The sequence below is a fragment of the Spea bombifrons genome, chromosome 5 (genome assembly GCF_027358695.1).
Source record: "Spea bombifrons isolate aSpeBom1 chromosome 5, aSpeBom1.2.pri, whole genome shotgun sequence".
Classification (NCBI taxonomy): Eukaryota; Metazoa; Chordata; class Amphibia; order Anura; family Pelobatidae; genus Spea; species Spea bombifrons.
Window position 1 is genome coordinate 102,233,729 of NC_071091.1, and position 212,373 is coordinate 102,446,101.

General features: G+C 43.0%; 6 protein-coding genes across 9 annotated transcripts; 2 read left to right on the plus strand and 4 right to left on the minus strand.

Moving 5' to 3' along the window:
- Positions 1–3,835: 3,835 nt before the first annotated feature.
- Positions 3,836–31,966, minus strand: TMEM65 (transmembrane protein 65). 2 transcript variants are annotated; one of them, XM_053466448.1, is made up of 8 exons: positions 31,252–31,966; positions 14,701–14,775; positions 8,887–8,931; positions 7,281–7,348; positions 5,579–5,633; positions 4,988–5,030; positions 4,677–4,782; positions 3,836–4,138 (listed from the first exon to the last, which is right to left on the minus strand). In XM_053466448.1, the coding sequence occupies exons 1-8, from the start codon at positions 31,520–31,522 to the stop codon at positions 4,034–4,036; spliced, it is 768 nt and encodes a 255-aa protein (XP_053322423.1). In that variant the 5' UTR covers positions 31,523–31,966; the 3' UTR covers positions 3,836–4,033. The 2 variants fall into 2 exon arrangements, with proteins under 2 accessions (XP_053322423.1, XP_053322424.1); XM_053466449.1 differs by lacking the exon at positions 14,701–14,775 and having other exon boundaries at positions 31,252–31,962.
- A 12,014-nt stretch (positions 31,967–43,980) lies between these two features.
- RNF139 (ring finger protein 139) lies at positions 43,981–48,114 on the plus strand. Its single transcript, XM_053466442.1, has 2 exons — positions 43,981–44,197; positions 46,057–48,114. The coding sequence occupies exons 1-2, from the start codon at positions 44,035–44,037 to the stop codon at positions 47,880–47,882; spliced, it is 1,989 nt and encodes a 662-aa protein (XP_053322417.1). The 5' UTR covers positions 43,981–44,034; the 3' UTR covers positions 47,883–48,114.
- Positions 48,115–49,760: 1,646 nt separating this feature from the next.
- On the minus strand, positions 49,761–63,347 carry TATDN1 (TatD DNase domain containing 1). Its single transcript, XM_053466447.1, has 12 exons — positions 63,223–63,347; positions 62,284–62,349; positions 60,351–60,400; positions 59,833–59,896; positions 58,872–59,015; positions 58,430–58,472; positions 58,002–58,087; positions 57,658–57,698; positions 51,209–51,285; positions 50,745–50,815; positions 50,455–50,581; positions 49,761–50,009 (listed from the first exon to the last, which is right to left on the minus strand). Exons 1-12 carry the CDS (start codon positions 63,242–63,244, stop codon positions 49,907–49,909), a joined length of 894 nt encoding a protein of 297 aa, XP_053322422.1. The 5' UTR covers positions 63,245–63,347; the 3' UTR covers positions 49,761–49,906.
- Positions 63,348–63,647: 300 nt separating this feature from the next.
- Positions 63,648–67,053, plus strand: NDUFB9 (NADH:ubiquinone oxidoreductase subunit B9). The gene is made up of 4 exons (XM_053466451.1): positions 63,648–63,802; positions 65,456–65,648; positions 66,024–66,137; positions 66,828–67,053. The coding sequence occupies exons 1-4, from the start codon at positions 63,714–63,716 to the stop codon at positions 66,957–66,959; spliced, it is 528 nt and encodes a 175-aa protein (XP_053322426.1). The 5' UTR covers positions 63,648–63,713; the 3' UTR covers positions 66,960–67,053.
- A 4,467-nt stretch (positions 67,054–71,520) lies between these two features.
- On the minus strand, positions 71,521–139,162 carry MTSS1 (MTSS I-BAR domain containing 1). Of its 3 annotated transcripts, none has more exons than XM_053466440.1 (15): positions 138,655–139,162; positions 126,562–126,623; positions 124,686–124,759; positions 84,270–84,354; positions 81,947–82,038; positions 81,476–81,550; positions 81,033–81,190; positions 80,770–80,877; positions 80,513–80,610; positions 78,246–78,456; positions 77,956–78,075; positions 75,920–76,105; positions 74,491–74,649; positions 73,559–73,718; positions 71,521–73,178 (listed from the first exon to the last, which is right to left on the minus strand). In XM_053466440.1, the coding sequence occupies exons 1-15, from the start codon at positions 138,724–138,726 to the stop codon at positions 72,499–72,501; spliced, it is 2,340 nt and encodes a 779-aa protein (XP_053322415.1). In that variant the 5' UTR covers positions 138,727–139,162; the 3' UTR covers positions 71,521–72,498. The 3 variants fall into 3 exon arrangements, with proteins under 3 accessions (XP_053322415.1, XP_053322414.1, XP_053322416.1); XM_053466439.1 differs by having other exon boundaries at positions 73,559–73,721; XM_053466441.1 differs by lacking the exons at positions 74,491–74,649; positions 75,920–76,105 and having other exon boundaries at positions 73,559–73,721; positions 138,655–139,160.
- A 20,136-nt stretch (positions 139,163–159,298) lies between these two features.
- On the minus strand, positions 159,299–189,986 carry LOC128496698 (transient receptor potential cation channel subfamily A member 1-like). The gene is made up of 21 exons (XM_053466453.1): positions 189,888–189,986; positions 189,099–189,253; positions 186,845–186,931; positions 186,554–186,704; positions 186,092–186,250; positions 185,743–185,852; positions 184,933–185,023; positions 184,553–184,581; positions 183,339–183,430; positions 183,127–183,241; positions 182,717–182,887; positions 182,070–182,140; positions 175,673–175,843; positions 173,742–173,860; positions 173,029–173,227; positions 171,861–172,062; positions 168,275–168,405; positions 167,745–167,884; positions 165,752–165,812; positions 160,175–160,290; positions 159,299–159,444 (listed from the first exon to the last, which is right to left on the minus strand). Exons 1-21 carry the CDS (start codon positions 189,979–189,981, stop codon positions 159,440–159,442), a joined length of 2,469 nt encoding a protein of 822 aa, XP_053322428.1. The 5' UTR covers positions 189,982–189,986; the 3' UTR covers positions 159,299–159,439.
- Between the last annotated feature and the right edge of the window lie 22,387 nt (positions 189,987–212,373).

Here is a 212,373-nt window from a genome sequence, read left to right on the forward strand (position 1 = left end):
AGTTTCAGGTAACTGAAAAAGGGATTTCTAACCATCAATTAGTCTTTTAGACTTAAACTCGGATCAGCGAACACAACGTGCCATATGAACACAGGAGTGATGGGAGTGATAAAGGGCAATTGGAACACAGGAGTGATGGGAGTGATAAAGGGCCTCTGTACGCCTATGAAGAGATTCCATAAAAAATCAGCCGTTTACAGCTATAACAGTCATTTAGAACATTAACCCCATCTGCGCTGGATTTCTCATTCATTTCATCCAGTTATTTTAATGGACAAAATTTGAGTTTCTTTTAAAAACAAGGAAGTGACCCCTAACCCCTAAGTGACTCCAAACCTTTGAATGAAAAAGGTCAGGCTTCAAAGAAGAGCACATTCTAACTGACCGTAGGATACTGTACTTATTTCCATTCATGAAACCAGTTACACAGTGTGGCTGGCCGTCCACAAACATTTGCACTTTCACCTCTATATCCTTCTAGATTGTGAGCTCTTCTGAGCACCTCATCATCATTTGGTTCTGTAAATCCAAAATGTTGTGTGATGCGCTACTTGTTTATGTCCTGTATACCCATCGTACAGCGCTGAAGAATATGATGGAGCTACATAAATCATTAAATAATAATAACACAAGCGCATTACCTATGGAATCACCGATTCAATCATAATGAAATAAGTTAACATCAGACCGAGGAGCTGGTAGTCCATAGTAAGCTGTCAATAACGTCTCTGATGGAGTTAGAAAAAGTTAAGTTATGTTAAAATATTAAAGGCCCCGAATATAGTGTTTTTTTTTCTGATCTACTGTTACAAAAGAGGTCTCAAGAGAATTGATTGATCTACAAAAACAATTCAGACACCTTCTGTCTTCGAAGCAAAAGCAGCGCAATGAAAGTGATATTTATAATGGATCCGTCACTTTCATACAGCTTCATTCAAGAAGGCTTCATAGGATGAGATTTATAGAACTCTTTGTAGAACACTATGATACATTCTTATCCGGGTCTCAGAAAAGAAGAACACCAGAGGAGGAAAGAGGGACTGTCCCTCTTTAACCAGGACACCGGGTGTGAGTGAGGATTACATCATGTTCTGGATTGGAGAAGTTTTAACTTCTGAGCTTTCTTGTATCTCGGAACTCTCTGAGAGTCGCCCGGAGACTCCGGGAGAAGCGCCATTTCTTTTTTGGTTCTCCGGGTCGACAATCGTATCCTCTCAGTCGTCAGCCGTTTTTATATTATTTTTTTTAAGGGAATCCTTAATTGTCATGTGATGCAAGAGCAATTGTTACCATAGAAACAAAACAGCTTCCTAAACGTTTTATCTTTATATAATTCAATAATAATATTTTTTCAATAATGGGGAAGAACGCAAGGTACAGTGGTTAGTTTTGGGGAGGAATAATCATGGAGATCCTGAGAACAAGAAGGTAACCCCCCCCCCCCCCCATGCTGTATACACAAAGTGGGATTTTATGTGCATATATTGGATTTTAATCTATAAACATTATTACATGTGTTTATTTAATGTTTAGATCAGTAAGACATATAGCTTCAGGTCTCGATGGCGGCTCCCCGCTAGGTGTTCTGCAGCCGCGTATGCCAGCAGAGGTATCAATTTTAGCTTCTTGAGAGATTGTCTCCTGGGGACGGCAGCTAAGCAGCGGGTAGAGTTGGCCGAGACGGTTCTGCTCCACGTGGAATTTTCCAACAGATGGCGAAGACGCGTTTGATACAAAATACTTCATCAGAAAATTCTTCTGTCGGTTTCTCCTGCCTGCGCCAGGCCGCTGGTCTGTGTTGTAGCGGAAAGAAGATCCAGGAGGGAATGTATGAAGTAGAACAATCCAAATAGAGTTATATTATTATTATTATCTTTTATTAATATACAGCGCCAACAATTCCCGCAGCGCTTCTTACAGTCCCTACATTCAAAGGGTCTCACAGAACCAGGACCGACAGACTAAGACCACCCGATACATTAGGGAAAGCGGGCCAGGCTCGCAATCTTACATGTTGGTAATTCTCATCCTTGCCGTGAGCATGGAGTAACTTATAAAACCTTAATGCCCTACGTGATGCAAGCAATGATCTCAGACACGCTAGGCTAGGTTATTCGTGAACAACAGTGTTGAGGGCGTTTGGAAATTATTAGACTGCAGAATCTATTTTTTTTGTTGTAGTTTTTTTTAAATCCTGATAAACGAGGATTTTTCAGACCCAGACCTCATTGTGGACTTATTGTAGGTGAGAAGGATCTGGTGGATTTCGTCACTTTTAAAGTTCTGATATCCTAAATTTACAATCTACCAATCCCCTATCTCCAATGCCAGATGTTATGGAGATTTAGATGTGTTTTGGGGCAAAAAAAAACAAAAAAAAAAACGATGTTCCTCCACATTCCCACCAACTTACCCTCAAACCCAGCTCCAGATACTTGGCTAATACGATGGGTGGCCTATTGGGAGCCAAAAAAGATGAACATCTTATGGAAGCGGGGCCGGACTAGGATAAGAAGAAGGCCCTTTAGGCTGGCGGCCGCCCTATGGCATAAGCACAGCCGACAGCTGGACATGACAGGCCACACGTTACGTTTTTATGGCATTATACACCTGATCTGCCTCTGGAGGGCAGCTCCCCACCGGGCATTCACCCGATGTGCCAGGGGGCCAGACACAGATAAAAGTTATTTCAGCCAAATGAATGAAATAGGGTTTTGTATTGTATATGTTCTGCATTATAGCCCATGACAAGCGCGGGTGGTAATTTAACCCATTAAGTTTATCTATATTCAAATTTTAAAAACATAAATAAAGAAAAAGAGCTACTCAGGTGAAAGATAAATTAGAAGCCACAATAGCTGATGTATCCATTTTTAATAAAAATGAATGAACTAACAAAGCTGTCAATATAACATTTTTTGTTATTATGCCAAAAAAAAAAAAAGTTTGTGTCTTGGTACCAGGATGAACTATAATGCTTTTGTCCTTTTCAGGAAGTAATTAATGGAGCTTCGGAGTTTAATCGGGAGATTATATATTATATATATATATGGATAGATATATATAAATAAAAAATGTTAATCTGTTAGTAGAGGCTGAAGTTCTAAACACATTAACGGGGTTCCACAAATTCAGGGATGAAGGCGAGTCAAATATATATATAAAGCCAAGTAACTAAAAGAGACGCCGTTCATTAACCCTCGGCACCCATGTTGAATACCAATTCTCTGAAACTTAATTTGTTTACTTTTGTTGCATTATAAAATTATCGAAACAGGATCCATAAGCTTGTTTACAGATAATACACTAGTCACTGGCATCATGTAGACCTATAGGTGTTGCAACTCCCATGATCTTCAGCCATGCCAGCATCCAGTCCTTCACTACCCCACTGTAATATTTAGCTAAATGTTTTTTTGCATGTATGTAAATGTCTAGTTCCTTAACTGGAAAATGTATATACAGATTTTATATTTTGAAGTATCAACGTGGTTATAGACTTTTTTGTTGTTTTTTTTAAAGAAAATAAAGCACTGGCATCTACAATCGGGCGCAGGTAACCAGTAGCCCTCCACCGAGCCATCTTCAGCTCATCGATTATCACAATGCAAGTGCTGGCTGTGGGCAATAGGGGTTATATTAAAAGCCTAGCTGGACGCAACAAGGTCAGAAATGCTGATCTCTCTAATATAAGACAAGCAGAGGCGACGCGAAGACGAAAAAAAAAGTGAAAACCCAATGGGCAGCGATCAGAATTTTCAGAAACAAATCTGAAGATAACGGCGTCGGAAAATATATCCCCTACGGGGTAAAAAAATAACAAATCACTCAACTGGCCAGTGTAGAAAAAGGTTTACTCTTCATTCATACATACAAAGTAAAACTGAAGCCGGGGTAATGGTCACACGTTGAGATGAAGAGTCCCCTGCATGCTGGATATGCTTTTGTTCCCGTGTGGAAGTCCTCGGTTGCTTATTGTTGATAAGATGTCTGCATACGGAGCTGAGGTATGATTTCTTTAGGGTACAAAATGTCAGTTTTTATTCTCCGCCTTCGCCTTCTCCTCCTCGTCGCTCGGGAAGAAGAGCAGAGGGAACATTCCTAAAATACACCCGATGGCCACTCCTATCGCCTTACCCTAAAAAATAAAAGGGGCAAAAACATGAATGAAACAAATGAAAAATGTCCTTCAAGACTTAGCCAGAATTCCAAAGAGGCTTACATAGCTTTTAGCTTTAATGGCTTAAAAGATTCATTTATTAAAACTTTTAACCATCGGCTTAGTAATTGCCCGGGACTCAAACTAATACAATTTATTAAATAAAGTAAATCTAAGACGGTCTGTGGATCCCGGAATAGAGAACTACTTTTTTTTTTTTAAGGTCTGGAATCAAGCGTTACTCACTTTAAGGGTTTTAGTAAATAAATGTGGCTATGCAAAAGATGTAATGGCAATAGATCCCCTTTATAACGGGTATGACCAGCACAGAGTGTAAAAAAAAAAAAAAAAAAAAAATATCATCGTTTGGCCTTTCCGCAGTACTTTACCCCAAACACCGGCAGGTGCCATCCAGTAGAGATCTGTTGGCACAGTACGGTGTGACAGCGACACCACAAACTCGCAAAATACAATAAGCGGAGCCACTGATATCCAACATTGAACAAACTCCACGTACCATGTGTGCGCTGACGCGCGTTTGCCACATATCCGCCTGCTTGGGCGTCAGGTCTGGAATCGGTAAACCTAATCTTGAGGATAAAGCTTCGACGTAACCTGCGAGGCTAGAACACAAAGTCACGCGCACGTTAGGAAACATCCATCGCATCTCCTCGATTCCTTTCCCGTTAACTAACAGTCGACATTAAGCGTTCTTTTAATCGTCATTAAACATTAAGTTTCTGGGTAATGGAAAAGTACTTGGAAGCAGAACTCGGAGTGTCGGAGATCATATGAACCGTATGCGAGTTTCCATAGACGGCGACTTACCCGAGTCCAGCCAAATCCGACACTAGATTTCCTAAGGCGGCAGCTGCAAAGACACAGATAACATTTTAGGAGCCGATATAAATCCGCACTCCTACGCGGCGCTTTTACGGCACGCACTTATCCCAAGACTTAATAAATAACTCATCAGCGCGGCAGAAATATTCTCCTGGCAGACTCTGAAAAGTGAGGAACCCCGCAATAAGAAAAAGGGATCCCAGATTTAAGAGGATGTTTACCGGCGTTCCCTGCCAAGTATATTATGTCGGAATTAGTGCAGCTATTTATCAATCCCAATCCGCTGGAATTAAGGTTTCATGCAAACAGTTTTATTCTCCTACTGAACAAAGTCTCAATCTTACCCAAACTCTAGATTAACAAAAGATGAAGTTTAGAGCGTTGAAACCTTTCGATCACTTGTGATCCTTGTGATCACTTCATAAAAAGGCCCACATTTCATCTGGTTTCATTGCGGTTACCAGGAGAACGCGCTGCGCAGGTTCCGGTGTAGAAATTCATCTTTAGTCCCGGGACTGACCTCTGTGTAAAACATCTCAAAAAGAAAAGCCACAGCACGTGTGTAGCTACACTTACCCGCCATGGTAGAGATTCCTAGAACGACACCAATAGACAATTCTATTTGCGTTCCCTGGAAGTAAAGAACAGACAATCGTTAGAACGAGCCGCTGACGGCTTCCATGTATTCAGTAAAATTCCGGTAAAGTCCGTTCCATAGACTTTCATTAGTCAGAGTGTCCTGCTGAGACTAAGACTTTCTAATGTCGTATCAGGAGTCAGGGTCTTTGTCTAGTAGATCGGGCCAAGATAACGGAACCGGATTATATTATGCATTATTTTTGAAAATTAATAGTACTTTTAATCTAATACCAACAATAAAAAACGGTGGTATTTGGCTTTTACAAAGTTTCAAAATTCCCAAATCCAGTAAGCTTGTCAGTGGTAACCCGTTTACTGGAGATGCTAGTTAGGCGAGACAAAAAAACAGGCACTGACAGGCTGCAGGCCATTATTGCCATAGCAGCAGACTTTTTCTACACTATTACCTTTGCTGCTGAAGTAAGTCAGTTAACGCTCCCCCTGGAGGGATGCTCGGTTTAGGGGATAAAGAAAATACCTAAAATATTATTACAAATATTCAAAGGGGTTTGGATATTACAGAAAGAGAGCCCTGCGCTCTCGCAAGTATGTTTATTTTCCCTTCAAACATTTGCAGGCGACCCAACCACACTCAATGAGTCAGAAGCGCTCCTGGTGATAGAGGGATGATGGGAATTGAAGTGTAATATCTGGTGACAGACGTTAGATTATCGGAATTAGTATATATATAGCAGGGAAGCCAAGCGGATGAGTGCTGGCAGCAGTAATCCCGACACGCCATCATTTACTGGGCAGGGAACGCGGGTAGAGCCAGTTGCTGTTTGCTGCCGGAGGGCTATTAAGCATTTCCATACCTGGGGTTTGACCCCCGACTCTCAGGGTAAGGGGCAGATTCTTAGGGTCACACAGCCTGGAGCTGACTCTGTCCTATCCTACACGGCTGTGATCATATATAAGACTCTAAGCGGGTGCTTTCACTCCCAGTATGTCATGGTTGACACCTCTGCTTGAATGCAGGTTACTTAATCAATGGTATCTTTAAGTGAGGACGAGTCAATGTTTCCGTGAGGACCGCATCAGAGCTGTTTGATTTACACAGTTGGCAAACCTCTACATATACTTTTCCTAACAGGCTATTAAAGGGTTAATATTTCAACAGTCTCGGGGTCCCGGGTATGGGCATGCTTTAACGATCACTAAAATGCTTATTATAGTGTTTTTGAAGCGCGCTTACTTAAGGGGAGGAATAATCACGTAGAGCTCAAGAACAGAAAGTTAATATGGCAGCCCCCGGGGGATAAACACGAGGTTTTTATTTATTTTATTCTGCAGTTCCTGTTATATTAGTTTATTTAGTTTATGCAAATGAAAAATACAGGATTTGGGGGAGGGGGGATAACAGATCCTCTATAAGGCGCGAAGGTCGTTTCACAACTAAAAGCTGTCATTTAGGACGTCTTTGCGAAATGACATAAAGTCACCCGACGATCACCCGACACACAGCAGAAGGGCTCGCGTTAATCATACATGTCACCCCCCCCCCCCGATTCTCCTTCCTTCTGCCCTGACCTTGCGGAGAAAGTCAATCGTGTTACTAAAAAAAGGACATGAGATCAAGACGCAGGCGTGACAGAAGCCACCAGTTATGTTTGAAAGGACGGGTAGAAGTTCATCTTACCGCAGCGATCATGATGGCGTTGTCCAGGAAGCCGAAGCCAACGAATGGTAGTGCATTGTGGATGAAAACTGAAGAAAGAAACAAAACTAAATGAACGAGCTGCACGCTTCACTCACACATTACCACGTTACCATGTAGAAGAAGAGAACAAAAAATACACCGGGGAAAAAAAACCCCAGGTCATTACTGATAACCACGAATAAGCCGGTAAGAAGAACCCAGTGAATGGCGTAAGGCCAGGCGGCACATTTCTAAGAGCAGGCCAAGTTCTGAAATGTAGAACAGCGGCACGCTGCGAATCCTCCAACATTCTGGTCATTTTATTATTATTCTCCACAGGAATTAATCGTTGGCTCTAAAGGAATAAGAGAGGCCGGCACATTTATCTGCCCTGTTGAAGGTGGCGTTTATACAGCGGGGCAGGCTAAAGATCAGACAGGAGACTGAATAAGGACGCCGTGCCCCGGCCAGGCTGTGCCGCTTCCCGCCGCGCGGCCGACATAATAACTATAATTCCATCCGTCACATCACAGATATCAGCGATTCCGGAACAGCAGGTTAAATGCCGCTCTGCGCCATCATATACTGGGGGGAAGCGCTGGGATTTAAACAATACATACGAGACCCCAAATAAAAGCGAGACTCAACCCAGTGTTTTAATGTCTGATAAAAATGACAAATGGCAGGAATGTAAAAAATGTTTAATTCCGTGACATTTCACGTAATGGGGACCTTTAAAGAAAGGGTTTTTTTATTTTATCTATTATTGTAATTCTGCCCGGGAGGTATTAAAGTATACTGTCGGCGTCTCACGCTTGTCACCCAATAATTAACCAGCTGCTTTCATTGCTGTGCAGATCACTGGAAAGAGGACTTCTGGGTGTGATTTAGAGGTGCTGTTCCACTCAGAAAGCACGTTCATAGCACTCAGCGGCACGCCGAGCAAATAAGCCTTAACAGATCTGTCATTTTATTGTTTGTTGGAAATGTTAATAGCTTTTCTTTTAGTTTTTATGGGAAGGCCTTTTAGTTACTGCTTTTGTGTCACCCGACAGAAAAAAAATGAGGTGGCAAAACAGTTAAAGAATTATTTAGGGTTTGGGCATCAACAGCACTAGGAATGCTGTTTTTAATGGCTGCATTTAGGTACAAATGGTTGGAATACAGCAAAGCAGGTGGAACAGCAGCTTTAAAGGGACAGAAGACCCCTCCTGGCAGCCCCACTCAATGCGAATGCCTATTAAATACTTTAACATCACTTACCTGATGCAAAACCTTACCCTGCTCCTCCATGGTCCAAAGATTCTGGACACTGTGGCAATAAAGTGCTGCCATTCATATCAGTACAATATTTTCCATTCATGCGCATTCTCCAGAATCTACCCCCATTTGATGCATTTTAAAGGGACCACGCAGCTAGCGCAGCTATTGAAATGCACACGATGGCTGAAGAGTCCTTTTAAAAGTACAAATCATTGTTTTTATTCTACTAAATGTATGTCAGTTCTGAGAAATACACTCTGTCGCTTTCTGCGCATCATTCTAACACCTATACAGATAGGATCTCTCAACAAAGCGTATGATGTAAAAGGAAATGCAGGCTCACCGTGCTTTAGCTGTACTGATGATGGTGGGGCAGCTTCCAGCTTTTCTGAAACAGAAGGAGAAGATGGTTAATAGAACTCGAAGCTTGTCCCATTATATTAGATGACTGCTGTACCATTCACAAAAGGCAACTCTCTCCGGTGAAGAATTACTTCCCCCCCCCCGTTTACAGGAGGGAAGGTATTACAGACAGAACCGAATGCAGGAAGGTCCAACGCGCTGCTGAACAACAGATAGTGATCAGTCAATTTACCTTCTGGAGAATGGGATCTGTGTGAAAAGGTAGCAAATCATTTTCATTCCTTCGCCTTGAGTTACCTTCACCTCCCCTCCCCCATCTCTGTCACCAAAGGGGACAGTAAGTTTAACAATAACTTAATGGGGAGGAATAATCGTGCAGAACCTGGGGACAGGAAGACTACCACTCCCTGTGGTTTACACAGTGGGTTACTAACATGCATACACTATTTTATACCCTGGAAACCCCATTAGATAAAGCTATATGTTGCACTAAACGGGGAAATATAATTCGGGAGAAGAGAACGATATTCTTCGTCATATGGACATCGCCGTGTGGACATCACATGCGCATGGGCGTTCGGACAGGCAAAAATATGCTTTTCTAGTCCCAAACCTTCACCCTAACTTCTTCAAGTGTAAGCAAAATGGTAACTGGACGAACTCAATGGAACACCAAGCTGTTCTCCGGCCACTCTGGGCTAAATTTGTTTTGGGGTACCACATACTGTGTCAGAGTACATACCCTCCAACATTGCTGGGACCCCTACGTTGGAGGGTTGTGGCGGTCTCAAAAGTAGGAGGGGCTGGAGGCACGGTCAGCAACTTCATTGCCTAACCCAAATAACCAGGAGGCAAAGCGGGGGCAGCGACGGGGGTCTCTGCTCCAACAGCAAAGGCTTCCATTGATTTTATGTCTCGGGGAGATCAGTGGATTTACACAACAAGCTGACCGTGCTTCCCGCTGCAGCATATCTCGCTTTCATACTTTATTGATAAAAGTCCCCATTGATTTTTTGTCAGTCCTGGATTACAGGAACCCATAAAGAAATGTAGATACAAACAGCAAAAAGACTTTATCTCTGCTATACAAAAACCTACGAGGGGTCCTTACTTCAAACCCAGAGATCTTAAAAGAGCTCACTGAAGTCGCTCGGTACAGAGAGAGACGATCCACCCGATTCCCGGAAATAACGGTCAATAAGAATAAACCAGCAAGAAGAAAATCAGATCATTGCCGTGCCGCGAGAAGATTCTTTCATTCAATCAATACGGATAGAAGAATTCCTGCCTAATCAGAGACCCTGGGCAAGCCTCTCTTAAGGGGTCCCCCGACCCGCTGTCAGCATCTCGTGGCCCCCACTGTAATAACCAGTTCTATAATACTCCTCTCTATGCAATATGATTTCGTTCTGAGACTTCTCAAAAGTAATATTCCCAAACCCGGTGTAACAAAAGAATAATAGATACAGGAAAAGAGGCAGCGGTATCATCTACATGTATATTTAAACACATATTTACATTCAATCAGAGCTCCGCGTGATCTCCTGTTTTAACACAGCTCTGCCTATGGAGTCGCATTACGGAGGAGGAATAAGAAAAGTTTAAAACGTGTGAAACAAAACTGCTTGTTTTGGGGAAAGTTCCCTGTTCCTTCTCTTGCACACAGCGTGCTGACATTGCGCATGCGTACACCGGGGCCCAAGGCATTGCTGTGGCCCCCTTGGTTAAGCACAAGTGGAAGCTGTGTCCTTTGCTCCGCATTTAAGACGCCGGTATGCTCAATGTGCCGAGAAGAACACTGAGAGCCATCAGACCAATCATATTCCACATAGAATAATGCAAAAAAAAAAAAAATGTAGAAATTGTAACATCTGTAACAGCCGACAGGCAAAGTGATTGACGGCACATCTGGACACCGAGCCAAGCGTACAGCCTATAAAACGACTTCTGAAACACCAGCCATGTAAACGCCCGATATAAATGGGTTTTACTTCTCAAAACCAACTCCGCCAGACGGAATTCTCCGCGAGTGAGAACATCTGACTGTCCTCCGGGAACGCCGGCATCGCTCTAGCTCCGGACCCAATATAAATCAGCAATATAAAAAACCAGACACAGCGTGCGACTCCCTGGGCTCTGGCGGGGCATTCGTTTAGGAACGGGAATAGGACCAGTGTAGTTTCTAGCAGTTGGCATGCGCAGAAATCGTTTGTTGTGCAAATTTGTTGCTGTCACAGAAGTTTGTGCGCGCTGAATGCTTGCGCAAATGCAAAGTTCAAGATAACCGTGGCCCGGCCTCTCTCTCGGCTAATAAAACTGCATTCGCGCGTTTAATATAATACACTATAAGTGCACTCTGAAGTTACGCATTAAGATTTTAATCTATACTTCTAACTACCTTGTTCAGTCTGTTGATCCGTTAAATAAAGCATCAAGTTCCCCCAATTTCCATCAATTTGTGTATATATGTATGTGTAAGGGGTTAGTGTGTGTATGGGTAAGCGTATGGTATCAGAGTGTGTGTGTATCTACCCATGTATGTATGGACAAGTGTATGAAGTAATCTTAATTTATTCACAGCCCCCCCAACAATCATTATCCTCCAACCACCAAATCGGCCTATATTGCATCACAATCATCCCCTCCATCTTCATGCTGTCCAACATAACTTATCATCATCTCCATACCCACCCATCATCTTAATAACCCTTTCCTTAGCGTACCCCCTTCATAGCCATACAAACATATTTCTCTCCATCCAGGCGTCTGGCAGTCTGCGGTGCGGTCTTCCTCTGAGTGTGTGCTGGTCAGAGGAAGTGACATCATGATGTGACATCATATATGGCGCAGAGCTGACTGGCAGAAGCGCAGTGAGAGAAGATCTGTGCCTCGATTGGCACAAATCCCTTTTGCAGGGGGAAATGCCCTGCCAATCCGGCCCCGTTAACCTTTAGTGCTCAGATTAAATATGACATAGGCAAATTTAGAGGGACACTCCAGCCACCATAGTCACCCTAATGCATAGGAAAGACGAGGTCCCTTTAAATTCATCTGATGTCCCATTTGCAAATGCACGGGGGGGGGGGGTTCTGCAGAATCTGCCCATAAGCCTTTGCCCCTTTCCCATCCCCCATCTATTTGCCAGGCAGGAGCTGTGCTCAGCATTTGTACTTTAATATGCAGTAGGGGGGCTTTCTGGGACACTGAAGTACCCTTTTAATGCTCAGCTGAATAAAATGTGTTCTTACCTATAAATACACTGTATAAAACGGTAATTATGTACAAAAAGTGGTCTTAACGCCATAGCAACAAATGCAGTGTTGTTGCTGGTCGAGTCATTCTATTGGTTGCTATGGTGATAAGGTCACTTAAAACTTTGCACAACAATCACTCTTAATTCGGCAACCTGACCTTTGCTTAATCTCCGTATCCGGGATATGAGTACCGAGGACAAAATTGGCCCTTTGCAAACAATTTATATAATATATATTTTTATTATTATTTTTAAACAGGTTGTGTTAAGCAAAAAAACTCACTATATGGAAACAAATTCACAGAAATTTGTATCGGCACTTTTTAAAATGATTATTACTGTATTTTTTAAAATTCCTGCAGGAAGCAATGAGATTAACACAATTACCGTAGTAATTCAGAATGGAGTCTGAACGCGGACTTATTATACGGCTACTAAAAGCTCCTGAGATGCCAAAGTCAGCCGTGGCTCATCCGCCGTCACTACGGGAGTTTAGATTGTTAATCTCAAAAATGAAAATCGATTCTTGCTCTGAGCGAGCGCAGCAGGAGGTGCCAAATAACGCATTTTTATCCAAAAGGAATGGAGAATTGTTACAACGTATCTGTTCTGCACATTGTTTCCATCGTGAAATCAATCCTTGGTCTCGTGGCCAATTACCATCTCTGAACGTTCCGCTAAAGACTGAATGTCAGAAATCATGGGCAAAAAAGAAAGATATACCGTATTTGCTCGACGACCCCCCAAAATCTGAATATTAATTTAGGAAAAAAAGAAAAAGCCTGAATATAAGACGACCCTATAGGAAAAAAGTTTTACCAGTAAATGTTAATTCATGTAAGCTATTAAATTTTTTAATAAAAGCTATGATTGAGAAAAATATTTTTTTGTTTTTATTTCCTTGTATTTTCCAACCTGCCCCCCAGTTACGCACATCTGCCCCCAGGCTTTCCACTCCAATATGGCACTGTGGCCCATGATATGCCTTTTAACCCTCTATATGCCACTGTGCCCCATGATATGCCTTTTAACCCCCTATGTGCCACTCTGCCTCCAGAAATGCCTTATACCCCTATATCCCATTCTGGCATTTAGGGGGTTAAAAGGCATATTATGGGGCAGAGTGGCATATAGGGAGGTATAAGGCATTTCAGGAGGCAGAGTGGCGTATAGAGGGTTAAAAGGCATTTCTGGAGGCAGAGTGGCATTTAGGGGGTTAAAAGGCATTGTATAGAGCACTCTGCCTCCAGAAATGCCTTATACCTCTATATGCCACTCTGGCATTTAGGGGGTTAAAAGGCATATTATAGGGCAGAGTGGCATATAGGGAGGTATGAGGTATTTCTGGAGGCAGAGTGCCATTAAGTGGGTTAAAAGGCATTTCACAGAGCACTCTGCCTCCAGAAATGCCCTATGCCCCTATTTAACACCCCCCCTACCGGTGCTTCCAATTTCCTGTTGAATTGCCGGGGCAGCGGGTTGACGTCTACGCGATTCGCTGCAGCCGGAAGGGGGTGGAGTTGGCAGCGGGGGTTTGCCTGCGTCCATCGCGCAAACCTTCCCCGGCTGTCAGAGATCAGAGTTCCCCGCACCAGTGTGGCACCGGCACGGGGAACTCTGATCTCTGATAGTCGGGGAAGGTCTGCCCGATGGACGCAGGCAAACCCCCGCTGCCAACTCCACCCCCTTCCGGCTGCAGCGTAGACGTCAACCCGCTGCCCCGGCAATACAGCAGGAAATTGGAAGCACCGGTAAGTGTGTGTGTGGGGGGTGCTAAATGGGGGGGGGGGCAGAAGGATCCAGGTCCCCTGCAGCACTGCGGGGGATCTGGATCTTAGTCTCATAGTCAGACCTCTATTTGAGGTCTGATTATAAGACGACCCCGATTAGAAGACGAGGGGTATTTTTCAGAGCATTTGCTCTGAAAAAACCTCCTCTTATAATCGAGCAAATACGGTATGTCAAAAGTCCTTATTTTTGGAGTAGGGTTACCCCTAATACCAGTTCAGCAGGCTAGATTGCCACCGGTGCGGACGGGTGCTGGCAGAGTCCAATCCAAACGCACATGCGCAGAACAACCACCACCGGTGTTTCCAGTTAGGCTTGTTGTAGTTGTGAGAGAATTAAACAATCTACGTGAATAAATCATGGCACAGAATATGTGGCAGCGCTGACCTTTAATCATAATCCACATTTAACGCTTCACTACTGCATACGTTTCAAACAGGCATCGGCCACGGGCTACCAATAGTTTGTGAATAAATAATTCATATCTCCGGGCCCTCATGGGGACCTGACTACAGCGAGCAAATAATACCGGATTCTAAGGCCACTGGCCAAGCCTCAGATTGATGAGAGTTTGATTCCAGAAAGCTGCCCAAACCAAGACATTCCGTATCGGAAATCATGCAGTTAAATAAAACAACGCGTTCCCCACGGCAAACCAGTTTCAACACAACATGCCACACGTGAAGCAAAGAGCCACCTGACACCATGTAAGCCAGCCGCCAAGCCACTGAGCTCACACTCAAAGAGCAATACCAGCGTCCTCCGGAGCGGCCGCCGGAACCAGAGACGTCTTGACCGCAAACGATTGGGTCTTAGGATATCGGGAAGCTAGAATTGATTTGAAGAAGACATTTTATACAAACACAAATTATATATATTTACATAAACACACACACACATACATACACACACACACACACACACACGCTACCGTTTAAAAGTTTGGGGTCACTTAGAAATGTCCTTGTTTTTGACAGAAAAGCACATTTTGTCAATTAAAATAACATGAAATGGATGAGAAATCCAGCGCAGACAGGGTTAATGTTGTAAATGACTATTGGAGCTGATTTTTAATGGAATCTCAACATAGGAATACAGAGGCCCTTTATCACTCCCATCACTCCTGTGTTCCAATGGCACTTTATCACTCCTATCACTCCTGTGTTCCAATGGCCCTTTATCACTCCCATCACTCCTGTGTTCCAATGGCCCTTTATCACTCCCATCACACCTGTGTTCCAATGGTCCTTTATCACTCCCATCACTCCTGGGTTCCAATGGCACTTTGCGTTCGCTGATCCAAGTTTAAGATTAAACACAGCCAAGATCTATCCCTCCAGCTTGGTCAGGGACAGTTTCTAATTATAAGTCGTCGTTTATCATTTCAAAATAACTAATTAAAGTGCGCGTTCTACTCTTGTGCATTCAGTGATATCACAGGAGGAGGAGGACACAGAAGTAATAACAGGTCTCTGTTGCCAGAGAAACTCCGAGCGATGTATGAAACCATTTTATTTTTATCAAATGTAATTATACTTAAAGCGAGAAAGAACAGAATTTACTTCAGCAAGATCTCGCTCTCTCATAGGGAGATCTCGCTCTCTCATAGGGAGATCTCGCTCTCTCATAGGGAGATCTCGCTCTCTCATAGGGAGATCTCGCTCTCTCATAGGGAGATCTCGCTCTCTTATAGGGAGATCTCGCTCTCTCATAGGGAGATCTCGCTCTCTTATAGGGAGATCTCGCTCTCTTATAGGGAGAATTGCATAGAAAGCCAATCTAGCCAAAAGGAAGCAGCTCCAGACTAATGCAAGCATCCCTTGTAGGGCGGCACCGTACTATAGAGGGTAGTAGATACATGGTACAGCCTTCCTTCAGAAGCAGAAGGGGCCAATACAGTAAGAGAACTTAAACATGCATGAGGCATACGGCTCCTGAATCTAAGACGAGACCCGCGACTGATTAAGGTCTGAGTTCTGGATGAATGGGCAGACTGGGTCTTATCTGACAATCAAGTAATAAAGTAACCTGAAGTCTACGAACTGAAACAACAATCCCAACGACCCTCCTATTAGTGAACAGACCCAAAAGAAAACAAATTAAAGCCGTCGGCGGACATACGTCGGTTACAGGGCTGCAGCGTCTCGGACAAGGCAGGTCATTTTGTTATTATTACCTACTTGTAATCATATATGCCGACATGCACCAGACTTTCATACCTTCACCTGGCTTATATTACGAGAAAATCAGCCCAGCACCCAGAGCCTCAAATACCCCAACGAGTTTAACGGCACAGAGGCTATAACTACGTCCCCGCGATGATGCAATATATATACGCCTCAAACAATAAATGGAAATATTTTTTCAGATATCAATTGTATTTAATTTGTTTCTGTAAATAATGAATAAAAATAAAATAACCGGCGTGTGACATAAGCATCGTCCCCAACAGCAGATTCACTTGTGTAGTTACATGAGCCCCGATCTGAATGGCTGTTTAATAAATGTTTAATAAAGGACGGGCATCTCTCATATTATATATTTTTACTTCTTTTTTCCCCAAGACAGAATTTCTGCTATTTTTCATAAAGTGCTGAACTCCCAGCAACGATTTGCAGAATTATTTATCATTTAATAGCGTACATCGTGTCCGATTTTAAATTCAGACAATAGAATTGTGAAACACTTTGTTACCATTAGCTGGACAAATGTAAAGTACAACGCGATATGCTTTTTTTAATTGAAAACGGATTCCATAAAGACAACTTAAAGCTACCTCCACATTTATGTAGCGGGGGAGGGGAGGGTGCATTTGAATTACTTTTAATTTAATTGCATGCATTCCATCCTTTCCAAATAATAATCATTCTGACAATCAATTTGAGAAACACTTTGTTACCATCGGCTTCATCAAAAGTAAAGCAACAGCGGATATCTCGCCAAAGCACATAATGTGAATGAATTGAGCAGATAGATCATTACATAAAAAAGGTCTTTATCTTAACCCATTTTAAATAAAAAAATGGATTCCATAAAGCTCATCTCATTCAAGTAACGATATTCTAGATCAGGGGTTCTCAAACTGCGGCCCTCCAGCTGCTGCAGGACTACATCTCCCATACTCCTCAGCCAGCCCCTTAGCTGAAGGTGCATTATGGGAGATGTAGTCCTGCAGCAGCTGGAGGGCCGCAGTTTGAGAACCCCTGTTCTAGATTGTAAGCTCTTGAGCAGGGCTCCCCTTACCTCTAAGTGGAATTGTTATGTTTAGCCATTGTACAGCGCTGCGGGATATGATGGTGCTATATAAAACAATAAATAAGTCACTAAGAGCATGTGCAGCAGCAGGCGGGATGGACGAGCCGTGTTTGGGAGCTGTACGTATCGTATAAAGTGCTTCACTCAGGGAGAGACCGTCAGACGCGGGTAATCACTTCCAGGATTCTATTTATTTTATTCATTCGGCTGCCGGTATTTGGCCATCATGACGTTATGTTCTTTCCATATATAAATTCTTCATTAGAATAATCTTCAACGGCAGCACTGAAATCGGGACGCTGAGGATTGTTACTACTTAGAAACAAAGTTTGTTTAAAGGGACGCTGTAGCCACTGTAGGGTGCCTTTAAATTTCCATGGTGCCCACCTCGAAAATGCATGGGGGGATTCTGCAGAATCGCCCAATATACATTTGCCCTTTTGCCCACTCCCTATTTGGGACCCTTGAACCAGTCTGGTCTGGCATTGGCTCAGAGAACATCGCGGTAGTCTAGCTAGCACCCAATCAGTGGCGACTAAGGGAGGAGTTGGGTTGCTGCAGCTTCTACCTAAGGTCAATGCTTTATTTATATATATATATTCATTTTTTAAAGAATGCATATTAAAGTCCTCAAGAGTTTAAAGTCCATCCATTTAAACAAAGTGGGAAGTGTGTTTTAATTCACTTCTAACTTATCCATCTATCCATGACTTTAGCTCCGGGAATTACTTCTACGTAAATAAGGTTCAAATATTATTGGTTTTAAGTAACGAGACTTCTGTTCCAGAACTATATGATGAATAGATGGAAACGTTAGACCTTCCAGAGCCTGTAGAGCTTTTTCCATGTGAACATATTGATTAAACGCCTGTGATTATTACTATTTATTGTTTTATATAGTGCCATCATATTCCATAGCGCTGTACAATGGGTGATAGGGTGCGTTTGGCCGGTAGCCCTCACACAAGGGTAAGCGTTTATTTTTTTGGGATGGATCACATGAGGCATCTTAACATAGATTAACATAGATACGATCTGACGTAATATCGCCACAGAGATTTCTAAGCGAGGCGGCTTCTGACAACACCGGGCTTAAAACGCACGCAGCGTAACCGTTTAACATCACGAGGGCTCTGTATACTGAAACGACTTGGATGAAAGATCTGGAAAAGCAGAGCCAAGAAAAGGTCATGGAATTGGGAGCAGCAGAATGGACTTCAACGATACAGCGCCATTTATACAGAGCTCGTGGGTTTGATTTAGGGCTGCAACAACTAATCGATAAAATCGATAATAATCGATAATGAAATTCGTTGGCAACGAATTTCATTATCGATTAGTTGAATCGATTATTATCGATTATAAAATGAGGGTTTTTTCAGAGCGTTTGCTCCCTCATTCCCCTCATTATATAATCCGTTTAGTCTGACTCACCGTCTCACAGCAGCAGCTCCTACTTACTCCCCCTCCCTGTAATCACTGTGACAACTGGCCCCGCCCCTTCCTTCTCCAGGCCAGAACCACATGGCTGTGACACTCATCTAACTGTAAGTATATATATATATATATATATATATATATATATATATATATATATATATGTATGTGTGTGTGTGTGTGTATATATATATATATATATATATATATATATATATGTGTGTATATATATATATATATATATATATTTGAGCTACTGAAAGTTAGGGGAGGTGGGGGTTAATTTAGGGGCAGTTATGGTTAGTGGGGTGTTTAGGGTTAATTTAGGGGCAGTTATGGTTAATTGGGTGTTTAGGGTTAATTTAGGGGCAGTTATGTTAATAGGGTGTTTAGGGTTAATTTAGGAGCAGCTGTGGTTAATGGGGTGTTTGGGGTTAATTTGAGGCAGTTGTGGTTAATGGTGTGTTTAGGGTTAATTTAGGGGATGCTGTGGTTGATGGCGTCTTTAGGGGATGCTGTGGTTAAGGGGGTGTTAAGGGTTAATTTAGGGGCAGTTATGGTTAATGGGGAGTTTAGGGTTAATTTAGGGGAATCTAAATCCTGGGGGCAGTGAAGTGACATATCTGGGGGTATAAGGCATATACAGTATATAAGGCATATGTGGGGAGGGCAGTGTGGCATGTCTGGGGAGGACGGAGTGGTGTATCAGGGTGTATAAGGCATATCTGGGGGTAGAGAAGTGGCATGTCTGGGAGGCAGGGTGGCATGTCTGGGGAGGATGGAGTGGGGTATCAGGGGATATAAGGCGTATCAGGCACAGTGGCAGATGTGGGAGGCAGCGTGGAGTGGCAGATGTGGGAGGCAGCGTGGCATATGTGGGAGGCATTGTGGAGTGGCAGATGTGGGAGGCAGCATGGCGTGGCATATGTGGGGAGGGCAGGGTGGCATGTCTGGGGAGGATGGAGTGGTGTTTCAGGGGGTATAAGGCGTATCAGGCACAGTGGCATGTGGGGGGTAGAGTGGAGTGGCAGATGTGGGAGGCAGCGTGGCGTGGCAGATGTGGGAGGCAGCGTGGAGTGGCATATGTGGGAGGCAGCGTGGAGTGGCATATGTGGGAGGCAGCGTGGAGTGGCAGATGTGGGGGGTAGAGTGGAGTGGCAGATGTGGGAGGCAGCGTGGAGTGGCAGATGTGGGAGGCAGCGTGGCGTGGCAGATGTGGGAGGCAGCGTGGAGTGGCATATGTGGGAGGCAGCGTGGAGTGGCAGATGTGGGGGGTAGAGTGGAGTGGCAGATGTGGGAGGCAGCGTGGAGTGGCAGATGTGGGAGGCAGCGTGGAGTGGCAGATGTGGGAGGCAGCGTGGAGTGGTATATGTGGGAGGCAGTGTGGAGTGCTGTGGTAGGCAGCGTGGCATATGTGGGGGGGGCAGCATGGCATGTCTGGGAGGCAGCGTAGCAAGCCTGGGCTCAAATGTGCATATATTGGGGGGCTGGTTGGGAAATAAAGACAAGAAATGTATTATCAAAGTTTTTTTATTCTGCTGTTTGTATTTAACATCATTTGTTTAGTAAATTATTTTAAATAAATGAAAAATTTACATTCATTTTTTTTATCCGATTAATCGAAAAAATAATCGGCCAACTAATCGATTATTAAAATAATCGTTAGTTGCAGCCCTAGTTTGATTCCTTCTGTTAGCCTACAAATAATGCAACTGTATTAAAAAAAAAAATATATATATATATATATATATACACACACACACACACACACACATACACACACAGACCATCACATAGAAAATATGTATGGTGCAAGATATATATTTAGTACATCTGAATATATGAAGTTGTGTATATGTTTGGTAGATAAAGCAAATGGGTAACTCTAGTGCGTAGGAATGGGATTCTCTGGTCTGTATCACTAGAAATATCTCTGTATATATATTGCTATAAAGCATAACCATTAACAATGAGCTAGAGAATTGTATCGGAATTCAGGACGGCAGTCCCGCACGCCAACGATGCCATCAACGTTAGAGGCAGAATTCCATGAAACATATTCCCTACAACATACATAATTGGTTATAATGCAATGCAAACTTAGGCGGTTGATTAGAGAGATACAACGTGGCAAGAAATCTGTCAATTAGAAACCAGGGTAATGCATATTCGCAACATTTAGGGACCATGCAGCTAAACGATGCATTGAACACTAGGTACACTTCCAACACCACAGCGATAGCAACGCAAAATGATATGGGAATCCCGCTTTAAATGCACACCCTTTTCTAAATTTAGTTATTTTGAGTTTTTATATATATATATATATATTTATATTATAATTTTTTTTATTATTATTATTTTTAGAATGGTGAATCCTAGAATGTATTTTTTAAAGTCTGGTTAAACATCATCTAGCGTAGTTTTTAAAAACCGTTTTGTAAAGCGTTGGCTAAAAGTACGAGAGATAAAGGAGGCTGCTGAATAAAGCCCTGCAGTCAGCACTGTATAAAAACTGCTGGCACAGGCGTCGCGGAACACAATGACGGGACAATCAGGAACGATGATGGATAGCAACAATAAAACAGCCATCATTCATCAAAAGCTGGATCGCCTAAAAAAAAAAAAAAAGCTGAAAAGGAACCAAACCTGCTCTGATTTGAGAAATGCCGATGTTACCCAGTAATCTGCTAGAATAACCCGGATTACGCACAGACTAGATACAGGGCAGTGGATTTGAGATGAGCTTCTTCTGTAGCCGGGCAAGCTTGTATTTACTCAAGTCCCCTGCCTAACTCGGTCTGGTGACAAAAGAGTGGGGTGCGATCCACCGAAAGATGTCAGATGTTCCTCAACAAGCGGCGATGGTAAAGGAAACGCAATGATTATCTCGTTATGAGCAGACAAAAATAGCTCAACCGCTAAACGCTAATGAGTTTCTGCGTGTGAGAGGGTATAATGTATTCAAGCCGCTAACATACAGCCCATCTGCTCATTACATGACGCGCGGCAATTTGTGGTCAAACATAACGTATTTAGACCTTCAAAGAATAAAAAATAAATAAAAAGGCACCCACAGTGATAAGAGCTACGTCGTTGAGCACTAATGGCCTCCTTCATACATGGCTGCCTGCGCACAACGAGAGCCCCCCCCAATGCATCTGGCTGAGCCGCCACTGAACCCATCATCCTCTGGATACAGGTCATGGGATGAGGGCGACATTATTCCCTAGGGGCAGTAAAATCATCTTTTATAGTTTTATTACATTTAAGGGACATCCTTACACATTACTTAAGGAAACGTTCCCCCCTACGGATGCCTAGTCCAGCACAAAATGTGCATCGCGTCACGCGGTTAAACATACGTCTTCGTTATTTCCCAGTATGTGCCAAACCAGATAAATTACCAAAACAAAATATTCTTCTTAAAAATCTCAGAGTGTCCTTAGAAAACGTAAAACGTATTCCAAAAGTAGTCGTAAACGTAGATAGCACACAAAGCCTTTTTAGGTGACAGCAGACATATGTATGTACATACAGTTATAGAAATGTATATTTGTGCGAGTTCTTTATTTTTGTTATTGACCTGTAATGTCGCTTATATCCATGTCCTGCTTGTAGGTGGCGATCGAACAACTTTTCATGGATGGTGCCGACTGATCAAACAGCAAATAAGCTGCCAGCACACGGGCGCCTTTCTTCAATTCTGGCAGCCTTACTAGGTTGCGGGCACCGTACACCCAGGGCCGGCCCGACAATGAAGCCGATTGCGGCAACAGTTGCAGGCGGCACTTTTGAAGGGGCGCCCCCAGCCCTTTTTTTTTTTTAAGCGAAAGAAAGAAAGGGGCGACGAGTGGTTTTCGCTTACCAAGCTGTCAGTACCCGCTCGGCGCCCCTCTCTCTCCTCTGTGGTGAGTCTCCCTGTTCAGTCTCGGTGCCGGCTTGTAATATGAGTGCCGGAAGATTACCTCATTTCCGGCGCTCAGCATTACAAGCCGGCACCGAGACCGAGCAGGGAGACTCGCCGCAGGACTGCTGAAAGGCAAGTACAAGGGGGGGGGGGGGGTAAGGGAAGATAATAATAGGGAGGGAGGGAGAGGAAGGGTAGATAATGGGGGGTGGCGGCAGGGACGGAGGGAGAGGAAGGGTAGATATGGGGGGGGCGGCAGGGACGGAGTGAGAGGAAGGGTAGATAAGGGGGTGGGCGGCATTTTAAAATTCGTCCCAGGCGGCATTTTGCCTTGGGCCGGCCCTGCGTACACCGATCCCTGCCTCCATTCAAAACAACATTCAGCTAGATGCAACTCATCGGTAACCCTACGGAACATGGAAAATATATATATATTTACCATTACTCAAAGCCACAGTATGTGTGTCGGTGCCACGAGACAGAGAGAAAGACATTTCATGGCCAACCGCAAATGAGACTAAAAAGCCATCGGGAATCAGAATGACTCCAATTCCGAGTGGCCCAATACACATTTCGATAACTCACTGCATTAAATCCCTTTTGCGTTTTAGTACAAAAGCTCTGACTTCCAGCCACGTAGCGGGGGAACACATTCTAGAAGTTTATGGCCGCTGCTCTCGCCAGCATGCACTTCCATATTTATTGTCCCCCACGGCCAATCCCTCACATGAAGGCCGTTCCAAGTTGCTTCCAATAACTCTCCGTAACAAGAAATCCAATGTTGCCATCGGTCCCCTTAATCCTGCTGCAAACGCGGATAATTAAAGCGGGGATATCAGCGTTTTGCTGTGTATCACACACCAGCTAATAAGACAGATTACTGCCGGAGCGGCTCCGCCGGCAGCGGAAGGATTATCGCACAGACGGATATAAATAGCTCAGAGACTTGGCGTTTTGTGTACAATAAATGAAACGAACAGGCATTCACTAACCGGGAAACGCAAACCTTCTTTATTTCGTCTTGTAATTAAAACAGCATGAAGGAGCGGCACCAAAACCCAACACAGACTATCCTAAAACCACTGCGCGGATTTATTAGTCACTCCAGAAAGCTTGCTGCTATCGAGAACACCAAATAATAACCTGGCTCTCGGCCTGACCCAAGCCGCCTTTCCCCACAACCATCGCCATCGCTGCAGAGCGCTGGGATATGATGTCATATGCCGGCGCTCCGTGACATAAACATGCGCAACCTCTTTGGAAGCATCTTTTAAAACAGGGCTCCATCGCAGACATTGTGCCACATACCCACCCATCGGTTTGGCACATTGGTTACATTACACCATCTCATGCACTCAAAGCATTAAGAAGGTTAACACCACACATGAAAGCTGCACATCAGGGGTTAATGACAAAAGATTGATAGGGTAGAGGGCATCTGTGCTGGGAGGGTTAGTTACAACGTATTGGCTACATTGTATCCAGTCTGCCTGCCTGCTCCTTTGGGCTGAGACCAGCGGCATTAATTGGTGATGGTTGGTGTAATCATGCATTAAGATTACACGCGAAGGGTTAAGATCATACATTTTTTATGCAGGGAATTAGGTTCCAGCATTTTTCCTCCTGCAGACGCAGACCGTGTTCTGTCTCATCTGCCAAAGCAGCTGAGAAACGAGTTCAAATAAACGACCGCATTCTGTAAACTAAAAATGTGGCCGCAGGCTTCGTTAATCACTAGAAGCTGGTGCTAAATTCCACAGATCCTACTATCCAACCAAGTGAGGAAAAAATAAAGATCCAAAGTACTTTTTCTGCACAAATTATGCGCAATTCAATTATAGTAAAAGATAATGGAGAGTTGCTCTAAATATCCCCGAGTGCAGTTGGTACAGTTGAGGTTAATTTGAATTAAAACATTCTACATTAGAAAGCCAGAATAAGGATAGCTTCTGATTATTCAAATCGGTAAGACACTGTTGGGGCATTTACCAGCAGACACTCTCCAAGGGGTCACAAGTTACTGCTCATGTACTCCCTGGTGTGCTCCTCATGGGTGGGTCATGTCTGCCAACATCAGAGAGAGGGAGGGGCTAGACTCTGCATACCTCTATAATATCGACCTGGATGTGATTGAAAACCATTAAGAGTTTTGCCATCTATGTACATGGTCCTTAAAACAGCATTTCAGATAATTCGGTGACATAATTACTTGAAATATACCTCTTTAGCGATTTGTAGGACTCACACAATCAGTTCATTTTGAGGGCCCTTTAACACATCCCCAGCAAAATCAGAGGCATCAACATTTGAGTATTTACCGTAACAACCTTTCTTCTAATAAACCTCCAGATTCTGCACGAATGATGTTCCCAATGCCTTAATTACCCCATCTAGATATAAAATGTTGCTTAAAGGCCTTGTGCCCTCCCCCGAAGCCTCACAGCCTCCCAGAATCATACCCCGGTTTGGGTTCATTATGTTGCGAGGGGTACCTGACAAAGTTATACCAATTCCGACATCAGAAATGTTTGGGGGGGAAGCAGCGGCACCCAGTATTTCAACACCGCCTGAGGTTCCTGGGTGAGCAAAGGGGAAGGCTCAGCAGCAGCCCCCCCCCCCCCGAGCATTTCACCTAGAAATCCTCTGCATGACCCGGGACGGCCAGACAGAATTCTAATATAAAAAATAATATAATATAGAAGAAAATAAACGACTTCCAGGAAATACATAACATTTGTTTTGCTTAACAAATTTCGAGCAAACTTTCGAGTAACCCTCTCTCCCTCGTAAAAGTAAAATAATGACTTCTTACAACACAGAGCGGTTTAATTATCTGCAGTGTCCAATAAAAGGCTGAGCCAAAGTATGATTTATTGATAAAGCGGCCAATTATCCTCCATCGCGGGATGCCTGACACCGGCCTATATATAATTTTACGTTCTTAAAATGTTCTCTCTGGAGTTTAAACTACCAGACACCCCCTATAGCCCGGCGTTCTCCTATGTGCACCCCCCCCCCATCACTGATCGTACTCCCGGAGCTCATGCAATCACGGGAGGAGGACGCTGGCATGGGGTTGAGGAGCAGTGACGCAGCCCCCAATGCCACACATAGGAGAACCCCGACAGCAACTGCTCGGCCAGCCACCTGCCGCCTCATCCTGCATTCAAGGTAGCAGCGAAAGCTTCAGTGAATTAACGGCTGACAATCACATCCGCTTCTCTCGCCAGTTACTTCCAGCTCCCGGAAAAGAACCGATTGGCCATGCCTTCCATTACTTTAACAATTAACAGCCCTCTTAAATGCCCCCTTATCCCACAGGACCCTGCCTGCCAGCCTTCAACCTGACTGATGAGGATGAAACAGAACAACTCCCCTATTGTGCAAAACACACTACCATTCAAAAGTTTGGGGTCACTTAGAAACGTCATTGTTTCTACCTTCCGTCCCTTAGGATGTACCGGTTGACAGTGAACACCGGTACACCGTCATTGAAGGAATAGTGGATTACCCTATCTGGCATTCCCTTCCGGTGGGTGTCGCAGCTGACATCAACTGAAAGTTAACCTGAAGATAGGAAAGCCTCTGCCAGTATCTTTCTAGACCCTGCTGGGTTCTGCCATTGCTCCCCATGCTGGCTGATCACACATATTGCAATCCTCAAGGCTATGGAGCCCTGCTTGCTGATCACAGTGTAATCATCCCCAAAGGGATATCGAGCCATACTGCACTATGGCAAAAAATAAAATGGAAAATAAAAAAATAAAAAAAATCCTAAAAAAAAAAAAATGCCCTGTTAGTGTTATAAGTGAAAAATATACTTTTTTAATAAATCACAGCCTCAAAGCTCTTACGTCAATAGCAATAGTATAGTATTTTCTAACACAAAGTCGGCCACAATTTTTCAGAATAAACCTCTCCACTACAAATGGATAACAGTGTCGTATGGATTTCATTTTTAAGGTCCACAAAGAACACACACATATATATATATATATATATACATACATACACACACACACACACACATACATACACACACATATAAAATCCACTACAGTTATACGTATATGGCGAGACGAGGTATCCTGACCCTGCGCAGCGACACCAGATTCCATGCTGCCCAAACTACATAAACTATGAGGGTGATGACTGTCTTTCAGTATAATTGGACTTATTTCTTGGCATTCCATATTCTTCTCTACAGAAGACATATAATCAGATCCTGAATATGATGAGTTAATACTCCAAACCCCATTATTGGGGGGGCACACTTTTTGTTGCAAGTAATCACTTCATTTTCTGCAATTAAGTTTACCAAGAATCTCTTATCTTGTAAAATATAAGCGTTATGAAGCGGATTATCCGGCCCAAGGCTCACACTTATCTTGTTACTTATCTGCAAATTGCTCTCGTCCAGCGCCTTGTACACAACGCTGAGATTAATAAAGTAGTAGCAGTATCCCTCTGCATGGATCGTATATCATTTCATCTATACAGGCAGCATTCAGAAAGAAGAACCATTTGTGTCTGAGTTTGATGTCCTTGTTTGAATCCGCATGAATGTAAAGCCGCAAGCATATGATTATTTGCTATTAACGGAATACTAAAGAAAACGGCAGGTATGTCCTACGTGCACACGGGATGCGTGTAACTGTGGAATTTCATGGTGATGTATGAATCCATAAATATTGAGCCGCACCACAATATCACATCCGATACATTATATGTAGTTATATAGTAATATCCACAATTCTTTTTAGAAAGCTTCTTTCGCCCTCCCCATTGAGGCAACAGCTGACAACTATAATGCCTACCATCCTCCTTACTGCCGCAGAATACGCGTCACGCGCTGCGAAAGAAGCCTCAAAGAAAAGCATTGCGGAGATTGTATGTAATGAAAAGAGCAAAAGCAAATAAATTATAGCTTTTATGGTGTGAGAGAAAAGGTTTGGGAGATAACTCGGGGAAGTATATTGTTATACGGAGATTACGCAGGATGGCAAGCCGTGCCGTCTCATTTCCAAATCACAGGGGAAACATAGAAGTGAAGCCGACTCCGTGTCACTGCTTTCCGTAAGCATGACGCACGATGTCACATCTTGGAGCATCAAAGAGAGGTTATTGGCACGCTTGACGTGGAGGACATGTGTAGGACATGTGTAGGACATGTGTAGGACACGTGGAGGACACAGTACAGGGGCAGCACACACTAAGCTCCTCCGTGCCGGAGGGTGTTCAGCCGTAGATTTAAGACTAAACTGTTCATTTTTGATACACAGAGGTCTGAAGTGTTGAGGTTCTGTGAGAAGTGGAAGTGCAGACGGGATATCACCGATTCCAAGCGTCTCCTTCCCGCGTGATCTTAAATGAAGAACCAGAGCCTATGCTAAACTATACAGAACTAAGTTTGTTTTGGTGTCTATTCACTAAGCTTCACGATACATTACGAGGGGCCAACCCCAGTGAGCGTCTGCTGCAGGGAGACCTTGGCTGACCCCGCGTAATGTATAGGTAAATCCGTGGCATTTCTCCAAAGTCTCCACGTCCGTTGAAGTTTACATTATACAGGGCCAGCTCAGCCCATCACACCGGAGAGAAAAAAGTGAAGCGAGGGAGTTGGAACACAACCTGGTAGCTCTCTCTTTAGTGAATAATCCACAAGGTTAATCCTGCTAGATGTAAAGATATCACAATAGCTCTCCATAAATCACCTATATTACCAGGTAAGACAACATACTACAAAGTTCTTTGCTAAGCACGCTGTGACATCATACAGGGGTTGTCCAACCTGCGGCCCTCCAGCTGATGCAGGACTACATCTCCCATAATGCTCTTTCAGCTAAGGGGCTGGCTGAGGAGTATGGGAGATGTAGTCCTGCAGCAGCTGGAGGGCCGCAGGTTGGACATCCCTGTTTGTGAACCCGGGAATAAAATAGCTTTCAGATTTTCCCTTAAGGTTAGGAAAGCATTTGCTGCCACGTATTAGTCACTCTGACTCTCGACCAGTACGCTGTAATCACGGTCACGCGGGTTCAGACCTATGATTCAGTCCACAGAGTTCTGTATTTCCACCCCGATCACATGCCGTCCCCTCCCTTACTGCTAGAGACGCTGGAAAGAATGAATAGCCGCCCTTCCACGCGCTCACACAATCAGGGCTCGCAATTCTGTTTCCACTTATAGAACAATGAATGTCTGTACGTAAAGAACGAATAAACACTGGATGCGTGGAGCAGAAGGAGATACAGCAAGAAGAAGAGAAATCCGCCAAACACCTTCTGGAGATTAATATTTTTAGTCCTTGTGATGCAGACCCTTTAATTTAATGCTTTCACAACAAAACTATAAACCATCCAGCGGCCAAACCCAGCTCCCAAAAATAATTCTTTAATTTAAAATCTGGTCTCATTTATAAGGTTTTTTAGGGAATGATTAACTGTCATGTGACACAAAAGCAGCCACTGACAGGTTGTTGCCATAGAAGCATTTGTCCAATAAGTATACATAAAACTATTCCCGCTTTGTCAGCCCCTTGTTTGCTGCAGTAAGCCCCCCATCCGTGCTTTATGGTCCACCAGAGCTCATTAACCCATAAAGTTCATGCTGATACTTAAATGTTCCTTCCATGATGCTCTTCCATGATACGGGAGCCGGTTTAGATGGATATGGAGACATGGGAGAGGGTAATAAACGTCACATTATAAAGAGAGGGATAATATATGGGTTATCGGTCCCTGCGCTGGGCTCAGACTATCCCAAAGTCGGCACAAAGGCGTCACTAGGCTTCGAGAAAAGGACTGCGAAGAAGCGTCAGGGGTCCAGCAGCTCAGTCACATTTTTGATGTTTACCAATTTGGTTTCCAAAAATATACATTCTCTCAACCCAAAGCAATATGCACAACACGCTATACAGCAACACCATAATGCATCTCTCAACAACATCTCACTACATCTCAGGATCAGGAACCGGCTGGATTCAGCTCCTCGAGCAGAAGCTAACAGGAACGCAAGGCCGGTTCTTCTGACCTCGCAGGCGGGGAGATATCTGCCGGTACTGAGAGGTGTCAAGAAATCACAGCAAAAAAGCTGCTGATCATATGGAGAAGCGGGATAAAGGCTTATTAAAAAAAAGACAGACCATGGAGCGCAAACCAATGACATCTTTCTTATCTCTTGGATCCAGACGCTAATTAATTTCATTATATAAAACTGCCAAACACCAAAAGGTAATTAAATAAGCCCCTCTACTGGGGAGGAACAACACTAATAATATTCAAATTTGGTTTTCTTAAACAACAGAACATCCTTACATACAGATATACGTCAGGATTGATTAGCCAGAGGAATCTATGGGATTAACCCATTCAGGGCAGATGTGTGCTCACAGGTTTACAATACAATGCACAGCACACATCTCTGACCCCGTTGCCAGTATGTGAAAAATGCCTCTGGATGTCTGAATTCCCTATTGGCCCAAATATAGGTCACTTTAGTTATAAACCGTACCTTAAGGCTTCGATGTATTCGGAAACCAACCCTCACTTATTTACGATAAGTCTATAGCATTGTAATTAATTGCCACATATTTGTTTTGAAATAATATGGAAGAGAAAAAAAGATGTTTCGGGCATTACGGTAATTTCTTGCACCTTCCCTACATAGAGGAACCCAATACAAATGCATACATCACCGATATACGGGAAGCTGAGGAGCAGGCGTATCAATGCTCTGTTACCCCCATCATATTGGTAGCAGATAGGGCATAGATCCACTAAATCCTACTTCCAAAATGTACTCCTACACCCATTTCTATATGAGCTGTAAAGCTATACAAACATAACCAAGGCAGCCCAGAATTATTTGTCACAGAGATTAAAAAAATACATTTAAATTAGTATATTCTCATAGCCCAAGCTAGAAGTGAGGGATTTGCCATTCTTTGACACGTCTTCAAACACGGGGTTAGTAAAATGTTCTGTTCTCTTTAAGCTTAACTCGAAGGTTATGCTGCTTCCCAAATGAATCAGGGTGTCGATCAGAGTGAATGCAGAAGGCTTTCAGTACAGGGAAAAGGAATTTGGTTGTATTTATATTTGCCTGCATTTTAATATTTACATTTACAGCAACAAGTTACCATCAAGCGTTATTCTTTGCCTGCGGAATTCAGGTGGATTAAACTAAAAAGTTGCAAAATTACTACATCATGGAACTGCTCAATTAAGAAAGATAATTTTGAATGGTTACTCTCGGACGAGCATGTAGGACCTTTACAGCGGCAAGTCTCAGACACAATACAGGACTCATCACTGGCCTCCCACCTCGGAGATCCCACCAAGGACAATACAAAAAAGTAATCCATGGCTTTACCTTCTCCTCCACCATGTTCAATGTGATGGCCTCTGAATGCCATCTACACACGGCAGGCTTTTTAAGCCTTCACCGGTTTCCCCAATGCTAGATCTTGATGAGATCTTAAATTCTGAGTCAGATGAATGCTGAGATTAGCCAATTAATGCTATTTGTCGAATACAAAGTCAAATGTGTTGAATAACTAGATTAGTATCACTAGTGATACAAGGTTTACGGAATACAAAAATATTATTATTAACTATTACCCCATACAGGAAGACAAAGACAGGGACTGCCCTTGGAAATCCAGGACAGGTGGATGGTTTCCACAACGAGCATGACGTTCTCACCTTGTGCTATAGCTATGGATTCAAATCTGTGCAGCTCTCGCAGCAAGCAACTCCTCTCTGTGGCATGAAGGCTGTAGATAAAGTCTCTGGCACCTTGTGCTGTGTTAAGGGGCTCCATGGGCTCCTTCCTTGGGTGCGTGCCCAGCAGCCTGCAGCCTGGCACTGCCACGTCCTTGCCGCACCTCAAGCGGCCCTTTCCAAGCCAGCTCCATGGCTTCACGGACACAGCTGGGCGCAGAGCAGTCCGACTCAACAAGGGTAGCATGGACATTATACTATGGGCAGTAGGAACCAGCAGCTAATACAATGTGTTCAGGTGTGTGTGTGTGTTCCAATGTATCCGCTGTCAGTGCTCCCTATATCTATATATTATCAGTGAATCGCGGCTTGCATACACTTACACAATATGTCAGCATTTAGAAATATGCATAGGTTTCTTTAAATAAACTATACTTCTAACGGCTAGAGAATAAGGCTTTTGCCAGTTTATAGCTTAATATGTAAGCCTTTTCCAAACACAGCCTATTACTGCTGATGGAAGCACAAAGTTTCATTAACAGGTAAACAAACTACCATAAATGTAATATTATGTATATATTTAAGTTACAAATACCACTGCAAATACACCTAGAGTAATTAAATCTGCCAGTGACGTCATGAACAGCAGCAGATACAATGTTTCAGCAGCAACAAAAACAAACTCTATGCATGCCAAAGGCAGAAGTGATTTTAAGCAAATGGGACCCAAATATTAGTGAAGTAGCTGCCAGATCCCATATGCTGTATACAGAGAACTGCTTTCCTACTACTGAGATCTTCCATATACTGTATACAGAGAGCTAAGCATATACATACCAGCAGGTGGAAGGTATATATATATAGGAAGGTCCTAGCTGAAGCCACTGATGAGATAAGTCACGGAGCTTTAGTGTTCTCTGAGTGCACTAGTGCTAAATGTGTGTAAGATATGTAAGCGAGGGGTGAGACTGAGCATATATTTACCATTTATATACTATATGTATGTATATATACATTTATATATTAATGCAAGCATAGATGTATAGACGCTACAGTGTGCGCATGGTAAATGAATTATAGAAGCTATAGTGTGCACATGGGTCATGTACCGATAGTGTGATATGTGTTGTATAGAAGCTATAGTGTGCCCATGGGTGAGGTGCAGCAGACACTATAGAGCGTGCATGGAGGTTACTGGGCTCTATGGCTGGCAGAGGTGTGCCAGGTGGGTCTGCCTGGTCCGTGGTGCGCGCAGGGTTGTTTTGCTTGTAGTCCCTGGGTTCCCCGGTGGTGAGGGTCGGGATACTGCCCTCCTGGAAGCCGGTGCTTCTGCTTGCTGGCCCCGGGACCGAGCGGCGAGAGCGGTGACGGCTGCGCTGTGCCCGGGTGAGAGGCGGGGAGTCCGCACCCCTGTCCCAGCGCCGTCAGATACTGCGCATGCGCACACGCTGGGAGCCGCTAGAGGAGCGCAGGCACTGAGCGCGTTCACGGTGACGCGCGCAGGCGCAGTACGCGCTGTTTATTTAGGGGTCAATGAGGTTCTTCAGAACTTGAAGAGTTAAACATTGGAGGGGGTTGTAGAGGAATCACGTGCTAGTAGTTTTTATTCAAACCACAACGTTTTGTGTAATATTTCATATATATAATATATATTCATTATTTCTTTATTATATATAATATTGTGGTTTACATGCTTCACAAACTTTGCCACCCTGAGGTGATGTCAGGGGCCCTGACTGGTCTTAGGGGCCCCCTCTTGGCATTTGCTTGAGAAGAGACACCAATTTCCTTTACATTTAGAGCTCTATTATGTATCTTTATTATTAACAGACTTGTGCTCCTGAGTAGGTTTCCGAGTGCATATATAATATAATGTATAATTATATATATATATATATAATCAACCACTTTCATTAGTTGTAGTTATGATGGGACCCCTAAGTCTTTCCGCTCACTGATTATGTGTCATGCCTTCCAGCAGTCCTAGGTTTTGCAAGGCAGTCACAATTTTTAGCCAGTGTCTGGCTGCCTTGATGGAGTATGGGCCAGCTGGGAAGATCCTCTGATCGGGGGAAGTGAAAAGGCAATGGTCCGGCACAGAGCATCTTTGCGGCTGTCACATGGCCCCTCTGGACACTAGTGCCGCAAGGTGGCTGTTTGGGTAACGCGGATAGTTGTTTACGGGCTGGTCTTGGCCCTAAAACTCTCCCCAAAATAAGTGTCCTGATTTGGACACCTAAAATATTGGTGAACTATCCGGCATCATCTTGAGAAGCTCAGGGGTTGGATCTTCATGAGGCAGAGTTAAATTGGTTCATTGAGAGTTTAGTGAATAAACCCATATTTAAAGTTCTCAAAACCAGACTCTATTTATTGCCTTAGACTGACCAGCGCCAAATGTGCCATGAAGCAGACCAACCCCTTGAACCCTTGTTTAGAGAGCAGCTTTTTAGGGTTGTACAAATTTCTAATTCTAAAATGTCTAAAAACAGATGATTGGATATAATCTAAGGAAGTTTTACTTTACTGAGAGGGTGGTAGGTTACTGGAGCAGCCTCCCAGCAGAAGTGGTAGAGGGTAATACAGTGAGGGGATAGACATATGGCTCCTGAATCTAAGACGAGACCAACGACTGATTAAGGTCTGAGTCTTTACAGCAGGAGAAACGGGCGACTAGACGGGTCACTTGGTGGGCAGATAATAATAATACTCTCATATGAAGATTATAGACCCCCAAACAGGGGTATTTAATAAGATTTAAATAATAAATATGCCATTACAGGGGTAATCCACCTATTGTGTAGATACAATAGGCCAAGAAGATTGCAACAAGTAATTGCCCCTTCTTGATTGGAGAATGTACCCCTTCCTGGCAATAGGACCCACCACAGCCATTACACAAAAAGAATATTAGCTTTTTTAACCTTCTTTTCTTAGAACCCGTCAAAGATTTCTCCAGATGCCAAATCATATTCCGAACCCGGTGTGTGAGAAATGCGGAGTGAAGGTTGCCAGATTACTCAGCGAGGTGGTCTCGGTAGACACCAAAAACAAAAGACCCCGCTGAAGCTGTCACGTTCTGGCCGGAGGTATCTGTGACCTGCGGAGATCCTGTAACGCTGTATCCTCTGAGGAATACTCGGTGGAGGTTGACACGGAGCTCAGTGGTATTTATGGAAGAAGCCAGCTTGGGACTGGATGTTCTGGTTTGCCGGTGCAGAGAGCCAGCGTTGGGGTTCTGAAACCGGTTTTAGGCAAGGCTCTGTGGGAAAGCACCATGCCCTTCCCGCTCCGGTGCTCCTTAATTATCATTATTTTTTAATTACCGCTCTCTTTCCTGGGTATTTACTTCTTCATCTTTAAGGTAGCTCCGTGCTCTCCTCTGCTTAATTTTTAGATTCTAGACTATGCACAATAAATAACTCGCTAAGCTCCCAATCGCTATTTTACTCTTTGCTGTAATTGACACCGCCGGCTACAAATGCGTACTCTGTGAGTAACCCTAACCTAACCTTCGAAAAGGAATCAAATAAAGCACTTACCTGAGAGAGAAGCTGCAACTTTGCAGCTACAGCTGCCCTCCTCCTCCGTGGTCCGAGGAGTCTTACCCCTGATTGGCTGCTGAAGCAGCCAATCAGTGGCAGGCAAGCGCTTCCATTGAAATCAGTCACTTTCTGCGCATGAGGGGTCTAAACCAGCGGGACTGCACTGCCCTTTAACACACTGAGACTCTTAAGGGGGGACGCCACAAGAGCCACTTTAAATTGCATGATGAGTCTTAGTGTGTTAAAGGGCAGTGCAGTCCCGCTGGTTCAGCTCCTCGTTAAGCAGTATAGCCGTGTACATGGGGTATTTGATGGGTTAAGCAATATATGACCACATAGTGTGCCAGGATCCCGTATATTTATGGCTCAGATTGGGGCTTTTAAATAATATTTGCTGGGTGCGCGCTGATCTCTTGCCTTTTAACATTACTGTGATGAGGCAGTGCATCTGTCTATTGCCCCCACAGCTTTTTACACATCATTGATTCCGGGAAGCTCACCAAGTTGTTTTTTTCATCACCTGTTCAGTAGTTATTAATGACCTTTTTTTTTTTGACTGTTTGTGGAAAAACCTGTAATTGGGAAACGAGCAGGAAACGTGTAGATCTTTACTTCTTCTTGTTCCATTTCATTCTTCTTGCCCCAGTCACAACGTCAAGCAGTGATATGAGGTTCCACATAATAAAGCGGCATCGTACGCGCGCTCGCTTACTTATATTTATTTGGCAACGACACAGTGGTATTATATGAGAGTATGGATCAACACACCCTACAGTCCTGTTTTAACCCCTTAAGGACAATGGGTTGTCCTTAAACCCTTTAAAAACAATGCATTGTGAGCCCGTACATGTACAGGCTTTGTCATGAAGGGGTTAATATTATAACATCTTAAATCAGGATCTGTTGTACTTTTTATGGCCAATAGCCAAGAGTATAATAAAAACCGTGCAGCTAAAAGACGTGGGGCTCGGCCAAGCCAGAGACTCAACAGAGCGGTAAATATACAGCAAAAAGATTAAGCAATGGATTTAACCCCTTCATGACAAAGCCTGTACATGTACGGGCTCACAATGCATTGTTTTTATTGGGTTTAAGGACAACTTATTGTCCTTGAGGGGTTAAATATACAAGTCATGTGATACGCATGTTCATAATGATTTTAAATACATCATATTGCGATGTGATGTCATAGCGGAATGGCTCTGTCTTGTTATTTATCTTCTGATGGGCTCTCCAAGCTGCTTATATGATAGCGCCACCTATAGGCAGGGCTCGCACATTACAAAATATCAGGTGTTGGCGGCACTTAAAATCAGAAGTGTAAATTGGGTGATAATATGGCCCTCATCCACTGGCGCATGCACCTTATTAAACATAATCGCAAAGTACGGTACATCTCAACTCATTTTAGATTAACTGTATCAGCTGTGAAAAACTGTTATTGTTCGGCTCATCGATACAATGTAAGGGGAGACATCGAAATATGTTATGTATTTGTTGAAACTGTTCAAGTTTTGAATACTTTGGTCTAATGCAGCATTTTCATTTGTTTATTAAAATGGAAACTTATGATTCGGAGGGAATTTTATGGTGTTGGTGCTAATAATAAATTAGTGGCATGCTTTGTTCAGGTGTAATTTCCACTCAACGGGTCTGTGATGCTGGTAGCCATGGAGCAGATGTACGTGCCTGCACTTACCCCCTCAATATCCCTGCTTCTCCCCCAGTGTCGATACCCATCTGCCCCCTCTCTCCCCATGGTCCATACATATTTGCTACCTATTGTCCATCTCCTTCTGCCAAATCCACCCTATGTCCATACCTGGGAACTTTATAAATGAGCTCTTGAAATACTAAGCCTTTAATAGCCCATCATCAGTTGTGTTAACCAAATGGCTCTACCATGAAAACCTGTAGTTGTTCTTATTTAAAGATAAATTTACTTGAGTCACCTGCATTCAAGCAGAGACATCAACCATGACATACTGGTAGCAAAAACACCAGCTGGTAGACTTGTTTACGAGCACAGCAGTGTAGATTATGGAGGAGTCAGTTTAAAACTGTGTGACCCTAAGAATCTGCCCCTTCACCCTGAGATTCTCAAACCCTAAGTTCTCAAACCCTAAGTTCCCAGGTATGCCTATGCCAATCCCTCCTGTGCCAACACCTCCCTGCCCCCATCATCCTTCTCCATACCCCTCTGTGGTTACCATTCATGCTTGCCGCGGGTCATGCGTGTAGAGCAGGGTCCAGCAGCAGGAAGAGCAAGGTAATGGATGTATCTTCTCAGTGGGTACCTTGGGCTTCCTGCTGCCAGCACGGCTCTACAGTACACACCGCTTGTGCGACAAGCAAGAAAGGTAGGAAGCTCCATGAGGGCCCCGGGCCCCTTAGAGTTGAAGTGGCTGCATACCCCCCCTGGTCAGCAACCTCGTGTTCCAGGAGTTGAGCCTTCATTTCATGAGGCCATAGTATTTTTGGAGCAGATACCCCTGAAGGTAAAGCAGGATCCAGGTGTCTAGGCAAAGGGAACCAAGGACCAGCCGGCAAAAATACCCCACTGATGAGCAACTGAAAATCAGGCTTGGGAGACCACAGACCAAGAATAATGACACCATGTACACCAAGCCCCCCAATAATATGTGAGGGGCAGGGAACCCATACATGTGCCGAGTCCACTGGCTGCTTAAAGCTGTATACACTGTTATATTCACTTCTTTATTTGGCCTAAAGGGGGTTGTTTCACCCGGGGCTTTTGATGGCTAATCCAGCAGGATCCTTTATGGGTTTTCAACGCAGTCCTGTTTGACAAGTGCTGGATTGTTTTGTAAATGACGGCCCAATTTGTACTGGAGGCATCGATCACGCTGTTTACGTAGGAAGTCTGGTGACAGCAGCGGGCTAATTGTTCCCTCCAATGCTCCAATTTGAAGATTCAGGGCCACAGACTGGATCCTTTTTGTGCGTTAACTACTACTTCATACAACTCCACCAGGGTGTCTAAAGTAACAAGGGCAGCAATTACACAATGGTTGGATTCTTTCATTTTATAGGCTTTCAGTGCAGTCCCTTTCACCTTGCGAATGGGGGCGACTGCCCCACTTGGCCCATGGAAGTTACAGCCCCTCATTCTTTTATCTTCTTTATATCTATCTATCTATCTATCTATCTATCTATCTATATACATTTTTTCCACTTTTCAGTACGATTTGCTTTTATTTTCCAGCTCTCTGAGTGTATTTTCATTCTTCAGTTATCTCTTTCCTTCTTCTTCTCACAACACGGGTTTTTAAAGCAGACCTGGACCTGCAATATTAAAATATTAAAAGCCTCTCTTTATTTTTAGGTTTTCCTATTTTAGCAGAAAGGTCGGCTATCTCCCTGAAGCACGAAGCGTATTGATATTATTCAACGTCTCTCTGTCCTTCTCTTTCCATCCCTCAAGAAATCCTGACGCCTTTCGCGCCGTCTGTCTCTGCTCATTTAACAAGGAGATTACATTTCTCTACAACCTTCATTCACCCCAAGCCTCCAAACTCTAAATGATGTACCTGGTATAGCATCACAGTACAGATCCCAAATATATATATAGAGAGAAAGGGAGATATTATCAATATATATAGAGAGAGAGAGACAGAGAGAGAGAGATAATATGTATATATATATATATATATATATATATATACAGAGAGAGAGAGAGAGAGAGAGAGAGAGAAACAGAGAGAGATATAATATGTATATATATATATATATATATAGAGAGAGAGAGAGAGAGAGAGAGAGTATATATGTAGAGAGAGAGAATATGTACTGTATATAGATATTATATATAGATATATAGATATATAGAGAGAGAGTATATATACTGTATATATAAAGAGAGATATTATATATAGATATATATATATATATATATATATATATATATACAGTTATACATATAGAGAGAGAGTATATATATAGAGAGAGAAAGAGAGAGAGATAGGGGGAGATATTATATACGGTATGTATATATAGATATATATGTCATTTTGTAAATGATTTAATTATTATACCGGGTATTTTTGTTCACCTCCCGCTGTGTTTTTTGTCATGGTTTCTATATAAATTTTAATAGGACTCGGCAGCTTCTGATTATAATGGAGACCGGCAACACATCAATCGCGTGTCAACAAGACGAGCGCCTTACAGAGAACAATGCATGTGATGCTGGGTATAAGAGCATGTGGATGTGCCCTTATAAGTACCATACAATCTTCACAATTAAGGCTTTTCTGAAACTCCGTTTAGGGCAATAAAAGACCTACTCTGTCTTTTCACTATGTATGCGGCCCCGATGAAGGTCGCGTCTTTTTGCCTGGTGATACTGTTCAGTTCTCTGAAAAGAAATATAGATAGTCGGCCCGTCTGGTCGCCCGTTTTTCCTGCTGTAAAGGCTCAAACCTTGATCAGTCGTTGCTCTCGTCTTATATTCAGGAGCCGTATGTCTATCCCATGCGTATTTAACTTCCCTCATTGTATTAGCCTCTACCACTGCTGCTGGGAGGCTATTCCCCATATCTACCAACATCTCAGTAAACAAAATATTTCTTATAGGTACATCTAAACCTCTGAGCCTTCAGAGTTAAAAAGGTTGAAGCTTTAGCTTTTTGCCGCATTTACCTCCAGGAATTGTGCTGCAACCGATACAAGCGATGGAAAGAGATGGAAAAACTGGCTTGTCTACCCCACTCATGCATTGTTAATAAATTATTCCTGATGGTAACTGGGTGCAGCCATGTTAGTGGATCTGTATAATTTATATACAAGCCTACCATGATCTATACACATAAAGCTATAATTGGCATGTATTAGATACCACTCCAGAATCCCCCCATCCATTTGGGAGGAGGACACCCAGAAAATCTAAAGGGGGTATGCAGCTATCATATGCACTAAAGACAATAGCAGCTTTAACCTCCATCATCTCCGCTGGAAGGCCCTTCCACTGATCTACAACTCTGCATTTTCTTAATAAATCCAGGACTGTAAACCATGGCTTCTTGCTCTGGCATTCCTCCTCTTTTGAAAGATGCCTTGAAAGACTTCTCTTTATGTGAATGTTTATCGAGATCTTTGGACTTGGGCTCCGGCAGAAAATTCATGTTAGTTTTCATGTTCGTCTTGCGGGGGAAGATGTTTTTCGTATTAGACGAAATTCGTCCGGCATTTTTATTTTTCAGAAAACCCATTAGTTTGTCCGGTTACCATGGAAACAAGAAATAAAAGCATAGAAGATGTTCAATAAGGAATTTGAGACCAATGGATGGAAGAAAGAGGGTCAAAATAAGCTTAGAGTTATAGGGTTAAGGATAGGAGCGGACTGGTTAAATTGTCTTAATTAAATTAATTAATCATCTTAATTAAATCAAAACTTTAGAGAGGCTTAGACACTGTGAGAAATGGCAGGCTGAGGCTCACCAAGTCTCACACAGAAGAATCTCGCTCTGTAAAATGCTCAGACTCAGCACAGCCGTGTCACATAAAGCAGTCAGAGTGAAATGAACGGATCCCCGGCCTGCTCTGCTCTTATATAGCCTTTTCATTACTGAAAGATGCAGCACAGCCATTGGACAAGCCCTCAGTGCGATATGACAGAAGTGAGCTGATTGGACAAATGAAGATCAGCTCAATGAATGTCCCTCCTCTTTATGCAGGCAGAATGGCGAGAATCTCCTCCTCTTAGTGTAGTTAAAACGGCGACCGCGGCGTCGGAGCGAATGAATGATTTTCGTATTGCGCACATTCATTTTACGTTTCTTTCATCCACTGTTTTTGTTTGTCCAATCATTTGTTTGTTCGTTATTCGGGCGAAACGGTTTTGCATTTGGCAGGTAAAGGCATTTGTCCAAAAACAAATACACAAGTCTACTTCCTATAGCAACATAAGTATATTTTTTTGCTCCCTCTACTGTAGCAATATATGTAAGTCTTACAAAATTTGAACTACAATCATAAAAAGTGCCACATTCCAGAACGGCGGTATTGCGTACTCTCAGTCTTGTGTTGAATTTTCTCTTGGAGAGTGTTTTAATACATTATAAATGCTCATTATTTATTAACTTACTGCTTTATGTGATTTTACGCATCAAGGCTGCCAAATGTGATAATTTGGAAAGTGACACAAGATTTCGCTGGCATTCTGCCCCATTCTGTTGTCATTGTAGGGTGGAAAAAAAAAGATTTAAGATGTAATGTACAGTCAATGCAATATTTCTTATAATATTAAAGTTTCTGTTAATAATAAGAAATAAAACATTCTCATCTTGATAGCATTATTTATCTGAGATAAAAAAAATGCACGGAAGAAATGCATCAATAAAGCCTGAATTCGAAACACTAAACGTTAGTCTATGTTTTTCCTGCAATCAGTATGTAAAACCAATTGAATTTTTATTCTTGTGTATAATTTTTACTGAAAAAACTTAAAAATTAATATAAACTGATGTCTTAATTTACGGTAAACTTGTGGATTCTTGTGGATGGATAGCGCCATCTAGTGGTAAAATTATAGCATAACATACAGTTTCAAAAACATTTCAGCAATTAAAGGAAAAAACGTTTATTTTTATTATTTTTTTCCCCATTTATTTAAGCAAATATGTTGGGGCTTTTGTTCTAATTAGGACCCATATGAATCTTAGAAGAAAACATAAATGAATGCCATCATTTCATCAAATTCTCTTATTTAGCCACTTTTGTACCCTGCTTTTTTTTTTAAATTAGATTTTTAAATCGATGACCAGAACAACAAAAAATATTTGGTTACAATACAAAGTCATTGTACATCGCATTGGCTAGCGGTGATCAACAATAAGGGAAAGAAGTGAAAGTAGAGGAAGATGAATGAAAGAGTTTTTTACCCCATTCTTTCTATTTGTTCTTAAAATCCATTTTGTTTTGATCTTTATGATCACTGGTCCAAAATGAGCTGACCTGAAGAACTTGTTTCAAGACTTCCATTCCTTTTTTCCTGCAACTTACATCCGACAGTTAACGGGGAACTGTCACCATCATAGCCTATAGCACAGCTAAATTCATTTAATGGAACTGCTGGGAGCGGAGCAATTTGTTTGGCAGTGGGATTGTTCGGGATATATACCGTAATATGCACCAACCTCATGTGATATGTGATAGGACTAGCAGTATCTGATAAATATGTACAAAAGATTCAAAGAAAGCTCCAGGTTGTGTATAATTGAAAGAGACAGGGTGGCAATATATACTCATTCATTACTGAATAAATACATATTTTAAATATACATATTTATTTATTTTTAATACATTCAGCATTAAAAAAAATCAAAGATGGAAACAATGACGCTCAGCATCCTGGCCCAGGCCAACTAAGGTGGCAGGTCCAGTTGTGCGGCAGTCCCACTGATGCAAAACCGAGGGGTAGATCGCCCCCCTAGTGTGCTGCTCCTAAATGGGCCGGTTACATCGGAGATGCCAGATCTCACCAACCAGCCCATTTACACCGTGGAGAGCCAGCACAGCCTCCATAGACTGGACTAAGAGGCATTGCATGCCTTCAAGACACAGAGTGCCGGGATATGATGTCATAGCCTAGGGCACCAGCAAAGGTAAATCCACCACCGCTCACACTCTATCAGGAGGCTCAGAATATGTGCTAAGCCTCGTTCATTCCAGACGCAGAGGACATCATTCCTAGGTCCTTTCTTGGCTTTTTCTGAGAGTTCCATAGCCAGTACTGTGCAAAAGTTCTTAGGCAGGTGTGACAAAATGCTGTAAGCATTCTTTCAAAAATAGACATGTTAATATTTTGGATCAAAGTGAACCCTGCACAGAATTGTAATGGTTAGTTATAGACATGGGTGGCAATAAATAATAGTAAAGAAAGAGAGCACACCAAGCATTTTTAGTCAAAAACTGTATTAAATACATATAGATATAATCAAATTAATAACCAAAGATGAAGCGATACACGTAAAGAAAACATCAATAGTTCATCCATGATCCAGAAATGGATAAAATGTGAGACCAGCAGCTCAATGGAGTCCGATTTACTAATCCAGAAAACCTCCCTGTGAAACATCTTGGAGATTATCTCACCCGAATCCAAATACATGAAAACTTTTTGCTCCAAGCGTTCCGGTTTTGCCGTCTCCAGGCTGAATTATTTTTAAAGAATCTGATCAGTTTGTGTTGCCGTTATATATAGAAGAGATTACAAACAACGTGACTTTGTCTTTGAATGCCACCACATATATCTATACCTGGTACTTCTGGGCTCCACTGACGCCGGGGGCATTCCGGCTGACATCGCACTAAACAGCCCCATTTGTATCTATACCTGGGGACTCGTTGGGTTTTTGCCCGGAGGCTCCGAGTGAGGCGAGGCTTCTCTGGGTCTCCAGGTCACTTTGGAGAAACTCCGGGTCGTGGGAGAGGCCACTCCTCGCCCACTTCCCCTCCAACGAATGCATGCGACCTCCTACCCGCGTCTCGCAAGGAAAGTGACATCATATACTGACTCTCCGCCGGCACGCCCACTCCGCTGGCACGCCCCACTCCGCCGGCACACCCCACTCGCCACCCACTTCCACATTAAAAAGTGTGTTGCCCACCCGCATCGGGGGTGTTAACGGCCCACTGATCAGTGGTGCTACAGGGAACCTGGTCGCCCAAGAGGGAGAGGGGCTGTCACTCTAGGCCACAGTACACCGCTGCATATATCTACACGGTTACTGTAAGCTGTCAGGAGCAGGGCCTTCTCTCTTAATGTTTGTTATTGCAATTTCGATAATCTCAGCTTTATTGTTCACCTTAACTCGCACCTATTGTGACAACGCTACGGAATCTGCTGGCGCTCTGTGATTAACACATCAAGCAATACTCAGCTCATATTTTCGTTTTTGTATATTCCCATTTTGTCTTTGGTTTCACTCATTAATAAAGTTTGGTTTAAAAAAACACAAAACGTCAAATGCTTCGGGCATGCGCACTCTTGCGTGCTAGGCCGTCGCTAACATGACGGGTACGTCGCCGCACGCAACCGCCGCATTGTGACGCAGAAGCTCTCTACTTGGCAACCGCGCAGCAGGTGCTGGCAGCATGGACTTAGTGAAGGGGCTACAGGACAGCGGCGGCAAGTAGTCCCCGTGGGAGGGACTCCGCGGCCTCCTGGAACTGGGAGGAGGCTGCGGCCCGAGAGCCCATGGCGGCCCCTCGGGTGCCAGTCGGCCAGCGAGTGCGGGCCGTGCTGGATGTGTCACTGCGGGTCCCCTCTGTCTTTATCATTGACGCCATCCTTAACTCGACTCAGGATGATTCGTCCGGCTGCTTCACCTTCCTCCTCCATCTCGCCCTCAAGCTACTGGGTAAGGAAGCCATGTTCCGGGGCAGTTGGTGCCGCCCCTACCCCCGGCTAACGTACTTTACTATGGGCGTTGGAATTCGCAGAGAGGGCTGTAGCTGCTCACTGTTAGTGAATAGACGTGGCTGGGATAGGCAGGAGAGACCCCAGCTCGGTGTTGGTGAATAGACATGGCTGGGATAGGCAGGAGAGACCCCAGCTCGGTGTTGGTGAATAGACATGGCTGGGATAGGCAGGAGAGACCCCCAGCTCGGTGTTAGTGAATAGACGTGGCTGGGAAAGGCAAGAGAGACCCCCAGCTCGGTGTTAGTGGCCGTAGGATTTTGGGTTGAAAGAGGGGCTGTCGAGGAAACTGCTAAGCAAACATATTAAAGATGGGGTTTTGTGCAAATATTCCTGTGTAGCTCTGTTTCTCCATTATAAAGAGTTTCTCCAGCGTAAAGGGCTGAGCAACGGGCAAGGAAACTGAAAAATGCTGATTTAAAACTATGCATTGTACAGGGCTGGCCAAGTTCTTCCTGGTGCAGAAGCTCGCTGGATTGGCCCTTTATATCGTATAGTGTAGCCGAGGGGCTAATGTGCAGCCCTCCTACAGAATAGCTACAAAATAACCCAAACCATTACAAGTGACGGGGCCACTTAAAATGTGGAAATCAAGCCGAGAAATAACATTTAAAATATTTTTTTTAGAATAAAAGCCACTTATTGCCTTTTGTTGGATAAAAGATCCCCTTTATTCAGTCGTAAAGCCGTAGGGGTGCTGTGGATGTGTTGTGCGGTCGGGGTAGCCCATGGCTCGTATATTCTTCACGCCCTCTGGCACGTACCTCATATCCCGCTGCCAGCCGTCAGTCTTATTGAGCAATAAACTCGTAACTGCTGATGAACGTCGTCCAGGTGCCGTCTGTCACCCGACAGGAATTCAGTCTGAAGAGCGCTCCGATTCCTGATACTTCCGGATTGTTTGGCTGCGTGGTGACCTTGCTGTGGGAAGGAGATGATAGTCGCGTAGAAGAATTACCGAGCCCAAACCAGAAGTACTGCTAACAATGCGGTAGCCCAGCTCCCTTAAACAAGAGCCTAACTAAAGCCAGCCCTGGGGGTCGCTCTCTGGGGGGTGGGGGGGGTCGCTCTTGTATGTACGTTTTCCAAACCCTGCTTTGAGCCGTCACGGCTTTTAGCATAAGTAGATTCTATTATTTCAGGGTTATACAAATTTTGTTTTGGATCTTGTAGACGAAATTAGGAGCCAATTGTTTTCTTCCCCATGTTTTTATTTTCATATATGACCCGCTGGTCTGTAATTAAAGGATGGTTCTTGGGGCAATACAACATAAAATACTCAGTGCTGCACCAGTTTGTATGGTTACCGCGGTTAACCTCTTCATGACAAGGGGTGTTTTACACCATAACGACTTAAGCTTATGTGTTTACCTATTATTCACAATGCATATAAAACACATACACTGATAAAGTAAACATACCGTGACACTGTACACTTACACACCCTCACAGACTGACCGGCACTACAGTATACACTCATATACACACACGCACACTATCCCCACCACGCTCGGCTTGTAGAGACCTGCCACCCTACACGTTCCTGCGGGGGCGCCCAGCGGGGTCACGGAATGCAGGTTCCTCAGCCTCTTCACCGCACCCGCCGCAGGAAAGGGCAGGCTGTCAACCAGCGTAATTATTTTAGATTAAAACCCCATGCGTGCATGCGCTGAGGGTGCCGTGTACTGAGGTACATGTGTGTGTAAACGTAGCCGATTATAATAATTCTTCCTGCTTTGACCGTAATGTTATGTAATTCTGGAGAATGTTTCTAACACCTTTTTTTTTAATCTTTTATAGGTGTTTTGGCCTCTGCCATCGTGTTGGTATTATCTCGAAGAGCTCTCTTCAAGTTTTATATGATCGGCGTGGCCCTCGTGCTGGCAGCATCTTCAGTGTTGGTGAATTATTATGCCACTTTGCACATGAACTTCAAAAGTGCCTATCACTCGGCGGCGTTTGGCATGGAGCTCCTTCCCTCCAGCGGGCCGTCGGTGTGGATGACGCTTATCGTTTTGCAACTTACTTTCGGGATTGGATTTGTTACGTTGTTTGAGGTCCAGTCTCTCTACTCTCAGCTAATAGTACTGGATCTATTAATCCCCGTCGCTGGTTTCATCATCGAGCTTCCGTTCCACGTGCAGCAGATCTTGGTTTTTATATCGGGCTTTCTTCTTGCACTCTACATTACAGTATGCCTCTCCCTCCGTTTCAAATGGTTCTACTACTCCACCCGATACACCGTCCTCCTTTTAAAGCAAATGTATAGAATTTATGGGCTGCAGCTCATGATCGAAGATGCGTGGAAAAAGATCCACTTCCCTGATGTCCTCAGAGTCTTCTGGCTGACCAGGCTTGCCTTCCAGGCCGTGTTTTTAGTGTATATGGTGAAGGCATCGGACGGCGATACGGCAGAGACCTCTTCCTTCATACCCTGGCATGACTTGTGGGACCTTTTCTGCAGCCTCATTATCAGCGGCTGCGATTCAACGCTAACCGTTCTGGGGATGAGCGCGGTGATCTCCTCCATAGCGCACTACTTGGGACTGGGAATCCTCTCCTTCATAGGCTCTACAGAAGAAGAGGACAAACGTCTTGGGTTTGTAGCGCCCGTTCTCTTTTTCATCTTGGCTCTACAAACAGGTCTGAGCGGCTTGAAGCCAGAGGAAAGACTTGTGCGGCTTTGTCGGAACATGTGCCTTTTGCTCACTGCAATTTTACATTTCATCCATGGAATGACCGATCCGGTGTTGATGTCACTCAGTGCCTCTCACGTGTCGTCTTTTCGCAGACATTTCCCAGTATTGTTTGTGTCTTTCTGTCTCTTCGGCCTTTCGGTTTTCCTCACGTGTGTCCTGTGGAGTTACTATGCACTAAACACGTGGCTATTTGCCGTGACGGCCTTCTGCGTAGAGCTTTGTTTGAAAGTCATTGTCTCCCTCACGGTGTACGCGCTGTTTATGATCGACGGCTACTACAGCGTGTTGTGGGAGAAACTGGATGATTACGTCTACCACGTCCGATCGACCGGCAACGTCATCGAGTTTACCTTTGGGGTAATTATGTTTGGGAACGGGGCCTATACGATGATGTTTGAGTCGGGGAGCAAAATCCGGGCTTGTATGATGTGTTTACACGCTTATTTCAACATTTACCTGCAAGCAAAGAACGGGTGGAAGACTTTCATCAACCGGAGGACAGCTGTGAAAAAAATCAATTCTCTCCCAGAAGTAAAAGTATCCGAATCGGGTGAAATAGATGATGTTTGTGCCATCTGCTATCAAGAGTTCCAAACTGCTGCCCGCGTCACGCCATGTCGGCATTACTTCCACGCCCTTTGCCTTCGGAAATGGCTTTACATCCAAGACACGTGTCCCATGTGCCATCAAAAAGTATACATTGAAGATGACCAGAAGGAGAACGCTTCCTTCTCCAACAATAACGGGTTTGTGGCACCGGACGAGGAGCCCGCGCCGATCAATGGAGGTGCGGAACGTGAGCCGGAGGATGACCTCGCGGCAGATGATAGCTCGGACTGTGACGAAGAGGAATGGACGGGGTGCCGGCACAGCTCCACCGCCGAAGAGGAAGACTCCGTCAACGATACAGACTCTACGGGCGATTAAAGATGATTATTTATTTTTTTTGTTTTGCTCTCGTGTGTTTAAATCATCGGGGTGTTTAACATGGGCCCGAGATCAGACGATGCTCTTCCCCGTGTTACTATGAAAGCACAACTTTCGTTGAATCTTTAAGCAAGGTTGAAATGAATCGTTTCTGTTAAGTGCTCCTGTAAATATCTCTCGGTCTCTTTTGTGACCTGATTAAATGTGTACATTCTTGTACATGGAATAAAAAGTTGATTTTGCATCAATTGTTCTTAAGAACCGATGTAGTTGTGCACAATGCTTTGTCTCCTGGGCCGGGGGTAATGCAGATGAGCTCTGAAGACCTGCGCAGGGTGGCTCTGTACTGGCTGTGCCAGAATTAAGGCTTTCACGCTTGATTTTAATGTAAAACATTGACGCTTTACGCTCTTCAGAAGCTCCTGATCCGCCTGTGTGTTCAGTGCGGGACCGTCCATAACCATCACATCAGTGTTATATTTAAATTATACTATGTTTTAGGAAGCGAATTTTAATGCAGCTTTACCGTAACAATATAAATATCCTTCGTCTCTTTTTACCTCAAAGGCCATCTGTCTGACGTAAGTATGTTTATAAAAACTCAGGACCTTATTGACTTCTCACTTATTTCCCGACTCATGGTGAGCAAAGTTAAGCCCCGCGTTTCTGTCACCTATTATAAATAATAATAAAAATTGTTTATTTAGGCTTTCAATCCATGGAACTCTGGCATTTACAGTAAAGGTTGAGTAAGAATAAGACAACTGAGAAGTACCGGGTTCCCCTCCACGCTCCCATACGCTGCCACTATACACCAGAGGGAGTAGAAGCTTCATGGGGATGAAAAGTATTACATTTTAGTGTGTGTGTGTGTATAATATATATATCCAGAATGTTGCTAGAAACATGGCTGTTCTGTCATTTACGATATTAAGGTGATTGAGAGGGAATGATGCATGTGCTCGCTACTTGGGGAATAAGATATATGTATATTTTTAATTAAAGTATGACTACCCAAATGTGAGTCTGATTTAGGAAAGAACCGCTTGTAGTTGTAGCCCGTGACGTCAGAGCGGCAGCGATGCGGTGCGTTTGGTACAGGTGCTGGTTATATACAGGCCCACGCCTGCCACACGCGTGTAAATCTTTTCGGTGCTCCTTTTAGTCTCAGAGAAGCAGGGATAAAATTATCCCTAAACCCTTTGCTTACCTTTTATGTGATAACTGCCCATTCCAGATCCTGCTGCGGACAGGCCCAAAGCTTCTAAAATCATGCGCGCAAACAGTAAAGCTGCTGTTCCACCGAAACACAATTCCCACTACTGTTGCATAACAAACCCCTGCCAGAAACGACACTTTAATCATGTCACACTTTGCACCATTAATAATTTTTGCCAGGAACATTTAAATGTCATGTGACACAAAGGTAGGCACCGATATGCCAAACTAGAAATGCCACACCAGGGAAAGCTGGGGGACGTCAGCGCCTTACTGCGTGGGATACGTTACATCTTTACTAAACATTGGGCTGTGCTTTATGGCCTTGAGGCTACATCAGGTGCTTCACCTATCGTGAGTACTGAGGATTACAGAACACTTAACCCACCTATTCAAGTTACTTGTTTAGTATAGCGCCATCATATTATACGCTGTACAAATGCCATAACAAGCGTAGTGTAAACGCTACAGTTTAGAGTGAGAAATACATGATCGAAGTTAGTGATTTATAAAGAGGCTGCTGGAGAACAGACGGAATGGCTAATAATAAGGCTTTTCCGTCTAATACAGCTTTCAAAACATGATGTAACAAAAGCTGGTTTTGGTCAAAGTGCTAAAATATGGTTATTGGTTACTATGGTGATTGCATCACTTATACTGTTGCTCTTTATACACTCTTTATGTGAAATGGATTGGCTTTTTCATGGGATTTAGCAGTTATTGTTACAGCCCAAGACACGGTATCCAGAGACATAATAAACTTGTTCTTTTAATAATATTACTATTGATTCCATAAGTACGCGTTTCTAATCGTCTGGGAAGAACACTTTCAGCGTGTTGTTGTAGAGGGTGCGTGACAGCTCCGCCGGGTCCTCTTCTCTGACCGCGGCCATGATCTCCAGCACTTGTCTGTAACACGAAAGACAACAACAGGCTTTGTCTGTATGCAGAAACGAGGCGGTGAGAGATCGGCTGATCGTTATTGAACTGATAACTGACGACGATGACAACCGCTAGGTTTCTTTATAATGCCACAAACGGTATTTCCAATCTAAAGCTGCTTATATTTGATCCACTGTAGAAAAGTTTGTGGCCCTCAGGGGCCAAGCTGGATGCACCGAAAATAAATGTAAAAAGGAAGAATCGCACAGCCTTACGATAGTTAACACCCTAAGAACTTTAATAATAAGTAATACAACAAATCAAAATGTCAAAACCTACACAGGGACACCTTGACAACTTAGTGGGGAGGAATAACCATTCAGATACTCAGAGATAACAGGGAACGATACACATAAAATGGGTGGGGGGTGTCAAGCTAATGCAAACCAGTCATATATTTCTCAATACTTACATTATATGGCAGGGCTCGTTCCTGTCCTTCAGACAATGGCCGGATTCCCATTTCTTTTTTGTGGGGAAAGTAGTTTTGACGTATTTTGAACCCGCGTGGGTATTCTTCACCCCGCACCAGGGGGCATCTGCACATAGAAAGGGTCAGATACTTGTAATCATTGGGCACAGCGGAAGAGAATACCAATAGCTAGCATACGCTGTGCAATCATATTACGTTCCAACACATTAAACCGGCCTGAAGGTTTCTTTGGGATTCACGCAGAGTGGGCCCTTGTTTCGTTTGATTACCTGTTTCAATCATCAGCCTCTCCGCAGGAATAGATTTCAGAACCTCTAGGTTGGAGTCTGTCTTCAATGAACTAAAAACATGAAAAATAAAATACATGAGACGGAAACCCGAGGGGCAGATATTGGGAGCAGCAGGTCTCCTGATCCTCATTCTTACACAGAAACATAGGACGTGGACAGCACATCAGAACCATTCGGTCCTTCTAGGTCGCCAATTTTTCCTGCTGTAAAGATCTTAATCAATCCTCAGATCAGGAGTCATATACCAATTCCTTTACTGTGTTAACTTCTATCACTTCTCCTGGGAAGCTGCTCCACTTATCTACTTTAACTGGCTACGTTCCATTTATAAACACTATTGTCAGGCCCCTTGGCGTTATTCTGCACCCGTGACGGTCACTGGACCCCCGTACAAAGGTTTGGAAAAAGATAATCTGAATCATTAAAGGGGCAAATAAACTTACCAGCCATTAATGCCAATGTAAAGATCCAGATCTATTATAGCCTTCGCATCTTCCTTCGTGCCGTCGAAAGAATGAACCTAAACGAGTAATGCAAAACGTCATATTATATATATATATATATATATATACAGCCAAAGCTAAGCAAGAAAATCGCATCCATGTAACTGCATCAAACGCTAAAAAGAACGGATATTCTGAAGCCCTTCAGCAGCGATTTTCTGTGAGAATATCCAATAACGCAGCCCCCAACAAATCAGGACCTCTGTATTGGGGAAGGGATTTTTGCCACCCTAAGCAAAACATAATTTTGCTGCCCCGTGGCTCCAGCCCCACAAGCCCCTCCCCTTTTCCACACCCACTTACACCCCACCCACTTACTGAATGACCGCGGCCGGCGGTTCGCAGCTGCAGACAGGGCCGGAAACATTTGGAGAGCAGCCCCGTATAGTTTATCTCACGGTCGAGCTCTTGTACCCACACGCACCCCTTATATATACCCGAGTCACACTATTTGCCGTACAAATAACTATAAAACATTATTTTTATCACATTATTTTATTAAAATGCCAAAAAGCAAAAGTGTTAAAAGGCCCTAATAAATGAAATACATTACACAGAATGGGATCAAAACATTTACTACTGCGAACATTTTAGATGAAAGAGTTCCATTTTATTCAGCGAAACAAAACAGCGATCACATTATTCTTCACGATATTCTTGTAAGAAACTTTTATTTCTTCATTAATTCATGCAAACTATATTTTCATATTTAATAAAAGCTATGATTGAGACATTTTAGTTTTTTTGTTTTTATTTCCTTTTATTTGCCAACCTGCCCCCCCAGTTATGCCACTCTGCCTCCATGATATGCCTTATACCCCCTATATGCCACTCTGCCCCATGATATGCCTTTTAACCCCCTTATGGAATGAAAAGCCTTATGCCCCCATATAACACTCCCCCCCAGGCCCGGACTGGGACAAAAAATAGGCCCGGGCATTTAAGCCTGAGCAGCCCATATTTATTTATTTATTTATTGTTAAAGCCCACCCGTACCATCTTTGCATTAAATCATTCACACAAATCATTAACACATTCATTAATGCAGTCTCACAAATCATTCAAGCAATTCATCCTCACATGAATTCATTGTCATACGCATTCACACAATTCATCCACACATTTATTCATTCATTCTCATACGCATTCACACTAGCCCCTCTCTTCATCTTATCTGCCCCTTCTCACTATGTTCCCCCTTTTCACTATGTAACCCCCTTCCCCACTTCTCAATATGTACCGCCTCTATCTATCCCCTCTCCCCCTTTCTCACTATCTAACCCCCCTCTGCCCCTTCTCACTGCACCCCCCTCCCTCACCCTACTTACCCTACTTACCTTGTTGCCGGAGCAAGCAGCAACAGCGACCGCGCCTGCCAGGGCAGGATTGACTTAGGGGCTGATGGAGCTGCAGCTCCAGGCCCCCACCTTAAAATAGGTCCAGTCAGGACTGGACTGACTGGTCCTATATGGCCGCATTAACGCAGAGCCCCTTAAGCCCGCCGCAACTACCCCCTCCTAACTATCTACCCTCTCCCTCTTTGAAGTTCACTTACCTTTCAGGAGTCCTGTGGTGGGGGTGCAAGGCCTCTGCCTCCCAGCTCTGCCACTGTATGGAACAGTATAGAGTGATGGGAGTTATGATGTACTTTTAGAGCATAATTAGATCATGAAAAAGACATTGGAAATGGTACAGCATAACACCCATCACTCTCACACACTTACCAATCCACACGCATACCAATCCACACGCATACCAATCCACACGCAAACCAATCGACATCTATACCAATCCACACATATACCAACCCACACGCATACCAATCCACACACATATACCAATCCACACACATATACCAATCCACACATATATACCAATCCACACATATATACTAATCCACACATATATACTAATCCACACATATATACCAATCCACACATATATACTAATCCACACATATATACTAATCCACACATATATACTAATCCACACATATATACTAATCCACACATATATACCAATCCACACATATATACCAAACCACACATATATACACCAATCCACACATATATACCAATCCTCACATATATACACCAATCCACGCATATATACACCAATCCACACATATATACACCAATCCACACATATATACACCAATCCACTCTCACTGAATGTTTTCCTACCTTTCCTCTTTTCTCCTTACAGCTCCTTTTCCTCCTCTTCGCTCCTCTTCTTCAGTTCTTCTGTCTTCTCTGTCTTCTTCCGGGTCACCGGGTCGGTGGGCGCGGCTTCAGTGTTGTGCGTCGGGATCTGACAGCAAACCCCGGCGCACAACAGCTGTTGTCGCGCAGATCACAAGGGACCGGTATCGGAGGTCTTTAACAGACCTCCGGCTCCCTTGAGTGATTTTAAGCCGGGTTGAACCCGGCTTAAAATCACTCAAGGGAACCGGAGGTCTGTTAAAGACCTCCGATACCGCTCCCTTGCGAGCCTGCTCCTCCAGCGGCGGACATTACTGTCCGTCTCTGGAGGAGTGCCGGGTGCCGCAAGTTGGCAGCCCCTGATGAGCGGCACCCGGTGTGGACCGCCCCCCGTCGCGGACCGCCCCCCGTCGCGCCCCCTGGAGTGTGGCGCCCTGCTCTAAGAGGCCGGGAAGCCCCCACTAGGGCCGGCCTTAGGGGTCTGTGGCCGCACAGGGTTTAAATTAAAACATCGGGGTTTTTTTTTTCAACTTTATTTAACATCCTCCATGGAGGATGTTAAATAAAGTTAAAAAAACCCCCGATGTTTTAATCTAAACCCTGTGCGGCCGCAGACCCGTAAGGCCGGCCTTGGTGGGGACTTCCCGGCCCCTTAAAGTGGCGGACCCGGTCGCAGTTGCGGCGGGCTTAAGGGGCAGGTGCCCCTTATGCCCTGCGTTACTGCGGCCGTAGGTAGGTTAGGGGCCTGGAGCTGCAGCTCCATCAGCCCCTAAAGTCAATGCGGCCCTGCCGTGGCCCGGCCCACCGGGCAAATGCCCGGTGTGCCCGATGGCCAGTCCGAGCCTGCTCCCCCCCGACTAACCACTGCTTCTGACTGCCTGGTGTCTGGTGGGGACAGCGGGTGGAGGCCGTTCATGAAAATAAAGGGGATGTGTGCATGCACCGCGCCGCCCAACGGCTGTGCCTCGTCCAACCCCTTTTAAGACGTGGGACGAAGTGCTGAGGAACGGCCATTGCGCATTTGTTCTGAAAAAACCCCTCATTTTATAATCGATAAAAATCGACTCAACTAATCGATAATGAAATTCGTTGGCAACGGTTTTCATTATCGATGCAGCCCTAGCCTTTACAGCAGAATTATTAGGCAGACAGCCGTACCTATCTGCCGTCAAATTCTACGTCTCGTCTTAGATTCAGGAGCCATGTGCTCAACCAAAGCATGTGTAAATTCACTCAGTGTATTAACCCTTTATCATTACCGAGTATCTGAAAAAGACCTAAAAGCTTCTGGAAACACTTTGTAGCGAATAACAAAAAAAGATAATTCTGTAAACAATTCAGTAGTAGAAGGGGGTCAATGCTTTGTGTTTAAACCTTTAAAGAGCTCTCCATTCACTGCAGCTGCTGACACAAGAGAAGGAGAATATTATTATTATTATTTATTGTTTTATATAGCACCATCATATTCAGTAGCGCTGTACAATGGGTGGAATAAAAAAGGAATTAAGTTTGTGTAATGAAAGAGGTGTAATTGTTCTTTGAACCTACATGATCACCAATCATATTCAATAAAAATAAATAGGAAGCATTTAGATAAGCAATTCAGAGTTTTCACAAGTCGTGGGACATAGAATGGTTACTCTATGACCTCACAAGCAAGACAACACTTGCCAATAACAAAATCTGATTGGTCACATTGTAAGCCGTGTGACATAGACCGTTTGCTCTATGACATCACAAACATTAGAACACTCGCAGCAGGCATAAAAGGGCTGCGCGCACACATTTTCTTTGACAGTGTGAAGTGACTCTGAACAGCAGCCATGCCGATTCAGGGAAGCTGTAGTATCTGTCTGGATTTTTTCGACAATTCGAGCCACGTGACAGCGACTCACTGCGGGCACACATTCCACCATAGGTGCATAACGCAGTGGTTTGGCGCTGCCAGGACAAAACCATGTCCAACATGCCGGACCCAAGTGGTCTACGGTCGACAGCTAATTCAAAGGCTGTATTTTGACACCAGAGGAGAGAATGCCATCCCTGATGCTAGACAGCTGATGGAGCAGGTGAACGGCCTGAGTGCCCAACTTCGCTCAACCAGGATGGAGAAGGAAGAATGGATGGAGCTGGCGCTGGAGCTGAGCAACACGGACATGAGGAAGGACCAAGAAATATTAGCATTACAAAGGCAGCTCAGGGATATGGACACAAAATGCTCAGGCCTCCAGGAACAACTGCGCAGCTGTGAGCAGCAGCAAGTGAAGACCGAAGCTGCCATGGAGAAACAACGGACTGAATTCCACAATCAGCAGTTGGATGCCAACGTTTCCATGGCAAAGCTACAGGCTGAATTTTGCAAGCAGCAGTTGGAAGCCAAAGTCAGCATTGAAGAAGAACGGAGTGCATTTCGCACGCACCAAATGCTGGCCAAAGCTGCTATGGACGAGCAAATTAGTGCATTTCGCAAGCAGCAGTCGGAGGCCAAAGCTGCTCTGGACAAACAAGAAAGTGCATTTCGCATGCAGCAAATGCTGGCCAAAGCTGCTATGGACGAACTTCGTGCATTAGGCAAGCAGCAGTCAGAGGCCAAAGCTGCCAAGGATGAAGCAGAGGTGTTAAGAAAGAAGATGACAGCCATGGAGAGCGTAGAGAAGGGGCTGATGCAGAAGGTGGATGAGTTGCAAAAGGAATTACGCTTGTGCAAGGACAAGGCTCAGAAGGCTGACGCTGAATTTCGCAAGGAGTTCAGTGCCACCCAGACGGCTCTCAGTGACATCCTCAATGAGCTTAATACCAGCCATGAGGAGTTACAAAGGGCCGATCAAGTCATCATGAGCCTGAAGAACAAAGTGGAGGTCTTGCAAAAACCCCACCTCTCACCACCACCAGCCGACCGGAACATCAGTCGAGGGACGGGTAATACTCCAACTTCCCCTAGACTTAAGCCTTCAGAGCTCAGGTTCTTAGAAACCTTACTTAAACGTCTGACTTCCCCCAAAACATCTGAGGAAGCCACAAATGCACCAGGACTTGACACGCCTGCTCGCACCGGACCTCAGGGAACGGCGTTAAACCTAACATCACCTTCAACACCTGAACACAACTGAACATCATCTAGGTTGTAGTTCGTGAGAAGAATAATTCTGGTTAGGAAAAACGTTACATCATCTTCAACACCTCACAACATCTGAACCTCCTCTTGGTTGTAGGTTGAGACAAACATCATAGTTATGAATAAATCATTTAATGTCTCCCATTCCTTTGTGTGATTGGTTCCTTTTAGATTTCTCGGGCTCAAATCAAACGAAAACTGGTGCAGGCGTTCCCAACGAACGTTATGTCTGTTATGTCTTTTTGCAGATGATACAAAGATCTGCAACCAGGTAGACATTCCTGGTGGAACAAGCCAAATGGCTAATTGCCCCTAAATTAACCCTAAACACCCCATCAACCATAACTGCCCCTAAATTAACCCTAAACACCCCATTAACCATAACTGCCCCTAAATTAACCCTAAAGACCCCAATAACCAAAACTCCTCCTAATTTAACCCTAAAGACTCTATTGACCATAACTGCCCCTAAATTAACCCCCACCTCCCCTAACTTTCCGCTGCCCAAATATTAATTTTATACTCGCAGTTAGATGAGTTGCTGAGCAGTGGGGATGCTATAAGGAAATGGGCGGGGCCAATCAGAGCGACTGCAGGGAGGGACTGTAAGTAGCAACTGCTGTGAGTCACACTGAATGAAACGGATTATAAAACGAGGGGTATTTTTCAGAGCATTTGCTCTGAAGAAACCCTCGTGTTATAATCAATAAAAAAAAATAAAAAAATAAAATAAAAATAAAAAATAAAAAATAAAAAATCGATTCAACTAGTCCATAATGAAATTCGTTAGCAACGATTTTCATTGTCAATTTTATCGATTAGTTGTTGCAGCCCTATTTTACAGCTCCCGGGGCCAGTCAATGGAGATCCGAGCCCATAATACCCACAACCCAGTGGGGCAGTGACTTAAATCTGGGCGTGTGCCCTTTAAAAGGGGCATAAATAATAAATTAAAAAAATGCTGTTCCCCCCCAAAAAATACAACTGGGAACGCTATCAAACAGAAAATGATTATATATTATATATCTATCATAGAAACGGTATAAATAAACATAGGTATTAATTGTACTCACCACTCCCCCAACACACCGGTGTCTATTCCGTTGCATTATTTCTGGAAAAAAAATGGCTAAATTAAGCCAAAGTTGGGAACGCATTGTATTGCCTTATAACACTCTATAGAGATGTTTTAAATGTTAAAATGATTTAAAACCTATAAGTCCAAGAGTTCTATCACCTGATATGGTATGAACTGGACCCCTATATGATATTGCCGAAAATGTCATCAAATTACATGTTGGAAGATCTCAATGGTTTTGTCTTTTTTCCCCCCAATTAGAATGCTTGATACCGGATATTCTCACTTTATTAATAGCGTTTGTGACAATTTCTTGTCCAGTAGTTACAACCAACGTACCTAAAAACTCCTTGTGCGAGTTCCTGCAGTGCAGAAACATCGGCAACCTAGTCTGTTCCGCCAGATCAAATTGCTTCTCGAAATACCTTTATTAAAACGGGAGAAAAAACACAATATATTGATCCATACCCAAGATAACTTTCCCTCCATGGGCTCATTGATGGCCAAGGAATTCCAATGGCGCTGGACTCCACGGCATTCGCATGCAATGAAGGTGGAAAGACCCCCGGTACGGAGGACCCCCCCTCCCCAGAGCTCAGCATTTTCGTATTAATATATCACTTGTCCATAGTTGGTCTGTTAGGCCCCATAATCTTAGCCGGCTGAACGTAACGGGTCATTTTTCTAATATTTTTTAAACGGGCAGGCGGATCTGTATCTATACTCCGTGTATATATGGGGGAAAAAAATATCGCAAAGTTCCTTACTTCAGCTGAGTTTCTTTTTGACAGAATTCCAGTCTGTCAAAATCTGTAGATAAAGAGAAAAAGAATACAAAATTTGCGTGAAAATGAATAACTATAACTGGACCGTAGCCTGCTAAATCTTACGCGGTGGCAGTTGTTAAATAATGTTATATTTAGAAAAATAACTACAATATCCCGTGTTCAGCCCTCACACATATATTGTAGAGCCGCCTTTAGGTGGGAGAGGTTAAAGATTTGTAATGAGCGCGGTGATATGTTGTGTAAATGGGGTGCGATCACATGGGTGTAGCGTGTGAAATGGCACATCCACGTCATCACAGACCTCCGCAGAGGAGGGAATGGCCAGGGAATGCAGGGCGGATGGGTGCACGTGACGGCTGCTGTGCTTTGTACGACCTAGGGGTGTCCGCATGCTGAATACAATAGCCCAGAGACCACGTACCTAATCCACATTCCCCAACAGCTATGGCTTTTCCTTTGTTATTCTTTAGCAGACTCTGCAGCTCTGATAAGTACCGGTCCGGGTCTCCCTTGTCGAACTCCCCGCATCTGGTCGGATGGCAGCCCACGGTGCAATAAAAGCGATCTGTGAACACGACACGGTTAGAAGTCACTCACCTTCTTGGGAAATAAAAACAAAAAGTTGGATCGTATTTGTGGAAACGCATAATCTACACAATTTTTCCATTTTTAACCACTCCAACCCCAAGCAACCCCCCACCCAACCCCCTTCATTAATATGTTTGTCCATCGTAACTGCGGCTTGCCAGTTACCCACAGCTCAACGGGATCACACCGTGCCCTGAGCAAGAGGTCTATATCAGTGCTGACTGGAGGACTGAATACGTTAAATTATGATGCAATACGAGAAAGAATGCGGTCCCCCACCATACGGGAAAGAATACGGTCCCCCACCATACGGGAAAGAATGCGGTCCCCCACCATACGGGAAAGAATATGGTCCCCCACCATACGGGAAACAATATGGTCCCCCACCATACGGGAAACAATATGGTCCCCCACCATACGGGACAGAATACGGTCCCCCACCATACGGGAAAGAATATGGTCCCCCACCATACGGGACAGAATACGGTCCCCCACCATGCGGGAAAGAATATGGTCCCCCACCATACGGGACAGAATACGGTCCCCCACCATACGGGAAAGAATACGGTCCCCCACCATACGGGAAAGAATATGGTCCCCCACCATACGGGAAAGAATATGGTCCCCCACCATACGGGAAAGAATACGGTCCCCCACCATGTCTTCTTCTGGTTTTTACAAAATACCTCCTTGCGAACAGGAACACAATGTGAAATTTGGACAGTACCCAGCACCGCGCATGATCACCACATCCGGCTATTGTTTGTTTTAGAATAAAGTGGATTCATTCACACCGTTTGACTGTGCCAACCGCAGGGCTTCCTCGCTCTCCTGCAGATTACCCCCGGTGATCATAAACTAAAAAGGGGAAACATATCGTTATCATATTAATATGTTCTGTTCACGTGTATGTTACGCAAATTAATGTCAAATCTTGCTGATCTGGCATTTTCATTCTTTCTTCAACGTTTTAATAAGGCGACAAACTTTTAAGAAACCGTTTTACATGCCTGATTTTACGTTACGTGACAAGTGTTCTCGACAAAAGTTACATATGAAGCAAAAGTTTACTTGATTAAAGAGTCAGAGTTTTGACATGAAAACGTGCCGAATTGAAACCTCCCCACGGGAACGATCCGTAACGCCTAACTCACCACTTTCTTGTTTGAGAAACTCGCCCCCCCATAATGCATACTGGAGTTAGAGAGCATCGCCCACCTGCACACCCTAGGCTAGCGAATACACGGTAGAAGAGAGTGACTGTCTGTATAAATTGCCACGAAGGGAAGACGTAATGATAAATTCTTCTTACCTTCTGCACTCCGGTCTTGATGGCACGTTCGATGATATCTAAAAAGTCGTCTGTGAAATTAAGACATCCCGTTACCTGTTGCCACTTATATAGGGACGCACCAATATACCGGTGACTGAAACATACTGGCCGAAAAAGGCATTATCGACAAAATGCTGAAATAAAAAAAACGGCAAAAGCCCGCAGCAACCCTGTCCGCAGGGGCCCTGCTGCGTACCTTCTCTTGTTCCACTTAGGGGAAGCAGGAACCCAGCGGAGTCACGTGAATTTGCTCCGTTCCTGCTTCCCCTGGGTGACGCAAGAAAAGCAGTGAGTCAGAGCAACGCAGAGTGAAGCGGCGGAACCTGTGGAAGTCTGAGAGTGAGAGATCTGCAGTTCAGGTTTGGGGCTGGGGGAGGGTGTATGAACAAGTATCCGTGAATGAGTGAACTGAATATCCGTGAATGAGGGAATGAATGATTGAATGAATGTTTGTGAATGAGAAAATGAATGAATATATGTGTGATAGCATGGATGTGGAATGGGAGGGAGCATGGCACAGGGACGCTGTAAGTGATGTGATGACCCCATCCTGCAGGGAAGCATTTTGTGCTGGCAGAATCAATACACAAGGGGGCCAGGTAGCTGGGGCCATTACATAAATTAATACAAAAGCGAGGGGCAGGCTGGGGCATAAATACACATAGTGCTGGCTGGGGCCAATACACAAGGGGCAAAAACAAAGCAGCATGGCAAATACTGTTTTGTTTTTTTAAAGTTGGGGGATTTCGGCCATGTGCATCCTGAATTTTCGGTTTCGGTCCAGAATTTTCATTTCGGTGCATCCCTATAAATAAAATGAATATGCAAGTTGCAGCGCTCTAGATTTACACTATATTCACACATTTAGGGTGTTGGTTGTACCTACCTGACTCACTTTCAATGGTATAGTATGAATTAGTAAATAAAGGTAACTCTCACCATTTCGCTAACATTTTTTTTTTTATTACAAGTTAGCCGATATCCCCAGAAAAATCTTGCACAAAAACATACGGGATGTCTATAAGGGATTCATGGGAGTATCAGGGATGACGCCTCCCTCTCACCAGCCTCAGTATTTAAACCTCATGTTCTGGTCCCCGTGTTCCGTCTCCTTGACTCTGGATAACTGTCCTCGGCTTGTTTCCTGGAATCTGCTTGCATTGCCTGTGACCCTGACCCTTAGTCCATCCCCTGGACTCTGCGATTTGTTTGCTGCCTTTTGGCATTGAAGCCGTCGTACTACTTTGTTGCCCGTAGTGTTTTCCTACCCTTTGGTTCTGGGACTGCACCCGAAACACGGTCTCTACCAAGGGTTGTTCTGACGTTAAGGACAGACGATTAATTTTGCTTGCACCAAATATACGCACTGAAACAACATTTTACACACGCAAAAAAACATCTCTTACTGGGACCAGTTACTATTTATTGGTTTATTTACTGAATAATAATAATTAAATAAATAATATTTTTCACAGGCAAAAAAAAAAAACTTACTGGGTCCAGTTACTATTTATTGTTTTATTTACTAAATAATAAAATAAATAATATCTAACACAGGCCCAAAAATACTTAGTGGGACCAGTTGCTATTTATTGTTTCATTTAGTAAATAATAATTAAAAAAAATAATAATATAAAAATATTAAAAAAAAAAAATAATGGAAAAAATCACTAATAATCCATTTTATGTATGTAAATGATTGCACTGTCAATAACTCTTTCATTTCAGGTTTTTTTGCTATGACGGAAATGATTCCGGTCATTGCTTTGATGTGATTAAGTGGTATAAACAAGCCATAAACTTTTCTTTGTTGGATCTATTTAAATATAAAATAATAATAATAATTATTATAATATAATAGCCTATAGATAACTGACCCTATACAACGTATACCCCCGTTAACCCCACTCACCTTGGTGTTTTTTGGTGCCCCTGTATACGCCTCTAAACATCGCATCCGTAAGGTTGATGCCAACGTCTGCAAATGGAAAAAACACGGAAAGCATAAGATTCTAACGGGAAGAATTTCCAAGCGCGCTTTAAACAAAATGTGTGCATTTGGCGCTGACATACTCGGCAGCGCTGTACAGACGCAGCGTGCAGTAAACCGACGGCATAGTCAGGCTGGACAGGAGGACGGCGAGGGCGCAGCTAGCAGGAGTGATCGGCTCGAGGTGCTGTTCCACTTAGACAAATCCTGATCTGCCCTGTCCGACACGCTAAGCAAATAACTGCAGATCTGTAATTCATTCTGTCGCGGGAAGGTTTCATCAATCGCAAGCTTTTCAGTTTAAAAATAACACTTTCATCTGTTCCTATGGCAACAGCCTAGCGGTGCCTGTTTTTGTGCCACAACACTTAATTGCTCCTGGCCAAAATCATGAATTAGACTAATTTTTATTTTAGAATTACGGGCGATTTAACACATAGGATGGCATGACCGGTGCCTATAAATAATCGTCGTTGCCCCCCCTTGAAAATGCATGCATCCATTGATTTCAGCGGGAACACTTTCCTGCAACAGGGTATCACTGGTGCAAAAACAGGGGATCTGAAGCTGCAGCTTCTCTTAAAGGTCAGCTCTTTTTTTTTTACTTTTTAACCGGTTGGAGAATAGATATTAACTAACAAAGTACTTTAATATGCATTATTCGTTGGGGAGGCTGAGTGGGCCAGGATACCGCTGCACTAATTATATATAAATAAAATATTATATATGCTGATGTGAGGAGAACTGCCCATTCTGGACATGGATATCAGCAGCCAGCTGTGTCCTGTCAGAGCTACAATCAGCATAACCGTTATCCCGACGTGTTTCGAAGCACATGCCAGGGCCGCTTGCTATTCTCACCTATGAATTTGAAGGCTGACATGTTAAATTCGCCGTATTACCGCCCTGCACTCCTGCAGCAGATCTTCAATATCCCAGAACCCACCGCGCACGCTGTCAGTGGCGCGCGCCATCCTGGTACACCCGCCACGGAAGGCCGCTATATTGGTACAACTGTCATTCCCCGCTGCGCTAGTACACGCCACAGAGCGCAAAGCCGCCATATTGCTACACCCAGCAGGCACAAAATATGACATTAAAAGAATCCGTGACAGCTGTTGGGATAAAATGAACCCTCCAACTATCTATTACTAAATCGCGTAACCGGAATATTGGTTAAAGTCATCATATTAGAATAAAGTGCCTGAAGCCCCACAGATATTACATTATCCGCACGTCATGATATTTCGTTAGTAACTGAATTTGTTCTTTAAATGTATCAGCCTCTGACGTCACATCGCCTGTGTACGTGCGCGCCCCCGCGGCTGTTGCAGTGACGGAGGGGAGGCAAGATGGCGGCCGCCTATCTCACCCACCAGCAGAAGGTGCTGCGGCTTTACAAGAAGTCCCTGCGGCACCTGGAGTCGTGGTGTGTCTTCAGGTAGGTACCGGAACCGACCGGCCGGAGCCTTGGGTCCTCAGGGACCCGCAACCCCCCGGCACTGAGCGTCTGATGCGTGCCCCCGGCGGAAAGGACACTCAATGACAGTCCGGCCGGCTGAGGACGGGCATCTGACGGGCAAGTGGGAGGCATAATACCGGTGCTTGGGGTGATCTGTGACAGCCGTGGGGCGCCGCGGTCCGGACTGCACGCCGTCTATGCTGTCCGCCTGACATATAGCAGTATATACGGACTATGACATAGCAGACACAGGTAAATAACATACCTCCCAGGTGTCTCTCTTCAGCAGTGGCAGTCCCTCTTTCCTAGTAGCTTAGAATGTTTGCTGGATGTGAGGCTATCACAGGGTTCTACAGCCCTGTCTTTATTATTATTGTTTAATATAGCGCCATCATATACCGTAGCACTGTGCAATGGGACGTCACAATAATCTGTATAGAAGCAGCAAAGAAGATATTTATATTCTAGTCACGCAAATTCATTTATAAATAAACCAGTATGAGCGGGTCACACGCAGGCCTGGGAATCCCTGGCCCCCCCAAGTACCGCTTTGGCTCATCCCTGCTTTCATGTAATGTGTGAAGCGTCACACGGGTTATAAGGGGTTAATAACTACATGGAAGCTCCAGGGAGGGGGCAGATCACCTTGTTGGAATGCAGCCCCCCAGTGTCGATGGGCCGGTTACAGGGGAGATCTTCGTGCCGCACAGACACGGAGCACACGGGTATGATGTCATCCAGGTGCTTTGTGACCTAAAGGCACAGCGCACTCCTTAATGCAACACAGACTCTGTTGAGGGGGTGGATGGGGCGCTCAGCGCTGCGCAGACCTTCATCATGTTATAATTCATCCAAGTAACAGCCGTCTGGCACCCTATTATACCCGCTGTAAAGACTCGGACCTTAATCAGTCGTTTGTCTTAGATTCATATGCATGTTTAAATACCCTCACTGTATTGCTCTCTACCACTTCTGCTGGGAGGCTGTTCATTTATCTACCACCCTTTATGTAAAGTAAAACTTCCTAGTTTATATTTAAAAATAAAAGGAAGAGCTGTTAATGAGAGCGTCGCTCGTGTTCGTGATTTTCTCCTGACGCCAGAGGAATAGACGGTCGGTTTTGGGGTAGTAAGAAGTAGAGGGAGCTGCGGCGGTATTCCTTTTCATCTGTTATTTAGGGGTATTCTGTGTACATAAGGCCTACAAAGGGAAGCGTCCAATCAGCAGGTGCGCTCCTTTAAATGACAGGAATGAGGTAACTGTGTAGCGTCTGTGTAGCCATGGAAACGCAATAAATGGTTGGATTGTTGAAGAAAATGTGTGTATTGGTGATAGATGTGTTATAGGAGTGGCGGCAGAAGGCTGCGCGGGGGCCGCAGAGAGGCCAGTCTGTGAGGAACTGGTTGGGTGTGTAGCCGCAGCTCAGCGAGGCCGTATGGGTGCCGGGATCCCCGATATTAATGTCTCCGGGGGCCGGGTGTGCACTGAGCTCTCGCTGTGTCATGTACGTGTTGGTCGTTTCAGCAGCGCCCTGGAATCTGAATGTGTATGTTTTTAGGGTGTGTTCCTGTGTTTATGGTATAATGGAAGATATATATATAATGTATATAAGATACCGTTGTGTCTGCGCAGGGAGAAGTACCGCTATCACGCCTGTCTCCTGAGGGCGCGCTTTGATGACAGTAAGGAGGAGCGAGACATGGCCAAAGCCACCAAGCTGCTGAAGGCCGGCGAGGAGGAGTTCTGGGCCCTTCAGCACACCCAGCCCTACATCTTCCCCGACTCCCCCGGAGGAACGTCCTACGAGAGATACGACTGCTACAAGGTTAGCCGCCGGCCCGTCGGCACCGTGCCGGCTCTGCGGCTGCCGTTTCTATGCCTTGTTTTGTCTCATCTTCTGTTCTGCTGACAGCGTAACCCGGCACCTGATTCAGACTCGGGCCTCTCCTATAGATATTTGTGATGATAGGAATACTAGAGGTAAAAAAAACTCCAGTCCCCGAGGGCCACAATCAGCCCAGGAATTGTGTTTACATGGGGAGCCTGTGCTCAGTCAGCAACATCCAAAAAGTGTGGCCCGTTTGTAACCTTTACTGTAAGCTGTCCGGTGACGGATATCTTAAGCGTCACTCGCCGTCCGTCTCGGCGGTTTTATGTGGAACGTTCATGCCGTTTATTTTCCCGTCTCGTGGCTCTGTAGGTCCCGGAGTGGTCTCTGGATCAATGGCATCCGTCTGAGAAGGCCGTGTACCCGGACTACTTCGCCAAGAGAGAGCAGTGGAAGAAGCTTCGAGAGGAGAGCTGGGAGCGAGAGGTCAGTGTCTGCGGGAATCCGTCCGTCGCAATACACTCATCTTATTTATATATATATATATATATATATATATATATATATATATATATATATATATATATATATATATATATATATATATATATATATATATATATATATATATATATATATATATATATATATATATATATATATATATATATATATATATATATATATATATATATATAGCGTGACTTAACCCACGCACTGCCGTGTGAATACACTCCAGCCACCAGATTCTGCACTCCTTACCTGCGAGATAAAATCACGTTAATTAACTCTTTCTGGGAATTGGATCTGTGGAGTGTGTTGTAGGCTCTGTTCCTAATCTACAGTCATTTTTTATCATTAGCATCAGAATACCATATTGCTTTCTATATGTGTTTTGGCCCCATCTACACCCTGCCTTACGGCAAGTAATAGAATGGCCTTGTCTTAATCACCTAGATGGACCGTCTGACTAATGCGGCTTGGGGAGACTGTTTAAATCGAAGGGAACGTATAAATTACGAGCGCTTAATGATGGCACACAATAGTATTTGTTGGTATTTACCATGATGTGAACTGAGCGTCCTGCTGCCAGCGCTGGGTTTCTGGTCTCGCCGGTATGTTTCTGGCTGCTTTAATAAAGTGTGTGTGCGGCTGACGCGATTTCTTGTCGTTCAGGTGAAACAGCTGCTCAGCGAAACCCCCGCTCAGGGTCCTAAAGATGAAGCCCTGCCGCCGGCTCGTAAGCCGGGCGACCTGCCCCCTCTGTGGTGGCAATACGTGACGAGGCCACGCGAGCGCCCGACATAGATCCACATCAGACCTGCCGATCAGACCTCGTAGCATGTGCACGTGTCTGGTGAATAAAGTATAATGCTATTAAATATTGAATTTCCGTAACAAATCTGTTTTCTTGTTGTGTTATTTAGTTAGCGGTGACCTCATTCACTATTGTAAAGGCCACAAACCGGACCCCGTCAGACGCGCGGAATGAAGGTGGCTGCAGCGCGTGTATGTAGCAGATATTCCGGCGCTGGGGTAGCTTTAGCTTCATCGCTTCACTTTAATGGGTCTGCACCGTTTCAGTTCCGTGCGCTTTAGCTTTCTGCCGAAATAGAAGCTGTACTTAGACCGACTTCTTTGTGCGATAAAAAAAATTCCTGGAGTCATCTCAAAAAGAGATAAATAAAGTCTTTCATTCGCATGAAGCTCGAGATCTCGTACGGTTCGTCTGCCCTCGAAAATATACTATATCCGTTATATAGAATGTGTGACTGGGGGGCCTTTTCTCTTGTCTGGGGCCGTAGTCTCAAAGTCTCTATAAAGTGTCAGGAAAACATTAAAAATAAAAATCACTTTTTTTACTGCACCCCATGTTCTGAGAAGGCAGCTGTGGGGGTTACGGGGTGCCGGAGGTGAGAACGTGATCCGTCACCCGGTAATGGCCGCGATCTGATCGCCTAAGGATTCTCCTGTCATCAGCGATGGGAGTTTTACTTCGATCAGCGGAGCCAAATCATCTCAAAACAGCAATCCTTAAAAACCGGGACAGAGGATCGCTCCGGCAGCACCTGCTCCCAGCTGATTGGCCGAGGCGCACGCTGACTTCAGCGAATCTGCAGCCTGGGAGCCGTCAGAATGACAACGGGAAACACAAAGCGGCTGTCGGGTTCCGGGGGTGATTTAACCGATCGGGGGCTCTTCATCTTATCTCCTATTCTGTGGATAACGCTGGATCCCTGTGAAACCCACCATGGTTGTTAGAGACCCGGTCAGGAATCTCCTAGGAGCAGGAAAAGGGAGGAGCTTCTGCCCCTTTACAGGTCATGCCTCAGCTAGAGTAGTGGGTACAGTGCTGGAGGCCCCAGCTGCAGAAGGATATTGATATTCTGGAGAGAGGGCAGAGGCGGGCGGCTGAAATGGTGAGTGGTTTACAGGAGAAACATAATTAGAAAAAAAACTAAAGGATCTCAATATGTACGGCCTGGGGCAGAGCGGGGATAAATACTTAAGAGATGTAACAGCACAGGACAAGTTTATTTCAGACGAGGAGAGATGTTAGAGGCTTAGATGTTAGTCATGTTAAGGAGGCTTTACTGAGAGGCGGTAGTTTATAAGCAGAACAGTCTCCCAACAGAAGTGGTAGAGGGTAATACCGTGAGGGGATTTAAACATGCATGGGATAGATATACGACCAACGACTGGTTAAAGTCTGAGTCTTTGCAGCAGGTAGAACGGGCGACTACATCAGCCAGCAAATTCTGTTTGTATAAGAACTTTTGTCATTTGTTTTATATATATAGCCGAGGAACGACCCGTCCTGTGTGTGCGTAAGACCCTAAAAGTCCGCTAATCGGCCTTTATTTCTTGACGTCTCTGCGCGCATCTCGCTGTAATCGGCCCACTTTACTCAGCGGGGTGTATTTGCTAAAAGGAGTTGGCAGGCGAGATGTCGTTTTTCAGCTCCTTGAGTACAAAGAGCCGACCCCAGCGAGCGCCCTGACCCTGTCTAATGTACCATTAACTCTGAGCCCTTCAGAGTCTCCTTACGCGTTGAATCATACATTATACGGGGCCGGCTCTTGGTAGGCGGTGTTCATAATGAACAGCGAAGGTGTTGAAACCACGGCTCTCCCGAGACACGATAACTGCTTCGACCGACTCGGTAATAGCGATGAGTGTCGCGGTTATGAAAAACTCAACCGCACGCTATTGTAGCGCCGATTAACCCCTTCCTGCACATCTAAAAAAAACCACAAAACAGAAGCCAAAGCAATGCCTTTCTCCAGTATTTCTTTATTTCTTTTTTTTATGTAGGCTGAAGCAATCATGACTACAACGTAGAGGGAGATACAAACACAGCAAAAAAAAGTTCTTTAAACGATTTAAAACAAGCCTCACGGGGAGAGGTCAACTCTCGTTACAAACTAGCAACTAAACACAACTTACCAGGAGAAACATTAGAAGGTATCCGGGACACCGCTTTACACCACGCAAAAATAACACAAAGTAATTAAACGGGGGCGTTTCTCTACCGGTAAAGTCAGGGGATTTATATATTAACCCCATGATGACAATGCGTTGGTTTTAATGGGTTTAAGGACGACCCATTGTTGTTACCAGGGGTTAAATAACAGCGAAAATGCGGGACCTTTGGGCAAAGAGGCCAAAACTTATCCTGCATCCTATAAGCGCTGCGGAAATTGTTGGCGCTATATAAATAAAATAATAATAATAATAATAATTTATCCACTGGCCAGTATCCACGGCAAAAAAAGGTTATATTGAGTATTTATGCATGCTGTGCGGACAGCATTACCTGCAAACGGAAGCAAAAAATTATGGTGGAACCAGCCTTCGCTAAACACCTGTAACTGGGGCAGGATGTATCGTCTCAGGGGCCCCTAGGCTCGTATACTAAAGGGAACCCATAGAATAAATAACGCTAGAGAAGTCATAAAAGGTAGGGTTGGGTATGGGTAGAACATTGAGCCACCCCAACCGTTGACATAAGCCATCTAAACAATGGAGAAGGGTCGGTACGTGTCTGATGAGCCCTACGGACAACCCGTCCTTCCTTGTCCTGCGCGGTTGGTCTGGCGCCGAGCTATAAGTAGTTTTAATTGGGTGTAATATTGTTTAAATCATGCCCCTAATGTATAGTCATACCTAACAGAACCATAGCCGTCTACACCTTTATATAGAAACACAGTAACTTCACACGGTACGTTACGTTATCAACAACAGCCAACAAGAAATGTGCAGAGTCCCACCGGCGAGGCTAGCACCTGTGTGTTTTATTTTTGGCATAAATATATATATATATATGTGTGAAGTGGACCCCGACGTAACCAGCAATGTTACCCGGCGAGGAAACCTGTGGGGATAACGGAGGATCGGTGGAAAACATGTTTCCATGGAAATGTCACGCCTAACAAAATGAAGGAGCGACGCTTCACTATTCACACAACTTTATCGCCTAACGTCTAAGAAGAACATTGGGAGAAACTGGGGGCAAAATACAATATTTCTTGGTAAAATACAATATTTTTTGGTAAAATAATTGAAATAAGCTATTATTTGAAGTGAGGTTAAAATGATTGTGGATCATGGACCGTGGATAGAAATTGGAGTGGCCGACCTGCATCAAACCATTTTCAATGCCCTCATTTTTTTTCAATCACACCTATATTTGGACTGTTTTTTTTTCTGTTAGCAGATTTATAAATTCTTGCCTCCAAAGACCAATATTTTTCCAGAGTTTATAGGCACCAACAAACTCGGTAGTGATTTTCGGCAGTGTCCTGGGTAAGGGGTAATATCTCTTATTTTCTATTGACCGCGCTCCCCTTCTGCCACAATAGATGGGGGCAGAACATCCTATTGGCAGACGGGAGAGTCAAGGTGGGTCAACTGCAGGTGCACCCCCACAATGCTATCTCCTCTAGCAGCATGATTCAGGATTGACCCCTCCTGGTTGACGGGCCGCCAAACTAACAGCAGCAGAGCCTACAGAAAACATACCGGACCCTCGTACTGGACCCCACATCTATTCTGCGTATTTCTTGTGACCTAGGAAAAGTGGACTGCACCCCAGGAATTACTTCTATGAACTCCTTGTTAACAATTACATTTTTACAAAAGGGGAAAAACAATCTATAATACTATTATTTTCCATCAATAAACATCCAAAAATACATAGAAAATGTAAGAAGAAAAAAAAAATACAAGTATTAGAGTCTAAACCTTACAGGATAATGTCTTCAGAGCAATATTGATTCAGTGGTAGAATCATCTTAGCAACCAGACTAATACATAAACCCCATATTCTTTATATATATATATATATATATATATATATATATAATGTGTATATATATATATAATGTGTATATATATATATATATATATATATATATATAATGTATATATATTCTAAGTCCTATGCCAATTTTAAGTCATGCTTCTTTGAAATTACAAAAGGAAAAATAGATTGCCACTTTTCAGGGGGTAAATTAAATATATACATTTAATTGTAAATCACCCACTTCCCACAATAATGAACACTGATTTTATTTTTTAATATATATATATATATATATATATATATATATATATATATATATATATATATATATATATATATATATATATATATATATATATATATATTTAACACATAAAGTTTGGGCTTTATAAAGGTACCCAGCCAGCTGGGTGCGAATAAGAATTTCTTAGACACATGAGCTCCCTGCTACCGTTTTTTAATTTTTCTTTATAATTGCTATAGCCTTTTTTTTTTTCTTAATTATTCTAATGATCGTCTTATAACTATTTCTTTACTTTATTAGTACTTGGTGAAGTAATGTGAGCACACGAGGTTATAAAGAGTGAACTTTTGCAGAGATACAAAAATACAGACCTTATATAATGCAGACGGCGGCCCGGCTATCAGTTTTTAACGCAGGACCTAAATCCTATTGCACTAAGAGTTAACACGACAGGTGACATGCGGGAGGGGAAAAAAAACATTAATAAAAACTTTAATAATCCGATACTACGAAACTATATTCGGAGAGAAAAAAAAAAAAAGATCAAAAACACAACAAGATGGGAACACTGCAATCCAGTATGGCTTATTGTGGCGGATTTAATATGGTGCTACTATCAAATGATCGCTAAATTACAAGTGTCAGTATAACAATATGTGTTATGATGGCATTCCCCACCCCCACAACCCCTTGTCACATGCTCTACGGATCCAAAAGTTTATAATATTGCTCTCAATCGTGAATAATTTATAACGTCTGCTTCGATAACAAATTAAAAAACAAAAAAAAAAGAGATCAAAGTTTTTGTAAAAGAGAACAGATAGTCGAGAAGTCGGTTTCTGCGGATATACGTGCGCTACGCGAGCGAAGATACTGAGATCGCACCCGCTCCTTTCCCACGAAGGCTTTTTCGCTCTTCTCTGGCCTTTTTTTTTTTTTTGTTTCTTTCTCCACGCTTTTAAAATTTACAAAGACTTATATAAAATTTAATTGTGAATTTTGGCACCTGATGGGAATAAATTCCAAAAAAAAAAAAGAAACTTAAAAAGGGGATTATGTGCAGAAATAAAATCTATTTACAGAATTGGTACACCGACATATATTAACCTTGCTTTTCCACACTTATGGAATATTTGTTTTCTTCTTCTTCTTCTTTTTATTACTTTTTAAAGTACTTTTGTCAACCCTGTATATGTTCCTGCAACATCCTCTGATCACAGACTGGAATGGATAAAAAGACAATTAAGTATCAGGGTAGAGTTCTTGCTCCTCAGTCACCGGTGGAATTCTCGCCCCTTCTAAGTGAGTCGAGGAGCCGAGCGATCGTTTGTGGTTGTCTTCTTCAGCTTGACTCCGCGTCGGATTGCATTCAGCATGTCCTCACCTTGAACAGAAGCATCACCTGCAGGCTCGGCCACTTCAGGCTCAGCTTGGACTGTGGGCTCAGCGATGAACGCGTGATCCTGCTCATCTTCCTCATCTTCATTCTCAGGCCTTCCTTCGGCAACCATACCGTGAAGCCCAGGGACTGGAGGATTGACAGAAGCCTGGCCACTCCACAGAGAGGACGGCATGTCGCTGTTAACCGCTCCGACTTCTGTGGCAGAAGGGGAATCAGGACTTTGATCGCCATAATCTTCGCTTGCGCTGCTGGTCAGCCCGCTTGGCATATCGGGCACTGTTGGCGTTTTAACCGGGATTACCGGCGTCTTTATTGGAATGGGACCTCCTCCAATGGTGCCACGTCTCACTGATGGTTTGGTGGATGGGGTCCTTCGGATGGTGGCCACGCCGGGAGTAACCATCACAGGTCCAAAGGTGGCCGGTAACCCAGCAGTGGAGGCCGGGCGTTTAGCTTGAAACATCCTTCTGTATGACTGGCTGATGTCACTGTTTCTCGGGATGGTAGAAGACTTATCGAAATCCTGCTGATCTCCCTCTTGGTCACCGCTTACTGAGAAGTAATCATAATCTGAAACTAAATAAACAAAAGTCAATCGTGTTAAACAATGGATAGGACATTTTTTTTTTAAAAGCACCAAAACCCAGAAATTCTACACTTGTATTTATTGAAAGGTGAGAGAGAACTGCATTCTAAAAGGTCTCAAACGACCAGGATGTAGGAAAAGGGTTTAACTTAAATTGTTGGGTCATAAAACCCTTCTCGAATCCAGGTGACTGAACAAATATGTTTTCTACGTTCAGATTTTAGAATAATTCCACTACTAGTCCACTACTGTTTGAAAAGAGTATAGAATTGGTACATGTGGAATGTTAGAAACATTTCCATGTGCACTCTGACATTGGTGATCCCCCGCTATCTCTATCACCTCTAGAACCATGAGACGGGTCTAGTACCTTGTGATGGGATGGTGTCCTCGGAGCAGCATGGGGTTGTAGTCTGGGTGCTGTAGCCGCTGGAGCATTGCAGCGAGTCCCTGCTGCTTCTCTGCGTGTCCAGCTGAAGGCCCCGGCTGAGAGCTAAAGCCAGATCATCGCAGGTCTCTGCTTCTTCTCCCTGCTGCAACAAGCACACAAATACGCGTTCTAATTAAAACACAGAGCACAGGGCTGCACCGAGGACATGATACGCTGTGACCGGCATGGTTCATCCTACAGAAGGATCAGTCTCATATAATTTTATAGAGGCTGGTGAGATTTCTCAAACAGTCCTGGCAGAGGTCAAACAAACAGTCCTGGCAGAGGTCAAACAAACAGTCCTGGCAGAGGTCAAACAAACAGTCCTGGCAGAGGTCAAACAAACAGTCCTGGCAGACGTCAAACAAACAGTCCTGGCAGACGTCAAACAAACAGTCCTGGCAGACGTCAAACAAACAGTCCTGGCAGAGGTCAAACAAACAGTCCTGGCAGAGGTCAAACAAACAGCCCTGGCAGAGGTCAAACAAACAGCCCTGGCAGAGGTCAAACAGCCCTGGCAAAGGTCAAACAGCCCTGGCAAAGGTCAAACAGCCCTGGCAAAGGTAAACTGTGTCACGTCAGCACGAGAAATGTGAGAAAAGGTAGCATCTGCACACACATAGTTTAGAGACAGTATACGTATATTATGCAGACAAACTCCCCTTGTTGTCTCAGAACCACCCAAGACCCCAGCGTTGTTACAGGCAGCCCCCAAAAGAATGTTAGTAGACGAAAAGGTTCCACAGCAGACATAACATTTGCAACGCCTACATCTATACATGTAAGCACATTGTATTGTGGCCCTACATCGTGTTAATAGCTGCAAAGAAAGGGTTAAACGAGGACTTTTTGCAGACACGCCAACTCTTTACCATAGATGCTGCCGGCACACTTGTGTTCCTGGAAGCTGGAGCCCCGTCGTTCTGTCCCGGAGCGGCGTTTTGGGCTCCTCCAGTGGGGTCGGCCTCCCGTTTACGCCGCTGAAGGGTGTTCACCAACGGCTGGTCATATGGACCTGGCTTAGCCCAGTCCTGAATGAAAGGTTATAGGATGTATGCGTATGGAAAACACATCTCACTGCCCCTGCTAGGAGTTCTCGCCCACAAAAGAAATGAATAGCTAGCTATGTTTGTCGAGTTCTACAAGATGCCTTCTACATTCCAGGAGAATACAAATCTCTTTAATAGAAACGTGTTACTTATGTCGTGTTTGAGATGGGCTTTTACGACTTAAACTATGATCCATACATTGTGGTACCCCATCCACAAGCTGATGCACGGACCAAGAGAAGAATGAAGAAGTCTGCAGCCCATGAACGGTTTCTATGGATTCGGGTATTTAGAAGACATCAAAGTATCAAATCCCAACCAAGTAGAACTCATTCTCCTCTCTACTAAGTTCTGGATCAAGTTCTAGACATGTTACAGAGCAGGAGGCTGGTTAGGAAGATGCAAAAGTAAGGAAAGTGCAAGCCCTGAAGGTAATAAAATCTGAAATTAACAGCCCAAAAATCCAGAGCGCTCCAGAACGTCAGCCAAAGACATTCTTAATGATTAATAATTAAAGTCAAACCCAGGGGCTGAGGGAAAATCATCAATGGCTTTCTGCTGATGTCGCAACACTTCACACGATTGGCCATTCCTTGTGTCACGTGACTATAGGACGCACTTATACCATCCCTAAGGAAATCTGAAAGGAGGGCGCTATTAAAGAAGTCCTTTCGCGTAGGGCGAGAGAATACAAGGGTGACGCCGGTAATGTTTCTGATATTATAACTCCCCTTCCAAGGAGCTGATTTTGTTACATGGTAGTCACAGGAGTGAAAGGGTTAAATGATTTTGTGTCATTTAGGTGTGATCAGGGAAAAGAATAAAAAGTTTACAGAGTCAATTATGGGAAAGCCCCCGCGGCAGGGTACCGAGCATCCTCCAGAATGGCTCTCACCAAATCTAGAACCTAAGAAATGATCATTAAACAGACTGTAACACCTAATGATTCCAGTTCTAGAATAGGCACATCCGTTGAGAGGTACTGCCTTCTGTCCGTGGGGGCCGATCCAGTCTTTTGAACTGGAGAGGGGGTTACAGTCATTCAGGAGGATGTTTGCCACCCCGGGGTGCCTACGTGTCTGACCAACACCCATCAACCTTAGTCAGCTTGGGACTAACTGATGGAGGTTCTAGATCACCAGCAGCCGGATGTCCGTGCCGTGGGCTTATCCCATAACTCAGCCTGTGTGGATAGTCACAAAGTGATAGATGTAGACAGGAGAGGACAGCTTGCACACAATTTAACACAAACCTTCCAAGTGGGAACCTTAGATGACGGTAAAACGCCCGGCCCAATGGTGTAATAGTGATGGCTTTCTGGAAGGGTAGAGCTAGAACGGATCCAGGGACGGGAGGCGGGATGCGGGTAATGGGTGAAAGGACCAGCGGCTGAGGGCAGATCACTGGACAGACTATAGTGGCAAAACCCATTAGACAACTGGAGGCAGACAACGTGCACAAAAAAAAAAGGAACAAAAAAAACAGGGAGAAAACAAAATCAATGCAAATGCAATGAGGGAGAAGTGATTCAACAAAAACTGTAACAAATAATGAAAATGTCCAAAAACGGGAACAAATGATAAAATGCAGTATGGTTGATGTTTTTGAAGAGGTTGTGTCAAACATAAAAACGAGGGGCATGACAATACGGCATTTTGGGGCAACAGCAGATTTACAAAAGAAACATTGAGAGAGGGTGACCGCATCTTTCCCTTATTATACACCCTGCTGCTCAAAAGTTTGGGGTCACTCAGCTGTTTTCATGGAAAAAAGGAAATTTCTGGCTGTAACATAATCACAAAAGGATTTTCTAACGATCGATTAGTCTTTTAACCTTAAACGTGGATCAGCGAACACAACGTGCCATTGGAACACAGGAGTGATGGGAGTGATAAAGGAGTGATGGGAGTGATAAAGGGCCATTGGAACACAGGAGTGATGGGAGTGATAAAGGAGTGATGGGAGTGATAAAGGGCCATTGGAACACAGGAGTGATGGGAGTGATAAAGGGCCATTGGAACACAGGAGTGATGGGAGTGATAAAGGGCCATTGGAACACAGGAGTGATGGGAGTGATAAAGGGCCATTGGAACACAGGAGTGATGGGAGTGATAAAGAGCCTCTGTACGCCTATGAAGAGATTCCATTAAAATCAATAGTTTCCAGCTACAGTAGTCATTTACAACATTAACCCCGTCTGTGCTGGATTTCTGATCCCTTTCATGTTATTTTAATGGACACAATCTGCTTTTCTTTCAAAACCAAGAAAAGTGACCCCAAACTTTTGAACCGTTGTGTGCCGCTATTTTCCCGTCGTTCCCCATTCAGTTCTTGCTGCTATAGTTTAGCAGATAAAGCCTTGTTTGTGCTTCTACTTCCTATATCAACCACAACTGTGACAGAAAAGACCACAGAGGTATCGTAGAATTCCATGATATTTCATTATTTACTAAGCAGAATAAGTGGAATTTTCTTTGATATAAAAAAATAAACCAAAATATCAGGAAGGCCTCTTTTTAGATTTTGGATTTGTTGCTGTAGAAACAGCCACTGCAAGCCCCCTAATACTTAATCTTTTTTTATTAGAATTTTTAAGCACTGTATCCCACGGTTACCACTATACCATTTTAAGGCATTTCAAGTAAATAATAATGATAAATAATTCCCGTTCATTGAGTTTCATCACCATAGCAACTGATGTTCCTGCTGATTGGGGCATTCTGCTGGTTACTATGGTGATAAGACTACTTTCAAACTTCAGGGCTGTGTATGAAAATTCTACATTAGACGGAGAAATGTTAGAACAAGAGGCCTTCATCTAAAACTAGAGTGTCCGATGTAACGCAACAGAGTTTTAGACAGGCGGAACAGCCTCCCAGCAGAAGTGGTAGAGGCTATGCAATGAGGGATGTTAAACAATATACCCAAGTTACCAATCTGTCCGCGAGCCAAAGCTTGGGTAAAGTCTGCCCCGATATTGGAAAAAAAATGATATTTATTATTTCTATCTACCTTTCATGTATCTGTATGAACACATGACTTCCATTCACATATTAATAAGGAATAGCATAGAATTGGGCACGGCTGGGAATAGCGGGTCACATATCCAGCGCCGTGCTTTACGGCTAAACCCAGCGGTATCAACGGCCCCCTGCACTGAAAAGGGTTAATATATTCGACGTATGAGCAGGACGTCCGCAGCCCCCCCCGTATTAGCGAGCAATCTGCACGGCATGCCGTAACTGTACGTCCGGGGCCTGCCGCGGGGTGAGTGCGGCGTAAGTTCACCTTGTCAGTGGAGGCCCACGCTCCCATGGTGGACCCGGAGCTCACGGAAGTAGGAGAGCTGCACTCGCTCACGGACTGGCAGGTCTCTGACGCTTCCGACGAGGCCGAGCTGGACGAATTCTGCAGGGCGATCCGGGACGGGAGGTGGAGAGAAATGAAAAGATTACACATTTAATCTTTAAACGCCATACTTCAGCCAGCAGTGTGGACTACACAGGTGTCGTAGTCCACAGCGACTTAGATATTTGTGCCCTCCCCAGTCCACACAAATATAAAACATTTGCCCTTACCTGATTAACTGCCTCGGGGGGCATCGGAGAAGGTGACTTGGACTGGAAGGCATCCTGCGAGATGAAGCCGGAGTCGTGGGAGGACACGCTGGACAGCCTCATAGGGGGCTGCTGGGGCAGATTGGAGCTGCGATAGCGATAGTGTGAAGTGGGTGAGTGTGAGTGGGAGCCACTCGATCGGGAGTCGCTACTGTTAACGCTGTTCAGACTGCTGCATGAGACAAAGATGGGGAGGAGAGGAAGAGACGGGGGGGCAGCAGAGTGTAGGAGAGGAGAAGGGGGTGAGGGTTTGAGTAAAAGTGGGGGAGAGGGACACCAGGCGCCAAATTAAAACTCTGCAAGTCTCCATCAAGCAGGCAGCATAACCAAAAAACATAAAAATGACAATAAAACGAGACAAGGTACAAAAAACTGCAGTATCCGTGTGGTGGGTCCCGCTCAGGGAGTGCCGAGTATCACGGGGGGGGGGTTAATATAAAAAAATATGTCAGATTGGGGTCTGCTAGGGAAGCAGGGAGGACGCCCCCTAGGAGCGGACTCTACAGTATGAATACTAGGTTTCGGCACACTTACGGGAGGGGATTCGCCGGAGGCTGATATTATTATTTATTGTTTTATATAGCGCCACCATATTCCGTAGCGCTGTACAATGTGTATATTGGGATTATATAGCATAAGGTATAACGACGGGATGATTCTGATATAAGAATTAAGGGGGGGGGGGGCGGCCTGACAGCATTCTGAATACTGCATTCCGTAGTTCTGGGTGCGTCTCTTTAAATAGTGCGATGGCAAATCCTCCCGTTCTTCCCCTCCTGCTGATAACGACATTAAGAAAATCTGCCATTCCTTCCCAAAATTGGATGAAAGGGTTTTCCTTACACTTAGCTTCTGGGACTAATCCTCAAATATCTGACGGCGGATCAGACCCGTTCTCCGCGTCTCGTCTCCCTGTTATTCCTGCTCGGGCCTTAATCAGTCGTTGGTCTCGTTTTAGATTTAGGAGCCATATGCCTATTCCATGCGTGTTTAAATCCCATCGCTGTATTAGCCTCTACCGATTCTGCTGGGAGCTTATTCCACTTATCTACTACCCTCTCACTTCTCTGTGATGTTACATTGAAACAACTCATAGAAATCTGTGTCAAAAGATACCCAAAACATAAAGGATTCTTCATTCCTTATGGTATGGACTATAAAAAAGGGGGAAAACAGACAAATTTGCCATCACTCTGACATAAGTGGCCATATATATATATATATATATATATATATATACATACATACATATACAGTATATATACACACACACACGGACATTTTATAAAGAACGCATTAGCGCAGGAATGAACATGCTGTTGTGGTTTCCATGGGAACGATTTTCATTCAGACACATGGGGCAGTCAGAGGAGCCGACACATAAGGGGTAAGAACGTCACAAAATGCTGGGGATACCTACCAGCCGGGGAAATAAGAACGCCAAAACCACTCAAAGGGTCAGTTCAAAAACAGCATGCGGAATAAACTGTTTTATTCATTAAAAACAGTTCGCAGAAGGTGAGCGGCAAACATCGGGGGTTTGGGGAGCCAGCAGTTTGTCGAAAACAGACAAGAATCGATTACTTCAAGTCTTCACAAGGGTTACTATAACGACCGTCCGTAATCAGTTTAGTCTCTGCTTTTCAGTACGGAACTCTGTTACCATGGAAACAGCACCAAACTTCAGGTTGCTAATGCTCTTAAAGGGGCCCCATCATGAAGAGACATTATTTGTCGCATTTTGCCTTAATGTAAAAGCCAAACTGATCTGCAAGGATTCCCGCCATGATATTTATTATTTTGGGACATTTGGAATGCCCGCAGTCTGCATCTTAAGGGTTAAATGTTACGGGTAAATTCCCCTGCAGAAAAATATCGTGAACTCTCCATAACATTTTTATGGATTTATTAAAACCAAAAATGAAGGTGACCGCATTGTCCATTGATTGTTTGCACCCGCGAACCACTTTTACCAGGGGTGTCCAACCTCCAGCTGCTGCAGGATTCCATCTCCCATACTCCTCAGCCAGCCCCTTAGCTGAAAGAGCATTATGGGAGATGTAGTCCTGCAGCCGCTGGAGGGCCGCAGGTTGGACACCCCTGACTTATATGCATCCAGTTATACATCCCCCATACTGCAGGGGGCAGCACTTTACACGGGCTGGTCGGTAACATGTGAAATGTATGCGTGTCTTGGGATAAAATGCCCTCCTGTGTGCCTAACGTACCTGCAGACGCTGGATTTGCGAGACATGGTGGTGCTTGGAGAGGATGGTGGAGTCTGGTAGGACCAAGTGTAGTCGGATCCTTTCAAATCATGAATCACCTGGAGTAGAAACGTTGTCACATATTAGACACAAAGACTCCCGCTCCCCAAATGGAACATGTCCATCGCTGATTATTATCAGTCATCCTGTTCAACCCCACAAGGCCCGTTGGTATCGAGGTCAGAATTTACCCTCCATCGGTAAGTTTGTCCACCGACCTGTTCGCTTGCAGATGGCAGCTTGTGGGGATCCATGGTGAGATTCTTCAGGTCCTCAGATAATGTCTGCAGATGGGTTATCTCCCCCAACATTGAGATTTCTTCCTCCTGTAAAGAGATGTTGTGTAAAACGTATAGAATAAATACGTATAGAATAAATACTTCTCCCCAAAACCGAGAAGGTTAAAGATCCCACTAATAATAGAATGGATCAGAACAGATAGAAAATCCTAAACTTTGCTTCTCCGGCAAGCAGTACTCACAATAACGGGCCTCAGCATGGAGATGAAGGAGCAGAAGCGGCCGCGCTCCTCGATCAGGGCCTTCCTCACCGCCTGCTTCTCCGTCTCCTCCAGCAGTAGGTACTTGTCGTTGACGTCTTGCAGAGCGCTGTCTAACTGAGGCTGGATGTCTCCTCTCCCTGCAATCAACCCCAAACATGTCACTGGAGCTTCTCAGGATGAGGGATAAGCGGGGTCAAGATTGGAGATCGGGAGAGAGCCGAAGCACGTTCTCCGACCAAGTTCACTCGTGTGCGTTACGAAGGGTCTACCTCCTATGAAGCTGAGTTGGCCCTACACAGGGTCATTTGGCCATTTTAAACATCTAAGCTGGGCCAGGGTTGGCCTCCTACCCTTGAGGTTGACCACTAACTGCATGTTCTCTACAGACGTTTGATCCGAACATCCTATATCAAAGCCTTTACCTTTCTTGGCTTTCTTCTGCAGTTTTAAAGTGTCCGAGGACTTCTTTTTGATCTCTTGACGAGCCTTCTTGTACTCTGAAATAATAAGAGGGTAATTATTCACAGAACCCACAGAGTCTCCAGCTCTATCAGCAAGGACATCGTGCTCGTCATTTGATTTGAATTCGGGCACAAGATAATTATGAATACATAACGGACGTGCGCGGCCAACGCTAATTAGCATTCATTAACGTATTCTTTCACATTAAGATGCTATATTGTCATTAAATGTCTGTTTATATGGAAGACTGCGTTGAAGTCAGATAGCGGCTACAGTGTTTGGACATCCCCTTGGCCATGATACGGTGCGCATGCTCCACTTTTAGCACCACAATCGCTCTTTCATTGTTACACCAAATAATAAAAAAATAATAATAATCATTTTATTGGAGTTTGAAGCATCGGGCAGGAAATAATCCGAGTGGTATGTACCTTTCGCGTGATCCTTATCGAGCTGGGCAGCCACCTTTTTCCACTCTTCCATCTGCTCTTGCAGTGGGTTGATCAGGCAGTCGATTAAAGCGCTAATTAAAAAAGAAATTAATATCAGAATCTGTTATTTACTAAATGTCTCCGCAGGTGCAACCAGGGGGAGAGTAAAAATACCGCATACGTCCACAAGGGGGCACTAAACACAGAATGCATCGATTCACCAAAGGAAATCCATTCCAGAACCCGGGTTTACTTCCCTCGTTGATTGAGCCGGCGGCAAAGCCTTCCCACCGGATCGCCCCGATCACAAGCCGCACTTTTCCCTCTTAATTTAAATCTTTCAATTAGGGGTGTGGCCTATGCAGAATGGCGAGCGGTGCGTTTTTACCCTCCTGTGCTGTTTCAGAGGTCCCACGTCTCCTGGAAATGCGGTTGTTTCTCCTACCTCCCTGACACATGTAAGGATTTTCCTAATCATTCTCTATCTTCTCGGCCGACCGCTTCCGTGTTCCCGTCTCTCCTCCGCTTCCTCTGTTGCCTCTTCTTGTTCTCCTGTCTCTTTATCTTTGTCCGCTTCTCCCTGGTATCAGCTCCGTTATCCAGGTACTTCCACACAAGGGTGGAGCCTCTACACATACCCTCTTCACCGATTGGAGGAACGGGAGAGAGGCTGTCTCCGTGATGCGCGTGTTCGAGAAGGTGTACATGGAGGCTCCTCCCTTGTGCAGAAGCGCTCCGGGAGCTGATAACGGGAAGAGGAGTACGAAGAAAGAAGACAGGAGAACAACAAGAAGGGGAGACAGGGACACGTAAGTGGTTGGCGAGAGAGTCAGAGTATTAGAGACAGCGTGTGAGAGAGAGGAAGCGTGTGAGAGATAGACACCGTGTGAGGGAGAGTGCGTAAGAAAATACTTATCCTTCTACTAATGTGTATAATGAGGACAATGCAGTATTAGAGAGAACCGCAGATTCATAGACTGTCTTCTGTACAGACACCCTTTGTGTGACAGCCTCATCCTGTTATGGACCTGCTCGACATTCCACAAGCAGTCGGTAGAATGAAAAAAGTATATATATATATATATATATATATATATATATATATAAAACGGCTGTATATTTACTTAAAAAACGAATAAATGGAACACTCTGTAAAGCTTTAGAAAGTTAAACTGAGCTGGATATCCCGGGAATGCAGAATTCCTTTCCTGCCACAAGTGAATCCTGATTGGCCGAGATCCTGCGATGTCATCAATGGGAAATGTAGAATTTACAGTGAATATGGAATTTAACTCTTTAGACACTGCACTTCCTCAGTTCCTAAGGAAATCATATTTGCCCCAATATATGTAACTAGATAAATATTTTGACACTTGGCCCACGTCGCCTGTGCTTGTGTATTTTTCTGGTGGGCTGCACTTGGGGGGGGGACAAGGTCGGACATTTTTCTCGCTGACCAAAGCGTGTAGAGTGCTGCCCCTGCTGGATGGGAGGTATAACTGCTCGACTGACTCCCTTCTGTAAGCTTATACATCCCGCGTACTCCAGGGGGCAGCACTTTATATGTGCTTGTCTGCAACGCATGGAATGTATATGTGTCCCGGAAAAAGCTCGATGTGGCCCTTTATCTTGTGATGTTGGCTACGCAATGACCTGCGGGCTGTACATTACAGCATCAGATGTGTGATCCAAGTCCATCGCTTTCATATTTTCCAGGGAAAAGCATGATTTTGAAAGATAAACTCGAATAGCCGCGATGCTTAGGAGTGTTTGTTGATGATAGAAATATGATGCATATTGAGCTCCACAGACATTCTGGGTTTAATTCCTAAAACACAGCAGTTACGTAGGTGTATGTTTGGAAAACACGGGGCAATTTCCAAGAGCCGCACATGTGCCTAAACGACTGAGAGCGTAAAAACCCATCGAGCATGGCAGACGGAGCCAAACCGTGATTAAATGTTCTAGAATCCATGAATGTGGCCTGGCACATCATCCCAGACAATCAACAGGGAGCCCACGCTATATGATTAAACCCCAACAGAGCTGGGAAGGAAAAAGCACTTATTGCCGTATTCTATCTCTCGCTTACAATTTTGGGGGTATTACACTTTGGGGTATTTTTGGCAGGAACGAGGGGGTACGAATGCCCTCAATTAGGTGCAGAAATAAGACTTAATGGTTTCATCCTGGGGTCTACTGGGCATCTTAATCTGTGCTCCGGGTCATCTCCGGATGTGACTGTGGCCCCTTAGTGTACTGGACACTGGATTCTCGCTCCTTAGGGTGACTCTAATGGAAATAAAAACGAGTGTGAACATACCTTGAAAACTGTCTGAGTTTGGCCTCAATACTGCGATGTCTCATACACATCCTGGTCAACGCGGACCCAACCTCACGCGTAGCTCCTGGGGAAACAAGCAAGACATTTCTCAATATCACAACACCCAGTAATACGGAATATCTTCATAGACATACAGAGGCCCTTTATCACTCCCATCACTCCTGTGTTCCAATGGCCCTTTATCACTCCCATCACTCCTGCGTTCCAATGGCCCTTTATCACTCCCATCACTCCTGTGTTCCAATGGCCCTTTATCACTCCCATCACTCCTGTGTTCCATTGGCCCTTTATCATTCCCATCACTCCTGTGTTCCAAAGACCCTTAATCACCTCCATCACTCCTGTGTTGCATTGGCCCCTTATCACTCCCATCACTCCTGTGTTCCAAAGACCCTTTATCACTCCCATCACTCCTGTGTTCCATTGGCATGTTGTGTTCGCTGATCCAAGTTTAAGTTTAAAAGGATGGTTAGAAAACCCTTTGTAATTATGTTACAGCCAGAAATGTCCTTGTTTTACACGAAAACAGCTAAGTGACCCCAAACTTTTGAAGATAGTGTAGACCATTTAAAAGTGGACATACGAATTGTACGAGCTGCAGGAAAAGTGCTGATCGGAAATCTGTATAATTAAAACAATTTGCATATTGGAAATAATACATTTTTGGGTTACACTTGCCACATATTGCCCAGCAGCGCTCTTATTTTAAGAGTCCAATATGACACATTTGAATTGCAATGTAAGAAGCAGCCACTCGGGGGCAGTGTTGCACCACCTGCCAAACCCCGCACGGAGCGCTGCATCTATTTAATGAGCTCATAGAGCGGACACAGACAAGTGTGACACTCAGATGCCGGGACGCCGGCAGCGCATTCAATGTCTTTCAAATACATCTTCAGGGTTCCGGCATCCAACAGGTAGAGAGTAAAAAGAGTCCGTAATAATAACACCGACGGCCGGCGAACGGAGCGGCCGACTGCGGTCTGGCGGAATCATGAAATGTTCTATATGATCATATACTGTCAGAATCCCCAGTTATGAGGTTTGGGTGGGCTGCAGCTGCCTGGAGCGAAGAAAGCTCCATACAGTTACCCGCTTCGGTAGAACTGCTGCTTCAGGAAAGCGTAGTATTGCGGATATATGAGTGCAGCAACTCCCATTACCCTCATCCAGCCCTCTATAGTATATTTTTCCCTCTTTATTTGCACAGCCATTAGTCTGATTATTTGCAGAAGATTCTAAAAGCCTGCAGTGTTGGTCTTCGATCGGCTTGGTTTCAGGATATTTAACCCCAAAGCAGCACACAGGCCTCTCGGATACCGCATAGAAACTGCAGATAAGACCCGTCTAGTCAGCCTGTTTTGCCGCTATAAAGACTCAGACCTTAATCAGTCGTTGATCTCGTCTTAGATTCAGGAACCGTATGTCTATCCCATGCATGTTAAATATCCCTTACTGTATTACCCTCTACCACTTCTGCTGGGAGGCTGTTTCGCTTACCTACCACCTTTTCAGTGAAGCAAAACATCTTCACATTGCAAAGACTCCAAAGTACAGATAATATTTCAGTGAAAAAAGTACCTCAGTGCATGATATTTTAATTTCCAGTCCCTAATGGAGACCGACGGAGAGCAAATTATCGCGGGGTGACAACACGCCCTGAATTTAATGCAATCTGCATTTCCTACAAACGCTTTAAGGGTTAAACAGCAAACGGCCCTCTCTACAATAAAAGATTCCCCGAAAAAACTATAAACGAGGCAAAATCAGTTATTTCTGGGAAGGTTTCGGGCGTCCGGCGGGCATTTCTATTGGCTGCGTTAACAGAGCGATAGAAAGGGGGGGCATTTTATTTTAATTGATAGTCCCTTCATTAAATGGAATATCGCTGGCAGACAGAGCGAGACCACCGAGCCGTCTCTGTGGCAGGCGGTAAAAAGCCTCTCTGTGTAGGACGAAGCCATCCAGAAGAACGCCGGCTCTGTTTAAAAGCCATCTCCGCTCCATTTATGGGCCAAGCAGAGACTGAGGAGACCTGCGACGGTCTGAGGTTAAAAGGCAGCCTCATATAGCAGCCGGACGCATTGGACTTTATCTAATGCGGCCATTTCTATTTTTACGCATAAACAAGCAAAAAAAAAGCCTGCTTGCACAGAAGGAGTTAAAATTGATGTCACCTAAAAAATTAATAGAATATTTGAAATATAATAACATAAAATATAAAATAATAAATAAAAAAAATATTAGAAAATAATAAAACAATAGAAGTAATAATAATAATAATACATTAAAATTAAAATATAATAATAATATAAAATAATTATAATACAGATATGAGAAAATAAGAAAAATAATAGCAACTCAAATAATAATAAAATAATTAATAATAAAAGGCAATAATATTAAAGTTCACGGGATTCACACAGGACATAGAATTTGACGGCAGATAACATCCGTTCTGGCTGTAGACTTTAATCGGTCCTTAGGCTAATCTTCAGGAGTCATACGCCTATCCCATACATGTTTAAAATCCCCTTTTTGTGTTAACCTCTACCACTTCTGCCAGGAGGCTGCTCCATTTATCTACCACTCTCTGTAGAATATTAGTCCTGATAATAAAATATAGTACGAAGCTTGTACAGTAACGTGGCAAAAATAGAAGCGAATAGCAAACAATAAGAGCGCCGGGTCTTCCTTTATACGTTCCACATGTCGCCAATTACAGGTTTCACAAAAAAGCAGAGCAGCCGCATCAGAGAAAAGCCTGCTGTTTTTGTAAATGACAGTCGGCCGGAACGCTCTATAATCGTCCAGGAAACGGCCGGCCATCATACAATTATAGGTTTAACCCCCGCCAGCGCGGGCGAGGTCACACGCGGGCCAGGATATGAGGTCACACGCGGGCCAGGATATGAGGTCACACGCGGGCCAGGATATGAGGTCACACGCGGGCCAGGATATGAGGTCACACGCGGGCCAGGATATGAGGTCACACGCGGGCCAGGATACGAGGCCACTGCTTGGCCGAGCACTAAACGCACACGTATAACCACCCCACACCTCGCTTCTTTCCGTAAGGTTCACATTTTGTGCGCCCCTAGTAAATAAGTTGTGTGTTTCAGGAGACGCGAGGAAGTGCTGGGTTACTGTTCTGGGGTGCTGTGCTGGGTTACCGTGCTGGGGTGCTGTGCTTGCGCAGGTGCTGGGTTTATTATTTTTTCCATGGCGTTAGACTGTATGCTTCATGTCCCGCTGTTTCTAGACACATTATTGGGGCTTTTAGGGCTGTAGAACCATCATACCCAGCAAACATTCTGAGCTCCTAGAAAGAGGGGCATCAGGGGAGGAGAGAGGGGGCTCAAGGGTGGAAAGAGGGGCATCGGGGGAGGAAGGAAGGGCATCAGGGGAGGAAGGGCATCGAGGAAGGAAGGGCATCAGGGGAGGAAAGAGCGACCCAGGGATTTTGGGTCCAATCTGGGGCCGTCCGTCTGTTCTCTTGCTTCTGGCGCTCAGCATTATTAATAACCATCACAGCGCTGCGGAGGTCGCTCCTCCTGATTCTTGGAATGAGCCCGAGTTCCGCTGAGCCACTGAACTAATTACCCCAGGCTAAGCCAAACAGGTCTCAGGACTTAACCCCGTAGGGTAAACTTAACGCCATCTCTGCATACATTAAACAGGCGTATAATCCCCATTGTCACATGGCTGAGATTTATGGGAGTTGTACTCCACAGCCTCAATGTTAATCAGAATCGCGGCTTCCCAGCGTGTATAAGCCGCCCGCACTCTTCTTGTTCCGTGGAATTTCTCCGAGATTCCAGCTGTTCGGTTCGGAATTTAAAACAAATATATGGAAAAACCCAGAAGAAATACCCCCCCCCCGCGTATTAATTCTAATTAATCTTCACACAACGACTCAGCTGCCAGCCACGTGGATCCCGCGGGAAACACTCCTTTTTTGTGGTTCAATTCAGGAGTTGCAGCGGGCAGTGCACGGCCTAAAACCACCCCTCTACCACTTCTGCTGGGAGACGGTTCCATTTACCAACAACCCTATCAGTAAAGTAAAAGTGGAACGGTGTGCGGAAGTACCTTGGTGGAGAAGGTAGGAAGACATTGAGAGAGAGTGAGTGAGAGAGCAACAAAACCAAAAACTGGTACGCATGTTTAACCCTTTGTGTGTCAGATGGCTCCATATCACGTTAGAAATGTTATGTCTCTCTCTGCGGCGTCTCGTGCAGTGTGCTGCACGCTAGGTCACGTCGACCCACATTATCGTGTAACAGCGATACGCGACGCGACACGGCCCCCGGGGCTTTACTGTACACTCAGCAAGGTTATGGAGATCCCGCGGAGGGAGCACGGACGCACATCTCAGCCTCCTTACCAGAGACCCCATCACCGCAGCGCCGCTTGCTCCAAAATAAATGCCACACAGGAGGCAAACGAAAGAAACAGCAGAGGTGCTGGGTCACGATCCGCTAAATAGTAATAATTACAGATTACCATTTCTAAACGGCACTCGCTCTATATTCATTTCAATAGATGTCCACGTCTCAAACCACCTCTGTGCCCCTTTTTCCTCCCCTGATATTTCTCTATTCTAGTGATGGGAGTGATAAAGGAGTGATGGGAGTGATAAAGGGCCATTGGAACACAGGAGTGATGGGAGTGATAAAGGGCCATTGGAACACAGGAGTGATGGGAGTGATAAAGGGCCATTGGAACACAGGAGTGATGGGAGTGATAAAGGGCCATTGGAACACAGGAGTGATGGGAGTGATAAAGGGCCATTGGAACACAGGAGTGATGGGAGTGATAAAGGGCCTCTGTACGCCTATGAAGAGATTCCATTAAAAATCAGCCGTTTCCAGCTACAATTAGTCATTTACAGTCTTCACCTGGAGTCTTTGGGGTGAATATAATAATATAATATAATATAATATAGATGAGAATTGTATGAGTTCTCGCTCTGTTATCTGAGCCCAACTGTAATATACTATACTGAGAGAGGCGTTGATTCAGCAGCGCCCCCTGCAGGCAGATGTTGTTACTTCACCCACTCTATGTTAATTCTATGCTGTGTGTGAGACTGTGTGCTGCATGTGAGGGGCAGACAGCAACGCGCTTTATGGTTTCCCGCGGCGCGCGGTCTTCTTGTAAAGACCTTTAATGAAATATTATACGCAGCCAGAGGCGGGACAGCCAACAAATCGATGCCGGGGGCAAACGAGCAGGTGTACAAATACAAAGTGCAGCCATCTGCAAACATACAGGGGCCTTCCATACAAACAAGTGATATGAACACCTCGTCGCAAGCACCATGGTCCCATCTTAGGCTCAGGATAACTATATGTTTATATCAACTCAGTGCATAAGCCCCTACCACTTATGCTGGGAGGCTGTTCCACTTATCTAGCACCCTCTCATCTCTCTCTGTTACACCGTGTTACTTTGATTCATTTGATACGGCTCTACCTTGAAATCTTTGGCTGTGATTTAAGACAGAAAAAGTAAACGAAACCCTCGTTCCTAAACGGGATAAAAAAATAACAAAACGAACAGGGAGAAGTTTGTTCCGACATTATATTTTGTTCCATTTTTGTGGCTGTACATGCGCGAGGACGTGTCACAGACAGACGTTTGCCTCCGACATCCGGCCACAATTACAGACTTCGTATCTATTTCCAGAAAGAAAAGACTCCGTGAACATTCCGGGGGCAGAAACGCTAAACATGAAAAGGGGGGATATATGTTGGAGATTCCTCCCTCCTCCTCAAACTAATAAAATTCATTATATTCACAAACATAATTCAGTATCCAGTATCCAGGGTCGGACGATTCTCGCCACTGATTGGCTGCTCAAAGCAGCCAATCAATAGAAGATAGGTCTCTAAATAAAAATGGCTACCGGGTGCGGAAAAGGGGCAAATGCATATGGGGAGATTCTACAATAGCCCACCATGAGTTTACAGGGGGGGGGCACCACGTAATTACAGAGACCTCTCGGTTACCACGTGCAGTAAAAGTTGTGTATTTTTTTTTTTTACCAAGTTATTATATTTATTACCAATTTTATTATATTTATATTATGTATTATATTAGTTATAATATTATATTAGTGTTTTATGATGTATTTTATTATTACGCAGCATTTTTGGAGCGCTATAGTTTATTAATAATTTAATAATATTATTTACAATGTAAATCAAAGTATGTTCAACTGATTGTCGAGAGAATACAAAATGATCGTTTAATTGCACATAATAAAAATGTATCGCAACGCAGTTATGGATCATAATGTATAGAGCGCAGGACCATCTGATAACCCATTATATCTTCCAGATGTATAGAACGTTCCGGCTCATCTCCCCAACTCAATAAGGGCAGAGAACATTCTTTCGGGGCTTGTTCTAAATCACATCTTGGCCACAGCTGATGAACGTCGGAAATATTGCATGGGAGCGAGCGATTTGAAACTAAATATGTAACGATGTCACGCGGAATGCAAGTCCCAGATACGGTAAGCAGCTGCCCCTTGGAAATGACTCCCACACAGACAGGTGCGATGTACGGTTTCACCGCGGATACGCTTAGCAAACGAGGCACGGGGCTTTCCACCCTTTCCTGGTTGGGGTCCTTTCCCGGGGGGCTTCATAATCCCACAAAGCATGCTGAGACATAGCAACGCTGCCACATGACACATGCATCTCGGCACGCCGTTTAGCGTACGCGGTCTCCCTCGGGACTGGGAATAGGCGTAAGTCGGACAGTCATGGCGGCGGTATGGCCGTGGTCAGATCAATTGCTTCCTCCGAAGGAAATCTAAACCCCAGACTAATATATGACAGCTGAAATCCCTGCTTGACAACAGGTGACTCCATGATTCAGAACCTCCTGGCGAGTCATTTCATTTAATTGCCACGATTTGCAAGTCGATAATGTCTGTGATGGGTTATTTGAAAGGGTTAATATCTGAAGCCCCCCAGTATCAGCTCGTTTAATAACCCAGATCCGGAACGTTTTGGTAAATATAATATCCAAATCCTTTTGTTTGCTAACCTACCTTAAACAGCGAGCCACTAAAAGATTAAAGCCGGCCCTTCTTAGAGGGCTTCTCGACGAGACATCCACGGGAGACGGTCTCTCGAGTGTTCTTGCAAGTCTGCGGTCCCTCTTCAAAACCTGTTTCAAACTTCAAAAGAACGCTCTCGAAATAAGCACATATAAAAAAAAAAAAAAAGGAACGTTCCGATACGGATCGAGTGCTCTCGCACATATTTGCGGGAATCACAACTCCCATCATCCTTACACAAAAGGACAGCCATTTATTTGGTACGCACGCCAAGCTCTATGCTTGATAAATAGAACAGCCTCCCAGCAGAAGTGGTACAGGAATCCGGCTCCTGAATCTGAGGACCGATTAAGGTCCGAGCTTTTACATCGGGAAAAACGGGCAGACTAGACGGGGAGAGCGGTTCTTATCTGTCATCAGATTCTATGTTTCATGGCACGCCGTGCATGCGCGGGTCACGTGTTTAATCCCCGCAGCTGGAGCGTGAAGCTGCAACATGATTGCCAATGTAATGGATTTTCTCACATGACTCCATTAGCGTGTATTCTGTATGTTGTGTGATAAAATAATGGCCTGCCACTTATCGCTAAAATCAACCCATCTGCTCCGGGCTGAACCGTCCTTTCATTAAAAAGCAGGGCATTTGAGTTAAAAAATATATATACACAATACCTGAAACCTTTCGCTCGCCTTAACCACAGCGTTTCATAAATAACCCCCCCACTCCTTTACCCCAGGGCACCCGCCATGTCAACTAAAAGCCTCTTTACCCAACCAACCCCACCAACGTGACACTGCAGGACTGGATACATAGTCGCCATCTTGCGGGATTGGGGTATGAGAACCCGCTGCTGTTGGGGGCGGTTCCAATGTTATTGTAGGCGGTGCCACTGACACGGCGGGACACACAACGTTGTTGGGGACAAGTGGGCAGGAAGTGCAAAGAACCGCAACGCCACTCCCGCGACTCGCATTCTCTCTGTATTGACCCAGAGAAGTCTCCGAGGAGAAACCCGGGGAAGTCTACGCAACACAGCGCTGACCGGGGAACGATTTACGGAGAATCTGTCTGCCTGTATTGGGGGGTTTATCGTCAGTGCGGGATAAGGCGGCAATACGAGCCCATTGCTGCCGGGGTTTGGAATGTTAAGTTGCTGCTCGTCGCTGATTGGTTCAGACAGTCTTCAAGGAGAAGAGAGAGAACTTCGGAACAGGAAATCGATGAGAGATCTTGGTTTGGCCACATTTTGCCACAAGTTTTAAACTAAATATATAAAAAAATACACTGATCTACAAAAAAAGGGGCGTACGTTATAAGGGATTCTGATAACCGTACGTTATTGTAAGCGCTGTAAAGGTGATAGTTCCCTTTAACAGATAACCCTCCCTTCTACCTCCCAGCCTCGGATTATCAGCAGCCTCTTTAAGTAAACATTTACCCCTCTTCCCGCCAGCTCACAGTTTGAGTATTTTTTTTACAAGACAAACAAACCTTTATAAGCCAGATGTCCGGGACACAAAGAAACCTTCAAAGCGCTCGGAGCGCGCGGCGGCTGCCTTTCACTCTCCCGGTCGGGCTAAACTCTGACATGTCCATTGAGCCCAAGAGCCGGGCCAACAATGTGCCGAGTTAAAAGACCTCGTCCCGTATTGATAAGGTTCTAAAAGACATCAAAGGTTGGCGGATAAAAGACGCACTCGCTGATGTAACTCGGACTCCTCATACATCAAAGGAGCTTTCTCCAAAGATCAATAAACCACCTTCGCCTCGACTCATTTGTGTCGTCCTTTAATTATCTCACCTTTCTTCATGCGCCTGAAGAAGAGACCTAGATCGTCTCCAAAGCTTGCGATCCATTATATGTTAATAAAGGAGTCATCGTTACCAGATTTACTTCCTAAAAGGAGAGGAACTCAATGCCAGGTGGACCCCAACATGGAGGACATTTCTCCATCCTCACGACACCTGAGGGACCCTCAGCTATTATATTCACTCTAATGCCTACGATAGCTAAGAGGTCTCTTTAAATGTAAGTGCCCCCCAATCATATGAATTTGCCCCGTTGCCCACTCCCCAGCTGTTGACTGTGTAGGAGATGCGCCCGGGTGGAACAGATCTCCTGGAACGTGATATACTTACCGACCGGCGACCATCATGGGGGGGTTCAACAAGATCCCCAGTGTTCATGCATGGAAGACGCTACCACCGAGTTTAAAAGAAGCACCTTCCTACTTCAAGCAGCCAATCAGTAGAGAGAACCGAGGGAACAAAGAGACAGGCAGCTGCAGCTTCTCCCTAAGGTATAGTTTTAACCTTCATATTAAAGTAGATGCAGAAAAAAAGACATTGAGGGTCCCACACTCAGTGGGGTCCACTCAGAAAGACCCTTTAATTAATAGTCACAAAGGGTATTGCTGTATATGTATTATAGATATATTTAGAAAAAAATACATATTTTTTTTTCTATCATGTGTTTGTTTTTTCCTCCCAATTTTAGTGGTTTTAGTACAACCTCGGCTGACCCCGAAGCGGAAAATGTTGAGCAAACCTCATTTGTTTATATCGCATAACTCCATTCTCTAAATATAATCATTACATAAAAGCCCCAAAGCGTAGAAAATATAAACCAACGCGTGTTTCTGTCATTTAACGTTATCGAGCTGTCAGAACGTTCCGGAAAGTACTTGTTCTGGAAATTAATCCGTATTCCAAAATGAGATCGATTTCACCTTTAAGACGATTTTGGTGTATTTTTTAATATATATAATTAGCAATTGCCTTGCTGCTGCCTACTGGCTTCTTCAACCAGCCAATCGGTAGCAAGGATTGTTGTGCAACGGAGGAGGGCAGCTGCACAGCTGCAGCTTCTATCTTAGCTATGTTGTATACATACATATTATAATATATACATATATACATATATATAGATGGGTATTAAAGTACTCTTAAAGTACTTTAAATTACTCTATGTTACATTTACTCATATAGCGCCAGCAGATTCCGTAGCGCTGTTACGATAGGGGGCAGTGAAAATCTTGCAATTTATTTAGAATACAAGTTCTTTTTTGCTGGGGTTGTCGGGGATAGTAAACTATCCCTTTAGGAAGTGCTGCGCGAGACATCCCTCTTAATAAAGATTTTTGGGGGGCACCGGGGATGTTTTGGGATTTCCGGCACATGGAATACCGCACATTGTGTCTTGTGATTTTCTCCGCAGCTCGGCGGTCTGTTCGGGTTACACGCAGCGGACGCCCGTCTCACAGGTGAAGAGAGCGATTCGTCATTTCTAGACAGTCGTTTAACCCCGTCACGGCCCAGACTGGGTGCCGTCTGACCCCAGAGTCACATTTGGAAAGGGGGGGGGAGTCGGAGACGTTCGGGCAAGTTCTAACCCGCAGGTTGCTCGAGAATTTGTCTGGAGCCGAGATCAGCCATGCTGGTTTTAGGAGGCATTACTTTATTTAGACATCTTTTGTCACTGCATATGTCCGTCGGGCCGGACCGGCAACGATGAGGTGGCCCTGGGGCTCTATAAGTATAAGGGGGGATGCTCCCTGCCCCATAGAGCTTACAGTCTAAGTAATAATACATTGGCCATGTTCCGTTAATTGTGAATTGTTTAGCTCCTTGAGTGGTGTGTGAGACGCGCTTCCTCCTTTCTGGATCTGTCGGGGTTAATGGGGGTAACACACAACCTATATAAAGAATATTTGGGGGACGTCGCATGCTGCCGCGCCGGGGATTGGCTTGCTGTTGGCTGTGGCTGCAGATTTGCGGCTTTTGTGGCATTAAGGGAGATAAGGATTTAGAAACAGAAAAAAAAAATTGAAGACGCCCGCGACAGATTGCGGAGTGGGTTTGGCAGGAAAACCTAAAATAAAATTTCTGGTGTAAATCAGGGAATTTTCCTGCCTTTCCTGAATTTTACCCCCTTACTGCCCCTCTGCCATCCCCTACACAGATGTCATTGAGCGATCCTGTGGAATCCTTAAAACATCACCACACAAGCCTTAGAGGAGCCGATTTCAACACTATTTGTATTTCACGACAACGAGTTCAACAAAGCGGCTTCAGCACCTATTTGACATTTAATTCATGGAGCAGGAAGGTCATTATAAAGTGTTTTGTTACCAGCTGTGGGTAAAATAAAGCTTAAAGTTACCTCTGCCGTACAACGAAAGTACACAACTGCAACGAAAGTATACCACTCATTCACACTTTCATTCACACAATCATTAATTCTCTCACTCATTCACACAAATCATTTGCACATATTCATGAATGCATTTTCAAAAATCATTCAAGCAATTCATCCACACATTCATTCATTCTCTCATTCACACAATTCATTCACACATTAATTCTCTCAGTTATTTACACAATTCACACACACACATTAATTCATTCTCTCACTCATTCACACAATCAATCCACACATTATTTATTAATTCTCTCACTCATTCAAACTATTTCAATATTTTTGCGCCCCTCTCTCTCACACACACACCTCAAAAGGCTGGCCCTGTCAGGCAGCAACTGGGCCGCGTGCCACGCCAATAACGGAGAGTTTATTCACCAAGAGAGTGAGTTTGGAAGATAGTGGCGCTATAAAAAAAAATATCAAGTTACATAAGCTTCCCAGACCTAAGAGATCATTCTATCTGAAGAACAGACCTCAGAGGTTCTGAAAGCTTAGGAACGTTACATCTTTGTCTATGTTTGCCCAGTTAAAGGTATCCATTCTAACAAAACACTCCATACAGCTATATCCATTAGATGAGTGTGCCACAGGTACAGCTACAAGCTTCAAGCCTTCCCACAACGTACCAGTGACGTTACTAGAACGCAGCCGGAAACGCGATGGCGATGGCCCGACCCTAAACACAATATCGCGGGATATATAACGATTTCCCACACAATATGTCCCAGGAGAGCAGAAAACACACAAGGAAACAAAGACCAGAGAGGATGGCCTGTGGCTCTGCTAAGCAGGGTTAGAAGTGCATCTGAGGTCACGGAGGATCCGGATGCAGGAGATTCCGGAGATTAGATGACGGGATAATAACACGGACATGTAAGTCATATAGAGGAGTCCGACGAGGATGCCTGAGTAACGATAAGGAAGACAGGATAAATCCAACGCTCACAAAACAGAATATTCAGATTTCAATATTAATTAAAAGGGGAGGCTGATTGAAAACGTATTTTAAAACCCCAGCACTGTATACAGTAATACACACCAGCGTTGTATACAGTAATAAAACCCCCAGCGCTGTATACAGTAATAAACCCCCCAGCGTTGTATACAGTAATATAACCCCAGCGCTGTATACAGTACTATAACCCCAGCGCTGTATACAGTACTATAACCCCAGCGCTGTATACAGTACTATAACCCCAGCGTTGTATACAGTAATATACCCCCAGCACTGTATACAGTAATAAAACCCCCCAGCGTTGTATACAGTAATATAACCCCAGCGCTGTATACAGTACTATAACCCCCAGCGCTGTATACAGTACTATAACCCCCAGCGCTGTATATAGTAATGTCGGTCAGCATTAAGAAAAATCTGGGTTTTATCTCATTTTGTTCCAATAAATTCCCTTTATCTGCAGACTTGGAGGCCGCCATTGTTGTCAGTCATGTGATGTTTTTGGTGACTTGTCTTAAACGCCACACTGAGCCTATGCTTTATGGCAATGCTAATGAAGACAATCATTAGTCAGAGTTTCCAGCTGGCTAATTGAGACCGAATAATTCTATTGTAACTACAAGTCGGGGACCAGGGCTAATGTGCAGCTGCCGGGAAACATTATATAAAAAATGACAACAGTTGTAACAGAAAACAGCACAACATTTTTGCAAAACCAACTTTTAACCGGATCCTGTAACACAAACCGCGGTGAAACTTCCCTTAAAAGCTGCGCACACAGGCAACAGCGCATGAATGAAAAGGACATTCACTGATAGTTGTTGGACTATAACTCCAATCGTCCTCAGACAACATCAGCAGCTCATTCATCTGTGGGGAAAGTGAATGAATTTATCTGGAATAGCTCTGGATGGGAAAATCAGGAAGCAGACACTATGTGAATCTAGAAGGCTTTAGAAAGCTCAGAAATCCGCTAACTTCAAAACTAGAAAACAATAGACGGTATGTTCTCCAGACATAGAACAAGTTAGAGGACAATGCTTGGGCGTAAATTACAGTATATAACATTTGGTTTTGCCCAAAACCTGCCCAGAAATAATCCTTTAAACAAACATTTTTTTATTTTTTTTTTATGAGGGACTGCTTAATACCATGACAGTAGTCACATGACACAAGGCGACGACAATTACAGGCAGAAAAGCTGTGCTGTCCTCAGCCAATCCTTGCTCACAATACATTACGAATGAGCCAAATATAATCTTCTCATTGAAGCTTCACAGGAGTACTCAAGAAGGTACACGTTTAACCCTTTCAGCCAAAAAAAAACCCCAGAGACTTATAATACTACTATGTAAACTGCTTGCTCGTAGCTCTCAAAGTGTTAAAAAATTGACTAAAAGGGGTGAAAATTGGTGAAATTCCAATTTTTTTCTCTCCAAACTACCGCAATCAGCAGCTTTTTTAATCAATGCAAACAGTAGTAGAAAGGGGAGTGTGGGGGGCTAGATCCAGCTGCTGACCTCGGCTTAAGCCCAGTGATTAAAGTAAAACAATCTGAGAGAAGCCCACAGAAAGTGACTATTCACAGCAGCCTCCCCCGCCAGCCATGAGTGAGGAATCCACAGCCCTCCCGTGGAATGCTACTGTGCAGCACAATGGACGTGGACGCCGGCCGCTCATTCCAATTAACTCTTTCGGAAAGAATATGCGCCCCAAACTGTACTAAGGGCTGGGCTAAACCCCAGGGGGCCACGGGCCATCCCTCCGGTTACTGTCCCCGACGGCTGCACAAAAGAAGAATACATATTAATACTTTAATATAAAAAGAACTGTGGCCGAAGCTGTAGCTCTGGAGCTGCAGCTCCCCACTTCTACCAATCAGTGTCGCTCTTAGGAAGATTTGATGAGGGAGAAATCAATAAGTAATTTATGGGCTTGATAAACCTTTCAGACCAAAACAGGTATTGGTCCCAGAAGAGAAGGTCCAAAGATGTCTGTGACCCCTTCTAGGTCTTCCCCTCGTTTTTAAACCTATTGCCCGCCCCACATGGGACTCCAGTATTTTGCAGGATGCAGCCTTGTTGTCTCTGTCCAGTATCCAGCATTTTCCCGAAGCCTCGCTGGACTCGCTTCCTGACTTCTAACCTCCACTCGCATCCACCTTGATCCTGAATACGCACTTGGACCTGGAATCTGTTTTCATAATATCTGCCCTGGCCTTCAGCCGGCCCGATCCCTTGTTTGCTGTTCTCGCTGTTCCTCTTATCCACGTCGCTTGCTCCTTGTCCTACATCAGCTAAAATAACACGAAACCCACAGACTTTCACCTCAAAGCTTATGGAAAACCTCTCAAGTGTCGCTGTTTAGGTGAGACGGTCCCTCTTTTGGACCCAAACCCCTCTGTCCACCATTCCCCCACTAGTGTCCCTGTTTTCTAGGAGCTCGGAACATTTGCTGAGTGTTTCATGGTGTTCTAGAACCTTAACAGTCACGGTTATATTTCCCCAAACATCATTTTTGGTTATAAGCAGCCATGAAAAGCCGACGCGGGTTAAACGAACCAGCAGAAGGAGCAGCTGCGCGATCACCCACCCAGTCAGGTGCACTTTGGGAAGAACAAATGAACGAGAGAACCGCTCCGCAAAGCCAACGGGATCCATCCATCCATCCTGCTCCCCACAGCTGTTGCTATGCAGGGAAATGTCAAGCTGCCTCTCGGACAGAAGCAGACACTTCAGTATCCACGCAACAGTTGTCTGAGGCCGTCAGACGCAAGCTTTCAAAAGCTCTAAATTTAGCAGCACGGCCCACTTTGTCTCTCTCAGAAACGCTACCGTACGGCGGTAAACAGGACCACGCTGTGACAGGGAACTCCTGTTACGAGGTACAGGCCCGGACTGGGACAAAAAATAGGCCCGGGCATTTAAGCCTGAGCAGCCCATATTTATTTATTTATTTATTGTTAAAGCCCACCCGTACCATCTTTGCATTTAATCATTCACACAAATCATTAACACATTCATTAATGCAGTCTCACAAATCATTCAAGCAATTCATCCTCACATGAATTCATTGTCATACGCATTCACACAATTCATCCACACATTTATTCATTCATTCTCATACGCATTCACACTACCCCCTCTCTTCATCTTATCTGCCCCTTCTCACTATGTTCCCCCTTTTCACTATGTAACCCCCTTCCCCACTTCTCAATATGTACCGCCTCTATCTATCCCCTCTCCCCCTTTCTCACTATCTAACCCCCCTCTGCCCCTTCTCACTGCACCCCCCTCCCTCACCCTACTTACCTTGTTGCCGGAGCAAGCAGCAACTGCGACCGCGCCTGTGCCAGGGCAGGATTGACTTAGGGGCTGATGGAGCTGCAGCTCCAGGCCCCCACCTTAAAATAGGTCCAGTCAGGACTGGACTGACTGGTCCTATATGGCCGCATTAACGCAGAGCCCCTTAAGCCTGCCGCAACTACCCCCTCCTAACTATCTACCCTCTCCCTCTTTAAAGTTCACTTACCTTTCAGGAGTCCTGTGGTGGGGGTGCAAGGCCTCTGCCTCCCAGCTCTGCCACTGTATGGAACAGTATAGAGTGATGGGAGTTATGATGTACTTTTAGAGCATAATTAGATCATGAAAAAGACATTGGAAATGGTACAGCATAACACCCATCACTCTCACACACTTACCAATCCACACGTATACTAATCCACACATATATACCAATCCACACATATATACCAATCCACTCCACACATATACACCAATCCACACATATATACCAATCCACACATATATACACTAATCCACACATATACACCAATTCACACATATATACCAATCCACACATATATACTAATCAACACATATATACTAATCCACACATATATACCAAACCACACATATATACCAAACCACACATATATACCAAACCACACATATATACACCAATCCACTCTCACTGAATGTTTTCCTACCTTTCCTCTTTTCTCCTTACAGCTCCTTTTCCTCCTCTTCTTTCCTCTTCTTCAGTTCTTCTGTCTTCTTCCGGGTCACCGGGTCGGTGGGCGCGGCTTCAGTGTTGTGCGCCGGGATCTGACAGCAAACCCCGGCGCACAACAGCTGTTGCCGCGCAGATCACAAGGGACCGGTATCGGAGGTCTTTAACAGACCTCCGGCTCCCTTGAGTGATTTTAAGCCGGGTTGAACCCGGCTTAAAATCACTCAAGGGAACCGGAGGTCTGTTAAAGACCTCCGATACCGCTCCCTTGCGAGCCTGCTCCTCCAGCGGCGGACATTACTGTCCGTCTCTGGAGGAGTGCCGGGTGCCGCAAGTTGGCAGCCCCTGATGAGCGGCACCCGGTGCGGACCGCCCCCCGTCGCGCCCCCCGGAGTGTGGCGCCCTGCTCTAAGGGGCCGGGAAGCCCCCACCAGGGCCGGCCTTAGGGGTCTGCGGCCGCACAGGGTTTAAATTAAAACATCGGGTTTTTTTTTTCAACTTTATTTAACATCCTCCATGTTAAATAAAGTTAAAAAAAACTTTATTTAACATGGAGGATGTTAAATAAAGTTAAAAAAAACCCCGATGTTTAAATTTAAACCCTTTGCGGCCGCAGACCCGTAAGGCCGGCCTTGGTGGGGACTTCCCGGCCCCTTAGAGTGGCGGACCTGGTCGCAGTTGCGGCGGACTTAAGGGGCAGGTGCCCCTTATGCCCTGCGTTACTGCGGCCGTAGGTAGGTTAGGGGCCTGGAGCTGCAGCTCCATCAGCCCCTAAAGTCAATGCGGCCCTGCCGTGGCCCGGCCCACCGGGCAAATGCCCGGTGTGCCCGATGGCCAGTCCGGGCCTGACGAGGTATATGGCCATATGGCCAAAACTGATCTTCATTGTTCAGTCACGTGGTCGAGGTTTTAGCATTTTTTTTAAATTATTTTACAGTACTCAAAGGATGGTAGACAGGTGGAATAGCCTTCCAGCAGAAGTAGTAGAGGCTAATACAGTGAAGGGATTTGAACATACATGAGATGTGGCTCCTGACCAAGGACTAATTAAGGTCGGAGTCTTTACAGCAGGAATAACTGGCAGACTAGACGGACCGAATGAGTCTTACCTGCCATCTAGTTCTACTGTATGTCATTTGGCCATGATGGATGGATCACCAGTAAGGTGAGCGTTTGAGAAGGTCGTTATTGAACACAAAATGCTGGTGGCATCTGCCAACCTCATCTTCTCCAGGAAGGTCTCCACTCAAACCTTTTATAAAACACCCTAAACTTACAGAAAAGCAAACAACATCAGGAAGAGGCCGGGTGGGAAGTCCACGTAACCCAACCTGTTATCTTCCACCGAGGTCTCTAAACGGCTTTATAGAAAAATGAGAAAAGTCATCTAAATCAGAGAGTATCAGTACTTTGGATTTTCAGAGGGAAATTCCTACAAAAAAAAAAAAGAGGCGCACTGAGCAGGGTGAAGAAGGCATTCAGTAAGTGGCGGTGCCGGGCTTGTGGCACTCAATGCTTTACTTGATTGAGGGGTGATATGTCAGGCGAAAAAAAGTTCTTGATGAACTCCCTCTTTTCGCACATAACACAAAAGGCGCCATTGAGATGGTAACAGTGCCCATTATGATGCTCAGCGACAGAAACCGCTTTTTATCAGGTCATCGAAGATTCCGGCACGAGGGTTCTGGAGAACGTTACATTGTTCTAGGTTGACAAGTGTAGCGGATATCTGGATCCAACAGAAAAAGGACGGGGTTATACAGATTATATTTATAATGTTATCAGTCCGAGCCTCTCCCGAAACCCCTCCAAGAACCAAGAGAGCCTAACACCTAGAACGAAGCGTGGCTTCTTCCAACACCCCGGCCGATAACCACCAAGATGCTTTAAATTAACCATCGCAGATTGTATTTGTATATCATTTTTCTTTTCTTGTAAAGCGGAGTAGTAGTTTGGGGGAAAGGCTCCTTTATTGAGCTTTTTGTGGCAACTGATCCAGGCTTAAGTAAGAACATATTTTCCATCAGGAGATGAAACTGAATTAATTTCGAGATGGAAATTCGATTTAATTAAGCACAAAGATGTTTAATTATTCTTTATTTAATAATTTTTATAAAAAAATGTATTTTTTTAAATATTTATATATATATATATATATATATATATATATATATATTTATTTTTTTACAGGAAAATTGATGTAGCTGAATTAGCTCATGAGAAAATGGCGTGTTTCGTTGAACTTGATATTTTTTATTGGGCCAACATATAAGATTGCTAAAATCACTAAATTTTTTGAATCGTCGGAAGTCTCTTCTTTTTCTAACTACAGTAAATAAAGTTAGAATTTTTGATAAATCGGTTGCCTTGGTGTAGAATAACTCAAACGATGTGATGGCCATCAAAAGAGATCATTAAAAAAAGAAAAGGACAGAACATGTTTCAATTTTATTGTTTCTATCTCTGCGAAAACAAGGTTGCCATAGCAACTCGCTTCCATAGACAGGCCACTGACAGTGAGGTAAAGCTGGTCACGAAATTCTGAACTTCGTGTTTTAAAGGAGGGTTTTTTTTTTTTTTCTTTTTTTGCAAAATTTAAGATATTATTTTTTGGACCCCAATACATGACTCACCAAACCTTATTCCAATTGGACTTTAACCAGTAAACGGCTGCATTTATTCTCAACCTAAATCACCTGTGTTCAAGCAGGTGCTTCAGCTATAAACTTTCCATTCAAAAAGGAAAAAAAAAAGCTAGGGGAATTTTTTTAACCCCCAAAACGTGTTCCCATCTTCCCCCGGGGTTAGGAAAACAAAGAGCAGAGCACACAGCTGAGAACATTGTAAGGGGAAAAGAAATTTCCAGCTTACGTGCCGGTTCCATATCAGACAAACCGACTCTCCCGGCATTGCTTGGCTCAGACCCCATCCTACAGAAACCGGGGCATTAAGGGCAAAAACCCGCAGCCACATGGCGGCTTTCAGCGTTTATCTGCTCCCTGTACGCTGTACGGCTGGCAATCCATCTCACACAAGCAGGGAAAATGTATTAAACAATGAAATGCGGAGCGGCGGGCTGGAAACTACGCTCTACACCAAATGTCCCCTTTAAACGTGTGGAGCTTAACTCTTTTATGACTGAAGATAATTTGAACCCTGATAATTGGGGTGTGAATGATCACCTGACTGGTGGACTACTGTGACGTTGCCATCGCGCACTCTTACAGATAACATTTAATGCGGTCATAGTGAGTGGCACACTTACTCTCAGAGCTGCCCTACACTTAACTAGGATAGGTATAGAGGACCACACCGCTGCACCACCACCATCCATAGTGTTGGGACGATCAGTGATATATATATATATATATATATATATATATATATATATATATATATTTATATATATATATACACATAATAATGTAACATATATATATTCATACGCTACAGCTTTTTTCATGGAAAACGAGGAAATTTCTAGTTGCAACATAATTACAAAAGGGTTTTCTGACATTCAATTAGCCTTTAAACTTGAATCAGTGAACACAACGTGCCATTGGAACACAGGAGTGATGGGAGTGATAAAGGGCCGTTGGAACACAGGAGTGATGGGAGTGATAAAGGGCCGTTGGAACACAGGAGTGATGGGAGTGATAAAGGGCCATTGGAACACAGGAGTGATGGGAGTGATAAAGGGCCGTTGGAACACAGGAGTGATGGGAGTGATAAAGGGCCATTGGAACACAGGAGTGATGGGAGTGATAAAGGGCCACTGGAACACAGGAGTGATGGGAGTGATAAAGGCCATTGGAACACAGGAGTGATGGGAGTGATAAAGGGCCATTGGAACACTGGAGTGATGGGAGTGATAAAGGGCCACTGGAACACAGGAGTGATGGGAGTGATAAAGGCCATTGGAACACAGGAGTGATGGGAGTGATAAAGGGCCGTTGGAACACAGGAGTGATGGGAGTGATAAAGGGCCATTGGAACACAGGAGTGATAAAGGGCCATTGGAACACAGGAGTGATGGGAGTGATATGAAGAGATTCCATTGAAAATCACCCGTTTCCAGCTACAATAGTCATTTACACCATTAACACCATCTGCTCTGGATTTCTGAACTATTTCATGTTATTTTAATGGACAAACTTGCTTATCTTTTAAAAACAAGGACGTGTTATATATATATATTATTCTTTTTACTTCTAACTGACATCTACAGGAGAGCCAGCCAATAACCCCATTTCCTCGGTATGTGCGAATAAAGCGATTCGCCCTCTCTGCTTCTCAGCATGGAGAATAATGAAAACGTTACCGCTGGAATCAGCAGGTATTAGCACCGGCAGAAATCTTATTACTCTGGGTCTTCAAATATTCAGAGAGCTTTTGCTGGAAATATTTGATAGGTTTAGAATTGGAAGTGAAGACCTTCAGATGGAAATGCTACAGAAACCAATGTAAAGAGGTTAACCGGGGGATCAAAACAGCTACGGAGATTAAACACCCAGGGCTCTCCCGTTAAACGAATAGCTTTGTTCTAAAAACATCTCCCGTCATATTCATGGTTTTCATGGAATATTCTTGTCTCTAAATTTCTCCATTTTTTGAGGACCAGGGATGATGCATTAAGTCATTTTCTTCAATTTGAGATTAAAAGGGGTTTAATCTTTTAGGTGTCAGAAAGTTGGATAATGATTAAGATTTTTCCCCCATGCCGTGCTGTCTCTATAGTACATAAAATGGTTTGGGCCGAACTTCCTTGTGGTCCTGCATGGAGAAAAGTATTAAAAAAGGAAAATTTCCAGAATTCCAAGAATACCGTATATTTCAGGTATTGGACCCATTCCCATCAGAAAACACTAAAAGACAGCAAATGTTACATATGTTACGTTCGCCCAGGGCCGCCCTACCATTTTAGGGATGGCTCTAAATTGGATGGATATGGCTGCAGTCACAGATTTTCATTTAATTTAATCCTCCCGTCTAACAAGCTGCTTTCTATTCGCAGAGTAAGCCAGAATTCCGCCATCTTCCTCTCCCCAGGAGATAAAAGGAATGAGCTTTTGTAGAGAAGCTCTCCTCAGAGCCGCTTTGCTACACTGTACACTCTACATTCCGTCTCATTCTGCTTGTGTCTCTCGCGGAGCACATTCATTTACTCAAAAAAAAAAAGGGAGCCGCTCCCTTGTTATTAAATCCAAGCAGAAAACTCTCGCCTTTGTCCGGTTTATCTTCAAATTCAGGAGACAAAAAAAAGAGAGATGCATTCAAGGGAAGCTCCGCTGTTCCCAGGGTGCAGAGGAAGCGCTCGCCTTTCATTAACAATTATCCGGCACAACTGCAGTATCTCGGCCGCTGGAACACACCAAGAACCACCCTGTGCTACTTCCTCAAAGCCAAGAGTGGGATTTAACCCCTTGAAATGGCAGCCAATGTTATGTCACTGAAGGCATTAAGCTTGTCTCCGAGGATAATCGTCCTCCTTTATGCCACCCGCAATACTTAATACCGAGGAACATGGTATCCCGAACCTCTACCAAAACAAAAAAAAATAAGGGTAAATCAGAAGATTATGTTATTCTACCACAAGTGTCTGGACTGAAACCATATAATGCATATTCCAACAATAAAAACAGAAAACTACACTTTACCCGACAGGTTGCCCAGATGCTTCTGCTGAAATATAATGGGCGAGTGGCCTAATAAATATTCTTTGGAAAGCTTCTCAGGGTCGCATCTCAACATCCCAATTATCTCATTTTTTTCCAATAAACTTCCCTTTTCTGTAAACCAGGAAGCTGCCATTTTTGTCAGTCAGGTGATACTTTTGGTGACCACTTATGCTGCTCTAGCGGCTGATGGATACGCCTGGGTGTACACTATGTGAGGCCACATCGACGTCAGCAGGGCCAGGACCCCTTTGCCATCCTGTCCTCCGTAGTTAATTAAAAGTAAATAAGAAACGTTGCTTGCTGGTGGGCACGACCGAGCCATTCTATTATTTCATACAAGCAGTATGAGAAGAAGTCTGAGTGTTTAGTGACTACTGACAAGGGCTCAACATATCACATAAGATTAAAAATACACATTTTTTCTGGAACAAATCAGAGCAAGAGAAAAATGCCTAGTTTAGTTAAGTCTAGTAATTTAGGTTTTGGCAGAACCAAAAGATAAGCCCCCGCTACCTCAAACCACAGACCTCAAATTTCTAGGGCAAACTCTGCCCTCCCCAATCAAGACTTGTGTCTCTTGCGGATCGCAAAGTACATTTACAATTATGGTGGGTTTTTTTTTTAAGATAATATGTATTAACGTGCTGATGACAGGTTGTATTTCCGCGTCACTTATGGTTAACCCACCGACACATTAAAAGCTTGAAACAAAAGGCAATTTGGTTGAAACGTTCTTTTTGAGTCTATTGTTATGTGGCGCCAGTAACGATGCGGTGCTTTGAACTACGAGCGTATAAACAGAGTAAAGTACACAGGGATATCCTCTTAATTCGCAGATAACAATGAGCGGCGTGTTTTTCTGGAAATAAGACTGAAAGAGCCCTTCAACAGCTTACGCCGTTTTTTAAACTTGATATAAAAGTATTTTTTTATAATTCGAGGCATATCGGTAATTATTACAGAACGGGGGTCAAAGGTAACGAGAGTGGGAAAGGAAGATGCAGGATTTACAAATAAATATAAAAAAATTACATAAAAATTTCATTTTATTTCCAATATTAATAGAAAAACAAAATATTTTAACTTTTTTTTTTTTTTTTTTAAAGCCGGTGAAAAATTGGCTGTTTTATGGAAAATGACAAAATAAAATATGTTCGGTTTCTGTATCGTTAACAAATGAAATAAAAAAAAAAAAAAAAAGTTCAATCTAAACATTACCGAAAACAGTGCCTATTTCAGGGTATTACCTGCCAGTCTAGGATAAACAAGGCGGACAATGTATGTACGTACGATTCCTGGAAGCTCATGGCCTCTCCTTGTAGGGCGTTATGTTGATATATCGTTTATACAAATGACAGAGCAGAGGGTACATTTTCCTTACGTTCACTTGTCATACCAAGATGTTCGATGCAACAAACGATGTAAAACACCCAACGTGGACTTAAACCATCATAATATATATTGTTGATATGTCCTTAAGTTGCATTAATGGAAAAAGTATTAGCTGAAAGAGTAATGGGGGGGTGGTATCTGCAAAGCATTGTGTTCTGAATAGTAAGGCAAGCTAAGGGTTAAAAGCTTAAACATGCAACAAAGGGCATTAATGTTTAAGCTCGGAGCTTTTACCACCTAGCTTTATGCACGTAGGACGAAACCAAAAAAGCTTTTCGAAAAGGCCGTTCGATCATAAAAGCTTTTACAAGTATATAATAGGGGGGGCTCAAAAAAGAACAGATTAGCCGTGAAAAGAAAAGGCGCAGGGGGAGACAATTCTGCCATGTCTATCCATGGAAATGCAGATAAACCTGCATCCTCGCTATTCCTCCCCGAAAATAACCGCAGGAAACCCAAAGCATCCCGGGGAGCACAAAAAGAATACTCGTCGGGCCATTGTGCGGAGACAGTAACAGTTCAGACCTGGCCGGGACTCTGACGACAAGCGGAGAGATTACGCAAAAAGCCTTCCTTTTGTCAAAATCTCAGCGGACGCGAAGAATGGGGAATAGGGGGAAAAAATGTGTGGGTTTTTTTTTGTTGTTTTTTACTTTTGGGACAGGATTCAGCCACAACAAAGATGGATGACGCTTTGTATACATTAAGAACAAAGCATTGTGCCGACCGGTAGAGAAAAAATCCTTATTAAAGGATTAACATGACTACATTCATTAATGTAAAGGGGCCTATAGATTGTACATTTTGCTTATTAATCTTTTTCTTATTTCTAATATTTTTTATTTATTTTATTTCTAATATTTTGCTTATTTCTTAGTATATGTGTAAAAAGTAATTTTTTTATATGTGGCTAAATGTGGCATAACTAGGATATTAAGTAAATGTCGGTAGTTCTAATACTCACGCTTCCTTGTACCCTTACAAAGACTGCTGAATAAAGCGGCCACCACCAAAGAGGGACAGTAATTAAGCTAGGGGGAGAGATAACTTAATGGGGAGGAAAAATCAAGCAGATACTGAGAACAGGGTGTTAAGATGGCGGCTTCCCATGCTATAGGTATTTGTAGATAAAACACACAAAAAAAATTAAGAACATACGCGTGCGTCCAGTAGAAACTAATGAAAGCCTGGAGGAACGGACTTCATTAGCATTGCCATAAAGCATCAGCTCAGTGTGGTGATTGAGCAGGGAAAGTCACCCAAAATATCACATGACTGACAGCAATGGCCGCCTCCATGTCTGCAGATAAAGGGAGTTTATTGGAGCAAAATGAGACAAAACTAGCAGCGCTGGAGTTTATGTTCAAGGAGAAATATATTCTTTGACATGGAAATTCCCGGTTAGGTTTGAAGCAATAAAAAAAATTCAGCTATTCTACAGCCCTATAGATAGACGTGTACTAAGCCAACATTGTAAATGAAACCAACCAGAAATGCCTGCATTCTCTAATACAGGGGTGGGCAATTAATTTTCCCATGGGGCCACATGAGAAATTGGAATGGTTTTAGAGGGCCAGACCTCTACAAACTACAAACTCCGAAGCCTTGTCCATTTTGTTAACTTATGTGCTGTTTAATAAAGTTATTCAAGCCTACGTCATTGGTAGAGGTGCTTGAATAAGTAAGGCCTGAATAACTATTAGCACAGCACAGAAGTGAACAAAATGAACAAGGCTTCGGAGTGCATACCGTATTTTTCGCTCTATAAGACGCACCTGCTGATAAGACGCACCTAGATTTTAGAGGAGAAAAAAAAGGAAAAAATATTTTGAGCTAAAAAATGGGCTAAAATATTTATTACAATAACTGAATAAGCTATGAACACAGTAAGACACACGCAGTAAGACATACACAGACACAGTAAGACACACACAGACACAGTAAGACACACACAGACACAGTGAGACACACACAGACACAGTAAGACACACACAGACACAGTAAGACACACACAGACACAGTGAGACACACACAGACACAGTAAGACACACACAGACACAGTAAGACACACACAGACACAGTGAGACACACACAGACACAGTAAGACACACACAGACACAGTAAGACACACACAGACACAGTGAGACACACACAGACACAGTAAGACACACACAGACACAGTAAGACACACACAGACACAGTAAGACACACACAGACACAGTGAGACACACACAGACACAGTAAGATACACACACACACAGTAAGACACACACACACAAACACAGTAAGACACACACACACAGTAAGACCTCCCTCCCTAACCCCCCTTCTCAGTATCTCCCCTCTAACTCCCTAACCCCCCCTTCTCAGTATCTCCCCTCTAACTCCCTAACCCCCCCTTCTCAGGATCTCCCCCCCCCGCCCCGGTCACTTACCTTAAACTCCTGTGTTGGAAGCGTGAGGCGTTTGTCTCGGGTGCCGGCGCTTCACTGCTGATCGCCGGCGTCTGACGTCATATGCCGGCGCCCAGCGTAAAGCGCCGGCACCCGAGACAAACGCTTCCAACACAGGAGTTTAAGGTAAGTGACCGGGGCGGGGGGGGACACCGGACTCATTGGTGAGTCACCAGGACACTCTTTGCGGGCCGGTCCGAGCTATTCAGCGGGCCGGATGTGGCCCGCGGGCCGTGCTTTGCCCAGGTCTGCTCTAATACGTGCAACGAACCTGGCTAGAATGTGACAAAAGTAATGGAATTCTACTATTTCACTCAAACAAAAAGGGTGTTGCTGTTTCCATTGACTTTTGACTCTAAAAGGGTCATGGGAGCCTCCCTGGGATTTGAAGGTTTTTTTTCTACTTTCGGGTCGTTATGAAGGTGCAATGAATGGGAGATTGAAATGTCTGTTCCGGGTCCACGATTTCATACAATAGAGTAACAGTTTGGGAATTTCACACAAATACACCATGTTATCATGGCATTTATATATTAAACGCTCATATCTCTTTAAGACATGCCAATATCCAAATAAAAACATATTCACAAATCCCCCAAAAATATATCATATCTGTATCAAGATCGACAGAGACTAATGATTTGCTAAAGCAAAAGGTCACTTTGTTTATCCTCTTGGACCTCTCAACACAACTGATCTCTCCCTTCTCCTCCAACTTCTCCATTCTTATGGAATCTGGCACATGGCTCTCTCCTGGCTAAAATCCCACCCCACTGACCGTACCTTTAGTGTCTCCTTCACTGACATTTGTTCCTCTCCCCTAACTCTCCCCACTGGTGTGCCTCAGGACCTCTGCTCTTATCTAGTCACACATACTCTGTAAACCGATGTCTTCTTCTGGGTTCCGGCACCACCTCTACGCCACCGATGAACTAATTTACTGCTCTTCTCCTGGTCTCTCTCTCCTAACTCACTGTCTTTCTGAAATTACACCCTAGATACCACCCCACTATCTGAAGCTCAACATCTCCAAGACTGAGCTTTTGGTTAGTCCCTCATCACCCCGATCCACAATTCCTGATATATCAATCACTGTTGAGAATTTGTTAGTTTACCCAACAAAGTTCTCTGCTATGGCATTACACTTGGCTATAATAGCTCTTTTAACCATCTGGTCACTCACTATATCCTGCCTCGTTCACCTATAGATATCTCCCAAGTATATCTTTTCTTCACACAAGATACTACTAGCTAATTCATTCCCTTTTGATAGCCCGTCTGGATTATTGCAACCCCCTACTAACTGGCTTCCCATCTCCCACCCTTCACTGCACCAATCCTTTCTGAACACCTCTGCCAGACTAATCTTCTTACGCAATTTGCTCTTCATTGGCCCACTGTACCAGTCCCCCCCACACTTGGCTCCCTATACCCTCCAGAATTCAATTTAACTGCCTTACCTACAGAGCCCTTAACAACACAGTCTCATTTGTCTCTCCAAAAACACTCCTAACAGCCCTCTTTGCTCTGTCTATAACTTGTGTCTCTTTGACCGTTATCTCTTCTTCCCATCCACATCTCCAGGATTGTACCCATGCTGTACCTCTGGAGCTCCCTATCTCATTCTCTCAGAGTTTCCACTAACCTTAAACAGTCTCTAAATTCCCATCTGTTCAGAGAAGCTTACAATCTACTCCCCTAACACCCACAACCTGCATTCTGAAGCAAACCATCTGTTCTTCCTCCACACCACTAACATCACCTTGCTAAATTCGCATCATCCTTCCGTCTCTCTCCTCCTTCTGTACCAATACGTCTTAACTTGTGTTGGTGTTATTGTGTAATGTTAATGTTATGTTAAAGTTTCACTCTCCCCCATTGTAATAACTCTACATAATCTGCTTTGACTCTATAAATAAAATGTAATAGGGTTAAGATAGATAAATAGATTTAAACCTGTGTGTTCACCTGTATGTGCGTCATGGTTTTTAGTTACGTAACAATGAAAAAGGATGATGATTGGGGTTTTTTACTAGCATTTCCATAGAACAAGATGGCGTCACGTAAGATTTGGAGACCACATATGCCCCCTCTTCAGATGTAATGATGAGGAGTGTGGAGACAAAAAACAAAAACATGAATAGAAAACACAATTGAGGACTTTGGCCATTAGGACAAACATCCAGCAAGTGTCAACGGAACGCACTGAACATTAGATGATATAATCTCAATGTAGCTACAGATTTTATTTGCTCAGTCAACTGATAAGAAGTGCCTGTGTGCCAGTTTGCCTTGGGGTGACACGTCTTAAATTGATCAATAAATTGTATCCTGAAAGATACAAGAATGAATGCAAGAATGAATAATGCCTCTGTAGGCACAATACTGACGACACCTGTGCTGGAAGACCACTTCCGATATATAGAATATTTCATAATATTAAACCTTCTTGGTAAGAAGTACGGTTAGAATAGGCCTCTACGGACATCTAAATGTAGTGGTGTGGATCAACAGCCCAGGTACGTAACTGTAAAGAAATAACTGATAAACTTAGTCAACAACAGGCCAGATTGGGGTCACCTCATGTCAAAGGCAATAGCCTACAACGCTCATCAAAGGCGGATTGGGGATTACAGGGGGGTTATGGTTCAACAAAACCCATCACTAGACTCCCTCTGGATCAATTACTGACCCATTGCCACAGTAACATTTAGAAATATGAACGAGAGCCACATTTGTCGGCAACTTCTAAGCGTCCTTTCAAGTTCGATCCGGTTTAGCCATTGTGCCAGGAGCACAGTGAGAACGGGACCCGACTCCTCTGGATTCATTTTCATGAAACTTAAAACCTCTCTATAAATGTTTCATGTATACTCCACCGGTAATCAGAAGAGCAGAGCACAGAAAGACGACTTACAAAAGAAGAGCTTAAACGAGAGAAGGACCGGTCTTCCAGAGACATTGCTAAACATGTCCTCTCTGCTCTCTGCGGATTGAACAGGCTGAGTTTTCGGGGATCCATGTTTTCTTCCAAAAAATAAAATAAAAAATGCATTACAGATGCTTTAAAAAGAATCCATAACCTAACCTTCATTGGGCTTTGTATGAGTAACAGCAGTAGTAGCACTTAGTCCCCACATGCCGATCGTGGGGATGGGACGTCCTTTCCCGGGGGGGGGGTGTTACTCCCTCAGACCCAAAAAGCGTGTGAAGGACGCACGGGACCAGATAAAATGCTGCCCTGCAGTATGTGGGATGTATAGACTGATGGAAGGGAACCAATACGTGTTAGTATGTTACTGTGTGTGTCAGTGGCTCCTAATTTTCTTTGGCTGGCTATCCTAGAACCAAACCAAATGTGTAGACCCCTGCCTCCTAATACTGCTTTGTTAAACAGGGATGGAGGTTATTTTTTGTGGGATTAGAGAAATTGCATGTTGCAAATAGAACGTGGATTATATAGGAGGCACGGAAATCTGTACATAGCAAACTTGTCAATCGCTCCAACAGAAAAGGCTTGTACTCAAAGCTGAAGACCTGAATGAATTCACGAGAGATCAAGTGAAGTTAGAACACAATAATAATCAAAACGGACTGGGATTCCCCATAAAATATCTGTAAATGAAGAACGTGCACGTATAGGAACCTGGAAAAGTAGGTGGCGTAAGAAGAATTTGCAGGGAAGGTTCTCATTTGTCAGGTTTACAATGATTGAAAGGGGATGGGGAGAAAGTAGATTTTGGAAGGGCATAGAGCAGCGATAGAGAAATTTTAAATAATACTTTTTATTATAGTTTATCTTTAAGAACCCGTTCAGTACTAAAGTTAATGTTCTTTTAAACACATGGACACTCCTCTGGCGCTGCAGCTGCGAGGGACGGCAGGTAGAGAACCAGGTGGGTGATCTCCATCCCAAAAGGTTCTATTTCCCTAGATATTTAGGAATTTGTTGGTGGAGCACAGGCGTCCACGGACTGAGTCTGTAAACAGCGGGCAACAACGCAGCATTCAAAAAAAACATGCTTGCAAGTAGACACACAGCTTTCAGCAACACTGTCGCCATACAGTTACTAAACAAAGCCCTTATCACTGTGTACAATGTGACAGCTGCGGTCTCGACAATCGTCAATACACAAGACAGGCCCTTCTACCAGACAGCCGTCCTGAACACCCCCAGTTTGCAGTCTATTCTTAGCGTATTTGCTTTCTTTAGAACACAATCAAAACAACCTAGAGAAACTGCAACACATACGATGATCTCACCGCTGCCCCCCCCACTCCTCGCCAAATACAAGAACAGTACTGTATGCAGAAAAACTCTACAAAAACAACCCAAAAAAATAACAATGACGGACTGCAATACGAACATTCTTATGGTCTCCGCTAGATAATCCTGAAATTCTTCTAGTGCTAAAGATATTTCTTTTCTTCTGTGCATAATATTTGTGTGACGGATTTACGTTTCTATTCGGCTTGACGAAAAAAAGCAGTTTTATTGTAATTTATCTTTTATTTTTTTATTTATTATTTTTTATATAATATTTTTATAAAAAGACAATCCCGTATAAAAAATGATTCCATATAAATACAATAAATTAATCTCAATTCATTTAATTGTATTAATCTTAATTTCTCATGGATGATTTTTAGATTCATTCATACACTATTATCAGAGCGTAGAATTAATACGCCAGATACAAGTTCATTACAATTTCCAATTTCATTACAATTTCCAATTTCATTACAATTTCCAATTTAAATTCCTTTAACGTAATTATTATATTTATCAATATTTTAAATACCGGCAATCAAAACATTTTTTTAAAAAATTCTGCTATCTGCACGCCAGCCCTATATATTATATAAATATATAACACATCATCGATTCCACGACCTTATTGACCTCCAATTATTGTAACATTGTTAATTCAACATGTTCCGTCCTATGTTTCTGAATTTAAATATAATATTCCTTTTGAAAAAATAGTTGCTTTTAGGTTTTTTAATCTGGTGAATCCCGGCCATCTGCTCAACTGTTCAAATAAAGGTGTACTTAACAAAACTGATAAGTAAATATTTTTAAAAGCGAGACCAGGACAACGCGCAGCCCGGTAAGACTAAAGCAAATAACATGAAGGTTGTGCGACTTGCAAGTTAATAATGGACTATTTTAATTATTATTATCTTGTATTTCTATAGGGCAAACAATTCCCGCAGCCCCGCTTACCGTCCATACATTTTTATTTTCTTTTAGATAATTTTTAATTGTGTGCCGGGCTCTACATTCCGTAATCCTACTGAAGACAATGTAAAAAGAAAAAGTAAACTTAAAAAGGGAAAAGTTATTATTATCAACCATTATTTCTATAGTTATTGATCGGCGGACTAAGACGGACCGATACGTTAGGTAATGCAGTCCAGAAAGTGCTAGAGGTTTGTATGGCACCCAAACTTGCTCCGTTTATTCATTTGCAATCGGTGTAGGAATTCCGCGCATTGTCAATAACCATTTGTTGAAATAAATATGCATGCAAATAGAAAAGCTATTTTAAGGCACGGTTTATTAATAGTAAACAGACATGATGGTGTCACCTCGGCAGCAGGCAAATGAAGCAGTGTTTCCTCCCCAGTTAAACACTTTGCGTGTGTATATAACTCTACTGCTCCAAAGTTTGGGGTCACTCAGCTGTTTTCATGGAAAACAAGGACATTTCTTGCTTTAACATAATCGCAAAAGGGTTTTCTAAACATCAATTAGCCTTTTAAACTTAAACTTGGATCGAACACAACATGTCATTGGAACACAGGAGTGATGGGAGTGATGGGAGTGATAAAGGGCCACTGGAACACAGGAGTGATGGGAGTGATGATGGAGTGATAAAGGGCCTGTGTGCGCTTATGAAGATATTCCATTAAAAATAATAATTTACATTAACAACATCTGCGCTTTATTTCTCATGCATTTCATGTTATTTTAATGGACATTTGTTTTTCTTTCAAAAACCAGGGGAATTTCTAAGTGACCCAAAATTTGGTTCCCGTCTCCTTTTCCGCAGCTCAGCTTCTTCTCTTGCCTCTTCTTATTCTTCTTTCTTCATTTGGTTCTACCTGGTATCAGCTCTGTTATCCAGGTACTTCTACAAGAATGTGGATCCTCCGTACACACCCTCTCCCCGATTGGAGGAACGGGGGAGAGGATGTCCCTCGATTGGAGGAACGGGGGAAGAGGGTGTCCCTCGATTGGAGGAACAGAGAAGATGGTGTCCCTCGATTGGAGGAACGGGGGAATAGGGTGTCCCTTGATTGGAGGAACGGGGGATGAGGGTGTCCCTCGATGGGGGAACGGGGTAGAGGGTGCCCCTCAATTGGAGGAACGGGGGAAGAGGGTGTCTCTCGATGGGAGGAACGGGGGAAGAGGGTGTCCGCATGGTGCGCGCTGTGAGGTAAAAGGTAAAAGGAAAACAAGGTAGTTTAATTTTATATCAATAAGCCAAACCCTGGCTGAGGTAATAAACCATTCATCTACTGAATCATTCATCTACTGTATGATGGCAGTCATCTCCAATTAATTGTCCTGCTTACTTTCTACATGTTTACCTCACTGTCACACCATGGCTTTGGTGAATGAAACCCCTTAAGAATGCTGGGTTATGGCGCATGCTTTGGATAGGGCCTCACCCCACAAAATGCAGAGGCCCAGAGAAGATACCAGAGACTTCAATACGTTTTTAAAAACGACATCACTTGATTTAAAGGGTTCTGCATAACTGTCACAATTAAAAGGACATTAACCGTAAAAATGCCACAGGAAGTGTATATTGGGCTATCAAGTCCTTAATTGGTTCGCTACGCTGATAATCTTATAAAAAGAACTTTAAACCTCTATGTGTATCGCAACAGAACTGAATCTATTCTACATCTAATACAACGGGGGAAATAGTTTTTAGTTGCACACGTTCTCAAGAACACTTCCTGCACATTAGCATCAGCGGAAAGTATACAAAAAGGGAAATTCCTTCAATATTCTGAAATGCCTGAAATTCCGTCCCGCTCTGGCGCAATTTACGTCGTTAATAAAGATGGAATGCTCAGTGTGTTCAGAGGACGTAGCTATTTAATGAAGGCACTCAAAGAAGCCATCATATCTGTTGCTAGTTGGATAATTTAACATCCCGTGGAAAGGTGATCCAGCTCAGTGGTGGGTGACGGGCTGTGTTGTGGTTACTCCAGAGCTGTTGCCACGAGATAACCATCGACCTATGGTGTCTAGGCTCGCACACAAAGACTTAATGGAAAGTTTGCTCGCAGCTTGTTCCCAAAAATTCCCAGCTGGGAGCCACTCAAAAGGTTAAGATGAAAGATTAACGCGTGACGGGGCTGTGTGGGTAATTAAGTCCTTCCTGGACATGGCGCACAAGCCAAACAGATCACAAAATACAAACAAACAACAATCTGGAATGATAGGTTTTAGCAGCTAAACAAGCCTTGTATTTGGTATTTCAATGTAACACATACAACAAAACCGTTACAGTAGATATGATATTTCCAAAATCCTACACTTTAAAAAAAAATATTATTATTAACAGATTAAACAATGTATTTATCAGAAACCTACCCGACGGCCACCCCATAATAAAAGTAAAACTCAGAAAAATCTTATTGCATTCTTATACAATGGTATTTGCTAAATACGTTGGTAAAATTCCATAGGAATATCCGCCTTAAATTCCTGTTGTCTGGATTTGCCTGATTAATCCTCTTCATTATCTCTCCCTTATTCTTAACTTCCTGGTTGTTGCTGATTGGTTGCTGCAGCCTTTGCAAGGCGGGCAGGAGACGGGGATAATATCGGGACAGGAAGTTGATCAGATAACGCTGAATGCCCCACATGGATACAATGCTTGTATAATGTTATACAAACTACCAATGTTCCTCGTCAATAGCTTCGCGGAAGCCGAGGAAGGATTTTCTGGTCGTGTGTCCTATATTCTGGATCACGTGACGCGTTTCCATGGCAAAGACCCTCACCCTACACAAAAAGCCTCGCAGGCACCGTGCTTAGCATTGCAAGGCATCGTTTATGTCATAAATGCTCAATTTCAAGGAGGACGTGAATATCAGCCCCTATCTCATCCTATATCCTCACAGCATCACCAATGGACGGTGAACTGTTACCATGGCAATTATTTCATCCGCAGTGCTAGGGGGGGGGAACCTTGGTAGGAATCATCAAAGCAACACTAATTTTGGCTTCATATGAATTGAGAAACAAGCTTTAATGCCGACCTTCAAAGCTGAGGTGGAACAATGGTTACACGCATACCCTCGAATAAAATAATAATAATCTAGTGGATTTAACATGGCCGTGACGTCAATACCAAGAAGCCAATTATACTTATTAACAGGGACATTGTGAAGCCCAACATAGTCCATAATCAGCTACAGCGTGTACAACTGTGCCAACCCAAAGCTTCAACTGAATGGTGGACGATTCAGATGTTTTGGGGGCCACAGTTACCCTCTTCTCAAAGATAGAGGAAGGGAATTTTAACCATGCATGGGCTGAACAAGAAAAATGGATGTGGCCAAATTGGCCCAGGAGAAAATGGAATCGTTAGCTGGTCGATAACTTTTATGAGGCCAACATAGGAGAAGACCTCAGAGACTCTTCTTCAGAAGCTTATATCACTTTACATCTTCTTCTCTGTTGGCCCAATAAATACAAATATTTTTTGTCCACTAGGTAGCCATAAGGACCACTGCACGGGGACAGGATAAATTAATATTCGTTCACCAATCACATAGTGTTTTGCCAGACATTTATTTTCTGCATCGCCAACCCTTTCAAGAGATCCATAGACATTTTGAGACACACCGGGTCAGCAGGATAATTTATCGCAAACTGTTCAGGGAGGTTCTGTGTTGATTGTTCGGTTATATGATAATGAATTCGATCCTCTGCATCACCTCTTGCATGTAAGCGGCAATTTTGTTTCTAAGCATCACCTCCCCTAACTCACTTCTGCCTGGCGTTGTAGAGCTCGGTGTCACAGGTAGCCGGCCGACAGATGCACCGACATGCGTTCTTCAGACTTACAGCAACAGGTGAGTGACGCTATATAAACATGTCTCCATTAGAACGGAGAAGAATGGTAACCACGGTCACACTGGGATCTTTATCCAAAGAGCACACAAGCCTAAGTGGATATATTATTAAATATATTGAGCCGGGACTACTTTGTGTAGCTTCGAGGCGGCAACATGACTTGGAAACCAGAAAAGATGTGGCTCTAAAATACCGTATTGGCTCGAATATAGGCCGCACTTTTTTCCCCCACTTTAAGACTTTAAAGTGGGGGTGCGGCCTATATTCGGGGTCTAGCGCCCGACGCCAGGGACATGCAGTCCCGGGCGCCGGGCAGGCAGCGGGGTTAGGATACAGATCCCCCGCAGCGGTGCAGGGGACCTGTATCCTACTCCCCAATACGCTCAGACAGCCTCCCCTGCCAGCACTTCCCACGGGGGGGTGCCGGCACGGGAGGTTGTCTAAGCGTATCGGGGAGTAGAATGCAGGTCCCCTGCACCGCTGCGGGGGATCTGTATCCTAACCCCACACGATGCGTTTTACCTCTGCCCCCCCCCCGGACTTACCGGAGCAGACTCCTGGGTGTCTTGCGGGGCCGGCGGGGGACATCTACGCAAAACAACTTCCGGTGCCAGCACTGGATGTGCCGGCATCGGAAGTTGTATACGCGTACTGCGTAGATGTCCCCGCAAGACGCCCGGGAGTCTGCTCCGGTAAGTCCGGGGGGGGGGGGTTCAGAGGTAAAACGCATCGTGCGGGGTTAGGATACAGATCCCCCGCAGCGGTGCAGGGGACCTGCATCCTACGCTTAGACAACCTCCCGTGCCGGCACCCCCCCCGTGGGAAGTGCTGGCAGGGGAGTCTGCTCCGGTAAGTCGGGGGGGGGGGGCAGAGGAGGACAGTGGTAGCATATCTCGGGGAGGGAGGACAGTGACAGCATATCTCGGGGGGGCGCAGAGTGGCAGCATGTTTTTTTTGGTGCTTTTTTAAAGAAAAAAACTTTTTCTTTAACCCCTTCGAGACAAAGGCTGATTTTACTTTTTGTACCCTTTGTGACAATGGCCTTTTTAACATTTCTGCGCTGCTTGTGTTTAGCTGTAATTTTCTTCTTTCCCGTTTACTGAACCCACACACATTAGATATTGTTTTTTTCAGGACAAGAAGGGCTTTCTTTAGATGACATTGTTTTGATTGTATCATATTATTTACTATTAAAAAAATTATAAAATATGGTGAAAAATTTAGAAAAAAATGACTGTTTCTAACTTTTAGTTGAAAAATCTTTTACTCATCTATAAAAGGTAATGAAAAAACCTGCTAAATAGATTCTACTATTTGTCCTGAGTTTAGAAATACCCAATGTTTTTATGTTTTTTTGCTTTTTTCTACCCATTATGGGGCAATAAGTACAGGTAGCGTTTTGCTATTTCAAAGCCATTTTTTCCAAATCTGGTAATTCTTCCCTCCTTGTGCCATTTCGGGTATCTTTGAACCCGGCCAATGCAATTTACCCCATCAAGTCATATATTTTTGAAAACTAGACAGCCCAGGGTATTCCAAATGCTAGTATTTTAACTCTTTCCATGCACCATATCTACCACCAGTCTTTGTCAAACTTTATGGTAGTCATTTTTTTGCATTTGTTTTGTCATACACATTTTACTTCAGGTATGAATTAAAATGTTCTCGTTTATGTCACTATCACAAAACACCCCAATATGTGTTCAGCAACATCTCCTGAGCGCAGCGATACCCCACATGAATGATTTTGCCTGGCTGTTTGGGGGCAAAAGGGCCACATTTGGGGCATGCGCATTTTTCAATGTTGAACTTTGGCATTTGGGGATCCACTGCCCATGCCCTATTTGGTACATCTTTGAGCCGGGCCATTTCAGTGTGCCCAATAAACCCATATATTTTTGAAAACTAGACACCCCAGGGTATTTCAAATGCTAGTATTTTAACTCTTTCCATGCACCATATCTTCCACCAGTCTTTGTCAAACTTTGTGGTAGTCATTTTTTTGCATTTGGTTTTCCACACACATTTGAATTCAGGTATGAATTAAAATGTTCTCGTATATGTCACTATCACAAAACACCCCAATATGTGTTCAGCAATATCTCCTGAGTACAGCGATACCTCACATGAATGATTTTGCCTGGCTGTTTGGGGGCAAAAGGGCCACATTTGGGGCATGCGCTTTTTTCAATGTTGAACTTTGGCATTTGGGGATCCACTGCCCATGCCCTATTTGGTACATCTTGGAGCCGGGCCATTTCAGTGTGCCCAACAAAACCATATATTTTTCAAAACTAGACACCACAGGGTATTTTAAATGCTGGTATTTTAACTCTTTGCATGCACACATTTTACCACCAGCATTTTTTCAAAGTTTGCAGTAATATTTTTGTGTGTGTATTTTTCCCCCACACACCTACTTTATGTATGAATTTACAGCTCCTGGTATATGCCGCTGTCACACGACACCCCATAATGTGTTCAGCAACATCTCCTGAGTGAAGTGATACCCCACATGCATGGGTGTGTCATTTTTTGGGGGAACTAAAAGGCCACATTTGGTACGTGTGCATTTTTCTAATTGGAAATTAGATGTGTGGCCATCCTTCCCCCCGTGTTAATTGGGACGTTGTTGAACCTGGCCCATTCAATTTACCCCATCAAATCATACATTTTTTAAAAGTAGACACCCCACGGGCATTTAATATGCCAGTATTTTAACTCTTTCCATGCGAGAATTGTTTTAAGCTAATGTGCTAACTTTAGGACTTGCTCACAAAAATATATTTTTTATATATATATATTTTTTTTTTTTTATTATTTTTTTTTAAAAAAAAATTTAACATTTTTTTTCAACTTGGAGGTTCCCCTGATAGTGACATCAGTGGGAAATGATTTTTACATTTTACTGTTTTTTTACTATTTTTTTCTAATTATTATTAATTTTATTTTATTTTTTAATTTATTTTTACTAATCACACTGTGATTAGAAAGCTGGGCTCCATTGACTTGCATGGTGAATGCAGTACCTGTATTCAACCTGCAAGTGGAGCCAAAGTTCTCTAGATGGTCTGGACCATCTAGCTAAATTTTAAAATTTGTTGGTTCCTGTTACAGGACGGCGGCCATCTTCCTTGATGGCGAAGATTGCCGGTAGCTGCGGCTGTGACCGCTCTCCGGAGCGGTCACAGCCCATCAAAAGGTTAGTGTTTGGTGTCGCTGGATGCCTCCTGATCGAGGCATTCCAGCGACACCATTTAAGTTTAGGAGGCGATCGTCGATCGCCTCCTAAACGCTTTTAAAACGGGCGTCCGCCGCCATACAAAGTATGGCGGATGTTGACGCCCCGTGGAGGGGCCAGAGATGGCCCCTTCGTGCCGATCGCGGCGTTGCTGAATGCCTCGAGGTCGAGGCATTCAGCAACGCTTTTTGGGTGCAGAAAGCGATAGTAGATCGCTTTCTGCACCCGTTTAAAGACGTGCCGGTCCTGGCACGTCAATTGTCGTAAAGCACATGCTTTTCCGTGCCGTGCCAGGACCGGCAATTGTCATTAAGGGGTTAAAAAAGCACCAAACTTTTAGGGTGCGGCCTATATACGGGGGCGGCCTATATCCGAGCCAATACGGTACTTTTTATAGAATATTCAAAAATGTAGAATTTTCATAAAAGTTTATACCTCTATCCATTGTAACATTTTAAGGTGTCGCTCCATTTGGATTAAACTTTATTGGCAGTCTCCAGTATGTTATAGGGACAGTTTAATGTCCCCGACACGCTCCACTATAGAAAAATGCATATTAAAGTAACCCTAACCCTCTGCGAGTATTTAATATGCGTTCTTCCAAATAAACAAAAATGGTTACTTAAGACAGAAGCTGCAGCCCTGCTGCCAAAGCTGCCCTCTTTCGCAGTGATCTGACATTCCTTGCCACTGATTGGCTGCTTGAAGTTGTCAATCAGTGGCAGGAAAATGACCTCATTGAAATCAATGAGAGGACTTTACACACATATACACGGCTGGAGGTGACTGTATCACGTGTAACACTTGTGAATAATTAATTTAATTCCTTCAGGATTCCACAAAATACTATTATATACATTTTTGAAGATGATCCCCGATTGCCCACATACCACCTCTCTCTATTTTCTTTTATTTATTTCCCCCCCTTTCTGTATAAAGCTAGGTAGCTGTACAACACAGAAGCTGCCCTGCGAGTGCTGATAACAGAATAACCTTTTTTTTTTTGAGAATTTTGTTCATCCGCAGAGAACTACAAACAGGCTTTCAGGCACCGAACATCAGTGACAGGCTTCACTCGATCCCCGCTGCTAATATACGGACACTGAATGGGACAGGACTTCTGCTGACTAAGGTTAAGTTCTTTCATAAACTGGATTGTGGGCAATAAAAACAGCATGTGGGCCCTGCTTACAGCAAAACACAGAACCAGTCCTGCTGCGGGGTATACGGCTTCAAGAGCTTATGGACGGGAAGGATTAGTTACTTTGAAGGAACCGCTAGGCTAATTTAACTCTTTGGACTGAGATATAGATATATATATGTATATATATAGCCTAGTACAGTACCTTGGCTTTAAGCCCCATCTAGCATGACCGATGATTCCCATGGTTGAAAGGCTTTTTATACGTATATGTGTGCGTGTTTTAAACGGTTAATACTAAGAAAGGTTCCATAGGCCATTTATAGCAACAATGGAAAAGTCAGACGTTTTAACACCGAATGCAGAAAATGAGACATGGGATTAGAGAACGGCTTAACATAAAACTTGGCAGCAGGTAACGCAATACACAAATCGTATAAAAATACACAGATTTCAAGTAGACTGTGAATTTTCAAACAAAACCTCTTGTGCGGTAGAAAAATACATTTTAAGGCAGGGACCGAGGACAAACGTTGCATTGTTTGTGTATTATTAAATACATCTTACATGTAACCTGCTGCCCAACTCTGTTTGACTTGCCCAAGTGTTGGTCCTGTCTAAAAGTTTCTGCAAAACATCAACACCAGGGAAGGTTCCACAAGGACATTTTCAAATGGGCTCCTCGAGGGTTTCTGCCCTTTTATTGGGTTCCCTATGACGGTCCAAGCCTAACCTGGACAGGGTCGGGGTCCATTAAGCCAGCCAAGAGACCAGAGAGATATGTAAATGTCCGCTCATTAATTAGACAGTGTACGCTCTGATCAGTTCTCTTTTAGTTATGCGAGAGCCTTGGTGCCCAACGTGACTCTTCAGTCCATACTTACAAATAAAGAAAGTACTTCATATTTACAAAGAGATATCTCCTTTTCTACAACACTTTGTTTTATTTCCTTGAACTCATAAGTTGTTTCCCAACATAATCATCTTTACTAGGTTGATGTCCTAAAAGCTTTAGAGCAGAGCACCGTTAAGCGAAGGACATGTTTAGGGTTCTAGAGGTTGACAGCAGTACCACAGCAGGTCTCCGTACGCCCCACATTATTTGCCTCTATACATCAACGGTGCCAAACCACACGCTTACCTCTGGTGTTTGTCGCCATGTCAGCTACCTTCTGAAAGGCGTCCAAAAACGCTGCAGCTGCCACCACAGTAGTTCTAAAAAAAAATACAAATAAGAATAAAATAGTCATAGTAGACCAGCTGCTTGCATCTGTATGGGATAGAAGCAGTAACCGATATACTGACTGCTCGGTCCCGTCAAATTTCCATTGTGCCCCTCTTTGGGGATTCTGCAGAACCCACCATACGTATTTAGCCCTCTCCCCACCTCCCAGCTAGTTGCCACACACGTGATATACTTGCCAACCCTGGCTTGGGGAACAATGTGGATGGGGGTCTGTTCAGACCCCCCCTGCGCAATCACAGAAAGAGCTCCCATTGGCTGCTTGAAGCAGTAGACCGTCCCTTTAAGGAACAGCAATGCCCCAATTCCGTGTAAAATTTTTATACATATATATGATGTGTGGATTATATTACCATTACGGTTTTTTAGTTTTTTTTTTTTTTTTTAAGGTTTTAGTTTATGCCCAAAAATAGATTGTGCAGAATGAATTCAAACTCCCATAATCCTCAGCCAGCAAAAGGCTTTGACAACCGCTGCAGCGGCTCAGTTCACCGGGGAACAAATCTATTAGGAATGACAAATAGAAAATGATAATTCAGTCCACAAATCACATGGATTATCCCCGACTCCCAATCTACCTTCTCGCTGCCAGTGATACATTGTTTCGCTTCCCTCCGCGTACCGTTAATAAAACGTTTAACGGCAAAGTGCGGTAATATTTGTATAGCCGGCTGGTAATTCACACCAGATCTCACTCGGCTTTATAATATCCGAGATGAAATTTACATTTTATGCAGAATAAGGAGAGGAAATCGCCAGCCAATAGTGATCTTTTATTCTTTGCTCTCCCTTAACCTAAATCTGCCTGCGCTACCCGGTTCTTATGTTACTATGGCAACAGATTTGCCTATCTTCTCTAGTGAACCCCTGCCCTGCCGCACACAGAAACTGGAGGGGGGGGGTGGAGGAGGGATCAAGAGCCGTCGTGTATGGAGGGTTTGCGCACGGAAATACGTCAACCTAAACACTTCCCCCTCTCCTGGTATCTGCGCCGGATTCAAGAAGAAATCCCATTAACACTTTCAATGATAGAGCCCCAAATTCTGCTGGACCACGATGCCGGCCATCTACAAGGAATAATTGGCCGTGAATGGCTTTAGTCATTGGGTCGACCATTCCAGCTGGAATGACCCCCTTTAAATGAGACCTCGGGGGGTTAATTTTACAACCGGTTAAATGGCCAATATCATTTGATTATTCATTTATTCATGTGGAAACAGAGACCATTCACCAAGCATCTCCTGTTGACCATGCATGGTCCAGGGTGGAGCCCTCACAGGTTACAATGAGTTTCCTTTATCCTGTAGCTCTTTAAAGTAAGGCATTAACAGGACAAACCTCCCGTATTCCTCAACAGAGCAGCAATAACAGTTCTGCCACATCAAGGGCAGCAGGGGGGTAACTAATTTATAAACACAGAGCTTGGAGGCAGATCAGACCGACTCGGCCCGTCTAGTCGCCCGTTTTTACCTGCTGTAAAGCCTAAAACCTTAATCAGTCATTGTCTCCTCTTTGATTCAGAAGCCGTGTGCCCATCCCATGCATGTTTAATACCCCTCACTGTTTTGGCCTCTACCTCTTCTGCTGGAAGGCTGCTCCCTATCACTGATCGTTTCATCACTCCGGAAGATGCTATATTGAGTAGAAACTCTGAAGCCAGGGATAGGAAACCTTTGTAGCTCGTTTGTAAGATTCATACGCAAAGACACTGAAATTGGCCATTACCGTGTAAATAACATCTGCGGCGTTATGACAGGCGAAGTACAAAACTTACCGAAGCTGCGACTGCAGTTTTCCTGCTTTGTTTATAAAATCTTCCCAAACGGGGTAACTTCCCTAGAGAAAAAGAAGAAAAAAAAAAAAAAGGACAATGTTACCAACAAGTCAGCTACTTTGTGACATCATATGACATCATACTGTAAATGAATAAATGAATGAGATCAAACCCGTAATCAAACTGAGCATTATGGACCAGTAAGTTATTAATATCTTTATTATAAATACGGATTTATCTATTTTATTCCATGTTTTATTTAATGTTCTTTTCAAAATATTACGTTTTATCCACCAATGTATAAAGCCAGACAATTTCCCATAATCCCTCTGTGAAGATTGCATCGAAACCCACCATCAGCCCAACGGACTTTTCAGAACGCGCATGAGCTTGTTTCTGTCTAAAATACCCCTAGGTCGATGGGGCTTTAGCAAGACTTCTTATGTGTGTTTGTGGCCTGTTGGCAGCTATTTGTGTGACAGAGTAAGACATAGATGTAATCGATAGTATATTATGTACACATTTCTTACTGTTTATATATACTCTAGTCCTCAAGGGCCAGACACAGGCCAGGAATTATGTGTATTCTTGAGCACAAATAAGTCATCTTTAATTGAGATGCCTGTGGCCTGTCTGTGGCCCTCGAGGACGGGAGCTGTACAGCCCTGGTATAGACATTATCCTAATATTGGGGCTGTACAGCCCCGTGAAATACTCTGAGTTCCTAGAGAAGAGGGACATCAGGGGAGGAAAAGAGGGATTGAGATATTCGAGTCCCAAAGAAGGACTGTCCGTCCTGAACAGGGGCACATAGAAGGTATGGTGTAGGAATGAGCATGGAGCATAATCTGGAAAGTGAGGGTTCCCCTTTAAGAAGAATCGCGGTCGTTTTACGCTACTTGTATAGGGTGCTGTCAGCAGGTTGCCATCTGAACTCTGGATAATGGACCTCATTCATGATGCCGTGAAGTAATCTTCCCCGCATCAGAGAACAGATCTGTGTCGCGCATGTGAATGGGGCATTTCCTCAGCGCACCCTCATGAAAGGCACTTTGTGAACCGGGCTCGTTGTGTAAGGAAGTCGACGTTATGCTTCGGACACAAACCCTCTTTCAGCAGCGGAAAATCTACAGCTTTCTTGTTTTTTAGGGTCACTGAATACCTTGTGATGGCGAGCGAGGTGTGTGTACCGCCAGGGGCTACTACCCTAAACGCAACCCTACTCCTCAGAACTCAGAATTTAGGGTTACCAACCCTCGTCTTGTGTGTTAATCAGGTTTTATACCATTTTAGAATTAAAGTGATTCCAACCAACTCACCCACGAGACACTTTTAGGGCCCCTTTATATTTTTGTGGTGCTGCTTTTACAAACGCTTGATGAATTTTGCACATTTTCTTTTATAAATTTTAGTAAGTGGGATCTGTAGTAGTTTGGAACGGAGGGAGTTTGGACCGGGGGCTTTTCTCTATTAGATCCAAAAGGTGAGAAGTTCTATAACAGGATTTACTATATCTCCTGGCCAACATCAGGAAGAAAGCCTACCTCTCGATCACATCAATCATTCCTTTCTCAGGTTCCTTCATTTAGAAATTTAGGTTTACGGAACTCATCGTAATCATCTGCGGTGCTATGCTGGGGAAGCTCAGATAAGAGACTTTACTACATATTTCCCACAATATTAATAAATGTACAGACTTGACTATACCGGAAAATGAAAGAAATGAAACAAGAATCTACCCATGATTTATTTTTTGGAGAATAATGTTTTTTGCCTTTAAAGTAGGCTCTCTTGGAGGTCTGTAGAAAGTTGTCTGGGGATCTACAAAGCCTTCTTTAATCCTACTTTTCTCTCCTATGTCACATTCAAAATGTAGTCTCTGGTTGTGGGTCTAGCACATGGAAGGTGTTTGGAGGCTCCCGTCATAGCTCTCCATCAGTTTCCGAGCTATGACCCCCCCCCCCATAGAGTAGTGAAGGATCGTAGGAGATCCGACCTGCTCACACTTGGAATGAGACGCCATTACTGAGTAAGATAGATCAAGTCTAACTTTCTCCTTGGTCTCCCCCACATCTGCCCATCTTAGAATGCAAAGAAAGCACAAAGGCCGAGCACTGTGTGATCTCATGGACGTTGAATATGCAAACGCATTCCCTGGAGGACCCCACAAAAGCCTGCATCTACAGCTGAAACACCATGTAACTGGCTGTTCATTCACGCAATGGAAATGGCAAGACGCCCAATGTGTATGGGAACTGATAGAGGAACACATCTGGGGTCACCTTAAATCTTTACAGTCAGATAAAGCATAAACCTATATTGCAAATGCTGTATATGACTTCAACCAAGTAAGGAAATGAATGTTCATTCTATAGGTAACCATAAAGAACCGATTCCATTCATACCGCCCCACTGAAAAGAGTTCACGTGCGGCACAACATCCCTGCAGCGTCGAAGAATAAGATATTAATAAAAACATATTGATAATATAACATCAATAAATAATTTTACTTGTGATCTATACAATTAATGTAAGTCTATGCATTTTATCACCGACAGGAAACTAAAGCCATCGTTACACAGGATACCATTGAATGGTAGAAGTTTTTGCGTGGAAGGGTCGGTATTATCATGTATCCCTATTGAGGGACAGCTCCCAAATATTTGTTTAGCGAGCGCTGTTTATCTAGGTACGTGTCCTCCCTCCCCGCTCAGTTAGCACTGCAAACCTCGTAGTCATGGGACAATGAAGCTGGGTTCAAAAATGAACAATTAAAACACAATCACCTTTTCTAGCAATGTCTTCTTGTTAGGAATTTGCCAACACCGCACCCAAAAAAGCTGAACAAACAATCGGCAACAAAAATACTTCGAAGCCAGGGAGATACGGTTAAGGGGACCCTCAAGCCACCGCACAGCCAGAAAGTGCTCCCACTGATTTCAATGGGAGCACTTACTAGTCACTGATTGGCTGGTTTAAGTAGCCAATCAGTGGCCTAGAAACCACGATAGGGTCGCAGCTGTAGTCGGTACGGCAAATCGAAAGCGAGAGGCTACACGGCTGTTAACAAAATATTAATCAGATCCAAGAAGATGGAGCCAAGAATAGGTATTCATGGCCGCGAGGCAAAGTGCATCATGTAAACTCGTCCCAAGATTATTATTATTATTATACATATTTGATGAGCAGCGGTGATAATTATATCTGTTCATTTAGCGGCTGAAGCCGCGTACGCTATGTCTGGCCTAATATGTTTATGGATTTCATCACCTCCACAAAGAGCACCGAGCGTTTGCCAAACACGGAATAATTAACCGGCCCGACGCCTTCCTCTTCTATAGTCATAATTAAAGCCGTCATAATGAAACAGGAGGCAGAGAAACTCCAGATGTAACGAAAGGCCTGACGTGACCCCGACATTCACCGGTGAAGATTTATGTTGGCAGAACGTCCTGGGTACAGACCAGCAGAAGCTGCAGCGCTGCAGAATCTGCATTTAACCATCCATGTGCCGCAGGGGTTGGAGCCACTTGACAAGCGATGAACAAAACAGCAGACGCTGGCCTGATGTCACTAAAAGACGGGCTTCCACCATACTTTTATACCCTTAAGCTATTGTCCAATGGTTGTTAGGAATATATATAGATGTAATACTTGTGGCAAGGAGTCTCATTAATAGTAACTTTATCATTTATTTCTGTTTCATGGAAGTACACCCTTACCCATGATATTCTGCTATTTGAGAAACTAGCACTTGGTTGGAAGCCTCTTGGAGATCTATGGGACGGACACACATCTATGGCACAAATGGCATGAAACGTCCTCACGCAAGCCACACAATGTCGCAAATATTTTAAAAAGGCCCCTTATTTGCAACATTACTCTGGCTTCATGTATGGCACAATTGGAACCAACGTGGGCTAGTGCCGAAGATCAGAGTCTGAAGTCCAGCTTGAAAAGGCGAGACACAACTGTAGCGACTAATGGATTTATCAGCCATAATATTATGACCGCCTGCCTAATATCGTTTAGGTCCCCCCTTTTGCTTCCAAAACAGCCCTGACCGGTCGAGGCACGGACTCCGCTAGACCTCTGAAGGTGTTCTGTGGTATCCAGCACCAAGACGTCAGCAGCAGATCCTTTAAGTCCTTAAGTTGTGAGGTGCGTCCTCCATGGATGCGTCCTGCTAAGCGACGTACCCGGCCATCACCGATTCATCAGACCGGCCACCTTCTTCCATTGCTCTGTGGCCCAATTCTTATGCTCACATGTACATTGTAGGCGCTTTCTGCAGTGGACATGCAAAAGCAGATCCTTTCACATTCATGTAGATTAGTAACATAATCGCACATTTGTTGCGACACAATATGGCGGACAGGGTGAATGATACACCAAGGTACACAAAATGGGGGACATAGAGTCGGGTATTCGCTGCACCCCCGTTGCATTCTGGGCTTCTCTTGGCCTCATTAAATCAGGATGACAGCCAATATTAGGACGCTTGGCTTCCCTCGTCTGCAGGGACCGGCGCATGCGGTTTCCATGGCGATATCAGCATTTGCTTTAGGTGACAAAGGGTTATCTGTTCTGTATAATCTCCCAACCAGGATGGGAAACGTTAGATCAGGATTTAGCAATATACGGCATATATGGGTCTTCAGCGGTTGTCGAGGTTAAACTCTCATGACTTTCAGCCAGCTTTCATAGTCACTGTAGGCAATTTACTATTAAAAAACAACTAAATGTGCCTTTTATATGAATGGTACCACAGACAGGTGATCCATGTAAAAGAGGCTACCAGCGCAGGGTTGTTCTGGTTTTGGGTCCTGGGCAAAATACACATCATGCTTCCTGGATAAAGCAGGCTTGCTCCCACAACACTCAGCCGGCTGCTGTCTGTGATGGCCCCTCCGGCTGCACAGGAGCCTCATTAACGGTGTCCAGAGAAGGCTTTGAATTGTAGAAGAGTCTTAGTGTGTTAAAGGCAGTGCAGTCCCGCTGATTCAGCTCCTTGGTAAACAATATAGCCATGAAAAATTAGATAGGACTCGCCAAACTTGGGGTATTTAACATAGTGGCCGGCTGAGCGATATACAGTATGACGGCAGCCCCAATATTTACGCCTCAGATACATGTTTTTAAATAATTTTGCATAGGAAGAATGTCTGTCACACAGATGACACTTTTCCTTATAACAGCCTATATCCATACAGATATTTCTAAGCTCCGATGATATACCGACACACAGAAAGAGAAGAGCGCAAGGTTACTGATATATACCCATCGGGTCCAAAAGCATAGCAGAGCTTTAAGACAGGGCCACGGAGGTCGAGGGCCACAGAGGAGCCCGCGCGAGATCACACAGATACCGGCAATCACTCGCTATTCCTGCAAAAGCTCCCGCGTGGCGGAATGTGCCGCCGAGAATATGTAGATGTGGCGTATTAACAGCCACGCAGCGATGCAGTACAGCGCAGGCACGCACACACACTTACACATTCTGTTAGCCCTGTCTACTGTGAAAAACAAGCAAACCCGCTCCAAATGTCACACGTGTTTGCTTTAGTTTGCACGCTAGTTTTTTTTTCTCTTCCTGGTGACACATTCCTGCATTTTCTTAACGTTTCCACGGCCCTGACCCACTAGTGGCGACGGAGTACAGGAGATCGACTTGGAAAAGGACGCGGCGGGTCACGGATCTACCCAACGGCACCGCCAATGGAACATATACAGAAGTGAGCACCATCTGTACGATCCACATCAATGTAACAGAACAGGGTGCAGGGGACCAATTACTCATAGAAACAAGAAAAGTTTTATTTTCTGCTGCATTGGCAACAAAGATTTTCAACCTATCGGTGCTCTGCAGTACTAGAATCAAGCACGCTCAAGAGAATATACCTAAGGCAATATATCAGCGCCGTCTCCTTGTGTCACATGACTATGGGCAAGAATTAAACAGTCCCAGAGAAAATAGTTAAGGTGAAAAATATTTTTTTCCTGTATTTTTTATTAAATATGTCCTGTACCCCCAATATTAACATTAAAAAAAAAATTCTATGCTAATAAAATATTGAATACAATGTCTATAAGACAGCGATGTGCTTACGACCAGCTTCCATTCGGGTGACGTCGGGTGGGATGTCTACAAGACCACGCAGGAACCTATAGAGGACGCCGAAGCCGACACAGCATGAAGGAGTGTTACGTGAAAAGGCGTCCCCCGTCTTGTATTTGATGTAAAGTACTGCGTGTGAAATGTGGAGCAGGTGTGGGCTCATAAAGCCTGCCATCAAAGGCCCAGGGCCGGCTACAACATGTGGATCGCGTAGCCCCCTCTTCATAAAGGCAGAACGGGGCAGATCACAGCCTGCGAGCTCCTGCGAGGCCCGACGTGAGCCGTAACGGAGAAACGTCCATAAAAAAGGGTTCGTTTATGTTCTTGATCCCTGAGACGAGAGAAACGAAGGCCAAGCAGCCACTTTCTGCCCCCGGGGCCCAAGCTTCGCAAAGCATTAGATTTGCTCTAATTAACCTGCAATCAAACAATTAACAGAGCGCGTCGGAGGTTTATTCACTAAACCCTGAGCTGCGGCGAGCGAAGACGCTTTATTACCCTAACACCGCCCTAACAACGAGGAACCCACCCCGACCAGACCCCGTTTGCCTTGTCCTTTTATTACAAGTTTTACTTGTTATTCACTAATGTTACAGGAACAATTTCAGAACCCAGTCCTGTGAAATATTATTGTGCAAAAAAAGACAAAGGTGTTTGGGGATCCTTATTGTGTCAAAGACAGGTAACAACGTTCTAGAAGAGCCGACCCTTATTAACTCTTAAATAGCTCATAGTGTCCTCACGGAAACCTTGACTTGTCATTATTTAAAGATACACCTGAGTCACCTGCATTCAAGCAGGGATATCACCCATAACATACTGGTAGAAAAAGCACCAACTGGGAATGTTATATGTGATCACGGCAGGGTAGAAATGGAAGGAGTCCAGACTGTGTGACCCTGAAATTCTGCCCCCTTCACCCTGAGATTGGGGCAAAAACCCTGAGAGGTCCCAGGTATGGTGACAACGGTCCTGTCACACTAACGTGCCCGTTGTAGGTGCTTTCGGCAGTGGACAGGGGTCAGCATGGGCACCCTGATTGCTCTGCAGCCCCATATGCAACAAGCTGCGATGCTCTGCGTGTTCTGACACCTTCCTATCAGAACCAAAATTAACTCTTTTGGCTATTTGAGCTCCAGTCGCTCGTCTGTTGGATTTGACCACATGGGCCACCCCCCCACGTGCATCAATGAGCCTTGGCCGACCATGACCCCTCGGTTCACCGCTTTTCCTTCCTTGGACCACTTTTGATCGACAGACGGGGAACCCCACAAGAGCTGCGGTTTTGGAGATGTTCTGACCCAGTCGTCTCGCCATCACAGTTTGTCTCTTGTCAGAGTCGCTCAGATCCTTACGCTGCCCATTTTCCTGCTACTAACATCAACTTTGAGGATGAAACGTTCACTTCCTGCCAAATATATCCCCCCCTCAACTGACAGGCGCCATGATAACAATATTATCAGCATTATTCCCCTCACCTGTCATAATATTGTGGCAGATCGATGTATAATAAAGCATATCGGCGTATGAAGAACACCTGCCCCAGACACTCGCCACATGTGATTCTAGAAACCCTACAATTTTGTTGCGCAGGCAGCTAAAAGGCAAGCAAACTTCCCCTCCCCCACCGCCTTGTACCCCCCTGGGCTCCTGCAGGACACCGTATCTAACAAATCGGCTATTTTTGTCTCTGCTGCCCCAGTTTTGCACCTGAGCTGCTTTTTAAAAATACAGGTGGAAACCATCACCCGTCATATTCTGCTCGAACGGCAATGAACGGCTTCTAAACACACAGCACCCCCATCCGGCCCCCACTCTCATCTCAGAACATGCGTTCATCCTGGAGTAAATTCCATTTGTCTTGTGGATAGAACGTGCCCCCATCTGCTGTATGCAGGGACTTGGTCACATACGAAGGGAAAGCAAGCACCTGCTATCACTTTAACGCTCCTCGACTGACCGTAAGTGCGGCCAAAGCGTTACCAGCCAATCAGAAATCACAACCGGCCAGGTCGTCCACTGATAATTAACCTGGTGCTACCTCTCCTGATAGGAACATACAGAGGGAAACACGAACGCGCTCTAAAGAGAGGGCAGGTAAGAGAGGACCAAACACAATTGTGATGTCACTTTTGTTTTTAGGTATAATATGGTATAATATTTCCGCATTGGTACAGAGCGGCCTTTAGATTCATGAGCAAACCATTGCCAGAAAAAAAAATCATATTCATAGCTGCCAACTGCCCTAAAAATTCCAATATTTTTAGACTTCGCCTGTATTTTGGCCTCGTTGCCAATTTCATGAGAGACAGCCTGCCATCGGCTTTCTTACATACAGAATTCATGAAAGCAATTTCTATGTATATTTAATTCACACGCAGAATGGGACATCTAAAATCCACTGAATCTCACTCCACTATTCCCCTCCCTGTAGCTTGTATGATTCAATGGCGGACCATATAGAACAACCAGCCGCCTCCTGGCCTGCAGAGGTCTCAGCGAAAGATTCTCCGCTCCAGGGGATGCGTGTGAACTCGTAGGTCCCCGTGCTGCTGAACACGAGAGAGGCAATGGAGATGTCTCCTGAAGGCTCAAATGCGTCAGGGCTGACTGACCTACTAAATTATCCTCAACAAAACTGCCCCTGTAGGGGACAATGCTCCCAACTGACAGGTCACGCAAGTCCGTGCGATGTGGAGCATCCAAAAAGACAGAGGACACGGGAACGAGAGCCACCAAATGTACAACTGAAGAGCAGGTATCTACTATTAAGCCCCCAACGCCAATTTTGTAGAAGGCCCTCAACAAAGAGTATGTTTCCAGCTCCACCGCGACGTGGTGCCATGATTATGGAAGATGGAGACTTGGATTCTGATGATAAATGAGGGGGGAAATTTATAAAAACAGCACATCCTATTGACTTCTGCTCGTTACCATAGGTGCAAACTCTCCTGTTTTAAACCCAGAGGGGTATATTCACAAAAGGGAGGGTTGACAGGACAGATGTTATTTTCAGCTTCACTATGAAGGTCCAACCCCAGTGAGCTTCTGCTGCACTACGAGCTTGGCTGGCCCTGTGTAATGTATAGATAAATCGTGTGGCGAGGGTTCTTCACCCAGTGAATTACACATTATGCATTGTGTTGGAGAAACTTGCCAATGCTGGGAAGCATAATGTATAATGAATGAGGGAGCTGAATCCTTTTAGTGAATACACCCCAGAGGTTTTCACTGTAATCTCGGGGTGAATTAACTCATTGTTGGTGTATCAGAATATAGAACTCCATATTCTTCTCGGATTTCATTGCATCCGAGTGTCCAAACTTGATCTTTTCTCACATGTGAAATCCCTGCTAGAATACAGGTGGCTTCACTCTTATGTGTACCTCCAGACAAGCCGTGGCTTTCATAAGGACAAACTAGAAGAGCCACTCATTGGCCACAGTCACAGCGAGACACTCCACCAAGTCAAGTCTTCTGGAGGGCATCTAAACGTTCTCCGAGTCGGCACGTTGGGAAAGTATCTCCATTACAAACAAGAAGAAGGGCAGCTCAAGGTTTTTACTGTATTGGCTCCTCTTCTCGTGGCAGAGAGCACCGTCGGCTACATCGCGCATGGTGATGAAGACTATTGTATATGTGGCAACACTGGGGGCAGAAGACACTTTGCCACCGACATCATACTCAGTAGGGGGTTTTATTTATTAAAGGCGATTCGGGTGTAAAGTTCGAAAGGGGTCTTGTTACCATAGCAATCAATTGAATGTTCCCACTGATTGGACAGTTCCGTAGGGTTTCTATGGTGATAACACCACTTATTAAACTTTGCCTGATGACCTTACAAGTATTTTATCCTCGTATAAAACCAGTAACAGGATACTGGATGTTTTGCATTTTTCTCCTATCTCCCAAATCGCCATTTCCCGTAACACTCGATGATGTCACATCGTAACATACGATGCGTGTCTTAGGTGTGCAAGCCGCGAGCTGTAACAGCTCCAAATACCCATGAATTAAACATTCAGCATCATGGGGGGAGGGGGTGTCCTAATTGATTCCCAAGGTTCAAAAATCAATGGTCCCCACTAGCCTAATAAATATAAGACTCAGACTGTAAGCTCCTCGGGCAAGGACCTCCTTTCCTAGTGTACCCCAGTGTGCAGACTTATTATGATAGCACTCACTGTGCCCCCTTTATTATAAAGCGAATCTATGAGCGCTCAATAAAAAAATATACACATTATATATACATTAAATTATACATTAAATGCAGTGTGGATGCATCTTCTTTCTGCAAGGTGTTTATCTTGTATATGTAAATTTGCGAGCCGGACCCTCGTTACCCAATGTATCGGTTCGTCTTAGTCTGTCGGTTCTAGTTTGGTGAGACCCTTTTGAATGTCGGGACTGTAAGAAGCGCTGCGGGAATTGTAGGCGCCCTACAGAAATAAGATTAATAACTTCCCCATTTTTAACGTTACATTTTATTTCTGATGTCATGTAAAGTAGAATTCTGGAATTTAGAGCCTTTCAATACCGCGGCAAACTATTAATGATTGGCAAGCGCTCTTTAGGATCTCAATACAATTCTTGGAAGCCTTGGAAGCCCCCCCCCCGAGCCTGACTTCAAATAATACTGGGGGGGGTGAGGATTGGACCTTCTCAGGAAACCAGTTTGGACACAAATGATCAACAGTCACTATTTAGAGGTTAACCTAACCGGACCGCTGTCACCTTCACATGATCTCCTACACTCAGGTAGCGCATGACTGAATCCAGTTAACCCACGCGTCACTGAAGCCCTATGCTGGCTATGTGGTGGACAACAACAAAAAATGTTTTCTATTTTGGGCGCAGCTCTAGAAATTAAATACGCTCTAGATTGTAAGCTCTTGTGTACCGGTTTGTGTTAATCTGTCAGTTTTAGTCTTGAATATATGTATTGTAAGAAGCGCTGCGGAAAATGTTGGCGCTATAAAAATAAAAAATAATATAAGAATAATAATCTGAACATAATATATTCATGTGTTAGGGGTGGCTTAGCCTATCATATATATATATATATATATATATATATATATATATATATATATATATATCAGGCTAATTCCACAGCTAAAAATTTATAATTTTTCTTATATAATTACACAGAACTCCTTAAATATAAATGTTGTTACATAATAGGAACTGTATCACCATCATATTCCGCAGCGCCGTACAATGGGCTGTACAATGTGCAAAAACAATGAAATGTACCAAAAAAAAATAATATTGCTCTAATTACCATATTCCTTTAGCAATTCAACTAAAAATACATAATTGCCCAGAAATTCTCATCCAGAAGCTAAAGGGTAAATCTAATGCAAACCCCCCCCCCATAACTGGAGGTATAGTAAGGGTGGGGACCACTTATTTTGACTTCAGGTGGTTAACCCTTTAGATGCCATGTGGATATCTAACGCAAAGACCCCCCCCCCAAAAAAAATGAATACAATCAGCTGTTTCTAGGCAAAGAAAAAAAGCACAGAGGGGAAAAAATGCAGTAGGACAGAAATGAAGATGAACGCAAACAACAGACGTATAACACAAGACAATATTATTTCTTAAACCGGTTTTTCCAGCATGAAAAAAATAGATGTTTTTTTTTCCCTTGTGTTTTTGGGGTTTTTTTTTTTTTTGCCAAAGGCAGAGTGGAGAAAGGGTTAATGCATTCTACCGTAATTCCCTGAATCTATTTAGAATGTTCAAACATTCTGATATATAAACAAAGCTACTATATGTCACAATGACTTAACCTTAGGAACATTGTTATTAATGGATCTATACATGCCTTTCATGTGGATGAATGGGCACAATGCTCCCTCTGTAATAAATAAATAGCTGGTCACCTGTTTTAACCACTGAGCTATCATGGGGATCAACTGATCCCAGCAGTAAAAGGGTTAAATCTATTGATTGATTGCTTTTTTCTTACCTTCATGTCACTTATGATATTCTGGAACAGGCCTCCCAGAGCACTGCACTCTTTCTCAATAACAGCCTCCATGATTCAGTATTGGATCAATCCAGAAAAAGCAAAAAAAAAAATAGGCAGAAAAAAAAATCCACTAGTGTCAGATGAGCTGAGACCCCCAACAGATCTGGATCCGACCCCCTCTGTTAATTGCGTGTCTATAGGAGAGGCTATGAGAGATCTCCTCCTTCCCCACTTCTTAGCAGGGCTAGAGAGCCGGGGTAGGGATGGGCTGTGAGACCCCCAGCTGGATCCTTCTACATGCAGATCCCAAGCAGGCAGATGATCCACCTGATTCAGACACTGGATTTCAGGATTAGATGCTCCCCACACTCAGCCACCGGTAAGAACGGGGAATCCATTGCTGTCCATAGAAGCTCATACTGCCGGTGGATCGTTGGAGGAGAGAGAGAGAGGATTAGAAGGAGATCAGCGCTGCATGTAAGATCCTTCACTGGGACTCTGCAGCCATGCACTGCAATCCTGCTCTGTCAATGCCTGGCTCTGCCCCTTCCGTCTGTCTGCGGAGTCTGTCCAGCCAGGACCAGAGCTCGGGCTCCCCCTGCTGGATGCTTTCGTAATCCGCTGCTGACTACAAGCCCCATCATCCTGCAGGGTGTTTTACTTTCAGCCATCGTTATTACATCTATAGTCTGGGAAATATCTTAACATTCTCTGTCCTGCCTCTTTGGGACCCCTTTTCTCAATACCCTTCTTTTCTTGGAATGTATGAAGGAGTCACAGTGCCCACAATCACTAAAACGCATGTAAATAGTCCAAAAGTCCTAAATGAATAAAATTTTTGTGAAAAAAATCTGGCATAAGATGTTGCGTATATTATGTATTAATACAATGCCATACGCTAAGTGTCTGTACCTTATCCGTATTTCTTCCACCCCAAACTCATCCAACCATGTCTTTATAGAGCTTGCTTTGGGTGGAAACTGACAATGGAACAAAGGAACATCCCAGTCATCGCATGCACTTTAATGTACATGAGTCCACTTTAAATTGTCATTTTCTCTATGTGGCAGATGGACGGAGGGGTTCAGCATAATTCCCCCCATTGACATTACACCGTTTCCCCGTCCCCCCAGCTCCTTCGGCCGAACACATCTGCTTGTCGCTGCGCGCATGCACTATACGCACTTGTGCAAGAGTTCCAACTAGACCCCCTTAAACAAAACTCGAAATGCTGCAGCTTCTCCTAAAGGTAGGTGACCTTTATATGGGTACTTAAATGCCAATTAAGTGACTTTTAATATGCATAGTAATAAATGCGTTTAATTATATTCTAAAAGTGCTTAAAATAAAGTAGATCTATTAGAAAATGATTACATTGTAATTGTTTGATTCTATAAATCCCAAGATTCTAGAACCGGATCCATACACCAAACAAACTATATTTACGGATAATTTCCAGCAGAAACCCTCTGTGATGCTGGGAACGAGATGAAACATACGGTCCTGTATTATCTTGTCACGCATGTTTATATGGCAACAAAATTAGAATTATTTTTTACCAAATACCCATTTTCTTTGAACTTTCCAAGAAATGAATTTGAAATGTATGCATAATACTTAGGTTATGTTTCATTTTGATTTTGGTGTGTTTATAGGTTTTTAAGCATTATTAAAGTTTTTAAAACTGCATTTCTTTTATTTAAAGGTGTTTTCCGGGCACCAATTCTATTTTCTTTGCTTGCCTCCTCTGATATTGTGACGTGCATGCAAAAGCACATTGGAACCATGGTCTGGCGTTAGAAGATACAGAACCTCAACACAAGGGAGGTCACAGATCCCACCGTATAAGTTGGATGCCAGGAGGGTCCTTTCTGAGGACAGAAACATGCAAAGGGATTTGAAACAATAATCCGTTCAATTAACAAATATAGTTGGGGGGGGGTCATACTTTATTGGTGTGCTGTACAGGTTTGGGTCTCCGGGATGGAGTCTCTGGGATGGAGTCTCTGGGATGGGGTCTCTGGGATGGGGTCTCCGGGATGGGGTCTCCGGGATGGGGTCTCTGGGATGGGGTCTCCGGGATGGAGTCTCCGGGATGGGGTCTCCGGGATGGGGTCTCTGGGATGGGGTCTCCGGGATGGGGTCTCTGGGATGGGGTCTCCGGGAGAGCAGGGTGAGCCGGTTCCCCATCACACTTTCAGGAAGAGCTCATTAAATATTCCAGGCCGGGTTTTGTATGATGAGCCCTGAGACGTTACAGGTAATTGGGCTCACCTGGTGAGAAGGACACTGGGCTCTCGGGCTATAATGCACCTTAGCTGTTGGGGGAGAGGCTGACAAACGAAGGTGTCTGGAATTCTTTTGGATGTTTTACGTTGAACCAGGAGACCCCAAACAGATGCATGCCCGCGAGGCGCAGGTTTCTTATGATACCTATTGTTGGCTCTCACGCTTTACTTGGTCTTGCCTTATGTTCAGGCTTGCTATGTGTGTCAAGGACTTTACTTGCTCCAGTAGAGTTGAAGGGTTGGAAACGTACCTTTCGGTTTGGTTGCCCATTAGGGATTTCTCAGATAGGAACAACCTAAGTGCTAGAGGAGACTTGGGGTTTAGAACACAGCTAGACAACTGGAGTCTTGTGACAATGACTCGCATATGTACAAACGTACCCGCCGCCAGACCCGATGATGCTGGACCACTAAGCCCTATCGAGGAATCTGCGTGCATCGGGTGCGTGTCCACCAGCTGCAGTAATAAGCTTTATGCTGGACATGCGGTCATTAACGTGGCCAGCGCTTTAGAGACATGGTTATTATCCAGAGTTCTGCAGAATAAACACAAACTTATGGTTCATTTCGAATGAGTAAAATCAGAAAACTATCAAGAAAAAAAGATGTGTGCTTTCCTATCCTCATTCTACTGGACATCTGCCGATCCGCCATGACTATGGTTTCAAGGGAAATGGTTATTATGATAGCAAACTCGCCCCTAATTTGACTCCACAATTGCTCGATGCTGGTTTGTTCCAGAAAAACTCTACTGCTTGATAAGGCTTCTAGATTTAAAAATTAAGAATTATCTGAACTTGGCTTTCCCCCGGCCCGTGAGATTAGATTGTCTGGTCATGGCAGAGAAGGTCTGCTTTGTCATATGTCACAGTTGGGACAAAAGCATGGAGGTTCTCTCCTATTGTCTATAAATTACCAGAAGCTACCTTCACACGACTGTTTTTACAGCTTTCAATAAATATATATTTTTGAGAATTTTGTGCGTTAAACTATTTTGTTGCAAAATCTGATTTAGTCTTTCAAACATCGTCAAAGTTCTATGCGCCTGTAACAAATATTAGTTCACAGCTGAGCACTGGGGCCGAGATGAATTATATCACACGTGCAAACTTATGAATCAGAACACACGTTTCATCTTTCTATTTAGACGAAGGTTTATTTGATCAGCTTTACTGCGCATTTTAACCCAATTATTCTTATTTAATAATTCCATTTAAAGGTGCTGTCCCACCTACTCTGGGGAAGATAAAACTTTCCTTACTAAATGCTACATTAGAAGCATCGTTCCTAGTAGTTGCCCAAACCCTTCCAAGAAATAATTCTTTATTCACTTAAAATTTTGTTTCATTCCTAGTTTTTGCCAGATATAATTTATTCAGACATGGATTGCCGCAGAAACGGAAATAGCGCTTTTTGTCGGTGCTTATAACTTTTTTTTTTTTGAGAAAATAACAAATCGAAGATTTGTTTCTTTAATATGAGTTGTAACGGAGCCTTTAAATCATTTCGGTATTATAACGGAGCTTTATCATCACTTGGCTATGTGCTGTTGTGTAATAAATGTAATTTTCTTTGTGTTTTGTGCCATTAATTGGATAAAATCTATTAATATAGAAAACATTTTTATGCTGAATGAATAGACTTCTGTGTGTTATAAGCCAATTGCATAAAGGCTATACCAGAATAATGGAACCTCTATCCATACTATAAAATAAGCCTTTTAGACAAAGGCTTTTTTTTTTTTTTTCCCTTTTTCTATTTTTGGCTGAGCAACAATTCATTACAAGGAGCCCTGGCTGAGAATTTAAATCCTCCGAGCCAAGACGCTTTAATGAGACAAGTTTAATTAAGAATATGGGATGCGTGTTTCATCCTACAAAACAATGAATCATGTTTGGAAAAAATATTGTGTAAAATGTCTGCTTCTCAGCGGCTCTCTAGCTGTATTACTGTTAGACGCGCATGGTCGCTTCCACGGTCTGTCTGTCCTTTGCTGTACCAGAGTGGGTTTGAGGGCAAGAAATGACTTGGTGCCCCTTAGAATGTCTCCATCCCTTTCGTTTGATGTTCCACAGGAGACCCTGGGTGATTCTAGCTCAGGTTATGTGCTAATGGCCGGCTTGCCCACCTAACATCCAGGAAGTCCATGGCTGTAGCCCAAGGCAGTGTTGGATAATCCCCCTATTCTGCCCAATTTGCCCTCCAAGTTTTGGTAACCCCACCACCAAGGTGGGTGGTGGGTCCATCACCTCCCTGGTTCAACAAGAAAGGTGGCCTCCATGGCTGAATGACAAGGAAATGGCCAGGTATGATTGCATACCTCCCAAGGGTCCCTCTTTAGAAGGGACAGTCCCTCTTTACTCCCCAGATGCTCCTCTTATCTAAGGTCTCTTGGGTATAACAGTATAAAAAGTCTTGGCAAAGTCTCGCCCCCACACCTCTCCCCAAACCCCATCCGAAACACCAACCCATCCGTGTTTCAGGAGCTGACGGTCTAAAGATCGCATGATCTTGGGTGGCGATTAGATGTGTCAAATGCCCTTTAAATCATCAAATATAAAGATTAGACAAATAATGTGCATTGGCAAATACTAAGACACAACGAAACACTTTCCGTACTGCGCTGAATGTTTTAATTAGGAATGAATAATTAACGCAAGGCTCCGAGTGCTATTCTTCAGCTAATCACACAGATCCCACATCTGTTCTGTGTGACTGCGTGTGGCGTGTTCTGAAATGTACCGCGTGCGCACACATACATGTTACAGAGCCGGTGATCCAAAGATCAAAGCGTGACAAATGAGAACATTCATGTTTTATTCTTATAAATTAAAAAAATGAAGTTCAATAGAAACGGGCATTTTGTCACCATATGCAAATTGTTTTCCACATTAGTTTCTCATTTGCATATGGCGCCACGACCTAGTGTCACAAATTGTGTGATGATAAAAATATAAAAGCCTATTTTTCTTTTGATCTGGGTATTTACATCGTGTGCTCATCCCGTAACGTCCAGAGTCTCAAATGGCCGAACACAAGACCGATTATTTTATGTGACTTACTGACGGCTAATTGCATGAGAAATTTATAAGGAAAATTTATTATTTTTACACAAATTAATTTAATATATTTTTTTGATGTTTATACACATAATTGTTACTTTTAGGGCTGCAGAAGGCTGTGATATACCCAGCAAACATTCTGAACTCCTAGAAAACACGGGAGGAAATAGTAGTTTGGATCCCAAGCAGGGACTGTCCTTCCAAAACATGGACGCTTGGCAGCATGCCTAGGAATCTGGCCCTGGCTACCCGGCACCTACCCTTTGCGAGATGCGAGTAGGAGGTCCTGTTGATGTTGCGGGCGGTCCTGCTGACGTAATGGGACGCACGCAATTGTTGGAGGGGAAGTGGAGAGTTCCGCAACGCCGCTGCAGCTTCACGGAGTTTGTAGTCTGCGGGGGCGGGATTTGGAGTCTGCAGGGGCGGGATCTAGAGTCTCTCGAGTCTGCGGGATCTGGAGTCCTCCGAGGTATGCTTAGCAGGTATCTGGTCTCTGTGCTCTGTTATCCATAGAAGAAAGAGGATCATACATTAAAACTAATAGATATGACCTATAATTAGCTTTAATACAATGACTCCACCAAATCTACAATGATGTATTGTGTATGTGGCATATTGTCAGATGATCTAACGTTGTTGATAGGCGGACTGCACTGTTTGCTTAGAGTAAGGCTCTGTGAGAATTGTTTCCGAAGCAGAAGAATCCTCCATTGTCTCGGCGTTGCTTCTGGAGGGAAAATGATCCCCGGGTGGAATGCGCTTCGGTTTGTTAACCTTTGTCAGCAATAAAGCGTTTCATTGTTAAAGAGCAAACCTAGCAACGTGTGGAAAGCTCGGCGGATGATTGTATCTGTTCCAGGGCGGCACACACCTGCGTTAAGTTGAAAATCTCCTTCCAATCATAATAATAAAAAAAAATTAATTTAACTTTACCTTTTTTGAAGAATTTTGTGCCGGGGAGAAACATTGGCAATTCTTTCAACTGAAATTGGCGTTTTTGGGGGGCAGTTAAATATTGCTAGGGAAGATAAAATGCAATTGTGTCATTGTCTGCTAGATAAGGCCTCTACAGGCCCAGACTGGCCACCTGGCACATGGCTGCCAACAGAACCCGGCAGCAGCTGGATATGCCGACCACATGCTACGTGAGAGAAAAAAAAGCTGCGCGTATCCGGACAATGGGGCACTTGCGTCTTTAGACAGCCATTGGCCTTAAAGTGCCGGTGTCGCCCCTGGGCCTTTTACCCTCATGCTTACGCACTGATCGGTTTCTGAAGATAGGATCCCTCTTCCTCGTATATTCACAGGCATACAGTAAAATGGATCTTGTTTTTAGAAGTCTTAAAGTTCATTAATGTTGGATATTTTACAAGGGAAAACACAGGGGAGGAATAAGATATGGAGCCCTTTGTGCTCTACAGAAGCCAAATAATGTCAAATAATTGTTTGTAACCAAATTACACCTCTTGCTAAATTATTCAGGACTCCAATGGCTACTAACCAGGAACATTCAGAAACAATGAAGCCTGTATTCTGTATTTTCCATACCCATCTCCAACTAAAGGGGTGATCTGGACACCCTGCCGCAGACCCTCTGCCACCAGTCCTCTGCCACCAGTCCACGGTGAAGGACAGGAGGTAAAAGACAATACTAACGAGGCCTTGCATGGAATAAAATATAAAGGTTCATTACAAAGTACCCCTAGTAGGCCGAAGGTTTTAGAACGCAGTTTAACCAATATTTCAGATGTTGTTCCAAACGCATCAAAATATAAATAATTGTATTCTTTTATCTGAAGGGATAATTACATAAAATACAAAAAAAAAAAAGTTGGATGAAGTATTTTCACTGTCCAAGACAACAGCCTATCAGCGCCTGCTTCTGGGTAACGTGACATTTAAGTGTTCCCGGCAACAACAAAAAAAAATTTATGAATGAAGTTTTACAAAAATAAAAGCATCTTTAAGCATTCAACAAAACTAAGAATGACGTTTTTTTTTTTTAATGCTACATTCAGCAGGAAAAGCAGCAGGTTAGGTGGAACGGCAGCCTTAACTTCCCAGAAAGATTGTGTGAAAAAATTCCAAACGTGCTTGTAGAGACCTTTTTTTTTAACCCCTTAATGACAAAGCCTGTACATGTACGGGCTCAAAATGCATTGTTTTCAATGGGTTTAGGGACTGCCCATTGTCCTTAAGGGGTTAAAGCGCATCCATTCTCCGCCATCAGTCCGCGACATTCATAAAGCAGCGTTTGCGTTTTGTGCCGCTATGTCGCGTGGGAATTTACGGCGGCCGTAGCCCGGAGGACATCGCCAGCGAGGCAGAAGACAACTAACGAAAAAAGAAACGCCGGAGTCTGAGATTCCTGCCCTGATATTTCCATAACATAATAATATTTTATTTCCTTATGTCTCTGGTATAAAAGAAAGTCCATCACCATGACGATATACGATTGTGTTTTCGCGTATATATAGAGCTTATCTTCAATCGTTGTCAGCTGCTCTGGCCTGCGTAATGACTTTTGTTGAAGCTTCGCCCGCTTGTTTGGCTATAAACAAAAATTAAACTTTGATCTCAATAACTCGGTGAACCCGTAAGTTACAGCTCGTTCAGTTTAAAGGGGAATTGCACCTTAGAAATAGGAGAGAGATAACTCAACGGGGAGGAATAATCATGTGGAACAGCACTGGACATCAGTCAATCAAAGCTCTTCCCGGTCTTGGAAACCCCAATGATTGATTGTATCGAGAGGACCGTCAAAAATCCCCTCTCTGCCATATGATCAATGACAATACAATGTATCACTGCCCAGAAACGAAGGCAGAATACAGGGCATTCTTCCCACTTGGCCTTAGATGTTCTAATTCTAACGAACCGAGTCATTGGGGCGATGACATCACAGAGGGAATGGTTCGTCACTAAATTAGATTGTTTTGTTCTCTTCTGAAGAGGCTGATTTCTCTATCAAGGTGTTTGTCAACAGTTTGCTTGTAAAATTTACTCTCACGCTTCCATCGATATCATTTTATTTACTGAAATGGCCGAGTAGATGTAAGAAGAAGAGGCCAAACTGTCCTGAACTTCATTAGGGTCCTCAGCCCCGGCCCTGATGACATAAGAATGAATTTCCTCAAGCAACAGTGTAGCTTAATTACGAGGGACCGGCTAGCGCCTTCCAACAAACTCCAGCATTGACCCAAATCGCTACGGGCCGTGCAGAGCGTTTGTATGCGGTGTGTTGGCCCATTAGCCTTCTTATCGGGCCACAGCGCTTCTTATCCCCGCACAGGAGAGGCCGGCGGCACCTATTAGCCGCTGTTCATTAAGCAATAAGACGGGACCGGTCGCTCATGAAATACACCTCCCAGCCTGTCTGGAGCTGAAAGAGATTACATTAAACGATGTGTAGGCCTCGGATTTAATAACGTTTCATTAAGATGGGTGTAAATGTTTAGAAAAGGGGTGTCTTCCAAAAATAAGCTTATTTAATGCAAACAATAACCGCATCGCGCTCACCAAATCAATACCTCAAGCATTAACTACACCGTTCGTTATTTACTATTATTTATCTTTCTTTTTTTTATTATAATAAAACTAACTTTTTATCGTTAGTATTGTTTCTAACTACTTTTTTTTTATCTCCAAAGAGATTTTCCCCCATTTGAGTTAATGATATTTAACAAGCAGACACCTCCCAATAAAGGTTCAGATTGTGGAGTTAGCGGCCCCCGTCAGACAGAGCAGCAGTAGCTGCCTAAATCTCTGATGACAGATTATATCAGTATGAGGGGCCGGATTAGCTAAATCTGATAAATTTCCATTCTTTTCAGAATTTAATGGTGCGGCTCTTCGTGCTCGGTTCCCATGGTGTAATTAATGATACTTTATTCAGGATTCAATGCCGATCATTCAGCTACGTCCAACGTTACATTTAGCCAGGAATCTGTTTCAGGATCACAAGGTTCCTTTTAATCCCTTCTCGCCCTCCGTTGATCCTAACAGGAGTAGCATTGCTGGGGGTGCGCAGGCAGGGAATAGACGTATAGAACGGGTTACAGGGGCGTCCAACCTGCGGCCCTCCAGCTGTTGCAGGACTACATCTCCCGTACTCCTCTAACATCTGGAGGGCCGCAGGTTGGACAGCCCTAGGTTATAACATAAGAGCAGAACCTGAGCTGGAGGAGAAATTATATAAAAACTGCAAAAAGTATTTGGATACAATGTATTTTGATCCATCTTGGGCATTGTTGTTGTAAAAGTGAATATTAATAGTGAATAATAGTCTCTGAAACCAGCTGGTCTAAAATAAAAAAGATTTTGTCGTTTATTCTTCATGTTAGTATTTATGCTACATAACCTTGGATTTTCCCCAAAAGAAGAATTACAGCTCCCAAAATCTGGGCCGTAAACAGGGTTCTTGGCGCCTAGGACACCTCTGGTGTCGAATTCCTGCTTACGTACAGGTGAGAATTCAGAATATCTTTTAACAAATATGCTTTTCCTGCCATTACAACCATTTTGCTGTCACCAGCGTTAAGTCGTTAGACTAGAATACTAAAATTCTAAAAAGTCAATTCATCTTGTGCAGAATTTTTTTTTTCAACAATCTTGGATTGACCAATCATTACCTGATTTACCCCAAATCTGAATTATCTGGAATTTGAATGTTTTTTGTGGGGTAAAAGTATCATTCCATGGGATCCAATGTAACACCCGATGTGAACGTTCCTTTTCTAATAAATATATCATGCAGTTTATAGAGACGGTACATAAAAATGACAGAAGGACACAAATTGATCATAACGGAAACATAATCAGACCCTCCTGAATTATCTATCGTAATAAATATTGACTTTATGAATGAAGATGAATCATGAAGCCCATTTCTGCCTCCATAGTCAATACAAATATTATTTGTAGCGTTTATTTGACCTCCCGCTGTAAAGCCCCCCTATACAAACAAAAGGGGCACAGTAACTGGCTGTGGGTTTATGCCATAAAGAATGACATTGGACCAGAACCAGAACCTCTTTATTCAGCAAACGTAGAAAAAGCCGTATGATGAGCCTGCAAAGGGAGTGCGCAGGCATACAGGGGGAGGAGGTAAGTGCACAGTGTATGTGTAAATGTTCCAGAATCGGCGAGTCGGCCTTTCATATCCAATCCCTAGCACACGCGTGTTATTTGTTCCATTTCATGGCAGTTATGCATCCTATAGAACCAGTTATGTGTGTTCTGGACTGATAAATACTCAGATGGGCCGTCGCTTGGTTCTGTCAAATACTCACCCCGTGGAACCAGCCAGACTATCAAGAAAACATACCAAAATAATTACACAAGCAAAGGATTCTATGGGAATCTGGACACGTTCCAGACGGGGGGATTTAGGATTATCAGCATCAGGCTATTCCTAGTACTAGCCGGGCTCATTAACGAAACAATCAATGCTTTCTCTGACTCCTAGAATATACATTTGTTAAAGGACTTCGCCGAACTCGTACGCCTCGACATACAACATAGTGTAAGCTGTTACAAAATAAGCACAAAAGCAACAAAATGCAAATCAAGAAGGTAGAAACCCTGTTTACAGCGCCGTTAAATCCATTTGTTACTGCAGCTTAAGAATTGTAGAACCTATAGAACCACTCTATATGACCACAAGTGTGTGGATCGCTGACCATCACACCTATGTGAGCTTGTTGGACATCCCATTCCAAAACCATAGACATTAATATGGAGTTGCCCCCCTCCATGGCTATAATAGCCTCCCCTCTTCTGAGAAGGGTTTCCAGGAGAAGGGAATTTACGCCCTTTCAGCCAAAAGAGCCTGACTCCCAATCTGCATGCTCGTGGGGTAAAGACCAGGGACGCTGTCATTAATATTACCCTTCACTGGGGCTAAGGAGCCTAAACCCTAAAAAAACATCTCCAGACCATCATCAAACTTCCAGATAGTGAAGCGGGATTTATCCCTCCACAGAACACGTTTCCGATGCTCGATATTTGCATATTTTGGAAATTTTAACCTGCAAAAAACATGACAAGGGTTTATTTAGGATACTGATTGTCATGCCCCTCTCACCCTTACCTGCTCTCCGCAGCTGTCCTCCGTCGCTACAGGCCTTCCAAAGGCTCTGTGATCACGATGTAGGCTGAAGCCGCGGGCTGTGGTAGCGGCGTCTACCCGCGATCATGGTAGCACAGTAGGCCAAAACCGTGGCCTAAAGTTCCAGCAAACCCCAGGTAAAGCCTGACTCCAACATCAACTATCCAACAATGATGTTCACACACAGAAACAGTGAACCACGTGCTGTGGAATCCTCTCTGACAACCAATCCCGTGAGGAGCTTGCTCAGCACAGGGGAGGAGGAGATACCTGCAGCACTATAAAAACCCCTCAGACTGTGACCACTTTACTCCAGTGTTCCAGAACTTTGCTTCCTGTTTGTCCTTGGACTCCAGATTCCCTTTCTTCTCTGCTCGCCTTGCTGCAGACCCTCTTTTGGATTCTCCGTTATTCGACCTTTGGCTCTCCTATTGGACTACCCTGCTTGTCTGTTTCCTGACCCTAGCTTGGACTACCCTTTCGCTGCTGACCTATTGGACTGTTCCTGACATTGTTTTGGGCTATCCTCTGCTCTTACGCTCCAAACCCAATCCTGACACTGATAAGCAACATGTAGGATTTTGTGAAAGGGACAGATCCCATTAGGGATGGATATTCTTGCATTTTTCACTTGCCTTATGTGAGCTTTGTGTCTCACCCCTCCACCGTATGCACTTGTTAAGAATAAGAACTTCATGGTGGCACCACTTATCAGCCCAGCACCCTAGACAACTGCCTACTTTACCAGAATGAAAGGGCTGGTCTTGGATAACCCTTATTTTTTTTCTTAGTGTGCAGAGATAAAGTAATAAGCACCAGTGGGGGGTCTTCAACTATGACACCCAAAATGTAGGCTTTTGGCATTCTGTACGGTGTAGAGATGATCACAAGGTCAGAGCCGGAGGAAACCAGTAGTGTCTGGTGTTCTATAATGCAGGAAAGATCGTTTCATCACACTTTTTGCCTCTTGGCTATTCATTTCAAAGGAATATTCTTGTTATACTAGGACTCTGGTAGACAGAGGTCCTGACATCACAATATCATCAGAGCTCACCTACGTTGCTTAGTCTACAGCAGGTAACACTACCCCTGGGGGGTTTATCTATATAGAACTGTGTTAAATAACAATAAGAGACTAGCGTTACCTTGGAGTTTGAATTTTGATCAGGGTTCAGTGACATAAACCCAGTCATCACGTATTTTATGGCCATCAACCTGCAATTAATTTTCAAAGTTTCTCTTAATTGATCTATGACTAATTTTTAAACAATAAATTAAAATGTGGTGTTTTTTTTTTCTTTTGTTGTCTAAAAGATACATTTTTCCCCAGGGTAGGGAGGTTTATGGACGTCACCATTGGTCTACTACGTGGCATCTGACATTTCTAGAGAATTTGAAGAAGCTGAGAACGAATGTTGGTTGGTAATTAAAATGCCAATAGTCAAACATGACCAAAGGCAAATATTACATCAGCATAAATAATAGCTAATAATAATAATAATAATAATAATAATCTAGAGCTTTTGTGTATCTCCAGATACAATTTTAGCCCTGTAAAGCCACTGAGAAGTCATACACAATACCTTGTAGCTAAACATGGCACTTACACGCAACAGAACGTGGGATACTTTGTGACAAAAAGTCAGCTGTTTTATCTGCAGCTCTGAACTCTAGAGAGAGAAGAATGGTTAGACTTCATTCTAATTTTAGCCCAATAGGTGGTCTCCAGGATCGGTTCACGCCAGAGTTCCATTGTTAGCGATGTCTTCAGGTAGGAACTGGCTTACTCAGGAGGTTGAGGGACCCTCCGCCATGTTTTTATATGGAATGGTGACTTTTGCGTGTCTCTTTTACCCTTCGGCTGACTAACAGAACCTGGCATGGACCCTACTGGACCGAAGGCCTCTGTTCTGTAGCAGCAATAAGGAATTGTATTTAGGGAAATGGAAGAGCTGTAGCTATAGATTTTTCTCTTGTGCATTTGCTCCAAGTGAATATCATTGCCAACATATTGAAGAAGTTTATTGTAAAAGTGCACTTCCCAAAGGGAAGGGTTTTATCATACACCTCCCAGCAGAAGCGGTAGTGTAATACAATGAGGGATTTAAACACGTGTGGGATAGGTATATGGCTCCTGAATCTAAGGAATGATTAAGGTCTGAGTCTTTACATCAGGAACAGTGGGCAGATAAAATGGGGCGAATAATTATCTGCCACCAGATTCCATGTTTTTATGTTGTTGCACACGTGAGTGGTTCTGTGTTTTTCACGGCTACGAAGATAGACTGAAATCCATTTAAAAGTATCCTAGAAAATGCTAGCATTTTCCGTGCGTGAAAGCAAAGTCTCTTTTTTATGCCCTGTTGATCATCGTAAAGTTACTTTGGTGACAGAACCACTTTAAGCCACAAAAACACACTCGACGCAGACGAGGAAGCTAAATGCCCGGGATCTTCTCATAATAACAATGTTTAGCTGGGCAGGAATACATTGTTATTACAGATTGTCACACAAGTAAAATGAGCCGACATGACCCTGGCACCGTCTCGATCAGGCGCTTGGATAAACACACAGCACACTGATGTGCCCGTTCTAATTGAAGTTAATTGCATGATTTCATTCCTGACCTTATGCAACCAGGGCAGCGCGGTAACATTCACAATCGACAAAGGACACGCCACACGCTGCTCAAACAAAAAAAGATCTGGCAAATGTTTCTCCCCGACGAGACGAGACATGACCCGAAATGTTTTTCAAAACTTGTGCAGAAATGTCCGTGTTTTCCGCTTCCCTAGTTAAGTTTGTGTCTGGTGTTTATCGAGGCGTGTAAGTGGTAGGACAAGACCCAAATGTTTGTCTTGATGGCAGCCATTGAATTTTCTCGAATGCATCCAAAGCCTCATATGAATTCATAGACCATAAATAAAATCTGTTTATGGCCATCTTTGTCAAGACAAAACAGGAGCATTTCCAGCGTAAAATTATACATTTGGAGCAGTCAATGTCTGCCCCCCTGGACCTACCTTGACCTGGAGTCTCTGGGTAAAGCTCTGTTTTCCCAGGTCTCCAGGGCAGTTTCCGCTTTCTCCAGGCCATGCCCGCACTCCAGCCAGTTCCTCTCTTACATTTTGTCTACTTCAGACTCTCTGTGATTGGCCCAGCGCTGTGTTAAGCAAATGCATGGCAACCAGAAGTCCCGGTAAGTAAGACGCTCAGTTGGTGGCGTAAAGCGCGTAATGTGACCCTGCGGTGGAATTATGAGCCGCAATGATGACGGGGTCCGGTGCAACGTTAGTAAGTTTGTACGCAATGTGTATGTGTTAGAGGGTGTAAGATTAAGAGTTGTGGGAGGGTAAAAGGGAGAGTTGAGAGAAGGAGAGGTTGAGATCTGTGAGTGGGAGCGAGAGCTGTCAGAGGAGGAGAGGGAAAGACAGGAGAATGAGTGTGTGTAAATGAATGGTGTGCATGATGTTAGAGTATGTTTATTAGTGTATGGTGTTGGCATGTGTGTCAGCATGTGACGTGTGAGTTTGCATATGTTACTGTATGGTGTACTGTGTATGAGTGTGTGTATCAGCGAGTGTCAGCATTGAGCCTAGGGCTAAGGAGAGGGAGAAAGTTTATGTATGTATGTTTATGGTGTGTGAGAGTGGGTATTAAAGCATGTAAACCTAACCTACCCAGGGCTGACCCTACCATATGGGGCAACTAAGGACACCAATTTGTGTTTAGGGGTATATTTCTCTGCCCCCATTTTAAGGGGGTTGTTTTCAAGTAGTTTTCACTTTGAATTTCCTACATGGAGCAATGAAATGTGTGCAAGCAGATAGGAATGGTGTATATATATTTTTAATGTTAAAAGAACTCCCTCCGAGTAGCAGAGGTCGGCATTTTAGTTTTCCTTCGCCTTTAATGTCTCATAGAACGTCTCGCTGGGTATTGCGCCGGGGCTCCTGTTCACATAAGCGTGACTGTTTTCTGGGCTACCGCTGACTCGCTTGATATGACTAAATGTGACACAAGAAAACATTCATCTTTAGTGTCTCTTAGGTTTTTGCTTTTCTGCTTTTCAGACTGGAAAATCTGTATTCCTGTGAGACAACGCAAAAGTGTGACTCAGAGGCTGCCGTATAAAAGTTTAACAAATCTAGACTGTGCTTTATTCAAGCTTTTAGATTCAATCATTCCATTTTACATTGATTGGGCGTGTTTCATATATGTAACACCTTCCCTAACACCCAAGGGCAAGGGAGTGCTTTCCCTCCAACATGTGTCCAAACCAGGAGAGTTTTTTTAGGGGTTTTGGTAGGAGGAGGGAAGAGCATGGCCAGAGGCAAAGAGCCACCAGACTTAGAGCGTCAGATGTTGGCCATGTGGGAGCAGCGATGATCATCTGTGACTTGGACCGCCCCACTTGAGGAGGCAGGAGCACTATAGGGTCACGTGACACAATATTATGTGACACCGCAATAATACGGTGGCTCCTCGCACGCTGTGTGACCAGCAGTAAATAAAGCCGCTGTGTAAGGTAAGAATGTCAGGTCGGAGGTCGGAAGTTAAGGGTGTGATGTGTTATAGTAGTGAGGTGTAATGAGAGTGTGAGGGAGATGTGTGAGGGAGTGAGTTGTGATGTGTGATAGGAATGACGGGAGTGATGCATGACAGGTGTGATGGAAGTGGAGTGTGATGAAAGATTGAGGTTGTTTTAATGAGTGGGGAACAGCACCACTTGACCTTTACCATCACTGGCCAGCATGGCCTCCAGGATGTTACTGTACATGGCTACAAGAAGGGGCACCTTTGTATGTGTATTCCCTCCTTACATCACATTTTCTTGTTTTTTTCTAGCTCTTTATGTGCAAATCCATTATTATGTTAGAGAAGATTCAAGGAGGCACTAATTTAAAAGGTGTACCAGACGTGTAATGTGGACAACATAGATATATGAATGTTTAGCACCGTTCAGTATATCTCAGTAGACTACATACCGTGGAAAAGATCTAGTGTCCCTGCATGTTCCCTTCTTTTGAATCTCTGACGGTACCTATGGCATTTTCACGTGACTGCCGAAAAGGGTTCATCAAATGATGTAATATTGCATTGGGTTGAATAAAAAGGTCACCGTGACAATACAATTCCAACTCATTTGGAAGCGTTTCTTAGACATTTCACATTTCGTTTTGTGCGCCGGTTTGCCGTGTCAGAGATACCGAGCTTGATTCAGCCGGTTGGTATTTTTCTCCGAAGCAAAACCAGGTCAAGTATACATTAACAATCAGTGATGTGGACATGAGTTCACTTAGTTTAATCTTGGTTTAATCTGATCCAATATGACAGCTGCTTGAAGTAAGTAAGTGCAGTGTTTGAGAAACTCATTTTCTTGCACTTATTATTTACAAACCTGGAGATCTTAAATCAGTTTAAGGTCGTTTCAGGCATGGGTTCAAAAACGGGATTCTAGAGCGTTCACTAATAACTGATGTGATGGAAATAAACCATATACATATTAGCCCCATACAGGGCATTCCATTGCATTATCAGTGTTGATTCATGAACAAGCGGGCTTGTCAATACCTCACAAATCAAACGTTAGAGCAGTTCAACAACCGCTGAAGGTCTAGGAGATGGCTTTCACCAGGACACAAGCTCTGGCAACAACTTATTTTAATATCGTGGCAAGTGTTGGATCCAAGGGCTCTGTGATGTTTGTGATGTCCAGTAGGTATGGCCACCTCGCTGGGATCCATTTACCATTCAGAAGAAATATCGATGACTACTCCCCAATATCTCTGAATCTGTCTGGGGAACGCAGGAAATATGTCTGGGTATGACAACGAGGTAGAAAGAAAGGAAGAAATTAAATAAAAATGTTATACTGCAAAATGAGTCTGCTGCTTAAACTGTAAATCACTATTTATATCTATTAGTAGTAAACTACTTGTAGTCTAGTGGTAAACATTTATATGTACATGCACACTGTGGACCACCTCTTCCACTCCAAACTCTTCACGATCTTGGTCTCCGAGACATTGTCTCCAGGTTCACATCCTACCTTTCTGATCGCACCTTCAGTGTCTCCCTGTCCAGTAACTCTTCTTCTACCATTTCCCCCTCAGTTGGTGTACCCCAAGGCTAGGACCCCTTCTGTTCTCGCTTTGGCTTACAGCACCACCTGTATGCTGATGACACTCCTTCCTTTCTTCCTTTCCTCTTCTGATCTTTCTCCTTTATTATTTGTTTCTGTTGCCTCTGTTTCTACCAGGCCTGTCCTCGCCCAAACTGTCCGGAACCCCTGAGGATGGGAGGCTCTGTGGTCTCTTGTATTCCTGTCTCTCCGTGTCCCCTATCATCCCTGTTCTGGTTCCTGACACACACCTGTGGTTTGTCTGATAATTAAAGGTTGCTCATAGCTTCCTGGTTGCTGTTGTGCCGGTTTATCTGTTTGCCTTGTTTATGCTCTGGTTTTGAACCCTGCCCTTGGTCACAACACAAACTTGTTTTGCCCTTGGAATCTGACCCTAGGCCCGGGCTTTCATTACGCTTACTGGTTAGACTTCCGTACTTTGTTTTGGCTTCCACTGTGCTTGACCTCGGCTACTCTGACCCTGATTTCTATCTTTGCTGGTCTCATCGGTGCCCATTATTCCTCATGGTCTCCTGTCGTCCGCCATCACAATCTCTTATACATAACCGATATAATATCATTGTGCTCGGTATCCTATAGCCCTGGGGGTTTAGTGCAGCTCCACTCTCAGTATATTTTATGTCACTATAGCCGTAAATCTTCTTGGAGATTCTGATGCTTCACGAAAATATAAGCGGGGCAAAATGAGATTACGTATAATCCTTATATGCAGAACCCTGGAAGAATTCGTAGCAATGCCAAGTCACGTCGTGTGGCCAGCCACAGACTTTTCACTATAGGCAAGTGATTAATTTAGGCCTTTCAGAAAATTAATACCACGTTACAGCTGCAATGGGCTGCAAAGCAGCGGATCAATCGTGATACATGCTTCTAATAACAAATCGGCTGACTTAATAATAACCCTCGCTGCTTAAGTACTCGGGTTATGTGCTTGTAATATAAAGATTTACTTTTTTTACGTGCACACAATAAAAAACAAATAAAATCAGCTTTCGGGTTGCTGCTGAAATGACAAATATGTACATGCAACAGAACAAGGAATCTGAGAACAACCAGCTATTTAAAAGCCCCTTTTGGGGCTCCCGTCATACTGTATGGCCGTATATCGCTTACCCCGCCACTGCGTCAAAGTACCCCAAGTTTGGCGAGTCCTATCTCATTTTTCATGGCTGTATTGCTTACCAAGGAGCTGAATCAGCGGGACTGCACTGCCTTTAACACACTAAGACTCTCCTATGATTCAAAGCCTTCTCTGGACGCCATTAACGAGGCTCCTCTGTGGTCATTCGGGGATGTTGCTGAACATAAACCCTTAGTCCTGAAGGGGTTAAAGGAAGCACTTTGCGTGCGAGAGCAATCTTTTTTTTTTACTACACATTTGTCAAATCAGTAATATTAGGCAGCAAAGGCAGAATGAGTGGTTTTCTACCATCTAATAGTTCTATATATCGTCTAAAAGCTGGGCCTGGGGCCACTGACCCAGTTCTTCATGCAAGAGAGACAGCGCTGAAAGAGAGAATAAAGCAACGCTGGGCCTGATGATGACAATGCTGTGTAGTATTGTTACCTTCCATAGAAAAACATTGACGCTGATGTGACATATAGACCGAATGTTCTAACAGGATTATAGAATGATGTGTTAACAGGAACCCGTACTCCATACACAGTGACTACCTCTTGACTCCAATAAGACGCTCGGCCTAAAGATAATTTTAGTTCTAAAATTCTTTTTTCTCTGTACGTTAGTAGCATAGTGAGTTGTGAAAGATTCATATTAATCCTCTCTCAGAAATCTTCAATCAGCGCTGCTCTTCCCTTCCTGGACTTCGAGTATCATCAGTTATGATTAGGATAAGAAACCTTACAATAAGACACTTTTCGCTTCTAAACGGAAAAAGAATCTTTTCTGCCGCTTGCCGGAGACGGCAAATTCTGAACACAGGACTGGCAGACCAATCGACCGCATGATACAAAGAATGGTGACACCGATTTATTGTACGTTTCAACACCGCTGTGGGTCGGGATCTTTAGCGCAGATCAATCTGCATGCGTTTAGAATTCGTTCAGATTTCACAAAATGTTTTATTATAGACCATAAATGGCATTCTCCCAACCGTCGTGTTTTTCATTGACAGTCCAGATTTTCGCCAGTGAGGATCATGGGTTTTGGAGATCCCCTGATCAACCCGCCATGCTGCACCACAGACTCACATCACATGCATCACATCTCCATGCGTGGCGAGGTGGCCAGGAGGGTAAGGTCTCATCACACCTCCATCTGATACCCCAATATCTGATTAGGACATCACAAATGTTGGGGGTTATAATATTGGAAGTTGCCATTATATGGGAAGCAATGACTTGGCCGTGCGTATGCATTTACTTTTTCTGATACTGCTTGCTCCTATACAGATATCCCATTTTTTGTGCTTAACGTGGAGCTTCATCGGAGGTCTCGTTGCATCACAGAGAAGCCACGGCAAAGGCCTCCTTGGGACGTTATACAATGTTATAATATTTCTCTATTTTTTTTGTTAAGGCAGAAATTACCCCCATCCACAAGGGACAACAAGACCCCATTATCTAATAAGTATTAGCACAGAAAATGATTTGTCTGCTAAACTGAAGCGAGCCAAGCAAACCTAAAATGGAAGGAGGTAATAATACCGCTTATTGCTCAGGAGGGAAAACAGCGAGGCAGAGGCGTAACTGATTTGAAGAAGTTGGTCCACTGGCGGCATTTTTTTTATTGAGATTGTGAGTATGTCCGAAGTATCCTTCCTAAAGGGAGCGACTCCTGGTTTGGCACCAAAACCCCTCTGTCCCAATTTCCACGCTGATGCCCCTCTTTTGAACGGGTTTGCTGGGTATGAGTGTATCACAGCGCTAAACGCCCTGCTAATATGTATAGAATCAGCAGAAATTGGGGTTTGGAACACATTATGATGTTTCTGAGATAACAGTTTTTTAGGTAACTTAGTCCTTTGAATTTTCAGCATTTCATCACGACATGTCCTGACCGATGGAAGGAGTAAGAGGCGAACAAACATTCTCATTTATTTTCTTTTCCAGTCGCAATCCAGATAAACTTTTTTTGTATATTTGAAGTGGTGGAGTTTATGGCTGATTTCTCGGGTCCTCGGCCAGACACAATCCTAGTTCTCCTATTCTTGGATTTTTAGTCTGTAAAACAATAAAAATCAGTGGTTAATGTAAAATGTTCGCCTTCTACATTTGGAAATTAGTTGAAGTTGACTTTTATAAGCTAGAAAGAGGTTTGCATTTTACGATCCTCGGCCGCTACCCCCCCACCCCCTTTTTACTGGATTTAGGGGAGAATCTGTTGGTTTCCCTTTACTGTCACTGGCTGTTATTGTCATTATGCATTTATTTTGGGGTATATCCGCAGATTACCGCCTTACAGATCTCACTTGTAGTGCAGAAATCCCATAATAATATGTTAAGTCACTAGTTTAAGATGGATTTAGTTAGTTTTTCAGTATAAAAATAAAAAAGTATTTCTTTCTCGGTGTCAATTTGAGTAAACAATTCTTTCTATTCATTATTTTTACCAGTTTATAATTAATGAAGGTTAGGTTTATGCTAATTTGATTAATTGTAAGCCGTGCTATTTGATTTTTGTAACGTTACAATTACTTTTATACCCCTACCCCTTTTTAAGTCATCGCTTGAATTTTTTATCACTGAATTTTTTTTTTACAATAAGAAAAAAACTTTTTAAAAATCTTGCTCCCAAGTGATCTTTGATACTGTAAAAAAAACTAGCATATATCTCTGGCATGAAATCTGAATTTGATTCCAGTATCTCACAATAGTTTGATCTGAGGGCTGTTTTTTAACCCTTAACACTTCAAGCATTTCATTCATGCGAACGGGACACAGGGCAGCTTACCGCTGAAGTTTGACGGTTGTTGTCTTGTTCTTCCCATAATGTCTACTGTAACGTTAGGCCTCGCATACTGTTCTGGTGGGCGCACGGTCACTTGTCCCGTCCTTGGATAGTTATCCCTAAAAGGTGGGGAAGAAACAATCTATATTTGGTAAGGTAACCATAACCATATCTGCCAGGGGAGCGTATGATAATTTAAAGGGACCATATACATTAAAGTGAATGTGTTTAAAAGAATTAACCTCTAAGGGCCCAGGCACAAAAGTCCAGGTGCGCTTTTGCTGCTGATCGTTCTACAGATCAAATGACTTTATTAGAAGAAAATAATGTATATTTAGAATTATCAGAACATAATGTAACAAGTCCCTTTCTCTTCCTTATGATCTTTGAACACTGACAAAGGCAATGACACTGATCGGCCGCTTATGGTCTGCCCAGGCCACTTGGTTGTCCGCAACAGCCCATCCACTTCGAATCAAAATGGGAAAAGATTGTAAATGGCCCTGGTGATGGACATACTTAAAAAAAACCAAAAAACAATCTGTTGACACTCTTTGACAGCGTCAGCATTTGATGCTCACAAATTACAGGATGGTTTTAAGCTTCCCCATAGGACCCCAGTACTTTGACCTTGCCGCTTAATGGTCACGCATCTCCTGTGCGGTTCTCTACTAAACCCCTGACAGCTGCCACCACCTATCCAGAGAAAAATATGGAAGATCAAAAAGGGCCTGTTACCAGGAAAAACAAATAACTGCAGACAAAATAAGGCAATAGAGCAGCCCCAAATCATGATGCTCCCTCCACTGTACTTCACCATTTGCCATTTTCCCAGTAGCCTTGTGGGGTGTCAAGGTGCCTTCACCTCCGTGGTGTCCTGCCATGGACTTAATACAACACGTCTCCAATCCAGTTTCATTGATTGTAATCCAGGTTTGCTAACTCCTGACTCCAATTAGCTTTCGTTGAAGTGATTAGCCTAGAGCAGTGATGGCGAACGTTTTTGGGCCTGAGTGCCCATTTTTGTGCATCAAAACAAGTTGCAGACCTCAAAGTGCCAACACTGCATATTAAACATGGAGAGGACGTTTTTTCGGTACAAAATACTATACAATACACAACAGTATGCATCAATATAACATATTAATAGAAAGAGATTATTTTAGGAAAGGCAGTGGGACCCAGGGGACATTTCAGAGGACTGTGGGAAACAAGAGATCACTCTCACACACTTACCAATCCACACATATACCAATCCACACACATACTCATCCACACACATACTCATCCACACATATACACCAAACCACACATATATACTAATCCACACATATATACCAATCCACACACATACTCATCCACACACATACTCATCCACACACATACTCATCCACACATATACACCAAACCACACATATATACTAATCCACACATATATACCAATCCACACATATATACTAATCCACACATATATACCAAACCACACATATATACCAAACCACATATATACCAAACCACATATATACCAAACCACACATATATACTAATCCACACATATATACCAATCCACACATATATACTAATCCACACATATATACCAAACCACACATATATACCAAACCACACATATATACCAATCCACACATATATACTAATCCACACATATATACTAATCCACACATATACACCAAACCACACATATATACCAATCCACACATATATACCAAACCACACATATATACCAAACCACACATATATACCAAACCACACATATACACCAATCCACACATATACACCAATCCACACATATATACCAATCCACACATATATACTAATCCACACATATATACCAAACCACACATATATACCAAACCACATATATACCAAACCACACATATATACTAATCCACACATATATACCAATCCACACATATATACTAATCCACACATATATACCAAACCACACATATATACCAAACCACACATATATACCAATCCACACATATATACTTATTACGATGGTACAGGTGAGGAAACCAGGATGCAGGGGAGTGCGTTCACTATGCAAGCGAAAGTCAGTACCGGGTATCAGGCGGAGAAGGTTCAGGCAATCCGGGTCAGGAGCAGAGAGGTCAACAAGGTCACAAGGCAAGCAGAGGTCGGCACCGGGTATCAGGCATAGAAGGGTCAGGCAATCCGGGTCAGGAGCAGAGAGGTCAACGAGGTCACAAGGCAAGCAGAGGTCGGCACCGGGTATCAGGCATAGAAGGGTCAGGCAATCCGGGTCAGGAGCAGAGAGGTCAACAAGGTCACAAGGCAAGCAGAGGTCGGCACCGGGTATCATGCATAGAAGGGTCAGGCAACAGGTACACATACAGCTAAGTTGTAAGAACAACTGAGCACTGAACAGGTATCAGTGCTCAGTTTTTAAACCAACCGCCTTTCTAAGCTCCGCCCCCATCAGGGGTGCTGTCCAATGGACGTTTCGTCTCCTCCATTGGAGACTAGATTCAGAAGGGGGGCGTGGTGTATGATGCCGTGGGTGTCTATCATTGTGCGGCGGTTCTTTCATGTGAACCGCCGCGTATGAAGAGACACCGTTGCGGCATCGGTCCTGGAGGGGTAAGTACCGGGTACCCGCTACTCGTGGGTACTCGGGTGAAGTACTTCTCACTGGAGCGGAACGCCACGAGCACCCGGGCGACGTGTCCCGGACGGGACCGTAACGTCGCGGGTACTCGGGCGACCCGCTCCGTATGAGATCCCGTCGTAACGGGTACTCGGGCGACGCGCTCCGAACGGGAGCGCGACGCTGCGAGCACCCTTTACTCGCACGCCGGCCGGGATCGTGACAATACTAATCCACACATATATACTAATCCACACATTTACACCAAACCACACATATATACCAATCCACACATATATACCAAACCACACATATATACCAAACCACACATATATACCAAACCACACATATATACCAAACCACACATATACACCAATCCACACATATACACCAATCCACACATATACACCAATCCACACATATATACCAATCCACACATATATACTAATCCACACATATATACCAATCCACACATATATACTAATCCACACATATATACCAAACCACACATATATACCAATCCACACATATATACCAAACCACACATATATACCAATCCACACATATATACTAATCCACACATATACACCAAACCACACATATACACCAATCCACACATATACACCAATCCACACATATATACCAATCCACACATATATACCAATCCACACATATACACCAATCCACACATATATACTAATCCACACATATATACCAATCCACACATATATACCAAACCACACATATATACCAATCCACACATATACACCAATCCACACATATATACCAATCCACACATATATACTAATCCACACATATACACCAATCCACACACATATACCAATCCACACATATATACCAAACCACACATATATACCAAACCACACATATATACTAATCCACACATATACACCAAACCACACATATACACCAATCCACACATATATACTAATCCACACATATATACCAAACCACACATATATACCAATCCACACATATATACTAATCCACACATATACCCATCCACACATATATACTAATCCACACACATACCAATCCACTTTCACTTAATGCTTTGCTACCTTTCCTTTCTTCTTTCAGCTTCTTTTCCTCCTCTTCGCTCCTCTTCTTCAGTTCTTCTGTCTTCTCTGTCTTCTTCCGGGTCAGAGGGCACGGACAGCGGTGGTGGGTTCAACCCGGCTTAAAATCACTCAAGGGAGCCGGAGATCTGTTAAAGACCTTCGATACCGCTCCCTTGCGAGCCTGCTCCTCCAGCGGCGGACATTACTGTCCGTCTCTGGAGGGGTGCTGGGTGCCGCAAGTTGGCACCCCCCTGATGAGTGGCGGCGTCGGACCCCGCGGCGGCGCCCCCTGAAGTGTGGCGCCCTGTGCGGTCGCACAGGTCGCACACCCCAAAGGCCGGCCCTGCGCGGGAGCCGACGCCGTGACTACAGTGTATGACTGTAGTCACGGCGTGCCCACAGAGACGGCTCGGCGTGCCAACAGCGGCACGCGTGCCACACGTTCGCCATCACTGGCCTAGAGGTTCACATACTTTTTCCAACCCACACGGTGAATGTTTAAATTTTGTATTCAATATGGACAAGAGCAATACAATCATGTGTGTTATTGGTTAAAATAAGTGTGTTTTTTAAATTATTGTAAAAGATTTTAAGACAAATTTATACATAAATGCTGGTAATTACAAGTTGAAAGACATAAATGCAACATAAGAAGTTACTGAATTTCAGAAACCATTGAGGATACCTGGAATTTCGTGTTTCCCACTTAGGGTATACGATTGTAAATTATTTTAACTTACTTGGCATAGAAAAGTACTTGCTGGAAAACATTCTGTTCTTTGTCACCTTTACAGCTTTTAGAATACCTAAACTATTACAACGTCCTGCTTCTTGTGAATTTTATTTGTAAATTAATGTACTTTTAAAGTATTTTATTTATCAGTGGAATTTTTAGATTTCAGTCATAAGGTGGTCCAACTCGGAATTATTTATTACATTTTCTGTCCTGAAGTTCTCCTTATCAAACCTTACAAAGGCTGCCTAAACCAATCAACAACTTAACAGAGAGACAAAAAGGAGAGAAATGACTGTGCAGATCCCATGGTATACATATAAGGTGGGTATATAAATGTATATATCGGTTATTACAATAGCTTTAAATAAGACAATCACTGAGAATGTATCTGTTCGGTCTGATTTCCAATGAAAATAGGACACATCTATATATTATATCAGCTTACATGGATGTGCTGAGGCCAGTCGTGCAGCAGTTCCGCGTGACGTTTCTTAATTGGATTATTTGAAGTTAAACACGTCAGTCTCAAGTGCACATCATACATTTGACAACAATAATTCGATAATGAGGTTTGTTTTTGTATAATAAAGAAAACATGTAATCAGATCACAGAAATGATCGCGTTGAGGTTAGGGATCCCTGTTCTTTGGTTTTGCTTTAAGAAGATGCCCTTAAGGCGCTCCTAAACCTATATAAATAATTACTGGGGAGGGGGGTTTAGAAATCCAATATCCCCTTTTATTGTTGTACTTCGTTTATAATATAAAGTAGGATTTTTAGATATGATAATTTACGAGTTCTTGTAACAGGTGCCTAGGGTACCATGTTTTACAGCCTCATAGGTATCATAGGATACCACAATGGACCAAGAGGGATGAAAGAAACATAGCAGATGGACTGTTGCAACCGTTTCAACCGTCTGTGTGTGAGCGGCTGCTATTACAAGCCGATACTTACCGGGGAAACTTACAGAGGGTATTAATATTTACTACCGCCGATAATACCATTTTGACAGTGACTACTTCTTGCGTATTTTGTTAAGATATTGTAATTTTCATTGCACGCCATTATTAGTTTCCCATAAATAATTAAAAACATAACTGAACAGGTGCAGTATACAATGGATTACTCACGTGTAAATAGACTGACCGCTGCCCTGAGTCTCTATATCCACCAATTCAATGGGTCCAGAACCTGAAGAAGAGAACAGAGTCAGAGAGCATTTCATTTGCATAATATCCCTGTCTGGGCTACATAGGGTGCTTAACTATGACACCGCCAGAGTCATCAGCGTTATTATATGTGTACAGCAAGTCTTCCAGACCTTTTGGCCTTTATAAGATCTAGGCTACTGCTTCTAGCAGCCACTCAGTGGCCAGAGCCATCAGACTGCTAGGGAGGAGGGCAGCTGCAGGGCTGCAACATCTGGGTCCAGGTGCTTAATTTTTTTTTGAATAATGTGATTATCCGTGCAAATTAACGATATCCCTAATGATTTGATATTATCCATTCTATTCCGGTGGACTTTGCGATGCCTTTTTTTTGGGGGGGGGGGGTAACTTGTATAATGTCGCCGTTAGCTTAACATTAAGCAAGATTCATTTAAAGTTCGGGGTTGGCGCAGTTCATTTCCATGACACCGGTGTTTATTCTGATACTACCTGGAAAGTTCAATACTAATCCTCATTCCTTTAGATGTTGGTGAGGTTTGATGCTATTGATCCCTTGGTTTCACCGAGTCGTCTTTGATTTTATGCTATAGTGTTGGATCGCTTCCTCTGGCTTTAATGCTGGATTAATGCAATGCGTTTCAGGCTCGGTGCGCATTCTAAGCTCCCGGCCTTATTAGCATCTCCGTCATTTGGCAGCTAATTTATAGTTTGAAGAGAACCGGTTACCATCACATCATGCAACAGAGAGCACCCGATTATTCATGTTAACCAATTATTGTTAGAAACGTTGAGTGGTTTGCTACATCTTCTATAATGTATTTTCAGCCTGTCAACATTGTTGTGTGAAAATATTGATTGTCTCTCAATAGGACTAACAATTCTATAACAGTTAAAAATGTTGGAGGGGAATGAAGTTTGTTATTCGCCCGCTTGCAGATAAGATTAAGATCAAAAGATGGGCATTGAGATGTCAATTTACATTAATTGACCTACGTTATAATATTAAGGTAAATTTCAACAGTTCTCCCCCAAGGTATTTTGGACTATCTATCTTAAAGGTTCTTGATATTAACCTAAGACTGATCTGTCAGAGGCTGACTGCTCTACCCAACCAACATCATTTAGCTTAATTATCATGGTGCAGATTATATCACCACCAACACTACCAAACATCCTTTGTATAAGGTAGATACATCTGCAGCACGGCATCTATATCAAGCAGGTGAATTTTATTAAGCAGCCATTGGCCTTAAAGTGCCCTGTGCCATTTTGTCATCCCCAGATTGTCCATGGAGAGTAATGCTTCTACAGACCAATGCTAGATCATGGCACATATTGATGTCCTGTCTGTGAACTTTCTAAATGCCCCTGAGACAAAGCTTTAACCACTTAATAGCTCATCATGCAGATTCCATGTAGCCACTCTGTCAACTTTGGAGTTTAGGGCTGTGTCCTCTCGTGGGTGGAGACATGTGTATGTATATATATATATATATATATATAGTGACAAGGAATAATCACACATATTATTAAAGAAGGAAGTTAGCATGGGTGAGATAATATATCCGCAAGGTGGTTATATATTACATTATTTTTTTACTTATTTACTCAATTTAAAATTTACACATGAGGAATTCACTGATATTACGCTCAATATTTAGGACCTTAATGATCTACCCCCCTTTTTCCACATCTCATATTTTTCTCCTTCTTTAAACTCGTTAAAATGTCCTGTGAGAGCAGGAGGTCTGTTTCTTTACACCGCTGCGTCTGTGCTCCCTCGTGGCGCTCGGGGATTTAGAGCCGATTGTCGGGATATGACATAATATCCCTGCGTTCAGCATTAATCACCGACTAACGATGGAACAGACCTCACGCTCCCTTCATTTTGGGCCGGTCAGAGAGAGAGAGATCACATGGACAGCCGAAATAAAGTTTCCTCTCGTAGCGTTACCTGATGGCGGTCTCGCCTGCAGGGACTGGGACACCATTTGTAGCTTCTGGGACATTTGCAGTAATGCTGCTCTCTGTTCCTCCTGGTTGCTTATCAGGGTTGCTAATAAGGCTGAGATGTCCTGCTGTTGGGACGCTGGCCTGCGATACAATGTTGGAATTGGATTTATGACCTCGACAGGCAGACGTACGTATATATATATATATATATTGATTAAATGAATGGATGCACTTAATGGATTCATTGGCATTTTAAGCCAGAGGTGGAGTGCCTACTCTTTGCTCCTGGAGTTTTGGAGGTCTTCCCTCCTCGTTGCCTTCACTTACTACACCAAGTGAGAAAAGGAGGCCTTCAGCTTTGTGTTTATTGGGAAGCAGAGGTAGAATTTATAATATGGCTATTAAACTATCACAAACGTAGCCAGAAAAAAGGTAAAATCTAAACTTATGGTGATTTAAATGCCATTTCTTCCTTCATATAGACTATTAACGCTGATTCGGCTGATCGTATGAAGATGACACTTGGCATACCTCTGCAGGCCGCTGGATTGAATGGCTTTTGGGCTAGACTTCCCAGGGTTGTTTCTCTTTTTCTGCATGCTTGATAACTCATTCTTCAGTTTCCTCTCCTTCACGATCTGCATCAGTTCTCCCAGCTCTTCCTGGAAGAGAAGACGTGGATGCTGTGACGCAGAATCGAGTGAATCCTGAATATATTAACGGAACTGTGAGAAGATTCTTAAATAGAACACCAGTCCCACCGGGGCATCAGCGGGAAAAGATAAAGCAGAATATTTTATGGTGTTTAGTGCTGAAGAGCCATGGGGGAAAGGAACCCCCCCAGCAAGTCTTTCCTATTCACTTTATTATGCAACCGATCATTTTCCAGCCATAGCGAGGAAGTCGCTCTTACTGAAGAATACTCTTTTCTGTAACGTTCGATACGTGACAGTATTCAGTCCAGAAGCTTGCTACAAAATAAGTATAAGAAGCAGCTGCTTACAGCCTTCATTGGACTTAAAAAGAGAAACAGATCCAAATAGTAAACCACATTATAAAAAAAACACAAAATCTGCACAAAATTAAAACTTTTTTAAAACTTTTGGTAATAACAGTAAAAGTATTTGGTTAGTGAAGCACTTTAGTGCTCAGAATATAATATAATAACTCCCTCCATATAACTCTCCACACTGTTTTAGTTGCCTGTTAGTGTTTAAGTTAAGGTGTTTGTGTCTATATAGCTAATTAAGGTCACAAACCAGTAGAGCTGTTAAATTTAAATAAAGCTATAAATCTGTGTACATTTGATGCAAAATGACAAAAAAGATATGACATCACATTTCTATTATATGAAATCTGTTCCTCAGATTGCATTTAAAAAAAAAAAACCCCAAAAAAACCCAATATAATAGTGTGAAAGTAAGAAGGTTTTTTTCCCCCCATTTTCACATTTCACATGGTGCGCTGTCCAGCTTTGGAGAATCTTCGGCACCATCTTGAAAGACCCTTGGACCGCGTGAGGGCCACGGGCCACAACTTAACAGGCTATCGGTGGGTTAGTCCACGCTATTGGAAATGATATCTAATAGACATGATTTGCCCAGAATGACGATCTGTTTCATATTCATGAACTTCTCAAATTCTGTTGATCGATTTGTCTAATTCATGTTAACATTAAGCTCCCTGGTTTAATGCCAACACAGCTGTATCAAAGAGCTTATGAATTCCTAGGAAGATACAAGATTAAGTATCTTCACAAGAAAGCCCCATAACCTGCCCTTGATTCATGGCTGTGAAAATTTACATGCTCATCCTCACGCGCTCTCTCTCACCTTCCCACTCTCCCACTATCTTTGCACTTCTTACATGTAAGAGCATTTCAGCCTCCGTTAAGACGAATGAAGATGTCAGCAATGTTAATTAGCTTCATTAATCTGCTCGCCTGTTATGGACTTCAAGACCTAACAGTCTGGACAGTCTGTGCCGCAGGGTAGAAGGGGACTTCAGTTGGATGCCACTCATCATTATCTTTATAATAGCACAGACTTGGGTAACTAAGTGAGTTACGCCGTATTAGCAGCAAAACACCCAGTTGCCTTTAAAGTAAAATACACCTAAATATAATTGATAATCAGGCCATGCCCTAGAGGAAATTTTACTGGCATTTTGCCCTTATGTCCTTGAGCCAATTTTAATGGCTCTTTAGGCTAAAAAACATTTGGTTGTAAGTACATAGCGTGCGTTGTTGCAAATGTCAGGTATTCTAAATGATACGGAACCGGTGGCCGGTGACGCTGTTGGTTACAGTAGCATGGATACCGTGTCCATTTGGCCCCTCAAAAAGTGACTTTCCTTTGGGATACAAGGCCTATACATATTATTTATTTTAATCTAAAAATGACAAAATATAAGTTTTAATATATAGAGCTGAAAAAAATATAGGAAGTTGCTGTCAACGGGTCATAGAGTCACCTTGGTGAATCCTACCCCCTAGCCACGTCTTCAGCCATGGCTGTTAAATCAGAAGTGTCACTGTTTCCAAGTGTTGGGAGGTATTAGATTCCATAAAAACATTTGAAAAGGAATGATTTTACATGAAACGTCTATCACTAATACGGGGGAAACATCACAGTACTTGTGGAAAGTCAGACGCACAGCGCAGTCGAAGCTTGTCACTTGTGGTTTGGATCACAATCAGAAGTTAATTAAAAAACTCTTTGAAGTACAATCTGAATAATCTCCACGGCTCTTACAATCCTACAATTTCAATAAATTGGACGCCTGATCATCTTTTCCAAGCTTTGATCTTCTCACTAGGTTTGTCCTCCAAACTAAATAGAACAATTAGTGTGTCTTATTTTAATTCTGATGCCACCACGCTCATGACTTACGCAATTAATAGGTCTTCTGCCTTCCTTTCATGAACCACGCATAGAATTTGAGGGCAGATAAGAACTTTTTGGTTCATCTAGTCTGCCCATATATTAATGTTTTGTGTTTTTTTATTTTCACACGGCTGAATTGATTCACTGATAACACACCGAGCAGCACTCCCACACACATTACCACAAGAGTTTCACAGCACAAAACCAACCGAAACTTATTCTGACGCAGGCGAGAAGGCAGTGACTTTTCTACAACCGCGTAGGTTCACAGCTTTTGTTTGAGACGTTTAAACTTAGATCGTTACGTGACGGCATTCTTATTAAGAAGACTCGGCGTGATAAACACGCTTCCCGAGTTCCGGAATGCCAAGAGAGAGGGAAGAACACCCCCGATGGATGATGTTACATCAAAAAGTATCTTTAAACACTGTGTAGGATTATGGCTGAGGGTGTTAGGAGGACAAGTTGTAGGCTTCTCTGAAAAGGTGGGTTTCCAGAGAGCTCTTGAAAGTTGTGTACAAGAAAGAAAGCCTGATTGGGACGGGGAAGGGAATTACACAGAAGGGTACAACGTGGGGTAAATCCTGAATACGGGATCGAGAAGAGGCAATAGCGGTAGAAGAGAGACGGAGGTTGTGAGAGGAATGAAGAGACGTTAGGGCTGTATTTGGATAGAAGGGTAGAGATCTACTGGGTGCTGGGTTGTTAAGGGCTCTGTAGAATCAGAAGTTTGAATTTGATTCTGAAGGGTATGGGAAGCCCGTTGTTGACGTGCCAACTGAGGACCTTCAGGTGATGAAGACCTGCTTGGGAATGATGGAGGAGGCAGAAGGGTGGATGGATTTACGTGCCAGAAGATGCAGGGTGTTTCTTTTTTTTAAGGATTAGTACTCATGACATAATAGTCATGAGAAGCGCGTAGGATACAGAGGAAGTGATTAGGATATCATCAACATGGGTGGAATGTAGACATTGAGGACATTCGAAGACCATAAGCCATGTTTTTCAGGACAAAAAAATAATCATAATCTTAGACTGATAATCAAACCAAGGTGCAGCCACTTTAAATCAAGACAATATTCCAAATACATTTGTGTCCCCCGGAGTATTAATTTGCGAAACTCTTGTGTTGGACAGATCTGCCTATATCTTTACCCGCCATAAACACCTGTGCCCCCAAATTACCCATTTACTCACAAAACTTAAAATAAAGTAAACTAAATACTTTATACCTTAATCTGAATGGTCACTTTTTTCAGATCATCATCTTGGTCCACTGTGAGGTCATCATCATAGAAGAGGGACAATGGAGAGCACACGGTCTGGAGATAGTTTGCAAACTTGGCTTTCTTCTTTTTACTGAGGTTTTCTTCGGTTTGTAGCAATATACTGGCTTGCTGCATGACCGCGTTGGCTGTGGCATTATCATAAACCCTAGTTTAGGAAAAAAACTATCATTATTATTACTATGTGGAGGAGCCTGAATGCCGCAGCATGGGATTGCCTTCAATAATTTAGACTAGAAGGCCCACATCGCAAATACTTCTGTGTTAAGAAAATGAAATTTTTAATGGTAAATGCAGGCAATGCATACTGCGGGGTCATAAGTAACACTTTCACGCTTTACTTTTGCAATTTTGTTCTGAGGAACACAACCATGAAAGTAGACAGTATGGCGCGGAACCAATAGAGTAGACACATATTATTCTTTGTTCTACAGGACTTGTCCTCCATGTGTGGATATAACACCTGTCCCGCGATTGTGCTGTTCCTCATCAGTGCTCTGAAAATCATGTCGTGCGGAACCCATAGAAAACTGTGGTTCGTTGGAAGCTAATGAGGTTCTAAGAGCGGTAGTGACGCATGTATGCCACATTGACCACAACACAACATGGTGGATCTCCTGGCATTTACATGTGTGTTTTTGGCACGTAAGAACCATTTGGCCCACCATCACTTCTGTGGGAGATTTATCGAGCACCCTCTCAGTGAAGTAACGCATCCCTTCATTACATCTTAGCCTTCACTAGATTACGGCCTCTTGTTCTAACATTTCTCATCCTTTGAGACAAACTTCCCTCCTGTACTTTGTGAAATTGCTTTATGCATTCACATGTTTCCATCACATCGCCTCTGTCTCTCATTACCTCCAAGCCGTACACATTGAGACCCTTTCCTGATAATTTTTGTCCTGCAAACCATTTAACATTTTGTAGCCCTTCCCTGAACCCTCCCCAGAACATCTATATCTATATTTTACCAGCACTTAACCCCGTGATTAGCTGCTCTTCTTGTATATATTTGTTGCCCTGTACATAATAGAAAATACCCGCCAATGGGTTCCCCTGGTGTCATACTAAAACTCATAGGAGTCTATTTATTATTACAGATACGCCATACCTTTGAAATGTATCAGCGAGTAGCGCTATGAGCAGGTTTATACAGAGAATCGCTGAAACGCCCAGAAAGGTCCCGCACAGTAAATAAGCCATTATCGGGTCAACGCCGTACATATCTTCAAACTTGTAGTCATCGACCAGAGTGATACGGAAAATGGTGAACATCATCTGCGGCACGGTGGACATGTTGTCAACTTTTCCTGCATAGAAGGAGAAGAAGCTGTCCGATTAACTTACATACATTGCAAATCTCTTTGAAGAGTTTCAAAAATGTAAAGAGAGAAGAAAGCCTCCCGAGAAGGCAATGCGGGCGCTGCGTCTGCCAACAATCCTGAGCTTGCCAGGCGTTTGGCCTCTTGGTGTAATCTAGAACTTCACCAGCAAACTGTTCCAGAGAGTAATCTGATCGCCGCTATGGAATCAAGAAGGATTTTTTTCCCTTGTTGTGGCATAATTGGTAATTGCCCCAAGTAGGGTTTTTTTGCCTTCTTTTGGATAGCACTAGGTATGGGTGAAAGGTGGAAGTTGATGGACTGAAGTCCTTTTCAACCTACTATACTATACTGATGTATCTCATTACTGTTTAAAGTGAATAAAACATTATTATATTTAAGGGAGAAATGGCAACTTTACATAAAAAAAACACATTCTGAATATTAATTGCACTCAATTAACCTTTTTGTCCCTATAATATGGTTAGCATATAAACCGTACCTCCAAAAATGATCCAGAAAGCACAGGCATAAGGGATATAAAATTCCCCGTATAAAAACAGGAATTTCAGCACGTCCGTTATAATTTTCCCAAGCATCACAATGAAAGGACCTAGAAGCCTGGAAAAAAGATAAATAAAGCATTATACACCGGAGGGTTATAAACATTTAAATATAATATACAGAGCCACAATTTGTATTTTTTTGAAAGAAATCTAACAATGTTTTTAAAATTTGCTTAAACTATTTTTCATTAACCTACGGGCAGGTTTTTTAACGCAGTTGGCGAGTAAATTCATAGAATCCTCACGGCGGGCTGTTAAAGGGTTTCAGGGGTCCATTTATTCATAAAGTTACCAGGTATGCTTAATATATGTTTAACCCATGATGTGGTTAACCCTAAATGATCTATCAAGGGAGGTAATAAGAAATGAATTACACGTCAGTGATCTTGTGTGATTATTATAGCTTACAGCCCAATAATGTCTAATATATATATATATATACCCGTATATATATATATATATATATATATATATATATATATATATATATATATATATATATATATATATCATGTCATATGCCTAAAGAGGGGCACCCTTGTTTAAGGATTGGGGGTCGAGGCATTGTTAGGGGCCTCTTTACTGAGACTTATTATGTGACTCTTCAAACTACTTAGCCATTTAAAAAATAATAATAATAATGTGTGTGTGTATTGTTTTTTTTGCAGAATCTGTAACATTACTGTGACTTAGAACCCTGTGATAGCCTCATACCCAGCAAATGTTCTGAGCATCTAGAAAAGAGGGATATCAGGGGAGGAAAGAGGGACTGTCCACTATTACGAGGGACACTTGGGCAGACTATGATAAGAGATTGGATTAAATGAGCCCCTTGAGGCAGCCCTAATACCTGTCCACGGCACTCTGTGTACATTCATGCGCAGATATGTTTATCGGCCTTGCCCATCGTTGTGTTGGCAGTTGATGCAGACGCTGACCTCTGACTAATGCCGTATAATTAGCGTCGTATAAATAAAACCTCACACACGCACGCACGCACATACCGCGGAGTGCCTGACCTTGACAAACCAGTCCTAATTACGGAACGGAAAATGCTCAATTACTCTGCTGATCATTTTACGAATTAAGGAATAATTGAGAGATACTTTACCTTGATATATATATATTTTTATATCTTCCGTCTAACTGGTTTATGTCTAATAAATGTTTAGCTTTAACCCTTTCCGTGCACTAAGATGGTTCACTGATAATTATGACAATTATGGGATTCGCCAAGCACCGACCAGACTGTTTAACCCCTTCAAGTCTTAGGTTACGCACCGATCCTTTATGTAAACGTTATATAAATGTAACCAACGTGCATTTTTATCGAATACATGTTTTGTGACAAAAATGATTTAATAACTGGTTACTATTTGGGGATTGACAGCAGAATCGCCCTTCCCTTTATCTGTAATTTAAGCCATAGGCGTAAAATAGTAGAACACAATTGGCTGGAATAATAGAACCTACGGAAAAGCCAAAATAGTGATTGTTCTCTGTATTTAAGTTGTAACAGTGATGACTTATAACGCGGCTCAACATTAAAGCCGCATCCGCTAACCGCCAAGGGTGAAATAACCAACGTGGCTGATTCCGCCCCATGAAGACCCATTGGTGTTAAAAAACCCAAAACTACAAGTAATTTCTGATTATTTTTTATCCGTGTTATGTGTGTTGCTCAGACTGACTGATATAAGATAATGCATTTGCTTTTCTTTTTTTATCGTAATGCTTTTTGTGTCATTATTATTATTTTTGTGGCACTTCTTTTTGGTGCATTACAGATATTCTCTTTTTATTGGTTTGTTTCCCAAAACTTAAATTTTTTGAAGCATTAAGAAACCATTTGTTTGCGTCTCCTTACCGGATGGCCCGAGCGTGTTTCATCAGCCGCAGCCAAAGGAAAACAATGGTGACGGAAAACACCCGCACGTGAGAGGCGTGCAGGTCGGGGTTGTTGTGCACCACCACGTCGGCAATGTGGGTCAGGATAACGGCGAGGAGCAGGAAGTACACGATCCAATCAAAAACGTTCCTGCCGAGAGGACATTAAATGGTTAACTTTGTATAATGCAAGCTGGAAGGTTTACTTAGTTCCATACATTTCAATATTCCTGCACGATTCCATTTAAAAAGGCCAGAAAAATGTTAGAAGAAGCACTTTATTTCTCACCTGTTTGGTAAAAACACAGGGAATGCCGATTTACGGTATATTTCTTTATAAACATAGAGTGTGATGGCAGATCAGACCCATTCGGCCCATTTTTCCAGATGTAAAGATTCAGATCTTAATCAGTAGCTGGTCTCGTCTTAGATTCAGGAGCCGTATGTCTGTCCCATGCATGTTTTAATCCCCCCACTGTATTACCCTCTACCACTTCTGCTGGGAGGCTGTTTTCAGTAAAGTTTTTAACCAGTAAAGTTTTTAACCTTTCAATTGTTATATATATATATATTACATACAGTATTTGGAATCTAACTCAAGGTCTGATATGTTGATGTCCGTGTAGCGGTTCCAAAGCCATAAATAATATCACTGGGATTAAAGGTGGAACCAAAATCAAGTAAAACACAAATGTTTTAATCCACCAGAGTGCCCGGGGCTTTATTCCAGAATCAATACAGCCAGCAACCTGACTTAGCAAAACACGGGGGGCCGTAAAAAAAGAGGACCTGCTGCGGAGGTAATACGATTTTGTGTGAGCCGAGCTAAAATAAATGCTTTTCGTAGGGCTCCTGCTTCAAATGTTAACTCTTTAATGGTGTTGAAATACCACCTTTCTTTCCCATTGGGTTTTTACTGCAGTCGGGAGGACGAGATGAGCCAAACGTTCCCAAACTCTACATGTCTACACCTCGAACACCGCGAGGATCTGGCCACCTGCAGCATCGAAAAGGTTAATCCCACCTCCGGGGGCCACGCTATTAGTGAGCCAGCCGGCTATAGACGACACGGTCGGAGGAAACAAATTCAAGACGGACAGAAAGGAAACAATTTTTCCTCTTAGGAGAGCAGAGCTGTGTTGAATAACCCGGTGGGCAAAGTCAGAGGCATAACACACCATCAAAAACTAATTGGATTCTGACCTTAGGGAACTGTCTCGTTGAATGGAAAGCGTTTAATGGACCCAGTGGTCTTTTCTCTCCTTCTATTTTTAAATGGTTTATAATTGAGAACTGGGTTGCGGATTAAACTAATATTCCATACAATATGTTCCCGTATCTGTAACACAAAGACTCCGCGTTTACCTGTAAGCCGCTTAACGAAACTGCTTTATACAAATACTAATTCACATTACCGTATGTTATTTGTTTTTCAGTTTATGTCCACGTCAGTTGACAAAGTAAAGCCATTTTAATTTTAGAATGGGGCTCATTGGGTGTTGGGTAGATAGGGCAGTAATAAAGAGGTGAAGGGCTGTTTCCTCTCCTGGGAGACGGGTGAGACTGATGAGGTCAAAAAGGGATCATTTACCGTCCCTGACACCCAGCACTATAGAAGAATACATGTTAAAGTTCTCTGTAACCCTAACCCACCGGCGCTGTTGTTGCCCTCCTCCTCCATGGTCCGACAATTATTGCCACTAAACGGCTGCTTGAATTTCATGTGCATGGAGATCTCCTGCGTTCAAAATAGCTACGGGGGACGGGGGGATACATATGGGGGATTCTGCAGAACAATCTAAATCTAAAGGGACTACGCAGCTTTCTATGCATTAAAGTGCATATGATGGATGGAGTGTTTCTTTACGCTGCGTTTTATCGAAAGTCTGGTTTCAGTGTTGGTTATTTTAATATAAATGCAAAGGGGAACTGTCCGATTCCAGATCCACGCCAATCCTAGTTCTATTGCCGCGTGCGGTGAGGCAGGGAGAGAACTCTTCGGGCTGGCGGTGGGATTCCAATATAACCATCACTGATGGATGTTGAGAAATAGAATTAACGTTGCTGCGCCTAAAGTTTTTGGCAAAAGCCCGTAATTAACCTGCAATTCCATCATGTGATCCTTAGACTCCTTAAACTGTTGCAATATATTCTATAATAGTACATATTTTCCAGACTAGATATATACCATCGAGTGCTCTGTGGGGGGATGGGTTAAAGAATAGGGGCAGAATGGTGCACTGGACCACTTTAAGCCCCATTTACTTTCCTTTTTTTATACGCCTTTCTGCCTACAAAAGCCTTCACTTTTATTTTGTTACTTTATTTTTTATTTACTTTAGTTTTTATTGTATAACTTTAGAGAAACCGAAGGGGCTTTAATACTGTTGTCAACATTTCCAAATCCCAAGAAATTATGGCAAATATTTCTAAACAATATATCACAAATTACTTTTTATAAATGTTAACACAATATATACGCCAGATTTGTGCAACATGGCTGTTGTTGAAATACAACTCAAAGCTCAGTCAATCTCGTTGCTAACTGAGCATTATGGGAGTGGAAGTTCTATACCAACCAATGCTTTTCATTGTCAGTTTGTAGGAATAAAGACATTAGAGTCCATTGTATTCTATATCTTTGTTAAGATATTTGAATGCATGGAGCCCTTTAGCACTTGGTTGAATGTGTCATTGGGGTTGATGGGATGCTAGGATTCCCACCTAAATTCTCTGCCTTTTTGGATCATTATCACCTCTTTGGTGTTTTTTTACTGTCTTGCTGCAGCCTGATGAAACCCGAACCGCTTGCTCGAGTTACAAAGAGCGGAGTTTTGTTGCGTGACATTTCTTTCTACGCTTGTTTTAGCCCACATCATGAAGGGATTTGTGTTCAGATCAAGGAAATCAGATAGATGTCACTTGGTGGATAACATCAAGATCTCTGGATTAACAACCTTGCCTTCAAAATAAACTCCAGCCAGAGATTAAAACAGAGTAAGAACTTTAGTTTATCGGAACAGACAAGAACAGAAAGGCATTCCTTATACGCAACCAACGATCCAGGATTTGGGCTTTTTTTGTTTTTGTTCTTTACTGTTTTGTAATTGTAGGACTTTTAACGTTATCACTTAAATATTCTTACAGGAATTGGAATACCAGCTACCCCGGTTCAGGAATGACCTGGCTCAAGCATGACAAAAAGGTACGTCACCAGCTGATATCAAGGGATCAAAAGAGTTCCATTAAACATCAGCTGGAGAGATACCGTGGGCCGGATTCAACGACCCGTCTGGTTTCTGCACTAGAACATGCGCTAAATTGACACAATGAGTGGGTTATTCCACTCCTAGGCCACATAGTGAATTAACAAGCGCTAAATGCTCATTCCTACACACATGTTACTTTCTACCTCTATTATCAATTAAAAGTCACAGCTTGTATAAGCTGTTCAAAGAAAAGCTCTGGGCAGCCAATTGAGATCAAAGTAACGGAATCAATTTAAGCGACGCGCCGGCCATCGCATGCATTTCAAAGTATATGATAGCGGAGTGTTCCATTTAAATGATTGTTTTCTCCCCGTTGAAAATCTATGGAGAAATTGGGCAGAATCCCTCTTTATGAGGGATTTGCATCTTTTCCCCGCACCCCAGCTCTTTGGTCTGTGATTGGGGTCAGTGAGAGGGCTACTACTCCTAAAGATAGGTAATTTTCTTATTATTTATTTTACATATGAGTTAACCCCTTAATGGCCCTATGGACGTACTGTTAAAAGGATCAAGTGGCACAAGAGATCAGACAACCTGAAGACCCCCTGGACACCTTGCTGTGGACAGATACAGAATAACAGCGCTTGTACACCCATCACTGTTTGAATGGGCGATAGTAGGATAGTACTGCCAAAAGTACTCAGGAGGGTCTCTGATCATACTTCTCAGGTGAAAGCGTCACCAAACCACCCAAGTTCGAACATGGCAGTATGCAGTAGAGGGTGGGCTTCTTCTAATGCTTCTGTAAGGTTGTTCACAAGAAACTAATTATAGAGGGGAGGAAGCATTCTAACTAGCTTGTTTCTGGTTTGGAGTCACCTAGACCATTTGATGTGCCATATGGCACACAGGGGCCCAAGACTTACAAACCCCTGCACTTTTTTTTGCCCAAGCTTCTGGTTGCCCAATGTTTCATTTATTGTTGGCGTGTCATATACTATTTTTTTATCATTTTTAAATGCCCCTTCCTCAAAGACACAGTACATTTTGGATTTTAGGGAAATGTTAAAACGATGACCCACCCAACAGAAAGAGTCTAATAAACGGATCTTCAGCATAATTAGGGATTCTTTCTCTACAATATTCTCCAAAAATAAAGTGAATAATCGTAGGAGACATTAAAAAAAATGTAAAGAAAAAGAGTGGTTAAAGTGATGAAATAAGAAAAGACAGAGTAAAGGAAAAATAATGAGAAGACTAATAGAGAAATTGATAAAGTGTGTCAGCGTGACTCGGATGAGAGCATAAAGTCAAATGAGGAGACTCTACAGAAACAGAAAATGTAGGCGCTGAGGAATCGGAGATATAACTCAACGAGCGTAAGAAGAAGATGTCTCGTTACTGCTCAAGCACTGTGAGGCCGGATACTTCTAATGAAAGAAGGGCTTTGCTTTATCATGTATCTGAGCAGGCGGTTCTGTGACATGATGCACGGGGCAGCCTGGGGGATTCTCTGCTATTATAAGATCTTATACAGAAACGGTGGTGGGTGCATACGGTGGATTTGCAGAAGAGCTGGTGGGGGTATAACACAGAAGGAGAGGGCTCCCGGAGACAGACATAATGTTCTAGGTACAGTAGTGGAAGGACCAATGTTTGAAGACCATTTAGAGCCCCTGTATTCCTCATAGGAAATTGCCCTAGTGATCTAGAACCAATGGATGTGGGCTTCAGTCTTCAAATAAAGCAATTACAGGCATTCCGCAAATCAAAAGCAGGTCCAGACCCAGTGGACTTATCTGGGAACTTCTAGGGCTGGTCAACCGGAGCTCTCTCTCGTGTTCTTTATTCTATTGTAGTTGATGGGACATCTAGGTTCGCAGTTGACAGATAGGCTAGTGCCTATGGCCAATCCAGGTCTGAGTAGGGGGCAATAACTAATGGCATAGTGGAAGGGAGGGAGGCTGCTCAGTCTGGACCAGCAAAGTATATCCACAGAGGCTTCAAACGGGAGCTCGGATTTTCTTTTAGGGAGGCAGTATCTCAGTGATGTTCCATGTGCTGTGTTGAGCCTGAGGGTCCGTAATGGAGCCGGGAAAATAGAGGGGCATTATGTAGAGAGGTGGGTTTCTGTAGGTACAGCAGTAAGGAATCAGTATCTGGGGGGCAGTATCTAAGGGCAAATAGTACCTAAAAACACGATGACAAACACTGCGGTAGGGATGCAGCACCTGAGGACATGGTGTTACGGAGGCAGAGTCTGAGGGCACAGGGGTGGTGGGGCAGTGTCTGAGTGATGCTCTCCATTGAGCCTGAGGGCCAGAAGAAATAGGAAAATTTTGCTTTAAGAAAGCAATAGCAAAGTATAATTAATGGTTATTATTATCATCTTTTATTTATATAGCGCCAACAATGTACGCAGCACTTAAACAGCAGTATTGGTGAGCATATGTTCCCTGCCTTGTAGTTTTTTTAAAGATAGGTCATTGGACATGCTGTATGTGATATAATTCCTCCATTTTCTAACACAAAGGCTACACGAAAAGATGAAAATGTCATGCATTTTAAAATTCTGAACGCATCACTAAAGGGTCACTAAAGGGTTACATTAGTGTCTCACAAAATCTTCTCTAGAGACCTTTTTAATTTGGGATATACAATAAAAATGATAACAAAATTTACATTTTTGATGCAATTATTATTAGTGCCTTGTTTCTTATACTCTTGACTCTCCATTTGAAGGAAATATTGAATTAAAATGCTGTTTTTTTGTTTTGTTTTTCACATTACCCCATTTATAGTTTCTCACATGTATCATAGACATTTCCGGAATATGGTGCTCCCTGGTCTTTTGTATCGCTGTCGGTTTTGAAGGGGGACGCTATTGCGAAATGCATTAAGGGGTCTACTAGTGTATATGGCTTTGTCCCTCTGTCGCTTCAAGCTTAGACTCCAGGAGAACAAAGCAAAATGATTTCTTTTGCTCTTCTCGACTGTCATCTCTAAAAGGATACTCAATGAGCAGATGCCTCCGGACCGTGTCCTTCTGTCCTGTAGCCCATGTTAAATTACTGCCTTTAGGGATGAGCCAAAACCTCTTTCTTTTCATACTAACCTTTGCACAGAGATTTTGCATTGTTTCGATATCAGATATCATGAATCACCTACCAGAAATCCTTCAGGTAAGAGGCATGCACTCCCTGCAGATCTTCAATCCCTTTCTCCAGGTATTCTTTCTCCTTAAATCGAAACGCATTGATGTCTTAATTCAACAATTAAATGCCGATTGTAATCTTGCAAGAGGCAACGTATCGTTCATCTATTGTTCCAAAGAAATTGGATTTATGTTCTAGGAAGGAACCAAAGGTGTAATAATTATGCCTATGGGTTCCTTCCTTATAAGTGAGGGATGGCGGGGCAAATCTGCCAAACCCCCTCCCCATACACCGGTCTCCTCCATGTTTATATATCTAGTTTTCCCGTCTGGTTAACATGATGCTCCATGCTAATGGAACAACGGCTGCTCAATTTTACTCCAGTTAGGTTGACCTTATATGTGAGTCTATTCATGCAACATACTGAAGGGGAGCACTTTACACGGGTTAGTCAGCAACATGTTAACAAAATGGCTGATGGGACCTATTTCACATAAAAAAGGATAAGTCGGAGGGTCCCTACCTGCATACTACACAATTGTTTTGATCTTGTTAGACCCCATCAGCAATAGACAGTAACCAGTCCCATCTGCACATGAGATCTGTGGCATTAACCCAAGAGGATATGTGTTGGTGTTTTGAGACGGATAAGAAGTATACCTCAGGCCACATGGGATGACAGTACTTCAGGTCTCTTTCTAGTTCCTTTTTCCTCCATTCTTTCCAAAGCTCAATTTTTATCTTTGACTGGAAGATTTCCTTAAATTCCTCCACAATCTGGTATAGCGTAAGCCCCAATGCTATTAGAATCACAATTATTCTCCAGATGTCCTGCATTGCCAAGTGGAAAAAAACACATCAAGAGGTTGTATTAAAATCAGTATAAAATTCACAGCAAGATCCGTCTATTGACGCTGTTACTACTTCTTAGTAGAGACAGGTAGGGGGTGAGGAAAAGAAGGCATGTTTTCTAACTGGGATTGCTAAAGAATGCATTCATTCTTTCGCTGCGAAAAAAAGTGTATGAATGTAGACATGGACCGCTACATCCTTTTCTGACCACCATATACCTCTGGAAATTTATAGGGAACCTCATCGCTTCTTGACAGCGATGACGCTATGCCCAGGGTCGTCCAAGACAGGATAAAGAGAAGATTCAGCGACAGCATTATTGCGATCTTCGTCCTGCAACGGAACGGGAAGCGATTTGGTTTTAAATCTGATGCGGCGGGGAGAGACGTCTGCCTGCAGGCTGCATCAATCAAGCTAATTCAGATCTTACCTGCCAAATTTTTTCCATTTTATTTCAATTAATTTCTGGATAACAGGATGCATGATAATGTCCAACTGGCGGGACTGTACGATCACTTCTAGCTGAAGAAGACATTACAGAAGGCAAAAAAAATGCCATTTAATCAGCGAAAATAATAATTCCTGTTTGACGGGCACAATGGGAGACGAGCAGCCTCTGTTATACGCTATCATACTAAGTATTCACGGTAAAAATGCCAATTAAGGAATCATTATGAGCGCAACATTTGAAATGTGCTATTTGCAGTTGACGAATTGAGGCTTGAATGTGGCTTCCTTGTATAAAGCGTTTAGAATGATTCATTTACATTTGTATTATAAGGATTCTAATAGAGAGCATTAGATGCTGTGTAATAAGAGTCAAACGCCATTATAATTCAATGAAGTAATACTTGTAACATTGTTACTATGGTGTTTGACACTTATAATCGTACTATATAAAAGCAGAGGTGGATCCAGAGACCTGACCTCGTGAGGGGCGCTCACACTCACACACCTAGACACACACACATACATAGAAATCGAGATACTTGCACTCAGCACAAGCATTAAAGGCCCATCAGCTGGTATAGGCTGTGATCAATAAGTATATTGTAGGACCACCTGCGCATAGCCTAATGCTTCCCACCAGGACCCTGGGCCACAGGCACATGCTTAAAATGCCAACAGGACAATTAACTTTTGGTACCATCCTTGGTTTCATGCTTTGGGGTTCTGACAACTATTTTTTATGGGTCCACTGACAGCAAGGCAGGTACAATTGGACTTTGGACATGAGCCACTGTACCTAACAGTAGAAAATGATGTGAGTTCCTGGGTTTTGCAGCCATCAGTGACTCGCAGCTAAGTTCTAACTGTGGCAGACGCAAGCAGAGGTATTAGGTCTCCCGATGTCTGCCAAAGTATTTTCTATGGTTGTTTGGTAACCCACTAAATCTACTTGAGCATTATTACTAAAATAATAAAATCCAGTGTGGCTCATTTTGGACTTATACCTATTCCATGTCTAAAACCCCTCACTGTATTTACCAATTCTCTTCTCACAGAAGTAAAACCTCTCCACATTTAATCTAATCTAACTTTAGACTTTGACCTGATGCCTGAAAATTCATCACTTGTGAATTACAACACAGATTCCATGGCTTTATTATGGGGGGGAAAACGTAAAAAACTGGAGGAACTTACTGGAGATTTGGCCTGCGTCCCATGGAAACCTAGTTTTAAGGTAAAAAGGTCAAACAACATCAATACTTTATCTACATACATATGGTGACACGAGTGTTAATCCATATTTTCTAAATAAAACACAAAAATATCTAATTGCATGCATTTTGGTTAGAAATGTATCTTAAATCATTACCTATTTTACCCTGGTACACCTTACTTTTTTAAGAGATGATTGGTCAGATGGACAGGGTTAAATTGGAAGTGGGTGGGGCTATCATCCCTTTAATATTTAGGGGCGTGTCTAAAAGCGTCTAATTTGCTTATTGGAAAATCTGGCCCAGCGGGCCAATGCTTGATGTTATTTTGCGTCTTACGGCGTATTATTAATAATATTTAACCTGTGGTCTGTGGCTCTATGTGGTTCAGGAAAAAGTGTTGCTTTCTGTTTGCCCGATCTTTAACATGGAATTGATCCAAAGCAAGCAAGGCCTACAACATAAAAAATAACAAAATTAGGGAATTTCAAATAATAATATAACGCATAAAACAAGATTATCAACAATGGGTGTCTAAATACAAACAGCGTTGCTAGGTTTAGAAGAACAGGAGCCGCTGACATTAATTCTTTGGGTTCTTAACGAGACCGCTATCCAGTCAAAGGGGGGAGAGTGGAAACAAATCCAACCAAAAGCTTGTGTAATGCTCATTAATAGTATATTTCTAAAGAATATTCAGGTTTTTACTGATGTTAATTTTGGTACCAAGATGGAACGCTGGACTAGAGACAGGCCAAGTGTCTGTATATGGACACCAGAGTCCATGAAGACGGCTCGTGGAAGATACGAGAGCTAGAATTTATTCATATATCCCACTGTCTGTCTAGAGGACCAATACACGGTTTGGACTCTGTGACAACCCCATTTATTGGTAAGTCCTTGGCCACTGACTTTCTCCTCCTCTCTGGACTTCACTGGTCAACTCTTTCAGTCTCAAAGCCATATTGATGGAATTGGGGACCAAGGCTGGGGAAGCTACTACCTAGGAGGCTTGTCCAAGCCATATGACCAAACAATTGGATGTTTAATGGCCAGCACTCCACATCATAACCTTGAAGCTCTACATAACAAATCGCATCCCAACAACATATAAGCTAACAAAACAAAAGGTATCTACGGAGCCAGCAGCTAATAAGCTGATGTGAAACTTACAACAGGCGGCATGTTGACAACCATCTGGGTTAAACAAGACAGCCCCGTATCGTCCTGGACGCTTGCATCGCATTTCATGTTTAGAAGCACCCGAGCAGCCTCACTACGATCTAATATAATAAGAAGAAAAAGGGTTAATAAAGAGAACTTTTCATGTACAGCTCACATATGGCACTCTCTGCAAATACTTTCAAAGGGTCCACATCAATCCATGGGACCCTATCAGAGCATATCATTGAGAGATCTATTCTAATGTGGTTCAGGCACCATGATCGCATGCATCTCTTTTATACCAAACCATATCTCAGGGTTGTGTATCCGTTAATATTATATAATGGGAGTAGTTTACCTAGTTCTGATGCCAGGTGAAGAGGTGTTCTCTGCTTGTGATCGCGCATGCCGGTATCCGCCTCAAACTTCAGCAGGACTTTCAGAGACTGGACCGCGTCATACTTAGCTGCGTAGTGTAACGGGGTCTGCTTCGCTTTGGTAGTTGCGTTGATCGTAGCTGTATAGTAGGATTCCGACATTTATCTTATTGCGGTGTAAATATCGAAGCTTAGTATTGTGTTAAAAAAACTGTTTTGGTAAAAATATGAACACCATCTAAAATCAGAGTAATGTTTAACATTTATTGCTAAGAAATACATATATCTAAGAACAATCAACCAAAACATGGGCATTAGAACACCCAGTTATAAATACAAACAGTGAACATATATTTTAATGGATTTCATAAAAAATACCATTGGATAAAAGGTGCAACATAGTGTCAGACTTCTTATAAATGGTGTCGGATATTGGTACTCACCTCCTTTTTTTAATAACAAAGTCACCATTTCTGCATAATCCATGGCAGCCGCCACGTGTAAAGGGGTGACCCCAAAATGGTCCGGTTTGCAGATATCAGCTTGCCTGTCAATCAAGAACTGTGCTACTTCTGTGTGCCAGGTTTTAGCAACCTGGTCGGACCACAAAACAGGAAAACGTGACCGTTAGCACTAAATTTCATCTGACAACGGTATCTGTAGGATTATGTTAGTATTTAGCACTTATTTGGGGAACATGTGCCCACTTTGCCATTTTCCATCTTGTCTTATACCTCGTGCATCACAGTCTGTCCGTATCGGTCGGTGTCGTTCACATCGGAACCTTCGCTGAGCAGTCTGTCGATGGTATTGAAATTAATCTGAAATTAAACAAATTGAATTCGTTTTACAAAAAAATTGTGCTGATTTTAACAGTAACCCCCCCCCCGCGAAATAATGTCCTATTGCTCCAAGACATCATTTTTGCATATCAATAGTAAACATATTAAAATATTCATTTTATTGGGACTGTAATTTTTAGGTTAAAATTGTAATATTTTGTGTTTTCACCCTGTATGCGTATTGTCTCGTCTGAGTGTTACGTTCCTCATCCCGTCACCTCTGTTGTGTGGTTATATATACTATGCCCGGTCCCAGTAAAGTGTCTTCTCTTGGAGATATTTTTTCCCCAGAGGAGCGCCTTTACTTTGAGAAGCGGAGCGGCTACACATCTTTTATCCGGCTTTTGCTACGAGGCAGGCAGCCGCGACGGCCAGGGACCTCCTGGTAGACCCCCGGGCTCCCGTCACAAAGCCTAAAGAGTATTTCTGGAGCTAAATGATAAAAGTGAAGCGAGCCAAGCAATGACCCGCTGATTGCTCTGCTTTATACTCCACAGCATCATTTCTCCATATACATTAAATGCTACGGATATTGCGCTTTCTGCTAATTTAATAAAATTCTCTTTTATATTTTATTAAATAACGAAAGTATTATTTCTCTAGGAAGTGATATTTATGATGGCGCTATACAAATCCATAATAATAATAATAATAATAATTTAATGGCGCTGCAATGTAATATTCTGCAGTTCTGCGGTCCGGGGATATTGTTTTTTTGTTGTATATCCTTATTTTGAACATTGTTCCGTTAGCATAGATCATTTCATTAAAGGGACAGTTACGTCAATTGTTGACATGTCTGTTGCTAATTTGATGAAATTGAAGCCCCCTTTACTCTGCGGGGCTTCCCATCCCCTCACTTTCTTGGGATCTGGTTATACGGTATAGCGGCGTAAAATGCAAGCTTTATCGGGCAGACGTTTCTACAAATTCTTTAAAGAATACATTTTTGGTACAGTTAATATAATATTACTTTAAATTTGTTAGTATCCTATTCTCTATAAATTTCCAGGCACACGCATCGACCCTCAAAAGGCTCATTATTCTAGCTGTTAACCCTGTTGCTGCTAGAGGATGAAAAATGCATTGCTTTTGCATTTAATGTCTGATATACTAAGCCCCGAAGGGGTTAAATCCTGTCCCTATATAACTGGGGCATTTCTGCGACCCAGCTATCTTCGGGATGCACGCAGCTGAATGTGACAGCGGCTCTGAAGACCTGATTTGAGCGCTCAGCTATTATTGCCGCGGATTCATTAAATAAATCATATAATGGAAGATAGCATTCAAGGGAAAGAAAAGGAAAAGATATCGTCCTTATTTCCATTGCATGGCGTTCTACTGATATTTGTGACTTTGCTCGTTGAAGTTTTCATTGTTCCTCGGATGAGCGGACTGTCTCTGCTGCCCTCGTTTTCATAGAATGGAAGTTCAAATGTATGGGTCATGTAGACCACTGGACCAGTATATATATATATATATATATATATATATATAATAACCTACAAGACCAAGTGGGGTGGCAGGAGATCAGGTACCTCCTTGGTCATACTTGACCTTGTAGCCAACATTCTAGATTCCAGTGATAGAAACAGAAGTAGGAGTCGGTGTTCTTCTGGATGTTCCCAGTTATTTTATTACATACTGCCGCTATAATTCCCGGGTGGTTTCCATTTGTACCCTTGCAGTGTTTTTATCTGCATTAAATTCAGCCTCGCTATCTGGGAAAACAGAGGCAAAGAACATGAGCTGTTTTGCTCTCAAGATGAGACAAATCTGCAGCCCGTAACGCTAGGTTTAAAGGTAAAGAGGATTAAGGAATTTTTAACATTCCTTATAAGCCTCCTTGCACATACTCGCTTTGTGGCTTTTTTAAAAAAAAAATACAATCCTAGGGCTAGAGACGAGGGGTCCCCGCACGCGAAACGCATTGAGGAATTTACCGTGAAGGAACCCACCACTCGGGAGAACCGATCGAATGAGATAGGAACATATAGTGCGGAGGTTATAGTTTCACAGCTGGTGATGTACAGCTGAACACATTTTAGTTCTGTACCTTTTATATATATATATATATATATATATATATATATATTATATGTATTTCTTTGTATTGGCTACATACGTGTTACAAACACCTGGTTACCTGTTCTCCTTCATGCTTTGCTAAGTGGATGAAGTATTTGAGAACGGTAGGTGGAGATGCCTGAGGATCCACTTCCTCGGGAAGGTGGACTGATCCTTGTTCATCTTCCTGGAGGGGAGTCGTAAGGCCACAGTAGGTTTCCGAAGTTGTGCGACCTTCATCGATGAAATAGAATCAAAGGAAATGTTAGATTCGGGTGTCCTGAAACAGGGAGCATAACCAGCGAGCTCCATGGCAGCTCCCAGTCTTCCCACAACGCCTGCTACTTATTCCAAGTTACTTGCCAACAATGGAGATCATCTAAAACCAGAGGGTCAGGAGCTTAGTTGTGATGCCACCAGATTATGACCTCTTATTTGAACATCTCTCCACCTTTCAAATAAACTTCCCTCCTGTACTTTGTTAAATGTTTCTATTACATCATCCCTCTCTCTTCTTTCCTCCAAGCCGTACACATTGAGATCCCTCTGTCTTTCCTGACAATTCTTATACTGTAAGCCATATTCACCATATTAGTAGCCCTCCTCTGAACTCAAAACTCTAAAATGCCAAACCTGGGCTTGGTTTCTGAATCTTTTTAATGTATTTCTTTACGGACTTTATGTATACATTTTATGAGTTTTTTTGGAGGCCAATAACCGTACCCGGAATCTCCCAAGGGCCAGCACTCCGAAGCTCTCCATCATTGGAGGCAGCTGCATTAGGATTAAACACTAACCCGGGAACTCAGCTGGGATTTTGCCGAGTTAATAACTAACCAGATGATTGCAGACCTGATGGGTTCAGTACCTGGTTTCACTTTATTGCCTTTGGCCCTCTTCTGGCCCGGTATGTATTTTACATATTGAGTTTGAAGCCACGAAACCTTCTCATCAGAAGCCATGGAGTCCGCCTAGAAAAGAATTTACAATCAGGGCATAGGAAATATTACATGTCTTTGTGTTCGGTGGTGTATCATATAGAGACGGGAGGGTGCAAGAGGAACTAATCATTAGGTTTGTCAAGAGCTGGACCAAGGACTAAAATTTATCTAGGCAGGTTAAGCCCAGCACGCTTTGTTCTTACAGTATCACGATGTGCAGCCGTGTGTTTCCAGCAAAGGATGCTCGCCAAAGGACCGCATTTGGTAGTAAAAGTGAGTGAGCGGCGCCACTCACGGTGCATTTGGCTGATGGCCAGAGCCTGGACCTGGCCTTGAGTATGAGTAAAGGAGAACATTAAGCCTTTGGATAGCTGGAAGGTTTGGCTAAACTTCTCAGGAACCTTTTAATTCTTAGGACCACAAATCAGCTGATCGTGCTCCAAATTCCCCAGGCCCATTAAACTCATCGAGGACCGTGCCGCGTTGGCTCGGCTGTCGTAGTTTACTTCTCTTTGGTGCTGCGTGTCTTTTAAAGTTGGAGTGCCAGAATTTCATGCAGATAAAGAGGCTGATTAATACCATTCTGGGGCAACCATGGCGGCCATACTTTCTAGGACATATATACATGTCACATGCTGCAAACCAGCAGGTTTAAAGTGCTGCCCTTGCAGTATGTGAGCTGTATAAACTCTCAGAAGGGATTTAGGTACCCAGATATACATCCCACCTTACAAAATGGGGGACACCCTAAGGTCTCGAGTATTATACACACAATTTATCCCCTTTTCAGGAGTCCTAAGTGCGAATTATACCAAGTACTTAAAACTAAAAATAAAAGAACCTTTAAAACATAGTTGCAATGCTACCTGTGTCCGAGCGCCAACAAATGACATCATATCCCAGCGCTCAGATTCAGTCAGCGTGCTGGGACTAAGGGAACGATATCAGCCTACAAAGGTGGGTGCGCCGAGACGGGGTCCTAAATGTAGATGTGTGTGATGTATGGAGTGAGTGTCTATATGTAAGCGTCAGTATGTGTGACTGTGAGTATATGTATGTATATATATGTCCCTGCTTGTCACATACAGATGCGCGTTATATCCGTGTGGCTGGTTTGGTCACCCTAACCAAATTTTATTTGCTGCCCGCAGTGTTTGACTGAAGCTTTAAGTACCCCGTTTAAAATAAATGAGCCCAAATACTTGCAGGATACCAATGCACCCCAAATATGTTGGTTGATAGCTGAAGGGCTACCTTTCAGACAGCCTTTTCAACCTTTTGAGAACTTTAGTAGTGCAGATCCGAGCCTTTTATAAAGGAAATAATGATTAAAATAAAATCAGAGACATTCAAAACTAGAACGTTTTAATAAAAACAACATATAAAATATTCATGTGTTCTGAGCTGTTCACGTCAGTTCACAAGAACATGATCTGGCCCCGAGGCAGGACTTCGTGTGAGTTGCGTTCCTCCGTATCTTGGAATATTACACAGGATACAGACCCGGAAAATAATGCAATAACAGAAAGCGGTTATTATCTATAATGCCTGTTTTTATCTGCATACACTTTATAAACGTATTATCATGAATCCTTTGACCCGTTCCTCTAATTGCTCTGAGATGTCTGTTATCTGGTACACATGTCACGCACACACGATTACACCATTACCTAAACGCATAATATACATTATTTAAACGAACCTAAAGATGGTTACGTGTTTTAACCAAAAAGATGCGGAAGTGGCGTTACTAACTGGTTGCCGCTGTTATAAGGGGATCCTGGGAGGATGTCTTAGGGGAAAGAAATTCATCATAAACGAACGTATAGTGCTATTATTTTTTAAATACAAGATTGTGTTCAGAAGGGGCTCCTTAGTTTATGTACGATGATTCTTTTTTATCAGGGGCATTTGAGACAGGACCTCATAAATACTTTAACTTAACCGAAAGTAGATTGATACTGCATAGATCAAAAAGATTGATCTATACAGAATGAGTTATTTTATTTAAGTCCTTTAAGAAACTTGCTATGCTTTGGGATGTCGGCATGCTGATTTTCTGTGAAGCTGGGTGTTAGCACGTGCCAAGATAGAACGATGTATATCCCCCTTCGCCCCCAGTGATGTACCAGGTACGTCATGAAAACATGTCCCTAGAGGAAGTGCAGAAATGTGAAAACAGCCATTGTCACGAAAGGGTACAAATTTTAAAAAATCAGATCATGAAGGGGTTATCGGGATATGCTACACATGCTACACATTATTGTTTTGATTATCTGAGTAAAAAAAAAAGACAATGACAAACATACCATTTTTGGATATTCTCAATCATGATTTTTTGTTGCTTTCTGCATCTATTTATTTATGTCAATCAGAACATCGCTCTCTAATATTATATAACACCCTGCAGTAATAGTCGAGGTTAGTCTAAGAAAGCGGTTCTTTAACAAAATGTGAAAAATGGTGTTATCACCATAGCAACCAGTAGAATATCCCTGCTGATTGGACCATCTCGTCCATCGCTATGTTATGACCACATTTCAGACTTGCCATCAGAATCACTTTTTATACGCAATTTCCATTGCTCCTATAATACCATCTCCTTCTCGCTTTTATTATTGGTTTTATTATTTTTCACGTGTGTGATATATTATAAACGTAGAACCAAAAGCGACAAGCCGCCCTTAGGTAGTTAAAGCGTCCCTTAATACCTCGATGCTAATATTTATATATGTTATTAAATACAATTTAAATTGCTGAATAATTTAACATATTCAAATCGTAATGGGTCTAAATAAATATTGATTTTTCTAAATGATTTTGATTTTTATCTGCGTTTAGAACATTGGCGCATTATGTAACATTTCACCGCAATCTGCGAAAAAGGGATCTGTCTTTATCACATATTTAGACACCCAAATTAATTTATACTAATTTAATCAATTTAGTAAAAACTCATTAGAACTTACGGTTTTATTAATCAGTGTAATTGCTGCGGAAATATTTCGTTTAAAAATATGGAACCGTATCACCTTATGGAAGCTGTGAACGGCGGTGAAAGATACCGGACCTAAAACATTCCTTTTTTATTCTGATTCTTCTCTTTTCCTGCCCTTACAAAGACGACCAAGAATCGTCTCCCATCAACGAGGGCCAGTAACTGAACAAAAGCGGAGAAATAATCTGAGGAAAATGTCTCAAAAGGTGGGGTTCTAGGCTCTTCAGAATTTCACTCTTGTGCTTCTCCGGTTGGCCATGCCATGTTTCTGCCTCGGAAGTATTATTAAATATATATTTGATATTTCTATCAATATAAACTTTTTCCACCACCATGCAGGGCCGGCCCAAGGCAAAATGCCGCCTGGGGCGAATTTTAAATTCCATTATCTACCCTTCCTCTCCCTCCCTATTATCTACCCTTACCACCGCCACACCCCCTTGTAGTTATCCTTTCATCAGTCCTGCGGCGAGTCTCCCTGTTCGGTCTCGGTGCCGGCTTGTAATGCTGAGTGCCGGAAATGAGGTAATCTTCCGCCACTCAGCATTACAAGCCGGTACCAAGACCGAACAGGGAGACTCGCCGCAGAGGAGAGAGAGGGGGGCGCCGAGCGGGTACTGACCACTCGGCGCCCCTTTCTCTCTCTTTCGCTTTAAAAAAAAAAAAAAAAAAAAGGGCTTGGGGCGGCAAAGTGCCACCCCTTCAAAAGTGCCGCCTGGAGCGGTTGCCCCACTCGGCTCCATTGTCGGGCCGGCCCTGCCACCATGTATATTAGAGTTTATCCTTTTTTGAGATTTATTTTCTAGAAGTTAAGTTTTATTCAATACACATAGTTTATCGCTGCGGAATATGATGGCGCTATATATATATAAAATAACTGATAAAACAATAAATAATAATTAACGGACCATATTGCTCATTTGTGGTTCAGATGGTCGGCCCAGCTGGGCTATTCAGTAAGTCTACTACCCCGGTTACCTGAGCCCCTTCAATGTAGACGGGCAATTAATAAATGTGTTTTTCCTACCTATTATACACATGTGCGCAGAGACGTGGTGTGATTGTCTATGTTAGCGTGGGCAGGGGGTCTTTATGTCTAAAATCAATATTAGTCCAGCTGTGGCCAGACAGAAAGTGAATCTGGAATCGGAAGCGTGTGTGGCCACGAGAAACTGGGGACGTTCACTGCTTTTGTGTGAGGTTCATTGTCGAACCTCATAAAAGAACTGACTGTCCTGGGTCCTTCCCGCTGTTCCAAGACATTAACATCCATCTCCCCAGACCGCAACAGGAACGGTGCTTAAAAAAAAGCAATCGCTGGCCCCAGGCACTCCTGCTTGTGGCCGCGTTCCAACTTCATTATGTTTAGCTTATAACAATCTGAGTATTTGCATATCGCCTCGCTGGCGTTTGTGAAAGTATGCCCAAAAATAATAATAAAGAAAGGAACATCGATATAATTCTTTAATAGCTGAATGGATCTTTTTGGTAAGTGTTGCGGTTATGGCTAACGCTACTGCTAGTCTGGGTCTGGCTTCTTTTGGGGGGGGCTAATTTTCTAACATCATGTTTTAAAAGCTCTTTCGGGGTCATATATCACATTAAGATCATTACAGGAGGTGAATAGCTAACCCCTACGCGTACAGATACCCCCGTAAAAATATTAGAGAGAGACGCGCGTGTGAAATGCTATGAAACGCGTTGGCTTTGGGTAATTTTATCCGGATCTGGTTCATGCCAGAAGATAAATACATTATTTATGAGGGTAGATGGATCCTGCGGGATTTCTCCGCATCTTCGGAGGGAAGCGGTCTGTTCTAACTTGGAGGACTTCCCATGCTGAGCGTCCACCAGATCCGGTGCGTTATCATAAGGACGGCCATTACTCGAGGCACGTACCTGCTACCAATATTTCGTATTTTAACACAGGCAAACCCAACAAACTTAACGTAATCTACTCTTTCAAAGGTCTTTTGTCTCTCTATACCTGTTATATTTTACGGAAAGTAATGTTTGGGTATGTTTTGGGGTTTTTTTTCATTAAATTATGGTTTTCTTGGACATTAAGTCCAATGAAAATCCTGTTGATTTCTTTGGGGACTCCATACATGCAAGTTACAGAGACATGGGCGCCGCAGAATCAGGCTTGGGAGGAGAAAAATCTGATTTTTAAACATTTAAAAACGAATGCACGCTGTAAAATACATAATATGAATGTGCATGGCCTCTGATTATTTACCAAAGAGCGATCGACTTAACTGTACGCAACAAGAGCCGAACGAGTTCCTCCTGCAAGTTGGTTCTGCATACGATTTCAAGCCAAGAGCCAAGCTAAGCACTTCTTGGAGAAATGCACCCGGGACGACTTATAAATCTATAATTAAGCGAGATATATTTCATCTTAACTCTTCTACATGATGGTTTAGTGAATAAGTCCCCTATTCTCAGGCACCTAGAATGTTTCATGATGATTATCGGTGTGTATTTAAAAAAATAAATAATAATTTAAAAAAAAAACTAATTTAAAATGATGGTCAGCGCAATTTTCGTAAGGGTAGCAGACAAACACTGCACTGCGTCTTTGATGCCCTGTCTCATTTATCACACTCCAAACCGTGCTGTCTCAAAGAGAAGAACTCTGCTGTCACCTGCTGGCTATCATACCTTCAGACGACGCCGCCGATGTCTCACTCAGAGACAGTTCTCACAGCCGCTCACTCTGTAACGCAGTTTAGATTACGGTATACGAAGCATAAACACTGACCTTTTGGTTTTTAATCTAGAAATATGAAGGGCAGTTGATTGGATTGATTTGTGGTTAATTATCATATTTTATCATATGGATCACAGTCCGCAGCAGCTCGAGTCCCTGTTGTGGGCTTTCTCCACCGAGTCTTTATGACTTGGCGGCCCAAGGCTGGCCGCTGGGTGGGCACAAGAGGGCAAATGTACAGTGGGTCCAATAGCCCCCTTCTACCCACCGACATACTCTGGGTTGTCCTAGGGAGTGCTTCGCATATAGCATAGGCCTAGCAAAACACCCCGACCCAATATACCGGCATGTTCCAACTCGTGCCCTGTACTCATGACAAACTCTGGCTTGTCTGCTTTATAGAAATATACATTTATTTTTTGGGGGCTATTTTAAATTAGGGGGTCCCAAATGAGACATAGGGCCAGTTACACGAAATGTCTGTAATGTCCAGGAAACCAAAATACCTCCGCATGCGGGGTATTTCTGTAATCGGGAGACGTGGCCGTTACACGTCTGGCCGGGTTTCTCTGCCGTAACACATAACCTGTGCAAAAAGTCCTCAGCAACGCAGGGGCGCTGGTGAAAAAAGTGCAGAAAGTGATTGCTACGGCTGACTTTGGCAGCGATTGGCGGCCAAATAGCTGCATGAAGAGTTCCCAAATACCCCTGATGAAAGACCCGTGGCCTGTGTGCTTTACTGGAATATATACCTTTGTGGGTATTTATTTATTTTTTTTGTTCAGTTTTGAAGCCATAATGTGTCTTCTGTCAATGTATTTAATTTTGTGAAGATTAAAAGAAGAAAATATATGAATTTTTTTTTTTAATAAAAAATGTGCAGCTAATCATGTAAATATAGTATCAAAGGAAAGCGCTCCCTCTTCTGGAAAAAGCAATATCTAGTTTTCCTGGGTAAACTATTCGCAGGAAAAGGGAGTAATGGTTGAACAGACTTATGGCAAAAATGCTCTGCTACCTGTACCTCGGCAGTGAAGGGGTTATGGAAAATGGAATATGTGTTAAAATGAAGATTTCCACGGGACAATGGCAGGGGGTCCGAGAGAATAACAAAGAAGATAGCTTGAACGTCCTGATGCTATGGTACTTAACGTCAAGGACCCATGAACTCCCGCCGGACTGTTAGAGGAATGTTAGTCCATAAGTGGTGGGATGGCCTCAAAATGTCACTTGATGGACGCAGTAAGAAGTTCCTCCTCTGTCCCTAATGATTTGAACAGCATTTTGATCTGGATCCCTGATCATTTCTTGGGCCAGTCATAAATTCGTACGTCAGATATGTTAAGCGACTCGGGGGTGCATCGTGAACCCTCTGGATTTTAGCAGGGAACCTAAGGTCTTGGCCACGGTCAAAGGAACGGTAACATTTGTAGCTAATCCTTTTTCAGGGATTTTGGTGAAATCCTCATACATTTAATCAAGTTGTTGTATTAATCAACGGGTTGTATTTTTTTAATTTTATGATACATTTGCTTTTGTGAGTCACTTCACCGGATCATAGGCGTTAGGGCCACGGTCGCAGATAATTATCTTGAATTTGGTTTAAATTAGAGAAGAAGGACGCCTCTGGGTCTCTAGTCCAGGAGGAGTTCTGTTAAGAGAATTATATGACACGGGTCCACATTATTATGTCCGATATACTCGTAGGTGAATATTTATTTTTAAAATACGAATCTTTAGCTGGAAAAAATAGGCAAAGTTTCACTTGATTAAAGGAGAGTTGGGAGAAGACGATAGGCAGCAGGGAAATCCGCACCGTAGCTCCTTTCTTATTGATTATTGTTTGCATTTTTTATTATATATTTTAACAATGTAGCTTTGCATTGTGTTACCCAGAACACCTTGTGATTGAATTACTAGATGTATCTCTCGAGGGGGTTTCATCGTTGCCACATGGTGCCAAGCCTACATTCCCCAAACGCTTTTACTCCAAAAACATCAGACACTTTATTCTCTCGACTGAAGTATAACAGGTGAGCCCCTAAACACGCCACATAAGTCCCTCCGTCGAGTGATGTCTGAAGCATTGAGCGTTACAGCCTTGCACCGTGTGAATGGAGTTTGCGTGTGTGACAAACAAAGGAGTCCTAACTGGTCCGACCAGCGCCTGAGTGCAAGCTTCCTAGAAAGGCTCAGACTGGAATTGTAACCCGGGAACCCTGAACCTGTTTTACGGGACGCTGTCCCTTCATGTTGTTAGGGAGTTTAATCTTAGAAAGACACAATTTGAAGTTCAAACCTTAACAGGAGTAGTTGCTACAGAAGGAAACTGGGTTAATTGGGATGTTCTTTGCTGTACTGGCAGCTGCTGCCCACCTCTTCTCAAGCAGCACTTATACTGCACATATGTGCACCCCCTGTAGAGCCATTGTTCAATTGGCTGGTTAAAAGGGAGATCACTGATATCCCCAACTGGCTTATGAACACTTCAGGCGGCTTTGTCATGTCATTAAGAGTCAGAGTGGCGGGATATGACATCATACGCTGCCCTGGCTTAGTTCTGTAGCAGCACCAACGTAAACACGTCATCGTTACTCAACAAAGAACAACATGAAAAACTCGCCATCTAGATAACTATCCCCCCAAGCTAGGCATGGCTGGTACAAGTCACTCTTAAACATTACCTGTTGGCCAGGTGTTACTCATTGTACCCCAACGCATGGAAGAGAAGGGCGTAACGCGGTAACTCACCCCCGTGTGGGTTCTGAGAACACCTGATGACAAATCTTCATCTGCTGAGAGAAGTCATCGCTACTCGTCCCGGCGCTCTACTCCTACTGCGGGCTGACGGTAAACGCGACTCCTTTCCAACATCTCCGTGTCAGTCCGTCCCTTGGCGTCCGTATCCATGGTCACCGCAATGCATTTTAGTCTTTTCTATTGTTGACAAAGTCTTAATTATATAGTATAGTCCTTTTGCAAGGCGCACACCTCGAGCTGTCTTCCAGTATTACAAAAAAACATTCATTTTACTGTCAGAGCGGCTTATAATTTATTTTTTACCTAAAAACGCTATTATAGAAAAAAATTCTTTATAGTGTGTTGTTATTCTGCATTATTTGGGGTACATTATGATAATTGGATGCATGTGATACAGATCTATGTTATATGTTGTATGTTCTGTTGGGTTTAATGTTGTATTAAGATGACGTCATTAGTATGAATTCCCGTCGTGTCATCATTTGCTTCCGTCTAGAGACGCCCAGGATAATGAGATTACAGAAATTTATAGATATCGTGTTTGGAAACTGTCATCTTTAATAAAGACGGGATTATTACAATCTGAAATCACTAAATATTTTAAGATATGGGCGCAGCTGTGAAATTCCTCGTTAGACGAATAACACTTACATATTGAATGTTTGATAGATATTGTACTTCTGTTAGCGCAAATCGCTCAGGGATCTCAGTAAGAGCTATTGCATCATAGCATTAATGCTGCTTTTTTACAAGTGAATCAATGTAATTGGAGATTTTAAAGGGGAAGTCCCACTGAAATTATTGATACAGTAGTAATAACCCCAAGCACTGTATACAGTAATTACCCCCAGCACTGTATACATTAATAACACCCCAGCACTGTATACAATAACAAATCCCCAGCTCTGTATACAATAATAACCCCCCAGCGCTGTATATTGTAATACCCAGTGCTGTATTCAGTAATATAACCCCCAGGGCTGTATGCAGTAATAACCCCCTAGCGCTGTATACAGTAATAACCCCCCCAGGGCAGTATCCAGTAATAACCCCCTCAGGGATGTATACAGTAATATATCCCCCAGAGCTGTATACAGTAATAACCCCCAGCGCTTTATACAGTAACATAACCCCAGCACTGTATACAGTAATATATCCTCCAGTGCTGTATACAGTAATATAACCCCCAGCGCTGTATACAGTAATATAACCCCAGCGCTGTATACAGTAATATAACCCCCCAGCGCTGTATACAGTAATATAACCCCCCAGCACTGTATACAGTAATATAACCCCCAGTGCTACTGTATACAGTAATAACCCTCCAGCACTATATAGTTATAACCCCAGCGCTATATACAGTAATTTAACCCCCAGCGCTGTATACTGTAATATAACCCCCAGCGCTGTATACAGTAATATAACCCCAGCACTGTATACAGTAATATATCTCCCAGCACTATATACAGTAATATAACACCCCAGTGCTATATACGGTAATATAACCCCCAGCGCTGTATACAGTAATATAACACCCCAGTGCTATATACGGTAATATAACCCCCAGCGCTGTATACAGTAATATAACACCCCAGTGCTATATACAGTAATATATCCCCCAGCGCTGTATACAGTAATATATCCCCCAGCGCTGTATACAGTAATATATCCCCCAGCGCTGTATACAATAATAACCCCCAGAACTATATAGAGTAATATACCCCGAGCGCTGTATGCATTAATAATCCACCAGTGCTGTATACAGTAATAACCCCCCCAGCACTGTATACAATAATATATCCCCCAGCGCTGTATACAGTAATTACCCCCAGCGCTGTATATAGTAATAACCCCCCAGCACTGTATACAGTAATTACCCCCAGCGCTGTATACAGTAATAACGCCCACAGCGCTGTATACAGTAATAACCCCCAGCGCTGTATACAGTAATAACGCCCACAGCGCTGTATACAGTAATATAACCCCCAGGGCTGTATACAATAATATAACCCCCCAGCACTGTATACAGTAATATAACCCCCCAGCACTGTATACAGTAATATAACCCCCAGCGCTGTATACAGTAATATAACCCCCCAGCGCTGTATACAGTAAAATAACCCCCCAGCACTGTATACAGTAAATCCCCAGCACTGTATACAGTAATATAACCCCCCAGCACTGTATACAGTAAATCCCCAGCACTGTATACAGTAGTACAGTAATAATAACCGAGCCGTCCCGGGCAGCGTGAAATACTCTGTAGAGCGGAGCTGCCTCTTTTTATCACAGTTTGTCTGCGGTGTATTCATTACTTTCTGTACTATGCAGTACTTTGTTTCTGTTGGTTTATTTCAGGTAAGGATTGTTACTCGGGATAAACATAGGGATCTGACACCCCCGCTAGGCAGTAAAGAAGGCCACATGGATGGAGCGGCTGGTGGCCCTGACCTTAGAAACGCCGCAGCTTATGAGACCTTTCTGATCACGCTCACCTAACTCACTCTATCATAAATGTCTGCTACTCAACTCAATGTATCCTCTAACTGCCTCCATCGTAATATCAGGACGAGATACACCCAAGCGATTCCCACCATAACCCACTCCCTCTCCTGTCTCTGTAAGTTCTTTCCTGTCTCTGTGGGTTAGAATGTATTATGAACCACGTGTAAAGTGCTGTACAAACTGATGGCACTATCCATATAACAATGATCATTGTTATACTGGCTATATGGACACGTAAGTGTACATTCCCATAACATATCACAGCATGACTTCCCTCTACCCGCGGACGCGACTTACATTCTTGGGGTCCGCGGTGTATAGTTCAATATTTTAGAGCTGATCCCAGGGAGAATAGTCACTGAAAGGTGAGATATGGATAAACTTCTCATTGCGTTGGCTAATTGTTAATTCTCCTGCTTGCACATTAAGCATTCGCTTGCTGAACTCGTGATTTGGTATTCTGTAGGATGGGATCTGTAGATACATTGATCTTGATAGAAGGTAGACAACCACTTGGAATATCCAGTTGCACCGTTTCAAATTGTAAAAGAACAATGACCATTCTTAGATTTCTTGCTAAAGAGAATGATAGCCATGCCAGGGATTCTTCACATGTGTTGCTGCGTAAAGGAATTGCTCTTCCTATGTTGTCCAGAATGTGATGATCTGACTCCTTCTCGGTAGCAGAACCATCAGCGATGTCCATTGCAGGCGTAGGTGGTCCAGTTAAAGGTTATGAGCCATGCAGAAGCCCAGCGTGGGCAGCTTTGCACTCAGTACATTATGGAGCAGAATCTACTATAATGGAGCGATCAGGTTTCTGGGTAGCTGTGAGATCTCAATGGCTATTTCTGGAAAGTATATCCCTGTGAGAGGTTCGTGTCGCCTTGGTAATAAGGTACGGTTTCCCTCGTGCTAAACTGACTGCTAGAAAAGTATATGGCAAGCACAGAATAGCATCCTTCCATCCTCATGGCAAATAACAGGTTAAAAAAAGTCACACAACTAAGAATCCCTTGGTATACCCCAGACGCCGCCGCGTGAAATTGAGGGAAAATGCAGTGCTTTTCACATTTTTAAGACGGGACAATACAGCCCATCACATTGCAAAGATTCGATCAGGGGGAATCTTGGTTTTGGTTGCATCCTCATATAAATCTCTATATTCATCAATAAATAATACGGTAATTAATCAATTAACTATAAATGATTAATTACTATACTTTTATTGTAATTCAAACTCGTCTGTACATTGTCTCCTTACTGTCTCAAGATCTCCTTCTGGGTGGATTATGCAGACCATATAATAAATCTAATAGTTAACGGACCTATCATAGCTTAACCCCACGAGTGCCAGAGCGCAACACATTAGTATGTGAATATAGTGAGGGCATTTAAGTATGAGATAAACACACTGCTTACTACAAGACGGCGAAAGACGGAGTAAGGTTTAAGGTCTTAAGGACTTATAGCAAGTAGGAAAATAGGCAGATTGATCAGATGAACATGTTTTATGTTATAATCTAGGTTTCTATATGTGAATAAATATGAATATCCCTGGTATTTAAATGGTTAACATAAACAGGATGTATGTTGATAAGTGTGTGATATATAGAGCACTGCAGAATATGATGGCGCTATATAAATCAATCAAATAATAAAAATAATAATAACAATAAATGTATTATTTGTTACTGCCTAGATTAAACCCATTACAGCGCCGTACAGCATGCACTTATTTGCCATGAAGTTTCACAAGGACAAGGAATACCGTACCTGTAAAAGTCATTAAGCGGATTAATGATGTCAGCTAATAAAATCTGATGTTTGTGACTCTATAAAGAGCATTGATGTTCAGGTCATCATTGTACCTTCTGTGTGTCAGATGTGTGAGCGCAAACATATTCTGATATTCTCTTTCTTAAAACCGTTGTAGCTTTTGCGTGATGTAATGTTTTCGTTCGGCTGCATATTAGCCATTTCTGTGAGTTCTCGCTCTGTTATTTTAGCTAAGTCTACTAGACAAACACCCTGACTCCTTATCCTAGTGCCTGTGGGAGACAATAGAATGACTCAGTCATAATCACCCAGCCTGACACTGTAACGCAAGTCAAGGGAGGTCAGGACTTTATCATCATTACCATAAAGCATAAGCTCAGTGTCATGTTTGAGCGGCGAAAGGTACCCCAAATATCACATAACCCACAGCGGTCTCCAGGTCTGATACGTCAAAAAACATTCCGTACCCCTGGTCTACTCTGAATTAAAGATGTACGCGTGGATGGCATCCTAATTTGAAATCATTAATTTATTATTATTTAAACAGTGTGGATGAGTGGAAATATTATTTCAGTATATATTGAACATTATTATTTGAGTTCTACATTCCCTTTCATGTTTGGATAATATTGTATCTATTGTATTTTATTCTACGATCGTTCTTGAAATACATAAATCTGGCAATAAGACCAGATCATTTTAGGACATGTTTTATTGTGTGCTAATTTTACGGATTAAGAACACACTGAATTATGATGTCATAACGCAAATATTTAATACATGCTTAAGTTCATTAGCGTGGCTAGTTTATCAAATATACGAAGCACCTTAGCGTGTCCCAAAATTGCATGAAGTGGGAATTTTATTATGTAAAAAAAATAACCATTTAATTCAGTGAGAATTTTATTTGGCCTTTTAACCCTCAAGTGGGCGGATCTGATTTGGGTGGTAGTCACATGAAACAGCTCAGACATTACTGTCCAATCTCCGTCGACATTTAGCTTCTAATCCCATTTGAAAATTAAGACACTTTGAAATAAATCAATAAATAAATAATTAAAAAATAAATAAAATATATACGCAAAATAAATATTTAAATCAACATTATATTCTAATTTATATTCTCAAAAGGGTACGTTTGCTTGAATCTCCATTCAGCAAATCATTCTGTAAGAAAAATGATTATCACGCATGTATCTTACCCCATGATGCATGATGTCATCAGCAAATGGGGGGGGGAATGGCGAGCTTTAATTTCTTCTGGACTATTTAAACTCATGTGAAATATTACATATAATTGTTCAAAGTTATAAAGAAGTCCTCCTTGTAGTGTTTTTTTTTTAAATTTAATTTTAAATTTTAAATGGCAGCTAAAGAGAAGTAAAAAAGCTGCCTTCACTCACCTTACTTAACCATAATGGTGATGCTGAGGGGATTCTGGATGTCTGGATGTCTGCTGCTCCGCTGGTCAGTAGTGAAAATGCTGTCTTCTCTTTCCCGGTCCTACCATCCTCTCAGACACAATCGGGAAGAACAAATCTGGGAACGCAATTTGGGGAATTAGGCATTCGATTTGAACCAGGATGACTGGAAAGCGCCCACATGATACATTATGAAGAATAGAGGAACCCCAAAAACACATGGCGGTGAAACCTCTTTGAAGCTTCAAATGCGTATGCCACCGAGAAAAAAAATAATAGTCTGTATACTATGTTAGAATGTTTTACACCAATAGCATCATTTCAAGATATTATCCGTAACTTCACCCTGCTGGGGAACGCATTATGCATTTTGGGGCACATATTTAATGATAGATTTATATATTTATACACATAGTACAAAACAATCTAAAGTATGGATAAGTATTATATATAAGAGGAAGTGGTAGGCAGAGCGGTACATTATCTAGGGGTTAAAATCCAATACTCCCCCAGCCTCAGTCCCTACGTCCCCTGCCTAAACCTAGATAGTAGTTATGTACCAAAAAACAAAGTATCAGCAACACAAGCTCATCCTTAACCCTCGTAATAATAGGGTAATAATAATAGGGTCATGGCTAGAGACAGATGGGGAGAGTTTGCGGAAGAGTTGTCATTTCAACACCCTCAACTCACTAGTTATGCCGAAGGACCCACGCTAGTAAGGTTGACGACCCTGTATAATGTATAATTCAATGTGTAAGGATAAATTTCAGTGATTTCACTATACATTATACAGGACCAATCAAGCCTTTCCTGCTGCAGAAGCTCAATGGGGTTGGGGTTTCACAATGTCACACAAATCTCTCCCTTTAGTGAATAGGCCCAATAGAGAGAATGAGAGAGAGATTGAGAGAAAGAGAGAGACAGATATATTAAGAGACAGAAGAAGCGGAGACTTACAGGCTGGTGTCTCTTGCAGGATCACTCAGAGATGTGCATGGGATCCGGGTGACGATAATCATGTAATAAGCACGCATGACCATCATTTCAGGCATTATAATATCTCGGAGATCGTTGCACCAATAAAAACACGGCTGTACACGCCAAAAAAACAAACGTGTTTTACAAGCGGCGTGTATGGGCCTTAACCCATGCAGTGCTGACTGAGAACATTTCATCTCTGTTTTACAGAGTGCTGCTCTCTTGAATAGGAAAGAGAGAAAAATAATTAGCAATTTCTTTAATATTTTCCCTTCTCTGTAACATAAAATGCCTTTTATCGGATTAGATTGATTCTGGAGTTGCGTTAGAAGGGGTGGTAATTTCTTTTAAAGTTTAATTACTGGAAAATATTAGAGCAATATGATTTTTGGAAATATTTTGTAGCGCTATTGCTAAAAAGGGCAAAACAAAATCACAAACTTGCAATATATACAAAATAACAATAAAATAAAAAAAACAGAAGGCATACTGGTAGAGAAAGGGAGGAGGGTGCTGCTCTCGCTAGTTCATAGTTCATTATAGACAATATGTTTCCCCCACTCCCAATATATGTATTACAGAACCAATTATTATAGAATGCCTGAGAATAATAAATAGAACAATAAACAAAATTGTACTTCAATGGTGTATCCCAAAATAATAAGTTTCAGAAATAAATGAATAATAAGGAAGGATAAGAGTAGACAAAATTCATCCAAATTCATCATTTATAATGCGTTTCATGGACTTTATGATGAAATTCCAGGTATTCATGGACCGCTGGCAGTATCAGTGAGCATGCTGTGGCCGAGAGGCCTGAACTGGCCATCTGGCCCACCAGCCAAAGCCCGTGAGCATAAAAGCTTAGAATGCAGCTGCAGATATCCGGCCATCGGCTGCGCTGGGCCGCCCCGCCATTGCCAGTCCGGCCCTGGCCACTGATCTCAGTTTCCTTGCGATAAATGTTTAAACTAAGTTTCCCAAAAAACTTAATAAAAAAAAAAAAATAATGATTGGCAAAAAAAAGCACAAGCTTTAGGTAGTTTCCCCTATTTAGGTTTGCTAAAGACTATGACAGTTCTTTTCTAGCACTGAACTAAACAAACCCTTGTCAATAAGATACATGTAAATAAAGGATTTCTGTCCTTTTGTTAAACTATTTTCCCAGGAATTGAGACAAGTGGTCCGATATTGTGACTGGGATATTCAGATTCCGGAAATTGTTTAGGGTGGGGTGTGATTAACGCATGGAATGCAGCAAACAGGTATCTTAAAGAACCTGAGTTTCCACTAAAAACACCTTTGTATTACGTCATGGGGACTGACAAGGATAATTACAGAAACATCGGGCTTGATGCAGTGACCATAATCTAAATGCGTGGCTTGCAATTTAACTCTCTGACTAAACGCAAATATGCAGTTGCAGATTCTAGACAATTATTAAATACTATATTAAAAGCAATAGAAACAACTTCACCTAAGTGTTTCAATGGGGTTTGCACACAGTCCGCAGCAAAAACTTTAGATTCCATTATTTGAGTGGTAACATATATCAGTCTGTACCACATTGACTATAATGAGCTTCTTATGTGGCAACTAACTGCCCTCACATTGATTGGAAGTTTTCCTTCTATCTTATTGGACACCCATGTAGTCTCTTCTGTCAGTGTCAAACACTTTTCTAAAAGTAGAAAAAAACTTTAAAGAATGTATGTATTGCTCAATAATATTATATTATTGTTATTAATATTATTTCTTGGTAAATTTATCACGGCCACTCATTGGTGTAATTATTTAGGCTTGTTTACCAGTAGTTGGTTTGTGAGGCACGATTAGTAAGAACTATCAGTAGGTCACACGATGCAGCACTGTGAAATGTGCGCTTCAGTCCTTCTGTTATAAGGAAAGAGTGCATGCCCCCTAGGACCTCTAGGTCTGTATTGGTTCAAAAGGAGCCTTTCGTTGGAAGTTGATTGGGCCCAGATGATCTGTTAAAGTTGTTGATCATTCAGATGGCTTCATTATGATGACGGCTGAGAGTATTGTGAAGGAAGGTTGTACGCGTCTTGAAAAAGGTGGGTTTTCAGAGAGTTGCGTACGAGGGACAGAGAAAGATTCATTTAGCTGGAGTGTGACTAAAGACGCCACCTATTGCAGAATGAGACAGTTAGCAAAGACACCACAAGATGGCAGTGTTTCATCAGCAAAATGTGCGTATCTGGGCGTTTTTGTTAAACACAGCATTTCTTTGTGTATTTCTTAAAAAATGTTATTTATGTATATAATTGTGTATGAAATAGAAAGACATCAAAAAAATGGTATGATCTGTTAAAGCCAAATGAACAAGGATTCCTCATCTTGTCCCCTTTTAATGCCAGGGAATATTTTTTATACTTTTTTTAAATTTATGATTGGTTGGCAAATTACTTAGGAAATATAACACACACACACACACACACTACCAGTCAAAAGTTTGGGGCCACTTAGAAATTTCCTTGTTTTGAAGGAAAAGCACATTTTGATCATTAAAAGAACTGGAAATGGATCAGAAATGCAGACAGTGTTAATGCTCGAAATGACTAGCTGGAATAGCAATTTTTAATGGCGTGCAGATGTCCTTTATCACTCCCATCACTCCTGTGTTCCAATGGCCCTTTATCACTCCCATCACTCCTGTGTTCCAATGGCCCTTTATCACTCCCTTCACTCCTGTGTTCCAATGGCACGCTGTGTTCGCTGATCCAAGTTTAAGCTAATAGATTGTCAGAAAACCATTTTGCAATTATGGTACAGTTAGAAATGTCCTTGTTTTCCATGGAAACAGCTAAGTGACCCCAAACTTTTGAATGATAGTTTGTATACGTTAATCAATATATACAGGGCCGCCATCAGAAATTTTGGAGCCCAGTACATACTTAACACCTGACTTCCCATGCCCCTGCCATCAGCCTGCCACGTGTCCATCCTACCACTTAAAGTGGGGGGGAAAGTGCGGCCTATATTCGGGGAAATACGGTAATATGTAGTTGGCCCACACTACAGCTGTAACAACTTCCACTCTTCTGTGAAGGATTTCCACAAGATGTTGGAGCGTTTCTGTGGAAATATTTTTGCCCATTAATCCAGTAAACCACTTGTGAGGTCAGGCACTAATGTTGGATGAGACGCCCGGCTCGCAATCTCCGTTCCAGTTCACCCCAAAATGTGTTCGATGGGTTTGAGGTCAGAGCTCTGTGCGCCCGGTCAAGTTCTTCCACCCCAAACTCATCCAACCCATGTCTTTATGGACCTTGTTTGTGCGCTGGAGCTCAGTCATGCTGAAATAGAAAAGGGTACATACTAAGACAATGCTATGCTTTCATATTTGCGGGAACAGTTTGGGGAAGGCCGTTTTCTATTCCAGCATGATTGCGTCCCATGCACACAGCAAGCTAACACCATATATAACACCTATATACATAGTGTAAGTGTGTATATATGTATAGTGTTACAGTCAGTGTGTATATTACATACAATTCACACACTGACTCCATAGCTTTATATACATACTATATCTAACACAACAGTACTTACATACACACAGAAACATACTGACATACTTACACACACATCATAATATACACATACAGTAACATACCCACACACACGGTATCATACTTACATACCCATAGTTACATATTTACACACACAGACAGTGACATACAGATTTTTATCATTTAAAAAGGAATTACTAGCTGCCTATATGATCATAAAGATTTTCGTGCTTCCTCATGTGAGAAGTCTCCAGGTTGGGACTGGATCTACCCACACTGTATGTTTTTATATAGCTCTAGATTTCATTTATATAGTATTTTCTCGAATATACTTCAGAAGGGTATGATAGCTGAGGGTCGGTCTCTTTGAAAATACCCCTCCCTATGTTTTATCCAAATGAAAGTCATCACACTAACATACCCACACATTCACCACACTAATGTATACACACATACAATAACATACTTTCACATACTAACATACTTATTTGCAACAAATAGGAACTATATAAAGAAAATAAAAGCCAAATGTATGTACCAAGCATTTGATTACACATATCACATGACGGACATTCATATCTGCAAACACTATCCTCAGGCTCAAAAATGATCATGCCACTTTCACACACACCTATAAAACCAATCATTCACCTATACAATACAGACAATTCCATCTAAATAAGAGACCTCTGAGACCAAAAAAGTAACGTGACTACATTAAAATATATTATCTTAGAGTAAAGATTCCATCGTCTCTTGGAACATTATGGCTATTCCCATTCCATGATTGCCATATATCCAGGGGCTTATTGTTTTTATATTTATGTTAGATATCTAAAAAACATTTTACAAGAAACAAAAATGTTTGTCTCAAATGCTGCCATTAAATCAACAATAAATTATCAGCTCTATTCTCGATTTATGTGATCCATTGTAAATCTTAAACTAGCTAATCTTAGTGTTTTAGTGTTCTAATTTTAGTGTTTCAAAAATCCCATCATCCGGTTACATGGACTGCCACTCATTTTAGACGTATTTAGAAACTATATTAGAGTTCCGACAATGAATGTAATTTCTTATAACCTTGGAGGAAGACGTCTATCTCAAACAGTAGTACGCAATCATATCCTAATAGATTGAGATTGTTTTAGAATTTGAGCATAAAACTCAATGCTACCGTGTTTCCCCGAGAGTAAGACAGTGTCTTACTTTCTTTTTATCCCTAAAAGCCCCACTATGTCTTACTTTCGGGGTATGTCTTATATTGGGAAAAAATTGTCGAATATTTTGTTTTAACCATAAAATTAACATTTATTAACAACCTGAACAGTAATCTCTTCACACCCCCCTCCCCCTCCTTGGTCTCTCTCTGTATGACCAGCACTGACCTTTTTCCGGGAGGACACAGAGCCAGTGACACCTGTCGGCAGACTGATCAAAACGGCGCCGTCTTTTCAGTCGGAGGGGGAGGGCACTGGCCTGGCACCCCCCCCCCAGGGTGCGGCCCGCACCCCCAGCCCCACTCTTTGTACCGCACGTCACTGGAGGCAAATCCCCCGTGTTTCCCCGAAAGTAAGACATATGTCTTACTTTCGGGGTACGGCTTATATTAGCTGACCCCTCTGAAACTCCCGATACGTCTTACAATCGGGGGTGTCTTACTATCGGGGAAACACGGTATGTACAGTAATATAGATCAGCACTGACAAAAACTTGGTTTTATCTCACTTTTAACAAACTGCATTTATCTGCAGACCTGGAGGCTGCCATTGTTCTCAGTCATGTGATAGGTTGAGTGACATTCTATGCAAAATCACCACACTGAGCTGATTCTTTATGGCAACACTAATGAAGTCTGTTCCTACATAGACTTTCATTAGTTGATGACGTTAAAATTTGGCAAACTAATGCTGGTTCTGGTAGAAAGGTGTCAGAACACACAGTGAGTCACAGTTTGTTGCGTATGTAGACCAGTCAGGGTGCCCATGCTGACCCCTGTCCACTGCCAAAAGTGCCTACAATGGGCATGTGAGCATAAGAACTGGATGATACAGCAAAGGAAGAATGTGGCCTTTCTTTTACATAAAGGCATTATGGTAAAAATAATAATGCAACCTATTCTTTAAATGGAATATCATTGGGGGGAAACTACCAATGAGAAGGATTTAGGAATAACGGCTGACAACAGACTTGACAACAGTGTGCACAATGCCAGCAAGCAGCTGCGAGGGCCAATAAGGTTTTGGCATGAAAAGAGGTATTGATTCAAGGGAGGAGGATATCATCTTGCCTCTTTACAGGTCATTGGTAAGACCTCACCTTGAATATGCGGTACAATTCTGGGCACCGGTCCTAAAAAAGGACATTATGGAATTAGAAAAAGTGCAAAGGAGGGCTACGAAATTAATAAAGGGATTGGGAGATACTAGTTATGAAAAGAGACTAAAAAAGTTAAAATTATATACACTGGAAAAACGGCATCTCAGAGGGGATATAATAACATTATACATGATAGGCATGATATACAGGGATATAAATAGAATAACATTAATATTTTAGAGCTTCTTTATCCAAGGAGAAATCCGATTGCCTCTTGGAGTCAAGAAGGAATTTTTTCCCCTGATGGCAGAATTCGAAGTAGCTTAATTAGGGGTTTTTTGCCTTCTTTTGGATCAAGAATAGAAAGGTTAGGTAGAAGGGTTGAACTTGATGGACTTAGGTCTTTTTTTCAACCTTATGAACTATGTAACTATAACGTGAATGGCAGGTTGTATTGCTTACCTAGAGAACATATGCCACCAGGATGCTGATCGGTACATAAGGTTTATAGCACATACAAACAAATCCCATATTCAGTATTTCACCTGTGCCTCCTAATACTCAACATCCTAATCAAACCTTCTGAATAACCAACAACGTCTACAGCTCATCCGTACCCTATCATCTCATCCCCATCCAAGCAGTCCTCGTCTGTTGTTTCACTTCCCCTTCATCCACCAACTCGATTGTAAGCTCGCAAGACCAGGGCCCTCTTCTCCTTTTGTACCAGTTTGTTATGTTTGTTATTGTGTGTGATTTTAAATTATTTGACTGGCTGTATAACAAGTTTAATTTCTAAGGGAAAATAAAGCATATAGCCCTTTACTAAAACTAAAATATCTTTAAACTAATAAAACATTAAACTTGTTAAGTTACTCCAGACAGTCATTGGCAGACAGGTGGACACCATCCCTTTTTTATAGATTTACAAGGAAATCAATCTATGCGTGTCATACCGTACCTCTTCTTCACTTGTTCTTCTTGCATTTTTCATAACAACAATGCTGATTAAACGTTGTGTATTTCATATTAAAACTAGCAAGACCGAGGAATTAGAGTAAAATGTAAAAAAAAAAATGTAAGGGGTTGAGCCATACCAAGGCAACTGACCAATCATATATGGTGTTACAGACATTGTTACAAAAGCTGTATCATGACATTGATGATGTGGAACATCAAAGAAGCCACATAGCTTATTATCCTAATTAATCTGAAGATAAAAGAAAGATGTGTTATGTACAGAAACTAAAATACAGATCAAAGAAAGAAAGAGAGAGAACAAAGCAGTCACACCCATAGACCGTTTAATGCACATCAAAAATACTCTTAAGAATCAACTCATTCAACTGTCCAATTTTTGGAGAAAATCAGTCTCATGCAATACGGCTATATGTCTGCCAGTGC

Excerpts from the sequence above, each read along its gene's own strand:
- TMEM65 (XM_053466448.1), bottom strand. The coding sequence starts at position 31,522 with ATGTCCATGCTACCCTTGTTGAGTCGGACTGCTCTGCGCCCAGCTGTG. Across the intron at positions 5,634-7,280 it reads ACGCCATCATGATCGCTGCG|GGAACGCAAATAGAATTGTC; the intron begins GTAAGATGAACT and ends CTTTACTTCCAG. Across the intron at positions 5,031-5,578 it reads AGGAATCTCTACCATGGCGG|CTGCCGCCTTAGGAAATCTA; the intron begins GTAAGTGTAGCT and ends GTGTCTTTGCAG.
- RNF139 (XM_053466442.1), top strand. The coding sequence starts at position 44,035 with ATGGCGGCCCCTCGGGTGCCAGTCGGCCAGCGAGTGCGGGCCGTGCTG. Across the intron at positions 44,198-46,056 it reads TCTCGCCCTCAAGCTACTGG|GTGTTTTGGCCTCTGCCATC; the intron begins GTAAGGAAGCCA and ends AATCTTTTATAG.
- TATDN1 (XM_053466447.1), bottom strand. The coding sequence starts at position 63,244 with ATGTCAGCCTTCAAATTCATAG. Across the intron at positions 59,016-59,832 it reads GCGGTTGGCACAGTCAAACG|ATCGCTTTTATTGCACCGTG; the intron begins GTGTGAATGAAT and ends TCGTGTTCACAG. Across the intron at positions 50,010-50,454 it reads AACGAGCCCTGCCATATAAT|ACAAGTGCTGGAGATCATGG; the intron begins GTAAGTATTGAG and ends TTCGTGTTACAG.
- NDUFB9 (XM_053466451.1), top strand. The coding sequence starts at position 63,714 with ATGGCGGCCGCCTATCTCACCCACCAGCAGAAGGTGCTGCGGCTTTAC. Across the intron at positions 65,649-66,023 it reads AGAGATACGACTGCTACAAG|GTCCCGGAGTGGTCTCTGGA; the intron begins GTTAGCCGCCGG and ends GTGGCTCTGTAG. Across the intron at positions 66,138-66,827 it reads AGGAGAGCTGGGAGCGAGAG|GTGAAACAGCTGCTCAGCGA; the intron begins GTCAGTGTCTGC and ends CTTGTCGTTCAG.
- MTSS1 (XM_053466439.1), bottom strand. The coding sequence starts at position 138,726 with ATGGAGGCTGTTATTGAGAAAGAGTGCAGTGCTCTGGGAGGCCTGTTC. Across the intron at positions 73,722-74,490 it reads GTGTGCCGGCAGCATCTATG|CAGGGAGAAGAAGCAGAGAC; the intron begins GTAAAGAGTTGG and ends TGCTTGTTGCAG. Across the intron at positions 73,179-73,558 it reads GGACACCATCCCATCACAAG|TTTCAGATTATGATTACTTC; the intron begins GTACTAGACCCG and ends TTGTTTATTTAG.
- LOC128496698 (XM_053466453.1), bottom strand. The coding sequence starts at position 189,981 with ATGGCTTCTGATGAGAAGGTTTCGTGGCTTCAAACTCAATATGTAAAA. Across the intron at positions 184,582-184,932 it reads CATAGAGCCACAGACCACAG|GTTTCCATGGGACGCAGGCC; the intron begins GTTAAATATTAT and ends CCTTAAAACTAG. Across the intron at positions 183,242-183,338 it reads AAATGGAAAAAATTTGGCAG|GACGAAGATCGCAATAATGC; the intron begins GTAAGATCTGAA and ends GTTCCGTTGCAG.